General features: G+C 39.1%; 2 protein-coding genes across 4 annotated transcripts in view; one reads left to right on the top strand and one right to left on the bottom strand.

The window, feature by feature from the left end:
- The first annotated feature begins 102,555 nt into the window (after positions 1–102,555).
- SULF1 (sulfatase 1) lies at positions 102,556–228,241 on the top strand. 3 transcript variants are annotated; one of them, XM_042809092.1, is made up of 24 exons: positions 102,556–102,702; positions 103,743–103,870; positions 123,135–123,206; positions 125,421–125,518; positions 161,819–161,878; positions 162,146–162,380; positions 168,074–168,313; positions 179,441–179,592; positions 181,620–181,789; positions 192,607–192,757; positions 194,133–194,308; positions 195,109–195,237; positions 195,502–195,558; positions 196,515–196,644; positions 210,569–210,785; positions 213,314–213,560; positions 215,333–215,429; positions 215,515–215,609; positions 216,352–216,417; positions 216,878–217,050; positions 219,585–219,727; positions 219,852–219,975; positions 220,823–220,856; positions 225,680–225,803. In XM_042809092.1, the coding sequence occupies exons 6-24, from the start codon at positions 162,209–162,211 to the stop codon at positions 225,708–225,710; spliced, it is 2,604 nt and encodes an 867-aa protein (XP_042665026.1). In that variant the 5' UTR covers positions 102,556–102,702; positions 103,743–103,870; positions 123,135–123,206; positions 125,421–125,518; positions 161,819–161,878; positions 162,146–162,208; the 3' UTR covers positions 225,711–225,803. The 3 variants fall into 3 exon arrangements, with proteins under 3 accessions (XP_042665026.1, XP_042665024.1, XP_042665025.1); XM_042809090.1 differs by lacking the exon at positions 220,823–220,856 and having other exon boundaries at positions 225,680–228,241; XM_042809091.1 differs by lacking the exon at positions 220,823–220,856 and having other exon boundaries at positions 161,717–161,878; positions 225,680–228,241.
- Positions 228,242–239,219: 10,978 nt separating this feature from the next.
- The window catches only part of SLCO5A1 (solute carrier organic anion transporter family member 5A1), a 65,993-nt gene continuing 16,854 nt past the window's right edge, over positions 239,220–288,358 (bottom strand). Inside the window, exons 3-10 of the mRNA XM_042835424.1 lie at positions 274,486–274,618; positions 268,506–268,732; positions 259,371–259,535; positions 255,469–255,667; positions 246,158–246,317; positions 242,425–242,666; positions 241,473–241,537; positions 239,220–240,196 (exon numbers count right to left, since the gene is read on the bottom strand). Coding sequence (XP_042691358.1) covers positions 239,751–240,196; positions 241,473–241,537; positions 242,425–242,666; positions 246,158–246,317; positions 255,469–255,667; positions 259,371–259,535; positions 268,506–268,732; positions 274,486–274,618 — 1,637 coding nt within the window. The 3' untranslated portion in view covers positions 239,220–239,750. The remainder of the gene's footprint in view (positions 240,197–241,472; positions 241,538–242,424; positions 242,667–246,157; positions 246,318–255,468; positions 255,668–259,370; positions 259,536–268,505; positions 268,733–274,485; positions 274,619–288,358) is intronic.

Here is a 288,358-nt window from a genome sequence, read left to right as displayed (position 1 = left end):
ACATTTTGCATTTTATTAAACCAATACAATGGATTTTTAGATAACCGTGTTTATACGACAAGGAGATCAAATCATTCTAATTTCTCAGAAAGAGAATCACATGAAGAATTGAATTACTTAATGTTAGTCAACTGAAGTTTATCTATGAGTTATCAGATGTAACCAACATTCTTTATCCATAAAAGCTTTATTCAAGGCTTCATAGAGTGTTTGCACTAACCTTACTTCAAACTGAATGAAACAAAACAAAGGGTGAGTGATCTTAGAGAATTAGTTCATCACAAGTTGAGAAAGTACAGTATTGTGAAGCTGGGAAATAATATTATAAAGTCTCTAATTATAGACTGCACCTTTTGAAATATTTTCAGTAGCTATTACTCCAATAGTAAGGCCATTGTTGGAAAGCTCTCTGAGTAAGGGATATCTCAGAAAAGTCTAACAGTCTGAAATAGCACTAGCAGCACTGTTCTACTTATCTATCTTTCAAATAATTCAAATTGAAGTGGGAATAGAAAAATGCTTGTATGGGAACTGCTGAATCACGGCCTGAACCTCTGATTGATCACCTGAGGCAAGCAATAAGTCAGCCCTGGGAGCACAGGTGAAGGCAATCCACCTGTGCTGCTGGAAGGGGTGGAGCCTGGCTCCACCTCTCCTAGAGCTATTTAAGAGCTGACTATCAGGAGGGAAGAATCTTTTCTGGAGATCTCTCCTCTGGAGTTTTGCAGTGAGCCCAGGATGTGGGTAAGCTTTACATCTATTCTCTTTTTGTTATTATAATCTGCTCTGCCAAACTCTCTTGTTTATTTCATAATTATGACATCTTTATATTCATTGACTATACAGTGCTATAGATCAAATTAATGAAAAGTAAAGTGTATAACAGGAGACAAAAAATGTGGCCTGTTCTTTAGTACAGGGAAATAGCTATTGAGAAAACATATTGTTCTTTATCAGTAGAGAGAGAAGGCTGTGGTGTAAAATGGCCAGTAATTAATGTAAGATAGAAGGTTCTTAACCATCAATAGATTTCTAGCTCTATCTTTCTATATTGTTACTGGTTGTGAAAGGCACCTCTGAGGTTTCAAGATAGAACTTGATAAATCCATTAAGATTATTAATATTATTGCATATGTATAATGACTGTGTGTGCAGCCTTGGTACCTCAGGAACTACTTCCTGAGAAACTAGCTAAATGATAAACCCTTTAACTTAGAAATGTCATCTGTTTTACCTTTCTTTTTGATTTCTAGACCTATTTCCTTCTCAGAAATAGTTTGAGGGCTACAATATTTTTAATTTTTTTTGAGTTCTCCAAAGTTTGGAAGTCACAGTCCTGCTTTCTGATAAAACTCTAATTTTTTGACTAATAGTATCTCCAGCAGAATAGCCTAAATTATAAAACTGGCTCATATTATCACTGATGGGACTAGTTCTACAATGATGGAAGAGCCCAGAGGTTCTTAGAATAGAATCTTTTGAGTCAAAAGGAACTTTTTGAGGCCATCCAGTCCAATTCTCCATCAGTGAACAGGGGACGTCTACAGCTAGATCAGGTTGCTCAGAGCCCTTTCTGGGTTGACCCTGAGTGTCTCCAGGGATGAGGCATACCCCATCTCTGGGAAACTTGTTCCAATTATCCTCTGAAACCTTTTGATGACAAGGAATGGACAACTGGCAGAAATATTTTTTTATGCTATTCTGCAAGTTTCTGATATGTACATATTTTGAACTCTTATGTGCCATCCTGTTTCATCTTCCCTGATGTCCAGAAAAGATACAACTATGGTAACAAGTAGGGAAGGATGATCAGTGGTTTGGAATGGTATCCATGCAAGGTGCAGTAAATTAGGCTAGGGCCTTTTGGGCTGGCAAGAGATGACTAGGAAGAATAACATACATATCTATCAAGTACAGGGAAGGTGAGCATGGATCAATTACTAATTTCTACTTTCAGTAAGAGGGAGAAAAACAATGTTAAATTAAGCTAGAATATATCAGGTTCTACACAAACACAGGAGGCTGGTAGCTAACCAGTAGTGTGCAGCCAAGCCATGCAACTCCTTGCCTCGGGACACTGCCAGGCCTGGCTCAGAAAATCTCTGAGCTGTCTGCTGCTGGAGACAAGCCAAATATTCTGGAAAAGAATCATTAAAGCTTGACCTGGTCTTACGATTTTCCAGTCTTTGATACTGCCAGTAGGAGCAGGGTAATGTGGAGCTTTAACACAATGGCTTTCTATTCTTACATTAGCTGTTAAAAGCTGGGAAAGAGTAGTTTATTTTTGGGAGCCTGCAGTGGAAATATACTTGCCTGATGAACACCAAGTTTGTGTGTTGATGTGACCATAGGTCTTCTCCAAAAGTTGCAGTACTTATTACAGTAAAATTGCCATAGTTATGCAAAGAAGAAATGAACACATACACTGACTGTACTGTGACTATGATAGCATATCTTAGTATGATCTTAGTATGCCTGATATATGTCAAATTGAAAAGATTTCCCTCTACAAGCAGGAAAAAAACTGGCAAACCATTTATCTTAATGCAATTGATGTTTAACTGATATTTTAATCAGCGTAGTTATTAGCATTCAGTGCTGACCTATGTTGTAGAGTAAGAGGAGTTCTTCCTTCCTGGGTCCAGTACCATTTAAAATTTTCATTTTGAGCCTAGATAATAGAGTAAAAGTATGCGTATTAGGTAGATGGTGCCAAACTGGGAGGCCCATTTTGTTCACTGAATAATAAGATAATTCTTAAAAATTGATAACTCAAAGAGAGCACAATGAACTACAAAAGCCTGCTTCAGAATCCAATCTATTCATCAAGAACAGAGTATTTTCTCTCCAGCTGCCCACAGAGAACTAGATGAAGATGCCTGAAGATGCAGCGCAACACCAGCAGAAGAGTCTCTTTTCAAAGTCACTTTAACATATCAAGAAGTTGAAATATTGCATTGCAGTTGAACAGGTTTTGGAGAAATGATCATACAAGGTTTCTTCCTGTTTCCAGTAGCCTGCCATTCTACATAAAATTGGAAAACTTTACAAATGTGTTCACCAGAGTGCTGTCACAGCTGCTTCCTTTTCTGCAGAATCAATTCTATTTTTGTTTTTTCTCTCCCTCAAATTCTACAAAGTCAAGTTAGGAGGGATTTGCACTGCATCAACTTGGAAGACAATGAAGGAGATTTCGTTCATCCTTCTTTTTCATTGCAAATGGAATTATTCCAATCATCCACTCACAGGCAATGCTGGTGTATATGTGTGACAGAGCAGGTTCAGCCTCTAACTGGTGATTATTCACATGAAACAGAAGACTTGGCTTGCTTTTCAGAGGGCAAGCTGTGCTTCCAAGTCTTTGTAGGACAAGAGAAATAATGAACTGTTTACTGGTATGCAGAACATACTTTATGTGGAAACTATGGGGAGATAATCAGTGTGAAATCCTATGCCACGGTTTTCAGAATAAAACCGCAATTTAAATTAATTAGCAGAAAGCTCACTGTACCCTTGCCTTTATCCACTCTAACCCAAACAGTTTCACTGTTTTTTCATCCCTTCTAAGGTATAGGTTTTGTGATGCAGTCAGGCTAGGTTTTGGGGGCTTTTTTTTTTTTTTTTTTTTTTTTTTTTTTGGAGGGTTGTCATTTTTTGTCATTACATGAGTAGAAATAGTTTTGATCTTCTTTATCTCCTTCTCATCTTATCTTTCACTGAAGCATCATTTTATATTGTTTGATATACAGAAAAGATATTTATGATGTGTCTTAACATATGTCCAATAAATGTTGTATCAACAGCATTTGACATTTTTCACTTTGAAGATGGCCATTATCTCCAAGAAGTGGAAACAGGGCACTTTTTAAAGTTCCTTTGAGAAATTTCAAAAGAAGATGAAGCTTTTACGTTCTTATTTTAGCGTTCAAATATCTGACACGTACTGCCATTGCTTTACTTAAATTCATAGCCGGCAATTTGTGTAGAAATGTTCTCTTTTTTTCATCATGTCATTCTCAGTTGCCAAGAAGCACACCTGTTTGCTTGCTTGATCCTTCAAGCATAGAAGTTGATTTTCCATGCATGTTAAAAAATTACCAACTTGAAGACCAAAACTAATCAGGCAACTCTTTTGGTTCCAGTGCAGCAAGTCTTCATGGCCATCTATTATACCACTGTTTTTTAATCAGGATTTTTATTTAGCATAGAAAGTGAGAGCTACTGTAAAACTCTCCTATCAATAGGAATGTTTGAAATATGTTCTCTGGCCTCCTGTTGTTCAAGCATTGCAAATTGTCAAATTATATGTGACAGACTGATTGCAATCTCTCTTTTTCATGACAGGCAAAAGTGTTTTACTTCACCCTGGGAAAAGAAAGAAGGAAAACAGGAAAAAGACATTCAACTCCATTGAGAGATTATTCTAATCCCAGGTAGCTGTTATTTTGCAAAATTTTAGTAAGCTTTAATAGGCAGCTAGCTGTAAGTTTCTCTCAAGATAGTGTTTATGAGCGATATCAGTCTTTTTTTTGTTGTATAATTTTTATAAAAATTCTATGATAGCAGAATCTATTTGTCTTATATTAATGAATGATTTTTAGCTATTATGCAACTGGAAAATTAAAATATATTTTATGGTTACTGCCTGTTCTGGTACACTACGAAGAGAAAGCCATTCAGAGAGAACTACAAGATATCTCACTTCACCTATGAAAGAACAGCTGTAGTTATCTGTGGTGGAAAATGCTTCTGGTGTGAATGGGGAATGAAGTATGGTGGTATATTCCAGTGTGAATGTATTAAACACTGGGGGTAACTGTGCCAGAGGCATATTTGAGTACCTCAATTGTATATATGTACCATAAGCATTGCTTTTTATGCATGGTTATTCATCACATAATGCCTATATTATAGCTGCTAGAAAATATTTTCCTCTTTTTCCTCACAGTGTAGGATAGACAACAGCTGTTAAAAACATCCTGAGATAGTGCTGATGTCAGATCCAAAGAACTTCTTAAAAAAAAAAAAAAAAAAAAAAAGAAGAAAACTTGAACAAAGAAACTGCATTCGCAATTTTTCAGAGGAAAAGATCACCATTTTCTCTGTATATTAGGTGGTGGACACAATAGCTGCTGGTCTATTAAAATAAATAGCCAGCTCAATACCTTGTTACCCACTGTTGCTGGCCTGTAGCACATAAAGTGGTAGGTAGGATAGAGCAATACTGAAAATTGGCCCTCCTTTTTTTCCTTAAAAAACAAAAAAAAACCTTGCTCAGAAATTCAGGAATACACTTTTAAGTAACTCATTGAATTACGTAAATACACTTTTTGTTGATATATTAATTAGATAATTGTTTTAGTTACTTACTGTCCCTAATCCACAGTTGCCTGTATCTGAACTTCATCACTTGGGGCTAATCGCACATTCTCTAATGAATTTTGAAGTCAGAGTCAGCAGCACTCTTCTGCAACAAAGATTCCTAATTTAAAAAATTATTCTGTATGTTTGTCTTTTCTGAGAACATTTGGATGGACTTCTTAGATGAATTTTACTGTTAACACTTTATTTAGATTATCTAAATTTTTAATATATACATAAATTGGCGTACAAAATAATGTAAAAACAAAATAAAAGACAAAATGAGAATTAAACTCTTATGGAAATTTTAGAATATTACTTGTAATACTGAAAACATCAATTTAGCTTGAAACTGGTGTAGTTTACACTAATGGATTTTGCAATTTTATTGCTTTTTAATAACCTCTTAATGAGTACAAACAATCAGTATATGAACATGCTACAAATATTGTATACTATGGTTAGTATATAATATTTTGAGAATTCAAATCTACTCAGATTACTCTAGGTAGAGTTTTCTGTGTTCACTAGTTTGTCATTTGAAAGTTACTTTCAGCACTTTTTCTTTTCTGTGGCTTTTTTTTTAACTTATTGTGTCACCAATCTTTTCTCTTGCAAGTCAGCAGTCTAAAATTTTACCTACATACCTAAATCATCCTCAAGGTGCCAGACATATCACTGTAGCAGGCAGTCCACCTAGCCTTTCCTTCACCAGAGCCAAACGTGCCAGCACTAAGCTGGTGCAATTGGAAGAGGAGCCCCCAAGAGCGACATCCAACCTGCCAAGAAGTGTTACACCTATATTACAGAGAGATACTTACAAAAACCTTGCTGTCATTTCCTAGCCTTGCTATTTAGTATGTCACCGCAAAGGGGGCTTGATGAAGCAATGTGGAGCCAGTTGTAGGCAATACAAGCAGCCCGCTGAGGAAATGCTCTGAGATGCTGTTGCACCTCTGACACATGCATCCGCTAGTTGTCAGCGGAGGAGTGTTTCACTTGGCTGACCACAGCCTGTCCAGGCATAACCAGAAGTCAGTGCACTTTTTTGCTGCTGTCTTTTGGAATTCTTATCGAAATGCAGTGCTGAAAAACAATACTACCCTAGCTAGAGACATAAAATATACTATGTGGACAATGCATTTGACTAAGTTGTAAAATATAAAGCAAACAACTTTTCAATGGTTTCAGCACAACATTTACATCTGATCTATTGTGGAAAAGTAACTAACTACTCATTCATACCACCTAAGCAGTGTTTGCTCTTTACTGTCAAGAGTGCAAGATACATTTCTAATCGGATTGCTTGCATCCTCATCTACTCTTAAAGATGCTATCAGGATGGAGAGTTAACTTTACATTAACAACGCTGTCTTTTTTTTTCCGAAGAAATTACAGCCGCCTATTTAGGATTATTTTAAGGCCCATAGATTTTCAATATGGTCCAGAATGTAATTTATTGTGGAGAAAACAGCAGAGTCAGATGCCTGAGACAGGGGAGGTTTAGGTTAGATATTAGGAGGAAGTTTTTCACACAGAGGGTGGTGACATGCTGCAACAGGTTGCCCGAGGAGGTTGTAGATGCCCCATTCCTGGAGGCATTCATGGCCAGGCTGGATGTGGCTCTGGGCAGCCTGATCTGGTGGCTGGTGACCCTGCACATAGCAGGGGGAGTTGAAACTACATGATCTTTGATGTCCTTTTCAACCCAGGCCATCCTATGATTCTATAAATCTACATACTTCATTTAAACTCTGAAAAGATAAGTTTTCAGGTGATAGAGGAAAAAAATCACTATCGAATTGCAAATGTTTGTTCTTTTTCAGGACATGTGGTAGGAGATGTTCTCAAGGACATAAAAATGCCTTTTATTTCTGTTCCCTATGCAGAAGATCAAAAAAAAAGGAACTCGGATTCAATGAGTTATGTTGAAGGACTGCATCCTGATGGTAATAATGCATCTATTATAGAATATTTCATAGAAAAATCATTTAGTGAATCATGTATCATCACTTTAATGTCTTAATTGCAGAATCACAGAATGGCCAGGGTTGGTAGGGACCTCAAGCATCACTGAGGATCTCCAACCCCCCTGCCACATGCAACCTCCCCACTTAATACTAGAGTAGGCTGCCCAGGGCCCCATTCAATCTGGTCTTGAACACCTCTGGGGATGGGGCATCTACAACTTCTCTGGGCAGTCTGATCCAGCACCTCACCACTCTCTCTGTAATGATTTTCCCCCTGACATCCAACCTAAATCTTCTCTCCCTCAACTTAAAACCATTTCCCCTTGTCCTTCAGTTATCAATCCATTCAAAGAGTTGATTTCCCTCCTGTTTGTAGGCTCCCTTTAGGTGCTGAAAGACTGCAATGAGGTCACCCTGCAGCCTTTTCTCTGGGCTGAACAAGCCCAGCTCACTCAGCCTATCCTCATAGGGGAGGTGCTCCGGTCCCCTGATCATCTTCGTGACCCTCCTCTGGTCTCAGACCTGCTCTGCCCTCATAGCAGGGGGGGGACTTAGCACCTGGTCCCCACCTAGAGGTATAGGGATGCAGGGCTCAGGGACATGAGAAGTACTGGAATCCTGGCCGCCAGTGAAGACCGAGGCAAAGAACTCGTTCACAACCTCAGCCTCCTCTTTGTCCATTGAAGCAAGTTCTCCTTTTACATTTACCAAAGAAGGTACACTCGCTTTGGCCTGTCTCTTCTGGCCAATGTACCTGTAGAAAGTCTTCCTATTGTTTTTCGCATCCCTCACGAAATTCATTTCTGCCTGCGCCTTTGCTTTCCTGATCCCAAGTCTGCAAGTCTGGACGGCATCCCTGTATTCTTCCCAAGTGACACGGCCTTGTTTCCAGAGCAAGGTACGCACCTTTCTTTGCCCTCAGCATGCCCAGCAGGTCCTTACCGAGCCATGCCAGCTTCCTACCTCTTCTGCCCGCTTTCTTATTCAGAGGGACAGAGAGTTCTTGTGCTCTCAGGAAGGCATCCTTGAAGAGTAGCCAGCTCTCCTCAACATCTTTGTTGACGGCATCCCAGGGTGTCTTGGCTAACAGTCCATTGAACATCTTAGAGTTCGCTCTTCCAAAGTTCAGGGTCCTGATGCCGCTCTTTGCCAGGCACACATCCCTTGAGATCACAAACTCAACCAGGGCACAGTCACTGCCACCCAGGTTGCCTCCAACCTTAACACCATTAGTGATTTCCTCTGCATTGGTGAACAGCAGGTCCAGCAACGCTTCACCTCTGGTTGGTCTGTCCAACCTGGACCAGAAAGTTATCATCAACACATTCCAGGAGCCTCCTAGACTTCTTGCTGTGCAAGAGTTGCTTGCAACTTGCTGTGTGGTCTTTCCAAGAGATATCCAGGTGGTTGAAGTCCCCCATCAGGACAAGAGCCCATGAGCACGAAGCCAGCTTATTCATATTTACATGAGAAATTCAGCATTTACAAATGACAAACTTGTGTCGGCCAATGGCTGTTACAGCATGTTGGGGGGATCATTGGTGTGGGATGATTAGCAATTGAAGAGTCAGAAAGAATCAGTACAGAGAGCAGGACCTGAGTTGGAATCTTTGTCTTGGTTCCAAACAAGCATCTCTTACTGTGGCAGAGAGACAAAGATGTCAAGGTCCTTGGCAGGCTGTATGTTGCTTTTGAGCAATGGTGTTCTGCTCTTTGCAGCTGAGGCTGAAAGGCTCTGAGCAGAGGCCCATTAAGCATGCTTTTGTCAAAGTATAGGGAACTGGAGGGTAGATCTGCTGTAGAAGGAAATAAAAACTAAGTTATATCTTTCTACTAAACCTCCAGAAAGAGGAATGATTCCTTCCATATCATATGTACAGATGTAGCAGCACAGGACATGTTTCCAGAGACGAAGTTGTCTTCTTTTTGTACTTCCTAAGTATTCTACTACATTCTAGGAATATGGAGAATTATTGAGATTGGGTGTAGTACAGCACAGGGATACATTTCCTTTCTTGTGATGTTTGGAGTAGTTGTACTAAGAGCACTTCTTCAACAAAGAAAAAGAATGCCTTTTTCTCTCAGTGAAAAAAAAGGAAGTGTAATAGCCTGCCACATTTTTCCGGTAGAGATCCTACCCCATTCTTCAGTAGGGATGCCAATTGCTTAGTCCAATGCTCTAATGGACTTAGGCTGGTTCTAGTACAAGGTTTATACGGGCCAGTAGTTTTTAATTTTTCCACAAGACACAGGACTCTAGAGTGCTCAGACATGGGCCTCACGATTCTCAGGTCTTGCAGTGGCTCAGACATTTTCGTTTGATTACCATTAGTTTTAAGAACTCTGGCTTCTGGCATATTTAAAAACAATTTGCCAAGTAAGTAATGAATCAAATATAACCTTAATGAAATTTCTTGACCACAACTACTTTGCTCTCAAAAAGGAAGAAACAAGTCAGAGGGCTCTGGAAAAACATACTATGAGGCAATGCTCTGCTTGACCTAACCTACACCTTTCTAGGCAAGTTTCTTCTTCCTTCGTTTCTCCTCAACAACTTTCACCAAGAAGTAACTGCAAGTAGCACCTTCAAAATATGGCTTCTGTCTAACTGTCACCTCTTTACATATATTCAAATTCAGAACCTCTAGGTCTATAAGCTGTATTGTTCAGCTCGTAATTAAATGCTAACTGATGATATGCAGTTGCTGTGTAGCTTTGCCATTCTCTGTAGCTTTAAAACATCCTTCCCATGCAGAAGAGCTGAAGTATTTTACAATACCTTGCTTGGCCTTCAAGTGGACCAAAGGCTGGCATGTAACAGAAGGGAGTAGAGTTCTTCCTACTTTTACTCAGAAATATCCTCATCTATCACAGAGGAAATTAGGCACGGAGTTGTGTTCAGATGTACAAAGAGTCCCTGACATTTGTTCTTGAACATGTGGGTCTTCACCAGTGTGCTCACTCCTGTGTGAAATTTAGCCAGAACTGCACCTACTCACAAGCCTGGTGAGACAACTTCCCCAACTTAGTTTTTTATAGAACTGCGTCACTTCATTGCATCAGAAATAGCTTAAGAACAACTCTTTCCTCATTGTTTTTGCACTTTGCCTGAAGGTAGAAAAGTATTACCTCTCTTCCCCTTCCCTAGTGAATATGGGGATTTTTATCTTCTTCAGAATTATCTAGCTGCTGCTGGAGACAGCTTAATAGACTTCTTTTTTTTCTTTTCTTCTTTTTTTTCCATTTCTTGTGGTCTACACTACACTCCCTAGGGAAAAAAGATAAGAAAGCTCTGATACAAAAACCTGTAGTTTCTTCAGCACAAAAACGTAGGGATATGAGGGTGTTTTGTTTTTTTTTTTTTTTTTTGCAATCTCTTCCCTCTAGCAATATGTTCTGTCATTTTCTGTATTTATGAGAAGCTTTTTCTTTCAGCAAGTTAAAAGCTTGCTTGGTTTTTCTGCACACTCTAGTGGAAAGGTAAATATTCTCATTTTCCTTACTTACTAGCATAAAAATAGACAAAAGATCATCAGAATTTATTAAGACAAACATAGCTGCCTTCTAGCATTGGACTGTAGAATGCAATTTGGGATCATTAAGAACAAATATGTCTATACATTAAATATGATTAAGTACTTACTTTAGAAGGTCAAACATGAAAATGATTATTAAAAACTTTTTTTTTTTTTTTTTACTTAACAGCATTTATCGTTTAAGAGTAGGTTGATATTATACAGAGATAAATTTGTCTCATCATAAAGTTGTGTTACAGAAATAGGAATATACTAAGATCTAAAACCACTATTATCTGACAAATTTTCTTTAAACTACTTTTGTAGGTTTTAAGGAACTGAGAATGTATGCATAGAATCCTACTGATTCAGTGCAAAATGTTACACAAGTAGCTTCAGCCCAAGGAGAAAGTATTTAACCTAAGCATATTTTTACTCTTAGTATAAGCAGAATTTTTTATGTGCTTTCTAATTTTGCACATGTATTTAGTGACTTAAATGGACCTGAATTTCATCTAAGACATACTGGGCAAGAACAATACATGAGGCACTCAAATGCCCTCAAGTTCAGATTCTCTGGGCCTTCAAAATGTGCATCTAAGCATCAAGAAATATAAAACATGCTATGAATTTCTGACCTATGAGTAAAAAGCAGTCTAGACCTAAGGGACAATAGTAAAGTCCCTCCAGTAAACTTTGGCTGTTATATGGGATACTGTCAGGAAGCTCAGTTTGAAGGGCGTGGTTGAGTCACCATCCCTTGAGGTTTTCAAGAATCACGGAATCACCGAATTGTAGGGGTTGGAAGGGACCTCCAGAGATCATCGAGACCAACCCCCCTGCCAAAGCAGGTTCCCTACACCAGGTCACACAGGTCTTCACCATCTTTGTGGCCCTCCGCTGGACTCTTTCCAAGAGATCCCTGTCTTTTTTGTACTGGGGAGCCCAGAACTGGACGCAGTACTCCAGATGAGGCCTCACCAGGGCAGTGTAGAGGGGGAGGATCACCTCCCTCGATGTGCTGGGCACGCTCTTTTGGCCACGAGGGCACACTGCTGGCTCATGGCCAACAAAGAAACATATAGATGTTGTACTAAGGGACATGGTTTAAGGGGAAATACTGATTGTAGGTGGATGGTTGGACTGGTTGACCATGGAGGTCTATTTAAAGATTTTCTAATAAGGAATTCAGTTCAGAAGTGATTGGTGCAGAGAGTTCAGTAAAGGTAAATAAGCCTACATGAGCAAAGCATAGAAGGTCTCTCTTATTCCCATATTCCCACTCAGAATCTTTGGATAACCCAAATGGTGAAAAAAAAAATAAAAATTGTATTTCAGTATTTTAGACAAGGGGAAAGAAGTTATAGATTGCCATTTCCTCAGTTATATATGAAATAAATTAGATGCAGTGTCCTGTAGGGAGATTAATGATGAAAGGGACAAAGGCCAGCTCTCTCCAGTATACATGAATATGGTTGGGATGCATGAATTAGGTCTACTATTGAGATCTCAGCATCACAGCAAGAGATTTTTTTCAGGGATTATGACAAGAATACTGATCCAACATTCAGTGAGCTACAGAAGTTACTGGATGTCACCCGGACTGCTTTCACTAGTATACCTGCAAATCAGTAGTCAGTAAAGGGAGATATATATCAATTTGTGACAAATTTATTTTATTTCCTGATAATCACCTTACTCAATTACAGATAGCGAAATGTCATTTAGTGCTCTATATTGCCAGATGGCCCAGCAGGAAAAGTATTTCTACTGTGTGTAACTTATTGAGGAACACAATTATCTAGTGGGTTACTACTTAGATGTGGGCTTTTGTATAACTTCATTCAGAAGAAATTCAAAATCAGAATGCATTTAATTTATACAGAATGTCCTCATCATGTAATTTTTCCCAGAAGAATCAGTAAAAATGTAAGTGTCTTACAACATAATACAGAAGTCAAATCTCGTACGGTATGACTAAGTGAAAATGGATTCTGAGAACTTAATTTCAAGCACTGGCTGCTTAACAGATTTATTAAAAGCTCTTCACAATTCAGTAAACTTTACTCTTCGTTTACTCATTCATTTTATCCTTGACATGTTGAATGTGAATATTCAATGAAGTTACTAGATGTTTTCCCTGAGGTTTTTTGTTTGTTTTGTTCTAATACAGAAAACATATTTTTTACTTTAATCAGGACTTATAACATTTAAAAAATCCGATCATTAAAATTCAAGTAGCACACAGTGTCTCTGAATACTTGGAGAGAAAGTACTTAAAATTGACAGATATTTAAAAATCTGTTTTACATTAACAATCCAGTTTCCAGACCACAATCATTTAATTATTACACCAAGTGTCTTTCCTTTAAGTTTTACAATCACTCTTCATTCACAGAAATGCATAGTTGCATGTCATTTTCCAAACTAAATTGTTCTTCTACTGTTTGCTCTGAAAAAACCTATTTAAGTACATAAGTTTGGTCTGGAAGAAAGCGGTACGTTTTGCATTCTATGCAACTAAATTATATTTTTCTATTTCTCTGTAATTCTATATTAATTTTGTTTTTTGATCAGAGTAATATTTTTCTTAAGTGATTTTTAGTTACAATTTTTAGGGAGATTATTTCATTTTATTTTACAGAATTATATCACAAAATTACTTACTAAACAATTTATCTAATTGATTTTTTATGCTACTTAATATAAATACTTAAAAGTATTTATGAAGTGGTAAGATTTTTAGAACAGCTCATGTAGATAACGTATTTTTGTGGGAAACATGGAGAAAATTTTGCTCACAAGATTCTTCACGTTTAAGAGACAAAATAATATTTAAGGTGTCTTTTTCATACAACATTTTTGTGTACTGAATTAAAGGCAAGCCCATCACATAAAGCAATTTAATTACATAGTGACCAAGCATTCATTTAGCCAAAGATGTAAATGGAAATTTCCTTTCAAGCTACGTAGATAAGAAACTAATTACAACCAAGAACTGCAATTATTTGATGCATCTTACAACTTTCTTACAACTTTTCTCCAGCTCTTGCTTCTAACATACTCACCAGCACTGGTCAGCAACAAGAAGCTGCAGTTTCAGGAGGCCCTGGAAAGCATCCCAAGTGAGAATCCCATAAGATTATCTATCTTCACGTGTTTATTTTGGATTTTAGAATCATTTTGTTTAGGGCAAAATGGAACTTTTCCAATATTTATTTAGGTTGTTTAATTTAATTAACCAAGCATGTTGCCATGTTACCTGACACCATGAAATAGAGCTCTTCCTGTGGCAAATTGTTTCCCAGAATTGAGTCAATAATGTGGAGATTAAGTGTAAAGCAGACATCCTATCTGGGCCCAAATTCAGAGGGAGTGTGTCAGCTGCTGTAAACCGCACTTTGTTAAATTCACCTACAGTGTTTCATACTGATGAAATCTCAACTCCCAAAAGAAGGATTAAGAATGCATGAGGAAGACTAAATTAAAGGGTGTGGGCTTCATCTTCACTACTGTTAAATCTTCTTAAATCACTCTAGCAAGAGAAAGAAGCCTCAAGGCATATGGAAGTTTTCTCTCACCATTTTCTGTTTACCTTAATCCAGTGGGCTTTCTCAGTCAGAAAGAGGATCCATCACACTGACACCCAACATTTGGCATAGCAAGAGAAAATGGCCACAGTCAATGTTTCCTTGTAAAGGATCCATGGGGGACAGACAGACTGTGAAGTCGAATAGTTCTGAAGGTGTCACAGCTTGTACTGGGGGCAGAATAGCCCCACGAAATAGATCAGGCTCAGGTACTTTTGACTTATCTGACATTCCTTTACATTTAATTATATATGCATAATTTCCACTTTCCATCCTACAGGCTGTTACAGTCTCTTGGGATTCAGCTCCCTTCACCTGGTGTTGCTCTGATCCACCTTATTATCCCTGCTCCTCACCACAGCCTAAAGCCACACAGCTCTAATCTATATAATCATTCCACAAAGAAGCCAAATTAGCTTCCTTGAGCATACAACTGGTCTTCAGCTAACTTACATCTCCTGTCAGATTCCTCTGACTGCTTAGAAAAAAGGAAGAAGATAGCTTACGACTTTACCCTTTGTATTACATTTGCTAAAAGACAGGAAATTAAGAAGTGGGAATTGTAGTGTGTTGTGTTGTTCGTTTTTTTTTTTCTGTACAGCAACTCTGTTTACCATCACTTGCACTATAGTGCAAATAACTCTTACTCCAACCCCTTATGTTGTAAAGAAAGAGAGAAAGTCTTGGCTTAAAGTCACATGCCAATGTCATTTCCAATAATAGTATCAAAAATTTTCTTTTCCCATCATCAGCTAAGGATTCTTCTGATCATACTGCACCATGGCTGCTGTGCGCAATGAGATCTCTGGCTCTGATGACTGGTTTTCATGGCTTCATGCTTGCCACAAAATGCTTCTTGCTTTGCTCTGCCATGCTCAGTTCCAACCACTGCTTTATCAAACAGCACAGCACTCACCTTGTAATCTATTTAAAACTTTGTTCCTTGTTTTCACCTGCAATGACATTATATTAACATGAGCTTCTCCTTCTGCTGTAGTGAGGAAAACTATTTGTTCCATCAACCTTAAAGCTGTAAGGTAGTTGGTAGCTCTCTAGTCACACAGGGGCAGCCATAAGAGTGATCTAGCTGTGGGATTACTGCTCATTCTGTGTATTGCTTTATCCCTCTAAAGTAGAAAAAATGATCTCTTTACTCTGTTTAGACAACCATGTAAAAGTGAGCAGGGATATAAAGCAGAACACACACGCCCTTTATATAAAGGCATTGTAATTACTTACCATACTCCTCATAGGCCTACTCGTCAGGCAAATTATGTCCTTGACATAATATGTTCCTTGAATACCCTCACTGTTGTCCAGTTCAGGCCGGAACTGGTTAGCCTTTGGTGCCTCCTCTGCCACTTCCTGTGACAATTCACTTGTGTTACTGTTCAATACAGATCTATCTATTCCCGATTCTAATTATGTCAAACTTTGCTTTTTAGCAACAGAGAGCCTCTCTCACACAAGGTGACAGCATTTCTAATAGATGTATCATTCTAGCTGGAAATTTAGCAGTACAGCATCTCTATTAGCGAGCTACTAAAGAAGGTCCTAAATAATTTTTTGTTCACTGCGTTTCCAATACTATATATGATTTGGTTATAAGTGAAAGAGTATAAAACAAAGTGGTCATACTTTATCCTAAAGAGCAGAAACATTTTATTCATTCAGGCTTGATTTGTAATAATTTATAGAACGAAAAAGCATGAACATAACAACTATAAGGACAGTCATACAAGACATATGCCGCTGTCCTAAAGGAACAGTGTTTTTTACCCATCTCCTTTAGCTCCACTATCAGATTTGCACACAGATATTTTCTGCAAAAGCTGTGGAGTATAGTGTTAATGTCTGTGCAGCTCATAGACAACTGATGCTCCAAAACAGTTTGGTTAGATTACATTACTTAGTGTCCTAAAAGATTACAGTCGCATTTGCATAGCTTCATCCCTGCTCTCTTTCAGCAGCTGCATTCATGTATCATGGCCAGTAAATATTATTCTCCAAGTATTGTGTTAGGTTAAATAAAAGAATTGATTAAAATTATGTCTTCAAGTTATTTACAGTAGTTGTATATTTTCTACTGAGAGACCTTGTATTACAATAAAATCAGACAGAATTGTCAGCTATCAGCCAATTCTGTCAAGCTTGAATTCTCATGTTTTTTCTCAGAGGGCTATAAAGAACAGATTTACACAGTGACATTGGGATATTCTAATTCAAGTTAATCTAAATATTGCAGTATTTTACTTTCACAAATATTCATAATAACTTTGAAAATGAAGTAGAAAAATCTTGTTTATGTTTCAGTTCTTAGAAATGAACTATTAAATGTGTGTTCTATAGGTAAGTAGTATATATACCATATTATAACAGTAATTATATTCCTAACTAGCTTGTGAAGTTGTTTTCACAGTCTCCAAACTGATGATCAGGTAACTTTGCTCACTTGATACCTTACAGCAACATGAATCATCACTGCTGCTGGTTTTGTTATTCACTGTGACCTGATGCCATCCCTAAAACAAAATTTATTTACCACACCTTTGAAATTAAAGACAGCTTTGCTTCATTTTGTTTGGAAAAATCTATTAATTTTCCTTCCTGACACTTATGTCATAAATGCATTGGCAGTTTTTCAATTCCCGTGAAATGTACAAATGCAGCACAGCTATATTCTGGGGTGCATTAAAAAGAGCGTGGCCAGCAGGTCGAGGGAGGTGATCCTCCCCCTCTACTCTGCCCTGGTAAGGCCTCATCTGAAGTACTGCATCCAGTTCTGGGCTCCCCAGTACAAAAAAGACAGGGATCTCTTGGAAAGAGTCCAGCGGAGGGCCACAAAGATGGTGAAGGGCCTGGAGCATTTCTCCTATGAAGAAGTGAACTGGGTCTGTTCAGCCTTGAGAAAAGATGACTGAGAGGGAATCTAATCCAGGTTTATAAATATCTGAGGTGTGGGGGCCACAGTGGTGAGGCCAGTCTCTTTTCAGTGGTACGTCGAGGCAGGACAAGGGGAAATGGACATAAGCTGCAGCATAGGAAGTTCTGCACGAATGCGTGCAAGAACTCCTTTACGGTGAGGGTGATGGAGCACTGGAACAGGCTGCCCAGGGAGGTCGTGGAGTCTCCTTCTCTGGAGATATTCAAGTCTCGCCTGGATGCCTACCTGTGTGACCTGGTGTAGGGAACCTGCTTTGGCAGGGGGGTTGGTCTCGATGATCTCTGGAGGTCCCTTCCAACCCCTACAGTTCTGTGATTCTGTGATTCTATGATATTCTCTTTTCTTGAAAGCAAAATTTTTAGATTGCAATTCTACTTATATCATATATTTCATATATTTATTAAATATTTCAACTAAATTTCAAAGCAAAAATAGTCATACAGAAATTGTATTATTTCTGAGAATGGATACAAATATATGGGATATTATAATGCTACCAAGTAGAATCTTCAGGATGATTCTACTCCATGCCCTTACTAGGGCCATCTTTCTTGATGCATCGCACCTCCTCATTCATACTTCCCATTCACATTAGGAACACATTCCTAGCAGAAGATAACCAAGAAAAGCAAACACTTTATTTTGAATGTATCAGTTTTATAACTAGGTCAAAATATATTCCCAAAATATATTAAAATTGGTGTTAACAATTCTTCACAGAATCACAGAATTGTAGGGGTTGGAAGGGACCTCCAGAGATCATCGAGTCCAAGCCCCCTGCCAAAGCAGGTTCCCTACAGTAGGTCGCACAGGTAGGCATCCAGGCAGCTCTTGAACATCTCCAGAGAAGGAGACTCCACCACCTCCCTGGGCAGCCTGTTCCAGTGCTCCGTCACCCTCACCACAAAGAAGTTCTTGCGCATGTTTGTGCAGAACTTCCTACGCTGCAATTTCCAGCCGTTTCCCCTTGTCCTGTCTCCACACACCACTGAAAACAGTCTGGCCTCGCCATTCTGCCCCCCACACCTTAGATATTTATAGACCTGGATCAGGTCCCCTCTCAGTCGTCTTTTCTCAAGGCTGAACAGACCCAGTTCACTCAGCCTTTCCTCATAGGAGAGATGCTCCAGGCCCTTCACCATCTTCGTGGCCCTCTGTTGGACTCTTTCCAAGAGATCCTTGGATATAAAATATCCTTGGATATATAAATATCTCGTCTCAGATATTTAAAAATGTTAAGTAAGCTCAGGGAACTTTAACAAGTAACAACTTTCTGATAATTCAGCAAGTTTTTTTAAGCAGGTTTCTTAGTTTCTTCCAGCTTGCTGAGTATTGGGATATTTGAATCATTCAGCTTCTTTAACTGAATTATTTTGCACAGCACTATCCAGATTTTGCAGTATCAACAGCTCATCATGAAACAGAGCCAGTGCAGCACCAGGAAATAGCTAAAGCAGGAGAAGAGATAGATTATTTTCCTTTTATGCACATACTCCTTAGAAATCAGTGACAAGGGTAAAGAATCCAGAACACTTACAAAGTTTTACTATAAAAATGTTTTGATAGAATGCGTTTCATGTTTGTGAAGTTCTCCATAGACTGTTGAAGGCTCACTAGTAACAGCTGCCAAAACCTAAATTTTAGACAGTTTTGCTGTGCTTGACTTAACCCTAAAAGGATTTTTCAAAAGACAGATTTAGAAGACATCTAACAGTCAGACTTGAAAGTAGAAAGATATTTTTTTTTAATCCACATCATTTAACTGTGCCATCTGAAAAGGTTTTTCCCTCTGCTTAGAAATACAGTTAACATTCATGTTTAAACTCATTGATGGTTAACACGGCGAGCACTTCTCTACATTGTGAGCATGTGCATACAAGTCTACAAGATAAAATAATTTTGCATGCAAAATGCCTTCTACTAGGAACAGACTACAATTCAGATGATTTCCCTACAGGATCACACAATTTCATAATTCCATACAGTTATACAGTCTTGTAGAGTATGTGGTTGAAAGAGGATAAGATAGAAACATTACAAGAGACATAAAGATAACATACCCTATCTTACATGTGAAACTCTCTTTACTCTTTTTAGTTTTCAGTGCTGTAGCTTTTAACAGTTGTAATATCTGATTGGTCAATCTGCAAAAAAGAAAGGTTATTTTACATAAAACTTGGGATAATCAGACCCATATCTTTCTGTATGGAAAATTTCACACAAAATTTTCTCACAGCTAGAGAATCCTTCTCAGAGTTCTGGAGTGGACAATGTCATCTTTGCATGATTTCTCTCAACTACCTGGATTTTTTTCATTTTATGGGAGTATTTCATAAAAGACATGTTCCTTTTCTTTTTCTCAACATTTGCTAGAACACCATATGGCTACTAAACTTTAAAAAAGAACTCTTTCTTTTGTTTAAATTGAAATAAGAGGGGAGAGACATGAGTTCTGCTCATCTGTAATAAGGAAAACATGGAGATTGAAAAGTATTTAACATTACTTACTGCCATGTTTGCTAGAGTCAAAGACCAATAGCAGATGGAGTTTTTTTTTCTGTGTTTAAAGACTTTATTGTTCAGGAGGAGGACATGAAATATTTCCATGAAGATGTCAAAGGATGGCAGGATAGTCATTAATTCCAGTGTTCAGAATGGGAAGAGAAAAAAGCAGTCTGGAATGCTTGTAATGCTGCAGTGCAAACACGACCGGGATAGCAGAACAGAGAATACTATAGAAACAGGGAGCATGAGTTAACTCCTTTTTTGCCACCTTGCTTTTTTCCATTTTAAGTAGTCTAGCTGGGAGAACAAGACTGTGATATGATATGTGATCTTTGGGAGAGATTTGTACAGTCCAAGAACCAGCTCTAAAATATCTTCAAGGTATTCTGGCATGGCTGAAAGCCCCTGTCTGGTAAAAAAGAGTTCACGAAAACAAGGCAAGTCCTTACACTGAATAACATCATCCAAGAGATCTGTTTGATAGATACGCTAAAATACAGAACTGCATTAAGACTTACAATCTGACAATTCTATTAAAAGAAAAGAAGGAGATGTGAGCAGTTATTACTTGCATTTTTTGCCTTCTTTTAAAGGCCAGACAACATTGAGATGTGATCATTTCAGTTCTAATGAGAACACTGACATTGGCAATCAGTGTCTACTAGCTTTTATCATCAGACAGGTATTTCTTGTTGAGAACTTCATGCTTTACAAATGCACTTTCATTAGCACAGATTCTGAGTGCCTGCCAGTAATACACCAGGAGATGAGAGTGTCATCTGCTACATGGTTTTTTTCTTCTCATCATCACCCTAAAGAGGAAATTGTTCATGAAGTAAAATTGTTTTGTCTGGAAGATTTTACTTCACCATATGTACATGCTACAATGTCCTTGTATTAAGCAGAGTCAGGTCAAAGAAATGATGGCTCTTAGTTCCTGTAGGAGTTCATTTCACGGTCTGGCACCAGAGTTGAAAAATCCTAGTCTCCTGTAAGGACTCTGAGCCTTTGGGTGAAAAGCTGTATAAATAGCCAAGGGTCTGCCAACGCTTAAATATACTGTTTAGTAATACCCTATGATTTTGAGCTTACCGATCTAACTAATTTTTGTCCTTCAGTTAATGATCAACTGTTTCTTTTTTTATTCTTTCTCAAACAAAAAAGATTCAGTAAGGATATTCTACTTTAGATCAAAGCTTCCAAATAACTGGATATGCAGTGATGTGGTGTGATTAAGGCTATCAGGCTGTCCTTCAGAGCTACTGGTTTGACAGCCCACAGTACATATCTCCAAGAGTATTGTTTTACAACTTGACATTCATTTTGGTTTTCTCCACTTTTTTTCCAGGAGGAAAATATACTTCATAAGCTGAAATGGCTGAAAAGGCCAAAAGAACTGGGGAAGGAAAGAGTTTCAAGGTTCTAAAATAAAGGCAAACAATACAGGTGGGTCCAGAGGAGGGCTGTGAAGATGATTAGACATCTGGAGCACTTCTCCTGCGGAGAAAGGTTGAGGGAGTTGGGCATGTTCAGCCTTGAGAAGAGAAGACTTGAGGGAGACCTCATTGTGGTCTTCCTGGTTGGTTCTTGGGTAGTCTGAGCTAGAGGCTGACAACCCTGACCATGAAAAGGGGCTTGGATCTAGATGATTTCTAAGGTCCCTTCCTACCTAAGCCATTCCATTATGTTATGATTCTGTGATTAGAAGAAGATGGTAACTGAATAAATAAGGCAGTCACACTTCTTGCATCTCTTTTCATGCCAAACACTCGCTTACTGCAACTTACTTCCATTGGTTTACTTATAATTGTGGCAGTGCTCTATGGAAATAAAGGTAGAATATTCGTTTTTAGCACAAAGCAGTTGCTGAAATACATGAAGAAGAATTTCATATTAAGACACTTGGATGGGTATGATGAAGAACTAATGAACTGCCCAAATTCAGAGCAAAAAAATAGAACGGTTTTTCTTATATTGATCCAAAATACTGCAGTTGTGAAGAAATATTGGGATATAAATACATCAAAGTCACTTTTCAGCTGGTAGAAGCTGAGCTATTTCCTAACAAAGCAGGAAATTATTAGCGTTAGTGAGAAAAGGCAATTTAATCGAAAAGGATTGCAGCACACAGCAAAGCAGTAAAATATAAGCAGACCATGCAAAGTCAACTCTTCTCTCCTCATCATACCAAGTTTCATTGTGTTTAACAAGAAGTGAAATTCCAGTCTCCTAAATGTAGGCAGCACACCAGGGTCAGAAGAATTTATCTAGATGAAGTCATGCTCCTTTATCACCTCTGCTTCCTTCCTTCCTTCTTTATCTTGCAGACAGATTGAGTAAGAAACAAAACACTGTGATGTCTTCAGCAGGAATCCTGTTTAGAAGAACTTGCATGGTCAATACACAAGTGGGTCAGATCTGCTGTACTCCTCATGTGCCCTTACTTTACATATGGAAATATAAGGCAGAAACACCAGATTTACTTAGCATGAGCTGAGATCTCTGGAAGACTGTGTGACACCCCTTAATATGCACATCATATGGCATCATTCCAAACTCATAACAGGTGTCTGATTAAAAGAGTGAATCACCTGGATCTACTCTTTTCTCCCTCCAAGAAGAGGTTCAAATTTCTATGTTGAGGATAGGAATTATGCATTTCTTTTCTCTATATATCTGAAAACATAGCTTGAAAAATCAACAATGAAATAGAAATACATCACAGTCACAAGTAAAATGAGTTTAATAGTCTTCTTTTCTTCTGAATATTTAATTGATTTATGAATTTATACTATTGAGAGTTTAAATTTGGAATATGTAATTTTGAATAAATACCAGTATTTTACTATTACAGTCTGTTAACAGTTTTGATGGAGATCACTTTAATGAAAGATCTAGGGAAAATGAAGTAATAAAGAATTCGTTTTTTTACAACTTTTCATAGCCAAGAAATACAAGCATATTGTGAGTTTGTTTAGGAAGAAAAAGTAGTTGGACAGAGGCATTTTTGGCTGATATTCTGAGTTTGTAAGAGAGCAGGAACACAAGCATAGGAGACATAACAGAAACAAGAGAGTAAAAAAAAATCCCCAAACCACAGTAAGTATTTTCACCTTGTGTTTTGAAAGATGCCTAGATAATGAACATGGAAACATGGCTCCAGGCTCCATAGCAAAATAAGACACCATCTCTTAAGCACTGTTAGTGGTTAAGTGTACTGTTGACATGCTATTAGCTCAGTGTTAGCCAGTTTGGATGCTCTCAGGCACACCTGCACACAGTTATCTGTAAGCTGCCTGTGAGCATTTCTGCAATCATTATACCTGCTGCCTAGGAGTTGTCTGTATACACTGGAGGCAAGCAGAACTGGAAATGTGCCATGCCTCTCTGGCTTCTCCATATGCTGGTATTGACATAGCCAAACAGTACGGTAGCGTAGTCCTGAAAAAACTCAAAAGCTCTACTAGAGGAAAGTATTCTAGTTGGGTGCTGACTGCCTGAGATTTGGTGTAAATGATAAGGGATTTTTAAAAGTAAAAATAGATGGATAAAATAACCTGAAATGAAAGCAAATTCACTTTAAATACAAATTAATCTGAAGGCAGAAGAGATAAAGAGGAGCATGTGTAAATACCAGTAAGAGTGATGGCTATATTGAGATACAAGAACCACTTCCTCTGATCTCTTAAGAGCAGTGAGCAATAACGATGTTTGGCTGTCATAAGTGAACTCTGTACTTTATAATGCTCATATTGTGCAAATGTGTCCACATACTGCTATAGGGGGAGTGTAACAACCTTCTTGCACAGGCTCTAAAGCTATTCTGCTTTAGAGATGGCACGGCCTACACCCAGGCATGCAAGATGTATCTTGCCTTTCTCCAGCTCGGCTCCTACTTGTGCGCTAGCAGAAAACAAAGGGATACCATATTCTGTATAGTGATTTTAAGGCATGTAATTAATCTACTTCTGTTTACTAGATACACAAGCGCTCCCACAAGAGTGAACTGTGTTCCTTTGAGTGGAGTAACAAATAAACAAAATAGACTGACTGTTTAATCAAGTTATTGCCCTAACGATGCCCTCTCAGGCACAAACACTGGTGGGTTTGAGAGCCAGCTTCAACGTTGTTGACTTTCGATTATGTTACAAAGGCCATTTATTTACTCAGATTTCTCCTCTGAGAAGAGCTGAATGAGCAGACTTATACCCTCTGATCACAGAGGAAGGTTTATGGCATTCTTGTTACTTTGATTGCAGTTATTATTCCATAGCTTTTATTTTTTTAGTTTACTTATAAAAATATTATTTTTGAAAATGAACTCCAGCTCACTAACCAAATAGATTTTTTTAAGTTATGCCTATTTTTATTCTGGGTTTAGGGATTTAGACTGTAAGTAAAATTCCAATGAAAAAGTAGGTATTAATTCAACAAGTTGTCTAATTTCAGCTCAGTATGGTGTACTGGGAATTCAATGAGCCAACATGAATATCTGGCCAGTCATATTCAAAAAAAGAGACACAGAATGCTCATTGGAGGAAAAAAAAAAGATACATTGTTTTGAAAAAATGATTTTTATCATGTAATTGTTATCATAATATGTTAAACAAAATAGCTTTATTTACAAGGATTGGTTATCCCTTACATTATTTTTAAATAGTGCTAATCAGAAGGTAAGCAGTCCTCAGTGATTATCTATTGATAACACTGCCTCAGCAGAAATGTGAGCCCAAAGAAATTAATACTTCACTCTATCAGAATAAACACCACAAGAACTGAATAAGACTTCCTTCAGTACTTTTTGGCCTGTGCAGGTCTAAAGATTGAAGCTAGTGTTTTAAGGCATAAGACAAGAAACTAGAAGGCAAGCTTGTAAAAAGGTGTTGATATGACTAATGAATGAAGGGGCAGCTTAATAGTATAGACACCAAGATCAGCCTTCATGGAATATACTGGTCCTTGCTCGGCACACCGCCTCTGTCCTGCAATAGGCTGTTGTTGCAATGTCTACACCTGGAGGAAAAGATACAAAATCTTTTCATGCCAAGCTTCTTATATCACTCACACTTTCATTATCTCTTCTCTTCTAATATAACTTTGGCTGCATTTGCTTTTTATTGCTACAGTAAATGGCTCATGATTCTTAATTAATGGTAGTACAATGATCCTTCTCCTGTTCATGAAAAAAATAGCTACTCTTTCAGATAAGAGCAATATTAAGAACAACAGTGTTATCCCCAAAGTTTCTTCTCCTTAGTCACTGCCATTTTCCTCTCATGTGGACACTGTGTTACATCTATTTTTTCTTTACTAAATGTTAAAGCAGCTGGTCTTAGTGTGACTCTTGCCATATCTAGAGTGGGCAACTGCTGAATGTATGGAGAAATCATGGCACAACATGTCAGTAAGACCTAAAGCTAGAACTTTACTAGCTCCTTGTCACATTTTCACCATTTCACAGAATGTTCTGGAAAGTAGTAGCAAGCTGCCTGTTTACCATTCTGTAAGTTTTACTCCATCAGAATTGGGACCACACTTGCTTTTAGCAGGGCAAAGCAAGGAAAATGTGTATCCTTTTTTTTAAAAAAAATATATATAATGTGATAATGTATTAACGAACACATTCAATACTGAGATAAATCATCAGAGAATCCTGAAGTATTCTTCACTGGTGCATCTGAAGGGGGATATGAATATATATCGTCCTTAAATCCAAACTGAGGATGGCTCACAGTGGAGTCCCATAATTTGACCTCATCAACAATTTTGTCACATAATCTGTTGCAAATAAAAGAATCCAAACATCTGCTTGTCACTGATTATGTAAAACGAATAAGGAAAAAAAAAAGTCAGAGACTTCCCATAGCTTTTGAAAGTGGCATGTTTTTCTGCGACTTCCTATACAGAGTAATGCTCCGTATTGGAAGGTCTGCCTTTGGCATAAGGCTTTTAGTTATGGTCTCTTCTGCTGATCCCTAATAGCTGTCAAGCAGAGAATAAGTTGGGAATTTGTTCTGCACATTTGCTGAAAGATTATGGGTGAAATCCAGTGGTTCTTCCCGCATTCCCTTTTTTACTAAAACAAGTATCATTGCATAAGCTGCTAATGAGGTCATATCATAGTTGCTCTGTTATTTTCAGACATTACAGGAACCACAGCTCATTCTGTCCTTTTGTAATGCATTTTGTGCTGGTTTAGCTGTGAAGGCACTATGTCTGACCAAATTTCATGCTGGCATGGGAGAGTTATAATGACAAACATTGTATGAATGTAAGAAAACATGGTACATTGCTCTTTTTTGTACAGTACCTGTTATTTCATTCAAAGAGACCTCATGTCTGGAAGATATGTAGTTCAGCATCACTGTTTTTCTTAGATTTTTTATATTCAACTTTATCTTAGTACTTGCACGTGGTCCTATTCTATCAGTAAGTCCTATATGAAAGAGCTGACTCTAAACATGATGTGAAAATGTTCACATGAGATGACACCAGTGTGTGTATGGCCAAGTGCTAAAAGAAGTGGGTAATTATTATTACTTATAATGGATTCCATTTCAGAGGATGAGAGGAGGTAAAAATATTTTATCCATATATTTGTTTTTATTTTCCAGAGGGGGGATTGCTAGCCAACAAACCTACTGGCAACAACTTGGCACAAAATTCAAGGGGCTATTCCAGCTACATCTGATCAATCCTTACCACGAAGAATGGATATAAAATAGACTTTGGAGGATTGCGGGTTTCTTTATCTTCTTTCATTCCTGCTAGATTACATATACTGTCTTTCACACTGGCTAGTTTTCAAGTATGGAAAGACGAGACATTTTATTGGAACTGTTTGTGTTATATAAGCAGAAAAGAAATATTTAGGAAGGAAAATAAGCAAATACTGTATTTTCTTAGATTAGCTTTACTTGTGAATTTAGTGCACGCAAGAAAAGATTTGTTCACTCACATTTAAAAAACATTGCTTTGAAGACAGAAAAATTAAAGATACATATATGTGTCTGATGTTCCCAGGATAGTATGTCCAATTGCAGCCATCTATGTCCAGGGATTCACTTGATCTAGACAAAACAAAGGTCAAAACCTACCAGACCCACTAATGAGTCAAATTTGTTGTTCTCATTCTTGTTTTATGATGACAGTTCAGAAGTCGTGTTCTTCACAGTTTTTTACTTGGGATCACAAATACACGGTGCAAGTTGGTACCACCATCACGTCTGCTAGGAATTAGGCATGCTTGCAAGCATTGTTCCCATCCTTGAATAATGAAAAATTTCAGTCTCTAGGGCACTTAATTTGACACTTTTGATGTGATTCATGTTGGCTTTTAAAAGAAAAAGTAACAGTAATTGGAAGTTTTAGGCAATAAAAATAACTACAGTTCAAGCAAGAACTTTAGAGAACTTGAGAAATATGTCTCTGACCATTTAGGTTTCAGCTTTAAACCATCCAGGTACTTCGTAAATTGTTAGTTTTTATTCACCACAGTAATTTCAAATGAGTCTATTTCCTCTGTTAAAACTACAGTAAAATATCTTGGCACAAAAATAAAAGACATCAACACACAAAAAAATGTGTGAGTAGCTATTTGTATTAATGAAAAATTTCGTATATATAAAAAGCTTACACTGCAGTTACAGTCATTTTCTGTTATACTGTCCAGTAGAGCTATTTATAATAGGGATGCTTCAGACTTTCATTGCAGTTTAAATTATTGTGCTTTTCAGTTACTCTGGAGAAATGAGATCTTTGTATCCTCCAATGTCACTCATCACTAACCTTGAATACTTACACATTTCCTAGAGTGTTTAGCATTGTATCAAGACTAATGCCCCTCTTAAAGAGACAGGAATATTTAAAATGAGATAAGCATAACAGAAATATCTGAACTGTGGCAAATCCACCAGCAGCTGGACTATGGTTTGGTGAAGACCACATGTTGTTGTCCCTAACTGTACCTTTTTTGTCACAATTCATTACTTTCCATCCTCCCAGTATTTCCTTTCTTATCAGTGCTTGATACTTATCATCCAAATGAAGTTCTATAACAAGTGGTACTTTTTATTCCCCTACAAAGCAGCAGTTAAAAAATATTTAAATTCCTTATATTGCCTTCACAATCCAACTTAAATATGACTGATAGTTGTATGGGAACTGGTGAGTCACAGCCTGAACCACTGATTGATCACCTGAGGAAAGGACTGAGTCAGCCATGGGAGCACAGGTGAAGGTGATTCACCTCCGTGACTGGAAGACCCCATTTCAGGGCTGAGTGGTGGTGACGAAGAATCTTTTTCTGGAGATCCCTCCTCTGTGGAGTCTTTCCTGTGAACGTGGATCTTTAGAAACAGGTGAGCATTCCTTCCTTGTTTGTTTCTTTTCCCATTTTCACCACGATAATCTTTCCTGCTGTAACACCAACTGTAACAATAGTACACAAGCACACTGTAATTAGCTTGTCATTTTTAACAACTTGAGGCTCTAAGAAAAGCATAAAACTCATTTGTACTCGAGCCCCTGTATGTTGAACAACTGCCTTCAATCTGCTAAGGAGGCACTCATCTGCAGCCTGAAGCACAGGCCTTCATGGTTCTATATATTTTTATTTATTCAGCTGTATGTTGGTTAGCAAATCCTGACTGGCTTTTCCTCAGCCTTCACATCTTTCAGGAAACTTTGAGATAGTATCTGTAGTTCCTAAAGGAATAAATATTTTTGGTATTTTATATCTGTCATAGTTGTTTCTAGATTGATCTGTATCTGTAGCAGGATGACATAGGCTCATTTGCCTGTGGGAAAGGGAACAAAAAGGGGGGAAAAAAAACTTACAAAACAACAACAGTGATCTGCAGAGGAAAACTAATTTACTAATTAGTATGGCAGAAGTAATAGTTGGGATTGAAGTGAATAAATAATAAATTAGAGTTTCTGGAAACCAAGGTTCTTGCTCTGATCAGCCAGCGAGGAAGGAGATGCAGTCTCATGACTTTCAGTCAATTTTATCTTTCCAGCTACCCAGGAAATGGAAATGGAATAGCAAAGTTTTCTGGGAACTGTAGCACATTTTTTTCTCTTCTGAGGTTCACAGTGCGCTATGTTATATGATGATGTAGAATACAGATAACAAAAATCATAAAACCAGGACACTAGCCTTTGCATTAATTAGGTGCATTTCAGGTTGCTTTGTAGAGGTGGCTCTTGATAAGTGCAACTTTCTTTTGTGTGTGTGCTTTTATTGTTGGGCTTGTTTTGTTTGTTTACTTATCACTTAGAAACCTTTAGTGCTTTAACCTTGGATTCATATCTTCAGATGGTATTTTAAGTTTTCCTTTCTTCCCAATGACAACTAATGAATGAAGTTGGGAAAATTTTAAAAAGTGTGGGGCGAAATGCTTATTCGTTTCTATACAGACATTAGGTATTCTAATTAGCATTTCCCCCTAAGGGAAAGAAGTCCTTTCATAACCATTCAAACACCATTCTGTGGCCATTTAGCAACTTTAGATTTAAGCAGATATGTCTTTTATGAAATAATGCAGAAGGTCTTTCAGAGGACATAAAGTGTGCTCTTATAAAAACTTACTATTTATATTTTGCAAATTAAGCATGTTTACTACAATGTTGCATGAAAGGAGAAAAGAATAAATCTTTGTGAAAATAACTTATTCTCTGAACAGTAAAATATTGAACTTTTTGTACTTTTTATATATCAACCAGAAAGTCTTTCTCATGCAGAGGGTAGATAGCTGCTGATACTCTCTCACTGCTGTCACTGATATCAATCACAATGGAGATTGTAAAAACTGGTGAGAAGCAGGAAATGATATAGCTTCATAAATATCTGAGATTTCCTTATATGACTACAAGGAAAACTGTCTAAATCTCGCTTTCATTGATTTTTACCCAGTGTTGTAGCTGGTGATCAGCTGAAAGAAACTTGGGTAAATATTACTGCTAGACAAATACATGTTTTCTGTTCCACTTGAAAATATTTTTTTCCATCTTTTATATGCTTTACTAAAAATTTTCTAGGGTTCTGGCACTAATTTTCAGATAGTGAAATCAAATCAGTGTTAATGAAATTAAAAAGTTCATAATGTTATTGTGTGAAGAGTCTCAGAATACAGATAATCAATAAAAAAGGAAGCTTGCATTTCATTTGACATTGTGAAGTTTCTTATAGATTATTTCATGGAGTGATTTCATTCATGTGTGATTAGCTTTTACTTGTGTGATGCTATGCAATATAGTTGTATGGGGACTCTGTGTGTACATGGTAGGGAATTACTGCTTTTTTTTTCTTTTTTTTTTTTTGATTCCTCCATCTGTTATTTCTCACTTGAATAGAAAAACTTGGGACTAGTACTTTCTTTTTGTGACAGTGCTTCCCAAGATAGTTATAATGTCTTCTTTAGATTTTAGCAAAAGTAAAAACCAACACTGAAGGCACCATCTCAGCTTATCAGCGAGACATTTAATTTGATTAATTTGTTAACTGGTCAACTGGTAATTGGTTGACATTCTAAGCTTTCAAGAAAAGTTGGTTGCTGCAGTTGAGTGGATGAGTGAGTGAAATTTTTTGCTTTCACATTAAATACAGATCAAACAGTGTTTAGTACAATGCTAATACTTTAGATTGATACATGCCAGAAATAGACTTTCAGAGCTGTGGTTGGAACCCAGAAGCAGTCAGCTAAGAGCAGAGGAGTTTCTTGTGAGCAAAGACTTTGAAGAAGACAGCACATTTTAAAAGATAGAAGACTAGAGGTATGAAATGACAGCAGGCCGGAACAGCTGTCAGGAAAACAGTTCCTGTATCACAGCACTCTGCATCCCTTTCCCAAATAATGGATTACTTTGAGATGACAAGGGATCCCAAAGTATGTTTGGGATGATGGGTTTCCAGGGGGAAAAAAATAAAATAAAACAGAAAAGTGGAGGCGGCAGGGGGGGAGGGGGGGGGGAAGAAAAAGGTAGTAGAAAAGTAGAATTCTTCTCTGAATTACAAAACTTAATCCAGTTTCCTTGGATGTATAACACAAGCAAGGCTGTATAGTGGTCCCCTTGTTTCTGAGGCAGCTGATACCAAATGCTGTCTGTAATAAAGGACCTTGCAGCAAATACGTATCTACTGAATAACATAGCTTTAAGAATTTACTTCTTTCCAGTAGACATAAGACTACAATTTAACATCTGTTTTCAAGCTGAACTTTTATTTACTAACGGGTAGGCTTGGGTTGGGTTGTTTTGTTGTTTTGGTTTTTTTTTTTAGTTGTTTGTTTGTTTGTTTTCCTGCTCTTTTGTATTTAAATCAGGAAGTCTTTCATCCATATTTCTCTTTTGAATTTTCTCAAGCTTTTCATTGTGCTGATACCTTGTAGTGAAAAGTTCCAGTGTTTGACAACTTGATTTGTAGAGATGATTTTTTTTTTTTTTTTTTCAATTGGCTTGGAGTTTAATTTGCTTTCAAAGGATGACATCATCTTCAGTGGGAATGGGAGCTCTTTTGGATCTATCTGCCTCCAGTTAACTCATTATTTTGAATCACTAACTGAATCTCTTCTATTTCCCTCCTTGCTAAATAAAGGTGTCCCAGGCTTCTTCAGTCTTTATATGGAAATTTTTCTGTACCTCTGCGTTTCTTAGGTGTTTCTATTAATACAGATTTAAGGACCCATGTATTTAATCTAGAAAAAAAAATGTGCCTGGATTCTTGATAATAAAATCAAGCAAAAAGAATCCCAGCTTGTTCAGATATTTACTTACAAATCTGATATCTAATTCTGTTGATTGCTCAGATATTATTTCCTACATTGCCTTTTCTTTTCTGTATCTGACAGATTTCACCCTGGGTTCAAATCTCCATTTCCATGCACAGCCCACTCTTGGGCAGATGTTATCAGGATAAACCCAATGTTGGGGAATTAATTTTCTTTCATTTGCTATTCCTACATACACTATCAGTGTATGATAGGAACATAAGTGTTTCATTGCTTTCCACACTGAAGAATACCTGTAAAGTCCAGTCCATACAGTGATTGTTTTTTCTCCCCACCTCTACAAGCACAGTGCTCAGCAGGGGGAATTGTCAGTAAATAACTGTTGAGCATGGCTGAGCATGGCATTTCCCTACAAGAGCTATGTGGTCTGTTGTCTCTGTGAGCTTTTCATATCCTAATTAGATTTCTGTTTCGCTTTGGTGATGGTAGCATTCCTCATGAACACATTACAGTATTTTTTAATCAAGATTACACAGATCAAAATCATCTTTTATCACAATTGAAATTACAGTGTTTTGTGTTTTCTTTTTCTTCTGTTAGTTTGTTTTCCTGAAGGGCAAGAGGAGGTTGTCCTTTGGCAATCAAAAGAAAGATTTATTGCTATTTCCTCTTTCTTGCCATGTCACCATAATCTTTGTATTTTACCCATTGATTTCCATGCCAGTTCTTTAAGCTCTGATGCATTATCATTTCTTTTTGCTGATATCAGTGACACCACATTTTGTTTTCACTGGAATCTTTGAGAATTACTGAGAACAAAGAGGCTACATTTTCTTGGGAATTCCCTGAACTGGAACTGATTAGAAGCTAGAAGAATACGAGATTTATGGCCGTCCATTTATGGCCATATCTGGGTCAGAAATGAGTTGGGTCTCACTGGATTAATCTGAGTCTAGCCTTAGTCTAAACTGGATTGAAAATAGCTGTTCTTAATTTTGTATTGTGTTATCCTCCATTTTACAGTGAATTGTTTAGGGTAAAAATGCAAAATGCTTATATGAACTGGATGACAAGGGGGATGGCTGTATGTGTGTAATCTGAAGAATGGGAAATTCCAGCACTCTGAACACCACCTTCTACCAAAGTACAGCTCTGGGAGGTGTACTGGCCTCCCTCAGCTGATTGGGAACTCAGTTTGTTCAGAGTATAGTCCTCCAGCATGTGCCCAGGGCCATGGCCTAGACCTCCCATAGCCAGTTCAGGCTCAAATTGGCTACCTCACAATTCCATTCAGACACTGTCAAACTGATTTGTGGTTAATGTCTTCAGAGATATCTGAGTGATTTCTTTATCACGCATATACTCTGACAAAAAATAACAGGCTCTTGCAAATCTCTGCAAAGAAGTAAGGTGCCCAAGTCTGACTTCGCTTCTGTGTGAATATCACCAGTGTACCAATACATCATGTAGGACTTTTTCCCACACTTCTTGCATTTGGAAATGAAAAGGATCTTTAGCGTTCCTTTTTTGCAACTCCCCTCATGACTTTTATATCATGTTGTCAGTTTGGGGTGCTTTGCAGCTATTCCATTTGTCAATTGGAACAGGTTAATGATTGGAAAATGATTCAAGACCACTGTCTAATATCCTGGAGATGGTAGCTGGCTGGAATGCACAAGAAACTGAGTCACAGAAGTCAGATACAGAATCATAGAATATCCCCAGTTGGAAGGGACCCACAAGGATCATCGAATCCAACTCCTGGTTCCACTCAGGACACAATCCAAAATGGAAGTCCTAAACCACAATGGAGTTTACAGGGCATCACAATTTGGAGGTTACAATTTAATACATATATGGCCCACAATGCTGCAATGCACAATGTTCTTTCCCAGTTCCTTGAGGACCAAGTCCAAGTTTTTTCTAAAACACTAAACAGATTTTCCTTTGACCTAGTGCCTGATGGATCCAGTCAGCAATGTTAGCTGAATGCCATCTAAATAATCTCAGCACAGCAAGTTTATAAAAATGACAGTGCCAGAAATTCTCTTCAATATGAGTGACAGAGACAATGTTCTTGCCGCACAGAAGAAGTGGACATGTTTCACTGCTCAGGCAAGATTGTATTTATTCCCTAATGTCTGCCAAATCATTCAAAACAAAAGAAGGCAGCTGGCAGGACTTCAAAAGGAATTCTGTGGATGAAGTAAGTCAAGCTGCACTGCTTTACCTGGCTAAGCTCTTGGAGACCAACAAAGATGAAACACGAAGCTTCTGGGTCAGCCAGGAACCTCTTTGCAATACTAGAGATAGAAAATAACCTGCTCACTGCGATGTAACAAGCTATTCAAAGATGATGAAGTTGAAACTATATTGTTCTTTAATTTTGGATGCACATTCTCTGAGAGATAAATAAAAAGTGTGCTTTAGGTCTGAGAAGGAATATCTTTAGACAGAGCAAAAGAGCATGTACTCTTTATGGACTCTTGCTTGTTATAAAATCTGGTAATTGGTCTCTTGTATGTTTATTCAGACTGCAGTTATTCCTAAGTTTTGAAATGTCTAGCTTAAAAAAAAAAAAGCCAAGTTTCTACATAATTAAGAGCAGAACAGGTCATGTTTTTATTTTCAATGAAAACTTTGAAATTTGATTTAATTCTGAGTTGGGGAAAAAAAAGATAACTTGGAATATTTTGAGACAAAAGTTGGATAGTCACTAATGGACTAAATATGCTCTTGGTGAACTGTGATGGTGAAAATAATGATGGTTCTGGTGGTGTTTAGTCAGAATCTATAGCAAACGAAGAGGAGAAAATACATTCAGACTTTAAAAAAAAAAAAAAAGATTAACTCAAAAGGCTTATGTAAATCTATTAATGTGGCCTATTGTTTGTTGCAATTACTCAGAACAAGCAAGAATTTATGGAAAAAGCATGAAGAGGATACTACTGCAGCTTCAGTGATGGCTTAGGACAAGGCATGGGACAATTACTGGCTGATGGAACAAGTTCAGATCCCAGATCATAGAATCACAGTGATTGAAAAAGACCTCCATGATCGTCCAGTCCAACCTCTGACCCTAGTAAGGGCCACATCAAGTAGACTGGTAAAATCCTGAAGAAAAAACTAATATATTGAGAAAATGAATAGATAAAAACAAACAAATAGGAAAAAGAAGTCAAAGAAAAATGTTTTGGAGCAGCAACCAATAGACAAAGTGATAGTTACTGTTGCTTTCTACACACATGCGCATGTGTCTATACAGCCATGCATGCATAATGCAAGTAAATATATATGTGCACGCACTGTCATTTCAGCAGCGATGTTTTAGGCCAAATAATGAAAATTTTCCTGTTACACACTCTGGGCTTTTAGCCATCTGTTGTTGGACTAGGCTAGACTACTACTAGATGATGTTTCTGTAGAAGAATGAAAAGGTAAGGCTATAAAATCAGTTAATGTTATTTATAAATTCTGTTGTGTCATATTGGTAATCTGCAGAATTGACACAGAAAAATATTACAGTGAAGTAACAGATCATAAATCCTATCATAAATCAGTGCTAATTTGCCTTGCACCAAGCTTATTTCAAACTTGTTTTCTTTCTAAGAAAGAGTTTTGTCTTTCATTATGTTATAGTTACCCACCACAAACCCACTTGCAAAGAAACACAGCATTCCCAACAGCCTTTTTTCCAATTAAATACTCTATAATTCTTGGTAAGAAGTTAGAAATAACTCAAACTGCCTCTCAACCAATGGACTGGGGAAGCTTTCACAGACTGCCCCTGTCACTTAGGAATGGAATGAGTGAACCATAGATCATAACATTCTGTCTCAAACTTGTTCCCAGAACACGTGTTCTGTCATATTCAGCAGGCTGCCCACAGCCTATAAGTAAATTCTTCAGATTTAGTAACATCTAGTAACATTTTTGACTAGTTCCTTTAGAGAGGGGAAAAAAAAAAAAGGCATGCTGAAAAATAACTGAGCAGAGCTTTTTGTTTGATAACCTTGCTCATAGACTCTTTTAGCACCACATAAATCCTTTAGTTGTATAGGATTATTTGGCAGCATGAGTGTGAGAAGATGGCCAGGCTGGTACTGAAAAATAAAGTATTAAGAGAGGCTTTGGAAGATTTATGGTAGGAAAGGCTGCGTGTCCTTCACTAGTGGGAGAGGATAAACTGTGTCAGGATGTTTAGCATCTTTCCCACTGGCAAGTCATTTTCATTCAGTCATTCCTTAGTTCTTTCTTGTTCACAGCCCTACAGTCTCTGATGGCATAATTGAAATCCTAGAAGAGCCAACTGCCAGTGACACCATCTTGGGGGTGTTTTATACTGCCTTGAATAGAGATTGAGCACAGGGACTCGGAGGTGGTTGAAATGAAAATGGAAAACTCTGTGGCACTTAGCATATTTTTTCTTTCAGGCACATTTTTTTTCAGAGTTGGCCTCCTGGGACAGGTGAGAGGATTTTAAAAGCAGCATGGCTTTCTGCCAACGCCGGAGATGTGTTTCAGAGTTATGATATTACATGGTATGACACAGGGAAGTATTCGGTGGAGCTCCCAGGACCGCAGTGCAGCAGGTGCAGGCGGGGATGCGGGTGGGACAGAGAGAAGACTCTGCACATCTGAGCCAAATGGGAACTGGAGACTTAGTGTTACTCATCATCAGCCTGTCAATGCCAGTGTGGAATAAGAAAAGTCAGAGGAGATATTTTCACCCAACAGCATGAGGAGATGTCCTCTGGAGTGTTTTTGGAATGGGTTAAAATTCATGTGAAACTATTGCAATTATCTGATCAACTTCTAGAAAAATGTTCCAACAAAAAACATGCAAATCTTCAGAAGGGCAGACTAACAGACCCAGGGCAACTCCTTGCTGTGCACACATGGCTGAACTTTTCCTACACTATAATTAGCATGTTTATGTTTATTGGAAAAAGTTGCATAAATATATCCAAAAACTTTCAGAAGATGTTTGTTCTCTAACTTCAGGAAGAAAGCGGGGTTTGGAACTATTTTGATAAAGGCAGGAAAAATTAGAAAGTCTGAGCGTGGCTTGGGTCTTTTTAAATGGATGCCTCTGTGCATTCTAAACTCTTATGAGGAATTTCCACAATGAGGATGGTGGTATATGTTGGGCATATTCAAAACATCTCTAAATTTTCTATGTCTGTTCTCCCTAAAATTAATAGATCCACTGAAGTATGGTAACATCAGGATGATTCAGGTGGAAAAATCAAACTCCTTATTGTGTAAGAGTAGCACTGAAAGCAAAGGCAATGTCATGCATAAGTATTGTGCTAATGATTATGTGTGAGTTAAATATATGAATCAGTGTTTTTCAGAAAGGTTTAGCTTACTGAAGGACAACAGTCCCTCCAAAGACCAATAAATCTGGAAAAAGCTGTATCTCAGCTTCCCTCCCAAGGTATCAGAGGAAAACAGTGCCTGTGAGAGCTGAGAAAAGAGAATATTTCTTTGTTTTACAGCCAGTGTTTGCCGAAGTATATCAGTCCCCAGTACAGGGAACATTTTCTGTCTTATTTTTGGACAGCGTTAATTTATTTTTCTGTTATAAATGTCCAACCTTCATGAAAAAAGATAATGCTCAGTACACACAGTAACAACCCTACCAGTAAGCCTGATACAAGCAAATATTTTCATTGAGAGTGACTATTGTAACTTTGATCTCCACTGGAGACTCTAAAAACAATCTCCTCAGGTTTCAATTTTACTGGCAGTCTAGCACATCACTGCCATAAACACTGGGACAAAGAAAAAAGGTTTTTTTACATTTCTGCATATAAAGAAGGATAAGAAGAAGGATATTAATTATAAATAATGAGTTGAAACTGCCTGCAGTGCAGCTGTGGTTCTTCTAATGAATACTGTCTTCCAATGGCTGAAACAAAATGTCAGGAGTGGTGGAGATTTGCAATTGGAAAAGCTACATAAGCTATTGATAAAAGCAAATCAACTGTAAAAACATATTTGCTAAATACTTCTGGCTTCTATAGCGCAGATGAATTGCTTAGTAAAACATCTATCCTCACCATGGTATAACTTCCCAGAAATAATGTACGTGTGGTTTGGTTGGTGGAGGTTGGATTTTCCTCTTAAGAAGCTGGAGAATGTATTTGTATTTTCTATAAAGATAAACCCAACAGTGCCAACCACAGTGAGGGTTTTGACGAGATGTACTCAGGAGTGGTAGGCCTTGTTCTTAACCAAGGATAGAGCGGTGTCAGAGGAGGGTCGGGTGGAGGTTAGGGACAGGTTCTGCAGCGGAGGGCTTTGGGCGTGGACCAGGCTCTCCGGGAATCTGTTGGGCCACACACCTGAGCTGCTGGAGTTCAAGGAGCATTTGGACAGTGTTCTCAGATATAGGGTGGTGATGTTTATGTGGAGCCAGGAGCTGAACTCAGTGATTTTTGTAGGTCCCTTTTAACTGAGGATATTCCATGGTTCTGTGATTCATAGAACCATAGAATGACCTGAGTTGAAAAGGACGTCAAAGATCATGTAGTTTCAACCCCCCTGCTATGTGCAGGGTCACCAACCACCAGCCCAGGCTGCCCAGAGCCACATCCAGCCTGGCCTTGAATGCCTCCAAGGATGGGGCATCCACAGCCTCCATGGGCAACCTGTTCCAGTGCGTCACCACCCTCAGTGTGAAAAATTTCCTCCCAATATCTAACCTAAACCTCCCCTGTCTCAGTTTAAAACCATTCCCCCTTGTCCTATCACTACCCATCTTCACAAACAGCCATTGCTCCGCCTGTTCGTACGCACCCTTCAAGTACTGGAAGACCACAATGAGGTCTCTCCAAAGCCTTCTATTCTAAATTTCTAAAATTTCTATTCTATTCTAAACTCTGTAGTTACCCAATTTGAGGAAAGCTACCGTAGTTCTGAAAAAACTGTCAGCTTCACCATGGTGCCTCAGAAATAAGAGTACTGCCGCAGTACGGCGTCAGACCGATGGGGCACGGTGCTACTGCTGGGTGGAAGCCGAGGTAGAGCGCAGCTCCGGAGGGCAGAGCTTCTCCACCTGCCGCCCTGTGAGATGCCGCGGGGCGCCGAGGGGGTGCCCCTCCTCCGCTCTTCCTGCTGGGCACTGCGGCGAGGGAGCAGAACTTTCCCAGGCCAGAACGCGGACGGCCGGATCCGCGCCTCCGTCCACATGTGCCACGGCACCTCAGCGCCCTGTCCGGGTCGCACCCTGCCAGGATTGCAGCCGCCCCGCGTCCGGCCCGGCCCTGCCGACAGGTGAGTGCCCGCGCCGCCCCTCGGCCCCGCACGGCTCTGTGTGCCGTGAGTCTGAGTAGCGGTCACCCTCCCCCCTTCCCCCCCCGCCCGCGGGGACAACCCGCGCCGTGGAAGTTGCGCTGGGCCTCGTGCAGCTTTTTGTGTTTCTTAAAGAAATTCCCACGCAAAACACGCCAGCAAACAAAGCACTAAAAAAAGCAAGGATGTTGGCTTGTAGCTATTAATGGCCCAAACGAAAACGCACTTAAAATAACATGATGGGGACAAGCGAGGGGCTGGGAAGAGAGCGGGAGCACTGACAGAGCTGTGAGGAATTGGAGGAATTCCTTTTCATTGTGGAGGAAATTAAATGTTTCTGCCTGTTAATTTTATTTTATTTTTTTCAGTTGTTTATTTGTTCCTTTCCCAGCAAGTCACCAGCAGATATTTTATGAAGTTAGCAGTCTCAACACCGTCTGCTGGAAAATATTTTTGTTTTAGAGCGGATAAAACACTGGGAGTGCGGTAAACATTTTAATCTCAGAAAGGCAACAGATACAGTAAATCATGTGGTGTGTGCATGTTGGAGCAGGAATCTTCCAACACTGAGTTCACCTTGGAACGGTTCCCCAGAGCATCTTCAGCTTTGTAAGGTGCCTCCTATGGTTCACTGTGGCTTTCATCTCTCATGGGTTGCATGCTGACTGATAGGTAAATTTGTCCAGATTTTAGGGACCTAGCCTATGCCAAACTCAGATGAGTAAAAGGAAAGTGCATTGGTTTCTGACTGGTTAGTGGAAAGCAATAGATGCATGGCTCCTTCTTTCCTTCCAGCTCCGTTTTGTGTATTTGCTTTCTCTGATGGTTATACAGGGAAACTGTGCCCTAAGGCAGGAGCAGTGCAGTATCCTTGATCAGGTGAGGTCTATCCCAGCTGTTGAGACTCAACCTCCTGCAACCTGCTGTGTGGGCAGCATTCACAGCTGGTGCACCATGGATCTCCCATCTGACTGTAGTCAGCTTGAAGGATACTGGCCACTTGGGGGACCCAGGGCTTCCTCGTTTCTACGTGGTTAACGGAACTAAAAGAAGTTGGAAAAAAAAAAAATTCAATTCCTGTCAGTCTATGTTACTTTTTTTCCCCTCTTCTCTGAGTTCATAAACCTCATTGTTGCAGCTATTATGGCAACATTAGCTGGCTGTTGGTGGGATGGGAAGTGGCCCGCAGTCTGTATGGGAGGGATGTGGTCTCCTTTAAGATGTGGTTCACAAAATGGAAAAGTTTGTGTAAAGGGAGTTGTCTCTGTTCTGCTTTTTTGAACAGGTGCCCACATTACAAGCACCACCAAAATTGGCAGCAATAGCACAGAAATTAACAAATTGACTGAGCCCAGCTATTCTTTCCAAATATCTTTTTCCCCTGCAGTGTAACAGTTCTGCTCGGTGAGAGCAGCTCAGTAAGATGACGGGCAGCCTGCACTGCCATCTCTTCTGTGTGTAAAAGAATTGTACCTTCATTTTCTATGTTAGAAATCCTTATCTTGGCCGAAATATTTTTTTCTTTCTTTATTCCTTTATCTTTTCACAGTGTGGCTCATAATAATTAATACATGCTTATAGAAAGGCATCTCATCTCTGATTTTAAAATGGCCTTTCTAAGTTTGCCTGTAAACTGAGGAAACAGGGAAAGGTGGGAACAGAGCTGTGACAAAGGCAATTCACCGCAGCCAAATCTGAGGAAGGCAGAGAATGGCAGGAATAAAAATTTCAGTCTGAGCTTGTTAATGAACTAAGCTATAAGCAAATGTTATAAGAAAGCTATACGCTTAGGAAATGAAATTACTATGAAACAATACAAGAAGAGTAATCTTACTTTCCACAGCCCTAAGAAATGGGTCTTTTTTCAGTGATATTCACCCACACTGAAACTGGAAGTTTTATCCCAGCTTGATTTTAGAGTGCTTTTTTTCTGCATTATTTCTAAGCTAGAACTCTTGTTTTCATTACTTTGAGCATGATGTTTGTACAATTTGTTTTTAATTTGGCTGCTATCTCAATGCACATAAACATACTGCTATTCAGTAGATCCTTGAGCTATTGACAGAACAGAAGAAATCTTGCCTGACTTTTCTGGATAGCTGACCACAAATACAGAAGTATTTTCCGCTCATTCTGAGCGCATCTTCTGCCAGTGGGACATCTTTATAGGGTAATAGCTAGTGCTAATGCTGCAAGTATCTGATGTAGTGCTTCTTTTCTCCTTGCATGCCAGAGACAGACATGTCAGAACAGTGAAAGCTGTTCATCTTCATGTTTTCCTTTCTCCAGATAAATTCTGCTTCATTTGTTCTACATCTACCTCTGTTGCTATATGTGTTGCTGAGACACGTGGCATTCAGTGATGCTTGTGGGCTGCTGATCTCCTTTACAGTTTTTTTCAGCAGTCAATGGTGGCACACTTGACACTGAAGCCAGAAAGAGTCAGGCATGGGGACTAGAAAAGTGCTGGCTCAAAACCATTGGTGTTTTCCCTCAAGAGGAATCAACTGTCAAGAATTTGCCAGGTGCTGGTTCTGCCTTCCATTGTAGGCATAGGTTTTCCTGCTGTTAAGGTGATTTCCAGATTTGTGTCAGACTTTCACGTTCAGAAATATTACTAACAATGATAAATGTTTCTCCAGTTATCCTAAAGGCCAGGAGCTAATGCCATTCTCTTGATGGAGATGTATTTCACTTCAGCTTGAATTATTGCTGCTCATTCTATCACAGTTGTGGAAGGCAAGGCTAATACAAACAAGCTTAGAGTAAAACACCTATGGCAGTACTTGGAAGGCTTTCTTTTCTGCTGCTCCTTCAAGCAACTTCTACTTCTTGTATCTCACTAACCTTACTGAATTTTAGTTTGCACTCTTCTGGGCAATTCAAATACAATTTGTATCTTAAAAAAAAAAAAAAAAAAAAAAAAAAGTTATTTTATCTTTTATTTTCTTACTGTAGATAACACATATATTTCATAAATGTTAGCATGCATATAGGACTCCGTGATAAATAGATATTAGACACAAGCACAGAAGTCACACAACACCGGAAAGAACTGCCAGACTTGGCTCTCAGCAGAGGAAGGAACCAGCTGATACTGAAAACAACTGCTGAAGTCAGAATCTATATACATTTCAGGCATGAGGAGAATTCACAGTCATGTGAAAGCAGTTGATGATGTGATATTTTGGAGAAAAGGGCATGAAGGACAAATTAAAGACAGAACAATTACTGAAACAAGACTTTTAAGATTATCTTTTTAATAGAAGGATGTCAGCTAAACTTAGATCAAAAGAAATCCCAAAATATCTTTGACGAAGTCAGAAGAAATTGGATGAGCTGTACTTCCAAAATAAAGGTCTTGAGTCAAGTAGATGCCAAACAGAGAAATGAAAAAACATAAAATTATATGGCTGCAGCAAAGGTGCCAACAAATCTAGAGGTCATAATTTAGCTGTCTGGTTTCCAAGAATACACATTTAAGTAGCACGTGGTTTCTTGTTTCAAGACAGGCATCAAAGTAGCCATTCGCGGTAGTAGCTGGCATGCAGTCTGAGGATGTCAATGAATGCAGCAGTCTTTCATGAGATATATATATTACCTAAATGTGGGATGTTGATTAGTACACTTAGGAAAAATGCATTTATCACCTCATCCACTGCCATTGTAAAGCATTAAAGAGTCCTAAATCCTTAACACTCTGATAAGTGTTATAATTGAGAAGAAAATGGGTAGCGTATCGTGTTGTTCAAAATGTGCTGCTTCCTCTTAGCTGTTTCTATCACTGACATGCCTGGTACATTTGCTGATGTACTGGAACATCTAGAGTATTTATAAAAGCTTTAAATAACAAAACATGGTTTAACTGCTCTATAGTCTGGTTTTCCCATCCGCACATAGAAGTACCATGGAAGAGCCATGATTTCTGGTACTAGACAACCTAACTGTGTGCAAGTCCTCCTTTCTGGAGTTATGGCTAGCAAATGGCTGCAGTGAATCATTAAAATGGGATTTTTGGTTTTGATCCAGGCAATTTTATCAAAATAAATAAATATTTTTTGAAATACAACCATGGTGATATTTATACAGAGTTAAGGTAGGCCTGATTTAGTCAGGCCCCTTCAGTCTGAACACAGTTTGGCCTATCTCCTTGCAGACCCCAGGTTTTTTGCATTTCCGGTCATTCCCAGCTTCCACGGCACATCAGCACCAAGATGGCAAATGTGAATATCTGTGTTCACTATATCTCTTCTTCTGCAGCAAAGACAGGCTGTGATGTTAATACTGTTGGCTTGCTGGAGGTTGCGCTCTCCCCTGTTCTGGATGAGATGTGTCTGAGAGAGTTGTTGAGCTCATATGAGCCAGAAAGACATGGGTAGGCAGCAATAACTCGCTGTTAAAACAGGCTTGAGCAAAGCTGGCTCATTTTGAGCATCAATCCTAGCAATAGCTCAGCCAGAAAATCAAGAGTGGGAGGGTGTGCATAACCTCTAGGAAGAGAGTGGTGACAAGTAGCTGGCTGAGGAATGAATATGGAAACCACTTCTGGTGGCACAACAGCAGCCAGAGAAGGAAATATGACTATATTCACAGCTGAACCTACTGGAGACTTGCTACTGGCTTTACCTGGATGGAAATTCTCTGGATCCCTCACTTGAAAACTACCTAGAATGATAACAGTGGAGCAGAGTGTGGAATTTCTTGTGTTCACAGAGTATCTCATACTTCATGCCAGGGGGGAAAAATATAGGAGGGAAATAAGGCAAGAAGCTTTCTTATCATACGGAATAAAGGAAGGGCAAATGTAGACATAATATCAAGAAATTGTCTTTTACATTAGCCTTGAAGTAATCTCCTAAGGGAGCTCAAGACATACCCATCTCTTGGGATATTTAAAACTAGGTTACACAAAATACTGGGAAGTGTACAATGGGAGACAATCTGGAATCAGCAGGGAGAGGATCTGAATAGTCTTATTAAGCCTTTAACATAGATTCTGTGATTTCATTTCCAAGAACTCATGTTGCTCTGCTCTCTCTCTTCCCTGCAGCTGCCATAATGGGAGATTATGAAATCACTGTAAATGTGAGCAATTTACTGTTCTAATAGAATTTGATAATATAATGGTGGTACATTATTCTTACTCTTAGTTTTGACCAAGATTCCTCTATAGTGGATTTAAGTTGACTTTTTTCTGCTTTAGTAGAACTTTCACTCCATTAAAATTGTGAAGTACAATGACATAGTAGACCACTTTTATATTTCTAAATACAAACGCTGTCTGGGTTTCAGATGGTGATTTTGTTTTTAGTTAAACCAGTCTTTTTTATGTTTGTTTTTAATTTTCCCTGTGTTAAGAATTCCTGGATTGCTTGCCCACAATGTCCAGCTTTTAGGTCTGAGTTTAATCACACATTATTATTATCCTATATCTTTCTAGATCTGCAGCCTTTTGAAAGAGAAGTATAGCCAAGGGGTTCACCTCAGTAAGATCAATAGGTAAAATATGTACCTCTTGGCATAGAGTTGAGTCAGAATTTATATCTCTGTTCTGTAAATATTACGTCACTGCTGAAGTGCTGAGGTCAACAGCGTACTGTTTATAATTACTGTCCAAGAAGAATTTCTTCTTTCACAAATACTGGTGTTTTACTCTGATTTCTGATAATTTTTCCCATTTTCCTGCTGTTTTGAGTTGATAGTGTGCCCTTAGGTCCAGACAACTGCTTGAGTTATATTCACATTGGAACAGAGAGTACTCTGTTTAGTTTCTTTGGCAAAAAAGACAGTGTGCTGCGGTTTAGGAAAGTCCTACCAGTGGAGATAGCTCAGTGAAACAGTGCTTCATGGTGTAAGCAAAAGTGACTTGTAAGTAAAAATGAGTTGTGATTGGCATAACCCTTGAAATGCTTTCAATTTAGGCTCTGATGGAATTTGTATGAAGAATAACATTCTACACGCACCTCTGAAAAGCCAAAGTCACACTGCAAAAGAATGAGGTTTCAATAACATGTTTTATTCTGTGGTTTCTTTGTGTAGTTTTGCATGATAAATATTGTGCCTCTGGATGTGTTGTTAGTCAGTTTCGGCCTTTTGACTATCTAATGAATTCTTTCAGTAACACATGACATTTTACTTAAGTGTAAAACAATCTTCAGATATTTGGGAATTCATTGCTGGAATAAGAATCCTATAGAGAAAAATGTCGTTGAAGTCTGTAAAATGATGATTTATAAACGGCTTCTTAACAGAGAGGTTTTTACTGTTCTGTGAAGTTAATGCTGCTAACATGAGTGATAGATGAAGCAGGGAGGAATGAATGTACTGATAGCAAAGTTAAGTAGGCTCCATTTTCTTTTTCACACCCAAGTGGTGCTTACAGAGGTAGATTCTATTTTGTACCACTGTTTTCAATGGCACTGAGCACATTTTCAGCTGCAAAACCTTGAAATGGTACAAACATAAATCTAGGAAAAGCCCTCAACATAATGTCATGGTCCAGATTGAATTTTCAGTATGTAATATTGTTAGAAAGCCAGCTCTTATGCTTGGTAATTGATTTTTTTCAGCATCTTGGGGATTAATTTTAACTGGGAAAGTTTATGGTAGCATTTTTGTAAATGAAGTAAACAACATATTGCACAGTACAAGCTAGAGTGTGACATACCTATCCATCTTAAGAAGACTCTTCTCAAACACCTTCAACTTTAACCTAACTTTTTTCATGACAAAGTGTTGTTCAAAGGTTGTGAGAAACTTATTTTATGCTACTTGCAGATATTTTGTTATTATTGATCTAACATACAAATAAAGGTCAGTGAATTTAGATCAAGGATAGATTTAGCCTTTAAACTGCATCTATAAGATTACCTTTCTCCCTCCTCTCCCCCCCACCCTTGGCTCATAAAATCCAGTATAATAGTATAACTTGATTTATTGGCATGCACAGTTGCCTTTGTTTTTAACTTTCTACATCCTATTCTCTTGATGAAGAGGGAACACATGGCTTATGGTTATTCTAGTATATGTAAAAGCACCAGAGAATGCTGTCTGGCACTGAGGAGGCTGGCATGAGGCATCCCAGCTCTACCCAGATGCATTATTTTCAAAACAGTGACCACCTGCAAACTGCCTTTCTCTGAGCTGTGCCAGTTCCCAGACTCTGCCCAGTGACTGTCGTGAGAATTCGAATTGGGCCAGGCTGAAAGCACTGATTTTAGAATTTAGCAGTGTATACTTGTGTGTGCCACCATATGCCATTTTTTCTGTTTTCAAAATGAATTATGAGCTTGCACTGTGGCTGTATAGGATTTGCTTTGATGCATTGGATGGGAGATGACAGATACATCTAAAACTCTTTCTCTTGTTTTTTGTTCCCTTGGTATTCCAAAAACATTCCTTTAGATCAAATTCAAGCCAAAGCACACAGGTGTGCTTTGGCAACATGCTCATTATGTACAAATAATTACAAGGATGCATAAAGTCATAACCTCTTCCCTACTCTGTTGAGGTAAGTGACAAAACTGCAAACAAGTCAACAGGATAGTGGAGTTTTTTTTAATGCAAGTAGGTTGTTATGTTTCAGCTTAGACTATTAGAAATGCAGGCAGACCATTTTCTTAATTTTAATAAATGGAAGTTTTCTTTCCCCTGCTAAACTAACTGCTGTAGAGCAATCAGTGCTCAGCAGCAGTTGGAGTTATCAAAAATTCTCTCTGAATACAATTAATTTAATAATATTGACACATTAGAAAATATGTCTCAGTGGTATTTGTTTTCCCTAAGAACCACTATCACCCTATCATCATGGCACTGATTTAAGGACTACATTTTTGTGGTAGCATGGATACCCTTCCACCAGAACTGACCTTTCTGTCCATGGTCCTTTTTCACATCTTTGGCACACAGCTCTGGAAACAGCCCCCACTAATGTCATTGTCAGTGCTGTGGTAATTTAGCTAGGGTAACGGATGCTTCTCTTGTACAAGTCAGGATCAGGCCTTTAGAAAACACGTCTTTGTGTTTAAATTGTGGTGCCATGAACTTTAATGGGTTTCCAAAGAGTTCTCTGATTCCTTTTTTAAATGAAATGTTGGGTAGCATTTAGCTATTTGATATTGCTATTGTAGATATGATCATAAAGTATTTCTTGCTTAAAATTCCACAGTAAATGCCAGATATTTCCCTGAATTTAACATAGTGAGACAAAAGCAGACACACCTTGCATTTCTTCTAGAGAAGAGCACTATTGTTGGTATTGCTTTATGAATCCTTGGAAATTGCCATAAATTCAGGTGGCTTGAGGGTATGAAGAAGAACCTGCCCAGACACACATTCACTTCAGTTGGATGATTTTGCTTACAAAGCTGGGATCCCAAAACATCCATCTGGAAAGTACACTGAAAGATTGAGGAAGCATAAACAGTGTTCCTGTTGATTCTGAGAGAAACTGTCTAAGGAAACTTGGTAGGACTCCAACTCGTGCTTTAACCCCTTTTGTTTAAAATGCTGGATGGTTAACTAGGAAAGAAAAGAATCAGCTGGGATAACCTAAGAAATTACTTAGATATTTAATCTGGGTTACCCAGTCACACTGCAAACAACAAACTCAGCTGAGGAGACGAGATGCTAATAAAATTGGGTAGAATAGCAAAATGAAGAAATTGGCTTTTAATCATTAAGAGTCTGATTTAAAATTATGAAGCACGTGGAGAGTAACTAGATAGACCATATTTGCACCCAAAAGATCTTCTAATGGTGTGCGTCAGGGAGGTGATAAAAAAAAAATAATGACCCTCCACTGCAGGGAATCTTCTTGAAGAAGTTGCCTGTGGTGCCCAAGTACAGCTGCTTTGGATATCGTGTTTCCTGTCCATACTACATAGCCTTGCATCTATGGGGATTTTGGTGCAACAGGATGGTTAATGTTTGTCTTGATAGGACTAAGGAAAGAACAGACTTAGTTGTATGGGGACTGCTGAATCACAGCCTGAATCTCTGATCACCTGAGGCGAGCAATGAGTCAGCCCTGGGAGCACAGCTGAAGGCAATTCACCTATGCTGCCGGAAGGAGTGGAGCTTGGCTCCATCTCTCCTAGACCCCATTTAAGAGCTGACTACCAGAGTTTTCCAGTGAGCCCAGGACAAGGATAAGTCCTCTATCTTATAGTGTAGATAAAAAAATATCTACACTATTTTTTGGTGTAATAACCTGCTTAGCCAAGCTTTCTTGTATATTTCTTAATTACAACACCTGTATATCCATTGATTATACACCAGTGTAAGGGATGTGGGGGGTACATGGGGCTGTGTCTGTCCTTGACTGCCCTCTGGTTTAAAACATAAAGGAGATAGTGTCATGGCCGCTCTCCAAGACACGAATGGGAGTAGGAATCAACCCACTACATGTTTTGCTGTGTATTCCTATAGGTGATAATTCTTCAGCCTAGGCTGCAGTCTTAATTTTTAGATCATTATGTTCTGCCACACTTGCACAACAGTTCTCTGTAGGATGGACTGACAAACTTTCAACTGACTTTCAGAACCTGACCAGGTTCTGAGCAACCTGATCCAGCTGTGGATGACCCTGTTCATTGTAGGGAGCTGGACTGGATGACCTTTAAAGGTCCCTTCCAACTCCAAGGATTCTATGATTCTCTGATATAAATCTGTAAAAAATGTAGCTTTCAGGTAGAGTTTTTTAACACTGAAGTTGTGAAAAGATGCAAAGTCTATTGCTGTGTTTTAGCTGCACTGACTGTGGAATATGCAGCTGAAGTGCTAAAAATATATTTTCCCTCCCCATAAAAAGGCATAATCTGAATAATCTAGCAGTGTGATAATGGAAAAGGTGTCACTTTCATATATTCTAATCTCAGAGTAAAAGTCAGAATCAAGCAAGCTGATTATCAGTTTTATTTTTAAAAAATTCTGTGCATACATAATAGTTAAGGATGCAATATTAGGGTTTTTATATAGTCTGATTGCCATTCATTTACTGAAAAAACTTCCAATACAGGATATGAAAATACTTGTTTCAGTGAAATCAGTGGGAAAATTTCAGGACTGAGCTGGGGTTTAGATCCTTTTTTTGCTTTGAATGTTTTTTCCTATTGCATTACTGTATTAAGTGAAAGAAGTCTCCTAATGTTTTCCAGTTGAGTGTATATTTATTTATATACATGTGTGCATGTGTCTGTGCAGAAACAGACTCTGAAAGAGTTATGTTTGCTTTTTCAGAGAGCGCCATTAAAGTGTCAGTGTTTGACAGTGTATACCATGGAGTTATCTCAGTCATGTCTGATTTCAGCAACTGGAGGCAGCTGTAGCATTTAAATAGCACTACCTGAGTAATTCCTGGTAAACAAATGCCTGATTTACAATTTAGCTTAGATGCCATCCTATACTGCATAGTTATCGAATAACAATTTATTTGTGCCACTGAGTGAAAAAGCTTTACATGTAGTAGTTTCATGTACATGTAGTTTCTGGTGTCAAGACACGGATTTGCCTTCATTCCTATTGATCCTGATGAGAACATCACCCATGGCTTCAGAGGAGTAAGGTTCAGCAGAGCTGCCCACCTTGGTCACATCCACATGATTTGCTTGTTTCTACATATTGCAGAAGGAAAAAAAATGCCTTGACCTACGCATAACTTTCTTGCGCTTAATTTGCCAGCTGGTGAATATCACATGTTTAATTCAGGCACTGTAAATAACAGTCTCTTTAATAGTTAACATTTTCACCGACAACTCAGTCACTGAGATTAGACAGCTGATCGCTGCTGCTGTAGAGCTAAGTCCTTAAATATTATCAAACTAATACCCTTGTATGGTCACACTGGCTACAGATTAGTGAAAGCCATAATCCTATTTAATTTAACACAGTCCTAGGGATTTTCCTCTATAAAGAATTTGGTCACATGCAAGCTGCATAATATTTTGCGTAGTTCTTAAATATATGGCCTCTCTCTAGGAGAATGGCTGTCTGCCAGTTTTAATGGGACTTATTAAATCCCATTGTACTCCACACCATGATCCAGACACAGGTATCTCCTGGAAAAAGCTCTGTGGTTGGTAAGAATTTGCTGTGGCTCTGAGCTGTGCTGCAGCTGATTCTCTCAAGTCCTCTGCTTTGCCCTCCTCCAAGAGGTTATCCCTCAGCGAGGTTAAGATGATGAGGGACTACAATTAATTTTACCCACAGCTCAACGCAGCCAAGTCTCTGTCGTCTAAGAACTCAGACTTATAAAAACTGAGTGTGCTTGAGCTGTCATGGATTCTGGGCTCTGTGGTTAAGCAACTCACATCTGAATCATAGAAAAGGCCTGATTTTTATATGCTGAGAACAGTTAAGCCCATTTGCCTTTGACACTATGTGATAACTTTGACGCAGCACCAGATTAGGCTTGTAGAATTTGGGCTATAGCATGCCCATTCTTCTTTCTTTCTTTTTCTTTTTTTTTTTTTTTTTTTTTTTTTTCCCCACTGTTGAAATATTGTTTGAATGGCCAAAGGAGACTTGGCTTTCTGTCAAGGTCTCTTTGCTGACACTGCTGCTTATTGTGGCCCAGCTGTAGGCCGTGAGGACAGTAGCTCTAATATGTCAGAGTTATGTTGCAGCCCTTGCAGGGCAGTGTGGGCACAACTCTGCTGCAGACCCCGGGCAGATGCACAGCAGGCGTTTTGATAGCAGTAAGCCACATGGCTTGCTGTGTATTCAGACCACAGAAGTCAAATCCTGACAGCCTAAAATGGCACGATGCTCTATCACCTAATCAGAAACCACATTTCTGATCACAGCATTATTGGTCCAGTTAATCTTCCAAGGATACCAGTTCAAATTTCTTCCTGTTGTGCAATGTTTGCAGTGTTTTATAAGATTTCAGTGCATATTGAATGACAGCAACGTTTTCATCAGGAGTATGTCTGTGTGATGAAACTGCTCCAGACAGGGAGAATCTTCCACCTTCATATTCCCGATCACTTCCAGGAACTATTCTGTGTAAAGGTGATCTAAGGCAATACATTATCTGGGCCGTTTCCACCTGAGGGCGGCCCTGCTCTTTGCAAGAGTGATGGCAGGCAGCAGATGCTCAGGCACCCATCAAGCCAGAGTGACTTCTCTGCCTTCTCCATCACAGTGCTGGAAGTAAGGGCCTTCCCCTCCAGGAATCAGAGAATGGTTCAAGTTGATTACATTTCCTCTTGTTGTTTTCTGTAACTTAGGCACCACCTGAATGGCTGTTGGCTTAATGCACACAATAATTATTAGTATTATTACTACTATTACAATTTAATAAAATACTGAACTTTCCAAAAGCGCCTGAGGAGCAAACTAAGGTAAGCTTCATTTTGCTAGGCGCTCTGCAACTTTGGGCAGTTGTTCAAGAGCACAGCAAATCCTGCTTCAGGGCTCCCACTACTGGATCAAAAGCACCAAAGCCACATGAGGCAAAATGCTGACATAGTAAGAAATAATTCTGCAAATTCAACTATATATTTTTTTAAATGTTGGTAATTTAGCTTTATATTAATTGGCTTTATGCCAGCTTCAGTATCGTCTTTCCCCAGCCATCCAGCTTTGCACTGAAACAACTTCAGCCTGTTGTCTCAGCACTGGCACAGAGTCAGCGTAAATGCCAGATCACGTGCTCCCCAAGTGTGGTTGTCTGACTTTTCTTGGTCAGATCTTTGCTGCTTGTAGATCTGGTGTTACTCTCCATGGTAACATGGTCTCAGAAAGTCCAGTGGTTTTCTCCTGAAGCTCTTGCTAACTGCAAAAACAAGAAAGCCGTTAGAGAGAAGGTTTGATGGAAAAGTGAGTCACATTCAGAGTGACAGTCCTTCCTTGGATCTGCTCTTTTTGCTGGTCTTTGCTGGTTCTTACAAAGAAAGCCTCCTCCAGTCTTGTGGAATTGGAGGAGCGTTAAGGGCAGCAGCTGCCTGAAGAATTTGCTCATCACAAAAGGATGAGCTACTCTGTCTTCTAAAACTGACACTTTAGCAGAAATGCAGAACGTGATGACATTTAGCTCTTGTTACACAGATTTACATGTATAGTTAAGAAGTGTCAAATTTATTGCACTTGGTTGTGCGTAGCAGAGTTTGGCTTATTTACTGTATGTTTTCACACGTCATACATCTGCAGTCAGACTGGAGTTTGGACTGGTTTAGTTGTGTGTTGCTTTTTTTTCCACTGATAATTCTTGCATGCAGATTAGAAGAATTATTATTGCTTTGGCTTATCTAGTGTCACACCATGAAGAAATTATTGGCAGTAACAGTTATTATTACACTCTCCAGCTCCTTCAATCTGATTATAAAAGTTTGGATTAGCGACATATGTTTTGGCTGCTGTGTCAATATCCAGCATTAGTCTTTTCTTCAGTATTTCATGTGAGAGCTAAAAGGCGGTGAGGCATGTGTATACTGAAATCTGTCATAATGAGTTAGGTTGTTCTGCATAGTTACTGTACCATTTAATATCAGCATCAATAGGAGCTATCATACAGCTCTGCGCACCCCAGTATTGATCTTCTGTTCTATTCTGGACTTCTCTACCTTTAAGTTCTTCCATTACCTCCTACCAGTGATAGGGGACCAGGTTGCTACACAGCTGCAGTTCTCCTGAAGTGCTGTGAAAAAGACTCAGATACAGTCTGTATCTCCTGAAAACCACGTTTTTCTTCCTATTCTTTTTCTACTCTTAACGTGCTGATGTTTGCATAACTTTTAATGAGTTTAAGTCTGCTGACAGTATTTCACACATGTGCACATACAAAAATTCCAATGGTATTTTTACTTGATATTTTTAAGTTTGCACAATGTGTATAAGTAAAAAATGTTGAGGTGATACACACTGCACAAGGAAAACGTGGCTCCTGAATTGTCCTGGCAAGCAAATCGAGGGATTGGGTTGTGGGGAAAAGGGAGGAAGGAAGGATGGATCTGGCAAACAAATCACTGTATTGCAGTATTTCTGCTTTACCAGTAAGAAAAGAAAGGAAGAGATCTAACTCAGAAAAACTTCAGTCATTCCAAGAATCTGAGGTAAGTAGACCCAAAGAAGAGAAATCTTTTAATAAGTATAAGGCAATTTGCTATGTATGTTAGTAATCATACAGAGTACTCTACAGAAGATAACATCTTCTGAACTTGTGAACTAATAATAAGATCTCCAGTCATATTCTTTCATTTTTGTTTTGAAACTGTATCAGTACATAAAGCCTTGTCTTTATTAACAAAAGCATCTGTTTTACTAAAAATAGGAGCAAAGTATTAGTTTGAACTACTGTGAGCTGAATACTCCATAATTTTGTTTTTCCTATATACAAAATTAAGTTATGGAATTTTATCCCTTGGAATATATGTTGTTTATTTTGCATTTTCTAAATACGACTTTTACAATCCAACTTCTATCAGAAATTAAACGAAAACTGCAAAAGGTTGAAACCAAAGGAGACCTGCAGGTTAAGAATAAGCTCAGAAGAAACTACTGTGATCGGGTTATTTGTCACTGTGAGATATATACATACACATACACAGTGCTTTCCTCAGGATTTACATGGCTTTAGGGAAATTTCTACCCCCGACTCCTTTTGTTTTTTGAGGAACTTGTTTTATTCTATGGCCCTTTGCCTTCACTAAGCTCCGGTGAGAGTAATTCTGCTGGCCTCCTCCCCTGGCCTCCCTGTGCCTCCTGGAGTGTAGTCCTGGAGAAAACCTCTTTTATGAGATAAATCAAGCTTAGCTTCAGATGCATATCAGAATATGCTCTCAATGCACAAAGCACCCACAGTGCCTGGCAGTGGTAGTGACTTTGCAGGACAGGTGACACCCAGCTTCCCAATGGGAGGACAGCAAAGCATTCCCTCTCTGAAGTCTGCACAAACATCTGGCCCTTGAAGATTTGAAGGAAAAACTTATTTTACATAAGAATACAAATTAGAAAACATATTTCTTTACAAGCCCTTGTAAGCAGGTGTAACCTACCATATATATTATGTCCCCTAACTGGGCTAAATTGAAGCCAGATATATATTTCTCTTTGATGACTCCATCACAGTTTGTTTTAACTCCTCTCTCCGGTCCTTTAGCCTCACAAAAGATACATGTGTAGATAAAAGAGCAGTCCCAAACCAACACAGAGTAACAGCAGCCAAACTACTGGCTTTAGAAAGAAAAATCCAGCTTTGTAACTCTCTCTTCCTGCAAACAATTTCTTTTTCCAGTTAGAAATTTCTCCTCCTAAGACAATTTCACTGGAAGAGTGAACATGGAGGTGAACAGAGTTTAAATATACCAATGCTCTCTGAAGGCAGAGAATGTATCTTAAATGTCCAAGGCATCTCTCAGGTGCACGAAAGATGGTGTAAAGCATGTCTAATTTGCCTGCTTGTGTGACCAAGCAGTAACTAAAGCCATCTGAGCAATTCCCTAGGCTTGCAGACAGCCTGTGGTGGACAAGATGCTTACTCTTTTGAAGTTTGAGCAGTATGCAATTGTTTGATTGCAGGTTAGTGTCAAGAAGATGCACTGCTATTTGGCACATGCTTACTGCCCTACTTAATGAATTTGCATTTCCCATCAAAATCAGCCTGCAAGCTTATCTGTGTCAGGCATGTACTGTCAGGTTTAAGAACAAAAAATTGCTGTGAATTATCCTTTGAAATGCTGCATTTGGTGAAAATACATCAGATATACTCATCTGTGGCCCTGCATCTCCTTGCTTTTGCAATTATTCCCAAAGGCATCATCATTTCTTCATAGGGTGATAAATGGTTATAATGGCCCCTTATAAGATTAGGAAGATGGGATGAATTGGGAGAAAATGCACTTCCTCACCAATTCCCATCTCCATAGAAACTCTGTGACTCTGCTCTGTCCTTTGCCTATACAGATTAGGCAGCACAGTTTTCCAATAATAGACAGTGAAGTCTGACGCCTGCATTGTCTCACAGAGGGGTATCTTGAAGAACAGAATTTAAGTACAAAAAGAGGACTTTGCCAAGTGCTCAGCCTTGCCTCCCCCAACTTCCAAATTCTTCCTGTTGCTTTTCAGGTTCCTAAGAACATTTCTCATGAGAATCATCAGCATTTGCTGCCAGGATACCCACAACTCTGATGATGCTTTTGTTGGCTATTTTTGCTTCAAAGGATACAGTGTCATTGAAAGACTAATGCACACTACCAGGGTCACAATTCCTGTCACTTTTGGGGAAGACAGGGAATCATCAAAAGAAGACTTTGGGATGCTATTTTAAAGATAAAGCTTTATATTCAAATTCATTAGAGTAGTTAATGCATGAATGGATGTGTTTTTTCTGCTAAAGAAGATTGAAACGGGATTTTTTTAATTGAGGGAATATACTCGTTGATTATTAGTAGAAAAAAGAGGATAAATTAAACTGCAGCAGGTGAACATCATGCGAAGTTCTCTTGTTAATAAGACTATGTTGATAGATCTACAGACTTTAAATTACAGAGTGATTATTTCATTGTTTCATCAAACCTGTAGGTGAAAGCTGTGAAATTTCACAGCATTACCTGTGAGGTGAATAGAACTACACAAAGCATGTTGGTAAAGCAGTGCATGGAAAAGAAGATGCTATTCAAGTTGACAGAAGCCTTTGTAGGTTGGATCAAATCCACCTTCCCTCAGTTTTAAACTGAAGTGCCATTTTCTCATTGTTGGGCTTTGGCTAGGTGTATCATGTTTCAGTTTTCATCATTCTCATCCACAAAAATGACTCGTTTTGTTTCTTCTAGACTTAGTCCATAACACTATATGCATAAAAACACAAGTCTGGAAGTTGTCAAAACCATGACCCCTCAAAAAAAAAAAAAAAAAAGGAAGAAGAAAAATTAAAAATACAAAGAAACAAGGGTTATTTTAAAACCACAGTTCTGACATGAGGATTTCAAACAACAGAAGTTCCTAATATTTCTTGTTTCAGAGAAACAAGAGATCACCCATTCTGTATGAAAAGTGCCTAATTTCTCACACAAATTGATGTGGCTTCAGCTTTCAGCCTTTATCATACTTTCCTTGGCTGTTAAATGACCCTCAATTTTCTTCTCATAAATGCACTTATGCACTGTAGTCTGATTCTAAATTTTATTTTTAATGGCCTAAACCTGTTGAACTCTTTAAGTCCTCATAATAGGATATTTTCTACAATACTTGAACAGTGACTCTGTTTTTAAGAGCACCAATTTTTTCAAATGTATCTAGCTTTTTAATGTATTCATCCCTGCTATAGAGAAAAATGAAGCCATCACCCATTTTTCCTACATTTGAAAAACATCCACAGTTTGTACTAACACTTTTGCTGCAGCATTGTAGTGGAAACGCGTTCTATTGCTTGCCCACTTTGACCCTAAATCATTTCAGAGTGGTTGCTTTTCAAGATGCCATTTTAAGTACATTTCAAAATGCTGTTCAGCTGCATGCCCTAGGTTTCTAGGTCTGCAATAGCCAAAACTTACATCCATTTCGTCTGAAAAGTTTGGCTTATCAAACAAGAAAGATCATTTTGTACATGCATTCTATTTTCATTTATGTGTGCCAACAGTGGTGTCTCATGTGAATGTTATCTACAATACCTTCTATTTTCAAATTATTAATTGAAATAGTAATTGGATTTAAGCTTCATGCTAATGTAATCAGATACATCCCCTCTTGAGGAAGATTATTTATCACCAAGTGTTTGAGATGTCTGCTTTAGGAACAAGTTGCATACTTTAATTTCTTTGCATGTATACATTTAATCCCAATACATCTGCTACTGCTTTTGCAGCCTTTTCCTGGATGCTCCTTGTTCCTCCCTGACATATGCTCCCTGCCCTGTGCTCTGATTCATTGCTTATGTTATCCTTGTGCTCCTGGCTCTTCCACAAAGTCCATCTCAGCTGCAATTCAACACAGATTCTCTCACTTTTTTTTCCCTTGATGATATTTTGAGATACCTTCCCTGACCTATAGTTCAAATTACAATACAGAAATAGTACTGCTGGAATGAAAGATGGAAGTTATCTGAGCACTGATCTCACACTTCACCTATAAACGCTTTCCCCTGTGGAGCCCTGGTATTGGGCAATTTATGCTGTATTGATTCCGAGAAGAAAGAATTACTGTCTGACAGCTATACTGTGTCCATTATTAGCATACAAAGTAAAGTTGGGATTTAGCTAACTAGGTTTAACTATCTCTTTTTGCAGCTGCTAGAAGAAATAGTCCCTTCTGAGGTGCAATTAATATCGGGGCTGTGTCGTGTTGTCACACTTAAACATCTGAAATATACCATCCTTGGAGAATCTATGCCTTTGCCTGAATACCACGTGGGCAGACTTGTAATGATTTTTCTGTTGCTGCTCTGACATCATTTCAGCATAATGAAAAATAAAGAAAGAGCTGGGATTTCTATAGCATAGTAGAAATGAATTGCTTTATCTGTAGCTGTGTGCTGGATTCTTTTTCCTACACTTTCTGCAGTAGTGAATTAAGGAGATAGATACGCAGAATTACCTATGCTAGGCACAAAATAAAGGATCCTGATACACCCTAATTCTGATTCTTGGTACAGACAGTATCCCCAAAGCAGAAGGTTGATTTAGTTGTTTCCAGTAGTAGCTATTGGGTTGTCCACTGTATTTATACATCTGAAATAGTTTCTTTCTGAGCAATCGTATAGGACAATGTGACAAACGTGCTTCCTTTCTAACTTCTGAGCAGTTTAGGACAGAATGTGCTGCAAGTGTAACATGAATTTTTGGTGTAGTTTGCTAGGCTACCTTCTCTCTCCTCTTAACCAGTTTTTTTCATTTAGAAATGGCTCTGGCATGAGCTGTCACAGAATCACAGAGTGGGCCGGGTTGGAATATATGTCAAGGATCATGAATCTCCAGCCCCCCCCACCGCAGGCAGTGCCACCAACCTCCCCATTTAATACTAGACTAGGCTGCCTAGGGCCCCATCCTTAGCCTTGAACACCTCCAGGGATGGGGCATCCACAACTCTGGGCAGCCTGACCAGCACTTCATCACTCTCATAGTAAAGAACTTCTCTCTGATATCCAACCTAAATCTTCCCTCCCTCAACTTAAAACCATTTCCCCTGTCAGAAAGCAGTGCAACTTCTTAGTGCCCATGAGGCTGTCTGCACACATTAATAAGAACTTTGCCACTTGTTCTCATTCTTTTTTTTTCCGATGAGGGTGCTCTGGAGCCTCTAGATGCTATCATTTAGATGTACTCATTCTTTGCAGCATCTCTCTGGATGCTCAGCCATTTCAGTCATGGGTCAGCCATGACACTCCTTGCTCTCAGGGACAAAAATGGAATTCCTCACATCTGCATAGAAATACTAAACTGGATACATAATTTTGAGCCTGTTTTAGAAAGTAGTACTTTATGAATCAGTCTTATTGTAAAATTGTGTTGGTTTTTTTTTAGCTTTTCTGTGCATTTCTCTCTTCATTCGCTGCTTTGCTCTATAGAATAATACTGAGACTTTTTTTTTTTTAAGAAGCACTCACAGTAATCTGGGGCCTTTTATCCCTACCATGCACTTACATAGACGTAAGGTAAGGTTATACTTTAAATCAGTTTTTCTGAGATGGTGGAGGATGGATCCTACTCGCAGAGCTAGAATTTGCTCCTTCATGGGGAAGGAGGGAATATGGGAGGGCTTGGAAAGAAAGCACATGGCCAAATAATCAGTGTCTTCTATTTAGGCTTGCGAGCATAAGGTCCTGGAGAGTTGGGTCAGTTTTGACAGAGTTTATCTGACCAGGAAGCAAATAACAGGACATAGTGGTCTGCAAAGGCAGCAGCCGACTCGGAAAGTGAGGGGGAACCCTCCTAACTTGCTTGTAAAACTGAAAATTTGTCAGTGGTCATAACCTGAAGTAGCTATACAGCTGTTAGCTTTATGGGTGTTTTTTGTTTGTTTGATTGATATTCTTTTAGTTCTGATTTTCTTTCATTGCCTAACTGCAAATAAATGGTCATCTTTCTTTCCTAGGACCTCTTTCCCTTTTCAAAGAGAGCAGGCCATAGTAGTGACATTTCTACTGTGTTTTTCAATCAATACAACCAGATTGTTGATGGAAAGTTTTGAATCCAGACTGAATAAACTTGTGTAACAGCTGCTATAGGATGAGCGAGGACAGAAGGAAGAGAATCATACAATTTCAGACAGTTACAGAATCACAGAATCATAGAATTGTTTTAGTTGGAAGGGACCCTTAGGGGTCATCTAATCCAACTCCCCTGCAACAATTAGGGACACCTACAGCTTGGGCTGCTCAGAGCCCTGTCCAGCCTGACCCCTGACATTGAATGTCTCCAAGGACAGGACATCCACCACCTCTCTAGGCATACTATTCCAGCATCTCACCACCCTTATTGTAAAAGATTTCTTCCTTACATCCATATAAATTCTCTCCTCTTTTAGTTTGAAACCCTTTCCCCTAATCCTATCACCACAGACGCTGCTAAGGAATCTCTCCTCTTCTTTCTTACAAACCCTCTATAGGAAGTAGTTGTACTCTTGTCTGGGTCAGAATACAGTCATCTGCCTTGTATGATTCTAAGTTGGATTTAGGGTAGGAATTAGGAGCTTTGACTAGCAATCAAGATTACATCATTACCACCCAAAATATCCCAGGAGGAAAGGATTTTATTGTGAACTGCAGCATACTTCTTTTTTCAGCAACTTGTTCTTTTCATCCACTTTATTCATGATAGTTCAGACTGTCTTGCTTTCTAATTTAAGATGTCTTCAAATGTTTTTTAGCCTCATGAGAAACATCAAACATCAGCCATATATTGGTGTTTCCTCAGCTGATTCTTATCGCTGCCCTTTCCTCATACTGCTACTCCTGCAATCTCCAGGCCAGCTTTTTAATTTGTTCATATAGCAAGCAGTTCCCGACAGAGTTTCTCTGGAGAAACATCATCTACCATAGCTCAGCTGCTTTGCTAAGGAAGCTTTTCTTAGTACACTTTGAAGATATTTAGAAAGAAGAAAGGTTTGTTTTGAAATTGCATTTTCCATAAGTTTGTCAGTTTCTGTCAATTCCTACTTTGGAGAAAGTAGTCACTAAGAGCTCATAGATATGTATGTAATTATTTTTCCCATAAAACGTTTAGCACTGAGACAGTTGTGTCTGCTGAAATATTTATCTTGAAAATGGTTGCAATGTGCAACTTCAGATTTGTTCTGAATACTTTTCAAAAACAGTTCCTATTTCTCTGGGATAATTGAAATGGAAATTCTACTATTGACTAGTCAGGCATTAATGTAATTTGTTAACAATTTTCTTAAGGAATACATTGGTGGTATTGATTTGTAGCTGAGCAGAGAAAAAGCTTCATTTCTCTGTTTGGATGTGAGCGCCAAAAAGATGACTGTTAAGGTACCAAAGGTTGGCTCAGCGTAGCCTCTTCATGACAAGGTTTCTTGTGTGTTACTTCTCTCAGAAAGCCAAACTAAATGCAATATGCCCAATTTCCCTTGTGTTTTCTTTCACCATGACAACTAGCTAAATGTGACCTTGACTTGTAAAACTGTGTGTTGCCATCTACAGTAAAAGAGAGCTAAAGATGACAAATTCCTTAAGCATTTTTCTCCCAAAGGAGAAGCAGGAGCATTAAGTGATTTCCCTTTGGACAATGTGGTAGGAAAATTCTATTTAATTAAAAATAAAACAGAAAGAAAAGAGGTACATTTGTGTTTTAGGAATGAAAGTGTGATGTACAGCATATTTTACAAGGGTAGTTATTCGGATCGCTCAAACATTTTCCAAAGACTTTCCAAGGATACTGTTTTCATACAAAAAATAGGTTTTTAACATTTTTTTTTAATGTGCCTGAAGTATTTGCTCTTTACAGAATTGTCTCGACCCCTGTGTTTGTTAAGGTTCTTAACTATTAACTTGAATCCATTTTCCAAATCAGGTTCAATGGAATTGCTGTTCAAGTCTCTTGTGTGCCATACAAGCCGGGTTTTCAACCAGATGCCACCTACTGTGAGCAATCATAGGAATCCCCAAGATTCAAATTAACTGGGATCTGGGGTGAAAGGAAAGAAAAAAAAAAATTGGGTTTTGGTCTGAAGGTAACCCAAAAAATGCCAGCTTTTGAACATTATTACTTTTTTAAAGCTTATTATTGTGGAAGGATTTCAACAAAATGAATATCGATTAAGGTAAATATTAAGGAAGGCGAAGGCTAGCAATGTTCCGTTTTGGTTGTGATTTTAACAGAGAGCCTTCTAGGTCCTTCTTCCAGAACTGGAAAGCTAGAATCAACTTTCTAATCTGCCAGAGGTTTTTAACACAGATATCTTATTTTCTAGAGCTATGTCCTAACTATCAGACTTTACAGGTTGGTGGTTCTTTTGCTGAAATTTTACTACCTTGCTGAAATAATTGTGCTTCACATGAAGTGCATTTTGAAGTAAGCATCCCTCAGTTACCCCTGTGTAATGAGCCCATCCTGCATAATTCAAGAGAACACACACTTCTGACACAAGGTAAGAGTGACTCATGCTAGCCCTGTGTCAGAAAAATACTCTCTTATTCTGTTGCACAAATCGGGCCAATTTTTAAGCCTTTTTAAATTGTGATTTGAACACTCTGAGTTGAAACTTTGTAAGCTATTGGCAGCTCTGTTTCCAAAGAATATTTTTACATGCGAGTTGGATATGTTCTGTTGCTGAAATAGCCTGTTTCAGGCTGTTCAGGCTATCAAGTCTGGTTAAGCTACGTCTGCAAGGATTTTCTGCCCAGTCCTGTCAACATGGAAAAAGAAGGTGGTGTATTTGAGTGCAAGAGAAACAAAGTTTGCACATTTGATTTGCAACAGAAGTACAAAGAAATGTTTACAGGAATGAAACAAAGAGATCAGTTGGATAAGAGTACTTGGAGAGGAAGAGACTCAGAGGTGACCACCTGAAGGGAGCTTGTAGAGAGATGGGGGTTGTCCTCACAGGTAACTAGTGATAAGATGAGAAGTAATGGCCTTAAGTTGTGCCAGGAGAGGTTCAGGTTCAATATTAGGAAAAAAAAATTCTCAGGAAGAGTGGTGAGTCATTGGAACAGGCTGCCCAGAGAGGTGGTGGAGTCACTGCCCCTGAGTAATTCAGGAAACAGTAGATGTGGCACTGAAGTATGTGGTTACTGGACATAATGGTGATGGGTTGCTGATAATGGGTTGATCTTGATGTTAATCTTTTACAACCTTAATGACTATGATTCTAAAAGGAATTACTGTAGGAAAGTGATTTGGGTTTAAGGTAACTGGGCCTGGTTGGGATTCAGGATGGAGGAGATGGAAAGGAATAGACAGAGGTCAGCAGACCTTTCTCTAAAGAAAAGATCGCAGTCCACCTAAGTCTCACTTGTCTGCAGGCAGAGAAGACTTCTTACACCCCCTTGCACAACTGTCCATGTGCCAGCCAGTGCAAATCCCATAGCAACAGGCAGTTTCCCATACTCACAAATAACAGAAATAATTGTGATGGCACTAAGCTTTCCAGCTCCGGGATGTCCAGCACAGGATTTGAAATCAGAACAGGAGAGTCTTGTCTTTTCAATCAAAAGAGTTTTGTGAGTTTTTGTGAGGTGTTTTCTCTTTTAGGTAGCAGGTTGGAAGAGTATAATATTGCTAAGCTAAGAAAAGAAATACAAAATATGCCAGGTAGTTTGCTTACACCGCTTCTTTCTCCCATGCACGGTATCCTGCCAACTTGCCTGTATCTCCCCATACTCAGATGCAATGGGAGTGTTCATGGATAGCCACACTGTCTGATGTTGGCCACCACACTGAGGCATTCAGAATTGTTTTTAGAGGCACTTACTTCTCTATGTTGACTGTGCAGAAGTTTGGTTCCCAGATTTGTGGTAGATGTAGATGATGCTGACTCCTGTTATCCCACAGGATCATCCTTCCTGCACAGAAAGCTAAACCTTTCTGAAAAATAAGCAAAGGCACTGTTGTCTGTCAGGCTACTTTGTTTGCTAAGGGGAAATCTGGCAGGATAGCACGAAAGGGAAAAGGCACCTTGTGGTTAAATTTTGGGTTTCTCTGTGATTTTTGGCCATTCTGTGAAGCCAAATTTTTTCAGATGGTTACTCATTTTTTGAATGCCTTTCTGGAGAGATGTGGGCAGTTTTGTAGAAAGAAAAAAAACCCTCACTCTTGGAGCTGAAGTAAACAAAGTTACTTCTTAATGTGAAATATTTTTTAAAATATCAGGTCCTAGTTGCTTAAACTGCATGTTTCAAATACCTCTGGCCTTTTGACCTCCAGTTCCCTCTCTATGAAATGACAGTAACGTTTGCCTCTTGCAATGTGTCCCAGTCCTCAGAAACATGCTCAGAAAAATAAATTCATTTTGTTTGCAAAGTCTTTTAGATGCAATGCTGTGAGTAGAGCCATGAAAAAGCTTGTGAGGAATTTAATAACTCTGTCTTCAGAGCAGGATATGAATTGTATATAGTAAATAAGGCCTGCAGGCACAAATATTACATAGCTGCTCATTATTTGAACTCTGCCCGTCCTTTGCGTTGAATGAAAGAGGAATGGAGAAAAAAAATAGTATGCATATTCACACGGAAGCTGATTTTGCTATGGATATTAGCTTTTACTCACACCCTTTCACTTTTGATACTTCTCAGCTTCTGTAAGCTTGCCTTGCCAGCTTTCATGGACTTTTCAGATATATTTAACATGCAATTAAAAAAGCGTTCTTCAAATCAGCAGGAGGTTTGCTTTGCATGTAGCTCACAAATTGCTCCTGGCTACATCTATGTTTTCATTCAGCTCAGATTCTAGGCAGCTGAAAAGCATCCATAAATATGTCTGTTCCTCCGAGAGGGCCTTTTCACTGCTCCTCCATCTTGATGTCAGGGAATCTCAGCTGCTGTCAGTAAGAAAACCTGTGCTGATAAGAAAACTTTACTGTATTTTTTGGCAGTGAAAATAGAGGCAATTCCTAATAGAACTGACTGCTTAAATTAACATAAAATAGATTTTGAACAACATTTTTTTTTGTTCCTCACTATCTTTTATTTTGGTATTTTAAATTATTTTATTCACTCTGAAGTTTAATCTAATGGTTTCTGCTTGGACCCTCCTCTTGCCTATGAGTTATAGTGTCCATCTTGGATCTGCTTGTCCTAATTGGTACAGTGCATGGTGCATAGATTCATAGAATGGTTTGGGTTGGAAGTGACATTTAAGATCATGTAGTTCCAACCCCCTGCTATAGGCAGGGACACCTCCCACTAGACAAGTTTGCTCAGGGAAAGGGACATTCACAACTTCCTTTCATATGAAATAGAGTATCTCTGGCTCTTAAAATATAGGAAAGAAATAAAAACAATACACAGAATTATCTTTTCCAAGCCATAACTATAATGAGGTGTTATTTCATATTATTTTATACATTCTTTCTGTTTAAACAGAAATGTTTGCTTTCTCTGTATAGCCATAAAATAGATGATACTGTGAAATGAGCTTGAGTACAATTTGCTTTCATTTCTATGGATATTTTTCATCTTTTTTTAAGTATGAGTCAAATGTATACATGTTTTTTCTTTATGAAGAGGCAGGGAGAAACTCTCAGCAGAAATTCCAGTAGTTAATATGATGAGGTGAATTCCCTGTCTGCCAGAAGAATGGCTGGAGGAGAGCTGTGCCTAGGCTAGTGAGAACCACAGAAAAGTCAGGTTTTACCTGTTCACATTTGAAAAGACAGCCTCCAGTACTCTAGTTCTTACCTGGAGTATTCAGCATGGTTTTCCTGAAACAGTGCTATCATGTAATGCATCATCAAATGTACACCTCTCAACTGAAAGTGGAGGAATCTCTGTTAAAACCTAAACCCCTACCTAATATATGCCAAGACTAGTAAAGTCAAAGAATGTCTTCCTACTGAAATCCCCTTTTCCCAGTTAGCCATTTCAGACATCTTCAGAAATAGCCATCTGTAGTGCAGATGCTGCAAGTTAAAGATCAAGTGGTAGACTTAATGCTGAATTTCACTTTTATGTTTAGACTTGTATGACCAGGTCTCGTTCTGTAGTGGATTTTTATGATTCTATTTGCCTCTTAAAAATATATGAGATAAATGCTCACAGACCCTTAAACATAGCAGTATGCACCATTGTAATTAATGCCCTGGAAAAAGGAAAAAGCTTTTTATTTTATTTTATTTTATTTTCAGTGTACAAGCCCTCTGGATTTTGCAGATTGATTCAATTGCAAAGTTAGATTCCCACTGTGATTGCAGTTGTCAATTGGAGAGTCTTTCTGCCTGTCCTGCCAGCCTAGGAACAATGACTGCTAATTAAAACCCTGCTTTAAAAGGTTCCCCTTCACTTTAGTGTTTGGGGCTTTCAGGGCCAGACAGGGAAGGATGCCTTATTCTGTTGATGCATATGCAAGCACTCAGTCAGATGGGCTCTGGCTGTGGGTTGAGAATACACTACAAAAAGCCTGGTGCTTATGGGAAAGAGCTGGATTTCAACCTGATGAGGTTAGTTAACAGACTGAACTGAAGGGGACCCAGCTGTGTTTTCTGCCAAAATTTGAGGCACGTTTTAAAACAGCGCTTGCATTTTCATCATTTTCTTCTATGGAAATGTTAAGGTCTCTGTCTTCTTCACTTTCTATCTCTGTCGTTTTCTATCAAAGTGAGCAGTTTTCTTCAAGTGCAAGGATAAGAAGAAATACCACTGCCTTTTGTTTCCTTTTTACCAATAAGATCAGTACTTTAAACAACCGGTTTTGCTGATCATCTGAGATGTTGGTGTCCAAATGCATATATGGAATAAAAATACTTTTTTACTTCAGGGTTTTGTTTCTTGAGCCACTATTTATTTATTTATTTATTTATTTATTGTAAATGAAAAATATCATATTAGACATTTCTGTCACTCAGTTCTAAGGCTGAGTTGTAAAAGGCATGCAGACTTCTGCTGTTTCCAAGAAGGAATAATGGGAAACAAACTATACCTTGCAGCTTTATTTGTAAAAGTATATGAAATTGCTCAGTACCAGATTATCATAGTGGCAAATAAAGAATTGGCTTCATTATGTCAGGCAATTTCAGCATGCCTGGCTTTGCAGCAAGAGCAAAAAACAGAAGACACAGCATTGCAAATAAACTCATCAATAAGCCACATGGGTTTTTGTTTGATGTCATTTGTAACTGACAACTTGATCAATCTTACATTGAATAGTCCCTTAGAAATACAAGAGTAATAGGAGCAGAATCTGTCTCATGTCTTTTGCTGAATAGTAGTTCATTGGGTGGCATTCACAGACCTGTTCTAGTCCTCATCAGCTGTTTTTCTTGTATAAAAACATCTCACCCATTGAGGTAGCAGAAAATATATCATGGGACAAATCTTGTGTCATTGACAGTGAATGGTCAAAATGAACAATTCACAGATAAGCTCACAGTTTGACAGGTATTATTCTAAACTTTTTTTGTTCATCTCTGTGAAAAATGAATGCTTGTGCAGAAATCAACAGTGCCTTGCAAATAACTCATCCACCAAAACAGGCTATTAATCTATCCTATATTCCTGTCTCCAAAATTGTCTAAGGAATTAGCTTCATAGATGTTTTAATTAAAGGACTGATATTTCTTATTTTTATCTTTACAGCCATATGCTTTTAATAATTAATAATGCTTAATAGAGCTACTTGTTGAAGACTGCTTAAAAGACCAAAGATGTATAGGATCAGGGCATATGGCCTTTGTTGTTAGCCACATGCACAGAGGAATAAAGGCAGCTAAGCCCAACCTCCTCTTACTCAGTCACTCAGTAGCTGTTCACACTGTGATTCCTGCTGTGGAGAGCAGACAACTGCTTTTCTTCTTCTCCTCTTTCTTTTCTTTTGTTTTTTTCTCTCTCTTTTTTTTTTCCCAAGTTTTTTTAGTTCTCCATACAAGTGGGGAGAGGAATGAGAATGATTAGGAGAAACCTGGCTCTGCCCCTTGTATTTTCCTTCCCCTTTTATCAGTTTTGCAGGCAGAAAGAGAAAGCTCCCAGAGCAAAGGAGAAAGGACTTGATGTAGTGTGTCTCCCCAGATCACCCTTCCTATGGGCACATGAACACAGAACCACAGTGATTCTGTCAAACCAGCAGCCCCAAAAGCAGACATGTGTGTTTGTTCACAGGAGCATAGCTGTGCATAGTTTGTGCAACTCTCTGCAAGCGTACTTAGCTCTAAAGGAGCATGACAGTCATAAAACAATCACCCCCAAAATCTGAGCCCATACCTGTACTTATGCTGTGTCTTGCCAGGAAAAAGGGATAGGAACTGCTCAAGGAGCCTCTCTTGTATAGCAAACACTTGGCGTGGTGCTAAAGGCCAGTTCTGCAGAGGTCACTGGACATGGAGACAGAGCTCAGCACCTCTTCCTTGTTCAATGCACGTTTCTCAGGGAGACTGATTTGTTAGACAGTAGGAATTGAAATAATTAGATCACAAAATCCATTGCCAGGCCTCTGTTAAACAAAAGAGTGAACTGCATTTTGCCTGGTCACAGGAGGAAGGGGTGATTTCTCAGATGCTGTGGTTATAGGCACGAATCCAGAAAAAAAGATCAGCAAAACACTGCTAGTGGGTAAGTCCTGAAAGGTACTCTAACAGAGGACTTTTCACTCTTCTGTTAGAATCACTACTCTTACCTAACTCTCTCCTTTGACATGTATGCTTCATGAACAGGCTAATGTCTCTTGATCAGCACCATACAAGCTTGCTGTAAAGGAGCTGTACCTCTCAGCCTTCTGGTCTTGGTGTCTCATAGAATCATAGAATCATAGAATTACTCAGGTTGGAAGGGACCTCAAGGATCATCAAGTCCAACTGCAGCCTAACCATAGTACCCTAACTCTAACAACCCTCTGCTAAATCATATCTCCGAGCACCACATCCAAACGGCTCTTAAACACATCCAGGGACGGTGACTCAACCACCTCCCTGGGAAGCCTATTCCAATGTTTAACCACCCTTTCTGCAAAGAAGTGTTTCCTAACATCCAACCTAAACTTACCTTGGCGCAACTTGAGGCCATTTCCCCTCATCCTGTCACCTGTCACCAGTGAGAAGAGATCTACTCTCTCACTTTAAGCACCTTTCAGGTACTGGAATAGTAATAAGGTCTCCCCTCAGCTGCCTCTTCCCCAGACTAAACTGCCCCAGCTCCCTCAGCCTCTCCTCATAGGCCATATTCTCCAAGCCCTTCTCTAGCCTCGTCGCCCTTCTCTGGATCTGCTCCAGTATCTCCATGTCCTTTCTGTACTGAGGTGCCCAAAACTGAACACAGTACTCAAGGTGAGGCCTCACCAATGCCGAGTACAGGGGCAGGATGACTTTCCTAGTCCTGCTCACCACACCATTCCTGATACAAGCCATCTCCTCATGTTCACATCTGCTGCTACCACTGCCATCTCAGGAAAAAGCAACACCAGCTCAGGGCTTCAATTCCCATCAGATGAATAGCTACAAATGATTTAATTTGCCTCGGCCCATCTATCTCCATTTTCCTAAAGGATCATACCATCTGTTCCTCAAATTGAAACTATCTAGCCAGGAGGTAAGATTTTCTCTGGAACGTGCTACTGATTGCTCCTGGGATGGTTTCAGAGACTCGTGGATTCCTGTGAGACTTCAATAAACTTTGTCCCACGGTAGAAATATAAAACTGGATCCTGCATTTCATCTGCGCGCTGGTCTTTATGAAAATACTCTGCGAGAGAGGCAAGAGAAGGAATTTCAGTGTTTTCAGTTATTTTGTGCACAACAGTTGGCCTATCTTACCTGGTAGGTCCCAACAGCCAGCATCGTAACTTTGTGTGCTTGAAGGCTGATCTAACTGTTACCTATGCTTCTTCACTTTCTGTCTCACATGAATAAGTCTGATGTAAACCGGAGCAATTTGCTTCTGGAACAAATTTTCAATTGCCGTGAAATGGGGAGTGGGGAGCTGAGGGGGAAAACATCTTATTTTCGGGATAGTGTACACATGCAGAGATTTCATGATCTGTGAACAGGTGACTAGGCTGATGATCCAGGAAGTTGCTACCAGACAGCTGTAGTACATCAGTTTGTTTGGTGAAGGAAGATGAACCGTTAGTTTTGTGTTAACTTTGATCTGAAGAAAATGCCTGAACTTTACTGGATGATTGGCAGGTTTTTTTATGAAGATGCCACAAGCGAGTTTTGAAATACTGAATTCTTATCTTTTTATAGTGTTCTCCAAAAAATGGCAACGTGTCTCTGATAAGTAAATCTCTCTTTGCTGAAGGACAGTAGATTCAAAGTTAGTCACTGAATTCTTTTGTAACACCTCACTTACACAGCTGCTGAATCTTGAATGAAGTACATGGTTTCCTCAATTAACATAATTAAATTCAAATGAGTTTCTTCTTATCCTCTCTTCTATCAGTGGTGGCTAATATCACCTGTGGGAGTGCAGGGAGCTCACATCCACTCTCATACAGGAGAACTTGTGCTGTGCAGAAGCTAATAAAAAGTCCTGCAGGATCCTTCTGTTCTTACACCTGATTCTGTGAATCTATGTGAGTACTTAGGCTCTGGGATGGCAGGAAGGTCTGGAATTTATGGAATAAGACAGCACTGAACTGTTTCCTAGCTTGGCTGTAACAGCGAACACTTTTCTGTGTGCTGATGCATATGCGTTTTCCAATACTCACCTAAACTAAAAGTTTGTGATTAGCATCGGGTATGTTTTAACCCAGATTTGTCTAATTCAAACAGGTTGCTAGAAGATCTTTTAACCCAGCCTTTGTTCTCTGATGAGCCCAGCAGGAGCTAAATACTGTATGAGTTTGAGGCTGGCTTGGAAAAGTTCTCTGATTAATCAAAGGTAACCTCCTCAGCCTTATGCTGGTAAGGATACCCTACTAGACAGGCACACTTCCTTTGGAGCTTCCATCCTCTCTGCTTTCAGAGAAGGATCTGAAATTTGTTAAGGGTCTATTTACCAATGGGAAAGTTTTTTAGGTTTTTTTTGTTTGTTTGTTTGTTTTTCATTTTACTCTCTGTAATTAATCTTTATCTGTTGCCATGGAAGTCTTTGTAGTTCTCACTGTTTTTGTGGGGGATGGTGATGGGCTTTAGTGTGTGTTTAATTTTCTGATGGTCTTTGAAAGCCTGTGCTTGGCCATTTTAATTCTATAATTTGCTACAGCAGCACAGAAATGAAGAGCTTAACACTGGAGCAAAACAACACTGTTTTGTGGTTTGAAATGTGTTTCTCAAAGTATATGTAGATGAAGCTTCCAGCAAAGAGCGATGGTGAGTGGGTGGATGTTGATCAAATAGGTGAATAATTGTAATAAATTTACACTTACCACATCAATTATAAGCATCTCTTCAGTATGTTGTGAAGGAACATTTTCAGAAACTGTGCCACTTAATTTAAATGTGATTTAATACAGAGCTAAGTAGATTCTACTGGTGTTAGAAACAAAGTGAAGGTGATATGCGCACACACACAAAAAAAAAAAAAAAAAAAGTAGTGAAATTGTACAGCTTGCTCGCAGTGAGGATCTCCCATCTCCATACCTTATGCAGAATGCTACTGTTTCCTGCTCTGGCAAGCCTTATAAGATATAATAGGGAGTACTTTGAAAATTCAAGTGCATTTATATTTCATGATGAGACCAATGCCTATGCTGAAACTGTCTGTAGACCTTCAAAATGAGGAAATTGTTCAGAAGTGAATTCAGCATACGTTTTTACTAAAATATCAAAAGCTGCTCACTAAAAGTGGTAGCAAGTCTAAGAAAAATCAAACAAAATCGCAAAAAATGCTGCCTTCTGTTTCCTGTTAGTGCTGAGGGCCTTAGCACTGCACACACAGTATATAAACAAACCACCGTGATCAACACCTGAGAGCTTATAAACGTCTGAAAAGTATGGTGACAATTTGCAGAACTTCTGCATTGCTCCCTCATGCCCACTTACAAGCTATTGGATAATCTGGAACCTGTTAGGTGGTACCATATACCATTGTTTGCTGGTCCCCTCCAGTCTCACACAGTGCAATAATAAACACTGCAGGGATTGCCTCAGTTTATAGAGGGGAGTGGCAGAGCCTTGCAGCTCTCCTTGGCTTTTTGCAATGCAAGAGCGCCTGATAAAATGAGTTGCAACTGGACTGCCTTGGCCACCTGGTAAAGCCATGCCTCCTTTTAGCTACTGGTCTTACATCATAGCAGTTCACTGTTTTGACCCACGTTTGCAGTATCCCATGTGAATGTTTGTCTTACTGTATTTTATCGCTTGGGATATGGTTGCTGCAGGAAACTAGCTCTAGAAAACTCACACATTGCACTCAGTTCAACTATAATACTATGGATTCAAGTATATTTGGCAGCCAAATTCCCCTGAAGCTGTTTGCAGTGAGCAGATGGAAATTCCATAGAGGTCTCTCGACTTGATTCAGAACTGACCTGAATGATTGTTACCCATCAGGTGTGACTGATCATTAAAGGCCTATAAGCGTTTCCAAGCTGTTCTCTGTTTTATTGCACAGTTTGGATGCCAAAAAAAAAAAAAAAAAAAAGTGCAAGTTGTCCATTGATGAAAAAGGAACAGTATAAAGAACATGCAGGATACTGTTCACCCTTCCCTTACTCTCTCCTTGCTGCTTTTCTGCTCTTTTCCCCTTCAGTATTTCCCATCCATATTCCCTTCACATATCCCTCCCATCAAGAATTCCTACACAGTCTGAACTGCTTCTGAGTCCTGTATTTCAATTCTGGTGTCCAGTAGATGTGAGTGTCATTGATTTATGATGAGTATTGTCCCCATGGCACACCAGGTTGTTTCAGCACACGTGTAATGCCAAATCAGCATACAAGCACACTACTTTGTGACTACTGTGTTACTCGTTTACACTTGGAGTGAAATGAATACCCTTATTTCTGTCAGTATCAAGCCTGGGCCATTACATAAATTTGTTTTTGTGTGAAGCTGGATCGGAGGACTGGCAGCAGATACAGCACCTATCCCTTGTAAATTATCAGCTCAAATTTTAATCAAGTAATTTAACCAAACCAACTAAAACTTCTGTGCAATGCTCTTGTTAAAATGAAGCTGGTCTCTCAGTACACGTCTCAACATGGCAGTTGACTCTAATTAACACCCTTACTGGCTACCAAAGCATCAGAGCCAAGGGTTTAAGCATACAGGGAGACTCAACTCATTGTCCTGGCCTCAGGTCAAGGCAGGTTGTTGAATAAGCAAATCCTACTCTTGCCAAAGCTGTAGCTGCCTTCTATTTTATGGGATTGAAAACCTAGTATCTTCCTCAAGCATGTTACTTTCATTAAAAAATCATTTAACTCTGGTCTCATTGTATAGTATAAGTATTTTCTCTCATTTCTGAAGAAGTTTTAGAGAGTTAATAAAGCTTTGGTCTGAGTCAGGATTACAGGATTTTGAACTCTCTGGGATCTTTGTCCTAGATTTCAGTATTGGCAGGTGGAACTCTCTGTAGCCAGCTGACATTTTAGTGGCTACTTTGTGAGTCAACTATTTTATGTTTTCCTTTTTGGTTTGGATGAGTTTATATGGGTTTCTGAAGTATTTGGGAAACTTGCATGAGTTTCATGGTGCCACTGCACCTTCCTTGAGCCAAAGTTACTTTTCTCGTTGAGAAATTCACTTCAAAAGAACTTGTGATGTTTTTTAAATTACTGTTTCAGATGGCTTTTATTTCCAAATGTCTGCATCACTCAGAAAATTTGAGTTTATCCCATTTTGTGGTATTTCTGATTTATTCTTCCTGTTTAGAGGGCTCTTTTTTTCCTACATGCATCCACTTCCTTCTCACACCAAAAAAAAAAAAAAAAAAAAAAAAAAAAAAAAGAAAGAGAAGAAAAGAAAAGAAAAAGAGTAACCTCTTGTGTTATTTCAGTTTGAGGAAAGAAAATAAGAATGTAAAAAGATTCTGGATCTCAGCCATTACAATGAAAAACATCTGTTGAAGCCTTTGCAAGCATAAATTTATCTTACCAGAGGCATGATTATTGATTAAAAATAAGATTATATTTTCATAACCTGAAAAGGGAAGGATTGAAACCTGTTGCACTTTGATGCTGCTGCAAAGTGGAGTTGGACAAATTCTGTTCTATGTATTATGGTATTCTGAGCTGATGGTGGTCTGGACTGCTGGATGATCACAGTGCTGGCTCCTTTGCTCTTTTTCTCATACTAAATTACATAAAATCATTCCCTACTGTTGTGTTTCCATGTAAGCAACCAAACAAAGCACTATGGATGTATTGTGAAGTCCCAAATCTAAGGAGTGGCTGCTATGACTCTGAACACGAAAGATAGTTTGAGGCGAATCTCCTGTAAAGCTTCTATTTGTATTTCAACAGATCTATCATATCTAAGGAATGCAATGTCTCTAGAGTTGCGAGGACATCAAATTCCTATGGCCAAGGTTAGTTTTGGCAGTCTGGGTATGAATGCATGCTATGCAGTCTTGCTGGGATACCGATCTGTTATGGGATCAGTGCTGGAGTTGGGACTTGCCCTTGCCTGAGTCATAACAGAGGATGTGAGGAGCCAGGAACGGCTGGAACAGAAAGGCTGACAGCCTCCCTCCCCTCTTACAGCAAGCTCTTGCGGCAGGAAGCCCGCAGGAGGCCAAAAAGACTTGCTGGAGAGCTCTCTCTGTTGTCTTCCCCTAAAGGATTTGCACTATAGAACCAGGAAAACACTCTTCCACAACAGTTCACATCACCCTGCTTTCTCCAGTGTGCAGCTTTGCACTAATGAACTGCCTCACTGGAATTTATTTTCAGGGACTTCTGCAGGGTAAGCAAGTAATGCAAACTGGTGAATGAGTACTCTGTTTATTTCTGTTCTAACTAAAAATGTGTCTTCCACAGAAAATCCCCTGTTCATGCCTCTGTTTGTTTTAAGCCTCCAAACTCGTATCTAATCTATAGGCATAAATCACTTGCCAAGGTACAGTGAATTCAAGGGGTGTGCTACGTGGCCTACAGACAGCAGCTAATGAACTTAGCCATAGCTTTACTGAGCAATGTTTGATAGAAATTGTAAATGATGCCTGTTTTTATTGGAGTGAAGTAACATTTTAGCATAAGTAATGTAGATGATAAGCTTGCAACACTAGGAAACTGAAAAACACATGGGAACCCTGTGTATGCCAATTCAAATATGGCTTTATTAAATGCACCTGATTTGGAGCTACCTTTTAGTATTCCATTTAGCCGTTTAATGAGAACCAGTTACAACATAGGTTTCTTTTTCTCTGTTCAGTATTCAGCAAGCTACACAGCTGACATGCATATTGATTTAGACAGACTGCATCAGCAAAACACAATGAAGGCCTTTACTGTAAGCAAATGCAGGACATCCATGTGACCTTCTCAACCATCACATCATTCACAGGGGCATCTGAAGCAGAAGCTATCAGTGTTTGCTTGAGACCTGGTAACATAAAGCCTGTATCATGAATTGTAGAGCTCAAGCTGTTGACTACAAGGATCCTGGCACTGCAACTAAAGAATGGTACCTAGCGGTGTCCATTCTTGTATTAATATCTGCAGCTGCTGAAGTGGCCACTTGCTGCTGAAGGCAGGGAGTGGGCTATTATGGGCAAGTTACCCAGTGCTCTTTCAGCTGCTGTTTTGCTGAAGTGCCAGATGCAAAAGATGTGCTCAAAAGGGCCTATAGAAGAGAGTAATGGTCACATCAGTTACAAACTGATAATTGCTCACTCGGTATTTCCTCAACATACAGCCATCTAGCTGTTTCAATAATCATTTTCCTGTTCTTTCTTTCTATTAGCGGTGGGCTAAATATTGGGAACTGTTTCCCATCTTTATAGCTCTAAACCTCTATTGAAACCCTCAAGTGTAATGTATAGCATTATCTTCAGTGTGCATGATTAATGTAATCGCAAGCTTAGCTCTGGAAGGAATCCATCCAGCAGTTTAGCTAGGGAATGGCCTCACATACTCCCTTCTCCCCCATCCATGTGCAAAGAACTAGTTACATGCTTTTACAACACTTTTTAATTACTCATGATTTTGGTAAGTCCGGTGAGGAAAAAGGTGATGGTTTGCCACTTCCTATATTCACAGTAACTATTTAGTTCTGTTTTCAGATGATACAAGGATGATGAGGGTAATGGAGCACCATACATCCTTATTAGGTTAGCTACTGCACCTCTACCTGCTAGTTTATATAGTTGGAATAAAACAATTCAAAATGATAAGCACAAAAGCCTGCTGGCATCTTCTCTCTTCCTTTCTCTCTCTTTTCCCATATTTTCTTTTTCTTTTTTTTTTTTAGAAAATTTTTTTTTTTTTTTTTTTTTTTTTTTCCAGCTGAGATATTATGAGAAGTGGCACGTTTTGCGTGAAGTAATTAAATCATTACTTTTTTAAGAGAGGCAAATTACAATGATTGAATTTCATTGTTCCCTTTTTCAATTAAGAATTCTTGGCTTACATAAGTACTTGGAGAGCAAATGCAAGTTGACTGTGCTTTACTTAGGCCCCAGAAGTGTAGGTTCTTCTTTTTTTTTTTTTTTTTTTAACATTCTCCAGAGTTAAATTCCATGGCAGTGTATACAAGTTAGTAAAAGAGGGTAAAAGAAACAAAACCTGCAATTGCCCTTTCTCTGAAGAGAAGAGGCCAATTATAGAAGCTGAGATCAATATGGCATTAAAAATCAGTTAGAGCTCAATGCCAGATGATGACAGATTATCATATGAATTAGAACTTTGCTAGAAGGAACAATTATCACAGCACCTGTTAGAAGCTTTCTGTTGTTATTTCAGTGCAAAAAATCTCCTCTTATCAATGAACAAAACCCTCAATAATATCAACTGAAAAGAAAAAATGCTGGCAGATTCCCCACTGTGGTAAAGAAGACTGGGGGCTGTGCAACAGATAAAATGCCTACTAAAATGTGGTCTGTTGCAGGTGGGGACCTATGAGATGGAAGTGATCAAATTATTTTTAGCAGGTTTACCTAGTCTGTGAGGCTCCTTATAGTGATCTGCAAAGTTGGCAATATTCAGCCCAGAGCTGTTTTCTTCAAAGCTGCAAGAAGATTTGACTGGTAATAGTGACAATATTACACTGGAAGGTTTTGTGATAAGGATTACATCCAGTCATTGAATTAACATAATATAGAAATCCCCAACACCACCTGGAATGAGAAATGATACCTTCTCATACGCATTAGCAGAAATAAAAGACAAGGGTCTCTGGGGTTGCTCTTTGTGCTGTTGGAAGTTGGGATGGTGAAGCTCAGGAGCACACAGAGCTTGTGCTATGTCTCCCTTGCTGCCGATGTGTGCTGATTGCTTTATTTCTAACCTTAGAAAACTCAAGACTGGCAAATCTGGGGCAGGATAATCTGTCTAATCCTGTGTTTCAATGTCATTCAGCCACAAACAAAATTTGCTGTGCGCATCATTTGTCATTTTTTATGAGAATTATTAAATTTGCCCTGTCCTTATCAGAATGAAGGGATGAATCTACCCCAGACTAAATAGAAGTGGATCCCTCAAATAGCTGCTGTCTCTCCAGGCAGGCACTTCCCTGCTGGCTGCCAGCTGATGGGTGTTACTTGCCCCTGCTATTTCAGGATGCTGAGCCTGCTTTCTGATGGCAGCTCGCTATCCTGGGAGAAACCAGCAACCCCCTCCTGCTCTATATGTTGTACAGAAATCCTGCTCTTCACTTCCCTGAGGAAGTGAGTGAGGAGGAGAGTGCATACCAAAAAAACAAGTATAGATTTTCCAGTGGTAATTGCACTGAAGTACAGGGCAGGGAGCACAATCCTTACCTTGGAGTTGGCGTGCACGGCGAGCAGCGCTGTCCGAGCCAGCTGCCCTAGGAGCTGGGCTGCATGGCAATGCCACAGCCAGCCATGCTTTGTGTGAGTGCCCTAATTGGAAGTGCCAGGTCTCATCCATCCAGCAAAGCGTGCAGCAAGCAGAGCTGCCTGCCTGGGCTTGGGACTGTCCTACTACGCTCCTGGCTGAGAAAGGAACTGTAATCACACCCCTACGGTATAGGCGACTGCTTGCGGTAAGTGCTGCATACGGCAATACTTGGGAGCAGAGAAAGGCTGGGGAGGGGGTTTTTGCCACTTGTCCCCATTACAGTGAGTGCACACGGTGTTCTGTGTTCTCTCCCATTCCTGAACTTTTAACCTCATCCTACCTCTAGCCATGCTCAAAATGACAGCCACTGAAAAGAGAGGCAAGGGGAATGCATTCCATTCCTTTCTCTGTCTAAATATGCAAATATACAAATATATTTAAGCTGGCTGTGTTTCTTTGTACTGCTTTCTCTTCCGCTGAGTGGCTCCGTCCTCCCAGCAAATGTGCTGGTCCATGTGAGAAAGAGGAAGATTGTTTTGAGGTGAGGTGCTTTACTGCAGGACAGATGTCAAAAGAAAAGAAGGAAGCATTTAGATTACTTTAATGCACAATAGTTTTATTGATGCTCTCAACTTTGAGCTAATGTATGTGATATTATGAGCTAAGATATCCAATTGTATGTACTCCTATTTCCATACTTTTATGAAGTATAGCCTCTTAATGAAGAAGGCTGTTTAGTTTCCAGTTCACTTCTTTCAGGTTTGTGGGTATTAAAAATGAAAAGCCAAAAATAGTTCTTAAGTTTGCCAGTGAGATCCACATGAGTGCATATCTGTCAGTGCTGCCCACTTAGCTGGTGGTTCCTCTGAGGAGCTCGACAGAAGGTCAGAGCCATCCTGACAGCTCCACCATGGGAGTATGCCACAGTGACAGGCAAAGCCCAAAATGTCAACAGGATCTCCAAATACCCCAGCCTTTAGGCTGAAGAAAGACAATATGTTTGTCTAATGCAGAAAAGGCAATCTTGCATGAAGTGGGTCTTCGGGACAGAGTCATAGAACATCTGCAGATTCTGGGATGTCCACGTATATGTGCATCCTAGCATGGGCTACTTGAAAATTGCTGAACTCACTTTGCAGTTGGCTATCAAACTTTTACCTGTCTTGTTAATAAAACTGTGGCAGTCTGGTTGCATTCCTCTAAAATACAGTCTAACAAAAGATTTCTACATTAAATTTTCTCAATTTGGGATTTTATCGTAGTACCTATCTACACATAGTAAACACTGCACGTTGTAAATGGATTAAAATATTTTTTTCACATGCTCACTTTGTGAAAGAAATTTGCAAGGAAGATAAGAAAAAGAATAATCATTCTGCAAGAGTAGGGCTGTCAACAGGATATAGCAAAGCTGTTCTAGGATCAGGTTTGGAATTTATGAATATATGCGTTGAAATCTGCTATCTATACTTTTGCCTCCTGCATATGTGCAGTTAAATACATAATTAGGAATTTAGAAGGAACTCATTTACATTTTCCTGCTTGGTTTCTCACTTTAGTGATATTCAACAATGGCAGTGGTCATTTTGAATTTCCAGAGTTAAAACTGGAAAGTAATGGTGAGCTCATCACCTGCTGTATGCACGACATTGGCAGCTAACAGAAAAGCAGCTTGGCATGTTGAGGAAACTGAGAAAGGAAGGTTGACATAATTGCTCCCAGGTGTGCGTTTAGAAATCTGTGATGTTTTGTTAGATACTATTATTGTTCCATGGAGCCACTGTGAACTGTCTAATGATTCCACAGGGAACACTGTGAAATGCTGCTGCTTCCTGGACACTCAGAAGGTAGCTTTAGTTAGCAGCTACCTGTTGAAACTGAGATTTTGTGCTGGTAAATTGCAGTGTAAGGTATGTAAAATGCAGAACTACATGATGAAGAGAGACCCAAAGGCATGGAGCTAGGTGAAAACTTCTCACCACTACCCAGCGAGAAGGTCCTGCTCCTATGCCACTGATCTTCCTCTGCCACGTTCTCCTACCACTGCACTTTGGCAGCCTCTGCCATGGGCCAGTTCACTTTCCCAAGCCAACAGGAAAGGCAGTGAAGCCATGGGCAATTATGATTGAGTATTAGAAAAAATTTATTCTATGAAAGAGTGGTGAGGCACTAGAATAGTCTGTCCAGGGAGGTTGTGGAGTCACCGTCCCTGGAGGTGTTCAAGAAACATGTAAATGTGCCAGTAGGGGGACATGGATTTGTGGGCATGATGGAGATGGGCTGACTGTTGGACAAGGTGATCTTAGAGGCGTTTCCAACCTTAATGATTCTATTATTTTATTTCTTTTCTGCATTTGGTGAGTAAAACAGCTCAGCTAATGGGCCCTGCTACAGGGCAAGTGGGAGAGGAAGGAAAGAGACTAGAAAGGGAAAGAAGAAGGGAAACTGTTGAGTGAGTCATGGCCTGAACCACTGATTAAGGTGACACCTGAGGCAAGCTCTGAGTCAGCTGTGGGAGCACAGGTGAAGAAAAGAAGGGGTGGAGCCTGGCTGCACCACTCTTAGACCCCATTTAAGGGCTGACTGCCAGTGGGGAAGGATCCCTTTCTGGAGATCTCTCCTCTGTGGAGTCTTTCTTTCAAACCTAGGTATTCAGATGCAGGTGAGCAGTCCTTCTCTGTCTGTTTCTTTCCATTTCACCACAACAATCTTTCCAGCTGTGACGCCAACTGTAAAAGAACAGACAGTGGAATGTATGGGGGATAAGGAGAACAATCAGGAGGTGGTATCAGATCAGTGTGTGGAACCCCAGCCTGAATGTGTGCTGGAGGCAAAGAAGGACATCTGCACAGCACTCTGCTCAGCGTAACTGACTGCAAAAAGAGCCTTTCAGAAAGCTGATGCTGTGTTGGGAACACTTATCCTTTAATAATAACATCCTTTTTATCTGGAGGAAAAAAAAAAACAACTGAGTAATTTGAATCTGACAAAGAAAAGTGAAATTTTGCTTCATTCTGCAGACAGGATGTGGGTGTTTACTTGAATGAGGGATATTTCTTTTCCTAAAGAATTGTATCATATCCTTATTCTTGCCATGCTGTGGGCTAAGACAGCCATTTGTAACTCTTTTTGAAACCACCATATTCTTCTTTTCACGTTCTGACTTAAAGATGGTCCCTGGAAGAGACTACAGGGGAAAACATCTGAACTGCATGGCATATGTGCATACAGAGAGCTATAAAAGTTCCAACTTACGATCCACAAGTGTGATGCAGATGTTTCAAATCATATTTACATCCTGTGAAAGTGTAGCACATAAGCAGGGACCAGAGTGTGGTGTCCTGGATAGAGAGATTACAGTGACATCCCTTTGGCCTAGTCATCAAATCTTAAAAATACATTGTGATATTTCAGTGTCTATTAAAAGCGCTTTGCTTCTGTTCTTATACCATCAGTTACACAAGCAGTGATTGTGTGGTGTTTCTTTGCAGGCCCTGATTTTTGGGTATGAAGATTTACGTGCAAAGACAAAATACTGTGGGATCTTAAAGATTTGATAGGATTCAAATAGGCTGATGATCCTTTTTCTTCATACATGTGATGGGTGAAAAATATGGCTACCTGCTATCATAACCCCCATGGAAATCTTTCTGGTTCCCTTTTCCTACAAAGCTATTCAGAGAGCAGTAAATGCTAAACCACTTTCAGGTCATTTCATTACTGTCCACTGACACAAGCAGAGCTACATAACATGCGTTAGAACTAGAGTTAATCTCAGGTCTTGATAATGGTAAAATACTGCTGACAGCAGCTGAATAGGCAAAGTCCTGGTGCTTCATTGCTGCAGCAAGCACCATCCCCCTCTCACCAGTGACTTTGAGCTTATTTGGTATTCTGCAGTCAGACCTCCAGCTGCAATGCAGATGTAGCCTTAGATGGGCCTGTTTAAAGTCCTGCTCCCACTGTCCTAGTAACTTTTTATTTCGTAGTTTGCACTGCTGTGGACCCTAGGCAAGAAATCATCCTCAATGTATTTGTGGATGCCTCCTGATCAGTACACTGTTGGGAAGCCTGGGCAGCACTTTGCAGTGTCTGGAGCATCTCAGCTCTAAAGATGAGCAAGAAGCAGGTGCAGGAGGAGTCTTCTGCTGCTCTCCACAGAGGGAAGCAGAAAGGGTGCACTGCATCTTTTTCCGTTCACCTGAATTTGCCTACCTAGTTTAGCTGACAGAAATAGCCCGTGCACAGAAGGAAAGAGGAAAATGAGCAGTTGTTAGTAGGTCCATGGTAGGTATCTGACTCCATGGGGGAAAAAACAAAGGTAATGGTTAAACACCATTATGTGTCTATAATCTAAGTTACATCATCAATACCTGAAAAAGCACAGCTGAGACTCAGCTTCTTGGGATTGGAACCAAGAGATGCTACTACAACAATCAGTTGTAGTGAAGTTAGGGTCTTTCAGAGAGAAGTCCCATTAATTGGCAGACAGCCTCAGTCAGCTGCCACCTCAGTGAGGTCTGGCACCTCTATTTGCCCCCCTTCTCCTTCCGCTCTACCTGTAAAGCAGAAGCCATTTTATAGAGGTATCCAGAGCCATGTGCATTACGGCATGGTACGTGCCCTAATTAAGAAATCTATCTGTTGCAATTTGCATACCTGCCAAGGTAGAAAAATTAAATTGCAAGAAAAGGTTAAACTGCAGATAACTCTGTCATAGATGTCTATGGCTCTTGATTTCATTTGGAAATGTGCAGGCCTCGTGTGCTTTTTTCAAGCACAAACTAACAGAGGAGGAAAAGATAGCATTTGCAAAAAATATGACTGCCTGATTGATTTGGAACATAGGATTCATATGCTCCTTTGTGAGTTTCAAGTTAGTTGGAATGTCCAATTGCTTCTTTTCATGAGGAATGTTTTCTGACAAGAATGTTGCTGACCCATCAATCTGCAGCTGTGAATGTTCTGACTGAATGTATAGAATAGAATATGTAGATTTGTAGAATAGCTCATGACTTTTCTGCTTGCAGTGATCTTTTAATGAGCAGCAAGATCCCTGGAAAAAATAAAATAATTCCTCGAAACCAAGCACTTAATTTCACTTTGAAGCTAAATCAAAAATAAACAACAACAACAAAAAAACCTAGCAAATTAATATACTAGCTAATCTTTATGATCGTTCTGCCTAGGACAAATGACCAGTTGATCGAAGCATACTTTAACTGTATGACAAACAAAAACTATGAGAGTTGGAATACTTAAAATTTAAAGGTCCAGTATTTCCCAGACATTTTCCTTTTTTTTTTCCCCTGAGTGTAGGCCTTTACTAATTAAGAAAGTCCAGCTTTATAGGTACAGCAATACCAAAAAAGTACCAATAAAAAATTTAAAGCTCTCTAAAACATTTTAATACCTTATTTCATGTGGCATGTACAGAATTATGATGGTTTGTGAGGTATAAAGTTTTTTTTATTAGCAGTCCACTGGGGAGACTGTATAACTCAATCATTGTAACTCATTTAATGCACATCACCACAGTATTTGACTAGTGTACTTATCACAAATTGAAGTCGGTAAAGTCAGTAAAATATTTGACTCAGCAGCCTACCGAACACATACAAAGAGAGAATTAACTACAAACTAATTTATGGAATTAGTGGTCAGTTATAAGACATGGCATAAACACACCAACCATTTTTCAGTTTATGCTATGTTATTCCCAAAAGCTTCTAGGTCCCACAGTAGTTTCCCAAAGTAATGTGTGGTACAAAATTTATAAAATCAAGTGACTTGTGCTTTAGCATATTTTCTTATGAAACAAATGGTAAAACAGATAGGGGAACTATAACATTCATTTTCTCTCTCCTTTCACCTCCTTTCTCTCCTGCCCCGTACATTTAGAGAGTTTCACTTCAAATAAGACAGGCAGGACTAGTGGATTCCCATTACGAATGTCTGCTTCTCTCTGTGTTTGTCACCTGATGTCAAACCCAGATTGGTGAGGGCTCAGCTGGCCTGTCCTCAAGATGCACAGTGACACTGCACATAGCACAGTCAGCTCTCAGGTGACCATTGCTCTTGATTTCCCTCTTATACAGGTGGCTACATACAGAGGGAAAAATGGTATAAATAGCCAAGTATCCCAGATGCCATCTATGTGTGTCCAAAAGAGAAAAAAGGATGAGTAGCCACTGTTATTCTCTATGTCATCATAGATATGCCTGAATCTCTGAGAGCGTCAGGAAATTAACAGTGTTTTGAGAATCTCCGTTGAATTAGAAGAGTGTTGGTTAAAAACCTCTTCTCATTCATGGAACAAGCACAGATGGCCATAGTTTGGTGCTTTGTTATCTTACTGTACTATAGAGTATTGATCTTCTATAACAAATTTTTAATCTTAATGTGTATGGCAGTAAAATGTAAATAAAACTGAGGAAAAAAAATACAAAAGAAATCATGATTAACAGCAGCTGATTAAAGCCCCAGATACAGAATTGTTTATGAAACAAGGATTTTAATTTAGATCTTCCATCTAAGTAGTAAAGGTTGATTGCTTCTTCCGTTAAGATGACAAGAATTATTTCCAAGTATTTCTATTAATACTAGCCTGTATTTATAGAAGCCACACTTCTCAAACCTACACATGGACAAGAAATGTTTTTTTCTCTCCAGTGAATATTTATTTGCTAGATTGACATTGGAGCAGACAAAACATTTATTTTCGTGGAAATGTGAGAAGGAACTGTTTTCATGGAAATGTGAGACAAGCCTGTTGGTTACATCATTTACCTACAATCTAGATTAAAAATTGCTTTGTTTTCCGGTTTGAAACAGAGCTCTGAACAACAGACCAGAGATGTGATAACCACTGGGGCTTTAAAATCAGTTTTGCTTTGCTTGGATGCTTAATTATTTATACAAAATACAATATTCCCAGTAAGAGAGTAAGAACTTGGCAATAAAGTACAAGAATGTAGTCCTTGACATCCTTTTGCCTGTCTATCTACAATTGGCTAAAGTATATATATTTTAAAATTACAGGGTTGCAAAAAATTCCAGTTTGCTGATTGTGCTCCATGCTCATGTGTTTCTGGTATGTCAGCTAGGTTGATGACATACCTTCCAAGAGATGTACAGGTCTCCCGTGATATTATTTAATATTTATTGGACTCAAAACAGTTTGTGCAAGTATTTAACATTTCGTTTGCTATAGAACAGGGGAAGAAGGAAGAAACAAACAACCTCATTAATATAGATAGTTGCAGTTTTTGAAAGAGCCAGGAGTAAACACATAAAACAGGTGTAGATGAATGAGATTTATAGGAGGTCATGGGGATAAAAGAGCGATTTTAAAAATGGAAGAGCTGTAAGCATTCCCTCACTGACTAACAAACAAATAACCATCATAATATGTTAATATTATGTCTTCTCCATCTGTTAGTAGCTAGTTACATAGGCCATGATATCCTACTGTATTTCTCTGAGAAAGTTGGAAACACTTATCTACTACAGGTTTCCAACATGTCAGTTTTTCAAGTCACCTTCTTTCAAAAAATGGACAAAAAAGTCCATGTAGATTCGACTAAAAAAACTGAAACCACACACAACCTCTGGTCAGTGGCTCTAGCCCAAATGATAATCTGTGCAACCTGAGCTCAGGATTCTCTTTTATATTCCCAGCTATAGTCTTGAACATGTGTGTAATCTATACCTTATTAAATTACACATTAATGTGAGCATTTCTAAGTGCTCTGAATACTTGATCATTGAACCTAAATGTTCTTTTTCCTTCTTTTAACTTCCTCCTTAAAAAAAAAAAAAAAAAAAAAAAAACATCAAAGAACCTAATGTATTTCAAAGAGCCATTCCTTTATCAGCAGTTAATAGTGCAGTTCTGTTGTGCATACACAAGCGAAATCCTCATTGAAGTCAATGTCTCAGTTCAGAGAGATCCTTTTCACTAGATCACTTTAAATATGTATGGAATTGCTGTCTCAGAAAGTATATGGTTGAAGTTAAATTGCTACAGCAATTAAGCACTGTGAGCTACAGCCCAGGGACTGGGTGGATCCATCAAAACTATAATGTCTGCGATACTTAAGAAAGAAAGCCAGGGTAGATCTGGGAGGAAGGGAGGACACTTGGGGCCATTGTAATGACTTAAAATTGGTGCAAACAAAGATCTGGATTTAGACTTCCAGAAAACTTCACATTTGTATGGGATCTGCTGAATCATGGCCTGAACCTCTGATTGATCACCGAGGCAAGCAATGAGTCAGCCATGGGAGCATAGGAGAAGGCAATCCACCTGTGCTGCTGGAAGGGGTGGAGCCTGGCTCCACCTTTCCTAGACCCATTTAAGAGCTGACTACCGGTGGGGAAGGATCTCTTCTGGAGATCCCTTCTTTGGAGTTTTACAGCGAGCTCAGGACAAGGGTAAGCACTCTTACTTATTTTTTTTCTGTTATAATAACCTTTTTAGCCAAACTGTCTTGTTTATTTCATAATTATAACACCTATATATTCATTGATTATACAACATTGTATAGAAGCATTTACATACAGTATGTATTCTGTATTGGGCAAGCTGTATGGAGAGGATCACTGCAGGTTACTGCAACTCCAACAAGACAAGTGTCTCCATTTGTTTAGCAAAGAGCAAAAAGGAAACTCAGTCTCCAGCCAGCTGTTGGTTCTGATGACTGTTGTCAGCCCTCTATCTAAGGGCACCAAGGTACCTGCAAGTGGGAGGTGTGCATCGTGTACTTTGAGCTGAACCTACTGTAGCTCCTGCCTGTAGTCTTCTACCTGAAGCTGCCACCTCTCTACTCTTGTCCTGGAAACCCTTGGTTGGTGGAAGTAGCTTTGTCTCTCCTTCAGGTCGATACCTCCTAGATAGGTTCCCTTCCAGGTCATTGCTTAGCCAGTAACTCTGGGTTTCAAGTCCGTTTCACTCAGGAGATTCTATTTAACAGCATAATATGAAAGCTGTGCTTACTATATATGGGGGGTAGATATTCACTGTTATGGTAAGCAATGGCTCTTTGCCATTTTGTACCTCTGAGAGCAATTTTTAAAGAGAGTCAATTCAATTAACAGTTTACTAGTTTTTTAAAATTTATTAGTTAAATAGAATTGGTGGTTTTATATATATATATATATATTTATTTATTTATATATGATCTAAACACTATAATCTTTGTTAATCTTATAATTGTCATTACTTGTTTGTTTTTTTTATTCTGAAGGTAAATTTGCACATGAATATTTGTACTTGGTAGAATGTGAAACCAGTGTAAATATCCACACATCATTTTGCATACATCATGTATGATACATATGTTTATTTTTAAAAACTTGTGCTTACTGTGTGACTCTTCCCAAGTGACTGTTCTTGGAAACACTGCTTTCAGAAGGTCCACATCTCAGTGGATGTACTTTTTTAGTACTCGCGTTATAGGAAGATAGTATAGCACTCGCAATCAAATGGAGTCACCAGGGTCTAAACAGTAAATTTCCTTTGGGGTTGGCAATATCTTGTGCATAAAAATCTGAGCAACTGTATATCAGCTATGAACTGGTACAACAGATATTTCCAAAGTCATATCATTACTTTGTGATAAACTTGTCTTTTTGACAATTTTTGTTTGCTTGAACTGATCGTGGTGATGCTCATGTTAACTGTGGAATGAGAATTGTGCTTCACAATACAGAACTACTCCACTTTTTCCCGCTGTAAATACATAAACTCCTATACCAGTTCGTGCATGATTTCCTTAGTTTGAGCACATGTATTTTCAGGCGTGTAGATGTCTTTTCTCTATTTAGACACTGACGTGAATATCCCTGGAGGAGCAAGAAGAAGCTTAAATGCTGAAACGAGCCTTGGGGCTGAAAGTTCTTGTCTCATTCCTTTATTTGCTGATGTTTTGTGCATGTGCGGTATAAGAGAGATTTAATGAAGACTGCAAGTGCAAGTTAGAAAGCATATATGAATCTAGGTCCTCGCTTACAGTGAAATATTTACATACTTTGAGTAAGAGCATAGTGTTAAAACAGAGGTTAGAGATGATCATTATTTATTGGTGGTAGAAGGCATCTCCTATGTAAGATAACTTATTTATCTAATATCTTGCTTGAAAGCTCAAAGAACTGCATTGTCTCTGTAGATCCCAGCTCACTTTTGTTCCTGTTTTAGTATTTCTGTTCTGTCCTCTAATTTCGCTTCTCACATTGTTACAGGCCTGTTACAGGAAAACTCATATTCCCATGAGCTCTACTAAAAATGAAAATAATAGAAATAAAAATGTTGCAAGGCCTTTCTAGATTCATATAATTTGAAGTTAGCTACTAATCCTGTGGATCACATTCTTGCCAGCTTCCTCTGAGCTGCAAATTACACAGAGTAAAGCAGAACCCAAGACTGCCTACATCAAGTCTTCTGAATAGGATCACTCGTTCTTCATGACATGAGATGATGATTCAGCATTTTGTTTGTAGTGACTTCCAATGGCAAATTACATCAGCTCAGAAAATCCATATGTTCCACCTTGCCAGTCTGTGGCATCAGCCTCCCATACTGCTCTTAATTATTCTAGGAAACTAAGGAACTCTTTCATCCTCATGACAAATTGTCCCATCCCCTCTTAGTCTCCTTTTTAATGAACTAAGCATTCCTTCATTTCCTTCAATTTCTCTCTGAAAGCCAATTTCTCTAACCCTTGTATGGTTTTTCTCTAACCTTTATGTTTTTCCTGTGTCAGTAGCCTTAAGGTCACCTTCCATAAATTTACCTAAATCTTACTATGATTGATAATAATTCTGAGTGTTTTAAACTCGGTGGTTTTGAGTGTTTTGTGCTCCAGATGCTCAACTTGAGAGGCTGGAAGAGCCTGGTGCTTATGGAAATACGTGCTTCTCCTTCAGAAAGGTCAAAAACTTATTTACATACAGCACCACTGTAGTGCTGTTACCTCTGTTACTGACAACAGCAATCAAAAAGTTGCATAAACAATGAAAGACTGAGCAAGATGCCAAAATTTTGCCTGTGTATATGAAGCAAGTAATAGTTTTTATTAAAAGATCCCATGGCAATTTCCATATTCACTGAAACAAGAGTTTATTTTTTTAAGCCTGCATTTGAATGACCTGAACACAGTAATCATGAATGCGTGTAATTTTTTCCCCTCCTCCTGCTTGATCCCAGATTTAAATCATAATGCTGAAATCATGACGTCACTCTCAATCATTTCCACATGGCTTCACTTGTAGGATCAAAAAGAAGGTGAAGCGTTCTTGTGTCAGCAGAAAGCTGATTTTGGGGATGGGAAGATAACGTGCTGAAATTTCTAATAGTAACAAAAAGACTTCAAAGAAACCTGCAGGTACAGTACTCTTCTTTTTCAGTAGATATTTGCTCTGCCTTAAATTTTCCAAGTCGGTAGGTAGAGGTTACGTTTTAAAGGGAATGTGCAAGAGATTGTGCTGGCAAGGAGATCTCAAGTCATCAGATGCACTGGTTCCTTGAGAAAACATTTCCTGCATTAAAATTCACAGGTGAATTCTAGAAAATAAACCTTGGAAACAAAACAAGGTAAGATAATAGCAGATTGTGTTGCCCAGCCTCATACTTCCATTTTCTCTGGTACATTAGTTTTCTAAAGGTAGCATTTTGGCTCTGGACGAATGAAAGGGCAAAGGTTACAGAATGTGAGGCCATGGCTGCTGGAAAAGAGAATAACTGTGACAATGGTGGGGAAGCGCAGGCCACCAGTGCTAAGCACGGAGAGATGTGGGAAATTGGCAAGGAGGAAGAGGATGTCATTTTCTGAGAAACTAGGAAATGAGCTCTGTCTTCAAGCATTTCTATTTATGGTATAACAATTGTAAATATTGCAGGAGATATTTAGTACTAAGATGAGGAAATATGTGGCAAGGCTTTTAGTTTTAAGTCTTTGTCTTTGCATGGGCTGCTTTTGTTCAAGAAGCAACAATGGAAAAGAGGGGACATGGAGGGAGGAAAAAAAAAAGAAAGAGGCTTCTGCTGCAGCATTTCCCAAACTGTTTTTCCCGTGCCCCTCTCCCAAGTGAACTCTACCTTCCATGACCCTTCTCTCCCCCTCTCCTCCCAAACCCACCCATACAACATTCAGAATTATAGCCTCTCATCTTTCCTTGCAGCCCTGACAGCACCTCTTGTGCCTCCCCCCCATTTCCCCCACCCGCTTCTTTCCCAGAGGCTAAGTCCTAGTTTGGAAACTGCTGTTTCCACTGGATTTCAGTTCCTGGCAACTATCTGTAAAATACTTTGACCAAAAGAGCACCGTTCCCCAGAGGCTGCAATTCTAATTCTGCTGCATGGCACTGGTGTGAATTCAGAGCAAAGCTCCCAGCCATGTGCCCACACAGCCCTGCTGGGCTTATCCCTGAATGCGTAAAATGAGAAAGGCTCTGCCATTTGTTTTAGACTGTAACACCTCTCTCTTATGGCTCTGAGATCAGCTTCACTGCTTGGTTCACAAAATGTCTCTGTGTTCATGACTATTCTGCCACAGCTCCAAAAAATGTTCTCAGTCTTCTGCCAATAGCCTTCATTAATTTGGATAGTTTTCCTTCAGATTTCATTAATGATATGCTTTAAGAAGTAATCAAGCATTATTTATGGAGAAAACACATACCTCTCACTACGCTTGCTAGAAATGTGCAGGCATAAATTTTGGGACTCTTGTCTTTCCCAAAGAATCTTTCCCAAAGCTAGGTCCTGTCCCCACTTCTCATTTATGCTGCATTTCAGGCTCACCAGAGCCACTCTCTTGTCTGACAAGCTAACTTCTCTTGGAAGCTCTTTGCTCATCTCATGGAAGGTGAAGACAGCAGCAGTGTTTGGCATTCTTGAAAAATATGCTGTTTATTTATCCATCCAAATGTAGATTTTAAAGTTTTATTCCAGTTATTTGACTTCCAAACATCTTGGCCCCATAATACCAGGTAATTAAAACAAATAGGCAACATCATGTGACATTCTGCTCTTCTGTTCAAAGATTTGAGTTACTCAGTTATCTCCTCTCTAAGCCAGTGTATCCTTCTCCTAGAGTCTGTTATTTCAAGGCTCAAGCAGATGCATCTCCAGGAAGGGGGGCGGGGTGGGGGGGGAGAAAAGAAAAACAAACAAACAAAAAAACAGCAAGGTGGTTAGGGGGAGGTATGAAAGTATGGGGAAAAAAAGTGGAGATTCATGATCTCAGTGTTAATGAGGCCTTCACTCCTACTGGTGCAGGAACTGACCCTGCTGTGGACTCCACAGTGGTGGCAACCTGAAAGAGCCACCAGAGATAAGTCTATCACGAACAAACGACTCTGTAGCTCCAACCCCATGCATACAAGAGCTTGTCTGCCATCCTTCCCAGCAGCCCAATGTGCTGAGAGAGGCAGCTTGCTCCCTGCACAGCCCTGCTGCCTGCTCTGTCAGCAGAGGATGCAGAGCAGCCCCACAGGGACTGTGGTGTGGATGTCCATCACCAGTCCTGTCAGACCAGCACTTGAACTTCTGTGAGATATAGGTGATTTCTAAATTTGTTTCCGAGGCTGCTTGCAATAATAAAATGAAAAAAAAAAAAGATACTGACAGAACCACAGGGAAATATGATCTGATGTAAAACCACAGTGGTTTTTTACTTTTTTGGAAGGCTTTGTAATGTGTTTGAATTGGCCACCTTGCTATCTTTGGCAGCAACTGCTAATCCCTCTGTGTCCTTAGCTGGTGTCCTTGATACTCCAAATTAGCTAATATTTTTAGAAGATTTTAACTTTTATTCTTGATTATGCAATGGATATATCACCGGATATTTTTCATGTCAGCGTGATTAAAATGCTTAATCCCCTCAGAGAAATTTGCTATGATTTAAACCACTGTTAGAATTCATGTTTGAGATTTAAGAGAGCAAAGAGCCAAGTAGATTTAAGAGGCAGCAATTCCTCCAAAAGGTCTTTACTCTTCAAAAATGCTGGTACGAACTCTTTGCAGAACAAAACTCAGTGCAATGCTATGTGAATACAAGGGATGGCTTACGCATTCTTTGAGCTGTGGCAACCAAGGAGTGGGGTTCCAGGCAAACAGAGAGTTTCTGAGCAGCTGAAAGGTTCTGGGAGATAATGTATCTCTCTCTCCCATCCCAGCATGAGGAAATAACTACAAGTAGTGCTTGCTCATTTTCCTGGGTTTCACCACAAATACAGGAAAATAGGAGCCTGGCACCATTGAGCAAAGCAGTGATACGCACTACACTGCTGTTGGGGTCTGTATGTGTTAAGGAGGAGTCGAAGGAGTCACACTGTGGATAACACCTAAGGCATGCGTAAGGATGTGAAGCACTCTCAGCAGTGACAGCTGCTTTGGAAAAATCATGGAAAAAATCATAGAACAGCTTGGGTTGGAAGGGACTCTAAGGATCATTCACTTACAATCCATTCCTGTTGGCAGGGTTGCCACTAAATAGGAATCATGCTCCTACAAAACAGTCTTCAAAAAAAAAAAAAATCTTTTAGGGATAGCCCTTTCCTGTAAAATCATTCTTTTGTAGAAATAAGGACCTTCTCTTTGTGTAAAAAAGATGAAATAATCTTATCTATTAGACATTTTACATTCATAAAGGCATTTTCTCTGTCTTCATCACTTCAACTTTCTCCACATTCTTCAGTATATTCCTGACTTTATACAAACCAATATGTTATGGAGCTTAGTTATATTTATGTCTTCGTCCAGTAACTGTAGAGCTGTATAAATCAAATGTATTTTTTGTGAGATTTAAACTTAGGCCATCATTTCTCAAAAGTATCACTGATATTATTTCTTTTCAACCTGTACTAAGTCATACAATAGGCATAAGCAAACTTTCCAGGGAATCCGTGAGGTTTAAACAAAGGTCTTTGTGACTGTAAATAATCAAAATATAAAAAGGTGCTCTGTTCTTGTGTTGTTTTTTTTTTTAATTATTATTATTTTTTATTCAATCCTCCTGAGAGAAAGATTGAAATGTCAGAGTCACAAAGGGCTTCCATATAAATGGATGCCAGACTACTCTTTGGAGTTTTGCAGATAGTTATTTTCAAACTTGAATGGCCTGTGAACAACGCCTGTGTTCTTAGAGTGAATTGCTAAGTTATAGGTACAGGTGCTAAGCACTGATGCATCGAAGCACAAGTTCAGAAAATGAGATCAGCTACCCGAGGCACTGCAAAATTAGGAGCTGGGTATTGCAACTGAATGTGTCTCTTGGTTAGAAATCTCCCTCTGTTAAAACCACTCATTAGCTATTCTGTTGAATGCCATGAAGGAGATCAAGCCAGGGTGGAAGGACAGAATGATTTCAGACTGAGTTTTCAATTAAAATCCGCAGTCTGCTCTGTTTCTGATAATCTCTAAACTCTTTTGAAGAAATGATCATTATAACTGTGTTTAATCTGTTTTCAAAACAGACTGTGAAATAGCCATTGTGTATGCACCTTCTGTTTTTATAACTTCTGCGCTTTGATATTGTAATTGATGCAAGTGGGCGCAATTAAATCTTTATTTGGAAACTTGCACCAAAGCAAGTCATTCAGAAAAAAGCCACCAATGTGCTTTGACTCTAGATTCTCACACATATTTGCACTTACAATCACAGCTTTTGTTCTGTTAAACTAACAAGGGCTGTTTAGCATAAGAAAGAGTTAACACAAGCTGCCTTCCCTTGTGCTAATTTCGGGAATAAAACTCGAATGGGAAAAAATCTGCTGGAAACTATGCTGTCTCCATTGAAAATCACCAATTTTTATTTTAATAAGTGACTAAGTACAAGTGGAAAAGTTTATTGCTAAAATGAACAATGACACATCAACAATTACTGTAACTCAGCGATGAAACCTCAGGATTTTCTTAAACTAAAGTGAGATCACAGGAGAACAGATCAGTTCTTCAGCTTAAATTGTTTCCAAAAAAAGTATTTGGTTGGTGTTTTTTTTTTTTTTTTTTTTTTTTTTTTCCACTTCTGGGGTTTTTACTTTAAAGCATGAAACAAGCAGGGATCAAGACTGACTGTTAGCTTTAATGTGTGGTTTGCTGGCATATCTGTGTTATTATGAGCTGTGACAGCTATTAATCAGTCATACTACAAAGTATGTTTCTGGTACTACTCTCTTAGAATCTAGCTGCGGATTTGTTTGTTTGAAATGGTACTTTGTAGAAAGATGTGTTTGGTCCATCTCAGTGAAGTGGTTTGGTTTTTTTTTTTTTGGTCCAAACGAACAGCACAAAGCTTAGTTTGAAGCATTCACCTGCTTTTGAAATGGCAAGTCAGACATGCCTCATTTTCTCAGACACTCTCAACTAAAAGGGAAAACCTTAAAGGCAGTAAAAGATAGACCCCTATGTGTGTGTACAAACATTCTGATATAACATATAATTATTTTATCTTCTCAAAAAGATCATATAGTCCATTGTTACTACATATAGAGCAAACTCAAAGTATTGAGTAATGAGTGTACCCAGGTTTAAAAACATGTAGAGAAGGTTCAGAGACCTTTGTGGTTTTCTAGAAGATATCATGTTGTCCTTCATGTGCTGCAAAGAAGTTTTCAGAGGGCACTCGCTGGCAGAGTGCATCTCCAGCATAAGCCAATGCTGTCTGTGTTGTTCCTGGGTTAGGCTATTCCTGACAAGAAAGATCAGCCCCTCATGCCTCTTAAATGAATATGGCAAAGACACTAACCTCAGTCTATCACTACAGGAAAAGAGTTCCACTGAAAACTTCTTCATTGTTGATGAGACTGACACCTGGGCTAGTGTCCAGTAACAGTGCCTGTTTTGTTGATTGCCTCTTGAGGTAATTCAGCATCTCAGTGACAGGTCTCATCTTTAGTAGGAGAACTGCTCATCAATGGAGTACTTTTTCTCTTTAGTGCCATCCTTGAGCAGATGGTTGCTGTTAAGCTTCCCCAGCCCAACTTGCCTAACGTGCGTGTAAGTTCCAAAACTGAAGATCAACTTAAGCCCACTTAAAAGAAAGCTGTCTCTGAAAGAACTATTTTCCTCCTTCTCTCCCTTGGCTGTACCTTACTGAGGCATTTCTTGTGTCAGCACCTGCTTTCCATAGCTTTCCAACTATTTCTATAGCTGATAAGACCTCATTTTCTTTAAATGGTTAATAGAAGAAGAAAATAAGATCTGCTAATATTTACGCAAAGCAGTCAGCAGGAACCTGATGGAGCAGAGCAAAGGAAAAAAAATGGATTGCCACATTGCTGAATGTGAACCTGCAGTCTGAGGCTGCATCTGCAGTTGAGGTGAATCCGCAAGCTGCTTCTGTGGAGCCAGGTATTGGACTACATGTCAGACCACTGCCTTTACCTCAAATCTTTTGTGAATTCTGATTTTTCACTGTAAAAGTGACACTCTGACAATATTCAGCCTGAAGAAACTATTAGAAAAGCATTGGATTTAATAAAATGTGGAATGAAAACAAATTTCGAAACTGGTTGCAAAATGGCATTTCTGTCCTCTTTTTAGAACTGTGTACAGCCTTGGAAGGAGAACGAGCAAGCCATAAAAATTATTCCAAATTCCCCAGAATTGAGCAAAAGAAAGAATGGCTCTGCCTTTTATACTGGTCTGACTGACCAGGTTCCATCTTACCACTGATCAGTACCAGAATAAAAGCAGAGGAAAAATATTTTTCCCTCCCTTCAACCAAATGTGGAATTTAAATAAAAACAAAATAAAACAGTCAGACAAATATTACAACTTCCTGCTCCAGTCCTTTAAAAATTCTCCCTCACTTACACAAGCTTGGAAAGGATTCAGTGCCCTAAGTTACCACTGAGAGTAAATAATAATTATATTTGCCATAAGAAGAGGTTTTGGTAAGTGTCAGCTTAAGGACAGCAGATGGGATTATCTGTTGGGAATTTCCCTTGCTACTGCAGTAGGTTTTGCTTTAACAGAGAGCTGAAGAGAAAATAAGTGGTTGAAAGACTACTCAGGATCATGGTGGCATCAGGAACAACAGAATCTTTTCCAACCAGACTTCCATTTTGTGCAATTCCGTCCCGCCCCTTTCAGCTCTCCTGTGTCCCTTTCCCTTTAGTTGTAACAGTCTGAGAAATGCCAAGTGACTGCGTAAGCAGTCAGAGAGAATGGCTGCTATGCTAAAGGGCAGTGGGGTAGAGCCACAGGTACAGAGAGAGAATGGGATGCCATAAGGATGGGAAACAAGATTTTCCTGCCCTGCAAGAGTTGAAGAGTAAGCGTAGAAAGGGAAGGCTATCAGAAGGGCCCTCAGAAATGCTACAGCCAGCAGACACTGCCAGATAACGCCTTGTTTTCAAACTCTGTTTTTTAATCAAAACCTTCCCCAAGTGCATCAGGCTCTGCTAGGACCCCCTTCCTGCAGATATTCCCATAGAACCTTGCCTTCAAAAAAAAAATGTTTAACTCCTTATAAACCCTTCTCCATCAAGAGTTGCCCAGCTTACCTCTTGAGTGTCCTCTGTGTCTTGCTTTCCTGAAATTGACTAATATTCTTTGGCTCTCTAAAGCTTTTCCCCCTCCTCTCCCCTCCATACCCCACATCTTTCTGCCACTTCTATAACATTGAATTTTGCCCACCCATTTTTCAACCCTGGAACAACACAGTTGTAGACAGTGAACACAGTTATAGATAGCTTAACAAGGTGCTGCTCAGTAAGCTCCTCAGATGGCATCACTCGTACCTGCCTAAAAGTAGCCTTACTTGGAAAGAAATGATTTCTCTCTTCTCTTTATCATTGAAGCCCCACATCAACATCGATACCTGCACCTGTTGTTGGGACTTTTTACAGATCTAGAGCAATTGCTCTGACCTGCAATGTAATCATGATGTCTTCCAGCAACTCCACACCCCCACGTTAACAGTTCCCTCTTGGCCTTTCTCAGTATCACATTTCAGTTTCACTCTGTCTTCGCTTTTTCAGTTTTCTCTACAATGAAACTTTTTAACTGACACAAGACGTGAACCAGAGGCTTTAGAGTTAGTATATTCTAGGGTTTTATCACACAGAAAGGAAATGACAAGTGGCTTAGGTTGGTGGGATAAACACATTAACTTTTTTTTTTTCCTCCTTAAGTGACTGGCTGTATTTGAATTGTTACTTAAAATTCATGGTTCTATACGTACTGCATTATATTTTTCATATTTTCAATCTATAATATCCTTAATTAAGGCTTAACAATAAGAATTGGGATATAAAACAATATAAATACTCTTATGAATGCATATGATTTGTCTTACGTACTTAGTTCTACGTGCTGGTATTATCTATATTTTCATACATATCCTTTTTTAGTGCTGAATGTTAGCATTTAAGCTTTTCCTACACACAGGACAAGGTATACCAGTAGTACCCCTGACAACGCCAGAAAAACTCGGCTCCAGTAAATGCACTATCCCACACAACAAATGCTATTTCAAGGGCTATATTATGATTTTTTGTACATGCTTACCTAGAGTGCTCAAACTACTTCAAGATTTAAGGACAAGAAAAACCTTCAGTAAGTCTACTAGCTATCACAGCTGTATTAGTTTGCCACTTGTAGCTGCTTAGAAGCCAATTTCTTTGAGGTTAATTGTATTAGCAGGTGTAACGCTGACAATAATTATATATAAGAAAACTAAACATACCTGTCTGTTTTCTTTTCAGTGAGGATAGAAAGACTGAGTGGGCCTTGCTGCTTTGAAAAAATGGCTCAATAGAGGTATAAGTTGTCTTGTACTGTGTCTTGTCTTTTTGCTCTTAAACGTTATCAACATTATGTTTGAGATGAGAACAGAAAGGGATTAAATGAAGCATTTTCCCAAAGTGTGATGGAATTTGCTTGATGCATTGTTGTTATAAAAACAAAAGGGCTGCAGGGTCTGTTGCTTCCTTGAGTTACTAGGAAAAAGTGACTGTATGTTAAATTATATGTATTCCCACGCTCTGTTCAGAACGCCATCATGAACGTAGTTGTTTTTTTAGGCAAATGGTTCTTTAATTATGTGCAATGTTAGAAGCCTATTCTTAGGGGGAAACAGTAACATTGATTCTTCATTACAAAAGTTTTACTGAGTATGGTGAGTTTAACCTTGGAGTCATCCAAGTTCTTCATTCTTTGTGATTGTAGTTTTATCAAGCTGGAAGTCTTGGGAAAATAAGGGCAAAGAGTAAGAGGGAAGGACAGAAGATGACCACTGGTCATCAGTTTGTTAATAAGGAACAGGAAAACCTCTGAGAGATTCTGGCTTCTAAATTGGTGGCTTTTTTTCAATTTTTATTAAGTAAGTATTGGATAATTTACCTCACATTTTTTCAGTAATGAAATTGAACTCTGTCCAAAAACATGAAGTCAGCACAAGTTCTGAGAGCACATTGCTTGCTGGGTTCTCACACTTTAAAGCCTTGTGGACTCCATGTATACTCTCCCCTCAGTGCTTTCACTACTACTGAACATGGGATCACCTACCTTGTGCTGACTGGCTTATGTCTGTTGATTTTCCTGCTTTATTTGCCTCTATTTTCCGAGCGTCTGGTGTGCTGAGCCCTTCCCAGACTCACTGATCACTTGTTTACTGTGTTAGAGTTGTAATTCTTGGCCAATTGGCAGCTGAGAAAAGAAGAACAACAGTTTCTCAGTGCATTAAATTGTCAAATTAGGCTCTTGCTTGGAAAAATATTGCTGGTTTTGTTTTCTTTTCCCTAAGTATGACATTACAAATATGTGGGGTTTTCATTTGTTTTTGGGTTATACTTTTTTTTTGATTGCTTATTTTTCCTTCTTGTTTTTATTTTGGGATGTGTAAAAAAAAAAAAAATTAAGTTTAACTGGTTCTCTTGATAGGTCAAGAAGGATGTCATTTTTTCATTATTGCTTATTACTACATTACTTCTGTGTAAGTACTAATAATGGAGTTACCTTAGAATTAAAGCTAACTGAGGAAGATGAGTATATTGGAAGGGTTTGTGCAGGAAGTAGCACAAATTTTGGACTGACGATCATTGCAGCCATCAATATTCTTCTGTGAGCAATCAACAGTGGAGACAACAGTATGAGAAATTGTAAAGCCCTGCAATAAGCTATTTTCCATCTCTCCTGCATGCTCTTTCTCTCTTTCAAATATAGTCCCCCCTAGGGGTAATTAGCACTGTGGACCTGAGGCAAATCGTGTTTGGGTCTAGCTTCCATATTGTCCCATTCTGTTGCAGGAAAGTTGGAGGAGAGTTTTCTTCAAAATCTTTAGCAGGATACTCTTCTTTCCCGTAACAGCTATCCATGGGCAAGTAATTGTGAGTTGAAACTACACCTTAATGGTATTTCTCACGCAGCCTTTTTGAACATAGCATATGTACGGACTCATGGAGGGAATACATGTGTATACCCACATTTCAAATAATTTAAACCCAGAAAATATAGAAATTGATCTCAAATGCATGAACTAGCAGCCACACTTCTATTTTGGTTGGTGCAGAGTGAGTCTCCTGGATTGCTTCATTAGGCTCTGTAAGCAAAGGAATGCCAGACACTTGAATCTTCCTTGGTCTTTGGCAGTGGCTTTCAGCATGGGGAATTCATAAAGGTGCTTGGGGAATGCATTTAAAAGGCCATGTGTCTGTGGAATTAGGTGGCTCCAGGTTAGGAAATAGCTGAATGGCCTTTTGTACAGAATAAACTTCTGGATTTAGCACCCAAATTTTGCACAAACCCACTATGGCTTTAGAATGCATGCACGTGGAGAGAAGTAAAATTAACTGCTAACGCTAGTAGCAGCTGTTGTATAGTCAATAATTCTGATCAGACCATTTTTACTTCTGTTCCTGAATATGGATTTATGAGTCAACCTTTAAAAATTTTGGCAGAAGTTCTTCAAAGGAATTCATCTCTCTTATACTACCCTGTGATGAGACCCAAAACTTCCAATGGCTAAATTCTTATAAGAAAGCATGAACATCTGTACCACGCTAAATTGTGGGCATACTAGGTTTGGCACTTTCCACCAGTGGAAAGCAGTAGATGCTTGGGAGAACAGGACAAGCACAGAATGATACTTGGCCAGAATCCTCTCCAAGCAATTCAGGGATTCTGTGTACCAAAAGTTCTGTGTTCATACTTAATTGCTGTGAGTAGATTTTTCTTTTTTCATGAACTTGCTCAATCACTTGAATACTGGAACACTTTCCTCCACTGCATCCTGCAGCAAGAAGTTCCAAGATTTAACTGTGCTCTGTGTGAGGATACGTGTCTTTTTGTTTCTTTGAATCTGTCGTTTGCCTGGATCTTTTGAGAGGTAATTCCCTATTAATATGTTTTTTGTCAGTCTGTGTTTTTATTGTATCTCACCAATATATTATCCAGTTATCTCACTGATACATTATCAGTGTGAGCCTCTGTGTATCTAGAATTTGCCTGTGGGCTTGTCTATGCATTTATAGACCTTTCCTGTTCCTAAATAAACACTTCAAAAATTGAGTCCCGGGTGGGCTTATGCTGATTCAAGGAAATCAAAAAGCAGATTTTATTCATATTGGCAGCAGAGGTAGACTGCGGGTACTGCAAGGACCATAAAAGATTCCCTTTAATTTTACTTTTAAGACCTGAAATTGTCAGTTAAGAGTTACCTTAGGTTCTGAGCAGAAGCGCAGGTGTGAGTGTGTGCATATGTCTGCACAGACGCAAAACCAAGCTGCCAAAGCCATCTGTGCTGGAGGAAAGGTGGTGGGGTTAAGCCATACAGTATGAGAGAGAAGCACGGTGCCCTGGCTTTAAGGAAACGTTCTGGAGCCAGCAAGTAAGGGGCATGTTAACTGTAGCAACGAAACAGAAGTGACAATTGCTCAGTGTCACAATTGCCTAGAATTGGTCTTGCACCTTGGGATGTTCCAGAGCTACATATGAGAGCACATTATTCAGTTAGTTACAAGTCTTACCTGTGAGGAGTCAGCCTGACCCCATGAGGAGTTCACAGGTCCAAGAGTTATCTTGAGAATGTGTTTCTAGTGTGCTCTTTTAACAGTACCCCAGGTACAGCCCTTCCAGTGCAGCTTTCTTTTCAGCTTCTAGATTCTAAACTCTTTGCAGATGGCCGTCTGGAGAGAGAAGTAGCAGAAAAGTCTGCTTTAAGCTGTCACAGCAAACTAAATCTGGCTGCAGTCATAGGGTAGCAGTTAAACAATCCCGCAACATCAGCGGTAGCTTTTATGTGAGAACATGATCGTACCCAGTGTTTGAGGACTATTGCTAACTTTGGTTTGGGAGATGAAAGTTTGTATTTAGACTTGATGAAGAGCCTTTGAAGATAAGTGTGTGCACGCATGTGTCTCTGTGTACAAAACACACAATTAGGGCTCCTTTTAACCACGTCAATTTTACAGTACTGTGACTTGACAGACATTAATAGAGGCGTGCCTGATTTACTCAGGCATAAAAAAAAAAAAAGAAAAAACAACAGGGCTTGTACCTCATGTGAGTGTTGAGTATCTCACTGACGTGTATTTCTACACAGATGTGGTACACAAAATTGTGTAGGTATACACACACTGCAATTGCACTGCACATAACTGTCTTTCATGTTGTTTAGAAGCAGAGTTCAACCCTATTCAGTTTGCTTCCCATCTCACCAACATCAGACAGAAGCCTGGAGGTGAGCAGCACATTGGGCAGTGATTCAGTACACAGGATGATGCAGCACAATTTGTTTCGGCTTTTTGATATTCCGCATCTAACTGCTATGCATTGTTAATGCCGAGCTACTGATACAATAGTGGTAAGAAGTACAGTGAAAGAGAATGCAAACTAGTTTAATAATGTCTCCAGAGCTTTCCAAATGTGTGAGGCTATCCAGCCTGTTTACAGAATGCAGTCTGCTAGAATGAAAGAAAATCAAACCAAACCCTTGTCCTGAAGATATTATTGGCAACGTTAAGAATCCTATAGTACCCCAGGGACAGTAGTTGCATCCCTACCTCTCACTGCCTACTACTGTTAAAAATATTGTTTGGTTGCTTATTTATGTGGAATTAGCAGATTTGAGTGCATATTCAACATCTGCGAAAGCAGTTTCAGTTTAATAGGCTGAATCCAGCACCACATAATCACTTTTGGGAAGAATCTGAACAAATGGAATCATGTCTATAGTTTCATATTTTCCTTCTTTCTTCTGCAGCTCAGCTCTGATAACTGCTCACTGGGCATAAACCATGGCTCTTTAATCTCACTTTTTATTAAGCGATCACCAGCAGTTCAGAAATAGCCTTGTGTAACATATTAAGGTCCAAGTAAGCCAAATCAATGTTTCGGGGCTCTCATATGGCTTTCATATAGCTGAATGGAGTTCATCTTTTCACGATTGCAAACCTTCGAGTTGGATGTTAACACTTTTGAAGTAACTTCCAGTGCCAAAACGACGTTCCTCCCTTTCAGTTCAAAGAAAACACAACATCTGTCATAATGTGAAATGTAGATTTAATGCAAGTGTCAAGTCAGGCACTTGGTAATGAGGTAAAAACCCTTGAGATTTTAAGTCTCTCTTCCGTGCTATCCTGTTACAGGGAGGGGAAAGGAAAGAACTGTTTCTTTGGCACTTAGCAGCTTTTCTGCGTCGCTTATCTATCCTTCCTGGACATCTTCTGCGAATTAGTGTATTTTTCCTGGCGCTGTCCTCCTGAGGAGAAGAAGGTGCGATAATACTTGTTTTGTAACCGAGGGAAACTGAGGTACGGCCCAGACTGCCGAGGAGCCCCCAGACCCAGTTTTGGGGAGGGGGGAGTGGGGGGGGGGAATTTGGTAGGGGGCGATCGCAGGAGGCTTCGCGGGGCCGACAGCGGGGAGGGCTCCGAGAGCAGCGGAACGGAGCGGGGCGCGACGCGGCGGCCGGAGCTGTCACAGCAGCAGCCCCGAGTGTGCCGCTGGGCACGCCTGGAAGCGCCTTTATTTGCACTGGGGGAAGAGTGGGTTTGCGGTAAGGATCTGCAGGTCTCCTTGTAGGAGAATAAATATTTGCCCTTTGGATCCCCCCCTCCTTCTCTTCGCCCCCCGGTTTTCCTTCAGCCTTTCCCCCAGGAAGGTTGGAGGGATCGCGGCGCGGTACGGAGCGGGGATTTGGAGATGCAGATGTTACATTGCAGCGCTAACGCCGCCCGCGGCTGCAGTTGATCGGGATCTCGGACCGCGTCTTTTATCTCTTTTAGCTCGGAGGAGATTGCCCTCAATAGACGCGCCGTAAAAAGAAAAAGAGGGAGAGAAAAAAAAAAAAAAAGAAAAAAAAAAAAAAAAAAAAGAGAGAGAGAGATTGCAGTGCTGCCCTTGTTGCATCCCACTGCGAGGAGGTCCCGGCGGTCCCTTGGGAAAACCGGGTGTCGAGAGCAGGAACACGAGCGGCCACCGGGCTAATCCGCTCCTCCACCTTCCCGCTAGTACCTCCCCCTTCTGCTCCTTTCTTCAATAGCAGCCCTTTCTCCAAATCTCAGGTTACTTCGCTAAAGAGTTCTCAGCCCTATAGTTTCAGCCCTTGTCTCTGCCTCCAGCTCCTTAAGAGCCACCCAGCCCCAGCGATCGGATTGGGCAGCCCGCCTTGACACACCACTGTGCTGAGTGCTTGAGGACGTGTTTCAACAGATGGTTGGGGTTAGTGTGTGTCATCACACTCGAGTGGGGATTAGGGCAGAGAGGCAGCCCGGCTGGAGCTGTGTGGTCTTCCCCAAGTGGGAGCTGCGAGCAAAAGAAGAACCACCTAGCTTTGGGGGAGAAGAGAGAGGAATCCTCTCCAGCAGCTCAGAGGGGAAAATAAAAACCCCACACTTTATTCAGGTAAAGTAAAACGCACCTCCTGCTTTTTTCTTTTCTTTTCTTTTTTTTTTTTTTTCTTTTTTTTTTGGCTTTTTTTTTTTTTTCCTTTTTTTCTTTTTTTCCCCTCTCTCTTTTCCTTTCTCCTTCCCTCGGAGGAATGCTAGCACGGTACACTTGTCAAAGCCAGTTGTGCTGCTTTCTCAGTGCTGCTGTTGTGCGGCTGACAGATAGTAGCTCGCACAGCCCCGATGCTCGCTGCCCGCAGAGCTCGCGCCCGGGTCCCGCTGCGGAAGGTGCGCGTTGTGAAAGCTCTCCTGGAGCTTTGCCCCTCCCGCACACACGTGCGGACCTCCGGTGCTGCGTGGTCGGGCGGTGGGGGGAGTGGAGGGGGGGGCTGGATCGCAACCGAGGGTTTGTTCGGCTTGGAGATGTTCGAGCAGGGCAGCAGCCCGTCTGAGGCTCAGCTGCGAGGCAGTGTTTGGAAAGTGCATTTGAGATGTCTGTAAAGTTTGAGGAGTCCTTTATAGAGAGCTGGCGGGGGTTTCTACTGGTCGGTTTGGTTTACACATGGGCTTAAAGTCGGAAGAAAATCGGGAAAGTAAGGAGAAGGCAGCTCACAGGGTAATGCTGCAGCAGAGCAGATGGATGTAATTCATTTGCAGATCTGTCTGTGGAAGTTTTACAAGTCATTGCAAACTAAGTAGCATCCCTAGAATGGATCATTAAAGTCTCACTGTATGGATTCTGAACAAGAGACCTGAAGTGTTAATTAAATGTAAGGGGGAAAAAATGATGTTTGAGAAGGGATAGGGGGAGAAATGCAATAGGAATTTAGTTAGGGAAGCACTCTGCTATCATTTTTATTGAAATTAACTGCTAAATTCATTGATGTCTGCATGGGGGAAGCCCAGCAACTGAGGTGAGAAGTCAGAAATGCTATCCCTGGACTATGTCAACTTTTAGAGTTAGAATGGTCTCGTTGCATTACTCTGAATTACTAGAGAATGAGCTTTTTGCCTTTTAAGATAAATAATGTACTGTGTCTATGTCTTCCTGTGCAGAGCAACAACCTGATTTGTTTCTTCGCGCTATAACAGATCTTCACACTGTCTCGCACATACCTGTGTGCCTATGAGTTACTGGCCTCCTACTTGTGAAGGAAATCTCACACTCTCCTCACCACTTACAGGTGAGATTTTCTGTAAATAATGCTGTATATAATGTGTGCTGAAATGAGATCTGTGTACTAGGCTGAGCAAGGGGATTTATAGCTGGTGCTTTGGGATTTTGGCATTTGGTTGTGTAGTGATGCCCATAAAACCGTGTTTCAAGTTGCACATGGAGTTTTGTCTCAAACCAACTTTTTCTCTTTGGCCCCCTTACAGACTGGTGTTAGCCTGTATAGTGAGATACACTCTTTGGTAAGTGAGTAGCCACAAAAGGCACCACAGCAGTTCCAAACAATAAGGTAAATCCTTAATGAGGCAGCATGACTAGATCAATACTTATGTGGAAAAAACTTCACAGTTTTGACTTTTTTCTCAGTCTTTATCACTGGAAAAAGTGATGGAAACTTTACAAGCTTCCAAAAAAAAAAAAAAAAAAAAACCCACAAAAAAAAACAACCAACCAAGCCCCCTCTCTGTGACTCTGCATTAAAGCCTTTTATGCCATGTGCATTGAATTTCTCCTTTTCCCTCTTCCCAGCCTGTCTGTGAGAAGCCTATAAGCCAGCTTCAGCACGCAGTGCTTCAGCCATCCAAGCAGAATAAGGTGAGCACTGCAGTGCTGTGAGATGTTCAGCCTGTGCTGTCACAGCCCTCTCTGTGGGCACCATCAGGCCATAGATCACATCATCTATAAGAAAACATATTTTTTCCAGAAACTGAGTCTCTAACTGCACGTGCCCATCATGTAATTGCTTCAATAAGAAAAAAAAAAACAACAATGAAGTTTCTCTAGCACTGCCAGAAAATCCTGCCGAGAACTAGGAACAGCAAATCATGTTTTTCCTTCCTTTATAATGATGGGGCTGTTTAAAAGACAATGCCCACAGGGCAGTCCAGCTTCTTGTCAAAATGTAATCTACTGTTCCAGATGGTAAACATTCAAAGACATATTTATGGTGACTTCTACATACCTGCCTTTGACATTGGCTTTTTTTTTTTTCTTCCCTAAGAGCACTTGTGCTGGGTACACACATGAAGTTCCCATTAGCATCCCAGCAGCTGTAAAAGTGTTCAGAACTCTCAGAGATGTTCCTCACAGTGAGATAAAAGTAATCTGAGGGAGAGATCTGAGACCGGTGCGACTTTAGGACATCCGTGATACGCTCAAGGTTAGAAATTCCAGGGGAACAAAAAAATCCATAAGCCACTGTATGAAAGCTGTAAGATGTTCTTGTTGCGGCTAATTCATCTCTGTTTGATAGGGAATGCTGAACATACCAGGCATGTCTGTACTATCAACTGCGTTTGTGATGTGAGGGAATCTGCAATGCACAAAATGTGGTGGGTTTGTTTTTCCCCCATGTATCCCCTCCACTCCTAGATACTGGAATCACAGCATCATAGAATGGCTGAGGCTGGGGGGACCTTAAAGCTCATGGGGCTCCAGTCCCCTGCTGTGGGTACTGGTGACCGGATTGGTATTGATAGTCTTCATAGTTTTTTTTTTCCCCACTGCTCCAACCAGTGAGACAGAGCTCAAGAGAACGTTTTCCAGTCCGAGTGTGTTCTGCTCTGAATTGTCTTAATTATGTGTCAGTTTATTGCTTGTCAGGAGCTTCCTCTTCTTATCACGTTATAATCAAGGTGGGTGAGCTTGTTCCGTCATATTGCACAAGTTTCTCCTGCTTGGCATGGCTTTTTGGCTTTTCGCTGAATTTGTCTCAGTTTCAGAGAAAAAAAAAATAATTATGATTGGTGTAATATAACCCTAAAAAAAAAAAGGTAAGTTTCCAAATGGCATGTAAGTACATCTTCAGAAAGTAGGCTAGATGAGAGGTTGTTAGGGAAAAATGCTTGTAGGGAGCCTGAAGTGTCCCAGAGATGGCAAGGATCAGCATGAAAATGATGGTAATTGGAACTGATAAAAACAGTTTAAAATGTTGTGATGTGAGGGACAGCATTTTCAAATGTGGAAGACATTAGAAAAGCCCACCCCACTCGGTGGATGTTAAATAGAGATGGAAAAAATTATTTTGAAAGATTTCCAAATTCTGTTCTGCCGAGGTCACTTTGTTGCAGCCTATTTGGTGGTTTGCAGTTGATTATCTAGCTTTGTTTAACTTACATGCCTCATTTGGTGTTAGGTGTTGGTTCGTGCAGTTTGAGTGCTGCGTAACAGCAGGCTCGCTCTCATCTGGGAAGGCCAGACATTGGTCTGGGTGTGATGAGAGCACTGGCCTCCATGATTTCCTCCACTTTAGAAAGGGCTTTGGAGATTTGTGTTTGAGTGGGTAGGCAGACTGATGTGATAACAATTGAGAAAACGCCTTTCTGAGTGCCCTGAGAGCTGCAGCCTTCAACAGAGAAGGGGGTCCCGTGACAGCTCTGTAGTGACACAGACAGAATCCAATTAGTGGCCACTCCTGCTGGTGATACGAGACCACTCCTAACAAATTTTCCACCATTGCCACCCTCATTGTAATCCCATCCACGATCCCGATAATGGGATCACGAGTATGTTTTAAGAAGGCCTGTTTAAATTTTAACTACTATCTGAGGAGGCTTTGAGGATGTGAGATTAAAGGCATTGAATGGTGCAGCTCACACAGAGCTACGTGATGTGCATGTCACCCCGCAGCCGCTTCTCCCATGTTATATTTTCTCAGTACCTCAAACACAGAGCTACAGAGTTGGGTATTGGGGGTGGATGTACATGGTGAGTATTCCATTGAGTCACACTGTCTGCGATGTGGTTACCTGTGGATCTTCACAGCTACAAGTATGAAACGCAGCAGGAGATGGGAGATGACACCCATCTTTTGTTGTGCTCCTGCAGTGGCAGCAAGTCACCTTGTTTCTTCCTTAAACAAGTCCTAAACCATCATTCTCTGCTTTCACATCTGGACAGCAACCTGTTATTTGCTTCCCCAACAACTTTTTTTTTTTTTTTTTTTTTTTTTTTTTTTTCCCCCCACTTTTTTTGCTGCAACACATTCTTATTTAGGCTTTCCCTACCTTCTCTGTTTCCATATGATCAGTCACTCTGCTTGGTCTTGCCAAGCAGTGCACAGTAGATTCTGTTGGATGCTTGTAGGATACCTAAAATGGAACAACTCCTAATGCCTCCACCAGTATTACCTCAGATTGCAGTACAGTAACATCTGAATTGCCAAACCAAACAGCTTTTATCTTGCAGCAGAATCATTTTAACATGTTTTAGGTATGTCAGTATAATCCTTTTGAGAGCCTCTCTAAGATCTTTCCCTGGTAAGATGAATTCTGTTTTAATTTTTGGTGTTGTATGACCTTTATTTTCTGAAAAAAGGTAGTATTCAATTCACCTCTTGGTTTGTGCAGACCACACAGCTGTTTTGATATCAGTTATTTCCCAGAACTTCAATTTCCCCTTTCAGAAACTGTTTAAAACCTCTGGTGAAGTCTTTCTTGCTGTGATTGCTCTATCAGTGTTGGAGCTCTGAGCCTTCCTGGCTTTAGCCATCACTGGCAATTTGATTCTAGTAAAACATTTCAGTAATATAGATGAGCTCTTTAGACAGGAGTTCTTTACTATGTTCTTAACATTTTGCTTTGAATTATTTTATAGCAAAAAATTGACTCCATGTTATCTTGTAATTGTTATTTTTCCCTATAGAGATGGTAGTACAGGTGAAACTTGAAACTGTTCTTTTTTTTCCACCACATTTATCACAGATGGTGTGGTAATACCATTGCTTATGCTGGAAGATTGCTAGATGTGGTTCTATGCTGTTTAGTAGAGCAGTGCTAGATTTTCCACAGAATAATTCACGGAGATTCTAAATGAAAGCAAAACACTGAAAATCAATCATTTTATGTTTGGTTTAAAAAAAAATAATCTCTCCTGATGTTGTCTGAGAATAATTATGGCATTCCATGTTGCCATCTCTCTGATGTGACTCTACTGCATCCTACCAAGGAGAGATGCTGTTCCACAGCAGCTGTATTTTTGTGGTGCTCCCCAGGAGGTGAAGTCTGTTGGAAAACCCACAGAGAAAATGGGGAAACCTTTGGCACAAGAATTCTGGAGAATAAATGTAACAGGGAGCTGAAAAGAGGGATTGTTTTTCTGAAAAGCATCCATAAAAACAGAACAGTGGTCTGTTCCAGTATTGTAATTGCAATGCGCCAAGATGTTCATTATTTTAGCGTGTGCACTGTTTTGTCTGTTTTCACTTACGAAGAGAAAAATGTGTTACCAAGCCCATAAATGTCTGCAGAACTGCTGAGTCCCCTGACTTTTATCAGTAGCCTCGTGATATTTAGCCTCCTTTGTAAAGCATCAAGTGTTAGGGTTAAGATCTTGCTTGAGAAGTTCACATCTCTCCGTTCTGGTTTTTAAATTTAATCCCTGTATTTGCTGAGGAAGCTGACGTGCACACAGCTCCAGAAAAGCAGAGAAAACTAACGGGAATCCCAAATCTTGCTATGTGAACAAAGTGGGTTTGTGTTCATTATGCATGGTGGCTATAAAAATTACCTGAGGTTTGCTGTAATCAAATTCCCCTTGGTATTTCTGATCATTTGTCTGATAATTCCCATTTGGTACAGAGGTTTTATCACAGCAGAGGGCGAGGCTCCTTGTCTACGCTTGTTGCCCTGGAGAAAGTCATCCTCAATTCTCCCATCCTCTGCCTGCAGGTGTGCGTTCCCTTCTCCTCCCTTGTGCCAGGTCTGGCACCTGACTCACCACCCCATGAGCTCACTGAATCATTGGGAAGCTGCGTTTGCTGCTGGTTTGGTGAGCTGATTCAGCTCAGCAAGCAGGCAGACAGCTCAGCATCCAAGCAGAAGCTGGTGGCTTGGGGTGAAGGGCAGAAACATGGCCACCACTTGAGGGGTATGAGACCATACCTGGTGACTCTCACTCTGTGTACTGGGACACTGCATCCGACTGTGGCAGAATGCCTAGTAACAGACACGTGCCAGCATGGTGATGTGCACAAGGTTTGATGTACATGCTTCTAATGAAAGCATTTTGGAGAAAATTGTTGCGGAGTTACTCAGAAGATAGAAAGACCTGCTTGTTTTTTTTTTTGACATTTTAAATAGACGACTAATCTTTGAGAGAAATTAATACAAAGTATGGGGATAAAAGGGTAAATAAATGCAAACGCTTGCCTAGGTACTGCTTTAATGAGATGCTGAAGGTGGAATCCAGTGTGCATGGCTAGGGCATTTGAGGTGCTTCTGAATGTTAAATACTTACAAAGCAGCCACCTAAAGGCAGGCACTCTCTCTAATCAGTGAGTAGAGTCCCTCTGAAGGCCTTCAGGCATTTCAGTTAGGTTGACAGGATTTCCTTTTAGAAACCTTCGAAGACACTTGCTTCTTTCATTGTATATGGAGGGAATGGAGCTTCCCCACTTATTTTTACCAGGATTGCTTAGGAGTTAAGCTGGAGGGACTTGATATCACCTTGAGTTACTTGGTTGATCCACAGATCAGTGATGATATGGATAAATGTTGTCTGTGTTTGAACAGCCGTGATATAATTCCTAAAGTATCACTTCAGGGTGTCTCATACACTTTCTGCAGAAGAAAGCATGAAGCAGGTCTCTCATTTGAACAGCAGGAACTGTGAATCACTTGAAGAAACTATGACACTCAATTTAGATAAATGGTATTGAGTATTCCTTAGCAGAGTCTGTTGTCACAGGACAAGGGGAAGTGATTTCAAACTAGAAGAGAGGAGATTCAGACTGGATATGAGGAAGAAGATCTTTATAATAAGAGTGAGGCCCTGAAGCAGGTTGCCTGGAGATGTGGTGCATGCCCCATCCCTGGAGACCTTCAAGGTCTGGACGGGGCATTGAGCAGTGTGCTGTAACTCTAAATACCCCTGTTCATTGCAGGAAAGTTGGACTGGATGGCCTTTAAAAGTTTCTTCCAACTCAAATGATTCTATGATTCTACTAGCCCTAGAAATGGAACTCAGAACTTATCCAGGGTGTCATCAGCTTCTGTACTGGGCTATGTTGACAACAAAAATGCACAGCCTTTACTTTATAAATCATTAAAGTTGCAGAAAAATGTTTTAAAAATTGCCCACTATTGTTAAAGGAATGACCAAAGACTGTGGGGTTGATGAAGTTGAGGAGGATCAGAGGGCCTGCAAGCACTAAAGGTATCGTGAGGAATAGCAGATGGTCTTACAGGTCTTATATCTTTGCCTAATGTGGGACAAAAAGTAGAAGAAAGACAATGAAAATCTTAAAAGGCCCTGTATCCATATTACTGGATGTAGTTATGCTTACTCTTTTGAGGGTTACCACCCACTGACTTGGCTGCTTTAAGGCATGCTAGTCAAAAATTAAAGAACAGTAGCACAATAATAAACAGAATATGCTGTAAATAATCAACACAGGATACCTTTTAACTTGTGCTTTTTCCAAGGACTGCAGAAATACTAATGATAGCAGATTTTAGAGTAGTATTTGGGTTTTGGTAACTTGCTAGCGATAAGAAAGTGTGCATTAAGTCAAGCTACTCAGTCATTTTTAGCAAAAATTCCCCTGGTGTCATTCCTCACTATTTTAGTGAATAAAAGCTGTAACATCTGAATTTGTGAATGTATCCCTAATAAAACACATGAATTTACCTTGGATTGTTGTAATCTATTCTACATCTAGAGCCAATTTATGAACTGAGACTGCAACATTATCTGTTTGGCCACAGTTGTGTAGGATTTAGGGAGACCGTTACCATAGTTAGACCAATAAAAATGTTCTGAAGCTAACCCAAGTTTATCTTCCAGGCATTCCAGTAGTTTCTTTTATCTCTGTATCTGTAGAAGGTCAGCATTTCTTATCTCACTGTAAACTTCAATCTATTGCTGGCATATAGGCTCATAGAGCAAGACTTCCCATACTCTGCTGCTCTGCAAACTCTATTCCTAAGAGCAAAAGGTAGCTGAGTTAGTTTCTTGATCTTCTTGGTATGGAGAATTCCTCTAAAACATGAGCTCTCTGAAGTGGGGAATGGTAAAATGAAGAGAGGATGAAGGATGTATAGTCAGGGATTGCGGTGCTCCTTAGAAGAATAACAAATATAGAAGGATGTGCCATCACAGAGGTGCTGGAACAGAAACATCCCCTTTTAGTTCTCCTGCATCTTATGCAGTTCAAAACCTATTTTCCCCATCACTAGCTTGTTCTGCAAATTTTTCTTTTCCTCAAATTCAAGGCTTCTTGCACCTCAGCAATTTGTGAATGTAGTATAACCGTATTTCAACAAACAGGTCCCTGTTACAGGATACTGTGGGTACTTTCCATATAAAAAGTTGTCTGTCAAATCCTGTGAATCCTTTTTAGTGTTGCCAGGGTGGACTGGAAAAGCTAGATAAAAGGAGGGCCTGGTTAGCTAGAACTGAAGTCCATGCTGTCTTGGGTGTTGTACAACCAAATCATGAGATTGTTCATTTTGACAATTTGTTAGGGGCACGTATTTAAGTCTGGAGAATTCACCACCATTCTGGCAGCTGTGCAGCATGGGCATCATGAGAAGACCGTGTGTGCTTTGTGTAGTTCTCCTTTTGTGTGACATAAAAGAATCTTTGATTAGTATCAGAAACCTATGGAGTTGTTGGAGGTAATCACATGCTGAGGAGCCTGAACACATCCCCGTGTGCTGACTGATTCTGTGATCGTACCCAGGAGTGAACCACACTGCTGACTTGGTGCTGCTTCTCCCTTGTGCCCTGGTATAGCTGTTTTCTACATTCTCTGCACCAGCAACTCCAGGATGAGTAATGCTTCTGCTGAGAACTGTCTACTTCTCTCCTCTCCTGCTGATTGCTAGTGGAAGTGCATGTACACGGTTCAGGGGTTCTGGTGCAAAGTACAGTGCAGAGCAGCCCTTTAATTTGCCACGGGAATATTTGGCCTTCAGAGACAGTTCAGATACCGAGCAACATGTTCTACATTTATTGCACTGATACTGCTCTACACCACAGCCTTAACTGAACACCAGAGCTACCACGACAGCAGAAAAGAAACACGAATATGTGGAGCACCAGTGTGTTGAATCTAGTAGCTGTGAGCTATTCACTGGGGTTTTTTAGTATTCAGCCACCTACAGCTGCCAGAACTGCCACTTCCCTAGCCTGCAACAGAAGAATGTGCTGGGCTTTTCAGTTTGGAATTGATCTCAGTAATGCGTCTGGGTATTTATGGGTCCGGGTGTTTTTGAAGTCATACCTTGCTGTCAAACAACTCATCTTCAAAAAAGCTCTTGCAGTTAGTTTGGATGAGAGCATAACACTAGGCAGTGCACATCACCAAGGATGCCTCACCTCAGTCTTCCAGACACGTTGCTGAGTCACATCTGGCATGAAATGAGGAGCCCTTGTCTCTGCCCTTATCTTCAAAGCTCTGCGTGGGCCCCTCATTGTTTGAAGAAGATTTTGCCCTGCTTTATCATGAATCTTTGGCATCTACACTTTATAGGAGCTATGTTACTCTACAGGAGAGGATAAAATTGCAAGTGGGCAAAAATTGCCATTCTGAGCCTACAGATACAAGCATCTCCAATGAGTCTGTATGGATAGGCAACTTCTAAAATAGACAAAGTTGGAATTTGAATCATGGCTGGTAGATCCTCCAGGGAATATTAATCCCATTTGTCAAGTAGAGGATGGAAGGAAAACCCATACTCTCCCCTTGGTAGTTTGTCAGTGCTTCTTGCACACTGGATCTATTGACTCAAGGTATACCTATCTCTTCTTTCAGAAGATATCCTGAGTACAAGTGTTGCATAATCAAGCACTTCAAGGCATTTACCATGTACTAGATCTTACCGTGCAGTACCTACCTTTTAGCTGCTGTAATGGATGTGGGTAGCTGATAGTTTTAAAGAGGAACTAGTCTATTTTATCGGTAATTTGGAGCTACAGCTAACTACCTTGATTTCAGTCCTACTTTTTTGTAGTGCTGGAAGAAAATTCCTTCTTCCTTAGAAACCTCATGTAAAATAAACATCTACTATGGCTAAAGCCATATACACTCTGGGAACTGTTCAGCTTACAGTACGTGGGATGGAAGATTGCCTTGGGCACACACATTATGTGATTTGCAAAGGCTGGAGGTATTACTTCTGCTGTTTCTCATGCATCCTTCATATTTGTATTCATTTTGTATACAGTACATACACTGTTTTCCATTTATTCTCTTATTTTTGTTTCTCCTACTTAAAGTCCTTATGCTCATTGCTGTCAGGGAACTGTTTTAAATGAAAATGTGGAATAGTTTTAATGAATTAAAGCTGAAAGAATGTGAGCTTAATATTTTACATTTTAGATCTTTTCCTTGGTGAAGGTTAAGTGCAAAAAATTTTGTCTGCAGCCTTTCTAGCTTAAGCAGAAAGACTTTCCACAGTTCAGGTTTAAATTCTCTGCTATGGACATTCAGTTTTCCTGAATCAAAACTGTTAAACTGAAGTGAATAGCTCATGGCAATGATGATGAAGTATCAAGCCTTCATCTCTCATGTCTCTAGTTCTATTTTGCTAGTGATGATTTTGCCAGTTCTGTTGCTAGCACTGAACAAATCTCAGCAACAAAGCTCAGTTTGGTTAATGGGTTCCTTGCAAGCATTTTCCTTATTGGTATTAAGAACAGATGTAAAGAATTCTTACATTTGCACTGTATGAACGTAGATTTCATTGCTTCTGTAAAAACCTAGAAATGTTGCTACATTTTCCATCTGTATCAGGGCACCTTTTGTGCCTGCTCTAACATACATGGGGTGAGACAGATTGCTTTCAACTACTGAGGATGCTATTTGCCTGTCCCGCTTGCTTCAAAATCCTCTGGCAGTGTGCCTGTAAAAGAGCTTCAGAGGATCGATGTCCTCAGGGTGCTGCTGCCTTTAATGGAAAGCTTGTTGTGTTCTTCAGTTGTCTGACTCTTGAGAGGGAAAGAGTGAGGTCTAAATCTCTCTCTTGCCCTCAGTGCTAGTAGTACCTATTGCAAATTATTTTAGTTTCAGATGTCTTCATTTGTTATGCCACAGCAAATTTTGCTTGACATCACAACATGCAGAGACAGTGGTAAGAGCTGACTTGTAATGCAGGAAGTGAAAGCCATTCTTTAACCTCAAATTTTATTTTCGTTTAATTCTCAATTTAATAATGCCACTTTTTCCCTCCTAGAATGCAATCACAATAGTAGCCCTATGTTCTCCCATCAATAATCCGAATAGAGGTGTTCAAGTTTATTCCTTAGCTCTCTGTCAAGAAAAGGAAAGCCATAATTCCTGTGAAGAAAAGATACTCTCAGCTATTGCTCCAACAACTGTAATTTACTTTCTATCATGTTTCTGCTGGCCCATTGCTCCCTCCTGCCTAGTTCCAAATGATAGCCCTCTCGATGAGATCCACTGCATCCCCTCATTTGGTGTCATCCTCGAATACCTTAACAGTTTTTATACCTCCTTTTCCTTTAAAGATGATTGCTTGTTTTGCTCAAACACTTGGTGCATTCAGGCTGTCTTTTTCATTATTGTGCTTTGGATTGAATTTTATTTTTGATTTTTGTTTTAAGGTTAGGTTCTCAGTGGCTCTGAGTAGACTGGATATTTACAAAAAGCCATTTGTGAAAGTAACTCTACCTTCCAGTTAGTAATTTGTCCCTTTATATGTAGTTGTTCCTAACTCACATTTCAATACTTCTTTCAGTCATAGGGAGCTGCAGGACAAATATTTTTCCAAAATATATTCATAAGGGATGGTCCTCTTCCTGTTATTGGCCACCCTAAGTCTGTTGCAGGAGACACCTATAAGAAGATCTCTTTCAAAAAATCTACTTCCAAATCAATGGGGTTCTTCTGTGTATCCCAACTAACCGTGCTGAAAACTACTCTTTAATAGGTGTAAGCTAAAATCACGAAGGATTTTTGAGTGTAGGCTTAATTTTCAGATTTGGATTGTTACTGTCCTTCATGGAAGTTTGAGAAAATTTTAACTGAACCTTGTGATTCCTGAAGTAAATCAGTTTCAAATGACTACAGACCATGGACTGGAGCCCTGAAAATAAACCTTTAGGATTTTGTATCTCTTCTCATCAGTAGTATTGTTCCCTCTGAATTCTTTACTGCTCTTTGGCAGCACTGGCAATGCTGTCTTTTCTCATCATCTTGAAGCGACTCCCACAACTTCATTGTCGATTTTCAGTAGTGGTGGCTGCTATGTGCCTCTGTAGCTCTAGAACTGCTAATTAAATAAAATCCAATTTTAGTTCAATGCACTTACCATATTGATACATGTATTGTCCTTATACAGCTATTTTTAAATTGTTTGTTGCAAGATAAAGTGCTAAGTAGCTGTAATTTATGAACTTGAAACCTACAAAACCCATGGCAACCCTAGTTCAGTGATTATTCCAGGTAATTTCTTTACCCAATCAGTCTGGGGTTTCTACCATAGTTTGCTCATATGTACCCTCTTAGAAAACTCCTTTCTGCCCGAGCTGAAGAACTTCATGAGTGACACTGAACATTAACTTTGTTCAGTGCCAAGCATTCATCTAGTGATATATCACTTCTATCAACCTATGGAAGTATTTTGGGAAATATGATTTTAATTTCTCCTGTCATAGTTTTGGAACAAAGTATTTGAATTGCTTTTTTAGTGAGAAGGTTATTTGACTTGTGAGATCGACTGCTGACTCATGCAATATGCATGTGAGGTGACCACCTGCACCCTTCAGTTAGTTCTTGAATATTTAGAGTGGAATACATGTTTCCTGATGCTCAGTCCAGATCTGAGTGATGTTTGCCAAAGTTTCACAGTGCGAGGGACTACGGGGAAAGGAACTTTCATGGGTTTTTGAAGGCCTGGAGCAAAAGGGAAAACTTGATTCTGACACTTGTATAAGGTTGAGCGTTGTAAATATTCAAAGTCACCTGAACTTCAAAACACTTACTTCTTAAAACCTGGTAACACTCTTGTTGTTTTTGGCTATTTCACTGAATTGAGTTACCAGATTCAATTTTGATTCACTTTTGTTCACTCGTTCATCATCTTGTACTCACCTTTGCAGCTGTGTTGTTAAGGCACTGCCCTAGAACAGAAATGACATCCCTAAAATGGAGGATATCTTCAACCAAAGAACTTTGGCCAGATAATAATTGGGCATCTCCTAGGACTTCCTCAAGAGAATGAGTTGTCTATTCCTCAGCAGGATGATTTTGGCACCCAAGGTTTGAGAAGGCAGGTTTCCTTCTTGCTAGCTACCTTAGGCCTTTTGCTGATGAGGCTAGATGGCTCTGAAACTCAGTCTTAGATTCCTCATTTGCAACTTGGAGGCTTGACACAGATCCTCATTTTGCACTGATCCATCACCTCTGATGCCTACAGGAAGTTTCAAAAACACCCCTCCCAGCTGTTGCCCCATTAATCTCCTGGAGATTAGAGGTCCCATTGCAAATAAATCTGAATGTGCTCCATGGGAACTCCTCAATCAAACCAATCCATAGTTCTGCATGTTGATGTAAATCAGAGTAGCCATATTTAAAGGGTTGTCAATATGTTAGGCTACAAACAAAAAAAAAACACTGGGGAGCTCTGCCATTGGAACAGACCTCCCACTCTGCTTTCTCTGCTAGAGGGCCTAGCAGATTGGCCAGAGATTGGACTATGAAACAGCTGGAAGAGCTAACTTCTTAAATTAATGGAGTATGAATTGCCAAAAGTCATGTACCAGAGCCTTGAGCTCTACTGGTATCATCATATCATGCTGTTCTCCATAATGTAATATTAAGGGAAGAGTGCCGATTGCCATTTTCCAGCCTTTATGTTTCAGCAAAAGTTAACAATGTATAATACAAAATGTGAATGAAAGAAACTAGACCCAAGGATTTTTTTTAGGATCTAAAGTATCTTTTTTAACCATGAACTTTCATATTCCTTCAGATTGCTAAAAATCTAGATGTATATTGAAAAACCTCTCCTCAGAAAAGAAGACTTAACGTAGTTAAAGCTTGACTCTAATGTAATTTATACTTTGTGAGTAGGACATGGAAAAATATTGTGTTAGTAAGAGCTAGTTCCACCATCATGTTTTTAATAAGGGAATTGAATGTTTGTTCTCTCTGAGTCGGGAAGGGGGTGTGGAGGGGTTGTGACAACGGAAGCAAATCCCTGTGTACCCAGTGTTGGAGTACTAAACTTAGTTTTCACTCTTTTGAACATATTTTCTTTCAATTTATGGTAAGGACAATCTAACACATTACGCAGAATGAGAGAAACTGTGCAAGCTGTAGGATTCAGCTGATCCATAAGTAAGTACGTTTCCTGCTGCTGTTATTTAATCCAGCTATGCAATTATAGTAATATAATATTTCAATATTTTTTACTGAGAAACAGTATTTTTTAGTATTCTGAATTGAGGATGTAAAAAATGTGTGGACTGACAATTCACCTCTTTGACTGCAAAAACAATTCCAACTGATTACTAAAATACTGTTGCTTAAAGATAATGGTGTAATAGATACAAATTCATCCCATAATTCTTTTAACCTCAGTAAATGTGTTGCAAATGTTCAGTGTCTTTTGTGGTAACATAAAGCAGAAGTCTTAATTAGTCTAAACAAAACAATTACATAGGAGAGTTTTTAAGTGTGTTTTCAATTTCAGAAAAATTTCTCATAAATTTGCCTTATTTCTTTTTCACATCTTGAATCAGATGCAAGCAAATGTGTTTGTATGTGTGTGTTATCCCCAAAGCACTGGGAGGGTTGTTATGTGAAAATTATCCTTTTAGTTTACACTCATGCTGCTCTTTGGTCACGTTTCAATCCGTTAGAAGGAAAAAAGAAGAAGGAAAAAAATAAAAGCGCAACAGCTCTGCTCCAGGCTTTCGTGGTACTGCAGCCCTTAACAGAAGGCAGAGCTTAGCTGTGTGTATGCAATGAGTTCCATGTTTCTTATTTTAGAAAAACAAACAAACAAAAAAAAAAACACTACCAAGATAACACGAAAGATTAATTACCTATTAATTTTCTTTCTTTCTTTTTCAAAATCAGGAAAGCAGTTGCCAGCAAATGCATTCCTTGCCGCCTTCTTTGCCTTCGCTTCTTTCGCTTCCCTAAATTGCTCCTTAAATATTTCAGTTAAGGTCATCTTGCTTTTTGATTCACTGAATGTAGTGACGTTGTTATTTATGTTCAGAAGATGATAAGAAGTAGTCAGGTTTCTAGTCACAGTAACTTTTGTTATGTTAAGTGCTGAAATATAGGAAAAGCCTGCTTTATGAAACCTCCGAGTTATTTTTCTGTCTGGAGCAACCTTGTGTATAGTTTGTGTTTCTTGCTAACAATAGGTTTTATTGGACTGCTGAAAAAACAAATATGCTGAAACAGTGAGGCAAAAGGAGATGTTCTTGTTTTATCATCCAAGAAAGCACATACATCATTTGGGGCTCATTAACCCACATCAAGTCATCTAAAGAAATTTCCTGTTTGACCTCCTACTTCATGTATTTTCAGTACCAGTTAACAATTTAGGTCTATGTTGGGCCTGCCAGAATCTCCCAAATACCTAAACTGAGATAGATACACTGTTGAACACATAGGTATACCTTACAACTTGGGGAGTTATAACAGTTTGAATAAAAATTGTTTTGGAGGAATAGGTGCCTGTCAGATTCAATCTATTTCAAGCACATTCTGCCAGCTTTTGCTCATTCTAAGATCCATAATATTTTCTTCCATTTTCCTTACTGATTAATTCTATTGGAATAGTTATCATGGGAAAATAATCATACACTCACAGAATGGTTTGAGTTGGGAGGGAGCTCAAAGACCATCCAGTCCCAACCTCCTGCCATGGGCAGAGCTGCCACCAGCTCAGGCTGCCCAGGGCCCCATCCAGCTGGCCTTGAGCACCAAGGATGGGGCATCACAGCTTCTCTGGGCAGCTCTGCCAGTGCCTCACCACCCCCTGAAGAAAAGAATTCCTTCCTTATGTCTAATTTAAATCTTCTGCCTTTTAGCCTAGAGCCATTACCCCTTGCCCTCACTGTGCTCCCAGATGAAGAGTCCCTCCTCAGCTTTCCTGTAGGCCGCTGTGCTTCTACTGACACACTTACCTAGGCAAACTTTCTGGGTAAATCCAAGAAGGAATAGTTGAAAATTGAATGAAAGTGATTTACTGTATCAGAGCTGAATTAATACTTTACTAGATTGTTTGATTGATTGATTTTATTGCATTTTTATTACCTAATCTTTAGGCTTTTTTTCTAGTTTACTAGTGTCCTTTATTCTTTTCAAGTGTGACAGTTTTATTCATTTTTAAGCTAGTTTACTAAGCACTTGAAGCCAAATTGGAACCTTTAGATGGTGGATTTCTACAATGTAGCAAAATAGCCTCATGCCTCAGGCTGACGTAGTTTCTCAAATCGTGGATCAAACACTGCTGAATTTTTTAGTCATATCCACTGAAACCACGAAAAAATAAATTTTCGTGTGTCATCTTGGGAAAGGAGAAATGTATGCAGGTTATTTTCATTTAATTTAAGGGTTTTGCTCATGACTTATAAAAATGGTATTTCACACCATTCAAAACAATGACACCAAGTGATTTTCTTCTGCATTGTTCCCCACCAAAGGATGTGTGTTCAGGGATATATTTTATCATTCTGGTGCTGAATTGCCCCTTGCACATTCACCTTATCGATGTTAGGGATTTTTTAATGACTCCTTAGCAGTAAGTGATAAAGTCCTTTGGAAATTAGTCTGCTGAGATAATCCCACTGAATTATGACCATTACAAACCCATGAGCTCAGATTTAACCATATGCATTCTGCAAATAGAAATAAATGTTGTACTGATCTGCAAATCTGATCTTTTGGGGTTTTTTAACAATAGATTTTTCCACTGTTTATGGCAGTACTGCTGCATTGGTGAAGTCACTTGAAGTTCATAAGTTGTGGGCATTTTGTATCTTTTCATTCTTCTGAATCTATGATGAGCAAGGCTGGACAGTGTGACAGCAGTGCCAAACAGTGGGAGAGGTTCTGGAGCTTTCTTACATGTTAATAGTGGTGCTGTAGTTCCATTACCTTCTTCAAAAATATTTCTTAGTCCATATGGTGCCCATTCCTACAGAAAGTCCAGCAAAAATAGTCAGAATTGGATTCTCTTGTCTATCTATCGGCATTTGCAAAGTTAACCACCGTAACGTTTTCCATGTTGTTCTACTTTTGGTTAGTTAAAACTGCAGTCAAACACCTTGTACTTGTAACGTTTGTATAGAATACTTAAATACCAAAAATGAAAAAAGCACTTTATATAAACAGAAATCACAGCACTATTCACTGGAATAAAGCTGTTTCAAGGTGAAAAGGGAATCTGCTGCATAAGGACATTTTCTATAGAATGTTGGTCTGAAGAAGTAAGGAACTCACAAATGGCTGGATCTGTTGACAAATGTGGGTCTAGTATTTTCGTTTTGTCAGAAAGATCTCACTTCTGGCATCATGCTGAGTATGTAAGTTCAGGAATGACTCAGAGATGTGAATCACATACAACACCCCCCAGAGTCCCCTGGGTCTTCCTTGAAGGTTTTGTGACTGTGCTTCTTTTGTGAGCTTAAATAAGATCATTTAAGCCGCAGGCCATGTTACTCAGTTGTCATATATTGCCATTTCGGGGATTATTTGGAAAACTCTTTACCACCAATATGTTCAAGGTATGCAAAAATTTCTGCATGTAGTAAACCCTTTTATGTTCTATGCGTTATCTGTGTTATACAGGAAGGATTTCTCTCAATGTCACACATACACCTACACCCCTCAAAATTCGTAAACGATATATAGTCAGCATATCTGTTCAAAGGAAGAACTATAAATACTGTTCTTGCATTACAGCATGCTGTAAGCCTTATTGTGCGATGCTGTTAAGTCTCCACTTTTACCCCAGATTGGAAATGTGCTGTAGCAAGGTTCCTTGGTAAGGCTGTGTGCAGTCTGAATAGTAACCAGCATGCAGAAACTTGAATAAGAAGATTCATGAAAAATGAAAATATTCCTGAAATTTCTTTAAACACAGCAGCATTTAATGAAAATAATAGATCTGTTTTCAGTAAAATAAAATTATGGCACAGTATGCTCTCTGACATTAAATCATAACAAACTCCTTTGTGCACCTTCTGGAAAGTATCATATTTTCATATGTTCTTAAATGTGAAAAACAGAGATCTGGAAACTTTGACGATAGTACAAAACTACCATCTCCATGTGTCTTTTTCTGCTCTTTAGCAGGCTAGTTCAGTGTCCACTAAAGTAAATGGAAATATTTCTGTTTATTGCTGTGCTATTGGATTCATCCTTCTATATGTTGCCCAATGACTTATTTCATTGTCGCTCTCCTTCACTAGTCATTATTTTTACCCTTCCGTATGTTTAGATAAAGAAGTTCCTAACGCTAATGATTCATTCTGTTTAGTGCTACTAAGTGATTCTTGGTTTTGCTTTATTATCACATGAAGCTAGTGTTGGCAGGGGTGAACAAGAAAGACAAGGCAGAAAATTAATGGCTCTCTTGCAATGAAAAGAGATACTTTGAACAGAATCAGAGCTTTTTATTGTACACATGCAGTCAACTTACTGTTCATGAAAAGGGGTATTTTTTAAGCATCTTCTCTCTTTACTGTTCTAAGCATTGTTTTATTCATTAGCTTATTTTCATCTTGATGATTTGTTTTGTTTTCTCTGCTGTTACATTTTTGACCATTATATTCTTGCTGTTACATTCTTGACCAAGGCACTTTCCTTCCACAACTTCTTTACCCAATTTATTTCCCATAATGACAACAAAAATTTGAAAAAATATTCTTATTTGGTAGCAAGTTACGGGCCAAAATCTGTCTTTTGGTACTTACATGCAGTCATCTTTTTAGTGAGATTTGCAGTTACATTACTGAAGCTAGAAATATGGCCTGTGCATCCCAGTTCTCCCCTTTGTGTAACTACTGTAAGTCACTGTTTCGAAACATGATTATATTTTATATGTTTCAAAATTGAGGGAAAAATGTTATTAATTATCTTCTAGTGTTTACATACGTAGCCCTTCTTGAGATCTTCTGGAGACTGATGGCTAATCTTTCATTGCATCATATGCTTTGCACTTGGTCTCTAGTACATTAAGTGGAAAGACCTTTTGAGTTGTGCCTTCTTGTCCTTTCATTATACCAGAGGTTTTGCCAAGGGATGGAAAAAAAATACTCTAATGTGCATTCAACCGCTCCTGTGGAAGGGTCCCACTCCACTCACTCATCCCAATTGCTGGCACTCCAAATGTCATCAGGGCTTTGCTGACTCCTCTGAGGCACAGTCAAAGGAGAGCTTATGTGGCCATTGGGACAGATGAGTTGTGCGAGTGGGATTGTAAGAGTGTTTTGTTTTAGTTCCTGGCATCTTGGCTCATGTAATATGCATGCCCAAGAAGAGAGTACTGAGGATACCACAGTTAGAAAGGCAGATTTTCATTAGTTGCTCATAACTTTGTGTCATGGTACTGGGGAGCAAAAGGTTCAATAGTAGCTAGTGAGAATCACAAAAAAACCTTTCAGTCAGCTTATCCTAGCTATTACATCATCACTAAAAAATTGGACCTGATCATCAGAAAGTACCTTATTACTTATTACTGGAGAGACCAATCGCTGCAAGAAGCAGAGCCAAAAAAAACATATTAGGTGATATGACAATAACATTATTTTTCACCTCTGCAATTATTTCATACCAGTGTATTTTTGCTGTATGTTTAAGAATATTCAATCTAGATTCTGGGTTTAAGTTTTCAAGGTGAGATCCCAGAAGGCCTATTGGTTTTCACAGCCACTACTGACTTGAAAACCTAACAGAACATTGGTTTGCTTTTTGATTTATTAGGAAGCAGGCTTAACTGAACTTGCTGGCTGGAATCTGTATAAGTCCTGCTGGATTTCTGCTTTGCACCTGCAGAAGCAGATTTAGAGCTACTGCCCTCTGTGGATACTATGCATTAGCAGTATAAGAGAACTGTTGATAAATTAAGAAAATTGCATTGGAAATGTACTTTGCTGTAACCCTGCCCTGCTGGAGTTGGAGGCAACGTTCCTTGTGAGACTTATGGGACAGCTCTAAATTCAATACTTTGGGCAATATCTTTCTTAGTGTGCTGGGATATATCCCTAGAAATAATGTACAGATAAATGCATGTTATTTATTGCTTAGAAATTGTCATAACTTTTTATTGTTTTATTTATTATAGCCAGAAAAAAAAGACTGATCTGGGGAAGAGTGGAAAAACAATGACAATATATCTTTCATGCATAAGACAAAGGTAAGATTTAGAGGACTGTAATATTGCAAGTACTTATTTATAGCATAATAATAACTATGAGGTAATTTTTTAAGTTCCCAAATGCTGGCAGCTTTTTATTTAAACTTTTCCAGACCTTCACAGTCTTGGCTGCCTAAGAGCTGGTGCTTTAAAATTCTGAGTCCTTTCCAATTCACTGATACAATGAGTCCACTGCCAGGTACTGTGTATGCCATTGGACTGACCTGTTCTGCACTAGAGCAGCAAAGGTTGCATTTCATTTTGTAGCAGCATGTTAGAAATGCAAGCATTTTGGGTTCTTCAATTTATCTTATCTCTGTTTTGGGTTTGTTGAAGAAAGGATTCTTTATTATTTGTTTGTTTATTTCACACTGTCCCTCAGAACCTATAGCTATAAGTGCCCCAATTTTCCCTGGGGCTTCTTTTTTTCCTTTTTCTATGGTCTCAGGTACCCAGTTGTGAATGTAATAATATATTTCATTCCTCCTCTCATATATTCCTCCTCTCATATATTCGTTGTTCCAAGAGCTGGTGTCTGTGCAAGTTCCTAATCAGGTTATTTTTGATCTTTTATAAGTTCGCAAATGAAGAATCTGTGTTCATTATCCTCGAAACAGATAGACTTGCTAGCCACCAAAATGGCTAGCCACTAAAATGGCATAAAATGGCTCTAAGAAACAGTAAAGTGTGCTTTTCCAAAACCAGCATCAGAATGCAGAGCTGTTCAAGAGCACACAAACTTCAGGCAGCCAGGCTCTTGCTAGCCTTCCCAGAGGGTGCTATGTCAGATGGAAAGAGGTCCAGAAAAAGGGAGCAGACAGACTGACAGGGAAGCAGGCTTCACAACAGAGGAAACAATGAAAGATAGAGAGATCATTTCAGCCATTGAGCTGGCGCAGGCAGGAAAACCCTTTCTGGTGGCTTTAGTGTCTTCATGTCCGAGGTGAGGGTTTGGTGATGTGCACACTGACTGCCAGGGTAATGGCTCCCAGATCTGCTCCTTTTCTGTGATTGCTCAGGTAGTAGTATGACAGGGAAGGCAGTCAGATGACAGAACTGACTCACCTGAAGGCCACTCTTTATGCCATTTAGTGATATGATTTTGGCAAGCAGGGCTAATACTTGGTCCTTCACCAGACTTGCTTTAACCACAGTCCTCAGAAGCTTGCAATTAGTCATGGCTAAGGGAATGTGAAACTATAGCTCATGTGAGCAAAATATTTCCCTAACATAAACAAAACAAAGATCTTTTTCCATCATTGGAACTTTCTCCTGAGCAGAGTCACTATGACGTTCTGCGTTTTGATAGCGGCTCAAGTCAGATGAGGAAGGAGATATGAACCATATGCTTCTTGTCAAATGAAGATGAATAAAGAATTTAAGTTGACATAGATGCAGGTAGTTACACTTCAGTTGCCTAAAGACAAGACAGAACAGTTTGTGCTAATTTATAGGTGATTTTAATAGTAATTCAATTTAGAAAAGAACAAAGAGTTGAATGAATAAATTAAAAAGCCTAAAAAAACTATCTCCAAAGCTGAAAATTCTGTTAAAATACTACAAATATTCTCAGGAAATATCTTGATGACTTAGAGTATTCAGTGGAGATGAACACCCAGCCATTTGAACTATCTATTGCATCTGGGGCTGGAATTGTAAAAATTCTTCTAGTCAATCAATTAACTTAGCAAGATACAATTCTTTGAAATTTGATAGTGACAGAGCTTTGCCATGGGGAATACAAAAGAAAAGCTGTTACATTTTATGTTTACAGCAGGTCTGTATATAATGCAGTATTGATAAGTATTTTATGGGAAACAATACACAAGATAGTCAGTATTCTTGTACATTAAAGTATGCTCTTTAATGTTTCTGTTATTTTGAATGTGGTATTGCTGACTTGTAATGTGCCCATGCCCTGGAGGTATTTTAGAGACATGCGGACATGGCACTAAGGAACATGGTTTAGTGATGGGATTTGGCATGTCAGGATGATGGTCTTAATGATCTTAAAGGTTTTTTCTAGCCAAGATAGTTATCAAGCTACATATGGGTAAACTTAGTTCTGCATGGTGATTCAGCAACATAAATAAGAATAAACGAGTTCAGTTCTGCGAAAAAATTCTAAATCTAGTAAGAAGGGAGCTTGTGTTACAACTAAAACTTGTGATTCCTAGCAGCTGGAAGTATTAATTTGTTTTCCCATTTTTTCAGGTATTGCCTACAATAAATTCACTGAGCAAGAAATACAGACTTCTGTCCAGTGCTATGAAAATTAACCAAGGCACATTAACTTCAGGAAATCTTCAAAGGTATGAAAATAAAATGCTTACTCAGTAATTATTTAAACCAAACAAGCCATCAGCATGTGCTACATGGCCTAAGTATTATGTCAGGTCAATAATTAAGCTGTAGTAAATCTTCTGGAGATTCTATTCTGCCAAACTTTAAAGACTCAAGGCTAACCCAAGGACCCTTAACATTTTCATGAGGAAGCAAATGATTGTACGGATAGCTTCTCAATCAAAGTTTGCTATTATTAACTTTCTGCTTTTAAAACATCCAGAAATTGTGTGTTTTAAGTTTGTTGAGTAATATCCTGTAAGCAAAATATGCGCCTTTCTTGACTTTACTAAGAGGAATATTTTATAGACTTGAGTTCTATCATGATAAAAATACTCTTTTTCTGCAGGGAAAGATACACATTAAGCAAAAAGTAGTGTCTTGGAATTTTCCCTTGTTTATGTAAACCTGATGATTATGAAAACTCAAAGCTAATCTCACTACATGCAGCTGGTCATGCTAAGGAAAAGTACTAAGCAAGCTGTCCTGTGTGACTCTGACAAAGTAGTTCTAAAAGATGTGCACAGTGATGTGCTTTCAAGGCCTGGCTGACTTTTAGGTGGAATTAGGCAGCCACTGCAGGTTCTGTTGTGGCTTTGTGATATGAGAATTAAGGCACAAGCCTGAAAATATCAAATCATATATCTCAACAAAGAAGAATACAAAGCCACATGACAGAGCACAGAGCAGTAATATAAAATACTCTGAGATTCATTTTTTCACCTGCCTATATTATATTCTGTCACCTCATTTGCGTGGAACATTTGTGTTTAAACAATTTGCGAATGTATATGATTTAATAGCAGATATATATGGGGTGGAGGTAAATTTAGATTTAAACTTAAGACATTGCTAGTAATGAAAGACATCTGGTATTCATGAAGTTTATTTCTTGTGCAAGTCTTCGTATGGAATTCTTGTTTGTAAACAGTCATTGTTTGACATGTAAGCTCACGGTGTATTTGAATTGCGTAATACATAAGTTACCAGATCTTCAGATAATTTTCATAAGAATAATAATGAATATAAGATTATTCCATCAATAGTGTACTTACTAATCTGATTATTCTTTTAAAAGGAGTCATCTTTCAAAATTATATTGTAATACTTTTTGCACTAGGAGTCTTGTGGTTTTATTATTTATTTTGCGAATTTAAACAGTAGTCTTTTGTATAGTCAGTAGATTTTATTTAGTTATCTAGCTAGCTCTCTTGCATAATGTACACTGAAGGAGTCCCCTGTTTGAAGTAGGAAGCACCTTTCAAATCAAAAAGAATATTATTTTCAAGTTTTTCAGTAAAGTATTTGCCAAATCCTTATCAGAGCAATAGCTTCCAGAGTAAAGGTGTATTCCTGGAGGCATGGTCTGTCTTCTTTATTTTCCCTCCAGGTCTATGGCTTCATATTGGTCTCATTTAATATGTGTATTGTTTTCTTGCATACAGAAAATTCTAGCTGTCTTGTACCATCTATCTATCCATTATCTCCAGTTCCAACTCAATGTTATCTGTCAGATTTATCTAGAAATACATTTTTTGTAGGTTGCTTGTAAAGAGGTTAACCAGAGTAGAGCCAAGAAAATGCATGCTTTGGCTTTCTGTGGAAGTGGAAATTATGTGTAATGATTTAGATCATATCATAGAACCATAGAATGTCTTGGGTTGGAAGGGTCCTTAAAGATTCCCTAATTCCAACCCCCTGCCATGGGCAGGGCTGCCACCCACCAGCTCAGGCTGCTCAGGGCCCCATCCAACCTGGCCATGAGTGCCTCCAGGAATGGGGCACTGCAGCTTCTCTGGGCAGCTGTGCCAGGGCCTCACTGCCCTCTAAGTAAGGATTTCTTCCTAACATCTAATCTAAATTTCATCTCTTTTAGTTTAAAGCATTTCCCCCGTGTTCCGTCACTATTAGACTGTGTAAATAGTCAGTCTCCCTCCTGCTAATGAGTTCCCTTTAAGGGAAGACCACAATGAGGTCTCCTCAGGTTGTTCTCCAAACTGAACAAGCCCAGCTCACTCAGCCATTCTTCATAAGAGAGGTACTCCAGCCCTCTGATCATCTCCATGGCCCTCCAATGAACTGGCACAAACAGATCCAAGTTCTTCCTGAGTTGGAAGCATCAGGTCTGGACTCAGTACTCCAGATGGGGCCTCAGACAGGCAGAGCAGAGGGGAACAATCACCTCCCTCACCCTGCTGACTACCCCTCCTTTGATGCAGCCCAGGTTACTGTTGGCCTTCTGGACTTAAAGAGCACAGTGCTGGCTCACGTTCAGCAAAAGAATGACCTTTTCTTGGAGAAAATGAATTGGATTATTATTTGCAATGCCTTCTAGTTCTATTGAATGAAATAAAGAGTGATCTTTTTGGTGTTGTTTCCAGTCTACCAAAGGCAGGAAGCACACAGTCTTTTTATTGGATGGTTTCCCAGCAATTTTTGTAGATCCAATGGTTAATATTTTTCAGAAGAAGCTTGGGTAGTGTTTATCTAACCTGAAAATTTAGACTTTCACTCTTCGTTGACTACATCATGCACTTTTGTAGAGTGATTTCTCAAGAAAATCTTATAAACATACCTTTCTTTTCTACAGATTTACGGTCATGGAATCTCATACAATGAAACTGTAACTGTGAAGTATGCATAAATGTAATTTGTATTTGTTGCATCAGGAATGCCTTCAGAATATTTATAATGAAATAAAGTGTTATCACTTGTACCATGTACAAAATAGCTGGAAAGTTCCAAGAAAAATAAAAAGGTGGCTTTTTGACCTGAAGCTTAAAAATCATGTCTCTTATGTATATAATCTATTAATGACACTCTTAGTGCAAAGACTTTCCTGGCACATTATCTGCTGACATTCCAAAAGCCAACTTCAGCTAATTAAGTTGAACAGAACTTAACCCTTGGGGTTAGGTCTTTTAGAAATGTAGTTTCATTAGTGCATATATGTTTATCCCAGCCTCAACTCCAAACAGGTTTTTGGATCCCAGTTTATCAAGTGTAAGAGCTTGAAAAACTGATTTCATTTAATATTAAACAAGTTTGATCTTGAAGTAAAAACCAAAGATGCTTGTGTTATGGTATTTCTTTACAAATTAGAGGGTTGAGAAGTGGTAGACTGTGTGATCTGAGTTCTCCAGAGTTCTTCACTGACCATTGGTGTCTCCAAGCAGAATATCTTGCAGTAGCTCACTGAACAGTCAGAGGAGTCTCACAGAAAAACTCAGAAGATCCCCATAGGCAGTAGGTTGATAAGAAGCATAGACATACAGCAAGTGCAAGTAATGAGTTTTCTAAATCACCCTTCATTTTACTGCGTGTAAACTGAACCACTGTCAGTGATCTATCAACAGGAGGAATTGCTGAGCATCTTCCTGAAAGGTTTACAGCAGAACTACATATTTTAAATTTTAATTTTTTTTTTTTATTTTTTTTTTTTTTTGAGGTCTTTCTGTGTTCTGATACTTCAGTTTTATTTGCTGTCTACACAGGATACAGCCACATCATGCTGAATCTGTAATCAGGCAGCCTTACTCTAGCCAGGATCTTGTCATGGTTTAGAGGTGTTTTTTTGTTGTTGTTTGTTTGTTTATTTGTTTTTAATTATACTCTTAAAAGACTACAAGAAATGCCTATCAGAAATTAGGAAATCCCATGGAAAGACTCTTCCAATACCTCAGAGGTACATCTCTGTGTCACGTGCCTCTGTTCATAGGCATACACATTCAGACTTGTACCCACACAAAGTTTTTCTACTAAGAAGCATGTGCTTGAGTATTATTCACTGCATCCCCAAATGAATTCTGCCATCAGTGATCTCTGTTCTAGTTCATTAGTATATTCCACTTCAGAAACAAAATTGATTCATTTTCCTTTTTCCTCTCATGCTGTCAAGTTTCTGTTTGAAAAAGAGGATTATGTAGAAAGGGATTATTAGCTGAAAGGTAAGGGGTTTTCCTCCTAAATGCATTAGAGTAAATGTCTTTTAATAGATGTAGTAGATAAAATGAGATAGACCAAGGAGACACACCTTTGCCCCTTTGTTTCCTCTTTTTTTTGTGACTTTCTTGCCCACAGCACACTTCTGACCTGGCTTAGTGAGCGTCCATCCCGTTTGCTTACCTTTCCTTCTCACGCATGAGCCATGTATATGTTGTTTTTTTTTTTAAATATACCCAATCGATTAACATCCAGAGGGAGTTTTCTGCAGTATATCAATACAGTAGAAAGTTGTGTACTTGGATTCTTTGCTTTAGAAGGTGGAAGGGTGAAGATTCTGGGATTCACTTGTATATCCTTAGCCTAACATGTCACTTATATGAAGCAACAGGCATTTGTTTGCCCCTGTGGCTGCTCATCCCTATTAAATTAGTTCACACCAGTAGAGCTCCAAAGACAAAGCATGAAGTTTTTCTCCTTCATTTCCTCCTGCTACTTAGTGAAAGGGATTCTCAGCTGCTGATTAAGTTGCTTCACTGCATTTCTTACCAGCATGTTTCTCTGCACTGCACTCCTTAATGAGGAGTATGCAATCAGCAGTTAGGTGACTGCTATACTGAGAGTATGCTCAGTAGAAGAGAGACAGGCAAATATATATATGTATTTATTCAAAAAACTTCTTTCTAACTCCTGTGCCAAACTGAAGGCAGGAGCTTTCATGTAAGTGTACTATTAAGAGTTCAAGGTCAAGTTTTCAAAATGCCAGTCTTTGGAAGTATTTATGGACATTTAGGTGGTGTTCCCACATTTAGACGGTGTTTTTCTCCTGTAAGAGCCAGCTCACTTCCTTCCTAACCAATATCACTTGTATTATGCTTCAGTGGAAAACTGGTGCTATTCAAGGGCATCAAAATACAACACATGTAGTCTGATAAAAATACTTTTAGTATTGCACACAAGGAATGTTTTTAAAGTAGAGTTTATAAAAGAATTGTATGTGACATTATTTCCTCTACCTCTTCCAAATATTTCCATTCAGATGGATGTTTAGGAAGACTGCAGATTTTTTTCAGCCACACGTTTCTTCTGCCAGTAACTTGATCCAGAAGTATCTTACTGTTTTTCTTGCAAAATGCAAAATGTCTTTATTAGGAAGTAGACCAATAGCATCATTAAGATTGTAATGATATAGTCAGAGAATGGGGAAAAAAAAAGAATACCACAAGGAAAACTCTTTCCTGGCATTATGTAGTAAGACCAAAAAGACAAAAGAAAAACAGCTAAACCAAAACTGTGCAAACAGAGCTGCTTAATGTGACATCTGTAGTGAGATACAGTAATACTAAAGCTATACATGTTTTCTAAGTTATATATACAGCTAAGATTAACATTTCTTTACTTTTTTTAGTCATCTAGGGAAAAAAATGGCATATCTGTAACAGCTTAAATCTACTTGCAGTGAGAAAAGCACATGGACATGTGTTTATACATTGTATACGTGCTATTGACATAGCAGTGAAGTAGCTTACTGAATCAGGGCCAAGAAACACTAATGGGAAAACTTTCCAGCATTTGTTGTTGCCCTCCAGATTTACAGATCTACTACAATGTTTCTTTGCTTACTCTTGCCGTAAGTTGTAATTGTTTTCCCTACTGCATCCTCAGGTGTTCCCAGAATGAATTAAGAATGGCCTATTTTTTGTGTCTCGTAGGTTTTTCTCCTGACAAGTGATCACATTATGTATAGAATTATAGAATCATTCAGATTGGAAAAGACCTCTAAGGTCATTCATTCCAACTGTCCACCTACCACCAATATTGCCCACTGACCGTGTCCCACAGTGCCACATATACATGTTTCTTGAACGCCTCCAGGGATGATTACTCCACCACCTCCCTGGGCAGCCTATGCCAATGCACTACCTCTCTTTCTCAGAAGAGTAAAGTACAGGCTCACACTGGAAGTATGGACAGTATTATGTCTGGGGGGAAAAAATCAGCTATCTTTCACACTTTATTTCTCAAGTGGAAGAAAAACTGATGGGTTTCCATGATGTTTTGCAGCTTTTAATATGTTGAAGTGTGTACAAATGAGAGATGAGATGTACGTGAGCGATTCTGTAAGAGTCATCACCCATTCTTGGCCCCTTTCGATGTTATGCTGCAGTGAGAAAGCTGGTGCACTAGTTAGTTTATTGACCTAGTATTTGGAGGAATTTAGTCGCAATTCCTTCCTCCAGACAACGCTTCCTGTATGACAGAGCTGAAGTCAGTGCTGCAGGGAAAAGATCACTCCACCATGTCGCAGGAGAGCTATGGAAATACACATTTAAGATTAAGGAGCACTTGGATAAGTGATGCAGTGATGGGATGCCCAGAAATGCCATAGAGAAATCCCAGGCTTCACGCCTCAGAAGCTGTCAAACTATGGGCATGTTTATCTTTAGGAACTGGTCCTGGAAGTTGCAGGTCATGCTGCTTCCCACTGAAGGTGTTCTCAGACCCTTACATGATCAGGTCCAGAGCTTCTATGGGATACTGAAATGCCATTAGATGTAAATTAAGATGACTAAGGCAGTAAAATATGACCACTGATTAACAAAGCAAGTCTTTATAGCCATAAATTCTATAATTTATAAATAGCTAGAGACATGACTGAGTAACAATGTTCAACCATGCAACTAATTAAAAGCAAATAAAGATATAATGGCACAGTAGTTGCATCTGAAACAAAAACATTCTTCACTAGAATTTTCAGATTCTTTCACACATTAACTTTTCCTTCAGGCAGCAGGCCTTCCCCTTAACTTTTCATACTGTAAGTAGGGCCAAGTAAAGAATCGTCTACACTGTGTATTCTTGAGTATTTAAAACTGTGCATAACCACTGATATTATCTAGAATACCAGAAACAATGGGGAAGTACAGTTTTTCTGTGGAAACATGGACTTTGAATTTAGGTTGTGATTTAGATAAATCTGTGGGCCATGTGGCCATGATGCAAGAGGAGTGGAAGTTAGTGTCTGTGGAGCCCTGTGCTAAGATCACATTTAATATTTTAGCAGGACTGCATTCTATTGTGGTACTCAGAACACAGATGGCATTTACACCTCAAGGTACCCAGCTGTATCATGATAAATTTTTAACTTTATGAATGTATTTGCAATAGGGAAATGTCTATTTTTATAATTTTCTTGTGATTTCCCTTCTTGTCACTACCCAGTGCTGTTGTACCAGTCTGATTCTTGGACTGAGGATGCACTGAAATTTGCTGTTGTTGCTCTGCTGAGAGCAGTCTGAATATTGTATCACACAACCAACACAGACTGGGGAAAAATAAAGAAATATGGTGCAGAGCTGAAGATGAAGCATAAACAAAATACAATAGCAACAGATATCTAACAATTAACTCAAAGAGTATTAATTAGAATAAGCTGCAGACTGGTGATTACTGGGTGTTTTTTGGGAAAGAAGGTGATGACAGGGAGCTGAGTGGATCTGTTTCAGTGCAGGAACAGAAACACAGAATGACTGAGGTTGGAAGGAATCTCTGGAGGCCATCTGGTCCAATCCTTCTGCTCAAGCAGGGACACTCGGAGCTTCTTGCTCGGGAACATTTCAAAGATAGAACTGTTCTCACTGAAGTTTGAAACTTTCGAAAAAAAATTCTGGTGATTTTTTATTAAAGTTCTGCTCTTGCACAAGACCAATATCATACTGTTCCCATATTTGATATGGTTTATGATTGTCACAGTGAACATATTAGATGTGTAGCTCTGATACTGTCTGATAAGCAAGTTCACAAACACAACTTGCATCTTATAGATCACTAGTAATAAAGACCGTATTAGAGATTTTTCTTTAGATATCACCATTATAACTTCTGAATAAATCATTTACCTTTGAAGGACTTGCTCCAGAGTATCTGAGAGGAATTTAATTAACAATTAAATTAATGCACATGGTTTAAAATCTTGTTAATATTGTTAATATTATTTGCCTGAAAGAGATAAAGGGGGGGAAAAAAAAAGACTTTTCTTTCTCTTAGTTTCTACTCTTTCTTTTCCCTTTTTTCCTTCCTTTCTTCCTTCCTTCCGTCCTTCCTTCCTTCCTTCCTTCCTTCCTGCCTTCCTGCCTTCCTGCCTTCCTGCCTTCCTTCCTGCCTCCCTCCCTCCCTCCTTCCTTCCCTCCTTTCAGTTTTTCTTGTCTGTCTTTTACTATTGGAGTCAGTTTGTACTTCGTTATTCACTAAGCAAAGATTTGCTGAATGGGGAGGTGTCACATTGACTTTTCATTTGCAGGACAACACTTTATGTGCATTCTTGATGAATGAATAGAAACAAAATCGTTCATCTACAACTTGAAAAGTGCATGGCTTCTCTCTAAATAACAATTTTAAACATATCTTCATGTAGTGAAAATACATTCACCACATAGACAAGATAAGAGGGATTCTTTCACTTCTCATTGAAATGCAGCCCTTTTTGGGATATGGAATATTATTGGTTCTAGCAAAATGAACAAATTTTAGTGAGGAGTGGAATTATATGCACTGCTAAAACACCAAAGAAAAAGTAAGCAGAGTAGAATGCAGCTACTTAATTAAAATATCTTGTATATGTCTTAAGATATGTTTATTTTAAGTAATGGATATTTTTTAAGCTATATGAACTCAAATGCTATTTCTATAAAGGGAGATATTTGACCTGCTTAAAGCTATAAAAGAAGATTTGTGATTCTCCTAAGTCCACATGCCCTAGATTAATGTTAGTGTCAAAGCGATTCTCCGTTAAGCTCATTTAATGTACCTTTGGGCTGTAAGATGTTAGTTTGCCAGCAGCAAAGGTCACACATTTTCAGGTATTGACAGTGCAAGTAATGACAAGTTGTTTCTGTGTTTGAGTAGATCAGGGTCTTTTTAGCATTCATTCAGTGGATTTGGCAAACTGTAGACTCTGCCCAAGAGGGCTCTGTGCCTTTGAGCATACAGCGGAGGGAATTATTAAACCTCCAGCTCTGAAATCTATAGCTTCATTTAGTTCAGACCTCCCAAAGGAATTTTTATGCCTTGAGCTAAATAGCAAACAATTTTGAAGCTGACTTTACCTATCTAGCAGATTTCTTCTTGATCAAAAAGAAAAACTGAAAGAATCATTTATGTATTTTAAGGGGACAGACCATTGCACACATTTTTTGTTTAAATATATTTACTTATAGTGAGTCAAACTAGCCTTACAACTGCAGTTACAAAAAAAAAAAACAATAGTCTCTGTGAAACTTAGCAAACATGGGTGCTCAGAAAGGAATCCTGGTCAAATAACTGAAACTCTGGAGCAGGACTGAAGTGCCATTTTCCTGCCTCCTTCACAGGTTGTTGAGTGACATAACCAAGTCATGTAACAATACAAGATTTATACAGTGCTGTAAGTCATCATTAACAGGCAATCAGAAAAATGCATTAAGCTGCTCAGATGGGAGTTTGACATTTCCCAAAGATTCACAGACTAAACATGGCTTCTCCTGTATATCTTAGAGGTAACAAATGCTGAAGGGGGGAGTTTTGTTCTCTTAGGCAAAAGCCAACAAAGACGATTACTGTTATGATACTCTGCGAATAGAATTTAATAAGTATTATCCGACATCTACAATCTGTGTGGGAGACTGCTTCTCCTAGACTGGATATGAGAAATGGGAACTGGAAACAGCGTATAGTGGGTAACAAAGGCATGGATACTACAGGTGTGTGTCACACACAGATGCAGTAACCCAGGTCAAGGTTACAGTTAGGCATCTCTGAGAAACAGAAATTTTGAGTCTGAAGTCATGTCTTCTCTCTCTGTGTTTCCTGCCAGAATGTTTATGTATTTATTCCCAAATTGCCACATGATAAAAAGCAGAAAGGTCTCAAAAACGCTGTCCCCCCACACAGTGATCTAACCTGCAGAACCAAGCCCCTCTCCTACTCTTCCTCTCCAGCATGTGGGTCTTGTTCATGGCAGCTTTCCCAAGAAATGGAACCTTTTGCCACCATTGCCCAGTGACAGAGGAACTCTCCTATGGCAGGAATTGAAGTTTCAAATGTCATCAGGGTGAGGAAGGCTTAAGTTTCACATCTCCAGTTTCCTGATGGATCCCCAACTTCCTGCGAATTTTCCATAGCCAAGGTGTGCCTCAAAAATTGGGCTCCTCTCGAGACTTAATGCCTGTTTTGCATCTCCCAAACAGCTTTAACTTAAAGGCAGGATCTTAGGCAATTAGTGCAACAAAGACAGGGTGACAACTGAGCAGAGCCAGAAGCCAAGCATTAGGTCTCCAAGGAACTTCAAGTATCTTAAACTGTGCAGCACGGTAGATATGGATAATATTAATTGCTGTTCTGAAGTTAAGCTCCTACGTTTCTCTGAAAGGGCACTGATGGGATTTGTTGTGTGCTTGCTGAAAAGCACATTGGTTCATGCTTTGGTGACCTGAGTATTGTTAGAGTTTGTTCATTTGTTCACACATCACATTTTCCGGAGGTGTCCATGCAGGGGTTTAATTGACCCTGATTAAACTGATCAGCACAGACTTGTGCATGGTCATACTTTTCTCACATCTTTCTCACATCTGTGCCATTTGTTTCACTCCCTCCCTTTTCCCTTTCCTCTCATATTTTATCAAAGTTTCCCTAACTTTAAGCACTTTCCCAAGCATTTTTTCTTTTATTTCTCTTCCCATTGCCTTTTCATCTTCAGAGAAAACTGTGGAAGATGTGAAGAAGGCAGATGGGGGATGAAATGAAATATGATCTGAAAATCCAATATAGTTTGCCTCCAGGTTCTTCATAGCAAAATTTAGGATCTGGACAGCTTCCCTAGCTTGCTTGTACAGCTGAACAGAGGAAGGAGAACAGAACATTGTTGAGTGTGATAGTATATTAAGCTTCAGGAGAAAGCAAAAAAGCATTACAGGCAAAAAAAAAAAAAAAAAAAGACATTATAAGCCAAAATTGTGCCAATCTTTCCTTCACAGTAGCAATAAATACTCAGGCACAGCTTTGCTAAAGCATGAGGAAAAGCAATAAGCAGCTATCTTTAGTGTTGCAAGTGGTGTCTTATTTCAATGTCATTCTTCCAAAGGCAGCAGTATTATGTTGGATTATGTTGTTAAAATTAAGGATTGCAATTGATGCTTCTGAGCATGAATATAACTTTTTTTCTTCCCAACTGTGTATTTTAGGGCATTCATAAGCATTTTCTACCCTTATGAGGAAATGTGTGCACCGAGTTTTTAATAAATTAATAAGAAAGTAAATATTGTATGTATATGTGTGTGCCTGTAGATAAAGATGAAGATATTGATTTAATCTCTAACCTTGTTTTGCTGTGATTGCTGACTCTTCAGACATAAGTTGGGAAATCACGACAATTTAAGAAACCCTCCACAGTGTGACTCATTCATCCTTGTTCTTTATTCTTTCTTGTAGCTGTATGATAATTATACCTTTACGTTCAACTCAAAGGAGCAAGCACCACCAGTGAGATTTTAGTCCGTGTATAACAGTTAGTTGGACTTCTTAAAACTCTTCTGAATTTCATCTTTTCAATGCATTTTCAGTTAAAGATGTTAGAAAAGCTCAGAAGCACCAGTGACCTCATCAGCAAGGAGGGCGTTGGTCTCATTTCTCAGGTGATAAGTGATAGGACATAAGGAAATGGTGTAGAGTTGCACCAGGGGAGGATTAGATTGGAGAGAAAGTCTTTCTTCACAGAGAGGATAATCTGCAGAGAGGAATGGGCTGCACAGGGGAGTCTCCATCCCTGGGGGGATTTTGAAGGCATGGACATGGTACTACGGGCTTAGTGGTAGGACTCAGTAGATCAGGTGGATGGTTGGATTGAGGATCTTGAAGGTATTTTCCAACTTAGATGATTCTGTGATTTCCTGTGGATGCCAGTATGTGAATATCTGGTCCCCCAGTATAGGCAATAGCGTTCAAGATGATACTGCCAAGATGGACCTTGGAGAAGCTGCATGTGGACTATTGAATACATTCCCAGGTTCCTCTGACTGCATAAACTGTGATGGAAACTTAGACATCTGCCTCATGTGGTGACACTTACATTCTGAAAATTAAATCTAAGTGTCTAGGTGGAGATAAATTCCACACAGTGTAATTATCCAAGCACATGTAGATGTATGTTTGCGGCACAGACTGATTGGATTAGCACTGCTGTAATTGTAATGTGAATGAAAGTTGAACCTATTCTGTTATGCAATGCTCAGGTTTAATTGAAATCCGTTGTATGGATAGCTTACTTTTATTTGCATTTACGTATTGCAAAAGGGATATATAAGACTGCTCTCATGAGCTAAGTAACTTTAAACTATCTTTCTAACAATTAGAATATTCAGGATGCTCAGTAACAATTCAGTATCAGTAACTTCCATTAAGCGTTACATGTCAGTTACACTTACTTGTTTCCAATAAAACTATTAAAACCAGAAGTTAGAGAGCCAGTCCCGTGAGTCCAAACAATTCCAATAGTGATTAGTACCACAAAAATAGTAGCACTCATCACTTTCAGAAGTTGTTTAGCATTAAGCAGAGTGGAGTCCTCAGGGATGCATTCATGCCATTAGAGAGGATCAGGATAAGATCTAAGAATAACTGACAAATTATCAAAATAGACCTAAAATGATTTGTAGATTTTTGTGCTTTCTCCTGTGTGCAGGTGAATCTGACTCTCTTAATAGGATCCTGTCTTGTTTATTCTTTGCAAAACAAGTTGCTGACAGCACAGAAATAGAGTTTTAATTTCTTTTGGATTTAGAACTCAAATTCTTCCATCACAGCACTGCCTCACTAGGCATGTTGGTTGTGCAACCATATAGAAGCAGGATAAAGTCAGCACTTGATTATCCATGTGTTACAGATTATTCATGCCAGAGATGTTAGCTGATGCTCACAGCCACATGAATGTGGCTACACTGCTTCTAGGAGCATCTCAACTCCATAATCAGTACAGCTGCTTTTGCATTACACAGGGCTGTAGTTAATAAGTCCATATGAATCGTATCTAGTTCCATGGTAATTTAGTTCCCTGGAAAACACAGACGATCTCAATGGTGTCAGCCTGCATCCAGCTGGAATTTGTTAATTTGAACTCACGTTGGCTCTGCCAAGCCAAAGTGGTGCTGGCAATGGTGGCAACTCTATGGCTGGGAAGTGACAAACAGAGTGAAGCTTTTGCTTCTGCACTGTGATCACTTTTTCTAGAGGGGAGTTTGTGGTTTATTAGAGGAGGCACAGTGCCACAAGTTTTCAGATAGCCTGCTCAGTTTTCTTGTTTTGACTGCTGAGTCTTTCTGAGGTGCTAGGAGGAGTGGCACAGACCTGTATTCAGTCAGAACAGTCAACATGTTCCAAAATCCACTCTGGATAGGCACAGATTGAGGCTGTGTGCTTACTTAAGTTTATCAGGATTTATATATATATTTCCAATAAGAGATTTACTTTAAGGGTATCCATCTCTTCCCATCAGGATTTTCCAAGATCCCTAGATAGATGCTGTCCTTATTGACATGGGCAGCTCTTTGTACACCTATAGCATGAAATAGTCTTCCAGCACTGATTCCTTCATTTTCTCTAAACCTTTAACATACATGTACTTTCTTGAAAGCTTAGCTTTGGATTTATTAAAATGTCAGAGTTTACAATGGCTGTGAAAACTGCAGCTGTTGAAGCATTCTGTTTCCATACCTGATAGAGATATTTCCAAATGATGTTATATTTATGTGCCCATGACTCTGCCTTCACAAAAGGCAGACAATTCTGGACAACAAACTTTTGGGATATTCCACCAATTTCTTTATGACTGCATATTCATTTTTTATTATAATTTTCTTTTAAAAAATCTTACTTGATGAAATGGATATCCCAAAAATGTGATATTAGCTTATATATAAATTAAATCCAAAAGCCTCTAGCATGTCGTCAGACAAGGGAAAACTAACATCAACAGACAAGTCTGTGTGTGGGGACTGCTGAATCACGACCTGAACCTCTGATTGATCACCTGAGGTGAGCAATGAGTCAGCCATGGAAGCACAGGTGAAGGCAGTTCATCTGTGCTGCCAGAAGGGGTGGAACCTGGCTCCACCTCTCCTAGACCCATTTAAGAGCTGACTACCAGAAGGGAGGAATCTCTTCTAGGGATCTGCTCCCCTGGAATTTCCCATGTGAGCCCAGGATGGGGTGAGTGTCCTTCTTTCCTGCTGTATGCTCTAGTATAGTAACTGTATAAGCCAAGCTCTTGGATGTACTATACCATCTTCACTGATTGGATATTCATTGATTGTACATTTTGAGACATAATTAAAGAAAGCATAGCAAATGAAGTATCTTACTTGTGCTGAAGCAACAGTCTCCAGTGGACAACAAATATTTTTCATTTCTGTAGCAACTCATCAACAAGAACTCTCTAAAAATATGAATTAAGCTTCACAATTTGAAAGGTAGATTAGGGCGGAAGTCATTTGTGCATGCGTTTGACAGTATACAGCCCTGTTGACCCAGGTGGTAACAATCTCATATAGAAAGCATGAACTGTAACTGTAGACAACATTCTGACTGAACACTTAGTGTCAACAGTGACAAAATTAAGATACTGATTAAAGTGAGAAGGAAACTACTGTTTGTGTTGTCTGTTGAATGCATTGGGAACTCCCATAAATACAGGTAGTTCCAATCATGTCTTGTTATTTGCCTGGGCAAGTCCCTTAATCTTTTCTTATCAAAACAAGGACAAAAGACATGCCATGTGGAACAGATTCTGAAAGCTCTGTGGAACCAAAAAAATCTGTTGCGTGTGACCCCAGGGAAAATTGGGACACTTGGTAAGACTTCAATTTGCTTGTATTTCTTTGAGCATTTCTGCTTGAAGTGTTGAATTATTTGAACTATGTCAATAATTGCCCAAGTTTGTTTACACAATCTAATTCATTTTAAAAATTACTTAGTAGTAAACTTGATGACAGTTAAGTTAAACTAATTAATCATCAGTTAATCATGACCTTGTATCTAGACAAGCAGCAGTCTTAACATATGCTGTGCCTGAAGGTGATAAGTAAGAATATTGTACCTCAAATGAAGCATTGAGAATATTTCTTTTTTTATATTCTGATTGTGCAAGCCTATAGGCATACTGTAAATTCATTAAAATTAATACTTTTTAAAATAAATTCTTTGCAACATCTGCCCTTCCTGCAGTGTAATCCAACTTCTCAGATGCTGTATTGTTTGACTGAATTTCCTCAGCCCATTGGAAGAAGGCAGTCCATGCTGCAAAAAAAAAAAAAAAAAAAAAATCACTGTGCCTCAAACATACCATCATCTCTCTTTAATAAGTTTTCATCTCTCCCTAATTTGTCTCTGAAACTTCCTGTAGGTAAACTCATCTATTGTTTTCCAGCTAACATTCAGTTTCAAACTAAAGGGCCAGGCTTCAGGGTGTCCCCGCCTTGAATTATAGTTCAGGGAAAGAGATGATCTGTTGGATGCGATGCTCAGAACCATTTCTTTGTAGATGAAAACCAGTGCTTATGACTGAATCCAAACCAGAGCAACTTTAGTTTGAGCATCACTGCTATCTAGTGACCTTTTTATAGTGCGGTGTTCTGTAGCATCTTGGAAATCCATTATGTGTTTCTAACAGCACATAACCATGCATGCTATGCTGCTGAACCTGAGTGTTGATGGGATGAAGACTTTAGCCCTGATAGTGGGTTTTTAACCAAGAAGAATGGTGTTGCTATGTTTATAACAGAAACCTTAAAAATGCCTTAATAATATCCACTGTTATTTTCACCTGGAAGTATTAAACTTCAGGGCAGTTCAGTGTACCTGGTTTTTGCATGGCAGACCTGTGACATTGTCCTTTGCCTATGAAGCTTCCCTACCTAAGGAGATCATTTCAGGTTTCCTGAGTGGAATGGACCAGTCTGAAACTCCTTCAGCTACTTCTATTGTTGGTTTCTGCTCTGCTTGTGAAATCTAACAGAATTATGCCAAAATTAACAGGACTGAAAACAGCAGTAATTAGGAATTAAGCAGCTAATACTGGGGCTGCTCTGAAAGTAATGCCTCTTATGTTACTGTGTTGGTCTATGATGTCAGAGGTGGATGTTGGTAAAATGGCAGCAGAGGTTGATCCTTCCTGGCAATATTACATTATATTTTGTTGCCATGTGATGGACAGCAGCAGAAGAGCATCCTGACAAAATGATGTCTGATATGGAAGTGCATATGGGCATGGAGTTTAATTCCTTCATGTAGGAAAAAATGGCACCTGTAGACACTGACTGGTGCTTGCTGTACGTTTATGGAGACCAAACAGTGGATGTGAGCACAGTGAGGCGATGGGTGGTAACAGTGACAGCAGTGACAGTGGGTCACCTACTGTGGTGCAGATTGTTGCAAGTGTGTGTCAATGGTTTATGGGCTGGTTTGACTCAGTTCTGTGACAAGAAGGGTGGAAGGATTCGCAAATCCGTGCCTCTGGGAAGGGGGAACAGGACCCCAAAATAATTAAAAGCAGCAGCAACGATATGAGGAGAAACAAACTAATTTACTAAATATAGTATTGGAATGCAAGGTAACACACTATAATACAATACAATTAGAATTAAAGATGATAAATCAAATATAATGAAAGTGTCTGAAAAGTGGAAAGGCCTCACCATAATGCTATTGTTAGACGTACAGTCAGGTTGAGCAGGGATGAGAGAGAGATGGAAAAAGGGAAAGTGAAGATCAAGTGATCCGCAAAGCATATATCCCCTCTCTGAATGCAAAGTCCTCTTGGGTATGTAGTTTTTCTCTTCCAGACAGGTACTTGGAACTGGAGCATTAACTCTTTAACTCCCAGTGCACTACATGATGTTATGATGTGGAATACCGATAACCAAAAATCATAAAACTGTAAGTGTGGTATGCAGGCTCTTGTTCATCGCTGGTAAAAAACGCATAACTAATGGGGGTGACTATAGAATCATAGAATCACAGAGGTTGAAAAAATCCTCTTAACATCATCCAGTCCAACTGTCCACCTACCATCGATATTTCCCACTAAAACATGTCCCTCTGTACAACATCTAAACATTTCTTGAACACTGCCAGGGACAGTGACTCCACCACTTCCCTGGGCAGCACACTGAAAAATAGCACTTTGTAGCTGAGACTTTGCTCTATCAAATAGTGTTATTGTGTTCTTAGGATTGGTTGTAGTTTCCACAGAAAGAAGTAGGAGGCTTTACTTTCAGAGCTACCTGTGTAATAAGAGCAGGGAAATATACTAATCATAAAACAAAAATAATAAAATTTCACGGCTTGGATGACAACTTATTTTCTATACTATACTGATTGGTTCTTGTATTTTACATGCTTAGTTCCAAGTTGAATAAATTTAACTTTTTCAGGGGATGATTCAGTTCATTCATTCCATAGCCTTAGGCAAAATTCCTCAGTACTCTGTATTCTGTTCTGGGAATATTCATGTTCTGAACCCAAGCGCAAATGTTCACTCATATTATCTATTTGATCAAACCAGCTGTTTAACATTTCAGGCCACTTTTTAACAAAGTCTGCTTTTTAAAAAATTGTTCTTAGTTAATTCTTGAGTTTGCTTTGCTGGCCATCCACATTGAATCTTGAACAGTGAGGAATAGGTGCTGAAAAATGAAAGTACAATAAAGAACATTACTGAATTTACATGAAGTTAATAACGTAAGGAGCCCTGCATTACCAGGGTGTGCAAGTAATTTAAGGCCATTGAGTTATGTAGCAGTGATAGCAGTGTTCTCAATCTTGCCTGCACACAGCAGGAGAACAGCAGATCTTTCTATTACTGGGAGAAGAAACAATTCTTCTGTCTACCTCTTCTCCTGTTCTGCCCTGTCAAAATGAGTACAAGAGAGGGATCTTCACCAAAATGGTCACCCAGTGCAGTGCATGGTAAGAGTCTGTTGTTCAGGAAGGTCTTATCTGTTCAACCCTTGGTAAGGAGAGCTGGGGAGGACGACTAAAATTTCAGCTTTGTATGGTTCTCTGGCTTTCCAGATGTGACCCCACCATAATAAACCTGAGAACAGCTTATTGTATTAAAGAGAAACGTAGAACTAGAAATTTGCAGCACTATCAAAATGAAAACTGTGCTTCAGAAACTTATGCCTGACTTGACTCGGTACATAGGCCTGTTCCCTACTCCTACTCTCTTTTTAAAGGAGGCACTAGGGAATATAGATTAAGTGATTAAATAAAATCAACTGATGGCATTAAAACATTAAGTTGGATAAAAATATTGGGGTTTGTTTTTATGATACTGTGAAGGCTTCATATATGTAGCAGGAAAAACTCTTATTAAATAGGACTTGGCCACGAGAGTTGTGCAAAGGATCAGAGCCAGAAATAGCAGTCAGGAAGAAATGATACTTCAGACAAAATGGAGCAGTATTCCCTGACATTTCTGCCAAATTTGTTAATTTATTTTAATGATTTTTTTTAAGCACTGAATGATACTTTGTTTTAGTGGAGGTAACCTGCCCGCACTAGCAGGCTGCACGGCACTGAAGCCATGTTTTGATTAGCATCAAGATTCCTACATACCTAAATCAATTCATTGTGCAAAGGTACAAGAGCCAAAATAAGTAATACACTCAGAATTAATGATGTTTGGTCATCTATTCTCCAGTGAGGCTAGAAACACAGATGAATGTGATGCCCTTCCCATTTTATGTCATCAGAACACTTCCTAATTCAACTCTGAAGAAAACACAATTTTCGTATTGCCAGCTCTCTCTGCTTTATCAGACATCTCTATTTTGGCATCATATGATTCTAGGAAAACTTATCTCTCGTTTGGAAGAAAAAGAAACTTTCTTTAAGACTACTGACTGCCAAAAAAACTTTCAAGATATACAACCATAAAAGTTATGACTCCAAAAGATAAGTAACGTGAACAGAGCATTTATTATTATTTAAGAATATTATTATTTTGAAACCTATTTCTTGATTTATCTTGTGACTCGACTCATACCTTTTTCATTTAATGTTCCTGCTTTTGGTAGGAGCAGAGCTCTTCATTTTACAGTGGTTCTCAGTATTTCTAATGTTCAGTAAGTTTAACATTTCTCATTTTCATCTGCACTGCTCACCTTTTTTCTTGAATTCTTCTGATGCTATTGAAGTAAGAACTTTGCCAGTAACTTCAGAATTGAGCTTTCAGGAAATTTAAGGAAAGATTTAATCCTTCAGGCTTTTTTTAGACTGGATATATTATGCAGCACAGTTAAATCACTGTTATTCTTTTATTTCCCCTGTATAAAAAATAACAGCAGTATAAAAATCTTTTTGATGTCTAGGATAGTGTATGGCATCACAGGAAAACTAGGAGGTCTTCTAAGCTGATTAAATAAAACCAACAAGAATCACAGGAGGGAAGGGAGGAGGGAAAACAGCTTGCTGGCCTGATCTGTTTGCAAAAGCTGTAGCAGTTCTCCACCAGTTAAGGATTGAAGTTTCCCTGGTGGACTGATGACCTTTGATGTGATAATTGCTGGTTTTCCTGCAAGTTCGAAAGAGAGTTTGTATAGTATGGTTAGAGGAAAAGGGGATAAATATTAACAAAGCATTGGATTTTTATTCAAGAACCAAGCAGTTAAATGCTCCTTTTCATCCCATGGAACAAGGTAGTAACTAAGATCCCACTAATTTTTTGCCACATATACCTTAATACCTGAGCAGTTGTGGATAACAGCTTTTTCTGTTGATGAAAAGAGTATTCATTTTGTTAGGTTTTTCTTCTTTTGAAACTATCATAAAATTTTATTTAAAATGTTATTTTAAACATTAGCTATTTACCTTCCACATAAAGCATATACATGTGTAAGACTACTAATTTTGCATTACTGTATCCTTAGAAGTTTTATTCTTCGTGTTAGGCTGGATAAGATAACACAGGTAGAAAGCTACGAAAATTTTATCCTTGTGTTGTCACCTGAAGAAAGTTTCTACTCTTTACATGAATCCAGGTAATTAAGGAACCTCTTGCACACAGTTCGCCACCTACTTGATAGAAGTACTACTTGGAAGAAAATAACAGGTGAATGTGCCATAGTAGCATGCATTTGCCTTGCTTGCTCCCAAGCTGGGTGAAGGGGGAACTGTTCATTGAGCTTTCTACAACTGTCCAGGACTGTGAACAATGCAGTGCAAAACAGGGACAACATAGCCTATTGCTTACCAAAAGGACTCTTTTTTTTTTTTTTTTTTTTTTCTTTTTAATTTTTTATTGTGCTGTTATCTTGAAGTATTTTAAAGCCAAATAAAATTGAGATTTTTCAAACTGATTAGCTGGTGTGACTGCAAAAAGATTTTTGTATTCAAAGTCTTTGTTGTAGCAGCCATCATATCTGACCTGCTCCCTAGGTCAATAAAGATGAAGAGCTCTTGGTCTGTTGCAAAAGGAATTCATTGTGAATGAAGATTGTGCCTGCTTTCACATGCATACACTTACTGCAAACCTAGCAACATACATGTTTTCTTCAATTGATTAATATAGCATCAAATGAGACATACTGTTTCTCTGGAAAGCATCCTTGTAAAGCTGCCTGAAATGAGAGGTTAAATATCAAAGGGCCAACACAAAGAAACAGGATGATCAAACAACTAGTCTGTTTTGTGATTTACATGGAACATTTTGCTGATGATTAAGTAAAGAAAAACCTGCTGAGAGGAGGAGTAAGCAATTACACATTGAGAATATTCCTACTTATTGCCTTATTAGAAGTATTCATAAACTGAGAGACCCTCCACAGGGTGATCACTTACTAATTCTGTATAGCCAACAGCTTTGATGTGTTTGCAGTATGTGATTTTCTTGGAGGAAAGGAAGAGGCAGGAAATATTAACTAAATGCATAATCACTGTGCATCAGAGAAAAATTGCGAAGTTTGGGACACTTTGGTAAATAAAGGAGGCTGTGAACTTTTTAATAGCTATATCCCATCTTCAACTGTCAACACTCTTTCTGAGAAAGCCAGAGAGTAAGATTAATATAATTGTTTTAAGCATTGGTCATTTCAAGAAACAGAACAATTTCCAGTAGTGGTAGAGAGATTCTTCATTGCCACCACAAAATAACAGTGGTGATTGTAGGCTGTGAAGGAGAGAAAACCTTGCTTACTAGATCATGAAAGTTTCCTTTCATTGAAATTTCCATAGACTTGAGAAAATGATGCGACGATCTTTTCTCACTAGATTAGTAATTCCAGGATCCTTCCTTCTTTATTATGCTTTCCTTCCTGCTGAGTAAACTTGCCTCTATGCTGACAGCCACTGTAAGCTCCCTTTCTCCTTCTAGGGAACTGGAAGGGTACTTGAGTAATGATGGAGGGTGGAGAATGTCTTATCTTTGTCTAGTATGTGCCAGTAGTGGACTGAAATATCAAGATTACTGCTAAATCTTTTAAATGATAGCATTTATGTCTCTGGCAAAATCAACAATGACAATAACAACAAAAACATAAAACAGATTAGTAGATCTTTGCCAGTTCCCTTACTTAGCTCCTAACACGTATCTGTATACATTATTGAAGAAATACAGTCTTATACTCCTACAGTACAGAAAGATTTCAGTGAAACTGTAATTTTACTTTGAACGTTGACCCTGTATGGCACTGTAGGTATATCATTTGCCTTAATAAATTTTGAATAGGGTGTGATCGGTCTGCAAGTAAAGAGTTTAATTAAGTATATGGCAGCCACAGCTCTGATACGAAGTTGATGAATGAAACCATAAAGAAATAATCTTTAAAGAGGTTTACCTGGATGATCGTTAAGGTTCCAGGCTCGTTGTCCAGCCTAGCTTGACATGTCATAATTCATAATAAACTGCAGAATGGTGTTAGTTTTGGAAAGTCCTTCTGGCATAACAACCGCTGTTGTAATACAATAGGGTTTTTAGTGGGGCCTTGTACTTATAACTGTTGTCATTCAATATTGTGGAGATCTATGATCTGCGCTGTGTCTTTCATTAAATGTAGAGCTGGCTAGAGGATGACAGTTCAGCTTTCATGGATTCTTGTTTTTCTTTTTTTCCACAGTGCAATGAAAACAAGCCCTTGTAGTATTTTTTGTTTTCCTTCCACATCATAAAATTGTCCTGAAATTCATTTTTGGATTGAAAAGCTAAGGTTTTACATCTAAACCTCATGTCTAGGCAGGAGCAGAAAGAATAGTTGAGATGATCTTTCTTCGTTTCATTTTCAGTCTTACTTGCACTAGTGATACTCAATTAGTTAATTGTTCTCACTTAGATGAAAGATGTTCTATAGAACATGCAGAAATACTGAAAGTATTATATCCAACAAACAGTTTGCAAATAACACATTCAAAATCTGTCTGAAAGTCTTATTCAACAGGATATTTTCCAAACAGATGGCAGAAGGAGCAGCTTTTCAGCAATAAGCCTTAGGCAGGTATTAGATACTAACTTGTGACATTTATCACACTGTCTAGGAGATGCATATGATTCACACTAGTCAGTCAGTTGCCTTGGTTTTAAGCAATTTCACGCTAAAAAGAAAACGCATTAGCAAAAGCTCTTTGCTATTTGGTTACGGTTATTTGCTTCCTGAGATTGCCTTCCTGCTGTGTCCTCACCTGTAAGCTAAAACCTGTATCATTTGATTGTTACAACCGATATATTTTTGTACAGACCACTGAACTGAATATTAAATCACAGAGGATAGCATAATTTATAGTAAAGATTCCCTTTTTTACCATACTTCTTATAGGTGATGACTTGTGACGTGCTCCAGTCTACTGTATTGTAATTTCTTTCTTTTCATTTACTGCCTTCCCTATATAAAACCAATTCTGTTGATTTATCGGGAACATTTTCCTGATTAAATGTGTTTGTCCACTGCAACTCTTAAGGTAGTGTTTCTGCATTTCTAAATGATGGGTTTCATTCTCATTCAGACAGGTACTTTTTCACGTAGGTACTGAGCATCATTTCATTTACAACTGATGGTGTTGCTATTGTCACAGCCATGAAGATCCCCCAGTTCTGCCTATCCCTAGGGCTCTTCCACCCTACCAACAGCCCAGGACCCCATTTCAGCCGCCAAGGCTGTCAGTTCCTGCCCTGGTGAGGCTGCAAGCAGGGCCAGTCCTCAACTCGCCACTCCCCACTCCCTGCACTTCCATGGGCCTTGCTGAGCCATGCTCAACCATGGCCCCAGCCATGGCCCACAGGGAGCCATTGGCCTGTGCTGCGTCCTGAAAAATGTGGTTATAGGTATTACATGAAACATGGGAGGATTTCATTTGCAGATACATAAAAATTACATTAGAGACCATCGGAAACACATTGCCAGTGCTAACATTTTGCTTTATCTGTTTCCCAGCTCTATCCCATGGAAAGATGAATATGTAACTCAATATAATAGTTAAAGACCTAGTTGCAGGAGAGAAAATCACGGAGAGAAACGTGGAGGGATCTTACAAATAGTCACAGTATTAAGATAAATGCCTCTGACCAGAGGTCAACAGAGTTGTAAATGTGGGAGATAATGGAAACATAATCAGGTGCCATATGATATGTTGGTATAATGCATTTTTCATTTCACATCCTTTCTCTCTCAGTATGTCCTGTAATGTTTGGTGTATTTTTGTCTAACTTTTACCATGTCTGTAATGTAAAGGTACTTTACCAGCCAGGGAAGAGATAAGATTCTATGAGCCTTCGGTAAAGTGGAAAAATAAGAAGGTGGGGTTACATGAGAAGTCAGCAGAGAGGTAGACTATGCTACGTACTGTACGGGTGCTGTCATCCCCGTCCTGCTGGTCTTGGGAGTGGATTTATGTCATATTGTCTGCTTGAAAGCACTGGAGTTTTAAAGGAAATGCTGAGGTGAGTTGGGAATTTTATTAAAGCACGTTACAAGATTGCATAAAGTACAGAACAGAGATAGGAAGTTGGTGTTGCATTTTCAGGTTATTCTCCCTTCTGTAGCTTTGAATTTTGATGCATTGCTGTCTGTTTAACACCACCACAGTAAGTGTTATGGGTTTTTTTCAAATTGTGTTCATGCTTTTCCCTAGGAGTAAGTTACAATTTCCAGATACTGTATCAGGGCGTACAAATAATACAGCATTTTTAATGTGGAAGTTCTCTGTACGTTAACTTTTTAGAATAGAATTCTTCTACTACAAAAGAAAATGGGCGGAAAACAGGGAGAAATATGTCACACCTTCCCTGTACAGTTTTCTGAATATTCTGCCCAGGAAATGTTGTTTGTTCTTCACTGTAAGCCATGGAAAATACCCCTGATTTTGGAGGGAAGTTCAGTGGAGTGTCTGTTAGTCCATGAAACTTGCATCTCAAAGTAGATTTGTTATTAAGAGCTTATGATCAGAGATGCCTACATAAGTAACCATTACTAAGTGGAAGAGTCTGTGGAAACAAATGCAAATTAATAACTTTATTGCTATTATAAATTAAAATACTCTGAGAAATACGTTAATCACTATGATGTGAATAGATCGTAACGATGTCTTCAAGAATAATGTTTTTTTTCATAAATTTTAGAGTATTAAGAAACAAAAAGCATTTGTAGAGCTTACTACATACGGGGCTGGTTATGATTAGTCTTTTTCCAGAAGACTTTTCCTGTAAAACTGCTTTATTGTGGTTACAACATTCTTAATTTTAAAGATAAAGACTTCCTGCAAAAGCAGTGCTTTTGTAAATAGAGACTTTAGAAAATTGTCATTTTACACCATCTGCAACAGTGTACTTAGGATTTTACAGTCTTCTAAGAAACTACTAACCAACTTGAGTGATATTTTCAAGAACAATTGGAACTTGTTGACAGTGCTAAAAATTCGAAAATCCGTATTTTAAAGCAGTAAGGGTTTCATCTAGTGTAACAGATGATTTAGGCTACCTAGAGTTAGACTTTAAAATCAGCCATATGGGATAGAAGGCATCCCACTGGAAAAACAAGCATTTATCTCCCGATAAATTACTCATTTTTGCTTGTTTATTTTAAAGGACAACATACACAGGAATGTATTCATGGCAGATGAATTAGCTCCTATATTATGAGTGTGCAGTGTGGTTAGTGTGAACCATTTACACCACCCAGCACATCAGAAACCAGTCAGATCATTTGTTTCATTCCAGCTGTGCTCTTTACATTTACATGGGGCCTCGAGCAGAGGGGATTTCAACTCTCTCTTTTCTGATATACAAAGTTGCACTTCTTTTTCAAATGTTACCTTCATTAATCACTCAGCTTTATTAACTGAACAAAACAAAAATGTCTAAAATCAGCTTTCATTGTTCTGTTGAAGTAATGACTATTTAAGTAATAATGTAAAACTTCTCCCCAGTTCATACAAAGCCTGAAATTTTGGCTAATTCCCATAACCGAGGAGCAAAATTTAACCCTTAACACTTCAGACTTTTCAATGCAAAAGAAAATGTTGGAGATCTCTTAAAAGCAGTATACAGTGATGAAGTAAGTGCAATGGGAAGTCAGTAGGAAGGCTCTTAGACTTGTTTGTAATGAGAGACACGAGTGCGATTCGGTGAATGATGAATTCTGGGACTTGCCTGTGTCTTTCAGAAAACAGCCTACTAGTCTGTTGCTACCTTCTGTATTTTGATAAGCCTGTAACTATAGCAAAAGCAGCATTTTCTATGGCACTCTTCATTCCTGATCCTGAAAAGTTGAGAAATAATTAGAAATAGAAAAGTCATCATTTCAGTCTATCATATTATTTGAAAATCTTCAGATTCATTTAGATTCTAGGTGGTGTCTGTTATGATGTATCCAGTTCTGGGCCCTCCGTGTAGGAAAGAAATCAGTGGTCATCTGTGTTCACCAGAGGGCCCTCAAGAGGGCTGGAGATTGGAGTACTTGACCTGTATGAAGATGCTATGGAGTAGAATTGTTCATCAGAGAGCAGAAATAGCACTGGGGGGTTCACAGCAGCCCTTGAATACCCAAATTGAGAAGACAGAGACCAGTCCTTGACAGTTACACATTCCAAGAGGGCAAGAGGCAATGGGCATAAGTTAAACAAAAGTTCAGATTGGGTATAAGGGGAAAAAACATCACCCTCAGGACAGCCTAGCAGCAGAACAGGGCTCCAGAGCATTTGGGCAGTGTCCGTCCTTGGAGGTTTTCGTGACTTGAGTTAGTAAAGCTGTGAGCAGCCTCATCTGACCTCACAGCTGAGCCCACTAAGGACAAAGAAGTGGATTATCTATAGGCTGGTCTGAGCGTTCCTGAATCAGGTTATTGATGTAAGAGAGAAATGCAGTTATGAGATACTTCTTATATAAGAACATCTCATTTACATTTAGAAAAAAAAAAAAAGTGAAGCAAGCATTGATAGTTCCCAACAATTACTGTAAACTGGGATGCTTCACAAATTCCTTCCTAAACAAAATGAAGGAAAGTACTGTCGTTCTGTCCATGCATTTCTATCTCCTCTTCATCACTGGGAGTAATTCTGATATATCCTGGTCCTTTCCATTCTTGATCCATTACATAGTATTCAGAAGCTTTCTACCTAACTATTATGAATTTCCATTCCGGTCTTCCCTTGATCTACATAATGCACAGTCAGGTGCTGGAATGTAAGGTTGTCTGCCCACTCCATCGCTGCTGGAGAAAATAATTCCGTCTGTGCTGTGTCAGGCATCTTAGTAGAATCTTGGCTCATGAGCAGGCTTGCAATTTACTGTCTATAAAGAAAGATGTATATCTTCTATAAAGATTGTATAAAATCATGTCTCTTTACTGCTAAAAAATAAGAGCAGCACTGGAATAAAAATGTGTGCTTGAATGTATTATCATCAGCTTCCATGCTTTAAAACTGCTCTCATCTACAGAATCTAGGACTGTGAATCTTGAAAGTATCTGTATGCGCACTTGAAAGATGAAGGAAGTCTTTCTGCAGGCATTTTCACTTAGAAAATGAAGCACATTTATATGTGCTACCTTTTCAAAATATTTTCTGAGATAAAGTTATTCACAGAATAATTTCAGCAAGTCATTTTTGAGTCTCTTAGATCTCAGGCTGAAGATTATTTTCAAACAACTCTTTGAGAACAGATATCCAGAATGCAGGCTGAGTGAATTGGTATTCCACCAGCAGATAAGCTGTATATAGCATATTCTGTCCCTGAACAGGAAAGCGTGGCTCTTATTTCAAGCTTTTTTTTTTTTTTTTTAATAGAAATACTAATTTTCAGATGGAGCTTAGTATCTAGATGCATCTGTTTGGTCTTTTCTCAAGTACCAGTACTGGTTAGCTTATTTTGAAATATTCAGCGAAGACCTTAAAGAATCCCCATGCCAGGGATTTACTGAAGAATCCACAAGAGGGTGGTTTAAGAAGGTGAGCAGTTCCATTCAACCCAGTAGATATTTATTTAGCACAACAGAACATGTGTATCGGAATCTAGGAACTTGGGTGCTGCTTTGGAAATCTCGACTATGAAATCTACCCTTTGTATTCCTCCCTCATCATTGCTGTCATTCCTGTGATGATTTTTTTCACCTGGTAGAACATAGCTGCTGAAATGCTCCTAAATGGGGGTGAAGCTACTACATGAAGATGACCTTCTGGTCTTCCTAGCAGTGGGTCAGCCACAAGTCCCTCTGTGGGAGTGCCTGAAAAGCACACCCAGGTGTGTGCTCGAGTGGGGACAGTGGAACAGTGAGGTGACAGCAGGCAAAAGGGATTGCAAGGCCTGTTGGGATAAGCTGGCAAAAGACCCCCATGTTCTTGGGCTGGTGCTATACTTTGCACACCACAAGGAGCACAGCTTGGAGAACACTGGGGGCTCCTGATCACAACAGGGAATAAGTCTGATGCAGGAGTGGAGTGCTTCGCAGCCTTAAGTCAGTGCAACTTCCTCACTGACTAGTCTTCACAGAAGAGGATATGAAGCTGTTTTTGTAGCATTGTTTTGTTTGGTTTAATCGTTTACCGCTATTGATGCACTGGTTTCTCTATTGCATAGGTTTGTTAAGGAGGAACTTGTTTAAAAACACATCTATTGGTCTACCAAGGTATTTTTACATGTAAATCAGTGAAGGTATGACTTCGTTTGACTGGACTGGAAAATCCACTTGACAGAGAAGCAACCTAATGAGGAAGGTCTTCCTTAAAAGAGAGTAATCAGGACTTGACCCATAGAGTCAATCTTTATATTCAAACTGAATTTAATTTGAATACTGTGGGACTAATCCAAAAAACTAGCGTATATGAGAATTTGTCACCAGAGCTGGAAGTGAAAGAGAAACCCAGCAGATACTATATGTAATCTGTAGTGTATATATGTACATATAGCACTCTTGTAGTGACTGTAAGTACACAAAGTACTGATGCCATGAACAAGTTTGCTTTCTGTACTGTATAATAGAGTAAGTTTTTCAAAAGCACCTACAGGAACAGCCAAATTTTCCTGAGTATCCAGTGGATGGCAGCTACCTAAATCCCCATGGTGTCTGTGAAAGGCTCATACATCTGTGTTATCAGTAAAGGTACATCTGAGATTCTCTCTTTAGAGTTCAGCTGCTGCTATCTGTTTAAATACACAGCTTATGTAGCTTAGCACTGCCATTTCTTCATGCTTCAGTCCTTACTGTACACAACTACCTTAACTTGTCCATACAGTAGTGAAACTGTGTATGTTAGGACAAGGAAATTGCCATGTTGTGTCTTCTCATGTGTAAGTGGATCCATAGATACTCTGTCTAAAGATGACATATTCAGGTTAATCGTGTCCATTAGGAAAACAAACTGTTTATCAAATAACAAAGCAAAAAATCCCTATTTCAAAGAGGGTTGCGGATTTTTGAGGAGACGTAAGTATACTTAAGGAGAAACTTTTTTGAATTTCAGGACTAGTCTATCTAAATGAGGCAGGAAAAGCTGTTCTCTTGCATGCTTTCTAAGTCCTGTGGACTTAAAAGGGAACTTAAAGAAACGTGCAAACTGTGTTGCTGTTGTTCACCTCTGTGATATGATCTCCCAGTGCAAGGCTACTTACTGGATCACTGAATCGTCAGTATGTTATTGTACAGCATGTTTTCATAATGGCCCACACTGTTGAGCTGAGTGGGGATATAGCAAAGAGATGTGGTTTTTAAAAGGAATTTTAAAATTACCTGAAATTCCTTCACACAAAGGTTACTCTTTATAGTTGAAATATACTTGGAGTCTTTTAGCAATTATACTACCTGGTAACTGGAAAGCCACTTTCTTTAAAGGTTAAGAAAACCTGATATCAGAAGCCTGTTTGGAGCATAGTGCACATCTAATTATCTTTCTTGGTCTTAATTATTTAGCAAGTGCTAATAAACTGCACGTATCATGACACTCATGTTTAATAAGCATATAAATTTAATTGATTTTTTTTTTTTCCATCTCTTTGAAGACTCTCAGGCACGGAATTCAATCACAAGGCAATGGCATTATAACTTCCAGTATAACATCAGGTTTTAATAAGCCTCCTGTTTGCTGCACACATGTGCTTAGGACTGCCTGGAAACCAAATCAGTAGAGAAAAGGGATTACTTTAGATTACTTTGAAATGTGCATTGTTTGAAATGGCCTCTGGTGACCAGCTTTCATGAATGGCTGGTTTTACTTGTGGGGCACGTCATCTGGCTCAATTATACCAGCCTCTTTTGCATGACAAGTGCACTTCTTGGTTGTGTTGAAATATGAAATTCTAAAACAAAGTAAATCAGATGGTGAGAAATAGATTTGAGAAACTGTTTATTATTAGAAGCTTGTAAATTAACAGGAGACATTCTATTTTGGCCAAGAAGTATGTGAGAATTTTCTTTTAAAACCCATTCACAGATTTGAGGTTAATATAAAAATATTTTTATTTGCTTTAGTGTTTTTTAACCATATTAACAGCATTAAAATAAAAGACTTATTTTCCTTTTCTCAAAGACAGTTAATTTCTTCTACCGTTATGTATTTTTAAAATGTTATTGGAGTTTGCTGTTTGACATATGAAGTGTTGCAAACTTTTACCTACTAAGAATATCCCTCAACCTGTATGAAATTGTAAAAGTAGGTTAGGAAGTATGCATTAGACTTTCAAGTCACTGCAGGCTTTTTACTTTCCTGTCTGTGTTTGTGAAATTACAATGCAAAAACTTAACAATAATATAAGGTTATGATTCTCCCTGCCTGCAATTACTTTAAATTATAGTTACTTTAAATTAATCTAGCCTGAGGCACCAAAGATACATCATTATAATACACAGATTACATTTAGAAGTTGAGCAGATAACTGATTGATTAATAAAGTGTGTTGGAAATCCAGTAGATAATGATTATATCTAGAGAGGAGCTGCATTTTTTGTGTTCACTGTAAATCCTATACTTTACAACTAAGATTAGAGGATTAACCTTTAATAAGAGATGGTAGATACTGGTTTTTTTCCTGACTTCTGCTGTACATAAATGTGTTTCCCATGGCTGCAGGCTCGATATTCCCACAGGAAACTGGCCTGCAGATTTACACTTTTGTGCCTGGTAGCCTGAGATTGCAGTGTTTTCCTTTTAAATAGAAGATAGAAGTGTAAGATGTGAGAAAAGCATTAACGTTACTAAACTGAAAACAGTCATCTGTCAACAGCTTTTTCCACTTAAGGACTTCACTGTGTTGGTGTAATTGAGAGTTGTTAGCCTTATTGTTGTTGTGGAGCATTACAACCCTCTAGTCATCCAGGCCATATGATTTTAAAAGAGATTTCTGAACTGCTGAATTGCTTTGGTGTCACTTCCCTGAAAATGTATTATGTAATTTCAATCTATCTGTACAATCATAATGAAATTACTAATCTCCTGATTTTGTTGGATTTTGATGTAAACTAAGTGCCCACCTGTTATGATTCAGACTATGTGAGAGTTTGAAAAGTCCATCTGCCCTTAGACATAAATATCAAAGATCCTGAGAGGCTGTACATATATGTGGCTGAGAAAACCCTCTTCACTCCCTTTCACCTTGAAATTCCCACATAGGCAAAACGTTCTTGAGTGCAGCAGGATTTCTAGATGGACAAATTTTAATTTCAAGCAAAGAACTGAAAGTGACAGGAATAAACCATTGATCCTGACCTTTGTGTGGACATTGGTGGGTGAAGCCACCTCCATTTAACATGATGCATATGAAGATGTCTGACCCTATGGGCAGTCTTACCAGTTTTTCAAATGCACCAGACCATGTGCCCACCAATGTGACTAAACACCGAGGTCACACTGGAAATTATTAAACACTATCAATATCATATATTACAGAATGGCTTATGTTGGAAGGAGCATTAAACAAAGATCATTAAGCTCCATCCTCCCTGCCATGGGCAGGGCTGCTGACCACTGCATCAGGCTGCTCAGGGCCCCATCCAACCTGGCCTTCACCTCCAAAGGTGGGTCATCAACAGCTTCTCTGGGCAGCTATGCCAGCACCTCACCACCTTCTGAGTAAACGTTTTTCTCTGAACATCTAACCTAAATTTCACCTCCTGTAGTTTTAAGACATCCCCCCCTTGTCCTGTCACAATCAGACTATATAAGAATTTGATCCCCCTCCTGCTTTTAAGTTCCCCTCAAGTACTGGAAGGTCACGGTGAAGTCTCGCTGAGCCTTCTCTTCTCCAAGCTAAAGAAGCCCAACTCCCTCAGCCTTTCTTCACAGGAGATGTGCTCCAGCCCTCCAATTATCTTTGTGGTCCTCCATCTGGCAGCAGCAGCAGGGTGTCACCAAGCTTATAGCGCATTACATGCAACCTTACTTTCTCTGCTTTTTCTGGATATTCAGGATTCTTTTTGTTGTGATTTGCTCTTCTACTTTTCTTGTTGAAATTCTGGTTTTAAGGAAACAGAACTTTAGGGGCATATTCCTGTCAAAAATCTTCATTAAAGATAAAACTGTCAAGTCAACTGATCATACATAAAATACATCTGATGATAGTACTCTTCTGCTTGGGATCAGGAAAGCATGATCATATACTTGTCATGATTGATGCTTAGTATTTTGTGTTTGAAGTTTTTTATCCATTTATTTACACACACAAAAAAAAATTATTCAAAATAGTCTTTTGCTTAAAAGACGTAAGACAATATCACGTGCAATGTTAAGATATCCTGCTTTTTCTTCCGTGTTTTTGATAACATTCATCCAAGTTTCTAACGCTTGTCTGCAAATCTCAAAAATCTCCTAAGTGTCAAAACATTTACATGTGGAATACGTCTTAGTTATATACAACAAAGACAATTTGTGGAATCAGGAAACTTAAGTACAGCGTAATAATCAGTAGGATACTGGATGGTAATGAAGAACAAAGCACTTAACTTTGAAATTTCCATCACAGTAGGAGTTCCTTCATTTGGGATCACTGTTATACCTCACATCGATAATTTTCTGGGCATATATATTTCTAACATCAGGGGAACTAAAATTTGGCTTCTTGTTCTCAACTCCACAATCCACTGTCTATGTTAGTCTTATTATTAATATGTCTTTCTTTGTCCAGAGTAGATCCATTTTTGTTTGTAAGGCTTTAACTGTGACTTTGGATCACGTACCATCCTCTTCACAGTTGTAAGAAAACACCAGAAATGTGATGTAGGAAAGATAAAGTCGTCAACCCTTTGTTATCACTTGGTTGTGCATTACTGGTCTGGAGCACTATGTATCTCATGTTCTTGGGGACAGCTATACGTCCAGAAGCCATACTCATTATCCCCACATTTGGCTTCAGATTGATAAACAAGAAAGAAATCTGTTCATGTAAGGCAGATTCTCAATACAAGGATATGTGAAGGCCACATTTGAAATGTATGAAACATAATGAAGTCCACACACCTTTGAAATTTACAATGGAGAAATACACGTAAGGATATTCAGTATACTTTGTTTAATAAACAAAATGCATGACTTTGGACAGATTTTTGTTGGCCAAACACTAAGTGGTATTTTGGGTGAGCACAGTAAAAAATGCACATGTCAAAACAGTGTGGATTTTCAAAGTGAAAATGATCTTTTTTCAAAACAGACTGTCATTTGTTATGTTCCAAATTAAATTAAAAAAAAAAAACCTTAAACATTTCTTGACTAAAATGAATATAAAATCTACAGATAGTTTCAAAAGTTATTATTCTATTTTTCACTTTTCCTCCTGGTCACTGAAGAGATCTTGAAATAAAGTCCTCCTAGTTTTTGTTCTACTGACAAAAAGTGGCCCTTCTATGCCAGTGTAATTCAAGTTTCACGGGTAATTAATTCTCCATGCCAACGAGTCCTTGAACTGCTCGTTATAATACTAGTAACAAAGAACAAACTAAAGAACCATGTTTTCAGATTTTATCCCATTAAAGGTGAGTGCAAATTATGAATTTGTGCTTCTGGGGGGGCGGGGGAAGAGTGACTGTAAAATAAAAATTACATCCAGATGAGGAGGAATAGTCTCTCTGGATTTCCTGCTGCTCGGGTTTCGTTTATTTGCTGACAATGTTTCAGTTGTCAAAGGTACAATCTTTTGGAAAAATGTAGCATATCTATAAAATAGCACATATATAGAAATTACAATTAGTATTTGTAAATTCTGCTTGGGGAAAACATTTCCTATTGCAGTCTTGATTTCTGAACACTACGCAATATTTGTTACGTTTACATCTGCGTGCGAATTTGAAAAGGTCCTTATAATTTCTTGTATTTTTGTCTGTTTCCAAAGATTAATTACAGTGTCTGTGGGGGCACTTGTAGGCTACCAGACAGTATCCAGCACAAACATTGCAGCCTTGTCTTCCCTGTCATGGCTGTATTTTGACAGTTTTCTTTACTTCATTTCCTTCTAGAACTGGGAATCAGACTGTAAGAGGGCAGGTTCTCAAAGAATGTTTCCGAATAAAGATTTGTCTTATGTAGAAATGAAATTATGAGCTACAAAAGGTAGTATTACTGTGCTTGTATGCAAGGACAATTCGATGAAACTTGATTAACTAACTTAATACATACAGATCAGTCTTTATCATTTCCTTTATCCATCAAGGGGAGAAAAATCAGATAGTTGGAAAAGAAACTCTTCATGCTCATTTTTCCCTAAAAGAATTGTTTAAGGTAGCCCTGGCTTGCTCAAAAAATCTAAAGCTAAATGATTTTTTATAAAAACCAGCACGTCCCAAAGAGGGTAAAATGAATAATGCTTCACAATGTTAATTTGCATTAGTGTGAATTTTATTAGCACTAAGGTGTAATTGTCAGGAACTTGCAGTTTCATACTGTGGGGGATTATTCAAACACGTTGGTGCCAATGTTTGCTCAGTGCAGTCAGGATGACTGCACTTTCTGGGTCAACATTGTCTGAAAAAGTTTGCTGTACAGTGCAACTGATGTAAGAAACTAAACATTGAGTCTCACTTCACGTATCCTTTCACTCTTTGTGAGGTGAGTCAAAGTTTTGCTATTTAAAGATCAGACGTAGAGAAATCATATTTCTCCTTTGCACCAAGAGCATGTAGTGTCTGGTGTCTGTCAGAAGATTGCTTAATTCTTCAGTAATCTCGTTCTTCAGTGCTTTTGTTGGCTTCTGTGCTCAGCTTAGAACAAAATACAGGAAAACTGAAGTATTTTTAATAGTCAGTCTGGACTAATGACAGACTTCCAGTCTGCTTACCTGAGTGTTGTGTAATCATCCAAATGGCATGTAATTTTCAGTGCCCAGCCCCGATATTGGCTTTGCAGTGCTACAGTGCTCGTCAGAAGCTGCAATGTTTGATGGAGCAGAGACAATGAAAGACAGAATCTCTCTGCAACAGACACTTGGATTTTCCTTTTAAAGACATTCACACTCTTATGGTGTAATTACAGCCTGCCAGAGTGAGAAGCATGAAACTGTTTAGCTTGTGAAGCTTAAAATAAAAGGTGTATGTGAAAACAAGAACACAATCCTTTTCCTAGCAGTCCGGTACCAAATCCCTTTCCTTCCCTCTCCTATGGCTTCTTCCCTGAAATTTAGAGCACCTTCCTATTAACGTATTTTTAGGTGAGTTATTGGACTTCTTTTCTTTTTTTCTTTTTTTTTTCTGTGTTGCTTTTGTTACACTCTTTGCACTTAGTTGTGGGTTTATTGTTAATGTTTTTTGTCTAAATACACAACTCAGCTTGAGAGCACAGATCTTCTGAATGATGCTCCAGTCTAATTATATCATATTCACCCCAGTTCCCATGCAGCCTTCCCCATAAACAGACTTCTTGGACTTGGGGCGGGGGGGGGAGGCTCACTGACTGATGTCACCATGCTTCATTTATAGCCCCAAAATTATTTATGTGGTCAGTACTCTGGAGGGAGCAGGCTTGACTCCACTGTTTCTTCCCCCCCCTTCCCTTTTGCCCCAGAAATTCCCTCCTTTTCATTGTGTAACGGGACGGTTTTGCAGTGCTTCACTCAGTAATGCAAAAGATGTTCAAGTATGAGTGGCTGCCCATTCCTCCCCAGGCCAATCAGTCATTTCTCAGACGCAGGTTTAAATCTGCTGCAGCGAAGGCAAGCCTGTGTGCTTGCATTGGGTCTTACAAAAGCAAGGCTGTGTGACTGACAGACATGGAGAAGGGGCTCCAATAAAGCACCCAGCTGAGTCTGGAAATGAAGTATCAAGGACAAGGCTGTGCCAGGGGTACCGTGCATTATGGATGAGGCATGCGGGTCCACTGCTGACTGATTGAGGGACAGTTACGCTTCTTCACAATGCTGGGTAAGATCATCTGGACTGTCACTTGATATGAGCTTTCTTGTCAGAGGGAAGATGACTTTTCATGTCATGATCCAGTGCAGATTGCAAATGACAGCCTTGCTGTCCTCTCTGCTTTGTAAGGGTTTAGCCGCTCGTGCAGGTGAGTTAAGCTAAAATAGCTTTACTGCTTGCCAGGTGCCATAAGCTGGAATTAACTCTTATTTGCAGAATCTCAGGCTGCCTATAAAGGTTGCAAAAGCACCTGTGTTTGATGACAGGATGTGTATCTCCTTGATCTCTAGCAGCCAAAGTGCCATCTAATCGCTGCATGGGTGTGTATGGTATTAAATTAAGCTGGTGAGCTGAGGGGGATGCAATTTTTTTTTTTTTATTCTTCTATTTCAGGACAGAGGAAGAAGCTGTACTGAACAGTTCTGGAGACTTTGAAGCACAAGCACAGCGCTGAGGTCTTTGACTGACAGACCTTCTGCTTTCTCCTTCTTGCAGGGCTCCTCCTACAGATGTTCTGAACACGTCTGCATCCTAGCAATTTTGTACTGTGCCCAGGTACTGATTGTACAGAACATGCTGCATAAAAAGAAGCATGGGGTATAGGAGAAGGAGCACTGTGAGGAATATACCAAGAGAAAGTGTAGTTGCAGAAGGAACAAGTTTATTCTTAGAAAATGATAGATTAAAGCTCCTATTCAACAATATGGCTTATAGTCATGTCAGACAGTATGTGTCAGGTTTGACTTCCCTGAGTATCATCTTCTCACTGTGTGACTGGAAGTTTAATTATTGCTTGAACAGAATTTCTTTTCCTCCTTGCAGGTCTTGAAAACTAGAGTTCAGACACTTCTGGATTGTTTTTTTCATTGAAATACTGGAAATACTATGAAGACCTCTTGGTTTGCACTCCTCTTGGCAGTGCTCAGTACTGAACTGCTGACAAGTCATTCTTCCACTCTCAAGTCCCTGAGGTTCAGAGGCCGTGTGCAGCAGGAGCGAAAAAATATCAGACCAAATATCATCCTTGTGCTCACGGATGACCAAGACGTGGAGCTAGGTGAGAAAAAATTCTTATTTGCTACTTCATTTCCTCACGTGTCTTTCAATAATTTCTGCCAGGCAAGTACTTTAAACTCAGAGAAGGCAGTGGTTCTGAAACAATATCAGAATGTGGGACGGATTTGGAAAATGATTTAACAAATATTATTTAATAGTATTTATAAGGTTTAATTCCAGACTTTAGGAAATATATGCTTGTCAAAATCAGCTGTAAAAGGACACATAAGATTAATTTTTATGTGAATTATTTGAAATTGATGTGTTTTAAAACTGTGGTCCATATGTAACAGTAAGATAGTTTTGCTTTCACCAGTTTACTAAATATGTGAGTACAACCTGGGTATTTCAGCCAGGAGTGATTTTTTACATATTTATTCTTAGGGTGGAAAATGTTAAAACACTTGAACGATGTTCCAGGAGACCTTTGAATGTTTTCCATTAAGTAAGTTAGAAAGACATTATAATGGTTATGCATATAACTGATTTTTTCATTTACTGCCTGAAGTGAAAAATTAAGGAGAGAAAGAGGATCATTTTAGGTTACTCCCAAGCAAATATTTTAGTTCTGGGGATGGAAGGTAGGATCAAAAAGGTGAAAAAATGGCAAATCAATTTGAAATGAAATCTTGCATTCTTAGGGTTTTTTAATGAAAGGCACGCTCTTAATAAAAGTAAGGTGAATTTGTAAACAAAATGCCGTATAGGTTGATAAAGCAAATTGCTTCTCTCATAAAACTTGTAAGAAAATAATTCATTTCTTCTAAGATCGCATACATTCAGCCAGAAACCTGTAGACAAAAGGTGGACTAGATCTAAAAGCAGCCCCAGAAACTCATGACTTACTGGCATTTTTGTATTTGTCATTATACAATAATAATTTACGCAGTCATTTTGGATTGTGAGAATACAATTAAGAAATTGTATTTTGTGACTGAGGGTTAATCCTTTGACGCAGCAGCTATCCCCCACAGCTCCACAAGCAGGCCCTGAGATCTGAGTACATCTTATCTATTTCATTTCTCGCTCTTCCAAATGTCTGCTCTGTTTAGCTGTGCTGCATAATGAATGGCTGTTCCTGGCTCTATTTTTGGCCTAAAATACAGCTATTACAATAGGAATGCATTTCTTCTGGATAGAGTCGTCCTGAAAATTTCTCTAAAAGGGTCAAGTCACGTCTTCCTTTTTGTGGTCAGAAAGAGCCTGCGTTCTCCAGGGCACTGGGGAAGGTAGGTCAGCAGACACATATCTCTGAACAGCGTTACCGATGAGCTGTCTTCAGTCTTGTGAGAGGGTGTGCAAGTGGTGAAAGAGCAGGAAGGATGTGGCAAGCCACTTTGTTCATTTTGTGGAGCTCCTCTCTTTGAAAGCCGCATTGGATGCTCACAGAGGCTCTGGCTCTTATTAACAAGCAGTTGAGCAATAGCCTGGACATACATGCATTCCCACTGCATTGAATGAAAGATGCAGGTTTCCCCTTTTCATAGATCATTTCACAGGAAACAGGATTCAGCCCCAAGACTTACTGTACTGCATTATTTGCACTTCTACTAATAAATCATTCTGCTTATTTGAAAAACAAAGCCATACTGTTTTCCATGTGTGAATTATCCCCTTGCCCTTTTGTGATTCCTGAGAAAAAATCCCGAGTTTCCCAGAGGTCAATGGGAAGTAACACTTTATGCCACAAGCAGAATAAAGCTTAGGGCACGATTATCCAAAACTCACAAGACTGAAAGTCTCTTGATATGGATTATTTGCTCTTATATTCCCAGCATGAACATTTCTAAAAGCTGTTCTAAATGAATGCTTGAACATAAAAGCATATAAGGTGTGCTACAGACTTCAATCAGGAAAGATTTGTCTCCAGAGCATGTGTAGGCATTGAACCAAAATATTCAGCTGCCTGAGTGCAAATGATATAGAGGGGAATTATCCGAAGTAAAATTTGCAGGAATCTGAGAACTTGCATTTAGTTAGTGCTCAAAGCAGGCTGTCATATTGATCTGTACTGTCTCCCTGAGTTCTGCATTCTGAATACAAAGAAGTTTAGCAGAGCTGCTGTCTCATACAACTTATCGGATAAAACCCCCAAATTTCTCCACAACTCCAGTCAATTCTTGTACATACTGGGAGGAATGTGGTACAGAGGAAGGGTATTACTGATCAGCTTGAAGATGGTGGCTTAACCAATATGAAGCAGCCCATCCACAGCTCTTGAGAAAAATCAGCAAGAACTTTGGTCCCAGGGCTGGGAGCTGATTGGTCAAACTGGGCTTGTGTGTACTTTATAGCCCCCACCAAGATTCTGAAGTAGAGGCGGAACTGCCTGACACTGAGGCAAACTCATATTTGGCTCAAGACTGGCACATCGTTGCAGTTCGGCTCAAGACAAAGTGCTGGGTTCCACAGGAGCCAGGAGTCACTGCACCCCTGGAGACAGCGTATTGCTGCTCCTCAAGGCAGTGGCCCCAGCTTCCATTGAGGTCATTTCTATATTCCTTTCAGAAATTAGGATAGGTATTTCCAACTTTATGCTCAGTCTTTAATCACTTCCTCAGTCCTCAAGCTTCTACATCGCTTCTTTCTCCTATGTACTTCTACATATCAGTCCCTCAAGCCATGACTCCACAATAATTCACAAAATCCTCAGTGTGAATAGTTTTTTGTGTAACATCAAAAAGGAGTCAAAACTAATGAATACTTTGGTAGTTCTAGTATTCCTAACTCAGAGCCCGTTGAGCTTTGGAGAAGTATGAAAAAGCTTTAGAAAGTGGGGGGAAAATTCCAAAGAACTAAAGCAAGGTAACTACCTCTGCCCACTTGTTTACAGCCTATTGCACCATCCAACAAAATCCAGATAAATGGATTTATACCTATGTATACATACATATAAAGGGATGGATTTCTATCTGTATATACATGCATATAAATGCATCCTGTGCTTTCAGCTGTTGGAGAAGGGATCACAGCTGGCCACATCATATGAGGCATAACTTGCCTGATTTCCTTTCCAGCTTCATTAGAAATTTCAAAGCACTAAAAAATGTAATCTGAAAAAATGAAGATACGTTCTGAGATTTTCAAAAGCCCATCACCTTCCAGTTGCCGTGCTTTCAAACAAATTAAGACAAGATGGTTTTAGCTGTCCCATTGTGTAGATGCCCACCTGTGATACATATGGGTGAAAATCCATACCAGCTTTACTACTCTTTAAGAAACCTTGGTTACCACACATTTCTCAACATATGAAGACAATAGTTGGAGACGTGACACTGAATTTTGTGTTTGACAAAACTTGCTCACTTCTGTGTCCAAAATGGGTGTTCCCAGTTATCTGGTTCCCTTCAGGTGCTTCCCACTTGGTCATGTAGAGTGCGAGCATCCTGCTGTCAGACAGCGCCTGAATGTGTGTGCCCTGAAGACTGTGGGCCAGATGGTAGAGAGCACAAGCTGTGAGGAGAGCTACAGAGAGCAAAGGATTATAACTTCTATGAACAAGTTTTATCTCCTGCTTATGTTTTGTTTTCCAAATGAGGAAGTCTCACCTGCTTTGAAGTGTCTGTTTCAGAATTTCCAGAGGGGCTAAATCTATTATTGGTGTCAGTAAGTGCATACCTGGAGGAAAAAGTTACTCATAAACAGCAGGTTTGCAAGAGAAGAGGGCTGACCAAGCAGAGGAATGAGGAATTGCTCTAACAACTATTCATCTCCAATGCAGAGAGGCATGAAAGTGCACAGTGGCCCTGCTGCTGCTTCTGTGCATTAGAGTAGCACAGCAGTGCACTCCCATCCAAACACCTACAAGCACTTTGCAGCTAAGCTCTGTCATAAACTGACATTTCAAAAATGTCCAAGCTATAAAAAAAAAAAAAAAAAAAAAGGAAAAAAAAAAAAAAAAGGGCGAAAAGGAAAAGCCAACCTTGTGTACAAAACAAAGGCATATAGAGTGAGAAACATCTCTCATTTGATTGTAATTTAATAACTCAGTGAAACGCTCCCGCTCACACAAATGGAAGACCTTTCATGCTCAGGGAGCTCTCAGTCACTCTCTTAGTTCTCTGTATCTCTAAACACGTGGTTTTTATCTGTACTGAGTTCAGGAAAGCACAAATGCAAATGCTCTGTATTTAGAAAAGAAAGACTTTGAAAGAGGAAGAATCCAAAATGAATCGTTTGCTATCTCTGCTCAGGGTGCTGAATGTATCCTTAAAGACACAGGTATTTTTACTGCACCGGAAGATACTCATCATTGAATCTATTAAGGTTGGAAAAGACCACTAAGATCATCTAGTCATCACCACCATGCCCACTAACCACATCCCTCGAGATCCATAAACCATTTCAAGAACTGCCTCTTCCTCTTTTCTTTAATGAAAACAATTGTGATGCAAAAGATTTCACACTCAGCACTGACTCTTTAGCCCAAAAGCTAAACTGAGCATGCTGAATGTTAGCTAACAGCTAATCTTCATAAGATTTTACTGCTTACATCTAAAGATGAACTTCTTGGCAGTTCTGTGTTTTTAGAGATATTTCTTTCGTGGTTTTAAAACTCTGCTGTTTTTTAAGTGACCCAAGCACAACCATCAAGAAAAACTCTTATTCTATCCATGGAATCAATGCTTTTAATTTTAATTTTACATTTAAGCTGACCGCTGTCAATTATGAAAAATGAATTGTAAAACCAAAGGAAAAAAAAAGGAAATAGAATTCCAGAACAGTCTTTTTACAGCCAAATTTGTGTATTAAAATTCACAGACGTTTCCTGGCTGCATACTGACATACTCACAGTTCACACTCACCCTTCAATCTCTGCTCTTTTGGATAACCAAAAGAGCAAAGCTTGACAGCTGTCAGCAGGTACTGACAGACTCTATCAGGAACTGTTCAGCCTTTTTGCAGTCAGAAGCATGCAAGCCCTGCCAGTCTCCCCTTGTTTTTTCTTAAGATGTTTTGAATAACACCGAAAAATTTTTAAATTGGATCAATGCAAAAGTGTGTTGAGAATGCAAGAGTTTCTTGAGAAAAGTTCTGAATTTTGCTAATACTTTTTGCAAGAACATTCATCTCCAAAATCTGATGTAGAGCACCGTATTTTAGCTTCGGAGCCAGCCATGCTGATCCTGAATCCAGAGAAACTTCTGCTTAGGGAGATCACTGCCAAATTCTCTCTTTCTCTTCCCAACCATCTAGTCCTTCCTTCCCTTCCTTCTTCCCTCTTTCTGCCCTCTCTCTCTTTCTCTCTCTCTCTGATTATCTGATAAAAGGGAAGGAATTGTAATAGATTCATTAGCAACCTCAGAATTTTAAATATTTTACTGGCACATTGATGCAGTCTGTATAAAATACTGTTCTCCTAGAGCAGTGTTTGGAGAACTGTTGACCTATAAATTTGATATAGTTCTAAAGTTCTAATGCTATATTTCTAGATTAATCTGCACTTCTGCTTTGTTTTGAAGCCTGAGGGGGAAAAAATGAAACTCAATCTTTCTGGAATCCTAAAAAATATTTTTCATTGATATAAAAAAAGATTTTATATTTTCTTCCAAAATTACCTAAGTTATGGAGTAATAGAGACTGATGTCTGAAAGAAAGGTCATCGCTGATACTCTGCTTTTAATGACAAAGTAGCATCCAGTACGTTCCAACTGCTTTTAGCAGCAGAGTGATAATCAGTTCCACTTATTGCAGGGTCCTTACAAGTCATGAACAAAACCAGACGGATTATGGAGAATGGAGGGGCATCCTTCATCAATGCCTTCGTAACCACCCCAATGTGCTGCCCATCGCGTTCCTCCATGCTGACTGGAAAGTATGTGCACAACCACAACATATACACCAACAATGAAAACTGCTCTTCTCCCTCCTGGCAGGCCACTCATGAGCCACGCACTTTCGCCGTGTATTTGAATAACACTGGGTATCGAACAGGTAAGAGGCAGACACTAACTCTGTGTTCAAGTAATGGTGATGGATGTTGAATATGGGGTCTTGAATCGCCGTCTAAAAGCAAGTGACTACTGTTCAGAATTGTGTTTATAGAGGAGGGTTTAGTGTTGTGGGGAGGGAGGGTAGCATGACTTACTGGTACAGATTGGCAGCTAACAGCCATATGAAGAACTTTTTTTGTAATGGAGCAGCATATTTTCATGCTCAGATGTCCCAGGTGGGAAATATGCTGTTATGCATGCTACACCTAGTGAGAAAGAGGTGCATTTTCGTGGCATTGTGGGTCCGAACTGGCAGTTCAAGCCATGATTATGGTCAGTATTATGGCTTGCTTGTAGACAGCTGCTAACAGTTCTGGGGGAAGGTGTCAGGGCCAAACGAGGGATTGGTGCCAAAGACCTCACAGGAGCAAAGTGCTTGTCATGGGAGTGAAACAAGGTGAATGCTATAATTTAAACTTTGCCACAGGGCAATACTTCATTTGCATATTCTGAGAATGAATAGAAACATGCCTTTAAGAAGGATTGTTCTGCTGTGCACCAATAAGATTTGATAGTTTTCTTGTAAATTCCTGGTGGTTTTCCGTACTCAGAAGATCCCTGTCCTGTCTACAAAGAACTCTTCTTATTCCCTTCGTCTGTGCTTCAGCTTGATGTAAAACCTGATTCATTTATGCATCACCTATCACCTAAGATTCAATCTGCAGACACATTAGGCTCCAGCCTGACTTCCCCTTCCCAAGGTATGGGAAGGTTGCGAGGTCATCAGGGTGCAATTTGTCCAGAAGCATCGTTTGACTACAAAGACTCTCCTTTACAGGACCACATAGACACAGATCTCATTGCCAACTGTGTTCTTTACAATGTAGTTGGTAAGGAAGAAGTTTTCTCTATCAGTGGTTTAGGCACAAGAACAGATTGCTTTCAAAACATATAGCAGGCTAATGTCTCCACGCTGTCTGCTTGTGCTAATTCTCTTAATGCTGCTATATCCAGCACCTTACATTTATCTGCCTGTTTGCCATCATTTCTTCGCTGCAAAGACAACTCACTCTTTCTTTCTCTCTCCGTAGTTCTGGAGAGCTGCATCCTGTTTAAAAAGCTAAAACAAACAAATATTTATCTTCTCTGAGCCCAACACATGCACTGAATAACATTCCAGTCTCTACAGAGCTGATTTCTGTGTACTTGCTGTCAGAATACAGCACGGCTAAACCCGAGTAAGGGTCAGCACCAAGGCTTTTGAGGAGAAAAAGAGAGGGGAGAGCAAATTGATAGTCAGTGCTAGAAAAAGTGCTGAAATGACCCTAAAACCTTTCTGCTTAGTGTCCCTTTCACGGGGAATCTACCTTTCTTGCTCTTTAAAAAGTTCAGTATCTTACTGACTTGTCATCTAACCTTTGCAGAATTGAATGCCTCCTGCATAAACTGGACAGCTACAGCTGACTTTGCTGTCAGTAGCCCTCTGCCCTTCTGGGGCTACATGCTCTGCTTGGGTAAATATGCGCTGCTGTGAATTATGAAGGCGTGTGAAGATGTCTACTAAATGCAAGATTGATTTTATTAAATGGAAAGGATCAAAGTGATTTAAAAAAAAGAAAGAAAAAAAAGCCTTTCCAAAAACAGACTGAGGGAACACAAGTACACAAATAGAACAAGCAGGACAATTGAGTTTTAACAAAGGGCAGGACAGAGAAAAAGAACATGGAAGCAAATGAAAATACATTTATGAAACTCTGTTTCTGACTATAGTATGTTGTTTGACCCTGTAGTAATGCAGCCCTAAAGAACTTATTAATTAACTCCTTGTAAGATGAGCCCACTTTCCAATTACTACTCAACTATTTTTTGAAGTGGCAGCTTAATTAACAGCTGAACTTATGATACATTTTTCAAGGACAGTGTTACCTCATTAAAGAGTCATCAAAAAGTCCACTAACCAACTAATGATTTACATTTCACAGCTAGAAGGTTTAACAAAACTGTAATGATTCAAGAATACCTGGAAGTCAAAAATAATTGGGAGTAGGAAAGAGGTAGCTAGGGAGAAAGATTGACTACACGACACATGGGCTCACTGTGACTCTGTGCTGAAGCTGCAAGTAAACCAGTAAATCAGTATCCACCTCAGAGGGCCAAATGCCACTTGCTGTTTGGTGGCCAACCTTAAAAGGAACAAGTTAGGAGAACCCCAGTGCGATACAGCAGTTGAGACAACATGCTATACCTTGAATTTGGTTCTCTGTTTGAAATGATGAGGATTTAGCTCTCACATTTTGCACAGGGTCAAATAATTATATAAGCCAGTGGAAATAAGGGGGTGGCAGATTGTTTATATAATGTTCTTACTTCTGTTCACACCAGATAGTTTCCAACATCTATAAAGCATTCGCTGTCTAAACCTGCCTCAGCCTTAACTAAACCCTCTATGCTGCAATTGATCACCCAAGGGCAGGCTGCTTATGAGGAGAGTCCTGCTAAAGCCACGAGGACTCCAAGCAGGCACAGCAGTCCATTTAAAGAGAGGTCTGAAATGTGCTGTAATAAACTGCAGTCATAATTAGAACCCACTGGGAAAACCTGACAAAAAACAGATATTTTTTCTTTCCTTTTTTTCTTCTACTGTTCTAATTCTGTTCTACTCTGAAGTGACCTAATGGAGATGTTACATTTCCTGGGAACATCCTTTGTTTAAAACATCAGTGCTAAATCACAGGCAGGAACAGTGCTGTGTGGGAACAGGGCAGACAATATTCAGTAACATCACTGTCAAACCAAAATTGCTTTTGCTTCTAATTATCTTTAAAAAAATCCAAAAACAATTAATGATGTTGCAATTTTTTATCATTTTCTTTAGTCACAAGCTCTATGCCAAAGCAGAAGTGAGTCAGCTTCTTAACTTTGAAAGTCCACAAAATTGGTGAAATTAAACTAGAACTTGTGGAATGCTGACTAACTTAGAAAATAGAAGGGTAAGACACAGAGAATAGGTAGAAAGAGAAAACAAAGCAACTCTGGAGAACTTCAGAGATGAAACACTTGTTATTATTAGATACACTTCAGCTGTTCATATATAGGAGGAAAGAAGGTCACAGTAATTACTTTCAAATCTCATAGAAATTGTCAGAAAAACTTGACACGTTTTCTGTCATCTTGTAGTTTTAAGGTCAGGAAACATCCCGTCAGCTATTTAGATTCAGAAATTTTATTTTCAAAATTATTAGATGCAGGAGTTAGAAGTTTTGTTTAGGCCTTTCCAGTGGTGGCCATTATCTAGGAGACATAAATGTAACCATTATTTTATTGCTACGAAGCGTGTCAATCCTTTGTATGCTGTAGGATTTTATCCGCTGATTTTTATCAGCTGAAGTTTCATCCCTTGAATATCTGAAGAGAAATATACCTTTAAATTTTCCTTCTTGGTTTAACATAAATATGCATTCAGAACCCTCTGCTAAGTGTTACTTTAAAAGTTGATTACCTTCTAACCCTCTCTCCTCTTAACCCTTCGTAGCCAGTGTAGTCATGCTGGGCAGATAAGGAGTCTGCTCTGGTTCCACAATCACTCACTGCCTCAACAGGCCAAACTCAGAATCAGGCTCTCCTCTTACACAATTCCACTTGAAAGACCAAAGATCACCAAATAAGGCAATTATTTGCTTACTAATTTGTTTAATTGTCTTTATGAGGACATATTTCCCAATATTTTATTTTTGCTCAAAGGGGTCAACTGATCAGCGTAAGATTTAGGGGTCGTGTATGCAACTGTCCTGATGGCATTCTCAGCCTTTTATAAGACAGAAATGACAAAATATCGAAGTTAAGCAACATGAATGCTAGTTTCTAAATGCTCATGTTTGTAAAACTCAAAACTCACGAAGTGGCTGGACAAGATACCGCTGACATTGGTCACAGAATGCTGTGTCATGATGAACAGAAATGGTCCTTTACTTGACATCTAGATAATATTTTCAACAGTTTATATCAACGTCTGTTTTATGTCAGCTGACATCTGTCAATTATTACACCTTTCTTAGTGTAATGGTCAAATAACTAATAAAATGCTGTGGTGATGAGATTGAAGGCCAAGCAGTTTGAAGAAGGAGTATTTAAACTGTACATCATTCCACTTTGACACACCAGACAAGTAAATCTTTGAAAAAGGTGCAGAAACGATGCCTTTTGAAGATGATACATTTCTTCTGGAGGCAAAGCGTGTGTGGAAACAGCAAACTGTTTGTAGCCTTACAGTACAATTGATTGCCAGCATACACTATTATTTTTAATTTGCATCATTTCAGTGGCCTAATTTATATCCTGCCTCATACACCACTGCAAAACAGAGAGGATGTCAGGATGTGATACACAGGTGGGAATGAGTATACAGGGAGTTAATTTTTATTTATTTCTAAAGTAAAAATAAAGAAAGGGAGAGAGAATCCCATACTTTCGGTTGTTCCTTAATTGGTATAAAAGAGGCTGGGGAGCATCAAGCATCATTTAAATTGTTAATAATTGAAATAACTTAAAATATGCTTATACATCTCAGAATAAAATTACACTTTCAGTCAAGTTGAGAAATGTTCAAGTAAAAGTGAAATATGCCAAAGATATTCAAATAGTCCACAGAAAGTGAAATATGGATGAGAGAAAAGGCTGAAGAGGATAATGAGCAAGTTTGAAGTGAAACATTTTTTGGTTCAGGATTTCATCAAAAGCTACAGCATATTTGCCTACTCACACTTAAAACAGAACTCTGTGCTACTAGATCTTGTGCAGAAAACCATACAATAAAAGATTTTCAGCAAGGCTAGACATTCAAGTTCTTTCTTTCAGAAGATCTGGGTAGAACATTGTGCGTGCACCTAATCCATCTGTCCTATTCATTTGGCCAAATGGCAGAAATGTATTATAACATACCGTTTTTGAAAGGTTAATTTTTCTCTGTTGAAAAAGAAGACAGACCTCTAGCAGGAGGTGAGATGCTAACATCCAGATTGGTAAGGATGGAGTTCTCAGATCCTCTCAGCAAAACTCTGCTGTGTTTTTGCTGAGTAAGCAGGGTGAGGTTTGTTCACATACATGGTGAGACGGTTTCAGTGCTACTGAAGACTCCAGTGATACTCAGGAGAGCTTTCCAGGCACTGTTGTGTACTCCCAATGTCCAAACATGTAATCTCTCTTCCCGCGATGCACAGGCTCAGGCCTGCAGGCCCTTCGGTGCCTCCTAAGCCCCTCTCTGAGCCTTGTCCCCCAGCCTATCTGTCAACAAGTTGTTCCACCCTCTTTCTCCGCCTGGCGTCTACTCAATCCTGACAGACACATCTTGTTCCCACCACTTGTCATTAGCAATCTCCTTTCCCAGTCCACTCAGCAAATCAGTTTCTTCCACCCCCTTTCCTTCTCAGTCACCTTCTTTTCCCTTTCTCCACTCATTTTCTAGTTTCTTGCTTGACATCCCCTGTCCGGGGCCCCTGAGCCTCCCCTGCCTTTTCCCCTCTCTCAGTTCCTTTGCTAGCACCCCTGGGGCCCTTCCCCAAACTGCATATCCTTATCTGCTCACCTCCTGCCCTCTGCATTTCAATCAACTTTCTCCCGCCTGCTGACACCAGTCACAGGTGGACAGGGAATGCCCCAAGATTCCTGTGCAAACTGCAGTGTTCTTTTCAAAACTGAGCAAAAATATGGACAGGGTTAACTAAGACGATAAAAGATTCCTCCTTGACAAAAAGTCCATCATGTCTTTGACAGAATTCATGCTCTCATTGCAGAGTGTGGAAGTACTATCAAATGAAATCCCGCATAATTTTTTTCAGATGTTAGATGTAATTCTATTGCTGTGGTTCTCAAAGGTGGCTACTGTTCAGGCTAAGAAGTTTCAAAAAATTCAGCCTGAGGCAGACATCCAGTGTGGAAAATTTCTGTGCAAGTATGAGAGACTTATAAACAACTGGAAACAGGTTCTTATAATGAGAAGTGTCAGACAACATCAGTATTGGAAAGTGCTACCAGCTTGGCCATAATACAAGCTTTGTTAAAGACGTCACCCAGGCTAACGATTGGTATATCAAGTTATAGCCTAATGCCTTTTGCAACTGCTGAGTTATAAAACCTTTAATGCTCTTTCTGGTTACAAGGGTAAACCTGACAGCAACTGGGAAAGACCCACAAAGCCGGAGAACGAGTAGAAAACCTGAGGTTTTCTGCTGTGGTTAATTTACAAGACAGGGAACTGAGAGATCTGAATAATATTCTTGGCAATGCCACAGGCTGCCTGCATGACTTAGGCTTAGCTGGAGGTTAACCTCTTGGTGCCTCAGTTTCCTCGCACAATTGTTGAGACTGTTCTTTTTTCGTTCCCTGAGGAGGACTGGAATACTGAGCTGACTTTCTTCAGTTTAATGATGTGATATCCGAATGCTTTACAATCATTCAGCAGATGGGAAAAATCAAACTTCCCAGTCTTGAAGCTATCATTTGCATAATGGGAAAAAAGCAAGGAGAAATTTACTGGAATAATCCGGAAGCTGAAGTTTTGTTGGGCTCTGTCCCCAAAAGCACATAGTCACCGTGTGTCAGCACTGAAATGTCATGTAAACAGTGCTTTGTAACTCTTGTAAATGGTTTCCTGACTTTGTTAAAGGAAGTGGGCTGTCTGCTTAAAGCTCTTGTCTGGGTCATGGTGACTAAACCGTACAGCAGTATGCCTTTCTAAAAGCTTGGTTTTGTTTTAAATCAGAAACATTCCCATAAACTTAAACAAATAACATGAGTATAGGAGCACAATGTATGTCCGTTGATCCATGGAAGTGCAGAGATGTGCCTCCTGCAGTCACAGCCCAGTTCACCTGTATGCTAATTCACTAATGCTGACAGGAGGTAGGGGCCTACTTCTGTTGTGTAATGCTGTAAACATTAGTCATAAATGCTTGTATTAAGTGCTGGGAGATTAACTGCTGGGAATTGTGAGAATTTGCATCACATTAAGCTGTAAGAATCCTGGCTTCAAATTCTAGAGATCCCCTGGGTCAAATTCTTGTTGCCAATTGCAGTCCCCTGACGATCTCAGTCCAGTTCAGGACTCATTAGCTAATTACTAAAAGGAAAACAAAAAACTGTGTTAAGGAATCTATTCACATTAGCTACCAGACATATATATTCTGCAGCCACTCCTGAGACATATAGATGCCCGTACAACTGTTCCCCATGCCATGCATCATTTGCATAAGCTTAATTGAACATGTTCACACAGAATGCAATTATTTTGATATACAAAGTTACTCTACATGTGATTAAAAAATAACTATGTGTCCTGGGAACAGTTAGCAAAACTGCCAGAATACAGACAAAATCAGTCTAATTAAAATGCAAAAATTGGCATTTATCTTTCCTGTTATCCCTGTGGAGGCCATTACACACAATAATGAAAAGATGTCCCTGGAAATAGCATTGCTTTTTAATGAGGCTTTTACCTATTGAGTCATAATCTCTGTTTTATTAATTGGAAGCAAGAATGGCTTCCTAAACTCTAGAACTGCTGAGAATAAGTAACTTCTAAAGCAGAATATTTGCAGTCTGTACTCAGACTTGGGCAGTTCAGCAAGTGCCAGGCTATAGCTCTGTTAAAGATGTGGGTTCACTTTATAAGCCAAGCATGTGAGGATCCACAAAGAACATTTGCTTATCGCAGTGTAAGCTCCTGAGCAGTCCCATGACACATTCCATATCCCTCTAATTGTTTACAACTCTCTGGCTAACAAAAAAAAAACCTGGAAGACACCCATAGTGATTACTTCTGATTACTCTTTGTCCTCGTGGATGCTATTGTGCTTTCCCTTTTACTCAGGCACTTGTCTTCATTCAAAGTGTGAAGACCCAGGCACTAACCACTGTCACTAAGCTCCAGCTCTGACTTGCTTGCCCTATCCAGTTCTCAGTGGTACTTAGAAAACCCCAGGGTGAAATGACTGAACTCTTGTGTTTTAGTAAAAACCTGGCTTTTCCCATCATAAGTGTAATTACTCATATCCTCCTGAGCTTTTGACCAGCAAACCTCTCTTGGTTAAAGCAATTTGGCAAATGTGATCCATTATCACAGCTACTGCTGCTTCTACAAGTATTCGGGGCTTTACTATGTGTTTGACGTGGGAACTGCTTTATTCCACAACAGAGCGAAACATCTATTTCTGCAAACTGTCATTCAAGGAGCTGCTTAAAACTTGACATTTCTCAGATTATTTTGATGATTAAATGCTAAATCATTGCCAACAGAGAGGTGAATGGTTCAGTCTGTCAGTCTGAAGTCTCATAACATGCCGAAAATATGGGGTTCAGGAGGCCAAGGGGGAGCTAACAAAACATTGTTAAAGTTTCAAAATTAAGTAATCTAAAGTAAGGAAATTCCAAGATGAATTGCCCCGTAGCAGATCCAAGCCTCCCTTCCCTTTCTAAATTCAATTTATCTTTTCCCATCCCTAAACTCCGGGACTTTTCATCTCTGCATTTTATGCTGGTGGCTTTCTCTCAAGTAATGCCTGAATATCAGAAGAGAGCAGGAAAGAAAGAAGCTGATTGTTTTAGGGTCGAAATTTAAACTCTAAGGACTTTCTCAAGTCCATAAAGGAACAACCCATGGTGACATTAAGCTCAAAGCTATGTCTTTCTTGATCACATCTGTATGTTACAGCTTTTTTAGAGCCTGGCCATTTTGGGACACTTTTTCATTGCCACCTCTTTTATTTACAAAGGCGCTACCTCAAAACCTAGAGACACTAGAGCTTCTCAAAAAAATGCTTGCCAAAGAGTTTTAAATGGATGAACTCATTTATCTTTCACTAGCCTTTTTCTTGGAAATTTCTGGACTGTTTGGCTAAAATGTTCCATGTAGCAAAATCCAGCCTGACTCAGATAGCATGGAAACTATCATCACTACTGACTGAAGTTTAGCAAACCTGTAAATAACAGTGTTCAGGTCTCAGTATTAGTCAGTGTTAGTTATAGGTGGGGCTATCAAACCATTCTACATGATGAATTGCCACAACTTTCATTTTACAGCTTGAGAGGCTCTGATCTTTGTGGGAGGCAGGTTGGCAGAGATCTTTAGGGATGAATGCAGCACATAGAGCCTCCTCAAGATCATGGAGGTGGTGGATCTGGGATGGCATTCAGGAAGATTGGCCTCAAATCTCCCCTGAACCACAGACTGTCCTTGATTTTGTTTGGCTCAGTATGCTCACTCTATTATTCTTTACTGTTGTCTGTCTTTAACTTCTCTTCCCCTTCTACTCTTTCTGTGGCTTCTTTTCCCACAATATTTCAGCCTTTACCCTTACACATTCCCTGAACATCCAACTCCCAGAGAGTTTGACACAGTTTGGCTGCCTTAAAGGAAAGGAATGGTTTCCATTCCGGGAGGCAATGGACCGGGCATGTATTCCCTCCCCACAGTTACCCTCTTCACCTCAAGCTTCTTGACTTCTGATTGGCCCCAGAGGAAAAAAGGATAGAGGCTAGGTTGCTTTCTTACAAGGCTGTGGGAGGATGAACTGAAAGTCTGGGCTAGTGTCTGCAGGACTTGTTTATATGTCACATTCCACGTGGTATAGGAAAGAAACCTTATATATGACTATAACCTCTGGTTAGTGACATTTGGCAGTTAAAAGATTCGATTGCCCCATAGTTATATTTCCTCAAGAAACTTTTAATTATGAATATCTTCATTTTTCCACCAGTTTTCCCAGGAAGGAGTTCACCATGCCCACATCAATCAGATCTGAATTATTGAAGCCCTTCCGCAAATGTGCTTTTCTTGGTTAGATTGAATGCGTCTAGGTTGAACGCGAGGTTTTCCAAAGTGACTTCATTTCCTAAGTAGGAAACATGTAAGGGTGTCTGACGTGTGTCTCGGATCCCAGCCAAGGAAGTGACGCTGGGCAGGAGCTGTCTGTGGGCAGCCTGGCAGCAGGGCCAGGCAGGCTGGGATGGCCGGGGCTGCAGCAGGATGGGGTCTGACTCACAGCTCTGTCCCTGCAAAGGGATTGATTTCTGTCATTCATTTCTCTTCGGGTAAGACCTTCCAAGGGTTTGGACACCTTAAGAAAATTAAAATTGCAAGCAGCAAAGTTAGTCAGTCACCCCACTGTGTCCAGCATTGCTGTAGCTGAGATGGAGCCAACAAAGTCCCCATAAACAAATTTGCAGGTAGAGTCAGATGAATTGTCACTACAGTGCCCTCTTGGGCAAGGACAGTACATACGCAACTGAAAAGCAGCAATAGAGCTTCTTTTGGCAGGGTCCCAGGGTTAATCCATGCTTCCAAGGCCAGTTGGCCGGTTCTTGATGCCTGCGTATCGTTGGTGTAAGCAATAGTTGGAAGTTTACTGCATTGTGAGACTGTTTTTATTTCTGTCGTGGTAGAGTCTTCTTCAGGAAGAGATTGTGAGAGCACTTGCTGGGTGTGATGACAGATGACAGTTTCCGAAAGCTTTCGTCTGAGAGGGTTGTGCCTTGTCACCTTTATCTAATGGAAATACACCTAAGTTTTGCAGACCAGGCAGAGATAGCTGACCTCTCCAAGACATTGCCTGTTATTTCTGCCTTAGAGAAGTTTGGGCAGCAAAGCAGGGCAGGGATTCCCTCTTGCTCTACCCAGGCAGGGCCCAGCGGGATGGAGATCCAGGCTTCCCAGAGCTTTCATCAAACCAGAACGTGCAGCCAGATTGCCAAACCCAGACTTTCAAAAGTTGAAACATCACAGGATTTGCTTAAAACCAAAAGATATGTTTCTCAGATGTTTCCTGTGGGGACTGAATTTTTATTCCGATTTCAAGTGGAAACCATATACATTCTAAAAGAGAAAAGAAAAAAACATCAGTGCTAGATTCCAAGAATGGCAGATAAATGGTAGAATTATAAAAATTCTGGAAATAATTTATTTTAATTTCAAAGCCCTCTTAGATATAAAAGCAACGTTTTTTTGATAGAGTGACTCTGACTCATTCTAACACATTTTGTCTTCATTCATGCACGCTTTGGACTCAGCCTAAAAGACTCGGATTGCAAAGCCTTATGTGTTTGTGTGTGTTCTTTTTTTTTTTTTTTACCTTCACAGCCTTTTTTGGGAAATACCTCAATGAATACAATGGCAGCTACATCCCTCCTGGGTGGAGAGAGTGGGTTGGATTAGTGAAGAACTCTCGCTTCTATAATTACACGATTTCTCGCAATGGTAACAAAGAGAAGCATGGATTTGATTATGCAAAGGTATTTTCCAGACCTATAAATGTCACGTCATTAATCCATATAAAAATTGTCTTTCAGATAATTAATTAACCTGATAATTAATTAATTAAACGTCTGCAACCAAGAAATTGAGATGTCATTTTTCTCTCCAGGGCATTTTTATTAGTTTCTGTGTGAGGATTTTAACTACAGGATGGGAGAAAATTTCCAAGGGCTTTTCAGTGCAGTTGATTCCTTCCTCCCTCTCTCTCTGCTAGAAACCGCTGATTCTCTGGTAGAAGCAAATAGTAAAGAAAGAACTTTTTTGAAAATAACTTCGTGCTTTGCATGACTGAACTTTAAAGTTAACTATGCATGGTCAGCTATTACCCACATCAGAAATCTTAGTTAATGCTGTTTCCCATTAGACAGTGTAAAAAAGATACGTTGTGTGTCTGTGTTGTCCGACTCCGGATACAACTAGGAGAATAGATAAGTGCAAGAGCACAGCCGTTGGAAAACTTGGGAGCTTGTTTGTGCTCTTGACAAAGTTTGGAAAGCATGCCAAGGTGACCTGCCTGCTGCCATGAAGTGTCTCAAAAAGGCTGAGGACTGCAGGGTGCAGACTTTCCAGCCTGCAGAAAGCAATTGGAATTTCCTCAGACTGTAGGCTCACGGAAGATGATACAGATGTTGCAGCTGTGGTTTCTGACCCATGTAATGAGATTTTATTGGAAGCTTGCGATGCCTGTTTCTGATTTCCCCACCCGTAGAAATTACATGATACTGATTACATATTTATATAGAGTTAAAAGAAAAAAAAAAAGGAAGAGTATTGGTTAGTTAGGCATTCCTTACACACCCTGTGTATGTAGCTAGAATAAACAGGGAAATAGGAGGGGAGAGGATGCTTTGGGAGAGAAGTCATACAGACATTTCATTCCAGCAGGCCACAAAACCAAAAATTATCAGAACCCCAGAGCCCTGCTATCATTACCTATTTTGCAAACCAAAACCAAAACCGGTCGCTGGCTGCCACTTCCATGCCCTTGCAGGGACTGTAACAGCCAGGGCCAGCGCCTTTGCTCCAAGTGTGCCCCAGGAGAGGATCAGGGGGCAGGGAGCAGGCGAGCAGGGAGGTCACAGCTGGCTGCCTTGTCCGAGCACCGACATGCGACACAGACCTTGTCCCTCGGGCTCTGCTTTTGCAGCTGTTTGGGGCCGTGAATCCACAACATATGATTAGTCATGCCTGGAAGTGCTTGAAATTACAAACATTGTCTCAGCACTTTCTCAATGAAGCTCACACTAGACCTCCAGGCCAACAATGAATGCTTCAAGGTGGCAGGTGGTTTAATTTAAGTTTTCATCTTTTTTTCTTACTTCCATTTCCTCCCTTCCCCTCGTATGCTTCCATTTGCCACCTTGGCTGTGGGTTAAGCCAGTTTATTAGCAAGTCACAACCTTAATCTCAGCAGCTGTGCTGCTTAAGTTATACAATTAAAAAAGCAGAGCCTGCAGGAATTCAACTGCTCCCTGCATTTGTGTTTGCACTTTCTCTGATAAAGGTTTTTGTAATATGTTGCTTATTGTAGCTTGTCCCAGTTTGTACATACACAAAAGTGTACTCTAAACAAGGAACATGCAAGAAATTTAGGTGTGAATAGAAAACCAATGAAAGGGTGAATGATTTCATGCAGTTGGGAGCTACTACTTTGTGAAACTATTTTGTTTATCAAAGTCAAGAAACATACTTTTGTCTGTATAGTCTGTCATTTTAAAGGTGGCTTAGCATTATATTACAAAATCTGTTTGTCGTATTGAATGCATTCTATTGTATCTGATTTGCAAAATACAGTCTCATTTTACGTGGTATTGCCTACTTAAGAAAGTAATTACTGCTCAGTCTCCCCTATGCTCTTAGAGTCACACATCTCTGTGACGGGATGTTTTTGCTTCCTGATCTGCCCTTTAATGAGGACTTGAAAATAAAATAATAACATGACAGTATGGGATCTAATTGATCATTCACTTTGTAACTTTTGCTTTACATTAATCATGTGTTACAGGACTACTTCACAGACCTAATCACTAATGAGAGCATTAATTACTTCAGAATGTCCAAGAGGATATATCCTCATAGGCCCATAATGATGGTCATCAGCCACGCTGCGCCTCATGGCCCCGAGGATTCGGCCCCGCAGTTCTCAGAGCTGTACCCCAACGCTTCGCAGCATATGTAAGTGACAGTCACAGGCTGCCTGCCTGGGTATGGAGACATTGCATGAACAGAGAATGAAAGTATAGGAAACCTGCAGTAAGCAGCAGATGTTTGCTTGTTGCTTTGGCCATGTCTGCGCCTTCTGGGAAGGAGACTGACAGCTCTGACCATTATTAAAACAGAGAGAAGCTCTTTTCCTCCTGGGAAGTTGTGAGAGATTAAAAGGTCAGTATTTGGCTTTGTAAGGGCAGCTTCTTACAATACCCTGAAAATATGTAGACACAGGTCAGGATCTGCTGGAAAGATATTACTTCCTTAGCATTCCTCTAAGATATGCGCTTCCTGGGCTCAAACTTGCTGAATGCACTGAGAGTAAAAACACGCTTTTGTAGTTTTCAAATGCACCAGATTTGTTTATAGACTAGCTACTGGCAGGTTCCCAAAACAGCCTATCAGACTGGATTTTTAAATAACATGTTTAATCTTCCTTGGTGATTATACTATAATAATAATAATAGTAAAAAGCCTTCTTTGCTTTGTTTCCAGAACTAAGGTCAACTCCAGGTAAAAAGCTGAGGCTAATGTTCAATTCCACAACTTACTTTATATTGTCAGTATTCCAGGTCCTTTTTCTCACAGTGAGGTGTTGGAGAACCTTTTCTGTCTACTGTGAGCATGTGGACTGCCCTTATTATTCATGATTAAACACAGTGTTTGTGCTCTTTCAACACAGAAACCAAAGAAAATAAATATTTTAGCCAGACGATGCATTGATCTAACCTCTGAAAATGAAGAGGAATCAGCTTTATCTCATGGTGGCAAAGCCCGTTAGTTCATACGTTGTATTTTGCATGCTGAAGTGGCTCACATGCAAGGATGTTGTTTGTTGTTACATTAACTGGTTTAAAATTGCAAGGAGTAGGAGTTACTGCATAAGCTGCATTCATAAACTGGTCACTGTTGAGGTCAAAAAGACAATTTGGGGGATTTTTTGGCCTCTTAACTGTCTGCTGCTGTCTAGAGATGCCACTTTCCCTGATCTTACTTTCTTAGCTCTACTTTCCTGATCCTATGTTCTCAGTATTACCACATTCCCGAGAGTAGATTCTGCAGGTAGTGCAAAGCAGCCAGTCATGTTTTGGAGTTACTTTGATAATCGGTGTAATTCATACCTGTGTATAGAAGTGATAAGATTGATACTTTCGTTTGTAAATATTTGCTTGAAAGGGCAGCTGGTTCTTTAGTAATCAATCCATAAAATTATTATCAATCTGTAATGTTCTAAAGATAAAGCAGGACTTAAAAACATGAAAACTGTCATATTGGGTTGTATGAAAGAACTTTTTCAGTATCCCGTATTAAGTGCTCCAGCCGAAGGCAGCAGGGAATGCTTAGGAAAAAAAAAGAAAAATGAGACTCTTTCTTCCTATTTTTGCAGCTTCTGAAAACCATCCATAAGGTGAAGCATCCAGATCACTGCTTCCCATCCTCTTTGTACCAGTCTGATCTCTGTTTGATCTATGGTGGCAGCTCCACCATCGTCTGGTGGCCAGTTCTGCGGTTCCACCCCATGCTGCAGGGACAAAGCAGTGCCTTTTCAGCTCTTTCAAACCTGGGGCTTGTTCATGCCTCTATGTGTTCCCTACATCCTATGAGGCATAATGAATATTCACTATCTCAAATTTAAAAGAGCCCTCCCATGTCTTCTTTCAGTCACCTCTTTTCATAGCAAGAGAGTTATAATCTATTTGTTCTTGTTCTGTTCAACAGATTGTTGGCCATTTCATGGCACAGATTGCTGCCCTCAGGCAAGCCATCCTCTTTGCTGGGAGACAATCCATCATAAAGAAGAGTTGGATTCAAACTGTTTCCACTTAGCAGTGGGGACCAGGGCTGGAAGAAAAGCACATCATTGTATCTCACCCTACATCTCCTGAGGTCATGCAGCTCATTTTAGACTCTGTGGTAGCTGTCTTCCGATAAAAGAGTGCTTGTATAAACTTGCATCAGTTTATCATGCTCTTGGAACTCTCTGTTGCTCGGTGTTTTCAGCCTGCTTTTTTATAGCTTCTCCCAGTCTCCAAAAGTTTAGCGACCACTTCCACTTTATTAGAAGTCACACATCACCTCAAAAGATGAACTAAAGGTCCTAGCTGTGTTTTCTCAGACTTAGTCTCATCCGAGTACCTGTTTAAATTGCTTTTTATTTGCGTGGACTCCTGGAGGCTAGATATGTTGTTCTGTTGGGCTATTTGTGAAACAGCCCAAAATATGAGAATCAGCTGTGCTTCTTGTTATCTTCTGTTGTTGCTGGTTTCTTGGCAGCCTTCTTGCAAAGAATTTCTTTTCTAGCAACCTCAAGAGAGACTTGCTGGGTTGCTTTTTGTTTCTTATTGCACTGACTGGCAGCGTGTTAGAATTCAGTCTGCAGCCCAAAAAAGGAGACAAATCAAAGGTAAAAGGTTAATTTGGGTGGCTAAAGATACCAAATAATTGGTTTTTTTTCTGCCAAAAACATTAGCAGTATGCTCTAAAAGATATAAGGAGTTCACACAGACGTACTCAGTGTTCCCTATGAAAACAACAGGAGAACAATAAAATCCTTCCTGCCAAGGTTTGTGTAATTTGAACGTTTAACCCTTAGGTTTTCTTCCTTGGTGGTCAAGTACCATTTGCATCTCCTTTTTTTTTTTTTTTTTTTTTTTTCCTGACCTTGGGTGACAGCCATCTGACCTTGGATTTTGTTTTTAAAAATGTAGTTGCTATATCATGTTACTGTAACGCCTACCTCCAACAAAGAAGGGAAACCAGGTCAAAAGCTGCTTGCTGGCTTTACAAACTGAGATGGAAGGTTATACCTACAAACCAAGAATTAAGATAGCCTGACAACCACATGTGAGAGGAAGTTTTTCTTAAAAGAACAGTAACTGAAGTAGGCCCTTATATTATTTGACATTTCTTTGCTCGTGAAGAGCCTATCATTTGATTGAACTATTGCCTTTATAAATTAAAACCAAACCAAACAAACAAAAGAAAAAAGTTTGGTTAGAAAATGTTTTCCATTTGCACATATGCAGAGGGGAGTGGCTATGGCAGGAAATATTCCAGTTCAGGGAGAGTTCTGCCCTTAATGTCTGTTGGTCTCTTTTGCCCATACAACAGCACTGAGAAAAGAAAATCAAGTATGTGCAGCAAAGAATAATGCTATGAACAAAAATAATATGTATGAAAAAAATATCAAAGCCAAAAGGAAAGGCTTATATACCATCATTACCTTATAGTCCTATCTCCTGCAGTATAAGAGCTGCTCACTAGAGTGGCATACAAAGCCTTACAAGAACAAAAAAAGTAATGATGTGTGCACTGTTTAAACATTAATTTTAAGTGTTCCCTGTTAATTCTCATAGGCTCCACTTTAAGATGAAACATACACTGTATTATACTGAAAGCAACAGGAACTCTCTATTGCTTTTAAGCATCTCTCATCACCCCAAATATCCTGGCTATACTCATCTCCTATTTCTGACAGTTAAAAATGTTTCTAAAAGTTTGGCTGCTGGCTGCTGTCTACCATAATGAGTACATTTTCTGAAAAGAAACCATACTAACACATATACTCTAACTATGCGCAGAAATGATTGAGGTGGAAACAACTGGTACTGGAGAAGGTGTGTAAGATGAAAGCAGTGTATAGATTTTTTCTGTGGTAATGAACATCATCTGTTGTGTAGCGAAGTTGCTAGACCTTGGAAATACTGTTATTAGATATGATGCTACGGCACAGGAGTTGGCTCTCCAGGTGTCTCTGGCTGCTATTACAGGGCATTCTTGTTTCATCACACAAGTGAGTGGGAAAGCTCTGGCTCAAAGGATGCTCTAATGAAAGCCTGAATTTCTCTGTTATGCTCAGGGCCTGTGGCACTTTAACTTCCCTTTATCTTCCAGGGGGCACCAGTCTTAGGGGAACTGTGAAGCCAACCTAAGCCATTTATAAGCTGTGAAGTAAACAAACATTAGAAGCAGAAGTCTGCAGGAGACAGATTTACTGAAGAATGTAAAAAATGGAAATCTGAAGCACTGCTTGCGAGCTGGCAGAAGGACTGACAATCATAATTTTATGATTACCTGGAAGTAATCCTATTGGCAGGCTAAAGGTCTTAGGAAAAGCAGCTTGAGATGCTATCTGGGATGAGACTAGAAAGCTTCCCAAGACAATGTGAGAAAAGGCAAATGGACAGGCTTTCACTGTTCAAATATATGTAATATGAAAGGTGCTGAACACACAAGCCTAGTCATAACAGTACATTTGCAGCAGTGAAGTATAAACAGCAATGCTGTTGAACTTCTTGATCCCCAAAACAATCTTAATGGTGAATTTGGAGTATAAAATGGGCACACATTCAGGTTGCCCTCCTGCTGCCAGGGATGAATCTCAAACATCTGCTAGCTATGACATTTTTTCTTGTGATATGGACACCCACCAGAGTGGCCTCATACATTTGCAGCAGTAATAAATTTTGACTTGTCAGTGTCTACTGTCAGTGATAGCCTTCAGCCTGCTTGGACTGCTGACTTAGAGATAAGCAATCAGAATCATCTCAAACGTCACTGGAAGTGTGACTTTAAACATGACTAGAATCATAGAATCATGGAACGGCCTGGGTTGAAAAGGACCACAATGATCATCTAGTTTCAACCTGCTAGTTTCACCTACCACCAGGCCAGGCTGCCCAGAGCCACATCCAGCCTGGCCTTGAATGCCTGCAGGGATGCGGCATCCACAACCTCCTTGGGCAGTTTGTTTCAGTGTGTTGCCACCCTCTGAGTGAAAAACTTTCTCCTAATATCTAATCTAAACCTCCCCTGTCTCAGTTTAAAACCATTCCCCCTTGTCCTATCAGAAGAAACATTGTGATTTAGAGATGCAGAAAGATTCTAAATGCACAATTAACAGTATCTCTAAGTGATGCTTCCTAAAATAAAAAGGTGTTATGTTGAATGAGTAACATCTTTTTCTACTTTATTCTGAAATTCAGCAGTATGTTACACTTTAGGAATGAAACTTTCTCAATTCCCATCCCCATGTATAGAAATATTCTTAGTTTTAAAAGATTCCCCTTTTAAAATGCACTCAGAATGGGGAAATTCAGCTCCATGTTAATATCAACTATGCCACTGTTTGTAGTTTGTGGTCTAATTTTGACAGAACCTAGACTTCGTGCTTTCCAAGGACAATGTCTAAACCTGTTCTTCAGGTTTAGGCTTCTTCAGGAAGTCTGCATTCACAAATAAAATATTTGCTTCCTTTGATTGCTTACTGTTTTTTTCTGAAGGAGCAGGACCGTTTATGCAATGTTTGTAAGTCACATTTTAAAGAGTAATGTAGGTGCTAATTTTGTACAGAAGCTACTCATTTTTTGCCATCAGTTTTACCATAGGTATTATTTTAAAATGGTGTTTACTTCTATTTTTATTAAATGCAAAATGGTCCCGAGGCATATAAGTACTGTACTATTTTCTCTAACTGGAGGGCTCCCAATCCAAACAGAAAATTAGCCAGGCACTTTTGGGATACAGACCCCTGAGAACTCTGCGTAAGTATTCACAAGCAGCATTTTTGGGCAGTATTTTTGTGGACATAATTTTCTTTTGTTGAATAAAAACAAGAGGGAATTAGGAGGTTGTAAATAGAAGCAAACACCGATTTTTAGTATGAGTGATTTTGAACAAATGTTTCCAGATATTTTTGTTTCTTCCCATATTAATCCACCTGTAGTAGAAGTATATATATAAACATGACTTTTAAAAAAAAAAAAATCTTAATTTGTAGTTCCACTCAATTCTGGGAGGTACTAAAACGTGCTGTACTGAACTGTGTTTCTTTTCCACGTAGACACCACAACTGTATAAACAGCATTAGCCAAGCTGAATCTTCCATTCTTTTCTAAACATGTAAAACAGCTTTTTGGTACTAACAATTTTCAGAAGGCCTTTCTTGCATTTGTTTTGTTGAAAATCACACAAAAGGCCATTCATTTACTAGCAGAAGTTAGCGTGATTCATTTCTGAATGATTTGCTGTGCTAGGATCCCGTTTTAATATGTCCTCATATGCAAGCATCCACTACTTTATTTCTTGCATAACCTGAAGTTATTGAGGTACTCTTGAAATGACTAAGACACTTTTTCTATTTTGAATTTCAAATTTAAATATACAAGCGTAGTAAATGGGCTGTCAGTAAGAGTAATTCAGAGGTGTGAAAGAAAATTCTGATTGTTCATGAAACTGAATGTTTTTCAGACTTCTGGGATTCAGACCATAAAAGTGAATGTCAATGTAATTATTTTTCTCTCAACATAACTTCAGATATCTACTTGAACTGATGCTTATAGATAAATAAATGGTAGATTTCATAATGCATCTTTCTTCAAATAAAGAAGTGCACTAGTGCTTATAAATATTCATTCCTTCCATCATCTGCAGAACATGGTGTTATCACCCTTTGCATCCTACTGCAGTCTAACAGGCAGTAGATAGAGGCTGAATGCAGTTACCATGATGTTAATAAAACAATATACATCCATGCAGAAATATGAAGTGCTTACAGAACTCAAATGACAGAAGTCATCCCTTTTCTGAAGAGATGGTAAACTAATGCTAGAGAAGGCTAATACTAGTTTACGATTTTGCTTTTTTGCAGATGTATACATCAAATGGGATGATTTCTCTGTTTATTTATTCACATAAGTAAATGATCATGAGGTCTCAGGGTGAATTATTTTTCTCATTCTGAGAAAGTCCTTATGAGAAGGAGCCTGACTGGTTTCAATATTTGTTTCTGTTAAGCTTTGGGGATTTTTTTGTTGGTTACATTAGCAGTTTAAATTTGAAATCTTACGAATCTGACATCTTCCACTGTTCTGCACGCTGCCAGAACAGATCTGTCATGGAGAGCCAAAAAGTCTGTGTGTAGTAAGTTGTGTGGTATGGGTGAACATAAGTGAGCTGTCTAGATTAGCCCAGGCTACTATAGCCCATGTGAGGGGCAAATACTGTACCTTTTTAATTCAGTAATCTGCTTATTCAATCTTTACCCTTTCTATGGATTTAATGTTCATGTAGTGTATTGTAGGTCATTTTGAACTGACTTACATGAAGGGGTGCAGTTTTTCAAGTTATATATTTTTGTGACATGTAAAATAAACTCTCATGCATTTCTTGAGCACACAATCAAAAGTTAAAGAAGTGCTTTTCTGTTTGCTGATCTGCTGGCAAGAATGACCTTGAAATCAGACACTGCACCAAAGCAGTGTAGCACCAAAGGCTGACAGGCAGATGAGTGGCAGCTCCTTGACAGACTTGGAGGCCATGGAGAAGCTGAAAATAATGAAGGTACCTAGCACAGTCTTCTGGCCATGGATCAACAAATGGGCTCAAGATAAGATAGCCTCCATGACCAACAAAAGGCTGTAGAAGACATGGCAGATGCTTTCAACCAGATTTTCCCAGTAATGAAGAGTCTGAAATAAATGTAGATGAATGTGCTACTTTACAGCAGTACTTATCAGTACAGAGCAAAGCCTTTCCCAAAAATGGAAGAGTAGAAAGTTTCCCATGATCACTTTCAAAGGCTTCTAACAGCCGAACTTTTAGCTGATATCACCAGCTGCTTCAGGAAAAAAATGTTATGATAAACAGTTATCACTGACACAGAAGGGGTCTGTCTGTTTGGAAAGGTTCTCAGACAAGCAGTGTTCTCACCAGAATTCATTTCTGTTTGTTTTAGGGGAAAAAAAAAAAAAAAAAGGTAGACAAATCAGAGGGTGTCAGATATGACACCTGTCAAGAAGTGCCTTTCAGATGGACTTTGGTATGGTACAAAATCCAAGGATGTATAAGGAGCGCAGACTGCTTATGAGGCTTCTGAGTTCCTTTCTGCATCTTCCCTATTACAGTTTCCCCTCCATTTAGGACCTCTGTCTCACCTCTCCCCATTGGTTCCCAGCGTTAAATAATCTGCAGAATGCCCTGTTGCAAGAATTGTTTGGGAGGAAAATTGCGTTCGCTTTCTGCCTACTGCATTTCTCACCCAGAAAATTCAGAATGCATTTGGAAAGTGTCTGTGAAAGGTTTTAACTGCCCTGCTAAACCCCTGAGTGCTGCTTTTAAAGACTATCCATTAAGTGGAGTAGGCTTCTGACAGTGGGCTGGGAACATGAGACTTGAGCCTGCTTCAGCAGCTGGCTCTCCTTCCTGGCACAGCAGAAGGCTGAGCGCGGCTCACAGCCACCTCATCCTTCCTCAGCAGGAGCACTCAGGACGGGAGCCTGCTGAGGAAAAAAGAAAGAAAGAAAAGAAAAAAAGCTTCATTTTGCTGGAAAGTGCTGATTAATCAAGACTGAGCACTTTAATGGGAAAATATCTCATTTGACAAACTTCCCAAGAAACAGAGAAAACTGCACTGGAAACGCTCTTACTTTCTGTCTTCTTAGTACCTGATAGGTGAACAGAGCTCCTAAGACTTGTTTCTTCAAGGTTTAAGGCTCCCTCTGCTACTGTTAGGGGCTAGCTGACAACCTAGAGGGCTGTACCCTTGGGCTCAAGTTCATTAATTTTGCAGTATTATAAACATTCCTTTTAAAAATGAGATTTCAATGAGAAATGCCAAGATTTTGACTTTCAACCTTGAGTTATAAGAATTTCCAGAAGAAAAGGAGTTCCAGTTTACAACTGTGTTTGTTCAGTTCTCCATACTTCCTAGTCTCAAGGAAGTTTTCACAAATCCTGTGATACCATCACCTCATTCCTGTTCTCACTTGATGCTGGTGGCTAAGTAGGTCACTCAAAATCAGCTGGTCATGCTAGAGACTTATGTATTACTCAGATGCCGCCTAAATTCTCAAAGTGGTCTCCATTTAAAGCATGGAGTCCATTTTTTACTGTGCTTGATTATCAGTGCATTATGCTGTGCAGTCAATTTTTATGCTCAGAATACCTGGTTGTATGTTAAATATACTATAGCAAAAACAGTAAGATTATAGAATCATAGAATTGTTAAGGATGGAAAAGACCTCTAAGATCTAAGTCCAATCATCAACCTATCACTACCATGCCCGCTAAACCACTGGTGTCCAACTCCCTATGTTTATGGTTTAGTTGCTCTTTTTTTTTTTTAATGTTTTAATTATATATACATATATATATATATAAATAAGTTTTACTTACATATATCGAAAGATAATTGCATCCACCATTCCATGTCTGTGTACAACACAAAAAAAAGTGAAAGGTAATGAAGGCGTGGTGGAAGGCTTTGGTTGTCAGTATACAATCTTCTGATATTGGTCAATGCTACCTCAGCAAGCTGCACATAAATATTTCTCTAGGAAAAAAAAATGGCTTTATGTAATGCACATTGTAAAATTATCACAATGTAAAGACTTATTAACAACGCTTCTACTATAAAGTGAAATTAGAACCACAGAATTAATTTAAGCTAATAATAAAACAGCATTTTTTCATTTGCAATTTACATTTATTTTTCAAAGGTAATGCTACAATTTATGCATTAAATACTGCAGCATATTATTAGAAATGCAGAAAAATTAAAACTGAGAAACTTTATCAAAAAAAGCAAAGTCTAGATTCTGCAAATGGTAGAGGAGGAAAACAGTCATATGTAGGTCAAAAAATTACAGGATACAGATTTTGTTTAGTTTCAGTTCACCTTTTAGTTGTCTTGTATACTAAAAATGAAAAGAGGATTGATGGAAAACTTCTGTACCATTTACATTTGTATAGCAATTTTTTTCACATGGTTTTTGATGTACCTTTTCTTCAGAGGTGGTATTTATAGGAAGATATTCCTGACTCTTATTTGCTCTTTTTTAACAATCCAAACGTTTGTGGTTAGAACACCCCTCTTAAACCTTCCATTTAATGTTGGTGCAAACTCTTAAAGCAGTATTATTTGATTGAGTAGAACTCTGTGCCATACTCCTCCTCAGCACTAGTATTGGCAGCAGTATTAGTTCAGTCTTGATAGTTGATGTTACTCTGGCAGTGCACTCTGTTTTGTACATCATTTTGGCATGGGTGGAATTTGCACACCTGCCATATCAAGGGGCATCACTGAGATGTGTCTCAGGTGAAAACCAAGAGCGAGTGATGGAGGCTCAACATGGATCTGAAGTCAAAAGAACCAGCTGCAACTCTGCCTTGTCTCAGAGCTGACCTTGCACACAGGCAGCCAGCTCTGTGAGGTTATGCTTAGGGTCCTTTCCATGCCTGTATATGCCTTTGGTGATGGGAGGGGAAAAAATTAATGGTTTCACAGCATCTTAAGAACTGATAACTCTGGTGTTGCTGTTCTTATCACTGGCTACTGAAATTCTTTATCTCACAGGAAACTGTAATTCTTGTGAGTTTCTTTTAACTTATATGAAGGTAGTTTTCTCATGGGAAGCATCAAGACAATTTACGTTTGTACTAAGCAGAAGTCGTCTTGGATTTCTGACTCTTCATTTTTCTGCTCATCTTTATGGGATGCATCATTCAGACAAATATTACAGGTTCTTTTGACAAATATGTCTTTCTATATCCCAGATAATAACATGGATCTGCTAGCATTCTTACAGCCTGAAAAAAATCTCAGAAGACAAGTAAAGGACTGGAAGCCACTGAAGTGATGTTTGACATTTTCCATCAGGAATACTAGCTACCACATATAATATGTGATTTAACCATTTGTTGACTGTTGCTGTATTAAACAAGTTCCTACTTTCCTGATGGCTATGATACTGCACAAGTGCTCAGATCCTTTCTCTTTCTCCCAGCACCCCCAGCTATAACTACGCACCAAACATGGATAAGCACTGGATCATGCAGTACACGGGGCCCATGTTGCCTATCCACATGGAGTTCACAAACGTCTTGCAACGCAAGAGACTTCAGACCCTGATGTCAGTTGATGACTCTATGGAAAGAGTGAGTTCAAAAAACTGCTGTGAATACTTTAAAATCATAGAATGGCTTAGGTTAGAAAGAACCTAAAGACCAGCTAGCTTCAACACCTCTGCCATGAGCAGGAACATCTTCTACTAAGCCATACTGCCCAAAACTCCATCCAGCCTGGCCTTGAACACTTCTAGGGACGCAGCATCCACAGCTTCCCTGAGCAACCTGCTCCATTGCCTCACTATCTTCATAGTAAAGAATGTCCTCCTATCTAATCTAAATCTACACTCTTTCAATTTAGAACTATTATCTCCTATCCTATCACTACATGCCCTGTAAAAAGAAATTCCTCTCCGGCTTTCTTCTTAGGCCCTATTTCGTCATTCTTACTAGTCAGTAACAAAATTAAGTAAATTCTTTCCTTACCTTCACCAATCACAGCCAGGGGAAAGTTCCTGAGATGCAAAGAATTGCACTACATATTCCCAGACCATATTAATTTTGATTATATTCTTCTCAGTGTAGTGCCAAACTCCTTCCTTGCATCTTCTAATTGTTGAGTGAGTAAGCTGTTGCTATTTTTTGTTTGTTTGTTTGTTTTATAATGGAAAACAATGGAAACAAATGGAAAAGTCAGTGGGCTAATATAAAGACTTGTATAAACAAAAGATGCCTCTCCTTTGTATTCTCATGGATAGATGCAGGTTAGCACATGATAACTTCACACAGTCCCTTCACAGTTAGTCCTTCATCTGAAATTTGGGAATTGGCAAATCACAGCAACTCAGGTGACAGTCTGCTTGTGTTTGCAAAAGTTACACAATGCAGTGTACTGCTAATTATAGGTAATGTGATACATGAACTGTTAGGTGTAGTTTGCATGACTTTTTGTTCAAAATTCAAGCACCATGACCAAAGTTCTTCCCCTAGAGAGATTTCTTCAAACTTTAATAAAAATTTACAGCCTTTTCCCCAGCCCACAACTGTAAGGAATGGGAAAGCTGTAGACTAACACAGTAAATCAAATCTGAACAACATTTACCCTAAAGCTGTAGCTGAGCTTTTTTCCCAAGCTGTGTTTCAGTATACATTCACTTCGGACACACTAATGCAACTACATTAGTAGTACCATATTTTGGTATTGTAATTGTCTGGGTTTCCTCTCTTTCCTCAGAGTAAACTCCCCTCTGTGCAATGTGAGGCTGAACTTCTAAGGTGAATGTTTTCATCAGCACAGTAGAGACAAGATGTAAAAATGCCCATTCCCAAAATGTCAGTTTCAGTAATTTCATTGATGCCATGCTTGATTCTTTGATTCTAAAATAGTAAAATAATTGTTTTACATTATTATTATGCAGAAATCACGTTTTGCCATGTTTAAAGTTTTCCCTGTGCTCTATTTCAGTTATATCAAATGCTTGCAGAAATGGGAGAGCTGGAGAATACTTACATTATTTACACTGCTGACCATGGTTACCATATCGGGCAGTTTGGACTGGTCAAGGGGAAGTCAATGCCATATGACTTTGATATTCGAGTTCCTTTCTTTATTCGTGGGCCAAGTGTAGAGCCAGGATCAGTGTATGTTCTCTTATGTCTTTCGTAAATCTGTTACCTAATATAAATTTTTTCTAAGTACTTGTAATATTATCACTCTCTCTAGCTTCATTTCATAATGGATGCCCTGTGACTGCAGAACAATGACTCCTAAAAAGAGTAATGTGTTTCAGTTTGCATATTATTAATAAGTTATAATGTAGAGGGGAAAACTGTATAACCAATAATTGCTGTAAGGCTAGGTTTCACAAATCACAGGGGAAGGGCCCTCAAGATATCATTAAGTCCAACCCCCCTGCTAAAGCAGGTACCCAGGTATTTTAGTTATCCTACAATAGGTCACAAAGGTAGGCGTCTAGATAGGTCTTGAATATCTCCATAGAAGGAGACTCCACAGCCTCTTTGGGCAACCTGTTCCAGTGCTCCATCACCACTAATGTAAAGAAGGAAGGGTTTGACCTGAAGGTTACTGTAAAGGTTTGGGGTTTGCCTTTAAAAAGTAGACGCTTATCTTTACTGTTCACCTTCTGCAGCAGAATGGCTGGCTGTATGCCCTCCTTGTCAAGCAGAAAAGTATCACATGACAATTGCCCCTCTTCCTTTTATTGCACTTAGCTTTTTCTTTCTAATGATGTTCTGCAGTATTGACCCCTTACTCTCACAGTTGTAGCATTTAAAGAGGGGTTTCTAAACATAGCTCTTGTGTAAAGCTTTACGTCTTCAAATCCCTGGTAAACATTCATTACCTTTCTCATTCTAATTCTGATATGCAAAGACTTCCATATTGAACATATGACACTGTGACCTTTCCTCTTGATTCACAGAGTGCCTCAGATAGTTCTGAATATTGATCTTGCACCAACAATTCTGGATATTGCAGGACTTGACACACCTCCAGATATGGATGGCAAATCTGTCCTAAAGCTTCTAGACTTGGAGAGACCAGGAAATAGGTGAGTCTCAGACTTGAGTTTTTTTTGCCAGTTCAGGAGAAAACACCTAAGTAAATCAACAACAGAGTGGGAAAAGAGATTCAATGAAAATAAACTGTGCCAAGCTTGCAACCACATTTTTCTCATTTGAAAGCCCTCTTAAATAGAACATCTATAAAACTGCAGGTATACATAAGCAGAGGGGTGTGCTTTAAAAAATTAATGGTTAACACTAGCAGTGCTGTATATAGGTGTCAGCAGTAAATATTATTATTTTGCTTTCAGGTTTCGAACAAACAAGAAGACCAAAATCTGGCGTGACACATTCCTGGTGGAAAGAGGGTAATTATTAGGGGTGAGAGAGTTTTGGGAGAGCCTGCCTGGTGGGAACACTCTTTTGTTTTCGTTTTTTGCCCTCTCTTCTTTCCCTTTATGGTCAGAGAAGTTGTAAATTTTGCAAGCAAACTTACAGACCTGACTTGTTTCTTCATTTCCTACCACTGGCTCTGCATACTGCTGTGCTGTGAGGTCCCTGCCCCCTAAGAAGTTTGAAAGCATGTTTTTCTGGCAGCTCTCCTAGCCTATACCTCCTCCTTCTTTAACATTGTACTTGTGACTACTTATGTCATCATCTGACTCATTTCTTTCCAATTCTCTGTTTCATATCCAGCTGTGCAATATCCTTTTATCGACTTATTTTGTATTTTCCACCACAGATTAGAAGCATCCTTCATTTTTGTTCTAACTAAGAAGAGAATTACATGTAAATGAGATTTATGACTATAATACTCTTTTCTCTAATACCTCCTTACTCTCTCACCTTGACAATTCCTGTTGTGAAAATTTTCTCTGTTTAAAAAAGTTCTTAGCGATTTCCTTGTGATATTTTATAGTTTTTCAGATTATGAAAATCTTGTGTGGGTACTACAAAACAGTGCATATTAGATACACTGTACTGAATGAGTGTGGAAGCCCCATAGTCTCTTCATCAGGGCTTTTCAGCTAGATTTTACTGCTTCACAGTATTGTCCTACACATTTATGTGTGAATGGTGCTGAACTGTATCAGATAAACATATTTCAGTAGTCTTTATTTCTCCTTAGGTAACTTCCAGAAAATCAAGTGAGCCTTTTTTTCACTACATGACTTTTTGTCATTAAAGGTCTCCAGCAGAAATGTGGGGATTTTCTTCCTTTGGAGACATTTAGCATCCAATTAGCTTTGTTTTTCCAGTTAAATTCATCATCTCCAGAGTTTGGAAAAATGTATATTAAATATTCAAATTTTTTTTTTTAAAGCAAATTTCTTCGCAAGAAAGAGGAAGCTAATAAAAACACTCAGCAATCTAATCAACTGCCAAAATATGAGAGGGTAAAAGAATTATGCCAACAAGCGAGATACCAGACAGCCTGTGAACAGCCAGGACAGGTAAGCGACAGCAATTGTAGTCCTCTGTGTGCCACAAGGAAATACATATCAAAACAAATTCAGGAATATGTCTTTTGGATCCTTAGCAATCATTGTGCTTTATTATTTATCTAAGCTCCTTTAATGGAAGGGTCCCCTTCCTTGGAAATATTTACTGTATAAGATTACTGTAAAGAATCAGACAGTGATTCATATTCAAATGTCACTTCTTCTTCCTGTAGCCTTCATATTTTCAGCATGATGCTTGATGCTGATACACAGATATAAATGCCTACTCACAAAATAAATGGTGTTGTTGCCTGAGTAGTCCACCAATACCAGCAGCTCCGTGGTGCTTATATGGGAAGTGAACTAAATGGGATGGCAAGGGGGCATTTTTGTTTGAAGTAGGTTTTAATTAATATTTTTATCAATAATCTTTCTGAGGAGATTGAGTACACCCTCAGTAAGTTTGCAGATGACACAAGTTGGGAAGGAGCGCTGATCCGCATGAGGATAGAAAGGCCCTACAGAGGGATCTGGATAGGTTGGATCTATGCCCCGAGTCCGATTGTATAACGTTTAACAAGGCTAAATGCCTGGTCTTGTACTTGGGTCACAACAACCTAATGCAATGATACAGGCACAGAGAAGAGTGTCTGGAAAGCTGCCCAGCAGAAAAGAAGCTGAGTCTGTTAGTTGATGGCCATCTGAATGTGATCCAACAGTGTGCCCAGATGGCCAAGAAATCCAGTGACATCCTGGCTTGTGTCAGAAACTGTGGCCAGCAGAAGTAGGTAAGTGGTTGTGCCCCTGTACTTGGCACTGGTGAGGCTGCACCTTGAGTGCTGTGTTCAGTTTTGGGCCCCTCACTTCCAGAAAGATATTAAGGTGCTGGAACATGTTCACAGAAGAGCAACAAAGCTGGTGAAGGGACTAGAAGACAAGAAATATGAGGAGCAGCAGAGGGAACTGAGGTTGTTTAATCCAGAAGAGGCTGAGAGGGAGACCTCATTGCTCTCTGCAGCTACCTGAAAGAAGATTGTAGCAAGGTAGGAGTCAGTGCTTTTCCTCAGGTGACAATTGATAGGATGTGAAATGGCTTCATGTTGCACCTTGGTAGGTTTAGACTGTACAATTAGGAATAATTTCTTAATGGAAAGAATGAAGAAAGCCTTGGAACAGTGATTGAGACAGGCTGCCCAGGGAGATGATGGAATTCCCAACCCTGGTGGTATTTAAGAGATCATAGAATCATTAAGGTTGGAAAAGACCACTAAGATCATCTGGTCCAACTGTCAGCCCATCACCACTATGCCCACTAACCCATGGCCCTCAGTGTGACATATCTGCATTTTTTGAACACCTGCACAGACTGTGACTTCACCACTTCCCTGGGCAGCCTGTTCTAATGCTTCAGCACTCTTTCTGAGAAGAAATTTTTCTTGTATCCAACCTGAATGTGCAGACATGGTGCTAAGGGACGTGTTTTAGTGGTGGAATTGGTGGTGCTATGTTGATGGCAGGTTGTGATCAGCTTAAGGGTCTTTTCCAACCTAAATAATTCTATGAAATTAAGAAAAAGTGAGTCACACCCCAAATTTTGTTCAGCTGACTCTCAATTAATACTGTATCCATGGCAGTGTATGAAGCTGAATTTTCTGGGGAAGAATTAGATGGGATGCCTTCCCACTGACTCCATCTCTGAGTAGTGGACACCATCACACCCTTCTGCCTTCCCCCTCGTCCCCATCTCTGTACACCTCTCCTGAGGAGTGCAAGGCGATCTCTCCCAGGCAGGCACTCACGCTTTCCCCTCAGATGTTTTCTCAGGCCATTGCAGCCAGCTGTAGGCCTGGCACTGAAATACCGACCTACTGTTTTGAAGGGAGTATAAAGCCTTACTGTGCAGTACTTGCATCTGCAGCCACCCACAGAGCTTCACCCAGGGCAGGTAGAGCCCTGTAAAAGAAACCCAAAGGCACTCTGGAGAGCTTGTGCACTTACAGACATGTTCCTTCCTCACCTTGCTCTTGTCACTCATTAGAGCGTAGTGTTACGGTAAATCTCCGTTAATCCCAGGTTGGATGGGAGTATGTTTTGGCTGGCACATCCGTGGTCCATTTCTCTGCCACAGTTCCCACCTCACACATGCTCCTAAAACTCAGCCACTTTTAAGGGAGTGTGCACAATATTGCAGTCTCACCCAAGGGCAAAGTTTTCAGGAGTTCAAACACTGCCATTGTAAACAGAGATTAAATCTGAAAAACTGAATATTTTTATAAAAACCAGAGTAGATCAGTGGAGTCATTTAGACTGTTAGACGCTAAAATGTTTAGTTTTAAAATACTAAATTTTTTTTTAATTATTTCTTATATTTACTACGTCTTCTGCCAAAATCCAGGTTTGTAATAACTTTTCCACATGTGAATAGATGAGGTTAAGTGTCCTGATGAGGTATCACAACTGAAGCAGATGGGAGCATTGCCGCTAACCCAGCTCCCAGTCCCCAGTGGCAGACTTGGCTTTATGTCCTGTGCTGGGACTCACCTCTGATCCAAAAGCAGAGGAAGGGGAAGGCACTGAGCTTAGAAAAAGTTGACAAGAGCAGTAGTGCTTGATACCAGCTTTCCCACCTATGGGACTTATAGATGCAGAAGATACCTTGACTTCTCAGAGCCCAGCAGCCAGGCCTTACGGCTGAGTGAAAGACAAGGTGAAAGTGATCTTCTTATGAGAAACTTTCAGTCTTTGCCTTTAGTGCATATGAATTATGTTCCTAAGCAAAGACAGTAGAGCTGTCCCTGATCTGTCTAACATCCTGAAGGCATCCTGCAAGGATACCGATGTTCAACGCACCTGCATACAGAGCGTCCTGAGATGCATTAGCACATCCTCTTGATGTCCTCTGGGCTCATTCAATCCATGGTGCACAACCCGTGGATCTCACGCCGCATTCACTCGCATTCCAACCTTGTGAAGCATAGGCAGCTTCTCCTGCAGGGACTGGCTACGCACGATACTCAAGGGCAAAACAGTGAAGAATAAACTGGATGTGAATCTAAGGAGCAGCAGTGTAATAACATAACCTTCAGTGAGGCATTGCAGTGTGAAATGAGTGTCTGCAAAATTTTTCCACTTAGAAAAATTCTTGAAGAAAATTAAAAGTTAATGGACCAAGTGATTTCACGTTAGCCCAGATGGTTTCCGTTGTTTAATACTGAGAGATCATCATTTAATAGGTTTCTCCGATAGATTTCATCTACTTGTTTTGCACATTTAGGAAAAGAAAAGGAGGTAATATTTGTTTGTCAAACTTAATTTCAATTAAGTTTGTCTTTTGAGGTTAGTATCTTTAATTTCAATTGCTTAGGTGCATATGCAGAAAAATACCTTAATGTTAACATATGATAGTTGCTAGTACTCCCTACATTTACACTACTCAGTTGCACTTAAAATCATTTAAATTAAAATCACCTTCAAAATATGTGATTGCTGACAAATTTTTAAAGAATGCAATTATTAGTCACTGGGAAGTTGCTGTAAATGTCTGGAACTGTAATGAACTAAAAGAACAGTGCAAATTAATGCACTGTCTAGTATATTGAGAGCATGTTCTTCATGTTACCTTTATGCAATATCCAGTTCATTTGAAATAAAGAATGCAATTGGGAGTTGAAAAATAAAAAATGTTTTTCTTGTTTTAAAATGAGGTGTGATCCTGAGACCTGCTAACGATCGCATCTTCAGGAAAACAATTGTTTTAATTTGTTTTCTATTAAATAAGTAACCTGGAATAGTTAAGACACTTTTTAAATGGAAAATTTCAAAATTTCAATATTTTTTTTTCAATTTCCAATGTTTACTCAAATGTGGCTAAGCAAAAAGGAAAAAAAGAAAATACTGAACATCTTTGTAATTTCTGTAATTGTTTCATAATGATGTCTAAAAAAGAGAGGAAATTTAGGCTACAGAGTACAGTTAGCTGCCAATCAGCAAGGTTTTTGCTTACAAAATAGAAACTGTTTTAATTTCTTTAAGAGAATACGGTTATAAAATGCACATGCAAAATACAGTTAAACTGTTTTTATTGTGATTTTTTTTCAGAGATTCATAGATTGGCTCATTTTCATTGTAGTCCATCCTCACCTTGCTATTTTTCGTAATCCTCTTTATGGGAGAATGGTTCCCAAAAGTTGTCACATTCTCAAGAGCATAGCAGAAATGTGACGTACATGACTGCGCAGATATGCTCACTTTTGAGTTACATTCAGCTGGTCATTAACTTGAGCCAACAGTGATTCCTTGCAGAAGGGAGAACCATGCATACAGAGTTGCATTAGCAGGAATAGAGCTAATGGGTCATGGGAAATGATCACTTGCCTCTATGCTGTGTGCATTTGGGTTGGGACCTCTGTTAATCTGGATTTCATCCAGTAGAGGACCCTGGAGGTGGTCAGGAGGGGCAGTGGTTTGTTTCTCCAGAGGCAAGGGGGATCTAATTGCTGCCTTCAACTAACTAATAGCTAGTTAGAGAGAAGACAGACCCAGGCACTTCTTGGAAGTGCACAGCAAAAGGGCTATAAGCAATGGTCAAGTTGCAGCAAGGGAAATTCTGAGTAGGTGTATGGGAAAAAATGTTACTATGAGTGATTAAGCACCGGAGTAGGTTGCCCAAAAGGCTGTGGAAGGTCCATCCAGTGATATTTTCAAAACCTAATGAAGTCGTTCCTGCTTTGAGGAGGAGGTTGGAATAAATGACCTCCAGATGTTCCTTCCAGTGATTGCATGTGCTTCAGATCTTTTTTCTTGCTTAATTCCTAAGCATGAGGAATTTTGTTATCCTTGTTCTCCTCAGTTTCATAACCTGGGAAGTGCTGTAAATTTTGTCTTGTCAATGAGATATGGGTCACCTGCCATATTCAGAAACAAATTGGCTTTTAGCTTCTGCCCCAACCCAGTTGTTGAGCTGTGCTCAGTGACATCGCAGCTGGTCCTGTTCCACGCAGGCCAGAGTCACTCCCACTGCACAGGGAGCAGCAGGAGGATGGGCTCTGCTCAGCTCTGGAGCTTGGGTTGGGGTAAGAGTTTCTTTTGCAGTCTCTGCTTTACATCCCAGAGAACTCTTCAAGAAATTATGATAGGAACCATGGTTTCTGTCTTAGTTTGTACGCCAGATTTGTCACCAGGTTATGTGATGTGACTTGCTGAGGTCACCTGATTGAGCTCAGTTGTTTTAGTAGTGACTATTGATGGTTTTTGTTGCTTAAATGGCATGCAAGATCTTTTTTTTATATTAATACATATTTCCTCTCTCAGCTTTACTTTAATAAGATACACATTACAGAAATACTTGTTCATCTGCATCATTGTTACCCACATTATTGTTTTAAAATGGGAATCAATTAATGCAAATGTTTAACTAAAATTTTATTAGTTTTCCAGGAGACCAGAAATAATAGCATGTAACAAAGGTTTCTCAAGATTAAAGTGGCCTTATCGTGACACAAATCTCCTCTCAAATTTCCACTGAAACAAGCTGAGATGAGAATATATGTTAGTTTAGGATGGTTAGAGGCAAGCTGCTCTTAAATCCTCTGGCAGGTTATTTTTGTTGAACTCACTCCATCTTCTTAGATCCAAAATCTTATGGATACTTAGCAGATATCAAATAAGAGCATGTTAATGGTGTTTTCATTTATGCTTTTTCTTTCTCTCTTCCCTTACATAAACATGTAATTAGAACGTTGAGTTAATTCATCAGTATTTATTCTTTTTCTCCAGCAGTCTGAGTCATAGGAATTTTCCTCAGGTATGATTTTGACTTTTGGGACCTAACACTGTTTCCTGGATAGCAGTTGCCTTTTTAGATCTTGTGCTGATAGGTCTGCAGTCTCCAGTGTACTACTCAATCCATTATTTATAATCAGTATCGAGTCCATAGCCAAACATACGTTTTTTTCCTCTTGTAAAAATTACACAAACCACAACTTTCTTGTAAAATTTTCCCAAGAGGGAGAAAAAAAAAAAAGAAAAAAAAAAAACCACCCTCCCAAAATGAAGACTGTGAAGCTTTGTGTTCAAAATTTTGGCTTAGATTGCATGACTCAGCAACCAAACTAAGACTCAGGTCTGTTTGTTTTATGAACATACATCTCCTACCATCTGCTCTCCGGTACCTTCCAGTTTGTAAACAGCAAAGGTCTGAAACTTGTAAAGATCTGTAGTCTACTGCCAGCTCAGATGAGCACTGACAGTGGGCAGAATGGAAAAATGTGATGTGCTACACATGTTTGTATGAAGTGCATGCCCATGAACCCAAACTCAGCGGTAGATGTTATTCCACAGTCACTGACCTTCCTTGTGCTCTTCTTTTCATTCGACTCAGTATTAGAAATGTGGAATATTGGATGTCTTCCCTGGGAAATGTATCCCTGTGCTGCCCTAAACAAATAATGTTCTGCCTGGAGAATATGCCTGAAGACTGTGCAATGAAATTTTAGTTAGATTAAGTCTCAATGTATTTTACAGCCATTTAAGGCTTTACAGGTAGTCACTGGAGACATGCTGCTGAATCTAAGCATCAGCTCTGTGGTAAACGTGCAAGATTCTTCTGGCTGTGATCCAAACAACATGTTATATGGTCTATACAGACCTTATTCTTCACATATCCTTCACTATTTAAAAATCTAGCACAAGTACTGAATTTTATTATTCATATTTATATTTATCATGTTGTCATATCAGTGTTTGGTATGAACATGTCTGTAATACTGAAGGAATACATGCCATCAATCAGCTTACAGATAATATTGTAAAGGAAATTAGAATGTGGCTTATTAGGTGTAGTCTGGTTTGGCTCAAGTATCTATGTTCTCATAAAATAAATATCACAGACCATACATTTGTAAAGGTCAGCTTTATGACCAGCTGCAAAGTATGAATAAAAACACATAAGCCGGTAAGAGCTGGACAGAAGTGTCAGATGGCTGGCCAGGAACTGACAGCCAGACCCCAAGCACCCACTAAAACCCAACTAAAATTATGATATGGCACATAAACATCACTCATTGATCCTCCTGCTTTCAGAACAACCTCCTGGCGATTACAGGAATAGAAAGGCACTGGTCATGATTGTACAGGAGTGCATTAACATATTGCTATTTCATAAGCTGCCTCCTGCCTCATCTTGTTTTTCCATTTTCTATCATATCGCAGCTATTCAAACAGAACTTCTTACAGCATTGCTAAAGCAAGATATTAGGAGCCAAGACAGCATAGATTAATAAAAGAAAGAAAATAGCTTTTTCTTCGTAGGAGCAATGTTTGTTTGGGTTTAAGGCAGCAACAGCTAATCCCATCAACTTATTTTACCAGAACATCAGTTCAAGACCATCTCTTCTTTTCCCTTTGCACACTGATACCAACTGATTTTGACATCATTCAGAAGACTGTCTACACTCAAGCTTAACTGGAAGCATATGTGTTTTTGGGACCAGTTATGTGTTTAAAACTAAGTATATACTTCAGCCTTTTCACAAACAGCTCTTCAACTGTTGCTCAGTTTAGACCCTGCAGAATCATCTCATAGTTGTCTGCTCTTTTGTTGCTCAAGAATTCTTAGGAATTTCATAAATTATGATGTCTCTTGTTAAAATCTCATCCTGCTTACGACATAGAACCAAAACTGAAGATAAGTTCCTTTATCTCCAAAGAGAATCCTTCAAAGAATGGTATTTTGTATTTCAGCCTAAATATTTAAGCTTCCTAGTAAACAGAGGACTGTTCTTTCCAGATTTGACAGTTTTTCAAATCTAAGTGATTTGGAATCTGAAGCACCAGTTCTATCCGGATAAAATCCAGAGATATCACAGTCTGGAAAGATTTTCCTTTCATCTCTTTCACAGCATAAACAGTGTTTAATGTTTTTGCTGCCATCTTATCGGTGTTCCCTAACAGAAGGACTTCTTGGTAGAATGGCACACTAACAAACAATTTTATGTACCAAAAGCATCTATACAAAAAAAGCCCCACGTGATTCAGGAATTCTTTTTAACACTTGATGTGGTTCTCCTTTGTTTTCATACTGAAGTACCCAGAGAAAGACAGCATAAATTAAGTCCTCTGCAAATTAAATGTGTATGACCCAGGAAGAACCCATTGCTATTGACATTCCTATTTATAGTAGAATGGCTAGATTTATCTTTGAGTGTCATCGACACGCTTGCACCTGGCAGTAGACATTTATTGAATAACAACAGAAGTCTGTTGATGTTGAATTGCTGCCACAGACAAGATAATGGATTTTGCAGAGAATGCTGCGGAGGTGATGTGTTTGATATTTTGACCTAAATGCCCACACTTCTAGATCTGACACTGCGTTCCATGCATTTTTTTATAAAATTGAAAACTGCTAGAGCCATGATGTTTAAAATCAATCATATCTGGACATCACGAATACAACACTGTATAATCTGGAAACCTGCTAAGATATTATCTCATTCTTCCGTTTCTGAAAAACTGAGATCGATGGAAATTGGCAAATTTCACGTCATTATTTCTGTTATACAATGATTAATTTATTCATTCTTCTTGTCTCCTCCAGTACTATCTCTGTGTGTTTAACTGAACGTGTTTCTAAGTTGATCCTACACTCTCCCCCTTGTATTACATCAGTTCTTACAGGACAAATTGCTTTTCTGTTGAACATTGCACTTTTCCAGAAGGCTTTCTCAGCGAGTAAGCCCATTTATAAAAAATTATGTTTGAACATGTTCCGAATCTGAGAGTTCCACAAAAAGCAGTCCAATGATGAGGGAGTGGCGAAGATAGCAGGATCTGCCCGAATGGACAGCGTCAGACCACTTCTAAAATGAGATTTCTATTCCACAAAAAAAGCAGCAGTTCCAAATACCCCGAACAAATCTGGCACACTATCCTGGTGAAACAGCTGCACTTGCTTGCAGTATTCAAACACTGTCTGGATGTGACAACTCAGTCATATTTCCAGGATCACTTAGGAGCCTAGGTCAGAACCAAGGTTTATGACTACGCTGCGAGTATGCACAGAGGACATAGCCTTACGCCATAAACATTTCTCAGTGCTCAGGTCCAGTTCAGCAGAAGTAAACTGCTGCTTGTCTGTACTATTTACCACAGCCAGCAAACTACAAGGCACTTCTCAGCATGTTGCACAAGAAGGACTTTTTGTATGTCACAGAGAAAACAATAACAGGATTCAGTTCTTGTTGCAGCAGCACACCCAAACCCACACTCCTTTGCTGATACTGTCACATCAGGTCCCTGACACTCAGGCAGGTCTGCTTATTGCTAACAGAGAAAAGTGGTACACACATACAGGCATAACAGCCATGTGTTTTCATCTAAATCCTTTTCCAATTTAAATCGTGTATTTTTAATCAGGGAAAAAAAAAGAAAAATCTGATCTTGGTGGCATGTTTAAGTTCATGAAGTCTTCCTTTTCCTTCCCTGTGATGAGTAATAATTCTCAGGTCAGTCGTTTGTTACTGAAATGAAAAAGCATCTGTACAAATATTGTCTCTGTGTTGTTTCCGATCACGTTTTTCAGGGTTTCATAGCTTTGAGATCGTCTGACAAGGTATTTTACACTGAAGAGTATGCTGCAAATACGGAGTAATTACATTTTATCAAGATCCTTAGCTTGCCTACTCTTAAGACACCTTTCATGAATTGTCTAATTAATTTCCCCTCTCTATGAAGCAACTCTCTCAAAATTGTGACAGTCTATTAGCTAAACAATGTAGATTCGAATTCCTGCTTAAGTGGATATTCATAGTGCAGCACAGAGCAATGACTCATGCTGAATTTATATTTTTATGCCTGAAGTATGTTCTGTAATGAAGTAAATTTACTTAACTTTAAGGCTGTGGCACCAACTTATATCAGGAAGTTGCAACCGAAGGTAGCTATTGAATCATTTGCTGTTGACTTTCTCGTGTAGCTCTACGTTGCAAATTGAACTGTGCCAACTGCAGTGCAAAGCAAAATGACCCAGTACAAATAATACACTTCTAATCAGTCCATTTACTCCTCTTTGTCTTTGAAATGACCTTATAAGGGCAAATTTCTAGCCCCAGATGAAAATGTGTCATGCTAATGACATCAACCGAGGCAAAGCTCCTACTGCCGTCCTACTGCAGCCTTTCTGTCCTATTGTGAGCCTTTCCATCGAGCAGCAGACATCCATCCTTATGCATTCAAACTTCAGGTTGGGCAGAGATAAAAGGACCCTGAGCTCCCAAAGTGATGCTCTGTCCTTTTGTACCTTTATATCCTCCTAAATGCTGCTGCAACTTGCTTTTCCACCTTTACTTCCCTTCTGAAGATAAATTGAGGCAGAAGGAAAGCTGAAGGTGGACAGATGAGGCAGGAGCAAAATCATTGCTGGGGGGCAGGTGATGAAATGAGAAGAAAGAAGGAAAAGATGAGTCAGTGACAGGAAAAAGGGCTGATACAGGTTAAGTTTCATAACGTAACTGAAAGGATGTAACAACTTGTTGCAGTCAAATGGCAGGGTCTTCCTTTTTCTCTCCCAATTGGGTGGGGGTTTTTTGCTTTGTTTTTCTATTCTGAGTTAGTCCTCTTGTCTTTTACTGATAGATCCTAAGTCAGCATGCAGCTACAGGCAGCGACCATCCCTTATTCCTGTGGCAGCAGTGAATTTCCAGATCAGCTTGGGTGTTTTGCGGAACATCAAAACAAGAAGGAAAATAAATTTGGGGAAAATAAGAAAGCATATATAAATTAAAAGTTAATGGAGACATAATTATCTGCTATATGTGGCAATGCGTTAGTTTAGTCTTGTTTTCTTTTGTTTTGTTTTTACAAAGGAAAAATAGAGATTCAGAAACCAAACCTTATATTCCTGGATTTCAAAGAATAGTTTGGTATTCACAATAGGAAGGAAGGTAGGCTGGAAAGGGGCAGCACATCTTTCAGAATCTTCTTTTCTGTGCATTAATGCATTTTATAGATCTAAAGATGAGCAGAAGGATCATTATGTCTTACTGCATAATGCAAGATCAGTTCATGATTACACTGGCATGGGCTAGGTTTCAGGAAAGTTAGTCTAAAAATTCCATCTCAGAACTCTGAAGCATCTTTATAATGACACATTTAAAAGTTTAAAAAAAAAAAAAAAAACTGAATCACATTTAATCCCTGTTTTAAACAGAGAACTGTTACTGGCTCATATTAGACACAGAGTGTCTTGTTTCAGTGTTAGTCATAATACTCCTAAAAATGATCTAAATGGCTATTGAAGCCACTTTTGGAACTTCTTGCTATAATTAATGTTATACAAAGAAAATACTTATTTTACTTTCAAATGGTGCTTTTGAGACTCATTAAGAACTAGTGCTGTATGTTTATAAATGTAACAAACTCAAAAAACACAGGAACTATAACACTGCACTCACTTCTTATCCTGTAGCGAGTTTGTCTTTTTGATATAGGAGATTGCACTTGCTGTTGCAGAATAAAGTCTTGAAAAGTGTTACAGCTCTCAGGCACCTTTGTTTGTAGAAAGTGCCCTTGTCACTTGTTGCTGTAGGTTTATTCTGAAAGTCTGGGCCTGAGTATAATTCCTCAGACGGCAGTCGGATGGGTGCAGGCCCATTTAAACGTGGTTTGGTGTTCTGTGATCAAAGGCACGCTGAACCACAAGCAAACCTTCTCAGTTTGGGATCCATCTTTTATCTCAGACTGCACTCAGCCAAAGTGTGCTGTCACAGGGCTGTAGGTCAGAGCCAATATTTCATTGTTTAATTGAGAAATACTTCTGCCATTAAAAGTACCACGGAAAGCCCCAAACAGTTATATGAGTGGAGGTATTGTAAGTATATGCTTGTTAATTAATTTTACCTCTCCTCCTTCCTATTCTTTGAAGTGACTGTGTGTAAGTCAGAAGTTGTTTTCTATTGTGTGCAACCACATCAACTCACTCCTCAGGTTATCAGATCAGTAAATCTACCTGAGGCTGTTTTCTTTCTTCATTCTTCAATCAGCTTGACAGCACCACCAAAAGAGTCCAGAGCAGTCATTAGCTAATGGAAGAGACTTACTGAAATGGGTCTGCTCTGATATTAGTGTTCATTTCAAAAACTGAGTTGGGAAGTGCATTAAGACCAGCATCTAGCTGTCTTGCTATTATTAATGAGGAAAGAAAAACCTAAGGCTGTCCATTCATGGGAACCAAAAAAGTACACTGTATAGCATGGGTTGTAAAACCTTTTGGCTTGCATGGGCCACACTGAGTGAAGAGGAATTGTCTTGGGCCACATGTATGTAGGTTGCTCTGAAAGCAATGCCTCCTATTTATTTCCATGGAAACTACAACAGATATGATGAGCGCAGTAAAATTGATTGAGCAAATTTTGAGCTATAAAACACTATTTTTCAACATAATCACCACCACTACCTATGTAGTTTCACCAGCAGAGAACAAGAGCCTGTAAAAATCTGAACAAGTGGAGGTGGCTGTTGCAACCCTGTCCAGCCAAACTTAATGACTTTGTATGCAGTCTCATTATTGTGGCTTTGTAAGTGAACAAAGCTCACTGGCTAGTAGTATTATAAGTAACTATAGCTATTTCTAGTTCTCCTACTGTTATTTGGGCTACAACTTGCTTGGAATCACAGACTTCCTAGCATGTGCAGTGTTTTATGCATGCCAGCTATTTACCTGCTGCCACATATGGCAAGCTATGGACATGGGCAAAGGAGTGACAATCTGTCACCACCTATCCATTAAAAAAAAAAAAAAAAGAAAGAAAGAAAAAAAAGAAAAGAAAAAGCGCAGCCTTTTTTATGACAGTTCAGTGTGGAGAGGAAATTAAAGTCTCTGTTAGTTTCTTATTTGAAATGTGGAGACAGTGGGATCCACTGGAAAAATCCACCTGGGTTCTTCCATCTGGATTCAGTCATGTTGATAATCAAGTCAGTCAGATATTGTGCAGACAAGCTGGAAAAATCTCTGTTTCCTCTCATTCTCCCTTACTTGCTCTTATATTCAGCACATGTACAATGTTGTACAGGTACTCCTTCCAGACTGCACTATTTTCTCACCAGCCTGATACAAATCTCAAGACTTATGGATCCAAAGGAGTTTATCCGAGCTGATTTATTTATTTGCTGTCCCTGAGGTTTTTCCCTTTGCTCTATTCTGGGAGTGCTTGTTGCACTGATTCCACCTGCTGGGGGGAGTGAGGGGCCTGGGGAAGTTGTGCTTTCAGGCTTCTCATATGAATAGTCAGCAGTATTTTCAGGTCTGAGTGGCATGGTTTGTAGGGATGTGTTAGGGTGTAGTTCCTAACTCTGGCCTCTGGTATGGAAATAAATTACATGCTCTTAGTGTCATAGTATTTTTGTTTAAATCACATCCATGATTTGTCCTTCTCTTTTCCAAGGAACCCCACAATTGAACCAGTTCTTCTTCATCTGTGGAGATTTTTAATTTTCCTGTGAATCATGTTAGAAATTCTGAGTTGCAGAACAAAGAAGCAAAGTTTGTTTTTTCAAAGAGCAAAAGAGTCTTGGTGAAAACAGCTCTGACAGCTGTATTCCGTGGCTCAGTAAATTAAGACTTTTTACTTGCTTGTTTCATGGATGTGTTTAGTCTAGATACTCTTGATTTATACATCATTTTTGGCTGAGTTGTGTTTTCTTTATGCAGATTCACAGCAATTTCATTCAAGCTTATGTTTGCCTAGCTTGAGAGAGATGTCGAGAAGGATGTGAGCAAATTTAGTCCCTTAAAATGTTTCCCACCTCAGTTTGTTCTTTAAGAGACCACTTAGTTTTGAAAGAAATTTGCTTGTCATCTTTTGCAATCCATCTGAGAGCAGCAGGGGTTTGGAAGGCTGCTGGGAAATCATCCTCACATGTCTCTCTCTCTCTCTTGCAGAAGTGGCAGTGCACAGAAGATGCTTCTGGCAAGCTTCGAATTCACAAGTGCAAGGTATCCAGTGACATGCTGGCTATCAGGAAAAGGACCCGCAGCATCCACTCCCGGGGATACAGCGGTAAAGATAAGGACTGCAACTGTGGAGACACTGACTTCCGAAACAGCAGGACCCAAAGAAAAAATCAAAGACAGTTTCTGAGAAACCCCAGTGCGCAAAGTAAGTGTTCTGACCTCCTGTATGCTGGGCTAAAGAACAGGGGTAAAGGCTCACAGTGTTGGTTTTATCCTCAGCATACAATGAATACAATGTAATTGGCAGCTGGGTTCTACATAAATGCCTCTGTAATAACAAAAACGATAAGAACCGAAGTTATCCCTGCACAGCAGTAAAGAATACAGCTCAGGTTGGCCGTGGTGGTGATGCATTGGTGCCACCTATCGCGCTGGTCAGACACGAACCTGGTGTCATCTGCAGTTGAACCAGTGCCTTTATTTGCTAAGACAGTCAAAGCAAGTGTTTCCTTGCATCGTTAACACCGAATTCAAATGCTGTCTGATGGTATCCCTAAGACCTCTTCTATGCAAGACACTGAAAGGCCATGACTGCTGGCAGAATGAATTTTTGCACAGCTGCAGCTTCCAGGCTGTACCGGGAGCGCTGCAAGGAAACAGGTTAGATTGCAGTGTCCTCTAGTGGAGTGTGGTCTGAAGGGAATGCACAAAAAGGCTTTAAGACAGCAGTGCTTGGACTTGTCTCTGCTAAGGATTTATACTGCAAAAACCTGTTTAAGAAGACACTATTTTAAATGGAACAAGTCTTTTAATCTATCTGCCCTATGATGAAAGTGAAGTTTTGTAACCATCACAATGAAAGTGAACCTGGATTTCGGGGGCTTTGCTCAAGAACTGGTTATATGTTCCTGTCCTCTGTTCAGAATACTAGAGCGGAGAATGAAATAAGTAGAGATTAGCCTCTAAAACAGGAAGATTGTTGAGTCATAAGAAATGCAAAAGTTAGAAGATGCTGCACAGATGTCTATGAAATAAGAAAATGGCAGTATAATTTGAAATATTTCCTGATTTAAAATCGACACTACTCTGCAAATGAACAAGAATCCTTGGTATTCTTTGTACATTTAACCACAATATTGTCTGTCTTGAGTTCTCATTGTTCAGATTAAATGCTGCCTTGATATAATTTATTCCATTTGTCCAGTATGATTTAAGAAAATTCGTAGTGTGCACAGGCAGACCTCCGAAAAGTCTCCACGTCACCAACTACCGGAGTGATCTTCAAACTGATCAATACTCCCCCAAGTGATAATTTCAAGGGGAGATTCCTACCATTACCTTGGAAAGAGAAGGGTTGCCACGGTACCAGCAAGGGTTGGATGGGGATTGCAATTAGGGGCAGCGCCTTGGGGAGAGAATGTGGGGAGATGGGAAAGGGGCAAACAACTGTTGAGAGCATGTGAAGGGGACATCAGAAAAAAAGCAATTTGTTATGCTTTTCTCCTTTACAACATTTTCAATCCTCTTTAATTCCCCTCATTCTCCTCCAAATTCCCTTACTGTTCATCTGAGGCAAACAGAGTATCATGGTGATGAGACATTGTTAAGGGAATGACTGGTTCAGGCCTTTAGATGACACTTGAATAAGATGCTTTTGTGCTCCAAAATTTTTTAGTCACTTGATTAATAAGCAGTATCATCAGACACTGTTATAAAGCCAGAATTTCTCCCATCCGATCCTGTGAATCTTTCTTCACTGTTTCATTAACGATTTATATAAAGCAGAAAGGTACTTTGGAACTATGATTTTTCACTGACTGGGAAGCCTTTTTTTTTTTTTTACCTGACAGCAGGCAACCTCTGAAACAGTTTAGGAGGATAGGATTGTTTGAGTAAAAAGTTGAATGAGGTTCACTATCTGCACTTTCAAAAGATTCTTGCCTTTTCTGGCGCAGTATGAATCTCTCAAAGGCCCTAGAAAAAAAAGCTGCAATAGAATCTAACCTAAATGCCAAAGGCAGTACTCTCCCAGAGCTCTTGCTTTATTCTGCTATGCAGAATGCATTTAGGTAACAAAAAGTGTGCTCAGCATGGATGTAACAAATGGAAAACAGAGCTCACTTGAACTCTACGACACAGCAAGGTTTTGGAGGACTAAAACTTGTATTCATAGATATGAATGATCTATGTGTGTGTCAGAGTTTTTATATATATGTATGTATATATATATGTATATACATACACAAGTGTATGCACTAATATATGACAGATTCTTGCCTTTTTAAAGGATCCTTTTGAAAAAGTAATTATAATTAGGAAGCATAAGTCAAATTTATGATATATACCAATTTACAGGTGGTAACATTGTTTCACAACACAGAATGGCTTAATTTTCTAACAGAGTTCTAACCCTGTAGTTTCTGGGTTTTTTGAGTGTTACATTCTAGATACCTGATTTCTGAGACACTGATTTTGTTTGGAAGTATAGATGCTCACTGTGGCATAAGACCAGTCTAGCATGAAATGCAGAACACAGAGCATTCAGGATTTCATGCTGCTCATGAGAGGGTGGGCCCTGAACTAACCAAAGACAATGAAATACTGCAAAGCCACAGAAGAAAAATAAGCTGCTAATATTGAACAGCCTTCTTGCTCTTTGGAATATGCTAGGTGTTTAGAGCAGGAGTCGTGTACATGCGTATATGCAGCTGTGGATGTTTCTTTCTTCTGCAGAATACAAACCACGTTTTGTTCACACTCGCCAAACCCGATCCTTGTCTGTGGAATTTGAAGGTGAAATATATGACATAAACCTGGAAGAGGAAGAACTGCAGGTGTTAAAGACCAAAAGTATCACCAAACGTCACAATGCTGAAAATGACAAAAAAGCAGAGGAAACTGATGGTGCTCCTGGTGACGCGATGGTTGCTGATGGCACTGATGCTATAGGTCAACCCAGTTCTGTCAGAGTGACGCACAAGTACAATTGCTTTTTCTACTTATTTCCTTTAGATTAAGTCTTTTTCTAATTTCAGTCTTTCAGTTTTTTGCTGTTTTATAGTTCCTGTATTAAAGAACTTACAAATGTTGTTGCAGACAATTTTAGATATGTTTGAGTTGTGCTTGTTTTAGGTGGAATCATGCTATTGTAATATGAGCATTGAAGGGAGAAGTGTCAGGCTTTGTTTTTATCTCTGGGAAGCAGGCAACTCTAGAGGGAGAACTCGTCCTCCATATCAAAATACGTATCTTATAATGGATTAATCACCGCATGAAGCAGACATTCCTGCTGTTCATTATAAAGGCTGGCTATAAACCAGCTTAGCACAGAGACCTAAATTTAAGATGACTGAAATCCTACTCCAAGTGAGGACTTATTAGATCAGCTACACCATCTCTCTTCTGACTTAGTTGTTTGCAGAAAGCTAGCATTAGCTAAGCTTCTTTAGACTCATATATCCTTGAAGAGACCCATCATTTTTCCATCCTGGAAATTTAAATTCATTTTTAATTTTTAATCTTAACAAAATTTAAATGAAAAGGCAACAATTTCAAACTCTTTTTCTCTTAAAAGTGGTAATACGATTTATCTGAAGTCAGGCAAACAGAGGCAAAAAGTCTTTTATTTTAACCCTCTATCATGTTTGAAATATAAGTATTCTTTTTTTTCTTTTTTCCAGAAACATGAAGAATAACATAAATGTTAATTTTGAACACGTAAAAATTATCCTTTCTTTACATTATCATTTCCATGACATTAATAAAGCCTTAAGTGTCTTTTTGGAAAAATAACTATTTCCATATAGAGAATTTTAACTTCTAATAAATATTGCTTTCAGAGTGCCAGTTCTATGAGTGAAAAAAAACCCAAACCAAACAAAAAACAAACAAACAAAAAAAACCCAAACCAAACAAAACAACAAAAAAAAAAGCAACCATAGTGGGAGAAGTTGAGAAGAGATAAGCATTTAAATCCTTCTGCTTTTCTCAAAAATTTAAAGAAGGGTTATGATGGAGCAGGGCCCAGGGAAGATTGTGTCTCTAAGATAGGAATATTTCCGTATTTATGGATGTTCTGTTTGTCAGCTTAGAGAATTTGGAAGTCCAGCCTGTTGTCTGTTGGATTCTCATTCCATATCCTTGGTCTTCCAGTTATTTTGTTTCTTGGTAGCACCATTTTTTCAAACATTGGTATGCATTTTTGTGTCATTGCACCACTTTATTATGTTAACATTCTTTTTTTTTTTTTTAACCACATCTTTGAACATTTTGCTCTGATTTTGTTCCTTATTATCCTTCTACTTATTAATTATATGTACCTTCTTTACTCACTGATTATGTTTGTATTCTGTTTGTAACTATTTTTCATACTCAGATGATGGGTCTCGTTCATGGGACAAAAGGGATATATTTCCCAGAGCTGATGGCAAAATGAGTACATTTTGTTAACAAGACTTTTCATTCTGAATAGATTTTAATTCCATTGTGGTCTAATTTCTGGTTGGATTAAGAATCTCACAGCTTTTTTGCTTAGCATGCACAGAGCATGTGTAGAGCATGTGTCATGGATGAGTGGATTGATGGATTTTGAAGAGAAAACAGATTTAAGCAGTCAATTATACTGTTGTCAGCATGAGAACACATTCTAGAGGTTATTTATAAAGAAATTATTAGAAATGATGGAAAAAAAGAGAGTAATAGAGTAGGCAGTTGGGGAACCAATGACCACCTGTTTTCAATTTGCATCTACAGGTGTTTTATTCTTCCAAATGACACTATTCACTGTGAAAGGGAGCTGTACCAATCTGCCAGAGCCTGGAAGGACCACAAGGCTTACATTGATAAGGAGGTAAGGGATACTTTAAAATGTGAGTGTATTTTTTGCATTGCTACCTATTCAAAGAATAAATCTGACTGAGCAATGATCTCTGCAGATTGAAGCTCTCCAGGACAAAATCAAGAATTTGAGGGAAGTTAGAGGGCACCTAAAAAGAAGAAAACCAGATGAATGTGATTGTACTAAACAGAGGTAAGAGAGATGACATTCAGTGCTGGCAGTTACACTGATTGATAAGGTTTATATATTTTTCAAGTTTTCCTGTTTTGATTTGAGATTTTTGGTTGGTTGGTTGGTTTTTGGTTCTTTTTTGTGGGTCATTTTTTCTTTTTTTCTTTTTTTCTTTTTTTTTTTTCTTCTTTTTTTCTGAGGTGGGAAACAAAGAATATAAGAGCTACTGATATTTATAACTACTGTAGATACTCATAACTAGAGTTAGCCTATTGAGATATCATCTCCAACGTAGGGAAGGAAGGAAGCTGATTCATAATAGGAGTGTAAATATTTGTGCTCTCTATCTCTCTTGGATGGAACTTATTTCTCTATTGACCTGGGAAAAAATTCAAAGTTATCCTATTTCTGGAGACACATATAAGTGTCAGAGTGCGTATCTTAATTCAGGAAAATGGAAGCTGAAAATGGAGGACTACCAGATCCAAATTTTAGTTAGCTCACTTTCAAGAGTAGAAACTACTCTTAGAAGATGCATGTACAAATTTTAAGATTAAATATGTTTGTATTCTGCAAACGTATTAAACATAGCTACAGTTTTACCATAGCTCATCCACACATATATAACTTCTTTAAATGAAATGGAAATCGTGAGTCATTCTGTGTAGTTAGGAGAAAATGTCAAAGATGCTTTGTTACTGTTTCGATTTTGTTTTGAAAATGGTTTGTTTCCTGATTGTAATTTTTAAAATTTTCCTTATAGCTATTACAACAAAGAAAAAGGTGTAAAGGCTCAAGAGAAAATCAAGAGCCATCTTCATCCCTTCAAGTAAGTTTTTATCAGCTCACTCTCTCAGATAGCATTCTAGTGATAGAGAAACATTAAGAATGGCTTGGGTTCTTGGGGGGAAGGGAAGACATGAAGGAAACAAAAGGTTACGTAAAGCAAGTTCAAGCAAGAAACCTTCAGTACTTCTGGTCATATATGTGAAAGTTTATGAATAATATTGGGAAAAAATTAGAAATGGAAGAAATTAATCATTTCAGAAATTGATTGGCTAGGTAACCAGTAAAGAGACCTAGTTAAACCTAACGTGCATCATTTCTTATAGATGCTGAAGAATACACTTTGTCATAATTTCTGGGGTGAAAGCTGAGCTGAAAAGATCAGCTTCCCAAAGGGCATATTCTCATCATCTAGTCTTCAAAAAAGTCAGATAGAGGTAAAAACTGCTGTTGTTAACCAAATAGAAGCTGTATCAGCCATGTCCAATTTTCTTTCTGAACAGAGAAGCAGCACAGGAGGTAGACAGCAAACTGCAGCTATTCAAAGAGAATCGCAGAAGGAAGAAGGAAAGGAAGGGGAAAAAGCGCCAGAAGAAAGGGGATGAGTGTAGCCTTCCTGGACTGACATGTTTTACCCACGACAACAACCACTGGCAAACTGCACCTTTCTGGAACTGTAAGTCTTACTTCTGGGCTCAGATGTGAACTAGGTTCTCCTCTGTTGTACAAGGGTTCTCACCTCATGCAGTCCGTGTGTGGAAGAACAGCACTTAGCAGTGCTGCCACTGAACTTTTTCTGAAGTATCCAGGAAGAGTGTCGCTTGAGTATGTTTGTAATTTCTGTGTTACATATTTATATGAAATTGTTACAAGAGGCTCTATGCAAAACAGCAGAAGCAAAAAGGGGAATTGGCTATTTTTTGATATAATCACCATCATTAGCTATGCATTTTCACCAGCAAGGAACAAGAGTCTCCATGCCAAGCTCCTAAAAATTTGAACCAGCGGGACCCACTGTTGCATTTCAGCTACTGCTGAAATGCACCACTCACTGTGCTCACATCCACTTTTTGGTCTCCATAAATGTTCAGCAGGTGTCAGTGTGTATCAGTGGGTGCCATTTTTTCCGTTTCACACCTATGCTTCACACACGCTTCAGTGTCAGGCACCATTGTGTCAGGCTGCCCCTCTGCTGCCATCTGTCACACAGCAACAAAATGTAATGGAATACTGATGGGAGAGTAGTGATGACAGCCACTACTGCTATAACACCAACATCCACTTCTTACATGGGCCAACATAATAATATAAGAGGCATTACTTTTTGTGCAGACTTCATAACTCCAAACAGAAAATTTGACATATTCGTTTTAAGATGCTCTCTCTTACTTAGTAATTTGCTTTGATAGCACTAGAACTTCTGCTAATATGTTTTGTACATTTTAAAATGTTCATGTAGTAGTTATATGCATGATTTTTGTTTTAACAACTATTAGACTGACGTATTGCTTTTTAACTGTGGAGTAACAAACAGTTATGAAAAGCATTCTTATCTTTCTGTACAAATGGCAGTGCTCCAGTAACAGTCATGGGGTAAAAGAATGTCCCTTTGACACAGTTCATAACCAAAAATAAATCAAAGTATTGATTCTGATTACATGGATAAAAAGGGCTAATACTGTTACTAAATTTGTGAAATGTGTTTAAAACATGGACACTATTACAGAAAGTCACAGAACTAATTTAATGAAAATCAAATGCATTATTAATATTTTATTATTGGAATTAAAAAGGTATTCTTCTAAAGCAAAACTTTGCTATCAGTTTGTTTTAAGACCTTTCTGAGGTATCTCTTTTTGCTGGCAGAAAGAGATTATAAACAATCATAAAAATATTAGGTTTTTGGAAAAAGGTTTGGCCATTTTGTTAAACATACCCTACTAAAACTAGTCTTCTAATAGTCACATTTGAAACTACCTGTTGACTCCAGCTAGTTTTTTGGTTGAACTTCAGTTAATTGAAAAGAAAACAAAATAAGTTCACCTGCTGCAATATTTTAAATCTTCATATTGCACAAAATATGCAATGATTGTATTGACTGAATGATTGTATTTTTCCAATATAACCCTAAAATGCATGTCTATGTTTGGTCAGCAGAAGAGCTGTCCAGACTCCATTTGAGTGTACTGACAAGATCTTAACTTTATCTAATGACATCTACCTCATATGTGACACCTGGGTTTAGGAATGGAATTCTGTTCTAGGCTTCCCCAGATTGCAAAATGATAACATGTAATCCAGTTACGTTACCTGGAGCTGTTTTTGAGCAAAGGTTTAACTGAGTGATTCAGTTTCTCTCTTAATTATGTACAAAATAAATTAAATGAGGGAGTGTAGTTTGAAAAACATAATTGTTAAGTAGCTACATTTGAAAGACTCAAGCCAGTAGGAGAGAACTACTACTTAATATGAGACTTATCCATTGGTCTTCCTTTCCATCTTTCTTCAGCCATTATACCTGCATTCAAGTTCCCTGTTTTTAAAACATTTCTTCATAGAACAATCACAGAACTGTAGAATAGCCCAAGTTGGAAGGAACTCACAAGGACCATCAGCCTGCTGCAACTCCATGCCATTCCCTCAAGTCATAAATCCTAAACTACCAAATCTCCCACCTGCCTTCTTCCCATACAGTGCCTCACCCTTTCTTGACTGCTGTGTCATTTCTATGCATGTCATTTATTATTTGACCTTCCTTTGTAATTATCTGTTGTACTTGCCTCTCTGAGGCTCTACTAATGGTACCATTTTAGCTACTGATGGCAATAATAGTATGCCTATAAACAGCACACAGTTCCAATGAGTCTCACTTCATATGGATCTTAAGGATCAGGGTTTATGTTGTCATTTTTAAGGTCTGAATTCTGCTTAATCCCAAAAGTTATATGTAAATCGGAACAGAATATGCCCAGTAACTGTGTTACTTACTATCTTCTGCTCTATTTGTCTATATATTTGAGAAATTTGTATGATAAATTTGCATGTTAGCAGCATTTGACCTGTTTTAAATGAGAATCTAATGTTATTCAAATATGAGATATTCTTTTAAATAATCTAGAGTATAAGTACATGAAGATCTATAGAAATTTCACTAAGTGAATAAGCATATGATTTTTCACCTAAACTAATGACTTCTATCATTACTTACAGTGGGATCTTTCTGTGCTTGCACAAGCTCAAATAACAACACTTACTGGTGTTTGCGAACAGTGAATGACACCCACAATTTTCTCTTTTGTGAGTTTGCAACTGGCTTCTTGGAATATTTTGATATGAACACTGATCCCTATCAGGTAAACCCCTTTCCCTATTTCAAAATATTGCAGATTAAATTCCTCTAGTTGCCTTTTCCTGTACTATTATTATTATTTATTCCTGTTAGTAAGTAATTTTTCTCTCTGTCTGTCTTTATCTCAGCTGACGAATACTGTACATACAGTGGAAAGAGGCATTTTAAATCAATTACATGTACAGTTAATGGAATTGCGAAGTTGTCAAGGTTACAAGCAGTGCAATCCGAGGCCTAAGGGACTTGAAGCAGGTACAAGAAAAATAGAAAAGAGTATTTCCATTTTATTAGGTTATTGTCATCTCCTTAATTGTATCTTTAATGTGTGATTTTCTTAAGTGTTGCTCTTAATGAGGTGGAAAATTTCTTTGTAAGTTTGCACAAGTTATTCTGGACAGATAATGACAACAAGCAGCAGTTGACAGAAATTCTGTGCCAAGTCTATCACGTTATTTGCACTAAGCAGTTAAAGCATATGCAGATCTTTTTTTCAGAGCCATAGATCCTTTCTCTGTTGCAGAGGATGCTTGGTTAGGTTTTACCTAACAGTAGCAGATGAGGTATTAAATCCTGTATTATTTCTGACTGCTGTCTACCTGTATGAACAATCTCAGGCACTACACCACAACTGAGACTAAACATCTGTTTATCCCTTTGTTTAATTTTTTATGAGGAAAGCAGTATTTCTTTGCAAGTGTCTCTGAATACAAGAATAGGTGGTGTTTATACTTCATAAGCCTGGAATTCATTGCACTTAAATTTGTTTGAAACTGTGATTTTATTTATTCATTTATTTATTTTTTACAGGAGTATTCCCTTCTACGTATTTTATGTTGTGCATCTTTATGTCTCTTTCTTCAGCTGTGAATGTTTCTCTTTTTTAATCATTTGGGGGTTTTATTATTTTTGAAAAACTGTGGTTTTTCATTCCTTTTATATAAAACTTCCAGGAAATCTTTGTTGGACTGCAGCTCTGTCTTTATTTAACACAGAATGTTTCTTTTTAGGAATTAGATGCTGTGCATGGAAAACTACATTGTGAATGGTTTTACAAGTTCTAAACACTAACAAAAGTTACTCTTGTATTTTCCTATATCAGGAAATAAAGATGGAGGAAGCTATGATCCACACAGGTATCCACACTTTTTTATTCTCCTCAGCAGCTTCTTTCCAAATAATTGCATGATTCCAGTCCATTTCAACTAATGTCTGTATCCTGCCATCTTGCACACAAAGTATCTTCTGATGCATGCATTTTCTAACTACACTGAACGTGGCCATTGTTTTTTAGACCTACCATTCTGCATTTAACGTAGTTCATTGTCACAGCAAGATTTCATATGGCTCATAGTCCATGCTTGTATTTCTTAGATATTTATGCAGGAAAAATGGCACAAAAAGAATAACCTCTTTTGGGTTGTTTTCCTGTTGCTGCATTTTTTTTTTTTCTTTCAGTTTTTATTTAGGAAGTCTTTACAGCTGCTTTTTAAGTGAAAAACAACTGTGCTTAAAAAGCTTCCTGAAATATGTGTGTGCAAGGAGCCTAATCAAACCTGCAGAAGTAAAGTAAAACCTTCTCACTGGCTTTAGAAAATATTGACAGATGTTGCTTTAAGCAAAAGAGTGCTCATTTTGATCAGCACATGCGTAGCATCCAGATCACTGTAAGCAAGGCATAAAGATAAGGCTCCTTTGGGCAGAGGGAACAGTGCTTTCAGACCAGATCTAACACATGTGACCAAGTATTCTTGAAAGGTTGCAATATTTGAATTCAGGAAGGGCAGTGGGTGAGATGTCTTATTCCTAATGCTCAAAACTGAGGTTTGCAAGACAAGTATACTTACAGTACCTACGTATCTCTTATGCTGAGTCCAGCTAGCTCCTCCTCCTGGTGGAGAAACCGGTCATAAAGCAAAAGCCTTATGAGACTCAGGTCTTAACACTGTACAGCAAGCAGCGATTTTGTTAAGCGGAAAACCTTTAGAAGGCTGTCATATTTAGACTTGATATCTCCTCCCTATATATCAGTCTTATATATTTTCATCTCCGTCTGCTTTGGTGGAGTTGGTCCTAATACACATAGCATGCCTGAGGTGTAAACTGGCCCAACGAGTATAGAAGTCTATGGAAAACTTTTCTTCAGTCTTCTGAGAAGAGCCTTGTCACTGCTCCCAGCAGCCAGGAAACAATTAAGATAATGGACTTCAACATTTTTTTAGATCTCCAAATTAATCAGCTTTTTTTTTTCCATGCAGTTAATTTTGTATTTTCTGACTTGTGTAGTTTGGGGATGTAGAAAATGATAAGCTTTTGTTTGGTCACATCCCAGTGGTTCACATTACAGCCTGACGGGAACCAGTTACAGCAACGATAGAGAGTAATCCCTGTAATTATGATTTGAAGTTTTTCATTAGAAGATGTTCTTGTAAATATTCCCAATTTTAACTACAGATATAACAGAAATGGAACTGTATAACAGAAATTTTAATTGTAGGATTGCATGAAATAGAGCACCCAGAATTAATCTTAAAGTTATATATCATTATGCAGTGTGTTAATGAAAATGCTTTAACTACTAAGACCAATAAAGATTGTGCTACTGGGATAAATAGTATAGTATGATACCAGTAATATTGCTCTGTGAGTATTCCTCTGTTCCAGACAGCCAGCTTCTCAGAGCACAAGGATGTCTGGGTTCAAGCCCTATACTGGTGGGATTATTTTTTTATTTTTTTATTTTTAATGAACAAAAAATATTTATCAGCCTCTGTTCTCCACTTAGATATGTTTCCAGTTTAAAATGTCCTAAGTTAGTACAGCACTACAAGTTTTCAAGGACAATACTGGAACAACAGACCTGTATGGAAACAGTCAGTAGAGTGCCATTTTCTTAATACAAAGGGAGAAAGTTTCTGCAGGGAAAAATATGTGTCGCCTGTGTCCTTGAACAAATAGAACATGACTCTGCATATGTAATTAATTACAGGATGTAGGAATCACAAGCTCCTCTTTTCTCCTTGTCCATTTTCAAAGTCGCCATGGAGGTGATTGTACCTACTTGCCTTTAGTTTAGAAGGAGATGCAGCCACATCTTGAATTGGTCTGGGGATAACACAGCCACAGATAGCATCATGGGACTCTGAGGCATAATAATTGGTCAGTGAAGTTTAGATAATATTTGATTTAAAAAAAAAAAAAAAAATCTGAAGATGTTTTATTATGAACAGTTAGCAACACTTTTTATTTCATTGGGGTCTGTGATATAGGTGAGTGATTCCCAAATATTGATAAAGGAAACCACTGACATGTTGTTACTCAAATGCAACTCACCTCTGCTTTTCTGTTTCAGACCTTTTTGTAATGAGATTTCTTACAGGAGAAAACCTTTTCTCTCCTCTTCGTTCCTTCCTATATACTTTGATTTCAGTGGGAAACATCATGCTTACTGCTAAGTTGTGGAATTAAGCTGTGAGATGACTTGCACAGTCTACCAGTCAGCTCTAGGACCTTAAGATTTAGCTTTCTTACTTGCTTAACATGTATGAGTACAAGTTACCTCTTTTCCATGTGTTTAAACAAGTTATTTTTATCTTATGGACATGAAGTTGACGGAACAATTTCCAGTGCCTTCTCAGCTGTGAAACTCCTCAGTCATCAGTAGTAAAATTGAGACAACAGAAAAAGTGCAATGTTTAGGGGGGAAAAGATTAGAATCAGTATGATGGTCTCAGTCTTTGAGCTGCTTTGTAGAAATGCAGCAAGCTCTTTGCTGATCTAACTTCTCTGCAGCACAGCACCAGCACCCTGCTACGAGGCTCATGAGGAACAGCAACTCCTTCTCACCAGCCCCAAAATGTCCCCACTGTTCACACTGCCACCCTTGAACTGGCAGCAGAGATTCTTCTGGGCCAAAAGCCAACATCCTGGCCTCTGATTTGCCCCACACTGCCCTGGTTCATACACAAACTTATTATTGATCAAATGGCACTGCTCCAGTTTCAGTTTCTACCATAATATATCAAACCACTTTAACCGCTGACTGTTCTTGTGGAAGTTTGTTTTCCTACATGGACTCATATTTGGCAAATTAGATAGACAGACAGATAGATAGATAGAAAGGGGTATATGAAATTATCAGTACAACTAATAAAGATTTGTAGCATTTGTAATGTAGTTAATTAAATTCTTCAAAAGTACATTCTTTCCTGTGTTCATTCCTAGAGTCTTTTATTCTTCTGAATACTAGAACAGTAAGACTTATTTCTTGAAACCTCTGTAGAATTTAATTTTTTGTTGTTGTTGTTTCAGGCAACAAATTATTGATAATCTAACTTATGTATATGGCGCTCGTGGCCATGCCAAGCGAGGCCCTCTTCCTTAGCTACTCTACTAGATCCAAAAAAGCTTGTGTTGTTTTCTGTGGTAGGGAATTTGCCAACTATTTGCCAAGACAGCCTAAGATACAAAACAGGAACACATTGCTGTTGGAATGACTACTTTTTTGTACTGGCTTTTAAAAAGTAAAAAGTAAAATATTTACATTTTACATTGTATTATATTTGTAAAAGCTAAGGTGTTCCCAAGTAAGGAAAGTGGTCTGACTTTGATGGGAGCAGAATCAGGCCCCTCATCATGATTTTTTTTCTGACCATGACACTATTTTTATGACTTTTTATATGACGGACTGAATATTGGAGAATTTTTTTCGCTGTGAAATCACAAGCTAGTAAAGAAGCAAAGACTGTAAAATATAATAGACGCCGAATCTCCTGCTTTACTTGAATTAGGAAAGGCAGGTTAAAATACCAATAAACTAATAGAATTGTCAAAAATTTTCTATAGATTTAAGGCATCTGATATATAGATAAGTATGTGTACTCAGTTCACACTGCTGGACTATAGTCTCCTGCACTTCTAGGTTAGTTATTCTAGCCTACTTGCCTGTATAATTGTCAGAAAATGAACAAGTTGTCCCAGTGTATTAATTGCTAAATATTGCCTATGAGATCTTTTGTGAGGACGGGTCTGCCACTTTCCCTGAATGCCTTCTGCATTACCTAATTATTTTTTCTTTGTAGGCTATTTTTTAGGGAAAATATTTGGATGTGCTGTGAGTTATATGAAATAATCATATTCAGTGTAACTTGTCAGTATAAAATGGACTTCACAGTACATTTGATGACCTGAGTCACTGTAGTTGTTCCATTGCTCATTATTCAGATATATTGTCTGATAAACCTTAGATATTTTAATAAAAAATAAAAAGTTTGGAGATATTCTATATAAATTTTAACAATATCCTACTGAGTGCTAAAGTCCTACAACTTGATTCACACCAAACTTTTACAGTTTTCATTTCTTCTCTGTGCTTAAAAATGTAAATTAAAGCGAATGCTTGCAAGGTATAGAAACTATCTTAGACTATAATTTGTTAAATAATACTTGGCTAGTTGCTTTGCTGAACTTATATCTCAAGCTATACATCAAATTCCTATGGTCTTTGTTGAAGTTCTTGTCAGTAATGGCTTTCAGAATTAGTCCCAACTGTTATACTCAACCATTGTGTTCATTGCATCGTTTGGTGGAATGTTTAGGACAGGCAAATGGATTAGTCAGGCACTAAAGCAAGTCTTATGCCTTGAAATACCATAGGGAAGATCTATTGTTAAATGCCATCACAAAGCCTCATTATGGCAGATTCTTCCCTGTTTTACTCAGTCCAAGGATGCAGCAGAAAACAGGGGTTTCACTGCTGTGTGTTCTGCAGGAGCTGTGACTCACCTGAGGCCACAATCATTAGCAAGATGATTGCAGATGTGGAGCATCTTCCGGTTAGAGATACATATGCTATGCGTAGTGGTGCTTTCAAGGAAATGGGAGGAGGAACACACGCAGCAGCTTTGCTTGCACCTTTAAGCTGATGTTCACCATTAGGCTGTATTCTTTCTTTTAACAGAGGACAGTTATGGGATGGATGGGAAGGCTAACCTGCCCAATTTCACTGGTGACATCAACTGGCAAGGACTGGAAGACTTGTACAGAGTGAATGAAAGTGTATATGAACACAGATACAACTATAGACTTAGTCTGGCTGACTGGACTAATTACTTGAAGGATGTAGATAGAATGTTTGCACTGCTGAACAGTTACTACCAGCAAAATAAAACAGACAAGGCTAACACTGCTCAAAGCAACAGGGGTGGAGACAAATCATCTACATCAACCTCAGCGGAAATGTCTTCTGCACAAGAGGCAAGCGGCCTGACTGGAGAAGAATTGGAGCTTATTGTGCCAACAGACTTTGCAGCCCTAGCTTTGAGCACCATGAATTTAAGTCAGGAGAGAAAACTTGAATTAAACAATGATATTCCTGAAAAAAGTAGTTTGAATGACGCACACTGGAGAAATAATCAACCTGAAAAATGGATGGAGGATAAGGAATCGGACCGTTTTGATATGGATTTCAGTGGAAATGGTTTGATAGAGTTGGAGTCCCGGCATGGGTTCGTGCTACAACCCGTCAGCATTCCTCAAAAAGACACTCATCAGGACACTGATGCTATGAGAGACATATTTGGAGATCAAATGTATCTTCCCGTGAGGTCCGATCAACCTGTTGTTCATCAGGCTCTAAATGTATCCATTAGGGATTCATCCATCAGTACCCAGAAAACAGGAACATTTTTGAAAAAAGCAGAACGAAGTCTTAGAGGGGAAACTTCACAAGTCCTAAACATAGAAGGCAGTGCCTCATCTTCACTCTCCTTGGGTTAGATCAAGTTGCAAATCATTAAATACATTCTCCTTTTTATTATTAGCAGACTAATAAAGGTCATCATGACAACTGACATTCCATGTTCACTGTAGATGAAATTTGCAGCTAAATTAAGACCAGTTCAGTATTTGTCCGTGTGTATTTTATTCACACACACCCATACATACTTTCACAGTGATTCTCCAAACTGGAAAGCAAGATTTCCAGCTTTTTAATGGAAAGAAACAGTGTTAACTTTCTAATGCAGTAGCACATTCTCTGTAAGCTAAAATAATTTCTTTGACAAGGATGTTCAAGTGACTTTCTCCATTTCCAAATGATCCTACCATGAATGAATGTTTCAGTCCACCCAATCTGTCTGCATAATGTATTTTTGATAAATTATTTTAACCACTGGAAATTCCTAATGCCACACTTTTAACTAAAATGATGTTGCACTTTTAAAATCTGTATGCCATACCATTTATGAATCTAATAGCTTACCTGTTCTTAGTTTGTTCGTTGATTAATGTAATTGTGAAACCAATAAATAGATTGACAGGAAAGAGATAATCAGCATGGATTGTGGAAACAGACTGTTTGAATATCATCTTAGCAAAAATATTGCATGGTTTTGTTACTTTGATTTAATTAAATTTACTCTCAGAAAGGTATGGCTAATACTTGTTAAGTATAGGAGGATTTGTTTAAATTGGATTGTTTCCCTATGTATGATATTGTCAGTATTAAAAATACATGAGGTTTTTTTTTACTTTTCTTTTTATCTGATACTGGTAGAAGGGTTTACATCAATTCATATATACTTTTGTCACAAGATCTGATTTTTATTAGACTGAACATTATCTTGAACGCATTCTTTTCATTTTGAGACTTTATTTTTTCTTGTTGTTTTGAACAGTCATTAAAGGGAATGATAAAACCATGTTAGATTTACATTATTCTAGATGCAAAAGGCACATGGGGTAAAAAATAGTAGCTTAGATATTTTTTGTTGTTGTATTGTTCTAAGTTTTTTCTTGAACTTTACCAAACTTTAAAGTTTATAAAGTATAACACAAAAATAACTTTGAAAATCTGTATTACTAGAAACTTAGTATCTGGTTTTGTTGTTTTTTTTTTTTTTTTAATAAATTCAAAATAATTAGCACAATGCCACCAAAAGAGAATTACCTCAATCAGATGTAATTCCACAGCATCCGATTCTTGGGAGTGTTTTCCTATCTGTTACGACTTGTTTAGTGTAGTGAGTGTTTTTGGGCTATTGCAAGCACTGCAGGTTAAACTTACGTTCATCACATTGTACTTTCAGTTGAAACTTTTTAAAAACAAGATTGTTTTAGTAGGATTTTAATAATTTTAAAGAGCAGTCTTTTTGATGGACTCTGTACATATGTTAAAATTAACTAGCTCTTTATCTGATGTATGTGTCATGGGCTGATTGATAGAACAAACGTATTTATGGTCATGAATGATGCTATTTGTACATAGGTTTCAAGTTACTAGGATACCAGCTGTGTTTTTAAATCTTGTATAATATTTCTGTGATACTTTTATAGAACAATTCTGGCTTCAGGAAAGTCTAGAAGCAATATTTCTTGAAATAAAAAGTGTTTTACTTTACCTGCTTCAGAGAAGTCCAGATGATCCAGCTTTCCTAGCAATTCAGATTTATTTTAAAAATATGTTCAGATTTTTGGCTTTAAGAATCCATCCACACTGAAAGCAATGGGTAATGAAATAACACGCTACATTCTGTTAGTTTTAAATTATTCCTGGAGATTGTGAATAATATATATTTTTTTGTTTAAGACCCGCTGTGATTTATTTTTTTAAATCCCAATTCATCCGATCCTTTCTTCCCTGAAGTCATGGCACAAGGCTGCAGAACTGTGGTTCATGGGAGTAAAGCAGTGTCACATCATGCCACCCCCTGATCCCTACCTGCAGCAGCAAGGTGCAACAGGCTGGGCACAACACAGACTGGACCACTGATAGTGGACCACAGATCTGTTGTGAGGAGAAGTGTCTCCTCACACAGAGGACTACGAAGAATAATGTAGGCTTTAAGGTAAAGGTTGTCTTTCACATGCCCTGTGTGTCCTTGGTGACATGTGAATACAGTTAGCTGCTTAAGTTAAAATCTGCCTCTGAAGCTGCACTTCTTGACCTCTTCTTTCATTTACACAGTGCTTGGACATCTCTGCTCCTGCAGACTTGAAGTTACAGGGGTTGTATGTGGAAATCATGAGGGGAACAGCGGAGAGCCTCAGTGCTTAAAAATCTATCGTGGCAGTGCTGGATAGACAATTCTAGAGATACCTGCCTCTGGAAGGCACATTGGAAGCTCCAAGGACACATTTCAAAAGAAGCTGAGCCAGCAAGTCAGAGACAACTTGAAGTACAAAGGCGAGCTTAAGTACAGTCCTATACATCCATGTTACTCGTGTCTTTGTGTAGGGAATTATCCAATAACAAATATGTGCCCTCCATTCTCAGAGTGTTTCTTTGACAGAGCTTAGCAAGGTGCTTTCTCCTCTCTTTAAGCTTTGGCAAAGAGATAGAAGGGAACAGTGCAAAAGCGTGGTCCATCTATTTACCCCCTTGTCCTTCCTGTGTATGTGACAGCTTGAAGTACTCACTCATGAAATGGAAGATGTGAGTTTGCACTTTCCTCAGTGTGAAAGTGATCGACCTTCCTTCTTCCAAAACAGTGCCTCGCCTTCCAAACTATCAGATAGTTTGGAAGTCTCTTTGCAGCTCTCTTACAGTAATGTGCTGAAAAAAAATAAGGAGGCTCCCTGGAGCTTAGAGGTACAGAGAGAACTGTACTCTGGTCCTTGCATTCTGGAAACAAGTATCAACTATAAAACCAGCCCAAAGAAAGAGTGTCAAAAGCTAACACATCCCTACGCGGATGTCCTAAGCAACTTGTTAGACAGCCTGAGACTGTCCCAGTGAAGTCTACATTTCCTCCTGTACTGTACTTCTTATTCCATAGCTGAGACAGTCAAGCACTGAGCAACACGTGGTGTGATTGTCAGGAACCCCTTGCAGGTGCTGGAGAGTGACGGGCTAGGCAAGAAAACAAATGCCCTCATCTGATCTTGTGGGTGAGTGGTCCTCGCATGGGGAGGCCTGAGAGAGGGACCTGCTTGGTTGGCTTTGTCTGATCTGCAAAATAATGGAGGTGTGTCTTTTCTGAAAGGCATGATGTCATTTTCTACTTTCTAGAAGGGGCCTGGAGCTGATTAGGAATATCTTCAAGGCTTGCACATCTGTTCTAATTGTCAGAGTTAGGTGAAGTGTTTCCCCTGAGATCTTAAAGAAGGTAGCTAGTAATGCCCTCACACCCCTGAACTGCATGAGCCACTTCCTGACACCTCCCACCACCTAAAGTCCTCAAGAAATATGAATTTCTCTATGTTTATGTGAGAAGGGAGTGTTTTTCAGAGCACAGGCCTCATCATCTTCAGAACCTCTTAGCAGCAGAGAGTTTGTGTGGTGGAACAACTTGGGCAGGGCGGCCATGAGCCATTCACAGAGAGGATTGGCTCAGCATGGTTCTCATGGCCCGAGTGCTCATGGACTGTTGGTGCCCATTGGGTGTGATCCCATAATAAAATTCCCTCCTTTTATTCCAGCAAAAGCGATCCAGATGGGGTGCTCTGCCAGCAGTCTGCAGTGAGAGCCAAAGTGCGGTAGGAAGGATACAAGCTGCGGAGTCTCCATAAGACCACGTTCAGTCCGGTGAGATGCACTCACAGCCTGAGCCACCTGGAGCTGCCGGGGGTTCAGGCAGCAGGTGTCAGTGCAGAGCCGCACAGCAGTGCCTCTCCCGTGCAGTTTGCTCATTTGTTCGGTTTTAAACCAGCAGCAGCAGCCTCTGTGTGCCAAAAAAGTATTGGCGACTTTATCTACTTTATCCTTCACAGCTCTGGTGTTGGACAGTGGGGACTTTCATTCTGCCAGATGCTTTTTAATCTGGTTGTATGTTTTGGAGAATGAAAACTAAGAATTCTTAGTGCAAGTACAGCAGTCAGACAGGGCTGAGGCCCCCTGGTTTGTCCCCCTGTCCATGAGTCACTGCCCAACGGTAGTGCACTGTCCAAACCTTCTGAGGGCTCCGACCTGCAAGGTGCTGGGCTCTCCACAGAGTTTCTACCTGTGGATATGTCTGTGCTTTTACATAAAAGAAGTGAGCCCAGACTGTAAGAGAGCTCCAAGACTGACTAGCCACACTGCTATACCAACCAGGTGAGCCGTATCCATGTTGTACAGCACTTAGCTCAGGGGCTCCTCTTGGCTCTTCTGTGTTTTCATAGACCTAAAATGTAATTTCCATTTGTTTTCATTTTTAAATGTCCACCATACTACAAGGATGTGCTGCACCCACTGCAGCTTTTGCTGTGTGTCAGTGGGGTGCGTGCTGCAGACCTGTAATGCTGTGTGAAGACATGGTCCTTGATACGCACAGCCTGCAGTGCTGAGTGACTGCAGGAATGAGGAAACTCACCCTGTCTCAGCCAATTCTGCCTTTTGGGAGATCCCTGTGGCATATCCCTACATCACAAAGCATATGGAAATGGCTTGGTGTGGACTAAATCGGAGCCATGGAGTGAAATAAGCATTGCACAGCACAGACATCAGGAGCCCTGCCCTTGGGTTCATGCCCTGGCGTATTGAGCTGTGTATGGATGCACACAGACTTGTATCCTATGTATTTTTCCAACTCTGCCAATATCAACTTTGAACAGATTTGTTTTTCTTAGCATGTAGCCAATATACATCAAATTTACCACTAGAGGAGATGATGAAATTTTACAGTTTATTTCTACACAATCAATACCTCTCTGTGATTCAGTGCTCACCGAATTCAGACAATCAATACCTCTCTGTGATTCAGTGCTCACCGAATTCAGTGGAAAGATTTGGTTTTGTCTAACTGTGCATTAAAAAATGGAATACATCATCACCTGATCCAGACTGACCGCACACTGATCCAGGAACTTTTGGAGTTTTTTTCTTCTTTTTTTTTTCTCATCAGAAATAAAACACACTTGATATGCTACTTTTTATTTTCCAATATCAAGTATTCAAGAGTTTGTTTTGTAAACACATGTTTACAACAGATGCCGACAATAGATTCCATGAAACAATGTGTTACACAGCTTCAAAATTATCCTAAGCTCTGCTGAGAAATAAATATCAATTAAAAATCCCTAAAGTATGCAAAAAAAAAAAAAAAGCATAAACCAATTAGTCTCTTTTTACCACAGCACAGCACCCACACACTCATACAGTCAGACATACTCTACAAATCTCCTTAATACTCTACACGTTTGCTTAATAACGAGTTTTTTTTTTAAAACGGACCAGTTACAGGCAGTGTGCCCACTCCATGCTCCTGCCACGCTACCCAGATTATTTTCTTGCTGCTTAAATCATTTGGTAGAGGTAAGCACAGCAGCCGAGGGCAAAACTCCCATTTGCTCAAGTGGGGAACAGAGCAAGTCTGTTAGAAGGAAAGCCTTCACTGTCACATGGATCACAGTGACTCACATTCGTTTTTGTTGTTCTTTGTACAGAAACAGTTTTGAAGTATTTTGTCCAACTTTTTGCACCGACATCTCCCCTCATGTTCTCAAATGTACCTTTGTTAAAGAGGTAAAATTTCTGAGGTGTACCACATCATGTCATGTAGGATACACATGCCTCCTCTCAGTGAGCAGTCTAGGTACAATAACACAAAAGAATTATCTTTCAATTTCAACTGGAAAGGCAAAATGTTGTCTTAAGGACTCAAACACCAAAAATCTCAGTTGTGCATTCTAGCTTTCTTGAAAGTTGGCGAGATTTGGCTTTTTCCACTTATTGGAGCTAGAACTTGTTCTGGTTCTACCCCCCTCTTTCTGATATTTCATGAAAGAACATTAATATCTCAGATCTGAATCCTCAATTTAATTCAAACTCTTACTAATGTTGCTTGGTTAAGAGGCGCCATCACTTCCTGCCATTCCTACAGAATTTATTTTCAGTCTCTGCTTAAGCAAAGCCACCAAAGAAAGTAACATTCTACAAAAAGATAAATAAATCCTATAGATTTGCATGGTCTATATAACTTGTACTTTAGCTGCTAGTGCTGAGCCAAATCCTATACTCCCTCCTGAAAGGACAGAAGAGCTAGACAGGAATTGGCTCACTAGGAACTATGAACACCGATTTTGCTGGAGGAACTCCAGACTTTAAGAACAAAAACACATGCTGTTGTATCATTGGCATGTGTCATTGAAGTCATAAGGAATACATCATAATAGCTATTGACTAGCTATTAGCACCATAATGTTGTTTAGCCTTTTGTCCAAAGATTATCAAGGTTACTCTTCCTTGAGCTGAACAATACCTTTAATGCTTTTTGTAGCCCTTCATAAATTTCCACACCTTTTCAGCTATTCTATATCATGAATAAAATTCTGTTACAGGATAACATTGTGACAGCTAACTTGAAATAGAAAACATAAGGAAATGGAGAAGAGTAAAATGGAACGCGAGCAGATAAGCATTTATTCTATTTTATAATTTAAAAAAAAAAAAAAGCAAAGATTGGAGCTATGAAGGCTGCTTCAAAAGTAATGCCTCTTATTTTATTATATTGAGCTCAGAGGTTGATATTGGTGGTATGAAGCAGCAGAAGTCAAACCTTGCCACCAGTATTTCTTTACATGTTGTTGCTGTGTGACAAATGGCAGCAGAGGGGCAGTCTGACACAGCAGTGTCTGACATGGAAGTGTGTATGGAACAATAGTATGAAAGCTTATTCATGTGGAAAAAAATGGCACCCATTGACATTGATCAATGCTTACTGAACATTTATGGAGACCAAACACAGGATGAGAGCACAGTGAAGTGGCGGGTGGTACATTGCAGCCTTGCTGACCACCACAGTGGTTGTCTCTGCTGGTGCAGATTGTTACGAGCATGGCATGAAGGTTCTTGCTCATCACTGATGAAATCGCATAACTAATAGTGCTGACTGCTGAAAATAGTGTTTTACATTTTGTATCTGTTGTAATTTCCATGGAAACAAATAGGAGGCATGACTTTTAGAGAGGCCTACTTACTTTGAACTTGCAGAGCTAGACCTGTGCTGAATGGCTGGATTAAGTTAAAGGAGCTTATCTGAAGGACAGGACACTCGTGAACTTATGCTAAAAACTACAGATATTAACTATATGTGGGTATGGATATTGGATATGGATCTTGCTAGGTGTCACCCTTACTTTATATTACACACTGTGCGGAAAGGATAGGGAAAATTTCCTTCCTGAGGACCAGGTACACTTTCAAAGCTTTGGCCACATAATAGCATATGTTAGTGTAATAACATGTATTCATAACAAAATAAGAAAGAAGAATCAAGTGAATTCTGGTCATAACCCGTCCCCACACTGAAGGCTTCCCATTTCAACTCAGTGACAATGTCTACATAATAACCTTTTTTCAATTATTAGACATAAAAAAGTTGCGTAAGAAAAAGATAAATAAAAACCCTAATTCTATACCAAATAATTAATCTACCATCATGACACCAACTGTCCATCTTCTAAATGCTCTAAAGGATAAAAATATCTCAAAAATCAAGTCCAGCATGAGAAGAACCTGAAATGTATTAGCATGGGTTTAATTTACAACCAGCAAGCACTGTTCAAAGCTCTGCCAATTCAGACTGCTGTAATTCTGTTTCTAGGTGTTTTAAACCTCTGGAAAGCAGTCACAGCTGGACGGCTTCAGCTGTGGTACACAGATAGTGCAGAATGACATTTCTTACGCTGTTATGAAAGAGAGATTACTGAGGGGGAAAAAAAACAAAGATGAACTTGTTAAGGGAATATTTTGTCTTTGATCCATGAAAACAGTAATACTAACCAGTGACCAGAGTATAAAAGCTAAACAAGCACTTTATGTCACCTGTACTCACTACTGTGTCAGCATGTTAATGTCCAACATAAGGGACAGGCCCAGTTCTTCAGCCTCATTATCAGAATGTTGAGGCTGAGAATCTGGCTCCAAAATAGCAATAAGACACTTTGGATCTATTTATCAGTTTTATGTCATGGAGTGCAGTGGTATTATTCACACAGAAAGAACAGTAAGGCAGCAAAAATTCAGGCAATTTGAGAAGAACCTGCAAGAATAGTACAGAAGGTGCTGACCCTTCTCCCCAGTCATGCTCACTGGAGTTCCGTACAGTAATGAGGTTCTAATGTGTCATTCAAACCTCTGGGTTCAAATCCTGTGAAAGGGCACTGTCCAAACCTACAGCATTACAAGTGATTTCATCGGCTTTAAGGTCAGAAATATGCCCTTATTTATTCTGTATCCACACAAAATATCTAAATTTTCAGCTGATAATCTGTAAAATATGTGAATGGTGTGCTTTAGGAACTAAATATAGAATATATATTTGAGCAAGTTCACAAAATATTTTCAATATGGAAGCAACCATTATCTGAGATGATCAGACACCCACCATCTCTGGCTGGATGAGGTGATACTGGGTGCCATCAGCCAGGGTGATGAGATGACTCTTGTTCTGGAGCTAGACAACTACTGCCTGCTGTATACCTGCTTAGAATGCCCTCTGCTTCTCTAGGCAGTATAGTAATGTTCCTCACTATGCAATCACACCTTCACCCAGAACTAAGAATTCCAGTAAAGAATTCTAGTAAAAATTTTACAGTTTGTAATGCTAAGCATTGCTACATGGAGCTGTCATTTATTAAAAAAAAAAAAAAAAAAAAAAAAAAAAGCATTCCTCCATTGCCAGATACAGAAGTAGCCACATGTGAATGCCATGGGGAAGTACTTGACTGCCATCCTGTGCTCTTCTGGTGATTATCATTGAATCCATGGGTAAAAAACATCTCAGCATGGAAATTACTCCTTGGGTAAAGGAACTTCTTTCTGAATGCACATGGGATTCAGTCCAGTGCCTATATACACACATTATTTTTAAGTGCATCACTTAAGTATATAAATTTAGACATGTATTTAAGTGTTCTGCTGGATCAGAGCCATAATGAATGGTTATGTTATGAATTTATGAGCTATATTTTTTTAAAAAGCAAACATATTTTTGAAAACACTACACTCAAGTGTTTCTGATTAATTTAAGGGCTTTCAAACTTACATTTCTAACTCCTGCAAGGAGATTTGTACCCTAATTCACTTAGCTGCATGTTCTGACAAACAGCAAATTATTACATGCATTTTTTAAGATACAGTGACTAGACGAAGAATCAAAAGCTTTCAATTAAATTGCATCAGAATATTTAACTTATTTTTTGTAGTTGCTTATACTGTACTGAAAATATATAAAATGTCACCAGTTCCAAATTATACCATATTACGTTCAGTATGCTTATGGGAAGAGGACTAAAGGAATGCAGGGCTTTGCCTAGTATTGGAAATACGGAGCATCACTCTCCAGTTATTCCAGCCATGACTACATCCACTGGAATCTATATGAACCACTCAATATGAATAAAGTGCTTCATAAGCCATGCTTATATGCCTGAGGCTATCGATACTCTTTTCCTAAAGTCTTCCCCTTTTTGAGGAAACAGAGAAATGAGAAGCCTTAGATAAGAAACGACAATCTGTTCAGTCATGTCTCTGTACTGGAACTACTTCTCTCATGTCCCTCATAACTTGTGCAAGAGGACACTGGACTTTCCTTATGATATCATGGCTCTCTGGAGACTTGCAGTTAAACTCCAGGTGTCATTGCTCCCTACTCTCCCCGGCTGGCTAGCTGTAGGTAGAAGACTTCGATATTCTACCAATAGCACTGTGTGGATGAGCAGGAGGGCAGGACTCCTGCTTTACGTGCTTTTGTGTTTGCCGCTAACCAAACTACCGTGTTTGCAGGGAGAGTGGAGGATGGCAGAACTTACAACAGCTAAACCTGAGATGACTTTGGAATTTCACGTCTTATGGTCAGATGGTTTCATGACAGGAAAACAGCATGATCACCCTCGCTGGATAATAGGTAAAGCTTTTCCTCTGTGAAACAGTTTAGCACCACACACTGATGGTGACTAGGATCACTGCATACACCTTCTCTGGCAACTCGGCTTCCTTCTGCAATAGTAGCCTCAGAAAATAGTGTTTGCTCAGCAGATTTCAGTCCATATTTCTGTCACTGTTGACAAGGCTGGAAGTGACTTCTCTGGTGAGTTACTGTTTTTACCCTGGGTGCCTTTATTGGCTTAGTTTAGACTGTTACAGCTTAATCATAACAAAGTCTTCTTCAGGAATAAATCAAAAGTTCGCCAGAGGCTGTGTCTTCTTTCCCTCGGAGGATGTTGATTTAATTAAATGATTTGGTAGAAATACATTGACAAAATTATCTAGATTAAAAAAACACTATTGGATATTTAGGTTGCTTTTGTGAAGTATATAATTTTGAAAAGAAAATTAAAAAGCTACAAGAAGATAAACAAACACAGCTTTTTCAGTATTTCTGAAATGAATATCTTCCCTTCTATGTTCCAGTTTCTCAGACATTAAAAATAAAATGCTTTTAGAAGCTGAGGTGTCAGGATTTCCTAAAAAACAGAAATCCTCAATTCTGACAAGCTCTGAATTCCCTTGCGCTCAGCTCAGAAGCTGCAGCAGTTGCAGATGTGTCACTTACATCACTCTCATTCTTTGTGATCAGTGTTAGCTGCTGACAATCCTACAAGCCTAAGCTGCTCTCATGCCAGATTTGTATGGGAAAGACGTGCACACAAGGCATGAAATAGAGTAGATCAGGACAGATGATTCATCTCCAGCCTCTTTATCATATCATTTATGATTCCCTAAACGCTCTGTTTCTGAGGTATTTGAAGATTGTCTCTTTTCACCTCATCCCATGCGGATTAAAATGGGTGAGTGATTAAAGTGGATGGGTGCAATTACACTTCATCCTACTACTTTGCCTCAAATTTTGTCATGACATGAATTTCTTGATGCAAGAAGCACTCAAGACTGTAGGAGGAGGAGACATTTCTATCATCTATTCTGATCTCCTATGTAAAAAAATAAATTGTACCCAGTACCTCTGAGACAAGGAAATGTATTCCTTGGGATGGGAAGTACAGAAGCTAAAATCCCAGGTGGCACAAACTGAATGCAGATATATCGTTCCCAGTAGCTGCACAAGACAAAAAAATTCTGAGGCTTGAATCCAAAAAGATACTACTATGTACAGAAAAGCAGAAGGTGATTATAATGATATTCCTCTATGCTGTATTTTGCAGCCACAGAGAATGGAATTAATAACAAGTCACATAAATGGACTGAGACATTCTGAAATAAGCAGTCAACATTTCTAGCAGGGGAACCAAGCCAGTGGGTAAAGCCACATGCTGGTCAAGGAGAGACAAGAGATGATGGAAGGCAATCAGCAAAGGAGAAGCAAATCCTGATGCCAAAGAGAGTATTCCCTTTTATTTCAAGGGGAAGAGGACTTAGTTCCATATATGATTAATCATCTTACAAACTGTAAATTAAAAATTAAACTAGAAAGAAAATCCTTCTTACATTCCCAAAGTTCTGCTTTCTCGTTTGATTTCATGCAGGCTAAACACATAGCAAAATCCAAGTCTACCCATAGAGTTCTTGTAATGCTTCTAATTTCCTAAACTAGTAAGACTTTCCCTGCAGAGCAAAATACAGCTTTGATTTCCTGGTGTCCACTGAAATTGTTCCCTGCCCTTTGAGACATCATTGGTACATTGTAAGAGAAAGTCTCCAGAGCAATATATGAAATGCTAAGAGCGGGGGAGAAAACACACCATAGTAGTTTGGAATAAGTAAAGGCCACATCTCATGGGTCCCTGCTCACAGACAATTTATATTTTTAGCTCTTCCCTGAATGGGTGGAGGAGAGCCAACTCACCCTTTGTCCTCACAGAAAGCTTTAAACGAAGCTGAGGAAGGCTGGTCACGTGCAGGACAATCCATACACCTACAGCTTCCAGGGTGGTTCCAGCAGCCTGCTTCAAGGCAGGCAACAGGAGAGGCAGAACCAGGGCAGGAGCACCAGGGAGAAGCACCGTAGAGGTGCCAGCAGTTGGGAAGAAGGCCTCATGCTGGGCATGGGGGCAGCCCACGTGCTCACAGTCCACTTGAAGGCTTCTCTGCTAGGTCTTGTGGAGAGATGTGCCACCCTCACTCCAAACAGCCAGTAAGAAACAAAACGAGACCATTAGCTCTACCCAGAGGTTCCCTCACCAAAGCTGAACTCGTCTGGCATGCACTCCTGAAGCACAGCCAAGAATTTCCTGTAAGCCATAGCTGGTTATTTTCTTTTTCAGGAAAAAAAATGGATCTGGTAATAATAAGGGCCATCCAGGTGACCTGTATCATAACAGATATACATCTGACATGGTATGTGTACATGGTTCCTACACCTTAATGTTATCACAGATTAATACTTAAGTGCTTTTTTTACTCTAAGCATTATACCCTCCTAGCCTGTGTACTTTGTGAAGAATGACTGCTTCCTATCAAATGAAAATTAATGCACATTTTGACAGAACAAAGATATTATGTCTCCACATTTGCAAAACATTACCTGATGCATAAATTTTGTATGGCTTAACATGTTATTAACAGTACTTTAAATGTTATGTTCTTTTTTATTTTAACATGTATATCTGAAAATAGCCCCTTTCAAATTGACTTGCAGTAATGTCTTTAAAAGCAAACTTTATACATAATTTGCTGCACATACAATTATCTGAGTAAGTTGCATAGTTTAAACAATTTTAGTTGTGCTTTGTAGCAGAACTCACAGTAATTACTCATCTCTTAAAAATACTACTTGCAGATGTGAAAGATGATACATTTAAGCATTTTTGTGACATCTAGACATTAACAATATGAGTTTTTGTCACTCTTCCACTGACTTCTGTTGTTTTCCATCCTTACACTGATATTAGATAGGGCATGGACATTTAATGGACACAGCTGAAATAATTACAAACGCAATTTTTAAAACTCCATTGTCAGGAAGGGAGAATTAAGAACTTGGGTTGGTTTGAGGTATCCAGCCCTCAGGAACATACTATGGTTGTATGCATTAAGCTTTGTTGGTTTTACCATGTGTTCCATTTAGATTAAAAATAGAAGGCACAGGTGTTTTACAAGGCGCCATAATTAAGTCAACCAACAAAATTAAACATTACATTACCAAGCCAGGGGTCTATATCTCAGCAGTGACTTCTTCCAATGCATTTTCATTTGAGGAATTTATTGCTTCTGAAAAGGGGCCAGGGTATGTCTGTGCTATGCAGTTCATTCCTTGTGCCATACCAATGTCTCCTCGAGAACTGAAGGTAGGGCAGGATCTAGTCCGTGCATAGTTTTGTTGGAGTCCAGCTTGGCCAACCATCTCACTCACAGTGTTCACCGGCGAAGCCCTCCATCTTTGTCTCTGTAGTTGCTCTTCTTTACACTTAATGGAGTACCAGGCCAGAAAAATAAAAAAGAATCCTACAAACTTGAGAGCAGCAGCCAACCCAAAGTAGACAAAACGAAATGAGGTGACATCGTATTCCCAACAAGATCCTTGTACGCCACAATCCTGTTGCCAAAGCATGCATGTGGTATCAATAACAGCCCCAAAATAAATTGGAGTGGGAATGTAAGCTGAAATAAAAATAGCAACAGCATTAATACGTGTTAGCAGATAGAGGAAGACTTCCAAATAAACTATGTATGCATGTAAGCCAAACAGGTGTAGGTCAAGAAGTTCCGAGATTTCTACTGCTCTATTCTTCCCACCATTAGTACTTATCCCACTTAGGAACACCATATAAGTGACAGTGTTGAAGTAAAGACAGCGCAGCAACATCTTACAACAGCTACTGCTCCACTCTGTAGAGCCCAGCCAGCTCTTCATGAACTATTTGTCCCCCCAGAGAAACTCCAGTGCTCTCAGGAAATAAAATCAGCAGGAAAAAAAAAAATGAGATGTTATCTCCACAGCATTACTCGTTGAACATCCATTACCCATAAGCTGGGAAAGAGCAGATTGCTGCTTTAGATTAAGGAGAAAAAGCCACAGAAAATTGCAAAACATTTCTCTTACCGAAGAAGGATGGAAGTAATAAGACCACTAGAGTTTCAATATCTCTTTTGAAGGTATCTTCCTCAGAAACCGAATTTAACATCTAAAATTGCCAGACCCTTAAATGCTCTGTTTTCCCTGGAAATATGACACCTTTAAGATGAGTCAGAAAGGGCCTTCCTCAAAGAAAACTGTTGCCTTACTGACCAGATGCAGCCACGAGTACTTTTCCTCACGTTATCACATAGAATAATCACCGCTTGTTCTATTCACTACTATATTGCTTGCTCCATTCATTATATACTATTTGGTAGTAGCTGAACACCAGAACCAGTTGGGATTTTAGGAGTTCAAGAGGATGAGCACTGGCACTTCATCTTCTTTTCCAAGTAATTCCAGTTTCTGTCCTCGAATACGCAATATTATTTATGGCAGAGGAGAAGGACTGAAGACAGACACAATCCTGCTATGGACATGTTTAGAAGACCAAAGTTGTTCTTGCTATGTCATCTAACTGGATCAAGAAATTACCAATTGTTGTCAAAAGAAAATATTAGTTTGTCAAAAACCAAATCATGTCAGGTAGGGTTTTTAAATAAAACTTGAAACTGTTAAAATACTTCTTTCTGGGACAAAAATATCATTCCAGAATGTCAATAATAAAAATAAATGTTTTAAATACATTCTCAGTGACAACATTTTCAGAAGCTATTAATTCTAAGTTCCTAATACAATCAGCCAGGTCATTAGTGGCATATTTATGGAATTTTAGTACTTTAATGTTACATTTAAGGCATCACAAACCTTTTGGAAACTCTGCGGTTTCTGTGAAAGCTTAGTAGCTACATGACTTACCAAGAGTTCGTAATAGAACAAACTGCATTCCTAGTGCAAAGGGCCGTTCCCCATCTTCCACAGACCTAGCAGACAAAAATAAACTCCTTTACAAACTAGTCATCATAGTCACTGTGGACTGTTCTGACTTTACATCCTGGATTTTTTTCTGAGCTATAATAAATTTTTGTCAACATCCAAACAGTCTGGCTAAACATTCTTCCATTTCAACATAAGCAATATGAGATTCCTTCCAATAGTTAAAAAAAAAAAAAAAAAGTCAAGCTTTCAAAGCACTGCATGCACAGTAGTGATATTTCACAATGCCTCAACAATTTCAGTAAATCACAAGTTATTTTTTAAATCTTAACCAAAATATCTGAAATTCAGATAGGCAACTTGTAGTGACACTGGAATAGAAGATAAAGAACAAACAGAAAAACTGCAGTCAGATAGTCAAGCTTTTCAAGCCAAGAACTCAGCCAGAAACTGAAAAACCAGAGAAATAACTTGGGCCACAAATCTTGGACCAACGTGCTGTGCACAGTACGTGGCACTGCTGTTCCGTGGACTAGGGGGAGGGAGGCGTTCTCTTCTTCAATGAGCATCACAAATTCTGCTGAATATTTCCCTTATGTATCTCACTAAAGTGAAGCTCTCTGCAATATTAATGTTCACTGGTTGCAGTTTACCTTTCCATAACTGCAGCACAGTGACAATGTGTTCTTATTGTTCTTACTGTGCAGGTGGAAAAGTCAGAGAAGGAACACAAGTCCGAGGTATCCAAATGACAGTGGAATATCAAGGTGGTATGTTTTTATTTGTTCTCTCTATATATGGTCTAGAAATTGTTGGACATTTCTTGTTTCCCAAAGTGCATTATCATGCAAATATTCTAAATTCTTCTGACACAGACACTGGTGACAGCAAGCACAGCAAAAATACATACGTGAGCCCATATCTTTGTTCCTACCTGAGTGTCACTATGATTGCTGATGGCTGGGCGCACGCTGTAATAAGGGTCACTATGAAGAGAAATATCAGGAATGGGATAAGTGTGTTGCAGGTTCGATCGCACTTCCCAGAAACAGCATAGCCGTTCTCATTCAGGTAGGTTTTGACAATGACCAGCCGGAGCTGGCTGCGCTGGCCCACTGTCGGCGGGGTGATAACCTGGCGGCTTTGGACACAGGCGCACTCTGTGTAATTTCTTACCTGGGGAGAGGGGAAATGGGAAACAGAGAACATTTCCACATGAAAACTCATGTGAGAAAGACATGGTATGTCCTACGTAACCTTCACAGCAAGCATCAAATACTTCCCAATCAGGGTTCTACAGTCTCCAGCATCATGATCCCAGGTACAGTCAAAATTACCACTCTGAGAGGTTTCAAAGCTGGCCCAAATATCCCATAATAGATCTGCTTTCCCATTGCTCATAACTTCCACTAGTTCATAGAATCATAGAATGGCCTGGGTTGAAAAGGACACAACGATCATCTAGTTTCAACCCCCTTGCCATGGGCAGGGTCACCAACCACCAGACCAGGCTGCCCAGAGCCACATCCAGGCTGGCCTTGAATGCCTCCAGGAATGGGGCATCCACAACCTCCTTGGGCAACCTGTTCCAGAGTGTCATCAGCCTCTGTATGAAAAACTTCCTCCTAATATCTAACCTAAACCTCCCCTGTCTCAGTTTAAAACCACTCCCCCTTGTCCTATCACTATCCACCTTTGTAAACAGCCATTAGGCAAGCAACAGTTAGGCAAGCATTTATAAAAATAAGAGTTTGTGAGAACTTTGCAGAAAGAATTCAATCACTTCTAACAAGGATGCTGGAGGAAAAGATCAATTCTGGTATATTATCAAAACTATGAGGAAACAACCTTTAAGCAGTACTGACAATAGCATATTCTGGAATTTGGCAGGCTGTTCACTGTCATCTGCAGGAGGTATCTTCTGCTATCTCTATGGTATAACCTATCTAGACTTGGATAAAGAGCAGAAAGCTGTGTTTCACACATGGAACTCAGAAACTTTCAGCTGAGTGTGGAGTGTGGATATGGATGGGATGTGGACAAGAGGAAAAACAGAATAAGGTGAACAGAGAGAATTAAACAGTGATATTGGAAGACACGAGGGATTCTTGAATGGACAAGAGTTGAAAATAGCATGAAAAGATTGTGCAGTAAACTGGCATTTCAAAGGCAAAGAATAGTGCGATCAGAGCCATATGAGGAAAAGCTAGGTCAGAAATAGGCTCTCATTACATCTTTTCTACTACAGTTTTTTAATGGCAAAAGTTTGTGTGGTGACTGAGAATATTCCTGTGTTAGGGAAGCAAATCAGTGCACACATAACACTAGAGGCTTTGATTTTTATGTTCATAAGTGTAGGACCACATATGCACAGAATCTACATTACAAGACCATCTTAATATTGCAAATTTAAGCACTCAGACATCAGGAAATAACCGAATTAGGGTTGCCTGTCAACTTCAATTTATACTCTTATTCACAGCTGTGTTACGGCAGCACCTTATTTTTATTTTTTTCCATGGGATTTAGCTGAACATCCTAATGAGAATTTATCCAGTATTTTACTACACATTTTTAAAATATGATCCCAAGCATTCTTCTCTTCATGCTAATAGAACTCTACTACAGAGCAGCTCATATTTCATATGGATTTTTTTTTTAATCAAACTCATCATGATAGCTTAACATTTTCAAAAAGGTGTAATTTATCTTCAAAACAGCTGAGATGAGGCACTGATGGTTTTATCTCTATTTTGTAGCTAAGTAATTGAAACAAATAAAAAGTTTCAGAAATGTGAGTGGCAAATTTAAGGGAACAAAGATCCCTTTCTTCTAGAATATTTTTCCTTATATATAACTTACTATTTCCTAAACACAACTTTTTTCTGCCTTCAGATAAAGATTTAGGCACTCAGTGCTTCTGCAGAAGACACTTCTGACTACTGCTCATGCTGATCATCCAGAATATGAAGAATAAAAAATTAATCACCAACTGGGATAAATTTTTGAGTGACTTGCCCAGTATTGCTTAGGAATGGAAGCAATAACAGAATCCAGTTTCTTAGGTTCTTCGTTTCAAGGTAGCTCTCCACTGTCTAAAACCACAAGTATTTGTTTCCTTCCTACATTCTTCATCTTAATCTCCTTGTTGCTTCCAAATAGGCCTCCTACAGAAAACAGTCTTCTTTAGTACACAATCTTCGCTCATCATCAGAGAGACCAAGTTTGTGCACTGAGACAGAGATCTTATACATGAGAAATTCTGGAGTTTACATAAACCAGTTCTGAATTCCACATGGGCATCCTTTTGCCTAATTCCAATTTTTAAGTGGCTAATTTTGAAAGCATTATATTCTATAAGCTTAAATCCTGATGTTATACCATAGCAACATTTTGTGTGCTATAGAGCGACCTAAGCTTGTAGACATTTCTAAAAGCATTCTACATCAAACATTATTTTCTCAAGAAATGTATTTTCCTACTCAATTCTTTTTTCCACTGTCAACCTTCAGGTGATGAAGGATCTTCTCTTAAACCATAGTAGAAAACAGTGTGTTTCAAAATCTGTGCTAAAGAGTACAAATTACCAACGTACTTCCCTATTAAATGAGTTATTAGCATCAGTTTGATATCAGGTAAATTGTAGCCTAGATTACACAACTGGGCCAAAGGAACTTTCTACTACAGACTAGGAAGACATTCAAAATGAAAATAAAAACAAAATAAAAATAAAAACAAACAAAAAAACCCACTGTTCTAAGTTTGTTCTAAGTGGAATCTACACAGGAACCTGCATTTATGAAACATTATCCAGTCAAACTTGAGATAGGGAAATGCTCGTGTTCATAGGCTGGCTCAGAACAGCAAATCAGCAGACTGATACGTTATAAATAAGCTTTTTGGAATGTACAATCAAGCCCTCAGAAGATCAATGTTTACATTACTTCCTGTCTTTCTTAATGATTTTTTTTACAGTTCCGTAACAGAAAAATTCAAGGGTTTGCCTTTCGTATTAAATGAGCATATAAATACCACTCTTTTGTTTGGAGGGTCAAATTGTACCTTTCAGTCCAGTATACTGCAAGATTCCCATGGTATAACTTTATCAGCAGGATGCCTCTCCCCAGCCCAGCATAACTGAAAGACTGGGCTGTAATGGATAATGCATATCCAAGAGAGAAAGTGGATTATTAACATCCTTTAGTTTCTGGTTACATGGGTTCAAAGGTAATTATATACCATGAAGGGGTCTGGAGAGGGACAGGATGAGGGCAAAGCTGCTTTACAAGAGCAGAATAAATGGGCAGTCTTTATTTACCAACACAAACAAAAGACCTATCAATGCACTAGTGCAGGTGGTACAACCACTAACGTGAAACAAGGAGCCCAGCACAAACAACAGTGGCTTTCAACAGGCCATCATAAAACTTACAAAGGAGTTTAGAACATTTTCCAATTACCAGAAAAGTTAAGTTCTTCCTTCCATTCAACGAGGAAACGACAACAACAACAAAATACACAACTACTATTAAAAATAACATTGACGAACTCGTGAAAAGACTGCATGCTTCAAGGACAGATGTTGGCTCTAGAAACAGAGCAGTCTTCAATCTGCTCCAGTCCTGATGGGCCACTCATGTTTGTAGGTAGGTGGGTGAAGGACTTACCCCTGTACTATGGTTTCCACCATTGATGCAGCCAGCCAGGCAAGGATTAAAATACGTTATTCCATCTGATCCACAGACAGGCTCATACTCATGAATTTTACATCCACAGTTCACATTACAGCTCCCAGTGAGATTCCTGTGGGCCATGGCAAGAGTGGGACTGAAAAAAGGAAAAAGAACATGCTAGTAGAGCAAGCACAGGTATTCTGCTGTTCAGAGGAGAAAACATCCTACTCATTAACACTGGAACTTACACTTGATGATTACAGAAAGACTGCATTAACCCTAGGTCATATGCTTGATTTGAAAAATTATTTGCTCAGGTGAAAGCCTTAGATATCTCTGCCAACAACTGAAAGAACAATATAGAAGTAATTCCAAAGTTTAAACCTTGTACATCATTTGTGTGAGTGTTGTATTTTATTCTCCTTATTTTTCCTTTTAAGAGTTAAGACATTTTATACAAGGTGAGCTGCAGCAATTTGCTGTTGATTAGTAGAGAAGAGCCCAGTGATGAGATGTGAGCATTATGTGAACTAATTAGCCATCTCTTCCCACATACCAACTGCTCCAGAAAGGTAATGCTTGTATTACTGATATGCACAGTTGAAAAATACAACAATCTCCCTGATCTTCTACATATGGAAGATCCCGATGCTATTACTAAACATCTCGAAAACAGCCACTATGCCATCTCCCTGGACTTTTCCCCGAGATACAATCAAAGCCCAACTTTCAGAGTTCTCTCACAAAGAGTGTAGCTGTAAGCTCAGAACCAGTGAGTTCCAGTGTGCAGCTCACACCTAGAATGGAGAGTCTGTCAAAAAAAATCTATCCCACTGTGGCACTGCTTTACCAGCGCTACCGCAGCAGCTCAATCCAGAAGTGGCACAGGCAGTAATAGCAGAATCCATACGCATAAGATCACAGATTCATTGTCATCAGATTCATCATCAGATGTTAAAAAGTACAGTGGTCAAATGCTACTTTTTGCTACTTGTAGAAAGAAATCAGCTCTGCTTACAACTGATGGTCAGATGGCACTAACAGAGGTTTTGATTTTTTGATTCCAGTTCACAAAGTGGGATGGTGATCAATTCCTCCACCTGCTGCCTGGTCCACCACATCATTCCAGCTCTGCCTAGAACAACTCCCAATTCACTCTCAAACTGCCAGCTCTCGGAACAACTACTAGGAGAGTGACCCAGCTGCTTCCTGCCCTGAAGCAATGACCATGGTGGCAGGGGAATTTTAATGCTTCTGGGTATGGTGAGGGCTTGGAATGCAAAGCAAAGGTCAAGAAAGTCTTTTACAGTGAGGATGGTGAGGCACTGAGACAGCTTGCCCAGAGATGTGGTAGATGCTCTTTCTTGGAGACATTCGAAGTTAGGCTGGGCAGGGCTCTGAGCAACCTGATCTAGCTGTAGATGTCCCTGTACATTGGGGGGGGAATTGGACTAGATGGCTTTGAAAGGTTCCTTCCAATTCTAAGGATTCTGTGATTCTATGAGGAAAAACATTAGCAGACATATCAACCTCACTGAAAGAGAATAATAAAACACCTACATAAATTCATATACAGATCCTGGTAATATACTAACAAAGTTCAAAAAAAAAGTTAAAGAAAGGTAAAGTGGATACTCATTGTTTCTTCATAAATTAAAAATAGACTGTAACAATTAGAATCAGTGTAAATATATGAGTTCCAGTGTGCTGGATGCAAGGTGTCCAGTTTGTCTTACTGGGTTTTTCCCAGACATTAGAATATATTAATGAAAATCTACAACTTCAGGAGAACAATACCTTCATCAGTGGTAAAGGGGGCTGCAGGTACCATCCTACCCTCTCCTGTGTTCTGAGCGCAATCCAACCCAGAAGACCTGAACTTCTGTCAGAAATGGCAGTTTGGCCCTTTTAAACACAAAGTAGATACTGAGCTCCATTAGGGCACGGGTATTAGCATATGTGCTGTAAGCAAAACTCTTGCCCTGGGAATTATGTTGGTATGCATAGCATCCACACCAGGCACTGCAGTGCAATACTGGATTAACTGTGCTGCCCTGTTTGCCCTGCTGTTGGTATTGCTCAATGATGCCACAGAGAGGCCATTGCTGTTTCAAGCCAGCTCAAGTGTCTTCTCTAAACAGAACAGTAGGTATCCGGAGGATGTTTGCACCTCCTCAGCCATGCAGGAGTTGAACAAGAATCTGAACTGGTTTGGGGGCTGCTGTTTGCTTACCTTAGCTCTCTAATACTCAGCTACAACAGCTGTAAAGGCAAACAGCTACCATCAGACTTACTGTTTCCCAGCAACACTGTGGACAATAAGGGATGTTCTTCTGCTCCCATCTTCCATACCCAAATAGATCAGAGGCTTGGCTCAGGAACACTCCACACATAATGCTTGTTATCCATGTTATTTGTCACCTCACCTCCCATCATCAGTGATGCTAAGTGGTACGACAGCTGCTTAGTAACTTCCACCTGATTCGTTTCTAATGTATTTAAACACTATTTGCTCTTGCTGAATATGCTTGTCTTTCCAGCTGTGCACTTTTGCAGCTGATCTAATGTTGCTAAGTACCTTTTAAATATTTATTGACTGTCTACTGATTACACAAATCAGGTCCACAAATTTAGCTCTTGGAGCTACTTTGCACTTTGTGGTCTAGTTGGATGTTAACCAAAGCCTTTCTGAGTGTTTTCTTCCTCGTCCATAAACAAACAAGGTACAGTTTTAGAAACGTTGCAGCTTGAGCAGGAAATTAAATATCCAGGACTGATACTGTCTCTGTTGCCTTCCCAGCTATCAGCTGAAACCTGTCTCATTATATCATGCTGGATTTCAGAAAGCAATATGAAGCAACATGTCATACACCACCAGGCAGATTTTTCCAGTAATTTCCCAACAGAACTTTTTGTCTGGTGGAAAACATTCAAATCGCCAAAATATTTCCCATGAACATACTGACTTCAGCAATGATGTGACAGTATTTTATCACAGAAACAGGAGAAGCAGCATTTTTGGATTTTGACAAGCTCCTTGGCAGCCTGCTGAGCTGGATGTCCCAGATGCCTAAATATTTGGGGTAAGCAGAGCTTCCCAACCTGTGTGCAGGAAACCCTCGTGATGATGCCCTGGCTTCCAGCTTGTGGACAGGACCAAGGGCATATGAGGCTGCCAGGAAAGGCACAGCTCAGATTCCCCTCTCCAGCCTTTCTCACTCCGTAAAATGCATTCTTCTGACCTCTTATCCCTTCTCATTAAAGCTGTCTCAGCAGTAGATGATTTTTGGGCTGCTTCCCAGTGGCTCCGCTTACATAGTCCACTCACTTGAGCTGCATTGCTAAATATTACTATGACACACAGGTTAGGAAATCAGCTTAAAAATAAAGGTGAATGAAATCAGGCATGCAAGAAATTAGAAGCATGAACCCGGAAACTGAACTGAGAGTGCTGTGAAAATTTAATCTTAGGGACTTCTTTATTTTGCCGGAAAGAAGATTTAACTTTACAGATACGCAAAGCAAATACGTTCAACTTAATAACAAGTTACTGCAAGCTGTGTCTCCCCAGCTTTCATCACCTCTTGTACAAATAAATTACAGTATGGTTTATTTTGGGTATTTGCTTGCCTTTTTTTTTTGCTGCTTAAAACAAATGCCTTGTGTAAAAAGAGATTTTTTTAATTCTCTCTAGAATGTGTAATAGAAAAAAAATCAGCCATTAGCTGTTTCAAAAAGCTCATTAGTAGACATTTTTAAGAGTCTTTTCATCTTTATTACCTTCAGTCTTCATCCACTGTTCATTCCTCTTTTAATGATCGGAAACTAATGAAGGACTACAGATGCTGAAGACTTGAAATCTCTACTGACAAATATGCATGTAACCCCATTTCCACCATGTATCATCTGCTATATAGCAGCACACATTATGACAGATCTCTGTGAATACCTTTCCCACTAGTAGAAGCACATATTTTCACATCACTAAGCTGAACCAGCATCTTCTGACACTAGGAGGCTGCCTACTTTCACCAAAGGAAAACAGAGCAGTGAGCTCTGAATTGCTGCAGAGCACATCACAGATTTACCCGCACTGGTCAGAGAAAGCAGGTTCTTAAGTAAATTGAACCAGAGCTATTAAGTCCTGTTTGTGAACTGTGCCATGAAAAAAGCAGCTTACTTTCAATGCATCCACTGCAATAGATACATGGGATATATGAGGAACACCTGCCCCACTTGTGTCAGTGGCACAGATGTTGTCAACCCACAGTGCTGCTTCATCTGAGCTGCCAGAGGCATCTGTCACAGAACGACAACTGTGCATACACACACAGAGACCAGCCCCAAAATACACATTTCCAGAACTATTCTTTCAATTACAGGCAGTGACTCTGCTCTTTTCATTTAACTTGAGGTTTGCTAAACATGCAAGGATAAAACTCAATTTTTGCATTTGTTCCCTTCTCAGGGAGACTGTTCTGTGTCTCCATGACTCACTATTGGTAAAGATAATGAAGAGAAGACCTTTATTAGATGAGGCTGATGAAAAAAAAAAAAAGAAAAAAGGAACTCTCGTTCCTAACATTGTCTAAATTCTGTTCTCCTCTACAACTATTGCTCTGTGGAAGGCTTGTGGCTTTAGAATAAAGCAAGAAAAGGGAAATAATAAGGCAGGACATATGTCTGGAATCTTTAGAGCTGTGACCTGTTATTTCAGATATTCAGACTTGTCCTGAGACCCCATTTATGCTGGCAGTTTATGCACAGATGCTGGAAAAAGGTGGACCCTCATCCATGAAACTACAATCTAAATGAAATGAAGATAAACAAAACCAATGCCTGACTATCTTTTGGTAACATCTAAAAACAGAGTTGCTTTGGACATGCTTTTATTAATATTATTTGGACTGCTGCAGTAACCAACATTATCGTACACTAAGGAAATACAAACAAAAGAAGAAAATCTCTCACAATTTCTCTAACCTTAAAATTGAGCTATATGACCAAAAGAGTTAACTTGGTGGCAATGTTTTTGGTTTGGTATTGAAGCTTTAAGGCCTAGGATGTTCTGAAAGGCAGAGATCTGCAGCTTCTACTTGGCAAGCAGCTGAAATTGCAGCAATGAAGCAAATTTTGTGTAGCTGTCAAACAAGGGACCCTCTCACTGCGTTAGTTGGATTCCTTCTTTGTTGTCATTGTTCTGATCCAATTAGTCACTGATTCTAAATTAAGAGATCTGATAAGTCTGAAAGAGATACAAGGGTAACAGAAACACAAACTAAGAGTACAAGAGGAAGAATTTCTCTTTTTCTTACATTAAGTGCCTCAGTAACTCAATTACATGCTTTAATTAAACTTTAATTATACTAAAATGACAGAAAGCAATCAGAAGGAACTGTTTTGATTCAATACATGCCAGAAATATGAGAGATGGGACTGAAATAATCCAGGAATCTGTCATTATGAGCTCCCTGGGAGCTTGTTTTAGTTACTTAATATCTCAAAACATGGAAAGACCAAGTCTACAAATCTCCAACGCAGCTGTTCTCTGCTATTTCCTCTTTGCCCAGCAATTGTGAGATCACACCTGGAGTGCTGGGTCTAGTCTGGGCTCTACAGCACAGGAGAGAGTTGGATGTACTGGAGAGATTCCAGTGAAAAGTCTTGAAGGTGATGAAAGGACTGGAGCACCTCTCCAGTGAGGAGAGGCTGAGGGAACTGGGGCTGTTCACACCAGAGAAGAAAAGACTCAGTGGGGGTTACAACAGCGTATAAATATATCCAAATTGAGGGTGCAAAGAGGATGGAGTCCGCGTCCTTTCAGTGGTGACCAATGCCAGGACAAGAGTTCATAGGCACAAACTGGAACACAGGAGGTTCCATCTGAACCTCAGCAAGCACTTCTGTGCTGTGCAAATAGAGACCATTCACAGATTTAGGACTTCCCATTCAGATGTTTATTATGATGCAAGAGAATGGTTGCCAGACAGCAAAGCTTGGCACAAGGCTCATTATATCAAATATCAAACACACCCTCAGAGACAAGGCTGAGGAACTGAACAACAGATTCTGAAATGCTGAGATGTATAAAGCAGAGGTGCCCTTGACCTTCCTCATAGCAGAACTGCTGATGACACCAACAACAGAAAAACTGCTTGTCTCCAGCATAAAAAAGCACAGAATTTTTGCAAATGTATTCTAATCTGTGTGCACCTCCAGGGTCCCTGAGCTGGTACAGTGAGAAAAATACTGAGTTATGAAACATTCTGAATTACGACATATCACTGCCTACATCTCTGACTACTGATTTGCACATATTTCTATGTTAACTAAAACCCAACTTATCTATCTCTTCTATACTGGCTTGTCTCAGTTCATCAAAGGAAAAAAACTACCTTTTTAAATGTAAGACAAGAAGAAAATAGAACTAAACATACTAGTCCAAAGAAGACTCCATGATATGTCTGTGCTGTATGGTATGTCTATACTGCCCAATGCAGCTGAGATCCTCAGGCTGCTGCCAGAGCAGGTAGCCCAGACATCAGACCCGGCACAATCATGGTAAGGCAGAGCATCGTGGACGATGATTTATCCTGAAACAAACCAGCTGTAGTGTTTCCCATTTCTCATCTAGGCATGCTGAACTGGCTTTGATGTCTGTACACTGAACAGCACTGGAGCTAGAGAACAAAATATCTGTTTTATTAAACCTCAAAATGAAAGCATGATTTTTTGTTACATAAAAATTACCTTCTTCGATGTTTGAGTAGAACACTTCCTTACTAAGTAAATTATATGATTGACCACAGTGAACAAAAGAATATTTGTCACATCACATTTAGGTGATTTTATAGGTGAATTTATAATTAGTGAATTTATAATTAGTACTGCTTATTTATTACCATCTTTAACCCCTTTTTATCTCTGCACTAGAAAACTTACACAGAGCTGAGGCTCCAGACATGTGAATCCTGCTTTATCACATGCTAGCAGTTCTCAGTTTCTGATGACATTAGTCTAAGCACACTGATTTTTATACTGATTTTAAAGACCTGACACACATCAGTACTTTACAAAAATCTGTAATTACTAAGTCTCATCTTTTGTACCAGTAAGAAGAATTAGATGAAGGTGGTCAAGAACTAATGTGATTATACTTGCAGAACAGCTGTGAAGAGACTTCAGTTTCAATTCATGTATTTATTACCACAGAAATGAATTAGATGCACTTACAATTCTAATCTGAATGTTACAATAACACCAGTTTTACCTGATTTTGATTTAGAAATAGATTTAAACTAAATAACCTTTTCACTGGCAGAAAACAGCAGCCTTTTCATCAACCAGACATGGACATTCTCATGTTCCACAGTTTAGTTAGTAGTTACAAAAAATTTCAGAGAATCACAGAATGGTTTGGGTTGAAAGGGACCTTAAAGACCATACAGTTAACAACCCCTTCCTGCAGTAGGGCTGCCACCCACCAGCTCAAGCTGCCTAGAGCCCCATCCAACCTGGCTCTGAATGCCTCCAGGGATGGGGCACCCACAGCTTCTCCAGACAAACTGTTCCAGTGCCTCACCACCCTCTGAGTAAAAAATTCCTCCTAGTATCTAATCTAAATCTCCTCTCTTTTAGTTCAAAACAATTCCCCCTTGTTTTGTCACTATCTTCCTGTGCAAAGTTGGTCTCTCTCCTGTCTATAAGCTCCTTGTAAGTACTAGAAGGCTGCAATGAAGTCTCCCCAGACCATTCTCCTCTCCAGACTGCACAAGTCCAGCTCCCTCTGCCTTCCTTCTCAGGAGTGGTGCTTTAGCCCTCTGATCTTTGCTTCTTCTGGACCTGTTTCATTAGCTTTGTTGTGCTGGCACCCCAGACCCGGACACAGTACTCCAGATTGGGCATCAGGAGTGAAGAGTAGATGGGGAACAATAAAATTTACATTTCATTTCTTAATAATTTTCCTTTCTTCATCTATTCCCCCAGGCTGACAATAAACATCACCAGACAATGGACAATCAAGGCGTTCTATTCCCATTTTCTCTGTTTTCCCTATTCTCAGACCAGGATTCATCATCTATGCTACTCCACTCCAGAGCTAGCCCTTTGGCATCAAGCTTTCACTCTAGGTTATTAAGAAAACTAATGAGCACACAAGCTTTCCATCAGCTCATGGCTTTCTCTTGCTCCTTGCCCTACGATTATCATTTGACAGCAACTCAGTAACACACAGCATCAGGCAATGCAAAATACTCTTTGTGTAAACTGTCCTATTCTCTCCTTCCCTTGCTTCCCATTCATCTTCTGTGTTTTTCATTTGGTTTCCTCACTGCCCTAGTTTAGTTCTTTTTCATCCATCTGATCATCTATTTTCCTGCCCTACATTTCTCCCAGTCTCTTCCAATCCTCAAAATTATACACGCAATTTGGGAGAGCTTTGAAAGCAAGACATTCAAATGACTTTGATACCCAACAAATAGTCTTATTTAACAGGCAAACACTGTCTCAGATGTAGAAGCAAAGTGAAAAACACTGCTTCAGATAGGTTTGCACTCTTCAAATTCTTAGTTTGTTCCTTTTTTTAAGCTATATGAAGAAAGGAATTTTAACAAGAAGTTAATGTGCTTAATAAGAAAGTTAAAAACATTCATGATCAGGATTCCTTGAAACTACTTTCTAGGGAGATAATATTCTCACAAATTTTACTACACTTTCTTGCTTCCAAATATCCCTTTTCATTTTTCTTGATGTCATAGACTAAATCCCTCACTCCCACTATCTTCCCACATCTGTATCTTATTTTTCCTGACAGCCTTTTTTAAAGGTTATATTCAGGTCAGCATCCCTGGCAAGAAATGGATGGTGTTTGTACAACTTGTAAGTTCAGAAGCAATGCACACCACTAACATCAATGGCATATGCCCAAGAAGACTGAAGACCTAAGGTATTAAACAAACCTATTCAGAAATAAACATTACAATCTCTTTAGTATTTTCACAATTTTCATAAACAGAAAGCATTCTGAAACACTAAATTCTGAGCAATGTATACAGCATATTAGTGTTTTCCTTTGAAAATTGCTGAAGTCCATTCTAACATATTTTCCCATCCATTAGAGAGGTGAGTTATTGCATAGGCTTCATTACAAACTAGATGTAAAAAAGAAGGACCACACAGTATGTGCTCATACTATAATATCATATCCCAATTTGATTGTGCGGATTCTTCAGAACATCAGCCATCAGCAGCATTTACATTTTGTTACCAGGTTTATTGGAAAACTCCAGTGATTCAAAGGTACTTACCCAGTTGTATAAGGTATGTTTATCCCCCCTAGATTAATGCTTTCACATCCAACAATGAAGAGAGTTGAAAAACACAGCAAAGACACACCACTGCAGATCATGGCCAGCTTTGCAGACTCTCTTGCACCAAGTTTCAGTTTTTTGATAATGTAGCCACCTAGGACAATACCAACACCAGCACTTGGAACAATTATTACACCTGCCAGGAAGAAATTTGAGTGACATTAAAACAGGACCTACATAATAGAATAAATAAATAACATAGCATATATTATATAGCATAAATAATAACATAAATAGCATAAATAGCATAAATAATAACATAGTATTTGTTTAGTTCCCTAACTAGATGATTACAAATGTTGCACTAAGATCTCCATTGTCTGATTCTCTGCTAGCTAGCAAACTGAGTCAGACTTTTCTGGAGCGTTGTCCAAGAATTAATAAAAGCTTCCTTATGATATTACCAGCAGCCAAAGCACTATAAGAGAACTATTGTATTAACAAGCAGAAACATTGCTTTGTATTTATTTTAGCATGCAGATAAGGGATACACATTGCTCCTAATCACTAAAAATGTGAAGAAATCCAAATTTGGACATTCATCCTCCTCTTCCTACTCTCATGATTAAGTCCAGTAAGGCATAGATGCTAACCTAGGGCAGAACCCCTGAAGCCTGTCCACCTGGCAGCACATGCATGCAGCTGGCTGAGAGTTCTGCGTTGTGGTAGCTTGGCTCGAGTGAAACAGCGCCTTCCTACATCAGAAACCCCATTCATTTCAGTGCAACCACTCAATGTGTCAACTGATCAAACGTGAATGAAGAAATTGAGATCCTAGAATCAAACACTGTAGTTTAAGATACAAAATACGTGTCTATTAAGTTTCTGTCATTGCTGCTGCTGCTTTATGGTGGCTGTCTGGCAGTTATGTCACAGGGCTGTCCTTACTTCCCAGGGCCAGAGGTATAGTCAAGTGAGAGAATTTCTTTCAAGCTTCTCCTTGGCTTTGCTTCCCAGTAACACAAGAGAAATAAGGTCTTTGTTAATAAAGGTATTCTATATAAATACAGAATTTGAATAACTTTTGGCAGCATTGTCTAAGGAGAAAGAGCTACGTTAATTATACAAATTCTTAAAGAATTTGTCTTGTTTCTAAAGAAGCCTACAACTATTACTTCAAAATATTTTTAATAATACTGCAAAGCATTCTCATTCTCTGCTAATTTGTCTAAAGGTAAAGGAGATATTACATTTATTAAAATTTTGAGACTGTGAAAGTAAAAATAAGAGGTAAAAATAGTTGCCACCTGAATTATACTTCATCACCAATGGCATTATAAAGTGTCATTTCATGAGGAAGATTCTTAATAACAACCCTTCACAGAATCAAAAAGTCTTTCTCAAAAGAACAGAACTCAAATTTCTAAGTCCTTTGAGGAGAATTAAATTATTTTCACAGAGTTCAAAGCTGTAACCTCTCCCAAGTTTCCATGACTGAATATGAACCAGGGAAAGAAATGCCAATCCTTTTGCTGCCTCTGAAAATCTTCTCTTTAGATGAAAGTGGGAACTCACACATGTAAGCCTGCCGTGCTACAAGAAGCCCATGTGCCCACCAAACATAGACTGAAATTGCTTGTGATATCTTCTAAAACAGCTGTGTCAGATGAATCAAATTCCATTGACCAAACTTTGGCTATACCAGTTACATGAACTAAGGCCAGGTATAGGCTTACTGAATGTAATCTTTTCTATTTTTCCTTCCACCTTACATAGCTTTGAGTTTTTAACATCTTTTGGACCAGAATTTATATTTTCTGTCTTATTCTCTTGAATGTACTGGAAAAGCCTTTCATTAGAACCAACATCATGTGCATCCAGCACCTTGGCGAAACTAAACATGTATGTATTTTGTGAGGAATTAAGTTAGTGGGTCTTCCATTATGAGTCATTCTGCGCTTCTGTTTGCAGCCATCTTTTGCCACACCATGAAAAACAGAACATAAATAAGAGGAGATGAGCATGAACAAACTGTCCACCAAGGCTGCCTCTCATTCAGGAAGGCAAAAAAGTAAAGCCAAACCTACAGAAACGACATAAAGAAATATTCCTCCATGCAAACTGGCACAGGGGATGGAAAAAACTTTCTGTGGGAGAAACTTGAAGGGCAGGAGCAGATTTAGCAGCAGACAGAAGCACTCACTCCTCTCTGTGTGTCAGGAAGCCTGAGAAGTTCTTTTGCCCCAAGCTCAAATTCTTCATCCCTGCGTTCCTTTCCTCCTCTGCAGGGGATGTGAAATCAGAAGTGATATACTGTCAAAGGCACGCTGCTACTATAGTGCACTTCCAGAAGAGCTTGCAGGGCAAAGCCAAGCATGTACATCTAATCAGGACAGGCATTCTTCATTTTCAAAGCCATTTAGAAGAATAAAGCTTAAGATCTGATATAAGCCGTTGCACTGCACTTTCCTTCATTTCATAATGACAGTTTGGCTTACAGGAATTGTGCATGTGCCAAAAAATCTCCTGGGTACAGTGCTCCAAGGCAGTATCAGCTTTCAGTCAGCAATTTTCAGGCTTTGTCCTTTTTGCTGTTGTCAGGATGCTGCAGCACTTGAGGCTTTCCACAGTGGCAAAAGATGATCTTAACAGTTACTAATAGTCTGCTAACAGAAAACTGCAATATCTGCTAACAGAGCTGTACTTCCAAAGGGAATAGCATAGAGATTTTCAAAGCGATTCTGTTTGAGATACACGCTACATCTTTCCTAAAACTAATGGTAGATCCAACCTATTTGTATTCATTTTAGCAGAAGTTGCATAGGAACTCATGGTACTTCTCTAATGCTTCTCCTCCACACTCTAGAGAGACTCTGGATTTTTTCCACAAACTGTAGGTGACAAATGATTCCCATGTGTCTTACAGACTTGTCCCCCTTTCTCTTGCTGCCTTTTTTCTTCTCCTTGCACCTCACCTTCACTCCCACAACTCACTCTCCACCCCACTGCACCTTGTCAGGCGTATTATCTGAAAGAATGGAGGAACAGAGAATTAGCAATGAACAGCTATTCTGTGAGTAAGGAGAAGGCAAAAAGATGCTTAGAAAAGGAAAAGAAGAGATGGAGACGAGTGCCTCTGATGTAGCTAGGAGAGAAGGGTGATGATCTGCATGCCATAGATATGACTCTGAACAAGAATTTGGCCCCTTGCTCTAGGGAAGCTGCAGCTGAAGGCCATCCCTCTTTGCTACAGAACTGACACTCCCAAACTGAAGGAGGCATTGGATTTAGCCGCACACTGCAGCAGCAGAGGAAGTGGCACAGCTGCAAGAGCAGGGCCCCAGCAATATCAGGGCCCGGGGAGCCATCCCGATTAGGCCGTGTTGCTGGGTGCTCGGTGGTGGCAGAGACATGGGGAGAAGGGCACAGGCACCTGGGGGGAAGATGAGGAAGGGAAGGGGAGGGTGGATAAACAGATGGTCCCCAGGGAGAAAAAAAGGCTAGCACATTTTCAAGATCAAAAAGGAAGTAAAATTCACATCAAATAACAACACGTAAGAGACTTTCAAGCCACACACATCACAGTAACGCTCCTGGGTTTTCTAGTTTGCTTTTCTTGCTTTTTTTTTCCCCTACAGGCTATTAACGTATTATAAAAGGTCAGTGTCTGCACACACAAACACTGAAGAGCCTTCAAACAATTTAAATTGGTTCACACTACTAAAAAAAAAAAATATAGCAAGCATCAACAAACAGCCTGAATACCCAAACCAGTACACAAAAATGGATCAAATCACCTTTCCTAAAAGCCATGTTTTCAGTTAATTCCTATACTGATTTATTTCATCAGCCAAAGAACGACAACCCTTGCAATGTTACACTCATTGGCAATGCCTTACCAGTGTAGATGCTGGCATTGGATGCTGGGATGCCAAACTGTGACTCGATGAACTTGGGAATGAAGGTAATAAAAGCTGTAACAATGGCACTCTCAGCTGTGTATGACAAACTCACAAAAAGGAATGTCATGTTGCTTAAGATCCTGACAGCTGCCCGTGGAAGCTCTATAAAATGACAAAAATGACAAATGAATGTTATAAATAATGAGTGAAAAACAAAAGCAAATTGGAACAAAACAAATTGATTTCCTTTGAGATGGACTGTAAATAATGGCTTGCTAGCATCTGGCTCCATTTGCTGAGCGGAAGGGAGAGTGCATATTTTGCATTGCACTCTTTGCTGTTTGTTCTTACACTATCTCACTGCATTGCCTGGGGCTGCAGTCCCATTTTTCACAAACAGAACAGAGGTCTGTTTTAACAACACTGTCTGAAGAAACAGGACCTACGCAGTAACAGTAAAGAGCAGAGAAAAAGAGTAAGAAAAAGAAGAAAATCAGGAATTGTTCTGATGTCTTCTTTTGAAGTTCTCTAGGAGATAACACACAACCTGCTACTGAAACAATACTGAATTTTGCACTCCACATGAGGAAAAACAATCCCATACACCTCTGCAGCTCTCTGCTTAAAGGACCACCATTGGAAAAGTGGGATAATATTACTATAATTTGAAAAGGAAAACAAAAGATTTCAGACTACAAGTTTTTATACATGATTAAAAAATATTTGCAGTGCATGCTGACAAAGCATACTGAGAAAATGATGTCAATATAAATGAATCTCAGTGTACATTACATATGTACAACTGCACAACTCACACAACTCTAATGTTCCCAGAAGAGATAAAATAATCAATTAAAAATGAGCACATATCGTTAGCTTAAATTTAAAAACCATTCACATCTGTTGTAATTACCCTCAAATCAAATATCAAAACCCCATGAAATTCAGAACTGTCATTATAAGAAGCACTTGAATACTTCTAATCCAGTCCTATAGTGATATCAAGTTACCATCACAAAATGATGATAACTCTATTTAAGAGTTAATTTTTTCAGATTACATGGCATAATTTTTAAATAATGGTTGGGTTTTCTTCTCCTGGGGCTAATACCAAGATCACATGTTGTGTCCAACCATGACAAGTATATTCAGCCCAATAAGATCTGAGTTTTTTCATTAACTTTTCACAAGAACTGAACACTGCCTGAACCAGAGCCCACTGAAGTCAATGACACGACCATTCATTAGAAATAAACAGCTGAATAAGTGCAGAACAGCAAAACTGCTGTGTGAGAATGTTACTGATGTTAAAAGTCATCAAATCAAATCTGTGTCACTTACTCCATGGACTTCAGCAGGTTATGCATATAAAAGCAAACAGAGTTTAGACTCCTGTCATGTCAAAACTTGTTAGACTGCAAATTAGCACTGCGGTTGTCTGATTGCATCCAGTCTTAGCTTATGCCAGTTGTCAAAAATTATACTGATTTCATTGTGCAAACAGAGTTTATCATTTTAATGTAGTCAAATGCTCTCTTGCTGCCTCTATGAAGAAAAATACTAAATTTGGTGGAAATAAGTAATGAATAAATCTTATTAAGAAGCACTCATATATTTGAATCTTAACATTTTTGATCACTTACTGCTTTTTTTTTTAAATTATTATAGCACCGTTTACAATAGTATAAAAGAGAAAAAAAAGGGAAAACACAAGTATGTGGCAATACAATATCACTGTGAATATATGGGAGCTTATGATACAGCTGTACATCAGCTGAAACTGCATGAGAGTAGCAAGAACAAAATGAAACTTTATCAGTATTTATTATTAGATATAACACATTCAAAATACAAATGATCAAAATGAATCTCATTATTCAAGAGGAAATGAAAGAGAAAAAACATCAAAGGTGTAAAAAAGCATTAGTCATCAAATCTCACCAGATTTTGCTTTTATTTTGGGGTTGGATTGCGTTGGATTAGCCAGTGAGGGCACAGATGCAAAAAGAAACCAAAGAAACAAGAGCCAAGATGCTTTTGCAAAGCCTCTCATGGGGCAAGATGATGCAGTTTAAGAAAATGGCTGACACAGGACAGCTGCTGCAACATTTCCCTAGGGACGTGGCACGGGACTTATTGCCATTCCCAAGAAACGGCAGCAAGTAGTTATAATTGTGTTGTTGCCACTGGATGAAAGGAATCACAAAAGAGAGTGCCAGGATTGATTTTGCTGAAAACTGAGCTACTGAGTGTTTTGAAACATGGGCAGCAGCACTCAGCTCTCACTGTGAGATGACAGAAATGGTGGCAGTGAGACCACAAGCTAAGTGAGGCAGTTCATTACAGCAGAGCCAGAGCTAACAAATGCAGGATACCAGCCGTAAACAAACACATCTTCATCTACGAGGTCTTTTCTCTCATATGAAGAGGAATGAAGAACAAAAAGAGTAAAAACTTTGCTTAGGAAAACCAAATAAACATCTTCTAAGACTCCATGTTGGCCCCTACCGGCTTCTTTGTGTGTCAACACTGGCTGAGCAAGAATAAAATTTTCCATTTTCAGATGCAGAAAATAGATGAGACATCTCTGTTCACAGAATCACAGAATCACCAAGGTTGGAAAAGACCTACAAGATCATCCAGTCCAACCATCTACCCATCACCAATAGTTCTCACTAAACCATGTTCCTCAACACAAAATGCAAACATTCCTTGAACACCTCCAGGGTCGGTGACTCCAGCACCTCCCTGGGCAGCCCATTCCAGTGCCTGACCATTCTTTCAGAAAAGTAGTATTTCCTAACGTCCAGCCTAAATCTCCCCTGGTGCAGCTTGAAACCATTCCCTCTAGTGCTATCACCAGTTACGCAAGAGAAGAGGCTGACTGCAGCTCACCACAACCTCCAATCAGGTAGTTACAGAGAGCAGATGTTTCTTCAGCTCTACCTTCTCTGCCAAAGTTGTAGCAAATAAAATTTTAAAAAAGATACACTACTGAAAACTTTTTACAAAAGTGAAGGTGCCTGTTCACTAACAGCGAATGGCATTAGTTTCAGCCATGCTGGCATCTACTGCAATGTCTGGACTTTGTGACTATTAGGATGGTGTATGATATATATGTATAAACATAAAATTGTTATAAACAACCCAAAAATATTCAGGAAGAAAATAGCCTTTCATGTTTCAACCTCATAATAACGACCTAGCTTAGCAGTTGGTGGAAGAGTGGCTTTGAGTAAGTCTGATAAAAGGCTTTGTATAGCAGAGAGCTGTTCACTTGTGCTGGATAAATGCAGAAGAAAGACAATAGCAACTTTCAGAAGGTTGGACTCTACAGAGAGAAATGTCATTTAATTATGATGATGAACTTAGTGGTCTTTGCAGAAACGGAAAGTCTTTAGCCCAGAACTTAAAGTCCAAGATTTTTTCTAAATCCGTAATTTCAAAGGATCATAATACTTGCTAAAGTTTAGCTCTTTCTGAAAAAAATTGAACTTTGCAAGAATGTATGATTTAGAATTTTCAGTCTAAAGATACTAAAGAAATAATTAGGTAAACAACTGCAGAGCTAATGAACATTTTGCTCTGGCATTCTGATGTAGAGCTGTGCTTTCTGTTAACTCCTACTTATATTTTTCAGGGTACTAAGCACCTAGCCTAAAGGTCATTTCTAATTTGAAAACTAATTAGTTCATTTAAGATGGATTTGTACTGCTAAATAGATAAAAATTAGAGTGCCTTGGAACAAGCACAAGTTCTCTTAAACTCACGTGAAAGATTCTCCAGGGAACAGTTCTGATTATTTTAATTTCTGGCAGGAAATAAAACAGAATATGCAGCACTAACACAGACCACCTGCAGCAACTCAGGCTTGGAGCTCTTTGCGATTCCTGAACGTATAAGGAGAAGTTATTACACATGAAGAATCTGGCAAATAAAAATACTTTCATGGAATTCAGTTTTCTCTGTTTTCCTCCTACGATTACAGTAAAATCCTATGCAACAGAACTCCTGAATCTAAAAGCTTGTGATAAAAAGGCACAATAGTCTCACATCTTCCAACCACATTAATTCCAATAAGAAGCAAGAAAGATAAAATCTTTAAAGGCTCTTTGTACTATATAATCAATCATGCATTTAAACCATTTCAATGTCACATTATTTTTGCGTGACTAGCTGTAGGCCTACTCTTTCATCTCAAGGTCATTTTTAAACCTGTCAAGTTCTGATTTTTAGGAGGCCTTCGAAAACCATCTCTCATTTTTCCAAGTGTGTAGTAAAAACAAACCTCATTCTGTCATTTGAACAAATAAGTCTCTGCCAATTACATTCCTGAAACTGAAACAATCATTTAGTATGTCTGCAAATACGTTTACTCTACTGTGCAATAATTCAAATCTTAACATTTTTCTTTTTTTCTTTTTTCTTTTTTTTTTTTTTTAATAACATAGTATGTAACTAAACATGAATTGGAACCTGCCTTGCTGGACTCATTTGAGAGTCTAGTAGCACTTTTCTTCCCCTCCTGCTCTCTGAAAATATGTTATCTCTAGTCAGTATCCATTTTCTTTCACTGGAATGGTGGACCACTACTTGATTGATGGATAAGCCTATGAAAAATCTGGAAGCAATAGAATTATTTGTAAATGTTGCTCTAAACAAAACTCTGAAAGAATGGAAACAGGATTCTAATTAAAGAAAAGCATTAATTCCAACTTCAGCTCCTTTGTAATTCATTTTATTTTATTTTAGCCTGGTTCCTTTACCAGCCAAAGGTAGTAGAGTGAATACAACCGGGGGAATAAAACATCCAGCTCTATAGCACCATCCTCTTGGTGCTACAAATATCCATGGTTTTGTTTAACAGAATGGAAATTAACACTTTCAATCACATGCGACTCTTTGCTTTCCAGCAGCTTCTCAAACTCCGGCTAATGCTGCTCATCACTGCAGGGCTGTGACATTTTCTACTTTTGAGTTCTCCAGGATGACACAAGCCAGCAGCAGGGGGAGTGATGTGCTTAAGGTGAGTGGCATGGCAGGTAACCCAGCCCTTGGTCTCCTGAACTCTGACATTTAAAGGGCTCACTTGGGCACACATCCCAGCATCCCCTCCTCTTGTGCTGATTCTCTCTGACTGCTCTTGGGGCACTGGGGAAACTTCAGCTGGTTTCCTCAGGGGAGCACTTGAATACTTTACATCCCCAGGAATTTCTTTTACCTTTGGTGATATCCTGACAAGCATTATTATCCTGTCTCAAGCCCTGGTAGGGACTGACTGCGAATGGCACAACAGCTAGGAGACACAAAAGACAGACAGGGAAATTGCACGTGGGCTGGGCTTGCAGATAACATGGGTTTACTTATTGGGAGGAAAAATTAAAAATAAAATTTAAAAAGTAGAAAATGTATGGAAGTAACGCCTCTTAGTTTGGAACAGAATATTTCAGATGAGTAATATACGCATTTGCTTTATTTAAACTGCTCCTTTACCCAATTGCACAGTAAGCTTCATTATAGTGGTAAGTAAAAGGGACTGCAGAGAGTTTCCATGGTACAAAACCCTAAGGGTATCCACGTAATAAGTGAAAACAGTGCTTCTGTTTACTTAAGTTCATGATTAATCTGCATGTATGGGATTGAATTATGGCTTCTTTATCATATCTCTTCTCTGTCTCATATTATTCATACTACCTCAATTTCTCCCAGTAAGCAAAACCCTCTCTTACAACCTATTTAATGCTTTTGATACTTGCCTCAGAAGCACTCTCCTTCATATTGCTTACTTGTAACATAAATAGAAAAGATTGAATTCCTGCTCCTTGTGTCTTGAAACATGGGAAAATCAAAGGTGGATTTTTATCTGATCCCAGGTCTATGGACCAAAATAAAGCCAAGGTCACTGAAGTTGGAGGGCACTTGCAACAGGAACCAATCCTGTCCTACATCTTCAGTCTATCCTGGCATCCACTTCAGGAAAAATAACCCTAGCCCTCTCCTATCACAACTTATTAATTCCTTTTCATTCACATAACAAATTAATTTACATGAAATTAGGACAAATTACAGCAGGACAAAGCTTCCCAGTTAAGACAATGTCCGATCAGAATATCCAATTACAGTTTCTTCCATGAGAGATGTCCTAGCAAAGATGCACAGATTTTACAGGTTAATGGCACTGACCTCTGTCATGACAGACTAGGACATCACTGATATTTGTTAGTACAGAATGGAAGATGTGACCTACTAAATCACCAGAGTTCCGGCTACTGCCTAAGTGGAGTTTTTGCCTAACATTCTATAAAAAGAGAAAGCCCTGAAATTCAGTGGGAAGTATAAATTGAACACTGCATCTCAGAAGGAGCAATGCTAAATGACTTCGACACGTGATTATTTCTCCTTCCCATTATAAATGAAATTACATCAACTGAGAAGCTTGAGGCATGATGTCATTCCATAAAGCCCACTTAAACTTGAAAAATAATTAAATGATAGCGCGCTCCTGCCACAGACTCTTTTTGCTAAGGTAAATGACACCTAATGGAAAAGCTATTATCAGCTTATAGGAAAATACTTTCCTCTGTGTTATCTTGACTCACTTGGCTCCTTCTGACATGTGGAATACAATGCTGTTTTTCAATGTTCCACACTCTGAAGTTTCTTCTTCAGAGAAAATGGAATGTTTTGTACATAAAGGAGCTCTAATTTGGTAGCATAATTAATATTGTAACCAAGGACACTGTTAGTAGAAGGTATGGTACGCAGTTAGGCTGATTCACACTTTAGGAACATACAACATGACCTGGAAGGTGAAATTACGTTCAGAGATAGAGAACCCACAGCAGCAAACTCATCCAGATGCAGGGTTTGACTGACAGCCTGTATCTTTTCCATGCACACCTATGGGCTAAAGCAGACCCTCTGCTGTGTGACCTGAAATTGTTAGGAAGAAGCCCATCAGGGACTGATATGTTTCCCACTTCCCTAGGTTAGTGAGAAAATCTTGAACATCAAAAGCCAGAACTGCTTTTGATATACAAAAGCCTCTAAGATTGAATTGGGAAAAAAAAGAAAGGGAAAAAAAAAAGGAAAAAAAATAAAAACACAACTAGCTTCATGGATTTAGGAGAAAACATTACACACAAGGACTAGTATATAATGTGGGAATACCATTTTTAAAGAAGGAAGTACATAACATGCTTTTCTCACATTTCTATCACTTTTAGAGCCATTCTATGCAGATTACTGGACCAGGAACCAGTATCTTACACTAAGAGACAAACAGAGAACGTAGTTCTGAAATTGATACTGGAGATATACTTTACTCACTCTGTGCCTTAAAAAGATTTTGTTTTGTATGTTAATACAACAATATAAGTAAATTATAGTCTCAACACTCGTTTCTTTTTTACTTCTATAGGAGCTAATAGTAACTTCAATTACCCTGGGAGTATATATATAAATGCAACATAAAGGAAACCAATATGCGTGTGAGCAACCAATAGAATTACAGTAGTTTGAGTATTGCTAGGATTTGTTCATTCAATATAAGGAGTGATTATTAACCCACCATTGAAATATCTATCAGTCATAGAAACACAAAATGGTTTGGGTTAGAAGGGACCTTAAAGATCATCTAGTTCCAACTCCACTGCTGTGGGCAGAGTTGCCAACCACTTGATGGGGCCCATCCAACCCGGCCTTGAACGCCTTCAGGGATGGAGCATTCACAACTTGTCTGGGTAGTCTGTTCCAGTGCCTTACCACTCCCTAAGAATATTCTCATAACACCTAAATCTTTCCTCTTCTGGTTTAAAACTATTCCCCCTTGTCCTATCACTGTTCATAAGTTTTCCTCAAGTGCTGGAAAGCCACAGTGAGGTCCCCTCAGCACCTTCTCCAGAAGGAACAAGCCCACCTCCCTCAACTTTTCTTCATAGGAAAGATGCTCCAGTCCTCTGATCTGTACTTCCTATGGACCTGTTCCATTAGCTCAGGATCCCAGGCTTAGATGCAATACAAGTCCAGATGGAGCCTCACAAGGGCAGAATAGAGGGGGACAATCACTTCCCTCACCCTGCTGGCTGCTTCTATTTTGAAGCAGCCCAGGATACTGTTGGCCTTACGGGCGCAGGTGCATATTGCTGGCTCACATCAAGCTTTTTGTCTACCAGAACCCCCCAGCCCTTCTCCACATATCTAACTGTCCCACCCTAGTGCAACAATGATACATATGCATAAAAATGAATACAAATGATTTCGTATGTCAAATGATACATTAATTTTGTGATTTCTCTTAGTTCCATTTGCATTAGAACGTCATAAAGATGGCACAGCCAGCATTCATATAATGAAAGCAAAGGTGGGCAAAACAACATTGTTAATACAGTGGCATGAAGGTTCATTTATTCTTGTCCTGTACTATTCAAGATGACACTCTAAATTTCTAATTTATTTGCTTTGTACCGATTCATTTTTAATACAGTGCATTTCTTCCTATGGCATTTTATCAATCATTATTACTGGCTGTCAAATTTCACGTTAAGGTTTTACACTTTGAATAAAGTAAAAATCACGTTACTTGTCAACCCTTTCAACTCGTGTCATTTCAGAATTAGCACAGATTTAATTCATCCTAGCCATCAAAAAATAAATAGCCTGCAACACACAACAGCGGGGAAATGCATGAGAAATAAAATAATCTGTTCCAGTTAACTTGCTTAAATACATGAAGGTAATTTAACTCACTTACTAGAGTTCTTTTTACTTGTTTTGCTTCTTTTTCAGAAGAGCCTTTCTTGTATGAAGAATAGCTTACGCAAGTATGACAGTAGCATACAGCAAGGTATACAAAAATGCCTGGTAATGGAGGCCATACAGTTATATGACAAACAGGAAAATCATATAACTACAGCAAACAGAGCACCTATTTGTCACTAGTGCATGTAAACACTTCAATAGTGTATTTCTTCCCTCACAACTGCACTTCACAACTTTAAAAGACCATCAGTAGCAAAACATAGCATTAAATACAACAGGTAAAAATTCTGCCTCCAAATACACTTCATACAACCCTAGAAGATGAACCTGTACACAAAATGTAAAGCATTTAAAACTTAAAAACAACCTCACCTTTAACATTCTTTCCAAATCCCATAGAAGCAGGAACTGCACTGTCTGCTTGTATTTTGCTATTTGTTTTCTCTTTCATGACTTCATCATCACTTGAAACATCATCAGAGTTCATTTTCTTTTTCTTTTTCTTTTTTTTATGTCGAGGAGGAAGCTTTTTTGGAAAGGTAAACATTGGAAATATCACAAGGAGCATTGCAATGGCACAAAGAAGAAATCCACTCCACCTAATGCCAGAAGATAGGAACAGAAATGAAAGGCAATACATTACATGAAATAAATATACCAAAGTGATTATTACAGACTGTACTAGCAAGAAGGACATCTTTGCAAAATACACAACACTGAAATTAGAGTAAATTAATGGAGTGGAGAGGATCCTTCACTGTGTTAAAGCACTTAATTAGAAGACTTTTCTGTTGGCTTTTCTACGGATAAAGGTATTTATCTAGCAACCACCAAGTGGTTTATGAAATAGGGTCAGCTTCGAATTCCTGTATATTTCTACTTCTGATAATTATTCAGTACTAAATCCAGAGAAGGAGATGTTCACTTTTACTTTGCCTTTCTTAGATAATTTGCAGTAAAGCAATACAGCATTCCTCTGGAGAACAAAAAAATTTATCTTTGGCATTAACCATGATATAATGTCCAAATTGACATATCAAAGCTAAATCTGTTCTGCTTTCCAGTGCCTACTTTTCACTGCACTGACTGTTCAGCTCTCTCTCTTTCCAACGAAAAGCTCCTCAGAAGTCACCCTTGAATTCTTCCAATGTATTGAAAGTGCGATTTTCATTAGACACTATTCTACTCTGCACTAGTACCTAGAACATTCATTGAATTCAGCCACATTACTCCAATATCCAAACTCAACAACAAAAGTCTGAAGCTCTCTGATTTCATATCACAGTGCATAGGTGAAATCTTATGTTTTTGCACATCTTTTACACTTAAAAAAGGAAGCTACTCCAGGAAGCTAATAATTAAATATTTGTGCAAATTTTAAACATTTAGAAGTCCAAGATAGACAGGATTACTTGCACAATAAACAGAAATGTTTGGCAACACTTTCGCAATGCAGAGATATTACAAACTGTACCATTAAATAAAGGTCAATTCATATGCATATATAATGGTTATGCAAAGTTAAACACCAAACAAACTTTCACATGTAACACCATTTTTGTTAGAAAGATTATGCAAGGAGCTATTCTGAGGCAAATCTAAGTTACTGAAAGTTTTCACTTGTTTTGATATTACATAAACAGAAAATCTTCTATTGACTCATTTTAGCTAATAGAATACATAGGCTAGAAACCACACTTTCAGGAGGATCAATCAGCACTATCAGGTGGGGAATAAATTGGTAGACTGTATAAAAATGCAGTAACACCCCTTTCAGGATCTCAAAGGCAGAAGCTGCATTGATCAAAGAAACAATCTGTGGCAATAATATGCAGAAATCTGAAGCCACTCAGTGGGAAACAGCAAAGGAGACAAGGCCTTGTGATGTATCGTGAGATAAAATTGAAATCCAAAGGGATCTGTATGGAAGCATACCAAGTGCTGGAGATGTCACAAATGCAGCACTGTATGTAATTATGTGCACTGTCTACATTTCACATCTTCCTGGAGAAGTATCAAAGAACTGGAAAACAGACAAAAGAATATATAAAAAATAATAGACACCTACGATAGAAAATGAGAGGTCAGAGTAGGATCTACAGGTTAATTAAAAAGCCCTTGATTTCCTGTGTTCTAAAGTCAAAGAAAATATGCAGTGGAATACCTCAAAGGCATCTGCAGAAATCCAAAGACCTCAGATAAAAGCAATTAAAACTTGGGGAGGACCAGACAGTGCTGAAGGAATTCCTTTAAACTTCTTGCGTGGAATGATGATGAAAGACAATGTGAGAAGTTCCAAGTATTAAACAGATTCAGAACTAGGCAAACAGAAAAGTGTCAGCAAAAGAAAAGTTGATTCAAAGCACTTGACAGACCGCCAAGGGCTACTCCACAACTAACGAGATCCCTATATAGCACATTAGCAATTTTTAAAGACAACAACATGACAAATGATTTCTAACAGATGTCCACAGTTACCACACTTGAATAAAAAGCAGTTTTCAATATTTGATACGATGACAAAGACAGCTGGCCTATAATTTAGTCCAGAGCACCTACAAAAACCCAGGTGTGTAAATCCAAACTGTGCAAAACAAGGAAGAAACAGATCAGAAATAACCCCAAAAGCAGCAGTTACTTAATCAGGTCTGACATGAGATAAAGTTGCCCATCCAGAATACATGCAAAATACTTCTTAGAAAGGAACAGCTTAAGTAAAAAAAAAAAATAGACCTCAGAGCAATTCTTATTGCCATATATCACAGCTGCTTTACTTACTATCTTGTCTGTAATGATAACCTGCTTTAATAGTGGAATTTTTCCACTGGTCCCTGTGATAAGTAGAGTGAGAAACCTTGCAGCTGTAATAAAGAAAAGATGAAAATCAAAGACATTAATTCACTTCAAAGAAGACATGGCTGAGAAATCTCAAATATGAATGGCCATTAACTTATCTCAACTGCACCCTACTTTTGAAAAGCACTTCAGCTCTCTGAAGTCAGCACTAGACTACTCTTACATTTCAAATTTTTAGATTGCATACATAAAAACAAACTTGGCTACGCAGCATTTCCCTGCAAGGAGAAAATGTCACAGTCCCAGAAAATAAATTTCAATGGAATGAAAATCAACACTTCCAGAGCACTCTGCAACCAGGCAATCACTGAGTAGCAAGGGACAAAGGACCAGCAGGCACACCATTAGAGTCACAGTTATAATAGAAAAAGCTTTCAAAAAAAAAAAAAAAGAAAAAAAAAAAGCAGCACAGATGCTCTGAAATCACTGAACTATCACTAGAAGCCACCACAGATCATGAAACTTAATTATGAGAGATGTGACAGCAGGCAACAATCTTAAGAAAGTTAAGAGAAAAAATATAGAGAGCCAAAACCAAAAGAATAATACTGGAACACTCTTCAATCCACAGATTTAACAAGCATGAGGGAAAAAGGAAACTTCGAGCGACTTTTCTGAGCTGGACAGAACACGACAACTATGGCAGTTGAGGTGGTTGCCGAGCCGCTCTCCATCATATTTGAGAAGTCGTGGCTGTCAGGTGAGGTCCCGGATGACTGGAGGAAGGGTCACGTCACTCCCATATACAAGAAGGGGAGCAGGGAGGACCCGGGGAACTACAGGCCGGTGAGTCTCACCTCCGTGCCTGGGAAGATCATGGAACGGATCCTCCTGGACAACATGCTCGATCACATAAAGAATGAGCATGTGATCCGAGACAGCCAGCACGGCTTCACCAAAGGAAGGTCATGCCTAACTAATCTTGTGGCCTTCTATGATGGAGTGACGGCATTGGTGGACGAAGGGAAGGCGACTGATGTCATTTACCTGGACCTGAGCAAGGCCTTTGACATGGTCCCCCACCACATCCTCATCTCCAAATTGGAGGGAAGTGGATTTGATGGGTGGACGACCCGATGGGTAAGAAACTGGTTGAAAGGCCGCAGACAGAGGGTGGTGGTCAATGGCTCTATGTCCAGGTGGAGGCCGGTAACAAGTGGTGTCCCCCAAGGGTCTGTCTTGGGACCGGTGCTCTTTAACATCTTTATTAATGACATCGATGAGGGAATTGAGTGCACCCTCAGCAAGTTTGCTGACGACACCAAGCTGAGTGGTGCGGTTGATACGGTGGAAGGAAGGGATGCCATTCAGAGGGACCTCGACAGGCTGGAGGGTTGGGCTCGGGTGAACCTAATGAGGTTCAACACGGCAAAGTGCAAGGTTTTGCATTTGGGCCGGAAGAACCCCAGGCACCCGTACAGGCTGGGAGGAGCGGTCCTTGAGAGCAGCTCGGCAGAGAAGGACCTGGGGGTCCTGATGGACGAGAGACTGAACATGAGCCAGCAGTGCGCTCTGGCAGCTCGAAAGGCAAATGGGATCCTGGGCTCCATCAGGAGAGGGGTGGTCAGCAGGGACAGGGAGGTGATCGTCCCTCTCTACTCGGCTCTTGTGAGGCCCCATCTGGAGTACTGTGTCCAGGTGTGGAGCCCTCAGTACAAGAAAGACATTGAGATTTTGGAAAGGGTCCAGAGGAGGGCGACTAAGATGATCAGGGGGCTGGAGCACCTCCCCTATGAGGACAGGCTGAGGGAGTTGGGCTTGTTCAGCCTGGAGAAGAGAAGGCTGCGGGGTGACCTCATTGCAGCCTATCAATACCTGAAGGGAACCTACACCCAGGAGGGGAGTAACTCTTCAAAAGGGCTGACAACAGCAGGACTAGGGGAAATGGATCCAAGTTGAAGGAGGGAAGATTTAGGTTGGATGTTAGGGGGAAGTTCTATACAAGGAGAGTGGTTAGGCCCTGGAACGGGCTGCCCAGGGAGGTTGTGGATGCCCCGTCCTTGGATGTGTTTAAGGCCAGGTTGGACGGGGTCCTGGGCAACCTGATCTGAATGTGTGTGTTTGGTGGCCCTGCTAGGCAGGGGGGTTGGAACTACATGATCCTTGAGGTCCCTTCCAACCCGGGTGATTCTGTGATTCTGTGATTCTGTGATCTGTGATTTTCTGCCTTTCCTTCAGTCCTATTTGTATCACTTCTACAGGCACTCCTCTGCTAAACTGAAATTACCAAGATACCTGACCAAGTGATATTAAGCCTTGGAGATACATGAAATCCATTTAGTGGTTTAACATAACATCCTCCAAATGTGCAAACAGGACTCTGTTTCACTTGCAAGATCCGGCACAGTAGATGTTCTCAAAGCCTAAGCACAGGCCAGGTTGTATGAGATGACCCCTCACCACTCCTGCTCAGTGGCTACAACCACTCTTGTAGGATATCTGGGACCCATCTCTGGTAGTCACTCTTCTGAGACAGGGGAGCTGAACTTGTAATCCATGAGGAAGGACAGGCATTTTTCTGGCTAATATCTCTTATAAATGTAGCCAAACCCAGCTGTAAACCAACAACAGTGGCAGTCCATCTGAAGCAGAAGAGATTGGTGTAAATGGCTTGAAAGTAGCTACCTGATATCCTTAAACACATGTGAAGCATAAGAATTTTAATAAAAATGTATAATTTTTTGCTCTGGTTTAAAATCTTTTATTCAAAATTAGCCAGAGTGCTTCTTTAACACTGCAGTACATTCACATCACAGATCTTTTCTATGAGATATAAATGAGAGCACAGAGCCACTAAGCCCAGGGTCAGGTTAACCAAGCACTCAGGTTTCTCTGTCACTCACTGAAAATTCATCCAAACAATCTCGTGCATCAATGCTCTTGTGCTAAGCATGGCAAATAAAGCAGTGATAAACCTTCAAAAGTCTAGGAACACTCCAAAGAATGAATTTTTCACATCAAACTGTGAAGATTGATCACTGTAGGTTAAACAGAAGCAGATATGGTCTGAGTGAAATGTCATCGTGACAAGCACTTATCCAGTGCACCAGATATGAAACTGTACTCTATACCATACCAGGGTCAAGAATCAGAAAAACCCTATCAAAGACATGCTGGAAAGCCAGAGGCGATGTATCCAGCCCTCTACTGAGAAGGACTCAACCCTAGGCAGCAGTGATCTCAAAGGTCTCCCAAACATAGCAGTATCCTGTCCTGCTATTTCTGTGCTGAGCGCTGTCAGTCAGTACCCACCATGTCAGTCAGAGCAGCTCCTGACACAGCCAAAACAGGAGATTTTTTTCCATTAAATGTTGCACAGATGTTTTTGTGGCAAGCATTTCCTCTCTGTCAAGACCTACCATGCAATAACCAATACAAATCTCTTCTTCCTTGACCTCCTTCCGTAGACCTAAATAAGCCCTCAAGGGATACAGTTGCCCACCCTACCTCAATTCCCTGTTGGCAAGAGTAGCCCTGAAAAATGCTTGACCCTTACCAGTTTCCAATGAATCGGGGATCATTCTGGTCAATATAAACAGTTGTCCTAGGATCAACATAGAAACCAATGAGAAGTCCTCCCAGTAAGTAGCCAGCTGCAGGACCGAGTGCTCCCATGACATACATGATGGCTGAGGAAATAAAAGATCCAAGTTGTAAATCAGTAAAAAGAACACTTTGTTACTCATTTGCATGTAAATTAGGGATCCAAAAGTAAAAGATGTCTCATCAAGCAGAAAATTTTGTACCCAGAATTTCCTTGAAAGAAACAACAACAAAAACAAACAGAAAAATCTTCAAGGGCTTTGCATAAAACAAAGTATTAATAAGAAAATTACTGTTTGTGCACATTTTCAGTCAAATTACAGATGGAAAAGTACACTATTTTGGTATTTTAGATGGGAAGCATCTATGATTTTGACAATATCTTTTAACATTTGTAACATTTTCTTTGAATAAAAACAGAATTTGAAACATAAAATATAATCAACAGTAAGCAAACAAAAAAGCAATGGGTAAAACTTATACAAGGCAGCAAAGCACAAAGTACAAAATTCCAATACAGTTACTATCAGACTAATACTGGATTTAAAAGAACCAATGTTTAGACATCAAATATTCCAATTTTTGGAGAGTGACAGAATGACATTTTTATTCATGCAGCCACCAACTTGGCCCTGTTGTACACAGTAACAGCAACAGACCACATATGCCATATTTCCACAGGACTCCTTCCTTGTTCAGGAGATTTGAAATTCTAACGTTATTATTAAAGAAACTTCCTAATTTAAAAACCTGGTTAAATGAAAAAGAAATTCTCACATGCAACAATGCAGATGCTTATTTTACAACACCTTCACCACCTCAGTGCTGGATGAACGCAAAATCTTTTTCACTTGAAATAACAGAGTGGGCTCCTATCTGCTATGCCTTCTACAAGATACTCTTTGCAGAGAGCCTCCAGTCCTCATCCTTCAAAAACCCACAACAGGGCATTTCTGAGAAAGCATCACAGCTTCTGTTTGCCTGCATGCCTGTGCAGTCAGGAACAAGGATGAGACTGAGGCAGGAATAGACTACAAACATGCTTCATCTTGGTGTTGGGCTGAACCCCAACTGGGTCTGAGAACCAGGAAACCCTTCTGCATCTCTCAGTGCAGACAGAACCGTGAGACAACAGAACATCTATTATTTGCTGACAAGAACCAAGCACTGAAATTTAGAACCCCTTTTCCATTTTTTTAATAGAGGATAATTTGAAGTCCGTCAATTGTCTTGCCCTTTAAGTCCATCAATTTTGCTTCCTTCCTTTCCTGCTTCTGCAAAACCCGAGTCAACTTTTGAACTAAGCCAAGGTCAGTTATCACAACCCTAACCATGACCTTAGGTATTTTTCAAAGATCTTTCTCCTGTTCTCCATCTGTCATCACAGAGTGGTCCTGTGTGGAGTCAGGAGTTGGACTTGGTGCTCCCTATGGGTCCCTTTGGAAAATTCTGTGATTCTATGATCTATTTCTCTCCTTAATGCATGCTGCAGCACCCATCCCTTTTAGAATGTTTCTATCCCATGCATGAAAGCATGAAAGACCCAATAGATTATAAGGAACAATCTTTGCCTGTCTGGTACCACAAAAACCCCAAGCTCCAGCAGCACAGCAACACAAGTGCTGCAGACTCACTACATAGCACATCAGAAGAGACCTGGTAATCTAATCATCTAAAAAGATCATCCTGGCTCTGGAATCTCCACCTCCGCATGGTTTCAGTGGAGCAGTCAGCCTCCCTGGTAGACCCCATCCTGTTTGGTCCCACCTTCAATCGGACAAGCACAGTCCTGGGGCTGCAGCCACTGAGGGAGCTTAATAGAGCTGTAGAAAGCCACCTTTCTGTGACAGCACTTACAGCAAATTATATCTCAAAGACAAAATAAATGAAATCATGAAATCTACCTGATTAGACAAAATACCTCATACATTTTCATGTTGTGTTTTAAAAGAAGAGAAAGATGAGAATAATCTCAAGAGTAAAAAGGGGCTGTTTATCAAGGACCTATTCTGCAGAAAAAAAGTTGCAGAAGCTACCACAAAAGGTAAACTGCCTGCATAAAAAGTATTTTTCAGACTATAAATTTATTTATTACTTTTAAGTTGCTCCTTCTAAATCACATTTTCAATTTTTACGAAGCTGTAATTTGAAATAATTAGATTTCTCTAAGGTCCCTTTTACCTAATGGTTTCCAGAACTGTGTTCACTACTTAAATTTATTCCAGCCATGTTCCCTTCTGCCTTGATTGCAAACAATTCTTTGCATGTGTAAAATGCTCCACGACACATTATAACACCACTACTTACCACTAGTAAGTGGTTAAACTGCACAGTAACTGTCACTTGTATAATTCACATCATAAGGAGAGGGAAAAAAAAAACACCTATCGTAATAAATTATGTTCAATGAATACTTTCTTAGAAAATAGATTCAAAGAAGTGCAGTAAACTCAGGTCTCTAAGAAGTTTACAGAGAGAAAACACAAAGGGAGTAAAAGAGTGACCTAATCCATTCATTTCAGCATTCAGAAAAAATACTTACACTGCATCTATTCAACTTCAAGTCCACCACTGAAACAGGGAAAATGCAGCAGCTGCTTGGGCTCAGCAGCACCACTCAGCACTTGTGCTATGTTACACCTGGTAACCTCAGAGGCTGTTCTTATAAGCAGAAATTCTGTGCACTAAAGATAAAAATAAATGAACACTGCGTTCCATTAGAGGAGGTGATGCTGCCGACTATTTCATAAGTTTTTTTCTAATTGCTGTTTGCTGCTCAGGTTTTGGGTTGTTTGGGGTTTTTTTTTGTTTGTTTTTAAATACAGCTTACAGATAACATGCAAAATTCTGAATATTTCAGAAAACAGGGATATCCCACATCTGGTTCCGGGCATAAAGGAAACCGTAAGCTCACGAGTTCCATTACTGGGGAACTAGTTTAGCACACTGCAACAACTTCTTCATTATTCAGTAATGGTCACAATCAAAGACCAGATACCAGGTGTAGTAAATTGATCCTGATTTCTAAATAGAACTAAAGATGGAGTGTGGCAAGAAAAGTATTTTGATATTTCAAAATGAGGTACTTGACAAAATCTGCATGAAACTGCTAAACCTTGCTGTGAAAATGAAGCTATCTCCAAGGTATGGCCTTAAGTTGAGCCAGGGGAGGTTCAGGTTGTATATTAGGAAAAATTTCTTCTCAGAAAGAGTGGGGAGACATTGGAACAGGCTGCCCAGGGAGGCTGTGGAATAACCATTCCAGGAGTTGTACAAGAAATAGGTAGACATAGCACTGAGGAATGTGGTTTGGTGGCATGGTGGGCATGGGTTGATGGTTTGACTATATGATCTTAGTTGTCCTTACCAACCTTAATGGCTCTATGTTTCCAGGAGTCAGCCTAGCAGACTGCTCTGGGGCCTTGAAACTCTGGTCACAGACTGCATGAAAATGCACCCTAAACCCTGAGAATATTGATTCCCAAACAGGCCACCAATATTACCAGATGATACAGAAAGGAAACTAAACTGGAAATAGATTCAGCCAGGGCATCATCAAAACTGAACTCTGCTCACAAACACAAAAAGTTCTGCAGACAACTGTTCCATATTTTTTTCCATTTTCATCTCGAGGTTTTGGATGGAAAGGATCTAAAACACTGCAGTGATGTAGGAACACCTTCTCAGCACCCTGCCCAGCTCTTTAATTTTAACAGAAGTAAAAAGAAAATTTTAACAAGGGAACACGTGGTGCTGAGCCAGTCTGCACGACATTAATTGCATGTAAGGAAACCTTGGATGTGCCTGACTTACAACCTTCACAGGTTCCTATATTTGCAAACTATCTTCAAATCTTCTAAGTCAGAAAAGAACTATGCTATAAAGTAGCAGTAATATTTCCACATGATAAAACAGAAATCATGTATATGTTACATGCTATAGTTCCGTTCCAAAGAGCAAGTAATCTTAAGAAAATAAAATGGGAACATTATTGCTAATACAGATGTTTGGACTACAAGGGCCATCTAGTTCTCTAGTGGTTGATTTTCACTAAAGTGAAGAATTGTACCTTTCAGAGTTACTGTATTAGCCATCTCCACACTCAGTGTTGGCAAGTCTCTAAGCATGCTTCTCAGGGAAGGTGGGTGACAATGCACCGGTAGGTGCATTGTTATTGTCATCCTTAGCTGAAATATGGCCACTTGAGAAATACACGTGACATTCAATGCAATCACCTACACCTGGACCTTGAAGAAGGTTTTTTTTTTCTCAGAAGTTTGTCAAAGCTTGCTGCTTTGTCATGTAGTCATGTAGGATCTTTTGTCCTCAAACCAAAGCACTGGTTAGTCTGCTGAAATAACACTGTATTTAGAAACATCATTTCAAAGGCAAAGATCTTGCATGTTTTTTTAAGTCTCCTTTTTCTCTCAAAGACTCAACGTCCTGGGGAGGAGATCACATCAGCAATCATACCTCATTCTTTGGGTTAAGCTCCTCTTCAGTCTGATCAGGGAAAGATTTTCCCAGCCCTCTTAAACCTGGTATTTCAGAACATAGTTCTAACTCCTAGTTCAAATTCACTTAAATGCTTATTTGCTCCTATGATACCCAGCCACGGATACTTCAATTCCTTTGACTTTTTTTCTTTTTGTTTTTGTACAACACCGTACCACTCAGTCTGGGTGTACAGTTTCCACTTACAGCTGGCTATGGCTAGCTTAGCCAAACATCCATCACAGCTAAGACTCTAGATGAGAGAAGAAGGGAGTCAAAGCAACAGTTTTGAATTACACACGGAATTTACCTACAAAATAAAAGAGAATTAAGAAATATCATTTTTATCCATTGAAAAGTTTATCCTAGGACATGTTCCAATTAATATTTCCATTCTGACAAAACAAAAATATTTACTGCTTCTGATCATAGGACTTTCTTCTTCCAGAGAAGAAGAATCTACAGAGACCCTATTGTAGCAAAGCCACTGTGATTACAGTAAGATGGACTCAATCCTCTATGGGTCTAAAAATCCCTGTTCTTACAATAAATGCATAAAACAACATAGTTACTAAAGGTACTTTTTCAATCTACTCACACAATAAAAACATATGTAAGTAAAGGTCATAAAAGTACTTGGAAAGTCCCTTTCCTCTCCTAAAATGGCATCAAATGACAACCAGCCTCTATGCATTCTGAGTATGAGGATACGTATCCCTGCGGCATCATAAAATGCATTCCCCTTCAACTTTGCCTTTCCATGTTAGTAATTGTTAGCACCAATAAAAGCAGCAAGCACCATGTTCTGCCTAAATGAACAGAAAGTCCACATTAGTGGTCTACACCAGGCCATCTGGCTCCTGGGTTCTAGACAAGTTACTTTGGTTTAAGAAGTAAAAACAAAGTAATATATTGCTCAGTCCCCTGCACTGCGTGCACTGTGCACACACATCACCACACAAAGTTTAGCACCGGATGGAGAGGAACATTTCTGAAAGACCCCACTGTTCCAGCCTTGGCAGCACATCACCACAGTACAACCATCCACTTCATACATGTGTAAGGCAAGCAGAATTTGATCTTTATTCTACTTTCAATTAAAGTTTAGAATTCACAAAATCCTGCAAAATATACAGTGCTCATTCTGGAGGGATGTTTTTTGCTTGCTTTTTTTTTTTTTCATATGTGTATTTTTTTTTTTCCTGTCAGGACAGTAATGCAATTTTGCAGGATACTTTTTTAGTGAGATACAGATATAATCTTTTTTTTATCTGTAGATTTCAAATTTTTACTCCGATAGATTAACTGCCACCATAAAACGAAGCTGTAGATTGGAAAACAGAGATACAAAGGATAAAATGAATCACCTACAGTTATGTATCGGAGTGGAAAGGCCAGGAGTACAATTTACTTCCCCAAAGCAATAACTGTGTTCTGCATGCTGAGCAGCATTCATCCTGAAAGAACAGCAAGGGAAGAATAAAAATGACTCAAAAAGAAAACACTCACAAATTCCACTCTTAAGTAAAGGCCCATGTTTATAGGTTACCTGTTTACAGGCAGAGGAATGAGCTTTAATAGAAATGACAAGATAACTTTATATGACTGAATTATCTGTATGTTGGGAGATTTAGAGGGCTAAATATTTACATGTATGTAGTTCCGCATCTTAGAACTACAAGGGGATATCTGTTCCAGTCTGGGGTTTTGGTAATGGCTTTAAGTTGTGCCAGGCAAGGTTCAGATGGGACATTAGGAAAAATTCCTCAGAACAAGTGGTGAGGCACTGGAACAGGCTGCCCAGGGAAGTGAAGTCACTCCCCTGAGGTGTTCAAGAAATGTGTAGATGTGGCACTGAGGAACATGGTTAGTGGGCACATTGGGGAAGGGCTGACAGTTAGACTAGATTATCTTAGTGGTCTTTTCCAACCTTAAGGATTCTATGATTGTATAAGCAAAAGAAGCAGTGTCATGGTACAATAGCATCCTCTCCATTCCTACTGCCAGCGTGTTTCCTACAAGAGCTGTGCTGTCACTGAAGAAATAAACAGCAGGATATTCCTTCACAGTAGGGAGCAGGTCCTAATTCAGCCCCAGCACAATGCTGGCAGACAGAGGCCAGGTTGGAGAATACATCCAAACCTCAGCCCAGCACTACTCCATCTCTTTTGTCCCAGTAGCAGCAATGAAGTAGCAAGGAACAAGTGGAAAGCTTCCAAAGAAACACCACTCACAGTCAAAATGCACATTTATTTCCACTATGGGTGATTGTAGAACAGACAAGTTACCCCAAAAACATAATTTTTAACCACTCTTTTGAGCCTGAAGAAAGAAAACAGAGTACATACAAGCAGAACCCAAGAATGCTTCACAAAAGCCTTGAAGTCAGGAAATCACACAGTTCACTTCCTTCTTTTCTTCATGAAAACACAGCCAATCCTACCTATACATGCTTTAGGATTTTTTCTTTCATGTGGTTGTCTGCTCAGGAAAAAAACAATGCTCAAAGCATTGTTGTGTATCAGCTAACAAAGTAAAGTTCAAATCTTTAAATCATTTCCTTTCAAAACGTATTAGCGTTACCACAACTTTAAGTCTATCAGATCCAGGGTTCCACAAAATAATAAACAGAGCAAGAAAGCTGTTCCACTAGCTTGACTTGATCTTTGTATAGAAAATGTTTGCTAACATTTTTGCAAGCAGATGCAACAGATCGGAGAAACCCCTTTTTAGAGCAGCATTGCCAGGGCACTATTTTACCTACCACAGAAAATTAAAAGAATGGACCAGCTTACAACTTCATTAAAAAAATCTGAAAGTTAAATGAAATATTAATACACCCAATGACTTGCCAATGTCAGATGAAAAGCCTTAAACTAATACTTGTCTCTCATGTATTTGTTACTAACATATCACTTGTATCAACACAGCATCATTACGAAGCATATAAAGCTCTTACTTCTATACTGTTTATGCTTTGTATTCTAAGAGTACAGTCATTTTCACGGGGTCCAAATCCAGTGTCATAAAAAAAACAGCGAGATAAGCCCAATCTAAACACACAAATATCAGCTGCCTCTCCCTGTGTGTACCTCTCACACATGCCAGCCCTGCAGCACTGCTCCATGTCACACACTGTGCTACAGAGCACATCATTCACTAGATTACACTACTGGTTATGTGCATCCAATGCAAAATTTTAAAAAACTGAAAATACCAAAGAATAAAGGCTTGTATTTGTGCCATGCTATTTCAGCAGTAAAGAAGCCTGGCTTGAGAAAAGATTGCCCCACCAAAAACTACTCCAGTGCTTAAAATGTGTTCTTTAATTCCTTATTTCTAATGACTTCGAAATTCTATTAAGTAAAACTTCAAGAGCCAGCCGCAGACTCCCGTTCTTTGAGATAACTCTGTTTCATTTAGAAACACAAATACTACACCTTTTCTTTTTTTCTGCAAAATCTGACTTTTCTGTCTTTATATTCACTTATAAGCAAACATTTGCTGGTACATTACCAAGCACAACTTGTGTTATTAAGTAAACATTGAAAAGATAAATCTGCTGCAAGAGCTTAGTGGAAACAGCTGAAATTTCATGTGCAGTTTCAAAATCAATGTGGTTAACCAAATTTAGACATCATGCACAAGAAAAATCTTGGATCAGATAATTAACCATAGCAAGCATTATCAGATTTTAAACAAATTTTAAGGGAAGAATTTTTCAGTTGACAGCACTACAAAAGCACACACTGCTATCTCTGATTCTAAGCATATGGAAAGCCCCACAGATGTACACGGTTTGCGTGACCAAAGATGAGCTTGTCTCTACTTGCATGATCAGAACCAAGATTGAAAACAAAGATGCTCTGACATTCTTTCCACAGATTAAGAGGTATTAGGCGCTTTATGTTCCCTAAAGAAATGTTTTTAAAAAACAGAAGTGTCAACAACTACTTGAATGCATAAATAAGAAAAAAATCAAAACGGTCTTCCTTAAACTTCTGAGGTATCTTTCCATGTGTAGGAAATATTGATGTGGAAATGCACTTTTATTGAAATTTAGCTCTCAGACAAATACACAGACTACTTGTGCTGGATGCAACCAGAATTTCAAAAGATGAACCAAAATGTAAAACTTTGCTCTTAGCTGTTTTTCTCATGGAAATCAGTTACCAGAAACCTCCACATCTCACCTTCAAATTTTTCAAGTCTCTGTCAGTATGCTGAGTCATAAACATAAGATAATGACTCCCAAGATGACCACCACCTTTGAGCTCCCAGACTCCAACATTTCAAAAAAGCACATTACTTGAGATGTTTTCTTCTTTGAATATTTTTAACCAGTGAAACTAGGCAAAGATATGAACCGCTCTGCATATACCTACTGAGTGCCCTTAAGTCCCTTCCAAATTCTGGACCTCTCAGCATCCCAAAATTACCTTCAAAGAAATGTCATAAAAGTAACATACATTTCCATACAGAAAATGATCTACCATATATTTAGTTATTAGCCTAAATTCTAACCAACCTACTGCTGTAAATCATTTTAAAACTCTGATCTCCAAAATCCAAGTAATAACTTCTTAAATAATTTGCCTTATTTCTCATTCATTCAAATACTGAAAGCTAGTAAAAGCATTATTCACTCAAGCAGGATTCTGTAAATTAGTGGGCTACTCTCATGAGGCAGGCAGGAGCGTCTGCCATATTACTCAGCTACATTCCTAATAACAGGAACGACGCTGAAGCTGTCAGCTGCCTTTAAGAGATACTGGAGCTGCTCCTTGACTAATAGTTATAGTTTCCGTTAAGCCACATCAAGTGGGAATATCTCATCTCTGCCTTTTAATTGCTTGGCTTTGTTTTTTTTAATTGTTTGGCAGCTGAGTATGCATGCACATACACTTAATTTTCATTGAGGACTATTCCCAAGAGTAACTTTAAGTACACGCTTATGGACTCTGCTGATCCCACTTTCTTCAAACAAAGTTTCCTTCTTTAACAACACTTCTAACTGAAGTGGAGAGAGGCTGGTTTGTTCATTTGCATCTCACCTCCTCTTCTTTGGATTATCATAACTGTAAAAGAACAAACTTTGAGGGCTGAAATTTGACCTCTGCAAGCAGACTTTACCATGTACGTCACCAATAAGTAAATGTAAGAGATTGAAGTATTTCCAAATTACGTGATCTTCAAATTGCAGCAAGAAAACTTGGGTGCACAGCCACCACATCACTAGAACCTCAGAGGAGTATTTCAGAATACTTGCACTTGTCACAGTTTTACTTCGCGTTCAGGCAGAGTGAGCAGACACAAATATATCATTCAGGTCTTCCTGTTTTGGACAGGTAGGGTACACACATTTCCAGTGGGAACAGAGGAGAAAAGGCTGGTTAGATTTTTTCAGGCATGGGACCAGATTTGAGAAGATGACATCATGCATCCAGGAAGAACAAGGAATACTTGCCAATTTCTTAGCAAAATCTATGCACCTTAAGTACTTAATGTCAAGAGATAAGGGTTTTACTGGTTTTTGTGTACAAATCAGATAAGGACACGCAACTTTGAGATTTGCATAGGACACACATTCTGTAAACTGCGCAAAAACCAGATCCCTTGTGCCTAGGAAATTAACTGAAAAAGAAAGAAAGTGAGAAGGACTAAATAGTCCCTGAAAAGAATATTTGACTATCTGTTGATAGTCACAGAATTTCTATATACATTTATTTTGTCTTGGTCCTACCAGCAAGACATTGGAGCAAAGAAGGAAATTATTTCAATCATTTTCTCTCACAATTAATTTCCTTTCAAAAAGTGGTTTACGCCTAGGAGGCACAGGTTAATTACTGAAAATCCTCATGATTGCTTTTCCCTCTGCTACTTCTACCTAATAGATAGCAAAGAAGGGCAAGTTAAATAACATTTTTTCTTGTTTTCCTTGCAAATTGTACTTACATTTTCATCTTTCAACTGAAACAACAGGAATTACAGTTCATTACTCATATCTGACTGAAAATCTGCCTGTAAGCAAAAGCATATTATTCCAGTAATTTGCAGATGACCTTGTTAGCTTTATTAATGTTCATTGTGTTGCTAAAGAAGTTATTTTTCTGCATTCACAAAAGGACTAAATCTGCAATAGCCTGAATAAAATAGTATTAAATAACAATTGGGAAAGTGCAATGCACAGCCCTATACTCATATTTAAACCATGCTGGGAATATTATAACAGGATGAAGACTCTGAAAAAAAAAAAGACTGTCATCCGTATGTGTGTTATAAATACTGGAAGCTATTTATTTTGGCTAAAGGACAACATCACCGTTTCATGAAAATCTACCAAGTATCAAAAATTACCCTTTATTCTCCTAAGCAGCATTGTTTAATTATTATCACAAAACCTCAATTACACTGAAGTATTTGTTTCTGGAACAAAACCTGAGTTTTGGTTTCTGGATACGTGGCCCTCTCCATCCCAATGACTCCACAGAGAGATCTCAAGACAGAAGTGAGACTTCTTTCACATCTCTATTCTGCTTGGACAGCTGAGTTTTTCACAGCAGCACTAAGAAGAGCAAGAAGCAAAACCAATTTTTTCCCCATTCAAGCAGTCTCCACATCAACAGCACATGGATGACAAAGATCTCAGGTTGTCTTCTCTACCACTAAAAAAGCTCTACCACAACAAAAAGCTGTTGGCTTTCACACAACAGTAGAATCTTCTTATGGCTCTAACCACAATTTCTAATAGAATTCAGGTAAGAGAATTAAAACCACCTACAAAGAGGTGGTGCTTAGCCAGATCTTCAACCACCACAATAGCCAAAGGCAGATATTCAGAGCCTAGAATACAGAGCCAACTAACAGGTCTTGCAGGTCTAATATGATCTAAATAACAGGTTTTGCAGGAACCCAGTCTGTACCAAGCCTGAGTGTGGACCACATGGCCTTATCACAGCAAAACAGAAGAAAATTCCATATACCCACACAGCAACATCCACTACTGGAACTGATGTGAGTTTCTCAGGCCCTGACACTGATTCAGTGAAAAGAGTTGCTCCAGATCATGATCTAATACCCTTCATTAATGAAGAATCACTTTAACAATATTTGTGACACAAACACGTGCTGTTACGTCCCACTCAATGGGTGATATTGAAGATTTACTTTAAAAACCTGCACAGGAGCCTTAACATTAGTCTCGGCCAGAGTGAAAAAGTCATTCCTCTCCTTGCTGAAAAGCCACAGGAAATAATCCTTAGTTGACAAACGGGTTATCTTCATCCTTGTGCAGACATCCCAGCCTATGGAGAGATGCCTACAAAAACTGCCCCACAGTGAGTTAATGGATGCCCCACATAGAAATGAACAGTTCCCAAAGTGCCCTCACATGCTTGAGACAGTCCCATAACACTGGACACTGAAACAAGACGTTGTTGCCTTTGACAAGGCTATGGTCAACTTGGATCAAAGAATGTAAATAGCCAGAGATCTGAAAGAAATGAAGGGAAAAAAGAGATGGGAGTCTCTACAGAACCATAGAGGGAAAGGAGGAATATGATCTTGCAAGAAACTGAAAGGAAGAAAATTAATTCATATTTTTTACTCTAGATAGAAGGCCACCAGAAACATAATTTGTTTCTGATTCTATAAATAAATGAGACTGCTCACAGCTCAGTTGGGATCCTGAAAGAAATGAATATTCATCTGATGGGGAAAAGTAGATATCGACATGTAAAGTCAACAATCAAATTTAAAAAATAAAAATATTTGGGTTTTTTATTACTAGGTAACACGTTCTACATATTTTGGAGTGGTTTGAATTTGTGTGTCATTTTTTTTTTTTTTTTAATGCTAGCTTATATTCCCACATAAGGATCAAAAGTTAATACAGCATAAGTTAAACATTTCACCCTTTTCAAACATAAATCATTGTATCTAGATGAAAAAAAATGACTGAATCAATATATTCCAAAAATCAGATTTAACTGAGTAATAATTTGCCAGAAAAAAAAAAAAAAGGCAACAGAATACTTTAATTGGTTCAACCAAATGTCATCATTTAAACACTGAGTGCAGCACTGAAAAAGTAATTGCTGTTACAGAGGTTCTCCTTAATGATACTATTATAATTACATCTGCCTTCCTTTTTAAGATATAAACTATAACTGTGATTTAGGACTCCATTTGAAGCTCATTCTCTGTCACAGTAAGACATGTTAATACGTTAATAAAAGACAGAAGTGTTACTAACTTGCAGAGTTAGCATTTCCAAGAAAAAATGACATATAGTACATGAATCCTTCCAAGATGTTTCAAAAGCCCATAGATGGAAAAATGAAAAATTCATAATCAGCAGTAATTATTTTCACTGTTTAGATACTACTTAGCTGACACGTTTTGAGGAAAATTGGCCAATATGCTTTTATTTTAGCTGTAATTTTTTTAATAAAATCTGATTATTCTGTTTATTTCTTCTTTTTGTGAGCAGAAAAAAGCATTGCAGTTTTGTTTCTCAGTTACTTAGATTAGTAAATTATTAAGCACGTTATTTTTCATTAGTAAAAGATGCTCTCACACTTAGCAAACAGACGTGAAAATCATAGTGGCTAGAGGCTACGGACAAATGACTTTCAGCCAACTTTAGGCACTTTTCTGTAGCAGTAACTTTTTTAAGAGGATAATTAACTGTTAGAGCAATATTCCTATGGAGGAGGCAGGCTGTCTGTAACCGTGAGAGGTTCATTTTAAGTTAAATGGTTTTATGGGTACAGAGCTTTGCATAGGGTGAGCACTGTAATGAAATCTAATTCAACAGATGTCAGAGCAACTGAACGTGATAGTCCTTTCTGGCCCAATAAAGCATGAAATTACCCCACATACTCTCCTTTCAGCTCTATCACAGTGGACTTTACAGACACACATCATCTTTAGGACAGAACAATTCCAAGAGCCAATAAACTTCTTTACCATTCTCACCAAACCACCCCCAGAAATCTCCAAAGCCCTTCTCCAGGTAAGAGAAGGAGCAGAGCTGGCCCCATGCTCATTACATAGTACCCCTGCCCATCAGTTCAGCTTTTAGAAGAAGCCTCACAATGGGTGGGCTCGAGACCAGCTGTAGCTCTCCAGGCTGCATGAGTTATTTACATCAGGAAGATCCTTCTGGAAGATGATTACCCTCACACGTGCAATCTGCAAGCTATCACAACCTTTAATCAGCTTAGCACAGACAAGTTAGGCTTAAGTTTGCATGGAAGATTAAATGTGAGCCCTAAATCCCATGAAATTCATTGCAAGTTGGGTCCCTGACTTACTCAGGCTCCTTGGAA

Source organism: Centrocercus urophasianus, unplaced genomic scaffold, assembly GCF_019232065.1.
Source record: "Centrocercus urophasianus isolate 14NV4802_14NV808 unplaced genomic scaffold, USGS_Curo_1.0 seq_11, whole genome shotgun sequence".
NCBI lineage: Eukaryota > Metazoa > Chordata > Aves > Galliformes > Phasianidae > Centrocercus > Centrocercus urophasianus.
The sequence above is the reverse complement of the archived record's forward strand: the minus strand, read 5'-3'. Positions and strand labels throughout refer to the sequence as shown.

What these genes read in the sequence shown, in the direction of transcription:
- SULF1 (XM_042809090.1), top strand. Translation starts at nt 162,209, where the DNA reads ATGAAGACCTCTTGGTTTGCACTCCTCTTGGCAGTGCTCAGTACTGAA. An exon ending in CCCAACGCTTCGCAGCATAT is followed by an intron (nt 181,790 to 192,606) that starts GTAAGTGACAGT and finishes TCTTTCTCCCAG; the next exon opens with CACCCCCAGCTATAACTACG. An exon ending in ACATTCCTGGTGGAAAGAGG is followed by an intron (nt 195,559 to 196,514) that starts GTAATTATTAGG and finishes TTTTTTTTAAAG; the next exon opens with CAAATTTCTTCGCAAGAAAG.